Source organism: Pipra filicauda, unplaced genomic scaffold, assembly GCF_003945595.2.
Source record: "Pipra filicauda isolate LSUMZ 115617 unplaced genomic scaffold, ASM394559v2 scaffold428_size586839_pilon, whole genome shotgun sequence".
Lineage (NCBI taxonomy): Eukaryota > Metazoa > Chordata > Aves > Passeriformes > Pipridae > Pipra > Pipra filicauda.
In genome coordinates this window covers 208935-487498 of record NW_024104563.1, presented here as the reverse complement: position 1 = coordinate 487498, position 278564 = coordinate 208935, and the positions used below count along the sequence as shown (strand labels likewise).

Below are 278564 nucleotides of genomic sequence, written 5' to 3'. Positions count from 1 at the left end.
CCACAGGAACCTCATGGCATGTTTTGCACATGGCCGTGGCCCAGGTTAAACAGGCGCCATATGGACTTGCATCAGCACTGAGGGCTTTTCAAAGAGCACAGTAACCAGCCTGCAGGCTGATGTTATCCAGATGATACTGTTGTCTTTGGAAAGGCTCCTAAACACTTGAAAAACACCTTCAGCCGTACTCCGACGCAGCAGAGCGGGGCCGAGATTAGAAATTGCACTTGACAGTGTTCAACCTGCCCGATGGGATTAAAACCAGATCCAGTTCACGTCTCTGCAATTACACACCTCCCTTCCACAGGCAAAGTGCTTTCTCTTTCATCTTACCTCATGGGTGTGCACTTTTTATTCCTGCTTAAGCCTCAGCTGTAAGGCTCTTGAGAGTATTTCAACGCAATCTCAAACTGTTCTGGACAGATGTTGCACAAACTGCCTTCAGAACAGTGGCGGTCCCGACCAGGACTAGCCCAGAGTTTAATACTCTTGGATCCTGGGTGTCCTACTGGGACAGCATACAGATGTTTGGGATGAGGATTTTGAACTATCCTGCACCTAATCCATGAAGGCAGCGCTGATAAGGCCGTGTACTCGTGTCAATACAGTAAGAGAAAGCACTTCACAGTAAAAACAGGAGTCTCGGCTTGGTTATGTGCAGGTTACAGGAAGGTGGAGGGGTTGGAGAGGTGGGTGATACCTCTGGGGTGATCCATTTGAAATGGAGATGTTACACAACCCTCTGAGGACATCACCAGCCACCAAAGACCTGGCCCTCAGTCACACAACTGGCTGAGGATCAGCACAGTTACTGTTCATAGTCCACATCCCAAGAAAACTCAACGGAAACCACTTGTTTCTCCGACCTTATTTTTTTTCTGGATGGCTGCAGAGTTGTCACTGGACATCATGGCACGTGGAGCTGTTTGCTGAGGGCCCCTGATTCAGAATGGCGTTGCCTGGAAGGAGACATCCAACAACAAAAGAGCCCAGGATTTCCAAGCACCCTGTTCAGCTCCATCACTGTCTTCAGCCCCAGGGACTTGGATTTTATCAGCGAGATCGAGGTGTGTGCAATATTTGGTCTTTGAAAGTCTCTGATGGACAGAAGCCTTAACATGGGTGATCTTCACAAGATCACAGAATCATTGAGGTTGGAAAAGCCCTTCCAGCCCATGGAGTCCACCCTGTGCCCAATGCCCACCCTGTCCCCCAGCCCAGAGCACCGAGTGCCACATGCAGTCATTCCTTGGACACCTCCAGGGATGGGGACTCCACCACCTCCTGGGCAGCCCCTTCCAGTGCCTGACCACCCTTTCCATGGAGAAAGATGTCCAACCTGAACCTCCCCTGGCACAGCAACTGGAGGTCATTTCCTCCTCCTGTGGCTTGTTACCTGGGAGAAGAGGAGGATCCTCACCTGGGTCCACCCCCCTGCCAGGTTTTTAGGCTGATCTTCAAATAAGCAGGACTTTGTAAGAACTGGCTCACCCACAAATGAGAGCTGAGGATTTCCCTCCAGGTCCTGCCAGAATCCTGATGTCTCCTGGGACATCTCACTGCTCTGTTTGCCAGGATAACTGTGTGGAGATGGAGGCACAGAGCTGTGGGGGGAATTGTGGAATCACAGGAACACAGCATGGTTTGGGTTGGGAAGGACCTTAAAGACCACCTACCTCATTCCACCCCCTGCCATGGGCAGGGACACCTCCCACTAGCCCAGGTTGCTCCAAGCCCCGTCCAACCTGGCCTTGGACACTGCCAGGGATGGGGAGCCACAGCTTCTCTGGATGGAAAATGGGGGAAAGGCTGAGACAGCGCTGTGGGAATTCAGAGAGCACTGGGATGCCAGGGGGGAAAGGGAGAAGCAGCTCTGCAGGACAAAACTTTAGAGACATGTACAGCAAAGTGGAGGCTGTTGAGTGATCAAAGGCAGCACTGGAGGGTTTTTGAGCCCAGAAATTAATGAGGATCCCAAAATCAAAGCTGAGAGAGATGGCTGGGGAACCAATCTGGTTCTGCCAGCTGGGAGAACACACCTGGGAAGGGAAGGGAGGGGAAGAGAAGGGAAGGGAGGGGAAGGGGAAGGGGAAGGGGAAGGGGAAGGGGAAGGAGAAAGGGACGGGGAAGGGGAAGGAGAAAGGGAAGGGGAAGGGAGAGGGAAAGAGGAAGGGAAAGGGGAAAGGAAGGAAAAAGGAGAGGAGAGGGAGAAGAAAAAAGAGAAAAGAGAGACTCCTTGGAGAGTGGAAAATCCCACAGTGCAGGATTTCCTGACGGCACTGTCGAGCAGTGGCACAGGTAGGGTCAGGAAAATCCCCTTGGTGAGCACTGAAGTGCCTGCCTGTCAGGCAGGCCCTGGTGTGCAGGTTTGGGAAAGCTGCTGGAAGGAACTCGTTGGAAAAAAACTCCTTGTGTGGAGCACAACCACGTCAGAGCTGGATGTGGGGATGATCCTGCTGCACGGGAGACAGAGGCAACATGGAAAAGATCATGCTGGAGGCTGCTTTGGGAAACATTTTGGGAGGGGGGAATGTGCCAGATGGCAGCGTGGGACCGCACTGACCTTCAGCTGGTACGGCACAGCTCCAGCATCCGCGCTGGGCACCAGGCTCCCTGCTGGCCCTGGGGACAGAGGAGGGCTGGGGACGATGCCTGGACCTGTCTCTGTTAGAGGAGAAGGACAGGGGAAGCTTAGGAAATAATGGGTAACGTATAATTTTAGCAAATAACGCTGTCCTTTCATAAGAGCAGCTAAAAATGTCCCTCTGGCACTCCAGCAGTTCCGACAGAGGAACCAGCTGGCGAGAGGGAGACACAGATAGCAAAGCCCTGAGGAGCTGGTTTGTGCAACATGGAGAAAGAACTTCTTTTATCTGCGATTGGGTTTGGTGTGAAAATGGCATGTTCTGCTGTGCCTGGCAGGGGAAGTGGTTTGGAGCAAGTGGCAGGGGTCAGATGTTCTCATGTAGGATGTTTCATCTGGATCCTCACCGGTTCCACTGGACAAAGCCCAAGCCTTCCTGCACGTGTGCTCCTAATGCCTTATCTGGGAGGTGCTTCCCGGGACTCCCTGGGGCTATGCTCTGCATCCAAAATATTTCACAAAAAGATACTGCAAATATTTGAGATACTGGAGGCAGTGGAGTTCACAGGGATCTTGTTGTACTACGGGGAAAAATGCCAGAAGAACGGAACCAAAGTCCTGAAAAGCTCTGGGAGGGACTTATGACAGGAAAATACTCCAGGTGAAAGAAATAAAACAAGCGGTTGAGTGAAGGTTGAGCCTCAGCCCCCGGGGAGCTGCCTGAGCTGCCCACACAGACTTGCTGCCCCAGTGCTCGTGGATGTGGCATCACTTGGTCTCCCACCCGCTCACCAGTCCAAGCCAGCAATGCCTCCTGAACCAGCCAGCTAATCCCACTCCAAATTCAGCTCATTCTCATTGGGAAATGCACAGAAATGGATGATGGCATTCCCTGGGGATAGCCCCCAGCACAGTGCCAGGGTGCACCCCTGCAAGGAATGAGGGTTCAGTGCCCGGCCATTCCAACCCCTCCACCTGGAGCCACACTGGGAACTCTGAGATTTGGGCCAGAGGGCACTGACTGTCCTTTCAGGCTGACACAGAAACCTGGGAAAGCCTCTGTGCTGGCTGACCCTCTCTTCAGAGCTGTCAGGAGACTCCAGGGAGAAAGGAACTATAAACAGGAGGAGGATGTACCCTGGCATGGGCACAGATGCCCTGTTGCTGCAGAGCCCATGCAGGGGGGGAAACTCCAACCTGTTAATGCTGCCTGTCCTGGCAGCTCAGACACAGCAGCGTGGGAGGAAAATGCTGACAGACAGGAGTTCTTCCAGAGATTGCAGGCTGTCTCTGCTTGGAAGCAGGATGAGCCTCAAGAAAGACGTCCAGGGACCCACTGCCCTGGGTTCACCGTGGCTGTAGAATAAAATGTCCAGTAATGCAAGACCTCAAGTGCTAGGAGCTGTCAAACAAAACAAATGAGGACAGTAGTTCCAGAAATTAGAGACACGATCCAGTGCTGGCATTGAGTGGTTTGTATAATTAATGACACACCAGCTCTCAATTATCATCACTGCAATCCAGAAATAGAGTTATTAGAGGCTACGACGCCCAGTCATGTAATGGCACATATAAAAGCTGTGCTTGCTAGACATGACCTACCTACTGTGCTGGCGACAAATAATGAACCATAATTCCCTGTTAGGAGCTCGAGTTTCTTCTTCTTTCAGCCTTAACGATCCTCAGCCTAATGAGGTCATGGAAAACACTGTCAAATGCTCGAGTGGAGGCCTGACATACCTTCAGATACCTGAGCCATCCCATGCGGGTCTCATTCAGCGTTGCCGAATTCCTGGAGAGCTGCCTCCAGACTGCAGCCTGTCACCCACAGGGGCTGAGAAACAGATGATCTGGTCAGAAAAACTCCATGGCTGAAACCCAGGGAGCCTCAGAAATCCCATGGGGAAAGCTGGCAGAAGGCACGTGCTGGTGGGAAACAGCTCCCCCAGGCTTTGCAGGCACTGCATGGGAAGCTCCAGGCAGGATGCTCTGAGGGTAGCTCCCTGTGGCACCTCAGAGACAAGGTCTGTGGTCCTCATGGGCTGGAGTAGCCCAGGACTTTCTGCTGGCAGTAGGAGTCACGGTCACAGAATGGTTTGGGTTGGAAGAACCTTAAAGACCGTCTTGTTCCACCCCCTGCCATGGGCAGGGACACCTTCCACTAGACCAGGTTGCTCCAAACCCCTCCAACCTGGCCTTGGACACTTCCAGGGATGCACCACCTCCTGCAATGTCCTTGTTCAAGGGCTACATTGCCCGTTGGAAATTGTCCTGGTGCCGTGGTGGATCTCCAGGTGACCCCTCCCAGCCTCTTCCCTCTAATGTTTGCAAACAGCTGTCACATTAAAGGCTGCTCTAAGTCCCAGAGTTAATGACAACATATCCACTGCTCTGTGGAAATCCCCAGGGAATGTCCTGCCCTCCTTCCACCTCTTGGGACACCCCATTCTCCAAACCTTCCACGAGAGAGGGCAATGAGCCCTCTCTGCCACGGGAGACTTCCCTCTGAAGCACAGCATTCCCAGCCTTAGGAAAGCAGAGCAGCAAAAATTAATCCCTTAAACAGGGGCAGTGGGACTGGAGAGGAGGCAGCTGAGCAGCACCGGGGCTGCAGGGGCTTGGCGTGCCACGGCACCATCCTGGCTGCTCTGGGACCCCTGCAGGGCAGGCTCCAGCCACCCTGCTGGGATGGAGGCGTTGGGAATGGCACGCCGCCTTTCCTGGCTCCGGCGTCCTCTGCCTGTCAGTCAGAGACATCTGGGCTTGTCGGGGAGCTGATGGAGAAGGGAGTGGAGGGATCCTGAGAGCCAGCCTGGCTGAGCAAGGTCCAGCACAGGGAACGTGCACCCCCTGCATGTGTTAGCCCAGTATGGGGCCAAGAGCAGGACCAGTGCCAGAGCACTGGGACACCGGTGTCCTCCCGTCTCTCCACAGAAGGCTGATGCCTGAGGGGAGGAAAGGTGGAAGCTGGGGCAGGAAAACACACCCAGAGTTGTTTCCCCATCCTGAGAGCTGCCAGGTAACTGAGCTGCACGGGAGCGGAGGGGCATAGTGGGGGACCAGACAAGACACACACCCCAGCACTGGGGCTGTCCAGACACGCCAAGATCCCGGGATCTGATGGGTCTCTCCCTGCATGCCACTGTCCTTGAGTGGCTCCACCGGAGCTGGGCTGTGCCAGGCGAGGTGCTCAGACGGCCGTGTTAAGCCCTCATTATGTCTGCTTGTCTAAGTTTAATGGGTTGTGACGGAGCCCTTCAGAGATATCTAAATAATCTCTGCTAATGGATCCCATCTGTTCCTCCTCCAACACCAGAGCCAACGCCGTCAGCCCAGCCCAGCTGCCTGGGCACCTGCCCAGCGGGCACTGGATACCCCTTGTCACAGAGCAGACCTGCCAGGTGCCCCTCCCAGGCCTCCTCTTCCTCTCAGCAGAGCCCAGAGAGCAGCCACCAGCCACGGGTCCGTGCAGGGAAGGGGGGGACATCTAGGAGGAGCACTGTGCCGAGGGGTGAGCAGTGTGGGGAAAGCTGAGGGTTTCTCCATTGCTCAAAACTCAGTTTCCCTTCTTTGCTCTGGCTCAGCCCTGGTAGGATCTCTCCAGGGCTCATCAGCATGAGCAGGAATTCAAGTGAAGATCCAGTGTCTGTGGTGAGGCTGTGAATACCTGGATGAGCCCTGGCCAGGGTGTGCAGGGTCAGCCTGTGGAGCTGGCTCAGCCAGGGAAGTGCAGGGGGTCTGTGGGGAGTGCTCAAGGAGACTTCCCAAGGTCCTGTGCAAGTCCTGCAAAGAGGCAGGAGGGAACAGGAGGTGAGCTTTGGAGCAGAAAGTTTTCAAGAAGGACATAACAGGACAAATACAATGACTGGAAGTGTCCAAGGCCAGGCTGGATGGGGCTTGGAGCAACCTGGTCTAGTGGAAGGTGTCCCTGCCCATGGCAGGGGGATGGAACAAGACGATCTTGAAGTTCCCTTCCAACCCAAACCATTCCATGGTTTCTATGATTTCTGTGACCGGCTTCAGAGGGAAAGCCAGTTCTCCTGAAGCCATTCTTCAACAAGGTTTGGCAACAAGTGGCAGAGCCTCCAGACCAAAATTATTCCACTCCAATGCTGCAAAATTCATGTTGGATAATAGAGGGGGCTGCAAAGTGCATGGGCAGAGCAGCACAGGAAAGGCAGGAGAAAAGCATCTCATGGCACAACCACTGGAGGTCAGTGTGGTGGGACAGGAGCTCTGGACGAGCCTGGAGCGGGAGGACCGAAGGACCTGACTCCATAGGGAAGAGTTGCAGCAGGATCTGTGTGCCTCTCCCAGCTGTCACTAGAGGGTTAAGCCCCAGATACTGCACAGAGCTGTGCCGAGGGCTGATCCCTCGATTTTCCATTATCCAGCAGGCCCTCTGTCACGCCGGAGCTATTTATGAGGATCTTCCCAAACCGGCGCTTGCGTGCTCCGGCCATAAATCACCAGAGATGATATCTGAGCATCATCACCATGCATGAGACCTCACCTCTGCCAAGTCCCAGCTGCAAGGAAGCCGTTCCCTCCTCCCCAAAGGCTCAAGCATCCCTTGGCCATGTGGATGTCCGGGGAACAGCCGTCCCAGTGGCTGCCAAGGTGGATGTGTCAGTGGAGCTGTTGTCCAGCTTTCCATGGGCAGCGTCCAGACTCAGGCAAAGTCCCTCTTGGAGAGGACTCAGGAGTTTGTGGACCTCTTGTGGAGGAGCTCTCCATGGTTTTGGGCACTCACTTCCACAGGGACAACCCCGGTGAGCCCTGCCAGGAGCAGGCACCACCAAGCACCGTGCCACTGCCGGGCATATCCTGCCCATCCCCATCCTTGCCACAGCACTGGGTTGGCCTCTCCTGGACCACGTGAGCAGAGATGTGGTTCAGGAGGAGGGTTACAGGGTGCCAAACCCCCAGGGAGATGCAGGCACAGGGCTGAGCCACCTGTGGCATCTCCCTCCTGGCACGGTGTGTGTCCATGGCCTTAGAGCAGTTGGAGAACTGGTGGGGTCTGGGTAAGGAGCAAGGGGAAGGGGCTGGTGCTCCTGCCAGAAGAGGCAGAGGCTCTCCTTGGGGTTGTGGGAGTGATGTGAAACCCCTGCCCCAGATCTGGGACTTCAAACAAGGGGTGTTGCTTCAGGTGCACCTCCTGAAGCTCCAAGAAGCACTCTGGGTGAGGGGATGGGGTGACTTCCAAACCACCTCAGCAAGCACCAGATCATCTCCTTTCACCCTCACCAAAATCACGTTGTCCCTTCACCAGGCTGGTGGTGCCTCCTCAGCTCCCAGGACCTCCTCTCCAGTGTCACCAGAAATGTCCCCTGCTGGCACAGGTCAGTGCCACCACCACAGGCCAAGGGCACCCACAGCTTCCCAGCTGCACAGTACAGGCACTCACAGAGGTGGGATGTCACCATGGCCCCACAACAAGACCATCTGGCCATGGATCTGCAGAGCCAGAGCTCCCCAACCCATCCCAGACCCTCTGGGAAGCACCAGTTGGGCTGTCCAAGGCATTGGCTCCAGCCCCTGCCCTGCCTGGGGCTCTGAGGCAGGATTTCCACACTCTGCCTGCTCTGCTGCTCTGTCTCCAGGCTGGAAATCCCAACCATTGCAGCAAAGTGCGTAGGCTCTTTCCTGCCCAGCTCCACTTGGAGTTCAGCCCTCCCATCTCCCAGGCCTTCATCCAGCAAAGCACTTAACTGCACACTCCTTCCGAAGTGAAACGAGTGGGGCCACTCATGCACTTAACTCCGAGGCAGGGAACACCAGAACCACTGGCTTATGTATTTCTGTGCCAGATCCCAAGTCCTGCTCTTTGGCTACAGGTTCCTTGAGGACCTGATCTGCTTTTATTTTATTTTTGCTTCAGCCAGACCCATAAAAAACAAGGAAGGTGCAGGACCCAGCCATGGGGGTGAGCTCTGAGAAGCTCACTAGAGCTTCCCTTACTTGCTCCAGGGGTTACATACCCACCTCTAGGGAAGCCAGCTTGCTTGCAAGGCTCCTTGTTGCCCGTTTTTCATCTTCTCCAGGTGGCTGCAGCTTTGCAAGACTCACAGCTTCTCCTCACCTCACAGCACAGCGTGCCCTGCTCGAGCACGTTTGCGGGTAAGAGCTCAGCTTGTCCCCAGAGCTTCTCCCTCCCCGTCCCTGCTGCCATTTGGACCTGGGATGCTGTGCCCCAGCACATGTTGTTCACACATGTGTTACTATTCCCCAACAAGCCAGTGCAAGGGAAGTGCCAAGATGCTGCAGTCACAGCATCACTGAAGCCCATAAATATCACGCTTGCCCCGTTCTCAGGGCAGACAAGAAAGGAGCTGCGACTCTGTCCAGCCCCATTTATCCTTCAGACACTCAGACTGTGGAACATGCTCCTACTTTCCACCAGATGTTTCGAGCTCTGCCCTGTTCATTGTTTATTTCTCGAGCCCACGAGCCGGCGAGTCGCAGGCACCGGGCCCTGGCCGCGCTCAGCGCAGCTCCTTGAAACCCTCGAGCCCGTGCTTTCAGATGAGCTCGTTCGGAAAGTGTTGGGAAAGCAAGGGAAAAATACTGCCCTGGAGATTACATCCTTCCCCAGAAACCTTGGAGCGGGGTCAGGCCCGGCGAGCGGGGCCGACTGTTGTGTTTACACAGCGCCTGGAACACGTGTCCTGCCGTGGAAACACGGGGCTCTTCGCTCTTGTTGCAGCGAGGGAAGTGATGCTGCATCCAACAGGAAGCATCCCTGCATCCCCAGGCAGGGACCCTCACCCCAGCACCACCCATGGGGACAGTGCTTCCAGCCTCCTCCGGCAAGGAGGCACTGAATGTGGAAAGCTCGTTGTTTCCAAACGCAGATGGAGATGCTCTGAAGGAAAGGAGTTAGCAGGGCTTTAGCCCTAAGTGATTCAAGGTGCTGGCAAGGAGAGGAGCCCGGTGCTGAACAGCAGAAGCCCTTCTTCCCAATGTGTTTTTTCTCCCTCCGTTCCCCCACTGCCTCCCAGATGTCCCTGAGGCTGGTCTGGTGCTCAGATCCTTTCCCTGCCTTGCTGCGAGTGGTGAGCAGGTGAATTAGAGACATCTGCACACCAGGAGCTGGAGGGACCCTGCCAGAGACTTCTGGTTGCCAAGAAGTCCAAGGGAGCCTCATTCTTGCCCCTCCTGCTGCTGCTCTGAAGGACCTGCAAGGGGCAGAGGTTGTGGGGAGACTCTGGCTCCCCCAGAGCTGTCACTGGATTTCAGCAGGCACAGACTGCCTGTCTTCCCGAGGCTGCAGCACCGGCCTGGATACAGGATGCACTGAGGGGCTTGGACATCTTCAGGTGTGGAACCAGTCACCCACCTTGCTGGGCAGCCAGTGCAGCGCTGGGCATGGACAGGAGCACCCCTGGCTCCCAAACTCCCCTCCAGGAGCCTGTGGGTTGTGGGAAGTCTGTGGATCCCTCTATCCCGAGCTGCTGGGTTTCCCTGGGATCACAGCAGGACCACGCTGGTGGCGATCAGAGGTGGAGGGAGAGGATCCCCCACCCTGCTGGGCATTGGGGCAGCAAGATGGGCAGTGAAACAGTCAGCACTGTAGAAACAGAGCAGGCTCATGGTACCAACCATGGTACCGTGGTGCCAATCTGCAAAGCAGGACATCTCCAGAGACTGATTTACAACTGCTGGAAATGCAGGCTCACACAAATGGTGGAGACAAAGAGCTGGAGCAGCGTGGGAGGAGCGTGTCCCATGGCTGCAACACACGTCCACACGTGGTCTTCCCCAACAGTGCCTGAAGCAGAGAAATGGGTTCTAGGTCCCAGATCCAGCTGGGACTCACTGGGAGCCACAAAATCAGGCAGGAGCCACCTGAGCAGGTGATGCTGATGGGGTTGGTAGACCCCTGGTCTGCACAGGGGTCCCCAAACTATCTGCAGGACCTGCACAGCGCAGAGCCCAGCCTGCACACAGCATCTGGCAGAGGGAGAGGGTGATTCATGTCCAGCCCTTCCCCAGTCTGGAAACATTCTTGGCATGTGGCAGCTCCCAGCAGCCCCGCTGGTTAACCCTGGTTTAACCCAGTCTGGCAGGAGATGGCCCCATTCATGTGTCCCCATTCAACCTCTTTGGTCCAGCCCAGACCCCAAAGCTTTGCCCAGTCCCAGAGCCCTGCAATGCTCCCCATAACACTCCCCAGACTCCCCCAGTTCTCTCCTATGCATCCCCCAGCATGAGAAGGAGCAAGGCAGAGTTGGCCCAGGTTAAAAAAAAGGCAGGAGGAAGGAGCTTTCCCACCTCTCAGACATCCTGGTGGGCTGCACAGGGACACTGCTGGTCTCCTCTGTGGTGGGGTATAGGACAAAGTCATGGGAGGGGGCTTTGGGATAAGCAAAGGAGGAAGTCTTGGGAGAAGGTAACATCTCATTTTGCCTGATTGCACTGTGAAAATGCTACAAACCAGGCAGCCAGGCCAGTATATTTCCAACAAACCCAGGGAGGCCGACAGGAATGCGAGGACCGGGTGTGCTGGATGTACTGGATGCACCAACACCCACAGCTCGGCCTTCTCGACCCCACTCCAGCTCTGGCCAGGAGGGAGAATGACCCCGAGGTGAGAGGCTGCAGCACCCACGTGTGACCGAGCCCTCCCAGGTGACCTGCCCTGCCTGGGGTGGCCCCAGCACAGGGAGCTGCTGCCAGCCCCATGAACTCAGCCCTGCGAGGTGTTAGCTCATCTGCCGCTGCTCACAGGGCTTGGCAGACACCTTCCTTCTTGCCTGTTTGGGATACAAAGGGATGATCCCAAGCCCAGGCTGGTCTTGCTCCAACCAGTGTGGGAAGAGAGCAAGCCACTCTTGGCACCCCACGATCCCATGGTGGGATCCCCACCTGGAAGGCTGGCACATCCTCCTGGTTCAGTGCATCAGTCATGGGGACAAGGACCCTGGGTCACAGCAGCAGAGGGAACCACACAGCTGGGTTGGGGATGTGGTGGCAGGAGTGGTGGTACATTCTGGGTATGTCCCCCTCTTTACACAGAGTCCCCTACCCATGCTGGGGGAGGAAGAGGAACAGGGAGGACTTAGGGACTCCTCATGCCACGTGGGAATGCATTAAGGATGCACAGAGATGATGGTGTGGAGAGAGGCTGCTGGGAGGAGACATGGTGAGGCTAAACCCATCCCTCCTGGACACTCAGCCCTGCAGGGATGGAGAGACCAGCACCTGGACAGACACCTGTACATGGGTGGAGCTGGACCCAGACCACGAGCAAGGCAGCACATGCCACAGTGTCCGAGCCTGAGCTCAAGGGATGGTGCAAAGCAGAGTGTCCACCCAGGAGAAGTGGTCACTGTCCCCTCCACACTGGCCAGGCCGGGGTGGTCGGAGCAGGGTCTACAACGTGGTGGCTGCAGAAAGGATCGAAGGGAGGAATGTGGTGTTACATGGGAGGGAGGAGATCACAGCAGAGGAATGTGCTGTGCCACGGCCAGGGCTGGGGGGGAGCTCGAGAGGAACCAGCAGGCAGGAAAAATAAACTGTCTCTCCCAGTCCTTCTGGTCACAGGGGTTTTTTTCCCTTTCTCTCGTTCTGGCTGTGGAAGGGCTGCCAAAAGCTCCGGCTGTTCCTCAGTGTCCTCCAAGCTGTGCTCACCTCTCCAGCCCAGCACCGAGGACATGAGGCCCATCTGGTGGAGTCACCCTGTCTTCTGGTCCCTGCAGGGTCCAGGAGGCTGAGACCCACAGGCACGGTCATGGAGTCATCAACCCACTGCCCTTTGCTTCATCTGATCCATCAGCACCACCACACCATGGCAGGTCTTTTCATCACCAACATCTCCATCAGCCTCCTCCAAACCCTCAGGAAGCCTGGAGCCCCCAAAACCTCCCAGGCTGGTGTCCCTGAGCACTGACCTGGGAACACTGCCCCGTGCAGGAGTCAGGGTGAAGCTTGGCATGTCTGAGATGGTCCCCACGAGGTTGTGCACAAAGTCCTGCCCTGACACAGCCTACTCTCCCCTGCAGACAAGGAGAAGGGGCAGATAAACACCCCCTTCAAGGAAACAGGGGCTCTGCAGGTGCTGCCCACCCTGGAGAGCCCTCTCTGGAGCAGAGCTGGCTGGAGGGGCTGGCAGAGAGTCACTGTGACAAATTCAGGATGGCAAAAGGGAGAAGAGCATCACATTGCAGGAGGCAGATCCCTGCCCACCCCTGGGTGTGCTGCAGGTGGAGGGAGGATGTGTGTGTGTGGGAGGGGAAACAGGGGTGCTCTTCCAAAACCCTAATTCAGCCAGACAGAGTCTCGCCAGGTCTCTCAGGTGGGGGTTCAGATCCTCCTGCAAACACACTCCATCTCTACACCCCAGCACAGCCTGTCCTGGGAGCAAGGGAGCAGCCCTGTCACAGCCCACCGACAGTCTGCAGGCTGTCAGCAGCCAGGGGACCAGCAGCCCACCCAGAGCACAGGGTCAGCCTGGCCCAGCCTTCCACAAGCTCTGCAGATGCAACCCACAAAGCCAAAATTCACAAAGAGCACTCGAGGGGTTCGGCCCATTCCTCCCCTCCATGTCCACCCTTGCTCATCTGCCAGGTGCAGGTGGACATCAGGAGAGCAGCATCCAGCTCTGGAGATTGGGACAGTGCCCCTGTGGAGCTGGTGACCAGCTCAGGCCTGGGGAGAAACCTGGCCCATGGCAGGAAGGACTGAGAGATCCTCCACAAACAGGACTTTGGACACATTCACAGGTGAAGACCCACCACTCCAGGAAGGTTGAATGCAGCCTGTGGGCAAAGAAACAATTAGGATGGGCAGGATACAGGCAGGGGAATGATGCTGGGGGAGAACTGGACAATCCACACTGGGAGTGGATCCATGAAGGGAAACAGTTTGGGGAGAACTGCAGAGTTCTGTCTGTAGAGCTCAAGGTGAGAGGTGGGTGGGAAATGTGTCTGAAGGATGGATGTCCCTCCACAGTTGAGACACTGTGGCACCCTCTGGACAGGGTCAGGCAGAGACATCCACAGATGTCACAGATCTGTGACTTGGCAGGCCTGGCTGCAGCCATGAATCCGGGTCAGAACTGTGCTGCTCCTGCAAGCGAGACAGCGCAGGCTGGGCTGCACGAGGAGAGCTTGGCCAGCACACCAGGAGGGCTCCTGATCATCATCAGTGTGTCCTGTACCTCTGGGTACTTCAGAGCCCACTCCATGGTCGGGGCAGGGGTCAGTGTGCCCTTTGATCACATCCAGTGCAGCTCTATGCTCATGGGAACACAGGACCAGGGTGTTCTTGAGCCCCCCCAGCACTTCCTTGGTTGAACTCTCAGTTGAGCACTTGGTTGAGCTCCCCAGGGAATGGTCACAGCCTGTCTGAGCACTGAACAGGCTCCCCAGGGAATGGTCACACCTGTCTGAGCTCAAGAAGCGTTTGGACAACGCTCTCAGGCACACTTGGGGTGTCCTGTGCAGGGCCAGGAGCTGGATTTGATGACCCTGATGAGTGCCCTCCAACCAGGATATTCTGTGATTCTGTGATTCCCCACTTGGCAATTTTCATATGTGCCACCTCCTCTTGCCTGGACTTTTCCCAAAGGAAAAGCTCCAGGACATCAGAGGATTATGGACTTGCTTTTCCACACCAGATTATTCATGGGCAGCTAACATTTGCTTCTCCCATGCCAAGACCAGCCCTGTGCTCAGGCAGCTTTCATCCATGGCCACCTTCTCTCCTTCTAAAGCCAGGACAGTTTGCCATGGCTGTCATGAACTTCACTGCCCCTTCCACCTGCTGCCACAGCACATGGTCCCTGTCCTCCTACATCACTCTCAGGATGGGAATTATCATCCTCGGTCAGGAGCTGGTTTTGTCACAGCTCGTCTCCATTGCTTTTCTGGGTCCCTTTGTGGAGAGCCTGGCTTTATTACCTCTACAGCCCCTCAGGGGACTCAGTCTGTGCTCAGTTTGGTGGTTGTGCCACCTCAGTCTGCCCAGGCTCACCAGGCTGAAGAAGCTCTAGTTTCCATTGCTCAGACACATCCCCCCCACACACACATCTTGTTCCAGCAGCCTCTCAACACCAAAATCTCTGTGCATCCTTAATTAGGCTGCGTTCCCACACAGCAGTGGATATCCATGAGTCCTCCCTGAGCCTCTTGGTGCCCCATATTCCCCCCCAGGATGGGTAAAGGACTCTGTGTAAAGGGGGGACACCCCCAGAGTGTGCCACCACTCCTGCTACCACGTCCCTGAGCCCTTTCCACCGCCCATGCCCAACCCTACAGCCTGTCCTTTACCCAGCCACCGTGCACAGGACAGACGTGTCCCCTCCACACTCCCTGGTGCAACGCTGCTCTCAGTGTGGGACTTCCACAGAATCCCAGAAAGTGCCGAGCTGGGAGGGACCCCCAAGGATCATGGAGTCCAACCCTCAGCCCTGCACAGGCCCAGCCCCAAGAGTCACACCACGTGATGAGAATATCAGGGCAACAGGAACATTGTGCTGACCTGGTGACTGTCACTGGCTCGCAACCAGATCCAAGGACAGGAGCTCCTGTCCCCTCTGGCCAGGGAAGCAGCACATTTCCCTCTCTCTCTCTGCTCACTTGTGCGTCCCCGGTGTGGAGCAGCCTCGGGATGCGTGGGCTGGATGCAGGGGCCAGGGAGGATGTGCAGGGCCATGCTGTGCCCCAAGGCCAGGACTCTCACCCTAGCCCTTCTTCCTCCGCTCGCATAGCTGCGGTAAACAACTCCCCACATGAAAACCGTGTGGGAAGCATGGAAAGCGAGGGGAGCTGTTTCCAATTCTGGGCCTATTAAAACTTGTCCTTTCTGGAATGAGGAGAAAAATATAGTCTTGATCCCAGAGATAAGGCCAGCAACAGTTAACATGTGAGGTGTCTGCAAGGATTTTGTGCCATCCCGGTCACCGAAGGGGAGTGAGGATGTCACCAACGTGACCTGTGCAGATCAACCAGCAACTCAGAAGCTGGGGGTGCTCTGCTCCCCTCCAGGGTTGCAATGGAAAGAGGATGGGGTGGAAACCTTGTCCAAGAAGTAGAGAAATTTGAGCACGGGGAAAGAGGCCTGAAGGTGTCACTCAGCGGAGAGATCATTCTGTGCTGCCAAGAGGTGCCAAGTGCTCCTCAGTCTCTGTCTGTACATTGAGCACATGCTGAGCAGAGCAAGCACGGTGACCGTATCCTTCCTTCTTCTTCCCAGGCTGGAGCATCTTCTGAAACTCTACCTGCAGACTGTGGACTTTGGGGAATTTAAACATGAGAAGACATCCCAGAGCCAGGGGCTCTGATGCTCCTCCCAGTCAGCAGCCCACCAGTCTGCAGATGGAGCAGACCATTTGCTGTCCTGCCCTCATCAAACACGGAGACACTTCTCCAGAGTCTGACAGAGATTTTGGGTGTTCTCCAGTGGCACCACGATCCCACTCTAAAGCACAGGGAACACATTGTTGGGTTTCTCCATCTGTGGCTCTACCAACCTGTTCAAGGCTGCATTACAGGTTGAGAAATGTGATTTTCCTTGATCTTTTTGCAGAAGCATCTGATGTCTTCAGTCCAGTCGTGCTCAGAGCAGGTCTAACTCCAAAACCAAATCCCTTTGCTCAGGGCCTTGTCCATGAGCAACCTGCTGTGGCCCCTGTGCCAGGGCTGCACAACACATTTTTTTGTGCCTGGTGGTACCTTCTTTATTTGCAACCTCTGCTTGTTGCCTTATTTCCTCTCACTGTTCACTCCTGAGGAGAATCTGTCTCTGTCTTATCTACAGCTTCCCTTTGGGCAAACACAGTCAGATCCCCCTTCTGACCTCTCTTTCTCCAGGCTGAACGACCCCAGCTCTCTCAGCCTCTTTTCCTACATCTTCCCTCCAGATGATGGCTGTGGATGCCTGGCTAACACAGCACAAACCAGTTGGCTTTCCTGGCTGGAGAAGCACGGTGCTGATTCATGGTCAGCTTCTCTTCCCACTCTCCACCTAACTAACACACCTTCGTGGTTGGTCTCCAGGCGCTCCAGACACGTGGGGTTGCTCCATCCCAGACTCAGCACTTGGTATCTCCCTCTGTTGACCTTCCTGAGGTTCCCATTGTCCCACCAGTCCAGCTTGTCAACAAGACAGTGGGACCCCAAGGTGCCTCCAACTGGCTCTCTCTGAACCCCAGCGACTGTTCCTTCCAGTGCATTTCCCTGAACAAAGAGACACCCGACTATTCCCAGGACCATTTCTGCTGCTGTTTTTGCAGACCAGTGCAACATTTGCTTCACTCCAGACTTCTGGAAAGCAGTAGCTTCCATGTTAAATTGCCTCCTTCAGCAGACAGAGCAGCTGCTACATTCTTTGTCTCCCTGAGCACTCTCGGCTCTACCACGTGGATCTGGCGGTTTCTTTTTTAACATATCATTTTGTTCCAGCGCTTTTTCCTCTGCTACCTCAGGACTGTGATGTATTTCTGCTTTGCAAACATCTGGGATGGCTTAAGAACTTATTTCTCCCTGCTCATAGGATGGATCATGGAAGTACTTCTTATCTGCTCCAGTGCAGAGTCACCCCAGGTAGGTTGAACTGTCAAAAAGGACATAGTCGGGTTACCAGGTGCCTCCACTGCCCTAAAGCAAATCTGGGGGTGTTCACACATCCTTTTGTACTGCTGAAGTCATGGACAGGATCTTCCAGTGGAACGAGGCGGAGGTTACGATTTCACTTCAGTCCTGTCCAGTGCTCAGCTCTGCCCCTCGAGTTAAACCATTCCTCCTGCCCCAGGGCCCTGGAGATGCTGGTTCCTCACCAGTGCAAACAGACTAGAGGTGCTGGAAGTTTTCAGAGGGGATCAGACCCTCATGTGGGTCCAAGTGATGTCACTGCTCCAAGGAGCCATCTCGGGCTCACACTAGATCCAGGATGCTTCTGGTCTTCCCTTGGAAGCACTGAGATCTCCCCTTGGCTATGGATGCCTTTCCCTGCTCCTCTAGTCCCTGGTCTGGGGACTCGAGTCAAAGTCAAGATGTTTTTGGAATTGCCCCGATAGCCTTTTTTTCCCTGCTCATGGTTTCAAAGCCTTTTCCCAGCTGACAGGCCTGAAGTGATTCTTGCTCTTTCCCTCTTTCTTCACTTAAATTTTGTGAGCCCTTAGTGACTTGTACAGATGTTGAAGCAGCCTCCACACTCAGCTGAAGGCCTTTAATCTAATTCCTTTTCTGCTTAAGGGCATTTTGATCAACTTCCTGATTCTCTTGAAAATTCCCCGTCTCCGGTTCACAATGATCCTTCTCATTTTTCCCATGGTTTCTCCACAAAACATTGACCCGATGTTGGAGTGTCTGTTCCTGGCAGCTCGAGTTTCGTTGCTATAGCACTTTGTCTGTAGTTACATGAATGTCATTCTTTGAACAACTGCCCCGAGTTAAGAGTCAGCACTTGGACAGACTTCCCCGGGTTTCTGTAGGCGCTGGATGAGGAATGACATCCCAGCCTCTGCCGGGCATTCAGGTATTTAACTCCTCTTCGTGTTGGGAAGAGAGGAGTACCCAAGTGTCTTGGAGACCCTCATTCCTGGAGAGCATATTATGGGAGTGAATGTTGCCTCTTCATCCCTTTATCCAAGGGGAATTCCTGTGTGCACATGGATTCGGGTCAAGGCATCACCTCTCCAACATGGATCTGGGTCAAGGCATCATCTCTCCACTGACTTAGTGTGGGCCCCTAAAACTTGGACAACGATCTTTCTCCAGCCTTGGAGCTGTATTTTGAGTATATTTCTGCATTTACCTCCAACACCTCCAACACTCCGAAAATATTGGCACAAAGGATTCCCAACTTCTGACTCTTCTACCTCACCAAGGACTGGCCTTCCTTCTGCAGTGCCCATAACCCATCACTTCTCTGCATCTGGGCACAATCTTGGGGTGAAAGAGTGTCTCCAAGACTACGATCTCTTCTCCTTTGCTTCTCCTCTCCTGAAAACACAACCCACCAACCACCACGCATGGGTACAGCACAAAGAAAAGCAGGGAGCAGCTCCAGCACAAACCTGGAGCTGTAGGTGGGCACTGAGGTGAGCTGAGCTCTCCTCTTGCTGCGTGGTCTGTGCACAGCACAGGGCTCACCTCCCCTTGGCACAAACGCTCATGGCTCTTTTCCACATCCTTGTTCAATATCTGTTTATTTGACCCTCAGCTGCCGCTGACCAATCCCTTCCTGAAAAGCACTCTCAGAAGGTGTCCAGCTGTGATCCAATGCCCCTGGAGATCACCTTTAAGGATGCTGAGCACCACATGGAAGAGCTGCAGTCCCTCCTGGTTTCCTCACTCCCTGAGGAGGGTTTGTCTGGCCGATGAATAGGCTGGTCCCTCACTGAGAGCCAGGCATGGGCTAAGTACAGCACTTCCAAGTCATGAAGCTGATTTTGAGCTATCTGACAGCGAGTGAGGATGAGAAAAATGTTTGAAAATAGGAAAACATATTTATTCTGATGCTTACATAACACAGAAACAGCTGAACAGATTTTGCTCAAACCATCCCCAAATAATTCTCCGGTTGTTTTGGGCCGAGATCAAGCATGAACAAATTCAATCCAAAAAGATATTTTCTGAGCGATGTATAAACAACTGAAAATAGGGGTTTCAGCTGGAATGTGTGTCTCAGCCGTAGCTGGAGTGTTGCAAGAGTGGTTCGTGTGTGCTCCTCCGGGGACTGCGGTTTGGCGGCGACGGGCGGGATTCAGCTCTCCAGTCTCGCATCCTCCCCTGTTGGAGAGGGCTCCTCTACTCTAAACTTAGAAGTATCTTATGGGATCTGTTCCACTCGTGATGGGGCCTCACTGGCAGGCAGCTCCAGTGTGTAATTGTCCCGTCTGGTAGAAATGTTCCCTGTGTTTGACTTCAGACTGGCCCCTGCTCCGTGCCAGCACGTTGCTGCGATACCGTCTGCAGCCACCCCCGCCATCAGCGCCCGGACGCATCCTCACTGCTCTCCTTCTTCAATCCTGACTTCAGATCTCCCTTCACCCTCTCCAGGTCCTGCTTGTCCTGCTCTGAACCTCTGCTTGTCTGAAGTGATGCTGAAGCGGGCGGATGGGCCGTGTTCTGAGGGCAGGAGTGTCCCAGAGGGGTGGCCTGCCTGGCTCCTCACAGCCAGCCTGGTGTCTCTCCTCTCTCCTGGGAGAGGCTGCTGGTATCATGGTCAAGGCTGATGTGGGATGGAGGAGATCCAGAGCAGCAGTTCTCTCTAAAATGTCTGCCAGTGGTTGGCCATGAGCTAGCCCAGAGAGCCCCTGATGGCCAGGAGGTCACAGCATTGCCTCCCCAAGTCCTTCTTCATCTCACTGCACCCACAGGAGCCAAACCACTTCAACAGCCCCTCTGCCAGGTCTGTCCATCTCTGCAGACCCATGAAGGGCCTGGGCAGCTCCAGGGATCACCCCACACAGCTGGCCAGGTGTTGGGGCAACATACACAACCCCTGCCCTCTGTGCCAGCTGAGCAAGTTCCTCCCTCTCTTTAACAGAACAAGCACAGAACAGTCCCGGCCACAGTATTTTGCCTGGCATGGACATGCTCTAGACAAATACACTTGTTATTTCTGTCTGCTCATCCCGACTTTGTAACGGTGACTAATGCTTTTTCTGGCTGCAAGAAGATTTAGGGGCATGTTAGCAAAGGGACTGGAAGGAAACAGGCAGCTTCTCCCATCCCCCATCGCTGGCATCACCCCTTGTCCCGTTTATCCAGGCAGGAGCTTTCTGGTCGTTGGGCTCATTGCTGGGACCTACAGAAGTGATGCTTTAGGGGCAGGCAAGGACATGGCACCCCCCCCCAGGCAGGCAGCCTGTTTGGTGTGGGGCAGCCTGCCCTCAGCAGTATGTCTGGGCAAACACTTTATTCCTGCATCTGGGATCTTTCCGATCCGTCCAAAGGGTCCGAACGTGTTCTCAGTCCAACGCCGAGACCGCCTGGAGCCCGCGGGCTGAACGCAAGGCACGGACGATGGGTGCTTCCAAGGAGAAACTCAAAGCACAGCACTGGAAACCTGCAAAGCTCTTGGAGCTGCCTCCAAGCCCCATGGAGGCAGAAAACCCTGGCACAAGGTGGGGAGGTGGGAAGGACCGGGAGCCAAGAGGCAGCACAGCCGAGTCACCCCACGCTGTGTCCTCCTCCTGTGCTCCTGCCCTGAGCCGTGGTCTCTTGGCAGAGCTCATCTTGTAAATGAGAGGTGCATCCAGGGCAAGGAGAAAAGGCTGATCCCAGCAGAGAGGCTCTGGTGGAAGAGGTATCCAGCTGTCAGTACGTGTCCTGTCTCAATTAGTCATCCCATCATGGAGGAGAGATCGGATTTGGTTTCCTGTTTCTGAGAGCAACATCTTCGTTTCCAAACCCATTTTCATTCAGACCTTGGCCTGAAACAGTGCTGAGTTAACATGACATATTTTTTGCTCAGAAGACTGCCCAGCACCACAGGACAATGTGAATTCAGATGAAATCCAGGAACTGGGGTTCATTGTCCCCTTGAACAGTGGGGTGTCCTCTGCTCTGAGGTCATGAGGAGGAGGAGGAGGAGTGCTGGGGTGCCTCGGTGGGGTCGGGGTCTGCCCACTTTCAAGCCAAGACTTCTCCAGTGAGCAGAGAGGTGGTGTTCCTGCATGAAAGGCAAGACAGATTTGTTCCCTTATTTACAAGGGCATATCTTCAGACACATGCCATGCTCTGAGTGTTTTTGGACCCCTCACACAAAACCCGAAGCTTTCAGTTGGCTGGGCGACCCTCAACCATTGCTGCAAGAGCTGGATCGGGAAAAGCCAGCAAAAGCAGATGTTTCTGTATCATCTGCCAGGATCCTAAAGTCTGGCCAGGGGTCTGAGAGTGACAGAGCCACAGTTGTCCTCAGGCTACGGTCAGTCAGAAAGAGATGTGCCAGCTACGGCCAGCGGGGTGCTGTGGGAGCAACCCCCTTTCTGGTGGCCATCCTTGCCCACTGGTGGCAAGTTTATGGCCTGGTTTGGACAATTTCTGTCTCCAGCATGTCTGAGGTTGCTCTGCTGTTGGTGTGGCCTCCACTGGCTCTGGATCACTGCTTCCATTCCCAGCTCCTCTCCGCAGAGGCCCATGCTGAGCAAAGCCCTTGGCTCAGCGACCACCTTGGGCTGTGAAGACGTTCTCTCCAGGACATTAAGGCCACCGAGGTCAGGATCTGCGCTGCTGCCTGATTTCCAGGGGCTTTGTCTGGGAAAGCAGCAGTCCTGGGCATGTCACCATCCAGGACAACTTGGGAGTCCCTCATCACCCGCATTCAGCCCAATTCATGCTGGTTTGTGCACCTCTGACCCAAAGCCTGTGGGTGGAAAGGTCCATCCCTGCTGCTGGAGACAACCCCATGCCCGTCCCTGCCAGCTTCTCCTCCTCTCCTCTCCATCTCCTCTCCAGCATGGTACATCACCTTGGAGCCAGCACCTAGCTGGGCTGTCAGCACCTCTCTCCTCCCTGCAAAGCAGCCCTGTGCCTGACAAACTTCTCCTCTTCTATCTTCCCTTCCAGCATCCTTCCCATGCCCCTCCCAGGGTCCCCCACTGCGAGGACATCGGAGGCAGCTGCCACCAGGCCCAGCACATCCCTCTTGTCCGCTCTCAAACAACCCCCACAGTGCTCACCACTGTCATGCAAGGCCTTCACACCCACAAAAATTAATTTGAGTTATTCCTCTCCTCTCCCTCAGTTCCCTTTTGGCACTTCCAGATTTATTCCTCCCATTGCAAAAGTGTTTGGGATTCCTCTTATCTCCGAACACGGACTGCATTTGTACACGGGGGATGTCATTTGATTACATCTGACCCAAGCTTTAATCCCTCTGTATAAAGTCTCTGTTGTGCTCAGTTTGCCTATGTTAGGATCTTTTCTGAGTTTCCTTAGAGGAAATACTTGCTTAAATAATTTGGGAAACGATTTGGAAATACTTTTACTTATAAAAGCAGTGAGTTCAGTGTGCTGTCAGTCGTGGATTTATATCGCCTTTGTTTGTGAACATCCAGATGGTATTCTCTGACTCTTAAAATGCTTTTCATGATGTTCACAATGATTATTCACTTAGAAATTCCCACAGGAAGCTGAAAACCCACAATTTGTCAGTCTCCTGCTTGAAAAGCCTCGGTCAGTCCCACGAGGGGCTGAACCCACCCCAGCCCCCCAGGTGACTCCTCTCACCCAGCAGAGACCACACGGTGCACCTTGCAGGGTCGGTGCTGGGGAGCATTCCCTCGGCCACAGACACCGGTCAGGCACTTTGGAGACAAGCCAAGCAGGTCAGGCACTCTCCTCCTTCTCAAACCTATCCAGACACGTCCCTCGGGAGCCCCAGCCAGCCCTGTTGCAAGCCTGGCCACTGTGGCAGCTCCGAATGGGGGCTGACTTTTTGGAAAGCCTGGCCCTGGCTGTGGTGCTGAGCTCTGGGAAACCTGGCACTGAGCTCCTCAGAATCTGGCTCTTGACACTTAATGACTTTCTCTTATCCAATGTGCTCTGTTATTTAACTAGGAATAAAAGTCGGATGTTGACTGCCAGACTGTCTCTCCATCCTCAGCTGTTTCTGAAGCTGCTCTGCACCACCATCCCTCCCACGTTCTGCTGCTTTCACCATTGCTCATGTTTTTACACAAGTGCAGCCTTCAGCTCCTCGGGCACTGTCTGTGCTCCTCTGGAGCCTGTTCCTGGCCTCACTGAGCTGTGCTGGGATGAATTCTCCACCATCTGCCAGGTTTGCTCTCTGGAAGCCTCCCTGCTGTCTGAGTCAGGAGGAGAACACCTCGATGCCACCCAGCCCTGGTTGGGAAGCACAGAAGATGCAACAGCCCCATTCTCCCTCCTGAACCAGGCACAAGGAGCTGGTGGGTTCCCTGATTGCTGCAGCCAGAGCAGGGTTTCCTCCTGATCACAGGTCACCCCTGCTTGTCTACAGCAGGTGCCAGCACTTGCTGTGTCCCTGTGCTGTCAATCTACCCTGGCCCTGGAGAGCTGGGTGCTGTGCTGTGTCAGTGGCTGATACCTCGGGACTGCCTTACCATGCCCCAAATGCAGGGAGTGGGGAGGGTTTGGCCCTGCTGCCTCTCTGCAGCTCATAGGAGAGCTGGGAGCCTTTTTCCAAGGTTATTCTGGTGCATCTCCGCCCCTTCTCCCGCTCTCTCCCTTTGCCTTCCCTCAGCCTGGACTCGGGATGGATAAACTTTCACCAGTGCTGGAAAGCGGCTTCACCACATGGAGACAGCATTTCTGCCTCTCCTGAGCTCTATAAAGCTGTGAGCTGGATGCTCAGTTCCCAGGCTGGAGGTGTCTGTCCAAGTCCCACCCGTCCCCAGGTGTGGTGCTGAGATGCCCCATGAGAAGCCTCACCACCCTTCATCCAGCTCCAAGCATCCCTGGACCAGCCAGCCAGCCAGCCCACTGGACCACCCTTCCTTCCTCCTCGGGGGGAAGCAAACACAACCACCACACATTTAGGGAGCGAGACCTTGGATGCCTCATTTTCCTGCAGGGCTGGGAATTGGCTCCAGGTGTTTTTGCTCAGGTCTCACGCACAGAAAGGGTGCTGTGGAGGGAGAGGATGCAGCCACCAGCCCCCAAAACCTTGCACCTCATCAGCTCCCTAAGGAGAGCAGCACACCGGGGGGGTATCAGGGCAGTGCCTCCCTCCCTCACATATCCCGGTCAGGGTCAGCTCGGCGGAGGGAGGGAGCAGGGACCGCTGTCCTCGGAATGGCAGCCACGTGGGGGAAGTGGTTTTCAGGCTCAAATACACTCCCAAAACGAGAAGGGGTCCTGTGGCAGGCTGGGCACACAAAGGTGCACCCCCCAACCCCATCCCCACGCCGAACACACGCCCCGCTACAGGAAAGCCAAGGAACGCAGCACCAGCGGCCGGGCCGGGCCGGAGTGAACACACACGTCGCCGAGTGCACCTCATTTACAAAGCACCACCAGACACACACTCTAAACACGAACCACATGTTGGCCGGCGCGGAGCAGCACAACAACGCCCAGGGCCGGAGCTGCGCAGCGGCATCTCCGTGCACGCCCTGCCCGGCACACACTGCCCGTGAGCACACACTGTCTGTGAGCACACACTGTCTGTGAGCACACACTGCCCGTGAGCACACACTGCCCGTGAGCACACACTGTCTGTGAGCACACACTGCCCGTGAGCACACACTGCCTGTGAGCACACACTGCCCATGAACACACACTGCCTGTGAGCACACACTGCCCGTGAGCATACACTGTCTGTGAGCACACACTGCCTGTGAGCACACACTGTCTGTGAGCACACACTGCCCATGAGCACACACTGTGAGCACACACTGTCTGTGAGCACACACTGTCTGTGAGCACACACTGCCCGTGAGCACACGCTGTCTGTGAGCACACACTGCCCGTGAGCACACTACCTGTGAGCACACGCTGTCTGTGAGCACACACTGTCTGTGAGCACACACTGTCTGTGAGCACACACTGCCTGTGAGCACACACTGTCTGTGAGCACACACTGTCTGTGAGCACACACTGCATTCCTGCTTGGCCTCGACATGTTCCCGCCGAGCCTCACCACCCCTCAGCAGCACGTGCCCCTCTGGTTGCCCCTGTGGACTTGCTGTCAGTGCAGGACATCTCCCATCCTGTCCAGCTCCCCCGTGCTGGTGATGCCAAAGGGCTGAGAGGTGCCTTCAGAGAGTTCAGGGGGTCTTCTGCTCCTCGGTCTGGTTGGTGTGGGTGGGATCACCTCTCTCTGAGGTGAGGGACAACTGCTACAACAGTCTCCAGGCATCAGAGCACTCTGCCCTCCTCATGACAGGAGTGACAAGAGGTGAGGGACATCTCTGAAGAAGCAGCAGGAGCTTGAGGAGTATAAGGACCCTCAGTAGAGGAGGAAACTCCAAGTCCCTCTAATGTGGATGCAGAGGAGCTGTCACTGCAGTGGGAGGCTGGGAACAGGTCTACACCCTCCACCAGAAAATATCCTGCCACCAAAAGCTGGGGCTTGTCTTTCTGTGGACAGGGCATCTTCTCCTCCACACATCCAACACCCCTCAAGGCTGGCTCTCACCTGCTGCTGAGCATCACCTCAGCTCCCTTGTGTCATGTGCACACACACCCCGAGCCCAACCTCAGGGTTCCTTGGGCTTCAGACCACGCAGCCCTCCACTGCAAGCAGGGCTAGCGGTGCTCCTTGACTCATGAGGCACACAAGCCATGCCCCTCAGTGTTCCTTTAGGGTTCCTCAGGCAGCCCAGCACTGGTAGGGTTCTTCTGAGTCTCACCAGACCCCAGGGGAAGAGTCTGGACCTGGACTGAGACGGCACAGTCACACCTACAGCATCCCCAGCCAAGGCCGTGCCTTTGAAGTGCTTTTTCCTTCAGAAACACAGCCAGGAGGAAAAGTGAGAAAGCCGCCGCACGAGAGTTGGTCAGAAACATTTAGACAAGACATTTCTCCATTGGAATGTGCTGGCTCATCGAGATGTTTTGTGGAGACGGTTTGATTGCAGTTAAACACTGCCAGGAAACTGCCAGACCTGCTGCCTGGCGATCCTCTGCCTCCCGAGCAGCTGCCTGGGGCACGGGCAGCCACCCAAGAGCCTGCCGAGTCTGCGAGCCCCAGGTCTCCACTCACCGCTCCATGAGAAGCTCAGCTCCCATGGCTGGCCTGGGTTTTGGCTGGAGGACAGAGCAGCAAGAGGAGTAGCGTGAAGTCAGCGTTCCCAGGAATTCCCTGGACCTGAGCGTCAGGGCAGCCGGCTTCAGACCCAGACCCTCCCAGAAAAATGTGTGGGCTGGAGAAGCTCTGTGCCTTGGGTTCATCCTATGTCCCAACAAACCCAAATATCCAAATGTCAGATTTTCAGGGGGGGAAAAGAGACTTGGTTTGTGCACCAGACCCTGAGAGGGTCTCCCTGGGTTCAGCTGCCGTGAGAGCTGTGTTGGTACCAGGCTCCAGCAACTCCAGCAGCTCTAGGAGCTCCATCCCCAGGGAGAAGCATAGGGACCTGACAGGAGAAATCCGTCCCTCTGTCCCTGCTGAAGGAATGACAGTTCTCCCCGGGCAGGTCCAGAGACAAACTTTGCCTAAAAGGTGGGGAAAAGCTGTTCTAAGCATCACTATGTGCATAAACCCTTCTGACACAAGAGGAGAGGTACATTCACGGCTGTGGCAGTGAAACAGGCACTGGATCCCTCACCAGAAGTACTTTGCAGCACAGGAGAAAGATTGGTAGAAAAGCAGAGACTGCAATTTGTGGCCAAGATCTGGGGCGTTTATTCCAAGACTCAGTGTTGACTCTGGAAGGGCCCCAGTGTGGGGACAAGCAGAAGAGGGGCTTTGGAGGGTTTCAAACCTCAGGTAGACAAAGCCACAATAACCCTGACTGAGTGTTGGCAACGGTCCTGCTGTGAATCAGAGACTGAACTGGAGCCCTCCAGAGCCCCCTCCCATCAAACCCTGGGGGGCTCTGAGAGAACCACCCCAAGGGGGTGCTTTCAAAGACTGGACCTTTCCTGCCAGCAGATGCAGGTGCTCTGCACACAGGCTGAGGAACACGTTTCAGGCATCTGTTTCTCCACATTCCCACTCCTGCCAGCTTGACTCCAGTCCCAGGCAGCCGCAGGCCGGGCAGAGGGACTGTGTTCCACGGGACACGGGTGGATGGCTGACAGGCCCTGCGTGATGACGGGCGTGGGATCCCCTCCAGCGAACAGGAGGGCTCTGTGATGTCATTCGAGAGGCAGTAGTTGTGTCAATGCCCCGCTCTGTTGTGGGACAGGTAATTAAATCCGGCCCCAGATTTTGATCAGAGACTAAACAATACAAAAGCCACATGGGCTACGTGAAATGCAACTGAACTCTGGCTGGCTGACAGCTCTCGGGAGCAGCTGAGCTGAGGCCCATCACTTGTGAGCGAGTTCCTGCAGTCCCAGTCCTCCACTGTTTAACATGGAGACAACATGATTAATGTTATAAGTGATTAATGGCTGAAAAACATGATTAATATTGGCTGCACATGGCACTGGCTGCGGTGGGAGAGAGCAGCCACCGTGCCCTGTGAGAAGCAGCATTTTTCTGGCCTCGTGTGAAGCCACTTGGGCAGGAGCAGGACACGGACCAGGGGCTCCGGGCCTGTGTCCACAGACTGAGGGTCCTGACTCCCATTCCCACAGGTGGGAGGCTCCATCCCAGGAGGCAGCTTGGGGGTCTGGCAGGTAATTTGCGATCACACTTCCCAAAAGACTGACACAGAGGAGCTGGAGCAGAAGCAGGAAGGCTGTGAGTGTCCTGGTGTGCTCCCACCAGGGGCTGGGCTCAGCTCCCACCCAACACAGGGGAGGGTGGCTTGATAAAAGGTCTGGGAAGAGCCTCAAAATGATTATAGAGGTGAAACCAGGTGGCATCAGGAGCCACTGAGCTACAGGAGACACTTTGTGATGTCCACAAAGATGTTTTACAGGCAGTATATGAAGGTTCCATGTCTTTATTTACAGAGAGGTGTTTGCAATCCTTTAAGAGACTGAAGGCATTGGACAGCCCCTCTTGAAGAAGAGGACAACGATCTGTCCCTGGGGAGTGACAGGGAGGGAAGGTCACAGGTAGAACAAGGTGGACAGGAACCTGTGTCCCAGCAGGGATCTGGGAAGAGCTGGCTCACCATGGTCAGACATCAGTGCTGGAAAATCCACTAGAGATAAAGGGGTTAAGAGATCATGGAAAACCTCTTGAAGGACCAGCAGAACAAGGATTCAGAGAGCAACATCTGTCGTGTGAAATGCCAACAGCTTTTCTCCCAGCAGTGCTGCAAGGGCTGGGAACAGACAACTCCTCCTGGGAGCACTGGGCAGATCCCAGCGCCCTGCGAGCTGGACGTCTCAGTGCCAGGGGAGCTGTCCGGCACTGAGCTCCAGTACAGACCCTGCAGCCCTCCTTGGAGCACAGACCCCTGCGGGTCAGTGGCCACCCACCCGCCCCCTCCCACGGGGCCGGGAGGCTCCCGAGCGCTGGCGCTGCCTCCTCCAGGAGCGAGCGAAACCATCCCAGATCCACCCGACTCCAGGAGTGGCCATTCCCGGGAGGTGGCCGGGGGAGGGGGGGGATTAGCGACACATTCCAACCGCGAGCGACCGCCGGGCCAGCGCGGGGCGGATCAGCGGGGCTTTGCCGGCTGCCCCCCGGGGATTGTCGGGACTCAGTGGCACGCTTTAATAACTCAGGATATTTTTTTTTTTTTCCCCTGCAGAAACAGCGGGCTCGGCCAAACCCCGGGAAAGGCTGGCGGGGGGGGTGGACAGCGGGATGGACAGGGGGATGCACGGCTGCCTGAGGACGGAAGGTTCCCCCTCCTCCGGGACCGAGGGGAGCGATCGCGGCGCTGGTCCCCGAGGCCCCGCGGCTCCCCGGGGACCCGGGGCTGCCAGGGGCCAGGGAAGCAGACGTGCGTGTGCGGGGAGGAATGTTTGCTCGGGCAGGTCCAGCCCCTGCGCTATTTCTGATCCCAAGAGGCCCCGAGGGAGGGCTGTTTATCAGGGATAGACTGTACCAGATTGACTTGGCATCTCCGAAAAAAAAAACAAAGCTCGGTTTTGGGGGTGTATTTTCTTTCAGACAAGAGGTAATTACGAGGAAGGCTGGAGGAGAAGGAGGGTGACACGGGATCTTTTGGGCTATAAGGGAGAGGACAGGGTGTGCTGCAGCTACCAGAGCTCCTTACAGTGCGTTTTTGGGAACAGGTCACCAGCATCCCTGAAGAACAAGGGGCACAAAAAGGAATATAGTGGGTCACGAAGCTGCAGGAGAGCAGGGCATGGGTGACTTTGAGAACTGGAGTCTGGAAATGGTCACAGGTGTGATGCTGCAAGAAGATTTTGCACTTAGAGCTGTCCGTGGGGCTGGCTTTGTCTGGTGGAAGCCCCCAAGGCAAAGACAGGCTTCAGATGTCACCCCTAAGCCAGCAACATGACATGGCTGTGTCCAGAGGGTCAAAGGGTCAAAAAGATCCTGGGGTTGCCACAGCAGGGGTCCTGGGATCCTGGGGGATGGGATTTGCCACCTCTGTGCTGCCACTTGCCCACTGTGTGCCCTTGTCCTGTCCCTCTCCTGGGAAGCACAGACCCTCACTGGAGCTGTCCACAGGCCTCCATGAAGTTCCTCAAGGTCCTGGAAGCTTCCCACTGTCTCCTGGCTGTCTCCTGTCCAGCCATGTGCTGGAGTGGTTGCTGATGTTGGATAGGGGGATCTGGAGCCCTCAGAGGAGGGGACAGAAGTTCTGCAAGGCCTCTGTTCACAGGAGGGACCTGATGGTCGGCATTTCCTCACAGCTTCCAAAGAAACAAGACATTGGCCACTGCCATGGGATGTCTCAGGTGGGGAAAAGGCACCTTCCAAGTGCCCGTGTGGAACTGGAGGTGTCTCTGACCCATGGGATGGGCTCCTGAAGGAGACACATTGGGCATCCCAAGCGTGGGGACAAGACAAACCAAGCTGCTCCCGAGTCATGGGGAGGTTAAACAGAAGACACCTACATTTATCCCACTGGGAAGGAAGGGTGTGAGACCCCACCTTCCTGCTGTGAGCCCAGGAGGGCACAGGACATGAGAAGGAGCTACAGGGCTCTGATCTACAAGGCATTATCAGCCTCAGGACGTCCTGGCTGGCAGGTACCCGAGCCTGCGCCTGGGACTGGCTCCCAGGCAGGGAACAGGGCCAGCAGAGGAACGGGGCTGGGGCTGGGGCTGGGACAGAGATAACGGTGGTTCTGGGCCAACATCTGCCCCTGGTGGGTTCACTTTGGGAGGGGAGCTTGTGAGGATCATGGGAGTAAGCAGGGGACATGCAGGGACAGCAGCCATCCCAGGGCAGCCCATGGCGGGGCAAGAGCTGGCACGAGGTGACTCCTTTCAGGAAGGTTCACCCGTGCAGCTCTCCAGGACTTGCTCTCTGGCACCAGGAGGCAACTTCCAGGAACTTCTGGGTGCCTGGGAAAGCCTCGGCCGCCGGCATGTCCAGCCTTTTAAGGAGCTTGTCCTCCACAGCTGAACTCCTCCTGCCTTCTCCGGGCATCCTGGGCAGTGCAGGCACGGCCAGCAGTGCTCCAGCACGACACGGGACTGGCACAGGCAGGATGAGCTGGGGACCCTGCAGCACCTGGGCTTCAGAGGGAGCAGAGGGGAAGAGCTTGGACAGGGATTTGAGGGGTCTCCATCCCTGAGGACATGGAGAAGGTGTTGAGATGTGTCACGGTGACACCTTCTCTGAGCATCATGAGCCTCACGGTCACTGGGCTGGGCCGTGTGTCTGCACTGGGTGGCAGAGCAGGAGGGCACCTGGGTGTGTGTAAGCACCTTCTCTGCACACGTGGCTGGCCATGAACCCATTGGCATGTCTGGGTGCTCCCAGATGTGTGTCTGTCCTGAGGCTCGTGCACCACTCGTGTCTGCACTCACCAGCACAGCCCCCCTGTCCCTGTGCCTGTGCCAGGGCGGGGGCAGCAGGGATGTGTGTGCAGATGTGCACGTGGGGCTCTGCCACCACCACGGGAAGCTTCTGTGGGACCTCGGGGTGCTGGCTGGCTGAGGGTACATGCCCCCTGCAGTGCCCACCGTGCCTGAACCCTCCAGCTTTGTTTGGGGCAGAGGAGGGCACAGCTCCCGCTGTGCTGGTTGACATCATCCCACTCCCCGCGTGTGGCATCATGCCCTGCCAGCTCTCCTGGCAGTTGTCACTTCCAGAAGAAATCTCAGGGGTTGCTGAGGGACACGGCTTCCTCCAATTGTCCCCGAGCTGTGGCGCTGGGCTGGGCAGGGGGCTGAGCTCAGCCCACGGCCTTGGCACCGGGGGCACCAGCACCGTGCGAGGTGGGGCGGCGAGATAAGGGGCTCAGACACAAAACACAGCAAAACCAAGGCTGCCAAGGCACAGGGACAGGAGATTTCAGGACATGCACCTTCCAGAGGGACACCTTGTCCTCACAGGGAGGTCATGGCCAGGGAAGATTCTCCCCGTGCCCGGGTTGGTGGCTGCGCAGCAGGGTTAGAGGGTGGCAGAGGATGGTGGAGCTGAGAAGCAAGTGGGAGCCATTCATAAAACCACAGAATCATTAAGGCTGGAAAAGCCTTTAAGATCGATTCCATCCATCCCCCCAGCACTGCCAAGGCCCACACTGACCCTTGTCCCCAAGTGCCACATCCACATCTGTTAAATCTCTCCAGGGATGGGGACTCCACCACTGCCCTGGGCAGCTGTGCCAGGGCCTGACCACACTTTCTGTGATGAAATATTCCCCAATGTCCAACCTAAATCTCCTCTGGGGCAACTTGAAGCTATTCCCTCTCATCCTGTCCCTTGTTCCCTGGGAGCAGAGCCCGACCCCCCCTGCCTCCCCCCTCCTGTCAGGGAGTTGCAGAGCCAGAAGGTCCCCCCTGAGCCTCCTTTTCTCCAGGCTGAGCCCCCCCAGCTCCCTCAGCTGCTCCTGCTGCTCCAACCCCTTCCCCAGCTCCGTTCCCTTCCCTGTACACACTCCAGACCCTCAACGTCTTTTTTGTCATGAAGGGCCCAAAACTAAACCCAGGCTTTGAGGTCTGGCCTCACCAGTGCCAAGTCGGGGAACAATCACTTCCCTGGTCCACTGGTCTCTGACTCCCAGCTTTTGGCACAGATCCCAGGGCTTGGCCATCTCTCCCAGCTCCTTGTAGCAAGTGACCTGGAGCAGTCTGATATTTGAGCAGCTGGACGGGACCATCCCATGTCATGGGGGCTGCCTGGGGCTTGCAACAGGCACTGCACCTGGCAGGGGTCCCAGGACCCCTCTGAGCACAGCCCAGTGACCCACCCCATCCCAGTGGGGAGCAAGGCTGTAGGGTAGCCCCCAGCACCAAGGGGGTTTGGAGGAGGGAGAAAGCACTGGGTGGGCTGAGTCTTCTCCAGCCATGGGAGGACTGGAGCCATAAGGAAAATCCAGGACAGGGCCAGGTGCAGGGAGTCCAGCCAGCACAGACCACACCCCACCCTGTTTGGAGGCACATCTCATGGAAAAAGTGACCTGTGGGCTCCAGGTTTGTTTTCTCGTCACGTCCTGTGCATTTTTCAAGGCTTCTTTGGGTTTTGATCAGCTAAAAAAAAAAGGTTACTGAAAAAAGAGTTACTGAAAACCGTTTCGTTGCAAACTGCTTATTTTGCACGACTCGTTCTGAGCGAGCAGCTGAGCCCTCAGACCTTGTGTGACTTGCTCCATCTGACACTGCTCTGGGAGAAGTCACTGCAAGGTCTCCCTGCTTCTCCCACTGGGATTTGCTGGGATCATGAGCAGAAGCCCAAGGAAAGCAGAAGCTCTGCAGGTTCTGAAAGGGGTGTCAGGCCCTGGCACAGCTGTCCAGGGCAGTGGTGGAGTCTCCATCCCTTGAGGGGTTTAACGGACATGTGGATGTGGCACTTGGGGACATGGGTCAGTGGTGGCTGTGGCAGTGCTGGGGGAACAGTTGGACTCGATGATCTCGGAGGGCTTTTCCAACCCAAGTAATTCTGTGATTCTGCTGCCCCACAGCAGCAATTTGGCAGTGGCCAGGGATCCAAAATCTGTGCTGCCTCATCCCCAGACAGCTGGGTTCAGACACAGCCCACAGTACCTTCACACAGCATTTTCTAGCATTCCATCTATTCCTTCCCCACATCCCTCTTCAGCATCAGGAATGTGTCCCTTAGCACCTGCTCGTCCCAGCCCAACCTCTATGTGCTGCCAGAAGCATCTCGGGGGGCTGGAGGTGGCCCAGCAATGCTTGGTCCTTCTGGCACACTTTGAGCATCCCCTCCCTCCCATCCCCTCACATCCCATCCCATCCCATCCCCTCCCATCCCATCCCATCCCATCCCATCCCATCCCATCCCATCCCATCCCATCCCATCCCATCCCATCCCATCCCAACACTGCCCATCCCATCCCACCTGGCAGCCACTGCTGCACGATTTCTCATCCACAAACAACTGCTGATAGTCAGGGTGACTCCTGGGCAGGGAGAGCTTCCTGCAGAGCCAGCCAAGGGGCCATGGGAAGGCAGAAAGTCTGGAGAGACCCCTCCTCTTCCAGGCAGTTGTGTTTCCAAGGCTGCTGTGCCCCAAGGCCCCCTCAGGCAGATAACAGCCTCCTCACTGTCTCCCAGCCCTGCTGCCCCAAATCCACCAAAAGCTCGTTGAGAGGGTTAAGGTCCTGATTCTGCCTGTCACATGTCCTCGGGGTGGATGAACAGCCAGGGAAAGGGCTGGAGCAGGGCAGGGAAGGTTTGCACCCAGAGCTACCTGGGGAAGGAGAAGATCTCCAGAAAGAGGGGGGAAAGGCCAAGGTGTCCCCACTGTGGAAAGCAGCTCCGTGGCATCAGCAAGAAGCAAGCAAGGCTTTATCCTGCCCGTGGGAGAAGCTGTTTGGAGGCATTTCACCCATGGATGGGCACTGCCCAGATGCCCTGACCCCCTCATGCCCAGGTATCCACCTCCCTGGGCTGCCCCAGCACTGGGGTGGGGGCAGGTCAGGGAGCAGAGCCCGGGCAGAGGGGGCAGATGAGCTGTGGGCAACCTGCCACGTTCTCCAGCCCAGCCTGACCTGGCAGAGGGCCCAGGAGGCAAGGGGGGAAGGCTGCAGGAACTTGATAAGGGGTGTGGAGGGTGGGGACACGGGGCTGGCTCCAGGCTGCCCGAGGGGAGCCGTGGGCACAGCCAGGGTCCCAGGCAGCAGCTGAGCAGTGACGGGCAGGGTGAAGGGTGGGAATAGGCACAAGCCTGCTTGGATGTGGCAGGGAGGGAGTGTGGTGCCCTCAGCAAGCAGGGAAAGGGTCCCTGCAGCCTGGGCTGGCTCAGATGCAGCTGCATGGGGGCTCAGGGAGCAGCCTGTGCCCAAGGGACGTGGAGAAGCCAGAGCAGGGCAGTCCTGCTCTGCCTGGGCACCACCTGCACATTCCTCTGTCCTCCCTCCCAGCTCACAGGACCCCATGGTTTGGAGCTACAAGGGGTTTTGGCTGGAGCCTGATGGTCCCCAAGCTCAGGGACACCAGAGTCCAAGGCTTCCTCCTGAACCTCTCTGAATGTGCCCCCAAGATTATCCCCCCTCGTGCTGACCACGGGCAAGAGTTGGCCAACTGGCCCAGCAGTACTTGGGTGTGCTTAGGCCTTCACAGGTAAGGATGGACTGGCACCACAGAATCACAGAGTCATGGAATGGTTTGGGTCGGAAGGGACCTTAAAGGCCATCTCCTTTCACCCCTGCCATGGGCAGGGACACCTTCCACTAGCCCAGGTTGCTCCAAGCCCCCTCCAACCTGGCCTTGGACACTTCCAGGGATGGGGCAGCCACAGCTTCTCTGGGCAATCTGTGCCAGGGCCTCCCCACCCTCACAGGCAAGAATTCCTTCCTAATATCCAATCTAAATCCCTCCTGTTGGAGTTTAAAACCATTCCCCCTTGTCCTGTCACTCTCTGCCCATGTAAAAAGTCTCTCTCCTTTTATTTCAGAAGTCTCCTTTAGGCACTGGAAGGGTCTCCTTGGAGCCTTCTTTTCTCCAGGCTGAACAACTCCATCTGTCTGTGTTCAGAGGAGACAGGCTGAGACCATCCCAGTGGCCTTCTGTGCCTCAGTTCCCCCCTCCTGGACAGGTGGGACACCAGAGCTTGTATGGCCCAGGCAGGGCAGGGCTGGGCTGATCTTGGTCTGAAACCCCCAAGGCAGTGAGACAGGAGCCAAGGCAGGAATCTGCTGGCTCTCAGCCCTTGGAATTCCCAGTAGGATAACGCCAGCTGGTGCCGGAGCTGTGGGTCAGGGAGCTGGGGGGTGGCACAGAAGGCAGTCCCTGTCTGTCCCTCTGCTCTCTGTCCTCCCATCCACTGCTGGGACCATGGGCTGCTCTGTTCCTCCTGTGTCCCAGCACTTTGTTTCTCCCCGTAGCACATCCCAGGGGGATGCCCTCCCCGAGGTGCCCTGGGGGTCCAGCTCCTGCTGCCCGACAGGGGCTGCTCGGGACCTCCCTGCCTGCCCTGTTGCTGCCCGGCACCACCTCCCACCTCCACCGCAGCAACCAAAACAGCCGGTGCTTCAGAGCCTGCCCAGCCCCTCCTGTGACCCAGACAGGCCCTGCTGCGAGGGAACAGGGGGTCAAGGGCCACGGGAACATCTGGGGGGAGGCGCAGCCCACCCCACACCCGCACAGAGGGGTTGCCACGCACAGGCAGCGCTTGGGGGTCGGGAGGTGCGGGGGGCTGTGCCCTCAGCCCCGTGCCGTGCCTGCAGGGGGGTGTGCTGGCAGCAGCCCTCGGACACAGCCGCTCCCAGGACCCCCAGCAGCAGCACACAGCTGGTCACCGGCCACCAGCACATCTGGAACCTCTCAGGCCGGTCCAGGCAGCTGCTCACAGAGAGCACGGCAGCAAAGGGAGAGCTGGATGCTGGAGCAGGCCAGGTCTGGGGCAAGGAGGGGGACTGCACCCCACTAGAGCCACCCCAGAACGTGCTGCTGTCCCCACGCGCTGTCTGAGAGGGGAAGCCATACAAGGAGTGGCTGAGGGCACTTGGTTGTCCAGCCTGGAGGAAGCTGAGGTCAGACTTCATCGGGGTTTGCAGCTTCCTCCCGAGGGGCAGCTCCAATCTGTGCCCTGTGTGACCAGGGACAGCACCCAGGGAATGGCTGGAGCCGTGGTAGAGCAGGATTAGGTTGGGTATCAAGCAAAGGTTCTTCCCCCAGAGGGTGGTTGGGCACTGCCCAGGCTCCCCAGGGCAGTGGGCACAGCCCCAAGGCTGCCAGAGCTCAGGGAGGGTTTGGATAACACTCTCAGGGACAGGGTGGGATTGTTGGCATGTCCTGAGAAGGGCCAGGAGCTGGACTCGATGACCCTTGAGGGTCTCTTCCAACTCAGAATATTCTGTGATTCAATGAGTTTATGATTCTATGATTCTTGCTCCAGTCCTGCAGGATGTCATCCCTTGTCCCCAGGGCTGGGCTGCAGGGACTGGATGAGCAGCAGAGCCAGGGCAGGGTGCTGTAGGGATGCCATTCCAGCCACTCCATCCAGAGGGAACAGGCTGCCAGCACCCCCTCACTGCCCACAGGTGTGTCCTGGAGGGACAGATGGGGTGGATGGACAGGAACAAGGGACACAAGCAGACAGAGCAGAGAGGAAGCAAAGCATGGCCACAGCTGGCTGGCAAGGGTCAGCCCGAGCAGCCCAGCTGCCCCTTGTTGGACCTGGATGTCTCAGCCACGGGGTCCTCCTCCCACACAGCCTTTACGTGGGATTCCTGCATGGTCCCAAGGGAGAAGCCAGGAAGATCTCAGACAGGCTTTGGAGCATCTCCTGGAGTTGGTCACCCCATGATGAGTGAGTGGGGCCACCAGCAGAAGGAAAACATGTCCCAGTCTTACTCCTGCCCAACAACTTCACCAGCAGCCCAGTGGAGAGTCCCAGCACAGCCCTCCTACTCCACCATCCCTCTTCAGGCAACCTGCCTCTTCCCCTGGCCAAGAGCCCTGGCCCATCAGGGCCTTCCCAAACCAACCTCCATGAGGGGATGGAGCAGATGATACCTGGATGCTCTCCCGGAGGCTGGAGCCTGGCTCTGTCAGCTGTTGTTGGCAGTGCCACAAGCATCACTCCTGTGTAAAACAGGCAAAAGCCCCAGTTACACTGAAACAGGGCACAGTGGAGGTGAAACCCAGCCCCTGTCCTGCCTGTGCTTTTCCCTCTCCCAGGCAGGTCTGTCTGCTTTTAAAGCAAAGGGTCTCCATCCATGTAGTTTCCCCAAGCCACTCTGGACAATTCCTACCAGCCTCCAGCCCAAGGAGGCTCCTGCCTGGGCACGTGGTGGAGTCTGTGCTGTTCCCTGCAGCAGCTGGACCATCTCCAGAGCATCTGCAGAGCACCAGCCCTCCCCCAGCCAGAGGTGACCCACCACTGCCCACCAACACACTGGCAAGGGAAGGGGAGAGAGGGAGAGGTGTCCTAGTGCCAGGGTCAAAAACATCACTAATGAAGTATCAGTAGCTCATCAGGGGAAAGCAGGGCTGTTCCCAATTAGTCCAGATCTAGATTAGGCAAGAGAGGTGACTAAGAGCATGGGCTGGACCCATGTAAAGTTATTGGCTCAACTAGACCAAAAAATAAACTGGAAAAAAAAAAAAAAAAAAAAAAAAAGGAAAGAGAAGAAATACCATATTCAGGTCTGGTTTGTTTATTCAGAAATAGAGAAAATTAAAACCTAAGTACTAGGAAAAAATATGCCAGCTCTAAATTCTGCCTGAGATGATGATTTTATTAGCAAAGAATCTGGATCTCAAGTTATGTCTCAAAACAACACAAAACCAGATGCAGAGGTCAATACTCTCCTGCCTAATAACAATGCTTTCAGTGACATCCTTAAGGAAGGGATGGACTCATCAGCATTGCAAGAGACTTTTTAAACAAAGTTGGCCAGCAAAGACAGCAAGATTTCACTATTAGAATCTGCAATTCAAGTTGAGACAGAGCATAATGAAAGCTCTGTTCCAAATGCAATCCCATGACATCACCAAGACTCAACAATTAACATCAGCTGCTTCCCAAGTAGTTTGAAAAGTGGAGGTAAAGTCATAACTCATCAGCTAAAACTATCCCATAAGAAAAATCTGTGGTATCCTTAATAAAAAGGGGGCTTCAAGCCATTTCCAAGGGGAGCAATAGCAAAAGTAGTAGGAAATAAAGTAGGTGAAACTAAGACAAATGTTGAAAAAATAAAACTTTTGCAGCAGAATCAAGTCCTGTGAACAAAACCCTCTCACTACCGACCAAAGAAAAGATATCTTGAAAGATACCTTAGCAAAGATTAACTTTGCAGGTTTGAATAAGACTACTCAGTTACAGAGAATAATGTGGGTATGACAAGAGTGTTGTCAGAACAGGCTGCCCAGGGAAGTGGTGAAGTCACCATCCTTGGAAATGTCAAAAATCATGTGGATGTGGCACCTGGAGGACGTGGTTTAGTGGTGGCTTTGGCAGTGCTGGTTTAATGGTTGGACTTGATGGTCTTAGAGAGCTTTTCAGCCTTAATGATGTTATGAATTTTAAAAGAAAAGGCTCAAAAAACCCCAAAGCCTAAAGCCTTGTCACAGAAAGGGTTAAGAAGTCCTGCAACCAAAACCAGCACTGGGAGCACTGGGACCAGAAGGCCTCTGTTAATTGGCTTTTTTGAAGTCTTTTCTTCCTTGCAGTCGCTGGTGTGCAAACCCCAAATGTTCTGCATTTCGTTGCAAAACCTTCCAGGCAGCCCTACAGGGGGGGGTTGCAAAGTGACACATGGGAGGTGAGAGCTAACGAGGGGGAATGAGGTGTCTCCCAAGCATTTGAAAAGCTGGGATTGATGGGATGAGAGCTACGACCGCTTTGGCAGCTCCGGGTACCTCCCATGGGAACGAAAACGGAGGCAGATGAATGAGACACTCTGTCCATCGAGTGCAGTGGCTCTGCATGGATGTGACAGGGATGTGACAGGGATGTGACAGGGATGTGACGGGGATGTGACAGGGATGTGACAGGGATATCTCCATTCCCATGGATGCGAGAGGCCCTGTGAGCGCTGTCAGTGGTGGTGTATCCACAAAGCCAGATCTCTAACCCAAAACTGCAATCGAGACACAGATCATGTCTGGCAGAGCATCTCCCAGGAGGCCTCCTTGGCTTTGCTTTCTGCCATCTGTCCTGGAGGAAAAGCTGATGAGGTTCCACCACAAAAAAATGCCACTATCAGTCCCCGCTCGTTCCTGGCATTTCAGATCCCAGAGTAACACGCCAACTACTAAGATATTAAGACATTTTGCAGTTTGGAATGGACAAATATGGCACTGCATCCATGATAAAGGTGCCCAGTGGGAGTAGGAACAGTCTCCAACACCCTGGGAAACCCTCTCTTATCTTTAAAGAAAGCTGCAAGTACATGGCATTTGGCATTCTAGAGAGTGTTTATCAACAATGCTGATGGCAAAGAGAAGCTTCTTTAACTCTTGAAAGCCAAAGCAAAAAAAAAAAAACAACCTTGTTTTGGACATTTTGTACTTGGCAGTCACGTCTTACATTCTCAGTGTGGGAAGATGACTGAGAGGGTTGGATGGGTTGACCAAGAAATAAAACATTGTGACCTGAGGGCAGGTGCTTGCAGGACATTTGCTCCAAAGCAGGAGTAAAGCAGAGGAAAGCATTGAATGTGTCTTGTTAGGGAGCCTCAGAGAAGGTGCAAGGCTGACCTCAGAGGGGCTGTCCCTCTTCACTCCCTCCTGGCAGTAGAGAGCCCTGCACAGCCCCTTTGTGGGTCTTTGGGGACCCTGCTTGAGCCCCTGGCCCCTCAAAAGCTGCTCCAGCAGCTCATGCTCCCCTGGCTCCTGCTCATCATCATTCCAGGAAGCCAGGGGAAAGCAGGGGTGGTGCAGAGCCCTGGGACAGGCTCCTTTCCCTGCTGAGTCCCACTCCTCATCCAGGGTTTGCTCTGTGGATTTGGGTTCATTCTGGGGCCTCATGGCAGACAGGAGCTCCTCTTCTTTTCTGCAATCAGCCCCTCTGAGATCAGCCTTGTACCTTCTCTCAGATTCCCTAATACGACACACGCAGTGTTTTTCTGAGCTTTTCTCCTGCTTTGGAGCAGATGTTCTGCAGGCAGGAGCTTCCAGCAGCTCTGTGCAGTGAGGAGGGTCCAACCCCGTGAGGCCCTGACCCAGTTCTTGTCGGATCCTCAGAGTGACAACAGGTTTCTAGAGAAACGAAATCACCAGCCAGGTCTGGTCCCTGGTGACTCAAATACAGAGGTGAAAGCTGCAGTTAGGAAACATTGTGGGTTTTCCTGGTTTTTCTGCAGCTTGGGAATAAGGGCAGAGCTCATGCAAGTGAGGACACGGTCTCTCAGCACCAGGTCCAGGATAACAGCATCACTGCTCTCCCACTTCCAGCCCGTGTCCCAGGGGCCTGGCTCTGACAATGCCCTCCCTAACAGGAACAGAAAGCCCATAGGAAACTTTTCCCACTTTGAAAATGTTTTGCCCAAGGAGGGTAAGAGAGCACAGAAGGTGGGAGATGACCCCTGATCTGGAGGCACCCAGGCAGCTGATGGGCATCACCAAGCACTGACCAGCAGCAGGGTCCTGTGCTGGTCATCTTTCAGATGCACCAAACTGAAGACCACGAGGCCACAAACACGACTGGAGTGGTGTTGTCCTGTGACCACTGAGACCAGGAATGAGCTTTTGGCTGAAGTTCCTCTGCCAGGAAGGCAGCCAGGCTGCGTGTGAGGAGAACTCAACCCCTGCCCTCTGCAATTAGTTCCAGTCATGGTCAGTGTTGAAATATGTGCTAATCCACACTTGGGCAGGCCCAGCTTTAACTCCCAGCCTTTGGGTCTCGTTATATTAATTTCTCTGCTCAGTAAAAGGGCTCCCAAGTACTTACTTGCTGTTTTGATTCTGCAAGGCAGCAAGCCTGATGTGATCATGTGTCTGTTCCCCATCCCTTCCTAATGTGTGCAGCAAATTCAGGCAATTCTGACAGACTGCTGGTGGCCTTAGGAGGCAGCTTTTAAGGATTTAGGCCAGGTTGGATGGGGCATTGAGCAACCTGGTCCAGAGGAAGGTGTCCCTGCCCGTGACAGAGGTTTGGAGCAAGATGGTCTTTAAGGTCCTTTCCAACCCAAACCATTCTGTGATTCCATGCTTCTATGATTTTTATTTTTTTTAATTGGACAGATGTGTGGGAAGAGAGAAGCTGTGCTGATTTCTCCCCCTTCCCATAAAATTCCTGTAGGGAAGAATGTAGAAAACATTTTCACTGGTGTCCACATCTTCATGGAATAGGTGATCCAGGAGTGGATCTGTTACTCAGATTTCCATTATCCCAGTTGAAATATTGACCCATGAGGAGACATCCCCTTGGAACAGGACATCCACTCCACGAGCTCCTTATCACTGGTAACAAACCATCCTGCTTCTCCCATCCAGCCCAGCCACCCAAACTCCAGCTGCTGGTCCTGCTCCTCAAGCTTTGCTGTCATGGGAAGCATTTACCCCCCAGGGGCGAGCAGAGACCTCAGGGCAGGCTCTTCGCCTTCCAGCACTCGCATTCCAGTCCCCATTCCAGATCTGTGCATGCACCACTGCTTTTGCAGAGGGGATTTTCCAGGATAAACAGCTGAGATGAACTCATGGAAATCTGTGCCTTGTTAACCCTGGTTAACGACCCCCGGCAGGAGCCCGGGGACTGGGAGCCCCCTCGGGGGCAGCCTGGGTCAGGGTTTAGGGAGTTCTGCCGGGCACCAGGAGCTGTGCAGGTGGCAGGGCAGTGGGGCTGGCAGGGCTGGACGTCCTGTTCTCCAGTCCTGTTCTCCAGCCCAATTACCAGCACCTCGGAGAATGAGGTCATTGCAGCGGCCAGACAGTCTGGGAAAACACTTTCACAGCTCCAGGAGGATTTCCTTTTTCCTCTTTTCAATTGTTCCTCTGTGCTGCCTCCCTCTGCCCCCCCCTCCCCATCCATGTCCTCAGGCCTCCTTTGCACTTGGGCAGAGGCAGTTCCTGGATGCTGCGCTCACGTTATTCCCACAGGGAGGCAGGAGAGGCAGCCCCAGCCTGCAGAAAGGCTGCAGGGCTGCTGGGGGACACCCTGGTTGCTGCAGTGGATTCTGCTCTCCCTGTGCTATTGCGTGGCCGTGGGAAGGAGGTGGCCACAGAGCTTCTCCTGGAAGCCTCTGGTCAGCCCCGATATCGCTGGGACTGGTGGGGGGTGGCAGGGCCAGTGGCTCTGTCCTTATCCTCCTCTTGGCCATGTATTTGGGACAGTGATGTCTGCTCAGCGTGGCAGGCAGGAGGACCTCAATATTCTGCCACCAAAAATATGAAAGTCCTGGAAGATGAAAGTCTTCAGAGTAAATATATCCAAAAATATCTCCTGCAGCAGCGTTTGCCAGGATTACTATGAGGTTCCCTTTGCTTCCCACTGTAGCTCTCAGATCCAGAGTTGCAAAAGCCTGGACGTGTGTCTCAAGGCCCATCCATGGGTCCCTCTGAAGTTATTTCAGGAATCCTGTGACCACAGCTGCTTTTGTCCTCCAGGACCGCACTCAGCCTCCCATCTCTCCACACACAGTGATGCTCCCCCTCCCCTGACATCCCTCCCAGCCCCAGCACAGCCCCAAGTCCTCCCTGCTTCACCAGGGGCTCCTTGGCAGGACCCAAGGGTCACTCTCATGGTTAGTGACCACCACGTCCTCCATCCACAGAGGTGGATGTGGTTGTGCAGGATGGGTCCCAGGGGATGGGCAATGCAGGACCAACCTGGAATGCAAGTCTCTTGCCTTCTAATTCATCCAACAGCTTTCTTGGGAAGCAGACAGCATTTAGGGGCCACCACCAGCAGCTTGGCAAGGGACTGGCTCAGACACAGCAAGGTTTTAACCGTGCTAAAGCAGGGATCACTGGTCCACTGTCCCCAGAAACATCACCTAAATGTTTCCCAGTGTCCCCATCACCCCTGCCAGCTGCCCAGCTCATCCTGCTGGTGTCCTGCATCCTCTCCACTGCTGCTGTCCATCCTGGGAGCTCCAAAGCACAGCAGCCCTTGCTGGATCACTTGGAATTGCTCTCCCAACTGCCGATGGTTTGTCTTGTGCATCTTGTTCTGAACTCCTTGGCTTTGCATCCCCAGGGGCCTGTCCCCAGGCTGTTCAAGTGCTGCGTGGTCACTGTGCTACTGGAGGAGCCAAGCAAATCCCAGAATCCCAGAATAGGCAAGGCTGGAAGGGACCACAGTGGGGCATCTGGTCCAACCTGCCTGCTCAAGCTGGGTCATCCCAGAGCACATGGCACAAGTCTGGGACATGACACAGATCCCACATGGCATGGAGTGGTTGGATTGGGGCATGGGAAGGATGTGTTTGGACAGCTGGTGTGCCCCTGGCTTTCTGAGAGATCAGACTCTGGCTTTGGGGCACCTCTTCATTCAGACATTGAAGGGGAACATCCAATGAGCCAGACACTGAGGAAGAGGAGCCCTCAGGACTTGGTTTCCTGGCACTCCTGGTCCAGCCTGGCTCCCAGGGAAGATGTGCCTGCAGGAAAAACCACATCCCACAGCCACCATCTGATGCTCCACGAGACATCCAGGGAAAGAAGATCTGCAAACACACTTTTCCAAAGGAGCTGCCAGACTCGTCCGTGGCTCCACCACAGCCCCGGGCTCTTGTACTGCCCAGCCACTGCTGCCTTATCCTTTCAATGTTTATTCCCACCATGCCTCCTCACTTTGGAAACTGCTCCCACATGCAGCATCACCCTCCCCTGGAGCTCCCTGCCTGCCCTGTGCTCAGGGCAAGCGTTCCAGCAGGACTTTGCCAGGCTGCCTTAGACATGACCTCAGGCCAGTGTGCAACTTGCTCCAGAGGTGCCTGTTTTCCTCTGGGGGGAACGCACAGAAGAGGGATACACAAACCCGCCTGATATGTTCAAAGAATTACTGAGCATCTGCAAGGAGAGGGAAAGAAAAACAAACACGCGGATGAAAGGATTCCTAGAACATGACAAAGGGGGAAGAAAAGGAGACAGGGATGAATAAGGCCACCCAGACAGGTCCGAGGCTTTTCCGGGAGTCCACCATTCCCTGGAGGAGAGGGACCTCAGCTCTTTGGCCAGACTGTCACTGGCTGTCCCCCTGTTCCTCCTCCCTGGAATTTGCACTCAGACAGGCCACATGGTGCAACTTCACAGAATCATGGAATGGTTCTGGTTGGAAGGGACCACAAAGACCGTCTTGCTCCACTCCCCTGCCATGGGCAGGGACACCTTCCACTATCCCAGGTTGCTCCAAGCTCTGTCCAACCTGGCCTTGGACACTTCCAGGGATGGGGATCACCAGTGAAGAGCTTCTTTCTGCCAAGCATGGACGTTGCTCCATAACTCCCCAACCTCTGCCTGGACCACTTGGAGCAGGTAATGGTTCTGCAGTTATTAAATGTGCCTCTTGTCCCTTCTGCATCCTCTCTAAGGAATTCTTTGCTCTCTCTGCATGAAACCCACACTTTCCTTACTGTCCTTGGCACCAGTCACGTCAGGCACATCCATCCATCTTCCACTCTTCCAAGGCTCACTCCTTTGCCATTCAGCAGTCTCCCAGATACTGTTCCACAGCTCCTTTTCCCTGCCTCAGTACCAAGCACTTGGTTTTATCCATCAAAAAACAATGAGGGCAACATGTGATCTTCCAGAATAAGCAGAGCTTCTCGCTCTACTCGAGAAGCCCAATGGAGGAGGATGCTGAGACCAGTTGACATCCCTCAGGAGATGTTCAGAACTGCTCTTCAAACTCCACACTGCAGTGCTGAGTGCTCAGGGGGGGATGACACTCAGTTCCTGTGCTGTGGAAACCCCCATGGTCCCTGGGAATAAGCAGGGATGGGGCTGCAGATTTCCAGGAAACTCATCCCTGGCAGCCTGAAGTCCTGCTTGCCCTGGTGGACCTCCCTCTGCAGCTCTGCCTTTCCACAGAGCCCAAGCCCTGCTGAGGCAGGGATAGGTCTCTGGGTGTCACCTTGTCCCTGGGGATAAGTCACTGCACTGCTCTGAGGCTCAGAGCTGCTCTTCACTGCTGTGAGGATCAGGCCCACAGTGAGGGATGTCTGAAAGAGGGATGAGGGAGGATGACTCCCTTGGTCTCCAGGTGCAGGACTCAACCAGCTGGAAGCTGCTTGTTCTCAGGACTGGTTTTCATCCTGTGTGTGATCCAACAAGGAGAGGCAGGTGGGATGGATGGGAGGCTGCAGGGAAACAGAGCTCTCCAGGTAAGGGTGGGAGACAGACCCTTCTTGTGGCTTCAGCCTTTGGGCAGACTTTGCTGGCTCATAAAACAAATCCCAAAGTGCCTGAAAACTGCCAGTTTGAGATCAGAGATCCCATGGCTGACTGGATCACAGGCAGCACAGTGGGGGAAAAGAAACAGGAGGGGACCAGCACTAGAAGGTCTGGGGCATGTGGAGAGCTCAGAGGTACGTGGGCATCTCTCCACTGCTCTGTGTGCAACCCCAGGTCCAGGCCAGGCCCAGATCTATGCCCGGGTCCATGCCCAATTCCAGGTCCATGCCCAGGCCCAGCTACTGCTCAGTGCATGCCTGGAGAGCAGGTGACACTCAAAAGGAGTCCCAGGGCCCTCGGGGTCTGACTAATGTGGTACAGGAGGAGGATCCTCAAAAGGAACCCAATCCTAGCACTTCTCATCCAGGTGTCCTCTCTCCAGGGACCTCTCAGGCACTCGTGCCCTCATCTGCTCCCCACAGAACCCAGATCCTGCCCCCTGTCCTCCCACTGCATCCATCTGATGCTGGATCATGTGGCCAGCAGGGAGCTGGTCCCAGGGGGTGCTGTGTGGCTGCAAAGCTGTTTCCTTGGGTGCTATTTGACCTCATGAAGGTGAGACCTCCCAGGATGGAACAGGGAGGAATCCTGCCTTGATGGGGTACCCTGGGCACACCAGCACAGGACACGAACTGGAGCTCAAGGGCTCTTTCTGGGCTCCACAAACATTCCTGCTCCTGGGTCCCAGGCTGAGCTCTCGAGTCAGGCAGCGCCAGGACCATTAATAGTGCAATGACAGTGTTTAAATTGGAGCTGCCACCACTACAGACACAATAACTCCCCGTGCCCGAGGAGCTGATTAGCAACAGCCCCGGGCTGCATTTTCCATCACCCTCTGCAGAGCAAGTGAGGAATTTGGCTGGGGGGGGAAAGGGTGAAAAGTGGAACTCTGGGGTTGTGGTCCACCCTGTCATCACCAGGTCCTTCCCCATGGCTGTGTCCTGTCCCCTCTCCCTCGTGTCTGGCTGCTGGAGCCCCTTCTGCAGAGCTTCGGGGCTGCGCTGCGACTTATTGTCGAGTGTTTACTGTCATTGCCGGGGAGACATTAGTTCAGATTATGTCAAAACAAAGTTATTCCAAGCCCAATCCTAGAGAAAAATATTATTGTAAGCACTGATTGGCGAGGGGTGGTGTGTCCACCGCCAGCAGCCCCAAAGCCCAGGGGGTGGGGGGAGATAGGATCTTTGTTTTCAAGCCAGGCTCCCAGCCAAGAGCAGCCAAAGCCGAGGTAGAAGAGAGATTTTGCGAGGCAGCCAGGAATTCAGGTCAAAGCTTCATTTTCTCCAGAAAAAAAAAAAAAAATCCTTTAAACTGTAAAGAGAAAGTCCTGTTCCAGCCCCAGCCTTGGCCAGAGAGTATATGTGCCATATTGTCCAGGAATTGAATGTAAGGAATCCAGATATGCCATGTTATCCAAGAATCACATGTAGGAAATCCAGGAGTGACTTGTTATCTAGGAATCACATGCTGGGAAGCCAGACACAGCCTGTTAGACAGGGATTGTATGCAAGGAATCCAGATGTGGCACATCAGATGGGGGCTGGATGCAAGGAATCCAGATGTGCTGCGTTACCCCAGAGTTGCAGGGAGGGATGAGAAACAGGCAAACACGTGCAGGCTGTACCTAGTCCGGAGGTGCAGGTACTCAGATGGCTCCAGCCTCGGCTCAGAAAAAGATGAAAAGCAAAAAACAGCCTCAAAACCAGGGGCTGAGGTTGGGGACAGACCAGGGACAAGCCCACAGGGTGGGGGACACAGTGGCTAGCTTGGAGCAGGGCAGAGGGGAACAGGCTGGGGGCAGAGGTGGGGTCAGAGACCAGCCCTGGAGATGGGGGTCAGCAGGGATAGGTGTCAGCTGATGGATGGCTCTTCTCAGTAGTGCTGGACAATGGCCCCAGGGCCACCAAAAGAGGTCCAGGAGCCAGAGGGCCCTCGAGCACATCTGACAGAAGGAAGGGGATGCACCAAGGAGTGGAGGAGACGATGGAAGGGTATAAATGAGCCTAAAGAGGTGCAAATAAGGACAGCAAAATGCAGGCAAAGTCTCAGGAGAAATTCCCAGACAGTGAGATAGAGTGGGCAGTGGACACCTCTCCCGGGGCTGGAAGGGGCTGGATGGGAGCTGTGGAGCCAACTCCCCGGGGAGCTGGAGGGGACGGAGCCCAGGGCCGCCGGCTGGGCAGGGAACCCAGAGGTGCAGCCACCTGACCCCAGCCCTGGGGGGCTCTGTGGGGACATCTCAGCAGGGTGGTCACTGAGACCACCCCAGGAGCCACCCCAGGCTGAGCACAGCCTGCTTATCCAAGAACACGGACACAGATATCACCACCATCCCAGCACCTTTCCCAGCACGTCCCCTGGGACTACCGCCTTAGTTTGGAAGTCTACAAAGCATCACAGTCCCTTCCTGTGCTGCCAGAACATCTTCCCAGGAGCTGGGCAGAGCTTCAAACCAGCCAGCACCATCCCCTGGCAGTTCAGACTCCTCTGGTGCCATCCCTAGGGGACACTGGGAATAGGTCCATCACCCCACTGATGGGGCAGTTTGGTGCCAACCCACGATCCAGCGCCGTGAGCTTCCCACAGCAGCATCCTCTGGGGCTCAGGTGTGCTGCTCTGACCACTTCCCCTCCCCTGCAGGACGTGGTTTCTCATCTGCTGCTTCTCTCAGCCTCTATTTTCGTCGCTCCCTCCGCCCGTTGAACCAGAGCCACGGAAATAAAGCGCTGGGCGGCTCTGGGGACCGGCCAAAGCACGGGCTGTGCAAATGGCACCAGGCAACATGCCCGGCATTATTCTGGCATTGACACGGCCTTTTAGAGACTGGCCAGAGCCCTCCCCTTCCCCAGAGCTCCTGGAGGAAGGGGCACCCTCAAGGTGGAGGTGGACTGTGCCCCGGAGATGTACAGAATCAGCAAATTGTCCCTTGTTTTTTGAGGAGGATGGAGCAGAGCAGGAGGCAGCAGGCAGGGGTGGGACAGCAAAGATGCCCCCAGGCAGATGATCAGCATGGCAGCAAACATCCGACTGTATCCATGGGTGTTCTCGGAAAAGAGCCTGATCCTGCCTGTGCCATCTCCTGGGTGACTCCAGGCAGACATTTCTCAGCCCAGCTGACCTCCTCGTGCAGACACACAGGCGGTGTCAGTGCCACCCTTGTGTCCCAGCATCCCCTGCTGCTTGTCAGTATTGTCACCTTTGGTGGCTGATATTTCTATCCCACAATGTCCTCTGTTCCTCTGCACTGTCTTGTCCGTCTCCCATATCATGTCCAATGTCCACCACCATCCTGGTTTTATGGTACTCTGTGGGTTTCCTGTGCTCTGACCAGCTCTTTTGTTAGACATGGACCTGGGCCCAGTTTTCCTGCAAGCTCTCTGAGGTGTCCCCTAAGAAAGGGTAAAGCCCTGACAGGAGGGTGGAGACAGGGGAGTGTCGGGCTCTGCTCCCAGGGAACAAAGGACAGGATGAGAAGAAGCAGCCTCAAGTTGCTCCAGAGGAGGTATAGGTTGGATATTGGGGAAAATTTCATCACAGAAAGGGTGGTCAGGCACTGGCACAGCTGCCCAGGGAGGTGGTGGAGTCCCCATCCCTGGAGGGATTTAACAGACGTGTAGATGTGGACATGGGTTAATGGTGAGGGAATGGTTGGACTTGACCCTCTTAGAGGGCTTTTCCAACCTAAATGCTTCAGTGATTCTATGACACTTAAAAGCTGTGCACACACCAGCTTGTTCCCCACGAGGGCCATGAAGGAATGGGAAAAACACCATGATTTGATCCTCGTCAGCAAAGGTTACTGGAGAATTTCTCCTACAAGCTGGCCTGGAGCCTGGCTCACAGGAAGATATTTTGTGGCAGTGCCAGAGCTCCAGGTAATGGTGAATCCTCCCAGCATCCAAAATCTCCTCCAGTGCCTGGTGACCCTGGAGGAGTGGGAAACTGTAGCTCGTTTCAAGGCTGCATTTGTCTAAATTAGGTTTCTAACCAGTGGACTGTAGCAGGCATTTGTCAACGCTCCCAAAAGCATCCCCCTCCAGGAAACATCTTTATGTGCAAGTACCTATAAAAATGGTGATGTCACCCCCAGGCCCCTCTGAGGGAGTGGGATAAACCACGCCCCACATCCTGCAGTTCATTTCCCAGCCCCTGGGACCGGGGTCCATGACCAGTGGACAACCACGACTGGTTGTACATCCCCCTCCCTCCACCATCCCTGGCTCCTGGCAGGTCTCCAAGCCCTCGGCGTTGTCCTGTCTTTCCAAGTCTCATTCAACGTCAGTGTCAGCATCTCAGGGGCTCTTCCAGCAGCTCATTCCGGGCTCCAGGGTGTAAGTGAACCAGCCCTGTTGGTCTGTGGTTACAGGGCCTCCCCTATTACAGATGTTAATTGCTTTACCCCCCCAAGACTGAACGTGCCTCTCTGCTTTGACCCAAGCCCAGGGCGGGGTCCTCTCTGGAATACTTATGGTTTTTCCTTGTTACAATTAGGCTCCATTTGTTTTACGCAGAGCTGGGATTTGGGGCTGGCTTGACTTGGTCGTCCTAAATGTGTATTTTCAAAGGCTTCTCACTGCCCTCAGCCAGGGACAGCTCGCTGATTTCTTTGGCTTCCCCTTCTACACCAGCAGTTCTGCCCGTCGCTGGAGCCCTCCCTGTTCCCCCTCCTCCCCGGGGTGCTCCGCCTTCTCCGGGTTGGACCCCGGGTTTGACACATCCCAGGCTCTCAGCTGGAATCTTTCCCCAAGTGAGAGGAGGTATCTCCTGCATGCCCTGCACAAGAGACATCAGGACAACTGGGAGAATCCCATGGGCCGGATGGGCTGTGCTGGAATTGCCAGCCATGGGTATTCCATCACCACACCTACAACCTTATCCTGTGTCTGTCCACAGCCAACCTGCCAGAGCCCTTCCCAGGTGGGTGGACCAGCCCAGCCAGGAGCCTGGATGCTCTGCTGGGTCTCAGGGCAGACCCCTTCTGAGGTCTTCACCAGCCACCAACATCCCACTGTCCCAGGAGGTGCCACCAAGGCCTCTTTCCTCACCCAATGGCCACACTGCTCCACACCACCAGCCTTCCCATCGTCTGACTCTGCCTGCCCAGCATGAGTCACACCTCCAACATGCATGGCTGAAGCAGCAGGATGAGGAAGAGGGGAAGGCACGCTGCCCTCTCCAAGGCAGCAAAACAGAGTAACCCCTTTGGCCTTCGTTCAGCTTCCTCCCCTGCTTCCCACATGCCGACCAGGCTCCCGCCTGCTTCCCACCTGCTGCACCACACAGGGCAGCCTGGTCCTCCCCCTGCAGCTGCACATCACCACACTCACACGTCCAAACCGCCTCTGACAGCTTCTTCCCTGCAAGAATTATTTCAGGCTATGAAATCATGGCTTTTGGGGCACTGTTGAGATGTCCTTGAACGAGTCCCAGGTTTTGCTAACACCTCCCACTCTAAATTTACAGTCCCAGCCGGTCACGCCAACGATTGTTTTGCATTTTAACAAACTGACCTTTCAGATGTCCAAATAAACACTCTGTTCATTGATGGTCGGGGCCAGCACAGCCACGCTGCTCGGGGGGCCTACAGATCCCCCACCCCCAGCCCAGCAAGTCTCCTGTCATCAGCAGAGCCCACTTGCTCCTTCCCCTGGCAGCGTCCAGATCTGTAGTGACCAGCTCTTGTCTGTGATTTTTAGAAACTCTCGAGCAGTTGTGTTTCTGACTGCACAAGACACCCCTTAAGCCTCTACCAGGCATCTCCGGGGAGTGAGTTTCCCTCCTCAAGCCTTTCCTGTAAACTGCAATCACGGTTCCCCTAAAGGACCCTGCCTCTAATTAGAGGAGCTGAGCTGCCTGCAGGACAGGGTGTGGGTGCCAAGGCCATCAGGATGTGTCTGCTCCTCTCCTGCCCCTGGACTGAGCCAGAGCATCTCCCTGCAACCGCTGCATGTTCGGGGTCACAGTGCTCATCCAGCCTCTTTATCAGCTCTTCCAGAGCTTGAACAACCCCTCCTGGCAGCTGCATTTCATTCATTCCTCATCCCATCTTCCATCCCTGTGAGGCAGTTAAATACTTTACCTTTGGGGCTGGGGTGTTTTTAGTTCGTGGAGTCCTTCCGCCACATGTTTGGCAGCCCTGGGGACCAAGTCCCTCCCAGCCACCTTCCTTCCCTCGGTTTGTTTGCCGAAACTCAAGCTGCTCCTGGCCGTGGTTTCACTGAGTGTCTCCTGACACTATATTTGTAACGAGGGTTGGGCAACACCAGGAGGAGGCTTCGTGTTTCTAAAATCGTCTATTTTTGGGCCGCGCGTGCAGCGATGCTGGGGCTGAGCTCGGCCCTCCAGCCACATGCACACCCCGACCTCCTGGACACTCCTGCACCCCGTCCTGCCTTGTGGGATGTGCTCTGGCACCAAACCTGTGCCAAGGGGCTCAGATCATCAGCACAGGTCACTCACAACGGGCACCACCCAGCAGCAGCACACCTGGGGTCGACTCTCTGCCCACCAGGCTCCCTGAACTCACACGTACGGTCCACACCAAGCTCCCGGGACCTCCTCAGTCTCCTGGCCGGTGGGATCATTTCCAGGAGGAAAGTTGGCAAGACTTGGGTGCCACGTTTGCGAGGTGTCCACTGGGCACACTTTGCTGGGCACTGGAGATGATGTGGGTCATCCTTGCTTGTTGGTCACACCAGGATCTGCTGCTCCGGGAGGTGCCCACCCAGCACTGCCAGCTGTTCCCACCCCAGGTTACTGGTCCCTCAGCAGTGGGGTGAACCTGGCTCCGAGCATGTTGCCTGCACCATTCCCTCTCAACACACCTCCTGTGGCAATGGGAAGCCTCCAAGGGGATCAGCCAGAGCAGGGATATGTTCACCTCCTCCCCCCGTGGAGCCACATCTCTACCATGAGGGTCTACATCAGGCCAAGCTTTCTGCACCACACGAGAGAGGGTCAGATCCCACCACACCAAAATGGGTGTTGCTGGCGGATGTTCCCACAGGTGGAAGGACAGAGGCCATAACACCCCTTGGATCTCCTCTCCACCCAATCGGAGGGGAATGGCCACTGGCTCCAGAAGAATGCTGGTCTCCTCCCATAGAGCCCTTTTCCCATGGGACAGAGCCTTCTCCTGGAAGATACTGCCAGAATCAGGACCCTGGAAGGAAGACCCAGGCCCAGGGGACAAGGTGACGGGGGCTGTCCAGGCTGCTGCTGGCAGCAGAGATGTCCAGGGGGCTCGTGGATCCTGACAGACACTGGTGCCAACCAGAGCTCCCCGTGGGTGTGAAGCAGCCCTGCTCCATGGCACATCCAACGTGGACCATCCCTGGATCACCACGCGGGGTTCGGAGGTGCCGTCAGTGCAGGCGTCGGTGACTCACGGAGTGAGAACAGGCAGTTCTGCGGGACAGGGGAGCCCAGGGAGACAACAACACTCTGAGATTTATTCCACAAAGCAGCCTGAAAACAAACCCGAGGAATGTTTATTATTTTCCCTCTGTGGCAGGGAAATAAAGCCCGATTGTCTCCCGCCTGGAAATGCTGGCATCCCCACACACGGCTCCTCCGCTGAGATAGCACAGCACACGGACACTCCCAGCCCTGAGTCAGGGCTGCCTCTCCACGGCCTGCTCTGCTGAGGAAGGGAGATTTATGGAGTGACCGAATCCCTGGGATGGAGCCCACTGGGAAAGGTCACACCGAGCCACAGGAGCACCTGCCACAGCCACGGACATTTGGGTTTTCTTTCCCTGCAGCACAGTCCTCAGGCTGAGAGTGATGGACATAGAGGAGGGACCCATCACCCCTTCCCTGGAGTTGTTTCCCCCTCCCCATGGGGGTGCATTGGTGGCAGAGGAGAGCTGGGACCTGCAATGGAGCTGCTTATGTCAAGTCCACACCTTGCACACCTTGTGCCCTTCTGTGACATCCTCCCAGGGCACAGAGCCCCTCCATCCCCTCCACAGCACCCCCAAACACCTCTCCTGGCTCCAGCAAGGCCAGGCAAGGTGACACTTGGGACACTACGAGTCAAACATCACCCAGCCCAGCCCAGCTCCTCTGTAAGAGCAGGCAGCAGTGCTGGAGTTACTGGGGGAGATGTCAGAGACTGTGGGACTAGGACATACCCAGTGCTGAGCTCAGACACCCCACAGACTGCACAGAGTCACCCCAAAATACGGCTGGTCTCACCCTACACCACACCCCATCCAGGTGCTCTCTTGCCCTGCTAACACAGCTCTTCCAGGAGCTGCATTCCTTTGCATCCCTCCCTGGGGTGTAGTTCCCAACGGCACCAGTGCTGAACCCCCCTGGGGTGCCATTCCCAGTTCTGAACCCCCCTGGGGTGCCATTCCCAGTTCTGAACCCCCCTGGGGTGCCATTCCCAGTGCTGAACCCCCCTGGGGTGCCATTCCCAGTTCTAAACACCCCTGGGGTGCCGTTCCCAGTTCTGAACCCCCCTGGGGTGCCATTCCCCAAAGCTGCACCCTCCCTTTCCCAGGAGCAGGAACAGCAGTGCTGAGACTGGTACACAGAGGGGGGTTTGGGGATGGGGGAAAACACCTCTGGGAAAAGAGCCCTGGGAAGGGCAGGTGTGGGCAGCACTCGATGAGCAGCCCAGCAAGATTCCAGCACACCCAGTGCAGCCTCAGCGGGCCCCAGGCTGGGAAAGCAAAGGATGAGCTGCCCCAGAGGAGGATTGAAGCCACTAAAAGTGGATGGCAGGAAGGTGGAGTCACAAAACCCCCAGGTGAGGAGACAAGGGACTGTGGGCCCCTTGGCAGTGCTGCCACCTTGTGATTTCCAGATGTGGGCAAGGATGGAGAGAGCCCTGTGGGCAGTGCCAGCCCGTGCACAGCGAGTGCAGCCACCCCCAGCTCATGTTTTCCACACGTCTGGCCGGGGGCCTTCCCTGCGATCCGGCCTTGCAAGTTTTTCCAGCTTTGACCTCAGTCGTGCTGCAGAACACACAAGCTTGGGAGGGCTGGAGCCCATCCCGTTCCCTGCCCTGTCTCGCAGGGCCCAGCCCTTTACAAATCGAGAATGTTTATTTAAAATCATTTAAAAAAAAAAAAAGAAAGAAAGAAAGGGAAAAAAACCAAACCAAACCAAACCAAAAAAAACCCCTGACATAGAGTTAGGGAAGCCCTGAGACAACAAATGAACACGAGGGTGATACTGAGCTTCCAAAGGGCAGGCAGAACCGGTCTGTGCCTCATAAAATAATGAGTGACTATTAGGGAAAGGTCCTTAAATACCACAGATAAAAAAAGAAAAAGCATCTGGCACGGCCCGTTCGCAGAGAACATCTCTTGCCTGAGAAACTTAATTGTTTTGTCAGGAAGAATTACTGGAAGAGGCTAATTAGAGCTGGATTTTGGTTTGGTGCCTGTTCTGATGGCCCCAAAGATTAGCACCCACACGCATCCCAGTGTCCCGAGCAGTGTCACACCAGCTCTGGCCCAGCAATGCCTGGGAACTGCCGGGGACACAGGGATGTGTCCTGGTTTGTGTGGCCACCAGCCACCCTAGGAGAGGTCCAGGGGCTGTTCCTGAGCCCTGGGGACACCAGGTCCAGAGGGGCTGGGCTGCTGTTGCACAGAGAGATGTGAGAGCAGCAAAGGGAAGCCCTTGAACCCTGGGATCCCGTGGTTGGTCCATGGGGAACATCCTGTGAAGGGTCTGACCCTGAGAGCCGGAGAGGACAGTGAGGAAAGAAGAGTCTTCCCACTGATGGGGCAGTGGGATCGTCCCCGGGGCACCGGCTCGTGCCCGGAGTCAGCGTGTCTGGGAGGACCCCAGAACGACCTGCTCTGGTGCCTGGGAGAGGATGTGCAGCTCCATGGGAGAGCAAAGCTGGTGGGGCAGGACCATCCTGGATCAGGGTCAGGTGCCAGAGCCGGGAGGGGGGGTCACGTCCCAGGCAGGTGTGCTGGACAAACAGCTTTAGCTGCAGCCTGGGATGGACAACCCAGGGCTTGGGGTCCCTGTCCTGTGTCTGCTCCCTTTGCCTTTTCTGCAAATCTCCTTCATGATCTGGACCTCCTGTGACAGCCCCCAGTGGTGGTACCTCTCAGAGCCTTCAGCCCCTCAGGCACGACTGTCACCTGTGGGGAATCAGACAATTCCAGAGTCCCTGAGGTGGGAGGGGGCTCGTGGAGGTGTCTGGCCCAGTCCCACTGCCCCAGCACAGCAGGTCTGAGGTGATGATGTTGCCTGGGGCCATGTCCAGTCAAGTTCTGAACATCTCCAAGAGCAATGTCCCACCATCCACCCTGTTCCAATGTTTGGTGGTTCTCACAGGGGGAGGAAAATTCCATCAGGGAAAAGTCAGACAATTCCCTGTGTTGCAAACGATCACCTGCTGCAGCCCAGCAAGCCAAGGCTACCAGACCATGTGGGGCATGGAACAGTGCAGCTCCCAATGCCTCTTCCCTACTGGTCCCCTCCTCCTCCTCACCCCCATGGTCCTGCTCTGTCACCCTGGACAATCTCCTGGTCAAAGCAAGCGTGTGCTCTGGTGAAGGGATGGGTGGGAGCAAGGGCTGTGCTTCCTGGGAACCTCTGAGGTTCAGGATTGCAGGGGCTGTGCTTCCCTGGAGCCTCTGAGGTTCAGGATTGCAGGGGTTGTGCTTCCCTGGAGCCTTTGCCCTGCAGGGGTTTGGGGCTCAGGGCCAAGAGCAGTGCAGAGGTCAGTGAGGGCAGCAGGGGAAGTGGAAGAGGGCAGAGGCAGGGAAAGCTTTGGAACAGCCTTAAAGGAAACATCCATTCCCTCACGGCAGACAGCGACCCTGAGCATGAGAAAAACCAGACCCTGGGGGAGAGATAACAGCACAATTAGGGCAAAATTGGAATCCTAAACCGTGGCTTGCTTGCTCTGCTGGGGAAAAAGAGCAGAAGAAATGACAAAAGACAGAGAAAAGAGCAGAAAAAATAACAAGAGACCTGCCCCAGGCACCCGCTCCTGCCTGCTGGGCACAGCCCCAGAGAGCTGGTCCATGGCAGGAGCCAAGGGCAGGGGTCGTGCCCACAGCTGGATGGGGCTGGTGGCACTCAGGGATGCTTTTGTGGGAATCTCTATGGTACCCAACCTCTGTGGAGCACTGCCAGCCTGGGGGAGCATCCCACCCCCCACTAGGGGCTATGCCCCCATAGGCTGAGGAAAGAGGGGATTGAGATCCCACATACTCACAGTGTGTCCCAGGAACTACTGATTTAATCAATGGCTGGGACTTTATTGCAGTCATGGAGTCCATGGAAAGACACATCTCTGGTGCTTCTCAGCTGTGGCCGTGGGACGGGACCTGAGGCAATTCCCTCTTTGGGATGCAGCCCATAAGTTTAAAAATCCCTGCACGAGCAGGAGGCTGAGAGCCAAAGCCACGGCAGGGAAAGAACACTGAGCCCCCTGTCAGCAGGCATCAAGGTGGGTGAGCAGCTGAGGGCTGGCAGGGTGGGAGCTGGAGGAACATGAAGGAAACCCCCTCTCCTACACCCTGATCCCAGCCCTCAGCACCCAGAGACACAGCCCTGAGCTCCCCCGTCTCGGCCTTCCCGCTGGATGTCTGGCAGGGTGTGGGGAAACCAGCTGCTCCCACCCAAAGCCCCGTCAGAGGGGCCAGAAGAGCAGCAATCCCTGTGGCCACAGGTCTCCAGAGCTTCCCCCACTGCCGTGTCCGTTCCCACTGACACCAGCCACGGGCCCAGAGGGCAACCAGGGACAACCCAGGGGTGGCAAATCCCCTCACTGACCTTGGTCTGAGAGATTTGCCAGGGCTGCACAGCATGGGGGGATTTAGGATCTTAGGACACCATTTAGGGCCCCGTGGCCAAGTCCAGCAGCCCCACATCCCAGCTCAGCACCCACACACAGCAAAGCTCCCGAGCAGTGTCCAGCCTTGCACAGCCTGTCACCCCCTCCCACAGGGACAGTCCCCTGCACATCACTTGGGGGGTTCTGGGCTGGGCAGTGCCCTCATACCAGATTGGGAACAGGGCAGCAAGGGGGCTGCCAGTTTGGGATTAAGGGGTGTAATCCCCTTGGACTCCCAGTACTTTCATTATGGGATAGAAAACATAAACTAGTCCCTGGGAAATGACTCTGAGGGGGTCTCTCCTCACCCCTGACTCCACAGGCAGCACTGGTGGGAGCTGCCCCTCTCTGCCCACATGCTCTGCCAGGGGACAGGGCAGCCCCACAGGACACTGCCAGCGTGCTCCCCATCCCCAGGCGGTGCAGGAGCAAGCACAGCATCCCAGGATGTGCCTGTCAGGAGCAGGAACACAGCCCATAAATCGCTCCAGCTGTGCTGGGAGCTGGATCCAGGCCACGACCGTGGCAGCCCCTCCTGCTCCCCTTGCCAAAGGGAACAAGCAGGGCACGGGGCTCTGGCTGTGCTGCCACCACACGCAATCCGTCTGCAATGCTGCCTGTCCAGCCAGGGGGGCTGGGCAGCTGCAGCCTGGATTTATATCAAGCAGGGCCAAAGGTTGGATTATTTAATTTTTTAATTTTTTTTTTTTTTTTTGCAGTACAGCAGGAAATAGCTGGGATAGTTACATACCTGGCGAGGTGGCTGAGGAACCAGGGGCCAAGGAACACAGAGGCTCTGGCACTGCCTGGAGCGTTCTGGGGTTCTGTGAGCAGTGCTGTGTTGTGCAAGCCCCCAGGGCTCTGTGGGGACCTGCCTGAGCAGGGGGTGGTGGGACACAGCGAGGACCCCACGTATGGCCAAGGCTTCAGGAACTGGTGGAGAGTGGCTAGCATGAACTGGGTGGCTTAGAATCATAGAATCATGGAATGGTTGGGGTTGGAAGGGACCTTAGAACTCATCTCACTGCTACAGATGGGCAGGGACACTTCCCACTATCCCAGGTTGCTCCAACCTGGCCTTGGACACTTCCAGGGATGAGGCAGCCACAGCTTCTCTGGGCAACCTGTGCCAGGGCCTCACCACCCTCCCAGCCAAGAATTCCTTCCCAATATCCCATCTAATCCTGCCCTGTGTCAGTAGGAAGCCATTCCCCCTCGTCCCATCACAGAAGTCTTCTCTGACACTGGTACTTCACTGACACCTTGACCCCTAAATCCTCCTTCTACCAAATCCTTCCTTTGCTGAGGGATCAGAGCACGTTCCTCCTGACCCTGCTTTTCCATCCCCATGGGGCTCCTCCAGCCCTGTCCTCTCCAGCATGGTCAGCCTGGCTGCACCTTCTGGCCTGAGAGTTTCCTTTTACAGCATCTCCCTGAACGAGGTGGGTTGGGCGGTGATTTTTTTCTTAAAGATCGTTTCCTCAACATATCAGCCTTACCTAGAACTCTGAGTTGGTCCTTCAAGGCTTCTCACAGGGCTGTGAGTCTGGGAATTGCAGGGTGTTGAGGATTGCTCTTTGGGAACCTCACCTGCACACAGGTTATAACAGTCCCAGGCAAGTCGTGGTCCTGTGAAACAGCATCAAACACCCTCCTACAGTAAAGAGTTGGAGATGTGCCTTTCCCATCTGCCTTTTCAAGTGCTGTAGGAGGTTCTCTGCCTTCCCCTGCACTGCCCCAAGGCTGCCCCTCCATCCTCTCCAGCAGGGGTGAACAGCATCCACACAGGCTGACACATCCTCAAATAGTTTCCCAGCTTACAGCAGTTTTCATGGACCTCCTGAGCCAGAGCTGAGCCTTTTGCTGTGATAATCCCTGCTGGATTTTTCTTCCATGAACTTGAGCTGAACCCACCCTTTTCACACACGTGAGCTCCCAGTTTACTTGTTCTCAGAGATAATCCACAGATGAGATTTCTTCAGCCGGTGTTCAAAGTGCCTGAAGACAAAAGCCCATCGTCAGGCTTTTGGAAATCTGGGATTTATCCAAGTGCCCTTTGCCTCCAGCCCAGCCTAGGCTGAGCTCAGCCCTGGGGGGGACATCACCTGAGTCCCCCATTCAATGTAGGAAAGGAAAGTAACCAACCAGCCATCCCAGAGCCAGCCGTGGTCACACCTCCCCAGGACCACAGGGACCACCATGGATTGCCAGGACCACCAGGGACCACCTGGAGCACCTTCACCTTCCCTTTAGACCCCTGGAAATCTCTCAGCCATCTCCAGCGGGTCGTGCTGCCTCTGCCCCTGCTCTCGTGTTACCCTGCCTCCAATGATTTAAAGTTGTTTCCGCTGTCTGGGCTCCTCCTCCTCGTTCTTGAGATAATTGCTGAGATTTCCATTTTGCCAGATTCCTGGCCTTTCCCTGAACTTACTCCCTCAAAGCTCTTTCCGAAGGACCAGGCAGCTGCCCTGTGATATCCTCCCTCTCACGTGCTTCCCGGGAGTTGTGATGTAGCAGTTCCCAGCCCTTAGTCTTTGCTTTGCTGCTCTCCCTCCTTTCCTTTTCCAAGACACTAACTGCACATCCTCTTCCAGCTGTGAGTTAGGATAGACCCACCACTAGCCTGCCTAACCAGGTCATTTGGATCAACATGGGCTGGAGAGCATTCAGATGAGCAGCTGCAGCCAGGAAATCCAAAGATGCAATCCCCAGGCAAAGTCCTCCAACGCTGGAATCCTCCGGCAAAGGGAGGGCAAGACTCAACAGCCAGGAGGGATTGGTTGACATTGTTTCAGCCACAAGAGAACATGTCATCGAGCTCTAGGATGGATGAACTCAGGGGGGTGGAATGAGATGATCTTTAAGGTCCCTTCCAACCCAAACCCTTCTAGGATTCTCTCGCTCCATGGTCACTGTCACCCAACCCACTATCACCTTCTCAGTCCGTTGCTCTCACTCAAAGGGACTCATTTAACTTCTCTGCTTGCTCTCCCTGGGTGTGTTACACAGTCCGTGCCTGGTGATTTGGTTCCAGTTGGAATTGGCAAAGCTCAGCTCAGGTTCAGCTCAGTTTAAGAAAATAATAATGGTTTGACCTATTTGGCTCCGCTCCCCCACAGACCACACCCCCATCCTCATTTGGGAAAGATGAAGCAAGAGAGGGATCTCCCACCCCTCCTAACAATGGTGAGCTGCTGGGATTCATGGATGTCCTTGAGAAAGGAAGGACTGGGCTCCAGGAAATACTACGAGAGCCTGAGGACAAAATAAATAGTGGCAATTGGGCACAGCAGCCCATCCTCCTTCCTGAATATCCGTAGAGTTGGGAGCTGGAGGAAATTACAAACTGCTTTTGAAGATTCAGGTACCCAGATACCACCTCGGTCCCCGAGCAGGGTGAGGTGAGGTGGCTTGACCTCACCAAATGTCCAGCAGTGCTTTAGGATCATCACAATGGACCTCCACAGGTAAGGTCCAGACTGCCCCGGGATCACCACAGTGTCCTCTTGGACAGCAACCAGCCTCCACAAAAGCACTGAGTCATCTTTTACAAGTCACAAGGAATCCCTTGCTTATTTCTGGCCTCTAATCCACTCATTAATTCCTGCCCCAGTGAAAGTTTGCACCTTATTACTGAGCTGGACTTAATGGCTCCAGATTCCACCTCCTGGATCTCCCCCAGCCTGTCCCTGGCGCTCCCCGGGATGTGGCAGTCACTCCCTGAGGTACCGGCGTGGACCAGAGGACACTGAGTCGTGAACGTGCTGTTCCACGAAGGACTCTGAGTCACGAGGGTGCTGTCCCCTGAGGGATGCTGAGTCACGGGGCCGAGCTGTGCCAAGGTACTCCTGACGAGCTGAGGACATGGGAGCAGGGAGGCAGCAGCAAGGGGAACCCACCTGGCTGTGGGAAGGGCTGTGAGGGAGGGGAAATGGGTGTGGGAGGTGATGGGGTGTGACAGGGCAAGCAGGGGACGTGTGGGTGACAGCTGAGCTCTCCAGGTGTGTTGGACATGGGAAGGGGAAGTCCCCAGTCACAGGAAGAGAGAAGGTGGCAATTGGGTCCAGCTGGAACTGGCAAAGCTCAGCTCAAGTTTGGCTCAGTTCAAGAAAATAATAATGGTTTGACTTATTTGACTCCCCTGTCTTGGGCAGGATGGGCAGGGGGTGAAGCACCCAAGGGATCCTCCATCCCTCCTACCAAGGATGAGAAAGGAGGAAGCATCAAGCACTGGGGGTGCAGGAGGGGTGGGAGGGCTGGGCACCAGGGGTACGGGGGGGGTTGAGGTCCATACACCAGGGCTGGGGGGGAATGGAGCACCAAGGGCTGGCGGTGCAGGAGGGGTGGGAGCACCAGGGATTCAGGGTGCAGGAGGGTTGGGAGCACCATGTACTGGGGGTGCAGAAAGGGTGGGAGCACCAAGGATTGGGAGTGCATGAGGAATGGGAACAGATTTGAGCTTGGGGGGGTGGGAGCATCATGTAATGGGGGTGCAGGAGGGGCAGGAGCACCACACACTGGGGGTGTGGGTAGGATGGGGTGCAGGTGACACAGGTACAGAGGCTGGGGCTGATGTGGGAGCACCGTGGCCATGGGGTGTTCTCGGCGTGGCAGGGATGTCTCGTCATTTGACAGGGTGACAGGCCACAGCCAGGGAACATGTCCTGTCCTAGGGGGCTGTGTGGGACATGGGCAGCTCTGTGGTGGGAGGACAGCCCTTCCCAGCCCTGTGAGAGGTCACGAATCAGCTCCATGAGCTGCTTCCCCCCGTCTGCCTGCCCGTCCTGCTGGTATGATCTGCATCCAGCTCTGAGCTGGGCTGTTCTGATTTACATCTCAGCCTCTCCTTCCTACCTGGTCCTGAGCCATGTGGGTGTTGGGGCCAGGGCAGATGGTTCAGTGACAGCAGCCCTGGGTGCCATCAATCACAGCAACGCTGGGATTTACAAACTGTGAAGTCGGGCAGGAGCCCAGTGATGCGGGGGGGGTGTTGTGGTGATGAGTGATGTGTGTTAGTGGGCAAAATCCATCAGCCCCTGGACACCAGAGGGCTGGGCTTTAGGGAAGAACTGGACAGTTCAAGGGCTGACAGTCTCTGGACACATTTGGATGCTGGGAAAGGAAAATGCTCCATTCTCTGAGGGTGTGAGTGTGGGGCCATCCCAACCCACGGCAGCGCTGGGGTGTGAAACCCCACCAGCCATCCTGGTCCTGCTGTCTGTCACCTCCTCAGCCATGGAAAGATCACAGAATCATTAAGGTTGGAAAAGCCCCCTGAGATCATCAAGTCCAACCATTCCCCCAGCACTGCCAAGGCCACCACTGACCCATGTCCCCAAGTGCCACATCCACACAGCTGTTAAATCCCCCCAGGGATGGATGGGGACTCCACCACTGCCCTGGGCAGCTGGGACAGGGCCTGACCACCCTTTCAGTGAAGAAATTTCTCCTAATACCCAGCCTAAACCTCCCCTCTGCCTCTGCCTGCCATGGGGGCTCCCCGCATCCCACCAGGCTGGTACCCCACAGAATCTGTGGGGCAGAGTGGTGCTCTTGTCTGGGAGAAGAGAAGAGAGAAAAAACAGAGAAGAGGCACCTGGGAGGGCTGGAAAAGTACACACTGAAGGGATCTGATTGCTCCATAAGCTCAGGGGATGGATGTGGGTGCCAAGGCAGGGGAGCAACAGGACCCAGGCTGGGATGCCTGTGGTTCTGTGAGGTCTCAGCCACGAGAAGCTGCTCAGAGCAGGAGCTGGACATGTTCAGGGATGCTCAGTGCAGCCTGCAGTCTGCATCCCACCACTCACCCCACAGGACAGCCACTGTGGCTGCTGATGGTCCATGACACGGGGGTATGTGTGTGATGGACATCGTTCCAAACCCCCTGGATGTGTCAGGGTGCCCACAAAAGCACAAGCCTTGGGCACTTGTGTCCCTCTATGCTCTTGCTGGGAACCAACTGACAGTCACTAATTGATGCCACTGGACTCATCCATGGCTCTATGGGTAACTCCGAGGCACACAAGGTCATGGGACCCCTCATCTCATCACTCCACTCTGATGAAGAGGCCTAGGAATATCCCAACAGCTTTTGTTGGTACTGGAGGACAGCATTAGTCCCACCCCAAGGGCCAAAGATGTGCCAGGGATGCCTTGCAAAGGCCCTGGGGTGTGCAAGCCCACCTGCCTGGTGAACTGCTGCCACTACACAATTCACCCAGGGGTCCAGGACTGACTTCGAGGGGGGACCTGCAGGTCAGGTGACATTGCCCACGCTGGCCTGACCCTGCAGAGGACCCAAACCCAGCTCAGACCTGGACTTTCCCATCACCCGTCCCAGCTCAGCAGCAGGTTTGAGGGCAAGGGAACCCACCTAAGCTGCTCTTCCACCCCTGCAGCAGCTCCTTGGTGAGGGAGGGCAGGCGAGGTCACACCAGAGATCTGTGGGCTCGGGGTGCTCAGCCCCCGCCTCGGGGCCACGTGTTCCCCCAGTCTCCCTGCTGAGGGGTGATGGGGACACCCCAGCAGAGCAGCCGGACTGAGCTGCAGGGTCCCAGCAGGACGGGGGGATGCACCTCACCAGGCACAGCCAGACCCCCTGTCCCCAGGCAGGGGACAAGGACAGCGCCCCGCGGACCTGCTCCATGGGAGCAGGACATACGTGCCCCAGGGGGAGCCCTCCAGCACCAGGCCACGTGTCAGGACAAAGTCCAGCCTCACATCAGCCCTGGGAACGCTCCAACCTGCCACAACCTGCTGCCATTTCTGTCCCCCACCATCCTCAGGGGACAGCCCAGTGTTGGCACCGGGTCCGGTCCAGACCCCCGCTGGCCGGTGCTGGGTCCAAGCTGGGCCCAGGCCAGCCCGGAGCCGTGGTGATGAAGTTGTTTGCACAGCTGTGAGCTCTGACAGAGCCAGCCAGTCCCGGGAAGGAGGTGTTTGGAAAAGCGTCGACTGATCCGGGGCTGGATCCGGGCGGGTCAAAGCTCAGGGAAAGCACAACCCACCGGGGGCATCAGAGCCGGGGGCAGGGGGATGCTGGCAGTGCCCCCTCTCCCTGGTTTGTAAATGGAGGCTCTGTTAGTGGTGAAAACCATGATGGGAGTGTGGAAGCCGTTGTGAGAGGCCCGGGGGCCACTGCCATGCCGGGGGGGCAAGTGGGAGGGGTGGGATTGGACCCACGCCGGTGGGTGCAGAGGGGACAAAATGCCCGTAGGGTAGCATTTTGCGGTGGCAAGAGCTGTCATAGGGCTGCAGCCCCCCCCGCGGGGCCCATCCTGGAGCCACCCGTGTGTCCTCGGTGTGGGTGGGATAATCCCTCCTTTCGCGACTCCGACCCCTCGCCGCCCCCAGCCCCACACGCCTCTGTGCCACCCTCCCAGGAGCGCTCCGAGGGTGTCCCCGGGGGTGACAGCGGAGCCCGGCGGGCGCGGGGTCCTTCCCGCGGGTGGAGGGCTCCCTCTCGAGGGCCCCGGGCAGCACTGCCCGGCCCGGGGGCTGAGCTGAGCCCACGCGGGGCCGCGGGCAGGACCTGGAGGGCAGGGGAGAGGAGGGACACAGGGACCACTGAGGAGCCGCAGCGAGGAGAGCATGCGGCCACCAGCGCGGCCTCGGGGCTCCATCAGGGCACTGCAATTTCTTCCAGTCATTAATTAGCGGCTGGATCCGTCCCCTTCAGCGCTGGAAACAGCCCGAGGCGATGGGGCACAGCTGTGGCTTGTCTCACACGCCACGTCCTCAGTACGACACCAAAGGTTGGTTTAGCAGAGGACGAGTCGCTCCCAGCGCGGCGGGGACTCCCCAGTGACCTCCCATGGGGCACTTCCAAGAGATAACGAGCGTCTTGGTGCATTACAAATTCTGGGCACCTGGACCAGGCATTTTGGAGAGCGATGATGTGGAGAAGACACCCTACCCATCTCCCCGTGCATCGTGTTGGCTCTCAGGGCTGCTTCTTGCCCTGAGCAAAACCCAAACTTCATGTAGAATATACACTCAGGACACCTTAATATGGAAGGGACCCAATAAGGATCAAGTCCATCTCCCTGCTCCCCGTAGGAGCCAAGATGCTCCTCCTCCTCCTTCCCAGCTCCGAGGGTCCACGGTCCTGTTCTCTGTCCCCAAGGGGCAGCACAGAATGACCCCTAGCCCGTGGGGAAGGACCTGCTCCGGTGGTGGGTGCGCCCTTCCCGGGGTCCGGGAGAGCCACTCGGCGCTGGGATGTCCCTGTCACAGGCGGGGGGAGAGGAGGGGTCAGGTGGTGGCCGGTGTCCCCACTCGCTGGGTGACATGTCGGAGCGCAGGAATTAGATGCGTGTGCAGGGACGGAGGTGACAGAGCAGCATCGGGGCCCTGCGGGGCTGGGACAGGGGGCCAGGATGGAGGTGACCTGTCCGGGGGACTGTCCCCGCACCGGGGACGCCAGTGACAGGATAGGGACTGACCCCCACACGGGACAGAGCAGCAGAGACAGGGGACACTGCAGTGGTGGCCCTGGGGCTCCTGGTGCCACCTCCTGTGGGCATGTGGTGTCACCCCACCCCCCCCGGGCATTTTGTGTCACCGTCCCTGGGTACTTGGTCACCTGCCAGGGCACTTGGTGTCACCATCCCAGGACACTTGGTCACTTCCGAGGTGCTGGGGCCGGGTCCTGAGCTGGGTCACTGAGCCAAAGGGGAGCGGGGGTCCTGTCCCTGGTGCCGGGGGCGTGTCCCAATGCCAGGGGCGTGTCCCGGTTTCGGGAGTCGTGTCCCAGTGCCGAGGTCGTGTCCCCGGTGCCGTGTCCCGGTGCGGGGGGAGTGTCCCGATCACGAGGGGTGCCCCGGTTTCGAGGGTCGTGTCCCCGGTGTCGGGGGCGTGTCCCGGTGTTGGGGGCGTGTCCTGGTCACGAGGGGCGTCCCCGGTGCCGGGGGCGTGTCCCCGGTGCCGGGTCCGAGGGTCGCGGCGGTTCCCGGTGTCCCCGGGATGGTGCTGCCGTCGGGGGTGCGGGAGCGGGTGGCGGCGGTTCACGGGGGCTCGGCGCTGCCCGAGCGGCTCCGGCTGTACGACGGCTGGGCCACCGACTACGACCAGGTACCCGGGACAGCGGGGCATCGGGGGGGGTGACCGAGGCTGTCCGCGCTCACCGCCGTGTCCCCGCAGGATGTGGCGGCCCTGGAGTACCGCGCACCGCATCTCGCCGCCGCCTCGCTCGCCTTCGCCTTCCCCGCTGCCCCCGCCGGGGCGCGGCTGCTCGACGTGGCCTGTGGCACCGGGCTCGTGGCGCGGGAGGTACCGAGGGGGAATGGGGTGGGATGGGATGGAACTGGGATGAGGGATAACGCCCGTCTGTCCCCGCAGCTCCACCGCCGCGGGTTCCGCTGCCTGCACGGCGTGGACGGCAGCGCGGGGATGCTGGAGCGGGCGCGGAGCACCGGGCTCTACCAGGAGCTGCGGCAGTGTGTCCTGGGCTGGGAGCCGCTGCCCGGGCCCGCAGGTAACGGGGCGGCACCGGGCGGGGGGAGAGCCGGGGGGACCCCGAGGGGTCACCCCTTGTGTCCCCGCCCGCAGGTAACGGGGTGGCACTGGGTGGGGGGAGACACGGGAGGACTCCTCGGTGATGTTCCTCGTGTCTCTGCCCGCAGATAACGGGGTGTCACCGGGTGGAGGGAGCCCCGGGGGACCCCCGGTGACACCCTGTCCGCAGGTAACGGGGTGGCACTGGGCGGGGGGAGCCCCGGGAGGACCCTTCGATGACCCCCCCCTGTCCCTGCAGAGCAGTACGATGCCGTGACGGTGGTGGGGGCTCTGGGCGAGGGGCAGGTGCCGAGCACGGTGCTGCCGGAGCTGCTGCGTGTCACCAAGCCGGGTAAGGGGGGTCTCGGTGTCCCCTCCCCGCCGGGACCCCCGCGGTGGTGGGATGGGGACGCGGAGCCCCGGTGGATGTGGATCTCCGGCTGGGCGCTGGTCCCGTGTCACAGATGGGGTGTGGCTTTGTTCCTGGGGCCTGGGATGGTGATGGCCCGGGGTCCCTGACTCTGCTCGCTGGCAGGTCCGGGCGGTGGGACGAGGCAGGAGTTGGCGGTGGCACTGCTGGTGCGTGACAGCCTGTGCTCAGGCGTGACGTCCTGCCCATTCCCTGCCCACTGCCCTCCCCATCCCCTGCCCACTGCCCTCCTGCCCTGCCCGTTCCCTGTCCGTGCCCTGCCCGTGCCCTGCCCGTCCCCTGCCTACTGTCCTGCCTGTCCCTTGCCCATCCCTGGACAGTATATCCCTTGCCCACTGCCCTCCTGCCCTGCCCATTCCCTGCCCAGTGCCCTGCCCGTCCCCTGTCCCCTGCCCTGCCCGTCCCCTGCCCTCTGTCCTGCCTGTCCCCTGCCCACTGACTCCTGGCAGGCTCTCACTGCCTCCCCTTGTCCCCCACCCTTTCCGAGGGCCTGCCACGCCCAGGGAGGGACACCCAGTGTCAGTGTCACCCGTGCCCTGTCCCACAGGAGGCTTCCTGTGCCTGACGACGAGGAGCAACCCCTCGAACCTGCGGTACAAGCGGGAGCTGGAGGCAGAGCTGGGGAAGCTGGAGCACTGTGGAGCTTGGCAGAAGCTGCTGGCCCAGGAGGTGGAGCACTGGGAGAGGGCCATCTCGGAGGAGGAGAGCACCCGGGGCACTGGCTACATCTCTGGAGTGGTCTACCTCTACCAGAAATGCCCTGTGCCCCCCCTCGAGGAGGAGTGAGAGCTGGCATGGCTCTGGAGGGGGGGTGAACACTTGGCCTCCTGTATAAAATTCAGCCCAGTGACCCCCTCCTGGAGCAGGGCAGCTGCTGGAGGGGGATAACATTTTGAGGGAGTGTCCCCATTCCCTTCCCCGTGTCCTTCTCCCCGAGGTCTGGGCCTAAGGACCTTGTCTGCTCCTCAGCATGGGGAGGCTCTCCTAGTCTCACCAGGGTCTCCTGGGCACCACCATTAGCTCTGACATTCAAGTATTGTCCCCAACACCTCAACCCTCACCGTGACATTTTGCAGACCCACATGGCTGTTCAGAGCCATCTCCTGTCCAGGATGTCTTCTCACTGTGCCCACCTTGGCGCTCGTGGTCAAAATCTGGATCTTTCTTTGTCTTCCACTCCCAGCCCCCCTGGGCTTTACCTGGGGAGTGCTGGAGGTGGATCCCCATCACTGTGTCCTGCAGCCTCCCATCCTCATCCTCCCCAGGGGATAACCCAGTGCACACTGAGGTGCAGGAGACCTCCACATCCAGAGCAGCAGCAGCAGTGCCAAGGTGACACCCAGCTGGAGAGGCTTCCAAGCAGCACATCCACCTTTCATCCCACAACAGCTGCTCAAATCTCTCATTTTCCCAGAGCTTTGTAGTTAATGGTCTGGGTGGGAAATGAGTTTGGAAGGAACTTGGGGAGTTGGTGGCTGCTCCCCACCCAGGAGTCACCCAGCACTGCCTGCCCAGCCTGTTCCCCCAGCCCCTTGCTGTGCTACCTACGCAATTCCTTCTCCACTGATCCCTTGGGAAGTTTTTTATCCAAATCTCTTGCTGGAATATTTGAGGTTTTTTCCCTTTTCCCTTCCCCCAGACCTGTTCCTGCTCATCCTGTTCCCATGGTCCTTGGGAACAAGTTACTTCTTTCCCCTTGGGAGCGTTTCCCAGGTGGGAGGCGGTGGCTGTGTCTGTCCCTGTCCCCCACTCAGGGTATCCTAGATCTCCAACACTCACCCTCCCCATGGCTCCTGCCATCCTTCCACATTGTCCCCCCAGGTCTTGGGGTCCCTGTGCCCATCATGGGTAGCTGCCCTACCACCCTCTCCCCCCGTTTGTCCCCAGCACTGTCCTCTGGGCAGCTGGGGGTCGTGGCTGTCCCCAACCCTGCACTTGGCTGTTCAATAAATCCCCGTCCCCGCTGTCTGCCTGCTGTGTGTTGTTCCTGGAGCAATGGGGCTGTGGAGCCTCTGGGGTGGGTGGCCAGGAGCCTGGGAGTGGGGATTGGGCCTTTCTCTGGGGGCTCAGAGGACCTGGTGTCCCCCCTTGTGCCCCTCTTAGCTCTCAGCATCCTCTCACTGCCTCAGTTTCCCTGCTGTGGGATACCCCAGGAGCACCCTGGCTGGCTACTGCTGCTTTCCCCGTGGGGACATGGGGACGTGCCAGGCACTGAGGCAGCAGCCCTGACCTGGCATCAGGCTGGCAGGGCACAGCACCCCCAGGATATATCACCCTCCTCCCCACACCGCGCCATTCAGAATGAGCCCAGGCAGCCTCGGTGGCACCAGGTTATTTATAGTCCCTGCTCTGGGGAAGGGCACATGCTGGAGGACCATGGTGGGGTGCAGCCAGCATCGGAATGGGGATGGGGATAGGGATAGGGATGGAGATGGGGATGGGCATGGGGAGGGGGATGGGCATGGGGATGGGACAGGGATGAGGGTGGGGATGGGATGGCACAAGGAGGCAGGGCAGGGACAGTGGTGCTCTCTCTTGGTCTGGCACCTGGGCACAAGGGCTCACACGTAGTCCTTCATGGGGTAGCCTGCTGAATCGCAGGTCTTCACCCCTTTGTAATTCTTGGCGTAGGAATCCTGCGGGTATCGGGTTCCCACGCGGCACATGGTAACCCCACCGGCGAGCAAGAGGGCAAAGGCGATGAAGCCGATGTAGATGGCAGCCCCCACCTCCCTACTGACGGCCTCGGGCCCCGTGGGGGTGTAGGTGTTGTTGATGATGTTGCTGGCAGTAAAGGAGACGGCGACGAGGATCAGGATGGAGGCCATGATGAACAGGGAGCCTGACGAAGACATGTACGCGCCCTTGTTGCTGCGGTCGCCGTCCATGCAGCTGGAGAAGGTTCCACGTACGATGGAGATGATGATGCCGATGAAGGCCGCGATGAGGGCGATGACCACCACGGGACGGGCAATTAACAAGTCGGGGGTGATCTCCAGCATGGAGTTGTAATATCTGCACTGTGACTGCCCCGTGCCATCGTTGGAACAGGTCACCCACAGCCCGTCCGAGTAAGACTGGGTCCCTACGTTGTTGGAGCCGAGACAATTTGTCACCCTCCACATGGGCAGGGCACAGGTGAGGATAGTGGCCACCCAGCCCACGACGGCTGCCACCAGCCCACTTGTCTGCACCGACATCGTTTCCATGGTCAGTACCTGCAGGGACAGGGCACAGCTGTCATGGACATGGCCCCAAGTTAGGGGGTTGCTGGAGAGCACAGGCTTTGTCTGCTGTGTCCTGCTCCCCATCGGAGTGGGAACGGCTGCAGGACAGCGTGGGCACTCAGGGGATATGGGGACATGAGTGACATTGGGCAGTGCTGAAGATCAACACAGGGACACAAACGACATGGGGATATGTGTGGCACGGGACATTGCTGCAGGACAGCATGGGGACACGAGTGGCATGGAGACAAGAGTGACATGGGGCACTACTGCAGGACAACATGGGGACATGAGTGACATGTGGCATTGCTGTGGGACAGCATGGGGGCACACAGGTGGCACTGAGGACCCAGGCCCTGAGCAGGCCGATGTGCAGGGGCCCTCATGTGTCACACTGTCCCCTACAATGTCCCCCCAGCACAGGGCAACCTCTGCCATCACCCCTTCTTGGCACATGGCAAGTGTCAGGGAGGCGACGGCTTTTGGGAAGCAGGATGGGGGGCTCACGGTGCCCCTCCTGCCATGCTCCAGAGTGCAGATCCCCCACCCCACACTCACCCCGTATCCTGCTGTGGCAGCAACCCCCCAGTGCCCACCCCATGCCCTGCTCCACCGCTGGTGCTTCAGCCTCCTTGGCCATGAGCATCGCGCTGGGGGGCACAGGCGGGGAAGGCAGCCCTCCCTCCCTGCAGCACCGGCTGCTCCCAGATGGAGTGCAGGTTGCTGCAGTGCTCTTTGGACCCAGGATTTCCTCTCTGAGGTGCTGGGAATGGGTCAGAGCTCAGCTCTGCTCCAATCCCAGCTGTGGAGGGCAGCTCTTTCAGTGATACCGGCTCTTGGCCCCCAGGAGCAGTCCCCATGGGGCAAACCCTGGTGAGGGGCTGTAGGGTCACCACAGACATCACCCCTGGCAGAGGGGTGTCTGTTTAGGCACACACCAGACACACAAACAGCTCCACCACGGTCACACGTGGCTGCTGTGGCCCTGGCTCAGCCCAAACCAGCTCAGCCCAGCACGGAGCAGAGTTCAACCCCGGGTGCCTGTGCCCAGCAGCTGGGACTGGTTGAGTTTTTATGGCCCCGAGCTCAGCGGGGTATCGGTTGTGCCCGGCACACCCTGCAGCACTTGCTGGAGGTTTCACCATCATTTTCCTACCCCAGTTTCGGTTTCTCCTGCCTCTCCTTTCCCGTTGTGTCCCCACTCCTTTCCCAGCACCTTTCATCCCTCGGTGACCTGATGGACACCCAGCACTGGGACCTTGGGCCATGAAAGACCCTTTGGGCCAAAAAAAAGTTAAGGGTGTCATCCTGGGCACCCTTTCCCAGCCAGCAGGACCTGGACCACAAGAGACACCCAAAACAAGGTGCATGACCACCCACACAGGGACAAGCAGTGGCCCCCCAGGGAAAAGCGGTGCCCCCACAGATCCCGAGGCACAGCAGGGATGTTTGCCAGAGCATCACACTCACAGTTCCACCTGGCCACTGCCATTACAGGGCCACAACAATATTTTCCACCGTTCCCGGTCCCAGTGAAAGGAGGGGAGAGTCCTCAAGCCCCAGACCCACATGAGACACCCACAGCCAGGCAGCCAGAGTCAGCCCTCGTCCCCACACCCCCCGAGGTGGGAGGGAAGGATGTTCCCAAGCGCAGGGAGCACTGGCAGTGCCGGAAAGGGAGATAGGCAAAGCACCCTGCACTGCCCACGCCGGCCCCGGGGTGCTCCCAGCCGCGGTTGTGGGGTGGCCCCGGGGCCAGCGCGCCCCGACTCGCCCTCGCCAGCGCCTGCCACCTTCTTCCTGCTCGGGTGGGAAGGTCACACAGGCGTGGGACAGCTCTGGCGTCACCAAGGCACTGTGCCATGGAGACACCCGCTGTCACCCCCGGGGTGGCCCGGGGAGGGAGCGGTGGGGAATGCCAGGGCTGGAACAGGGCGGGTGGGGGTCGTGGGAGGCTCCGGAGAGAAGATTTGGGGGATCTCAAAAGAATGGGGATCTGCAGCACAGGAGCACCGGGTTGTCCCGCTAGCAGGTGTTGGAGAGGGTAAAGAAAAAAAGGCACAGCGGGGTCTGAGCAGCTGCTGTTTAATGCGGGAAGGATGGATGCGGGGCCGGACGGCAGCACAGCCAGGGGGACCGAGAGCCACCCTCTCCCACCCCCGGGCACCCCGCTCAGGGAATGTCGAGCGGGGCGATGGATGGGGTCGGGTCTGAGAGTCGCCCCCCTCCACGCGGGTGCACGGCCCCGCTCGGCTCCCGCCTCCCCGACCGGTTCTCCCAGCCCGGCTGCTGCCTTCCCACTCCCAGGATAATGATGCCCCCGCCCTGGGGAGCTGCCGCGAGAAATCACACTCCGTACGGCCACTCCGAGCCCCGAAAGTAGGTCATAGTCAAAATTTAGGGTACAGGCAGGTGAAAGCCCCTGATAACCCTCGACACCCTGCCAGGGTCCGCAGAGCCACCACGTCCCCATGACCACGTGGGACAAGTTCGCTGTCCCCACCAGCACCGACACCGCCACCCAGCCAGAGGGACTGACAGTCCCGGGGAGCTTCACCCGGTGAGAGCCCCGTGCCACCCGAGGGACGGGCTCTGGGAGCTCTGTCACCACATGGCACACCCCGATACCGAGAGCCAGGAGATGCTCGAGGGGGGCATCGGGCGGCATCTCAGAGAAGATGCCTCTGCTGGATGCTCCGGGAGGGGGGGAACAGGACCCCCGCCGCGGGCAGCCAGGACAGGATCTCCTTGTTCCCTGTCTCAGCTGAGATTAAAGAACCGGCTCCAATCCAGGCAGAACAAAGGCAGCTCTGTCTGCCCTCCCTCGCACTGCCCCGGCGCCCGGCCAGCCCCAGCCCGGCCGGGGGGGCAGGTCGCGGGTCCGGGAGGTCCCAGCTCCCTGCGGTGGCCGGGGGGTCCAGGCGGGAGCGGCGGCTCCTACACGTAGTTGCTGGCTGGCAGCGAGCGGGCGGCCGTGAACTTGGCAGAGTAGGGCTTCTCCCCCCGGGGGGGGCAGGTGCAGCACAGGATCCCCCCCCCCAGCAGCAGCAGAGCAGAGGCCGCCCAGCCAATGTAGAGGGACGAGCCCAGGTCCCGCTTCTGGGAGTCGGCAATCAGCGGGTTGTAGAAGTCCTGGACGATGCTGTTGGCCGACCAAGAGATGGGGACGAGGATGAGGACGCCGGCCACGATGAAGATGATGCCTGAGAGGATCATGACCCTGGCTTTGGCGGTGTCGTCCTCCACACAGTTGGTGCACTTGCCGCCGGCGACGGCGAGCAGGGTGCCCAGGATGGCCAGGACGATGGCCACCACCACCATGGCACGGGCGGCTTGCAGGTCCTGTGGCAGGCCCAGCAGCGAGTCGTACACCTTGCACTGCATCTGCCCCGTGCTCTGCACCACGCAGCTCATCCACAGCCCTTCCCAGATGATCTGGGCCACCACGATGTTGTTCCCCACGAAGGCCGTCTCCCGCCACATGGGCAGCGCGCAGCAGAGGATGGAGGCCAACCAGCCGATGACGGAGAGGGCGATGCCCAGCACCTGCATGCCCATGGAGGCCATGGCTCGCTCCCGGCACCCCTGCCCGCCTCCCGCTGTGCAGTGCCGGCTCCCGGGACCATGGCAGGCATTATATGCCTTTGCCGAGGGAGGAGCGCCGCCACAGCCGCCGTCCTGCCGCCGGCACCGGACGGAGGGGTAAAACCAGTTTCCCGGGATTCCTCCACTTGTATTTCTCCCTCCAGCGCTGACACTTAATATCCCGGTTGCTCCCACGGAGGAGGACACAGGGGACCGGGATCAGGCCACCCAGGCGCAGGAGTGCGTCCCACTGCTGTCTGTGGGTAGGCAGTGCCAAGGGCAGCACTGGGGCTCAGCCTGGGATGCTGAAGGGGAAGAGCCGGTGTCCAGGCACCGGGATGTCTCTGCCATTACCGTCAGTACCTTCTGTTCCATCACCTGGATGGGTTTCTCCACGTTTTCATGCCTCAGTTTTCCCCCAGCTCACGGTCACTGCTCCAGCAGCAGCCCAGTCTCAGGCCCCCCACGGCCCCGTGCTGGGAGAGCAGCACACCGTCCCCCCCGCTGCCGGGCTCCGTGCCCAGCAGGACACAAGCAGCTCTTGTTTGCTCCTTGGCATCCATACCAGCACTTCCCAGCCCTCCATCAGGCCTCGGGCAGGAGGTGTCACCGCCCAGACCCACAAACCGGTTGGAGCAGCTGCTGGTTCCCCAAGGAGGAGAGACGGCACTGCCCGGGGCAAAATGGGGGGCAGACCCCAAACCCGCCCCACCTTGTGCTCCACCACCAGCCAGTGTTCACAGGGCTGCCCTCAGCCCCACATCTGCCCATGTCCTGGTGCCTGCTTGGTGGCTTGGGGCTGTGGGGGGCAGAGGTGGCCTCAAGGTGTCCCAGTGCTGTACCCACTGATCCCAGTGCCAATGCCAACACCAATGCCAACACCAACACCAATACTGATGCTGATGCTTTGGGCACTGCCTGACCTCTCCTCTTTTAATCCATGACTCCCACACATGTCCCCTCCCTACTCCCTCTGAGCCCCTCCGGCACCTGCACAGGTGCTCAACAGACGGCAAGCAAGGACAGACAGACGGACATTGCACTGTTTCATCACCACAGCTTAATCCTGGGCCTCTGGGAAAGATAAGAAGCACTGAGATAATCTTAGTTTTCCTGAGCACTGGGGTTACTGAGATGATCTGATCCCTTGTGCTAATTGCTCGGTGTGATGGGTTCTAGAGCTGCATGGGATGTCCCCGGGCATCGTGTCCCAGTGTGGTGGGACAAGCCAGGTGGTCCATGCACTGCAGTGCCAGGAGGATGCCTGGGGACATCCAGGTCTTGCTGCAGACTCCAACCTGGGGGACGAGTCAGGACCCTGCGCCAGAGGAGCCGCCAAGGCTCCATCCCTCTGTCCTGCTGGAGTGCCCACATTACTCACATACCAGTGTGGCCACCCCGGGGCCAGAGCCTTGTGGTCAAGGGCTCCCTTTAATTTACGAGGTTCCAGGGCATCCCCGCCGGGGCCAGACTCTGCCTGAGGCTTTCACCTCCCAGTCGGGTGCTGTAACCACCACGTAATTTGGGGCTGGAAAGAGGGACACACCCACGTGTGTGTGTGCCTGGCATGGGCCGTGTCCCTGCAGGCACGTGGGGATGTGTCTGTGGGCTGGGGACAAATGACAAAGTGAGGACAAGGACTCCTCCATGCGCGGAGCATCAAACACCTGAGCTGCTCACATTCCCCCTCGAGCCAGAGCAGGCGCCAGCACGGCCTCCCACAGCCAATTACTGTAATTAATGCTGGAACGTGACATATATTCCAGCTGGTGGATGCCATCCAGGGACAACCCCCGTGCCCTGTGCCCTTCCCCACATCTCCCAGTGACGTGCCTGCCCGCCCAGCAGCACCAGCCTTGCGTCCCCACCACTGGCAGCCAGCAGGACTGACAGACACTGGCTTGGCACAGAGTGGAGGAGCAACAGCCACCCCCAGTGCCCATGGAGCCTGAGGATGGTGGTGTAGCACAGGTTGGACCTCCGAGTGCCTCAGCACATGCCATCCAGGACCACCACCCCATGGACATCAGCCCCACATGAGCACTGGTCCCATGGCCGTGTCTCCGTGCCCATTCCCAGTGCATCTTGCAGGATCCCAGTCCCTGGCTTTGTCCCAGTGCCATGGCACAGGCACATGTCCTGGTGGGACCACAGCCCACCTGCCCAGCAGGGAGCTCCTCCACCCCAAAACAGGGTGCTCAGCCCATCCTGAACTTTGGCCATCCAGCACCCGCCCCAGCACCCAGCCAGGTGTGGATGCCCTGCCTCAAATCCAGCAGGATTTGCAGGATGGGGGAGCCCGAGTTCCTGTCCCTGATCCGCTGCACTCCTGCCCCAGCATGTGCATCAGGAGATGCCCTCCAGTGCCTGCTCTGGCTTCACCAGCATGGGGACACACTGCAGTGCCTTGAGGGCCCCCTGGGTAGTTAGGCCATCCCCAGGCAGGGAGGTGGCATTAAACCCAGCGTCACCACGATGCCAGGCACCACCAGGTGCACAGCATAGGCTACACCACCCTGACCTTGCTCAGGGCAGAGGACACCCCACAGGGAGAAGGCTCAGGGCACAAATCTCCTGCCAAAAAGGGCCACCAAGGACACAAGTGACAGTCCCATCTCACACACAGCTGGCACCAGCTCAGCCCTGCACTGAGCCAAGAGACCCTCATTCCCCAGCGCCCGCACATGGACCTACCACCCCGGCTGCTTCAAGGTCCCAAGAAGGCAGGTGACAGTTGCCAGCAAGAGACAATCCACCGGGATCTCTGGCTTTGCATCTGCCAAGCGAGGCATGGTCACCAGCCCTCCCGCTCAGCCCACATGGAGCAGGCAGCCAGGGATTAGTTACCAGCAGCCCAGAGACTGAATGTTCCCAAAAAAACATCCTTGCCCGACATAACCCCCCTCGACCAACTCAAATGTGCACAGTCAGGTTGTTTCTCAGTATGGGAAAGCAAAGCCTTATCGGCTCAGCAGGAGAAGAGCTGTGTGCCGGGACCTGTGGGGTCCCTGCGGGCAGAAACGGGACCTTTGCCCTGAAGTCACTCCAAAAGTCAAAGCTCTGTCCAATTTCTGAGCAACAAGTGGCTCCCGACATGTAAAACACCCCCAAGTGCTGCCGAGGTGCTTGGCGAAGGGATGGGGGAGACGATGACCACGGGTCAGGAAGGAGGATGCGGGCGGTGCAATGGGATCTCCTGGCCGGCGATGCTCGCAGGAAGGGGATGCTGTGGCAAAGCCGATCCCAGCACGGCCCAGCATCCCCCGGGCGAGCCCCCTGCCACATCCCGCTGGCCGGTGCCCCCCAGCCCCCCGTGTGCCGGCACCTCCCTCCCCGCCCCGCCGGCAGACAGAGCTGCCATTGATGCTCGGAGCCGCCTTTACCTGCTCGCCGCCGCGTCGGAGGGGTTCCAACAATGGGTTGCCTGTGTGCCCTGGTCAGCACCGAGACAACAGTCCCGCGCCTGAAATATAAGCGGCCGAGGCAGCACTTACCGCCCCGGCCCCGCTCGCCCGGGGGGGGAACGCGCGGCACTCCCGACCGCAGCGGAGGGGAAACACCCCAAATCCTGCGCCGGCTGCCGCGCACGTGAGTGGGACGCGGCCCCGAGGCTCCCGGGGCTGTTGCTGCCGTCACCTCTTGCTCACTCCCGGGATGATGGGTTCTGGGTGCATGGCAGGAAGGGGATGCTGCACTGGGTGCCCCCCCGTTCCCCATCCTTCTTGCCCCCCCAGGTGTCCTTCCTGCAGTGTGAGCCACCAATCTGGTGATGCTCCCATGATCTTTGGGGTCTGACCTTCATTCGGCGTCTCTGCGTCTGCAGCGGGCAAACCTGTCACCATGTCACCGTTGTGTGACCACAACTGTGGCCACCCCGCTTTGTCCTCATCCCGGGGCACTTGGATACTCCCCATCCCTCCCCAGCTGCGGGGGACAGGGAGGGGGATGCAGCAGGAGGGATGGGTGTGCCCCACAAGCACACTGGCTCCGTTCAGCTCTTTGGTAAACACTATTGATCCAGTTTCCTCACCACAAGAATGTGTCCTGCCAGAGGTGACCGGAACCCTAAAACCCCGGTGATTTGCTCCTTCCCCCACCCTGAGTCAGGTGTCAGTGGCTGCCCCAGGCAGACACAACACTGGACAGAGCCTGTACTTTGGCAATTTGGGATGACAAAGTGTGAGGACGCGGCGCGTGGGGCTGATTGCAGGGTCGGGGGCTGCGGTGCTTTGCTGCCTCATCCCACCCCACTCTGCCCCAGCAGCTCCTACCCCAGGGGTATCCCCACTGCCCCACATACCTGCCTGGAGTATCCACCTCTCCCCCTGCACCACAGCCCTACCAGGGATGACCCCATTGCCCCACACCCCTGTAGGAGGTATCTCCCCTGCCCCACATCCCTACACAGAGTATCCCCCCCACACACACACACACACCTCTACCTGGGGTATCCCCCTTGCCCCATGCCCTTGTATGGAGCATCCCCACTTCCCCACAGACCTGCCTGTGCTATAACCCTGCCCCTACTCCCGAGTACCACAACCCTGCCTGGGGTCCACCTTGCCCCAGAGCCCTGCCTGGGATAAAACCCTGCCCCAGAGCCCTGCCTGTGGTGTAACCCTGTCCTAGAGCCCTGCCTGGGGTACATTTGCACCCCAGAACCCTGCCTGGGGTACCCCTGACCCAAAGTCCTGCTTGGGGCACTCCCTTCCCCCTACCTGGGGTACCCCCTCACCCCACAGCCCTGCCTGGGGTACCCTCTGCCCCAGAGCCCTGCAGCTGTGTGTCTGTGTGGCTGTGGGTGCATGTGCTGGTGTGTCTGCAGCCGTGTGTGTGCTGGGGAGGTGTGAGTACCTGCACTGCCAGCGTGTGCCTGTTCACCTTTGTCACTGTGTCTGTGTGTGTGTGTGTCTGTCCACGTGTCTGTGAGTCTCTGTGTGTCTGGGTGTGTCTGGGTGTGTGTGTCTGTGAGCTTGGCTGTGAGTCTGTGTGTTTGTGTGAGCCTGGCTGTGTGTGTGTCTGTGAGTCTGTCTGTGAGTCTCTGTGTGTATGTGTCTGGGTACAAGTGTCTCTGTGTGTGTGTCTGTGAGCCTGGCTGTGTGTCCATCTTTGTTGCAGCTGTGTGTGTGCCTGTGTGAGTCTCTCTGTGAGTCTGGCTGTGTGTCTGGCTGGCTGTGAGTCTGTGTGTCTGGCTGGCTGTGAGTCTGTGTGTCTGGCTGGCTGTGAGTCTGTGTGGCTGTGAGTTTCTGTGTGTGTCTGTGTGTCTCGGTGTGTGTGTGTCTGTCAGTCTGTGTCTGTGAGTTTGGCTGTGAGTCTCTGTGTATCTGGCTGCATGTCTGTGTGTCTGTGAGTCTGTGTGTGTGTGTGTGTGCCTGTCTGTGAGTCTCTCTGTGAGTGTGTCTGTGAGTCTCTGTGTCTGTGAGTTTGACTGTGAGTCTCTGTGAGTCTGACTGTGAGTCTGTGAGTCTGTGAGTCTCTGTGAGTCTGCGTGTCTGTGTGTGTGTGTCTATGAGTCTCTGTGTCTGTGAGTCTCTCTGTGAGTGTCTGTGTGTCTGTGCGTGTCTGTGAGTCTGTCTGTGTGTATCTCTGTGTGTGTGGGTCTATCTGTGAGTCTCTCTGTGAGTGTCTGTGTGTCTGTGTGTGTCTGTGAGTCAGTCTGTATGTCTCTGTGTGGGTCTGTCTGTCTGTGAGTCTCTATGTGCCTGTGAGTCTGTGTGCAGCTGCATGTGGGGGTGTCTCTGCCGGCAGAGGGGGTGTGTGTGTCTGTGTCTGTGTGTCTGTGCACACCTGCACCCCAGGGCCGCTGCCACACCCCTGCCTGCACACCTGGGGGGCCCTCAAACAGCCCCGACCCCCCTGTTTGCCACTGACACCCTCCTGTGCCCACCATCACCTGCCAGCAGCACTGGGTCATGGATCGGGTCCCCCGAGGGCCAGGACCCCCAGGACCCCCAGCAATGAGGGCACAAAGCTCTGAGGTGCTGCTTGCATGGGCTCCCTCCCAGCAGCACATATGGGGTCACACCTGGCTACCCCCCCAACTGTCTGTGGGGACTTGGGGTCCCCTTGGGGGGGTGATCAGGGTACAGTGGGGTGGCAGAAGCTCACCTAGCCAGATACTGGGGATTTTGGGGATGCCATGGTTTGCCAGAGGCTAATCTGGCTGGATATGGGGTATTGGGGTGTCACGAGGTGGTCAAAGTCAGACACAGGGGGCTGCAAGGAGCTGGAGGCCAACCTGGATGGGTACAGGGTGCTTGGGCAACAGGGGCTGACAACAGCTGACCCAGACAGATATGGGGTGTCAGGGGGCTGTGGGGTGGCCCCACTGGTTGTGGGGGTTCAGGGTGCTGCAGATCAACAGATGGTGATCCCCCAGCTAGAGGGTATTGGGACGCTGTGGGACACCCAAATCCAAACCCCCTGGCTGTGGGGTGTCAGGGTGCTGTGAGGGTACAGCCAGGCAGTTACAGGGCTCCCACCCCCATCCCAGAGCTCCCTCCACAGCACCAGCTGCCAGCATCCCACCGCGCTCTTGAGTAGTTAATAAGTTGCAGAGGAGATTTTTGGAGCAGGCAGGGAACAGGTAGGAGCAAGTCCGTGTCCAGCAACCACATTCCTGGGCAGAGGGGGGGCTGGAAATGCTGGCATTACCCCCAGCATGCAAAGACTGAGGGGGGACACAAGCACCCCCCAGCCATAGGGCTGTGGCTGACACGTCTGAGGGGATTGCTCATGCCTTGGGATGTTTTTCCTTTTGCCACTGCTAGCTCAGGTTGTCGGGGTGACGCTGCCGGGGTGGTTACGTGCATTATCTGCTTCCTTCAAGGCCACGAGACTTGTGCAGGATGAGTAAAGATCATTATCAGTCAGTCAGAGTATCCCTGACAGTGCTCCCGGCCCCGCACGGTGGGAGCAGGAGGGGGCTGGGCGGGGGTAGAACGTGCTCCCATGGTTCCTGCCAGGCCAGGAGCACCCGTGGGTCCCCTGGAACGGGGACACAAACCTCAGGGCACAGCGAAGGGGTTGCACTTTGCACGGTGATGCAAAAGTGCCCCGTGCTCACCGAACCCCAGTTAAACGTGAGCACTGATAACATTCTCCAGAAATCAGCCAAACCCTGACCCGCCAGTACCTCCAGGGAGGAAAGGTGAGCCCTTGGCATTTCCACGTCCCCAGAAAGGGGGTTGGCAGGTCAGAATGAGTCTGGTGGTTGTGTTTCCCGATACCTATCGCCCGAAACCAAGGGGATGGCCGTGGCAGGTGGCGTTTCTCCTCCTCCCGCCCTTCTCTGGTTACTCGTCGCCATCTCTGCAAACAAAGGGGAGGGTGTGGGACGCAGGTGACGGGTGACGGAGGAGCGCAGAGGAGCGTCCAGCAGGCAGCACTGAAACCCCACCCCGGGCCGGCCGTATAAATGCCGCTGCGCACAGGTGAAAGCCGATCCCCACGGGCTGCGAGCGGCGGCGGGTGACGGCGACGGATTCGGTCCGTGGGTTCTTCTTTGCCATCGCTCGGAGCGTGCCACTGAACCGTCCACCATGTCCATGGGGCTGGAGATCGGCGGCGTGGCCTTGTCGGTGCTGGGGTGGTTGTGCAGCATCATCTGTTGCGCGTTGCCCATGTGGAGGGTGACGGCCTTCATCGGCAACAACATCGTGACGGCCCAGATCATCTGGGAAGGGCTGTGGATGAACTGCGTGGTGCAGAGCACGGGGCAGATGCAGTGCAAGGTCTACGACTCCATGCTGGCGCTGCCGCAGGACCTGCAGGCCGCCCGCGCCCTCCTGGTGGTGTCCATCGTCCTGGCCGTCATAGGCTTGATGGTGGCCATCGTGGGCGCCCAGTGCACCCGCTGCGTGGAGGACGAGAGCACCAAGGCCAAGATCACCATCGTGGCCGGCGTCATCTTCCTGCTCTCCGGCGTCATGACCCTCATCCCCGTGTGCTGGTCGGCCAACACCATCATCCGGGATTTCTACAACCCGCTGGTGATCGACGCGCAGAAGCGGGAGCTGGGCACCTCGCTCTATGTGGGCTGGGCGGCCTCCGCGCTCCTGCTGCTGGGGGGGGCCCTGCTCTGCTGCTCCTGCCCCCCCAAAGAGGACAGGTACCCCACGGGCAAGGTGGCCTACTCCGCCCCGCGCTCCGCCGTCACCAGCTACGACAAGAGGAACTATGTCTGAGCCCCCCTCCCCGGGATCCCTCGGCACCCCCCACCCCACCCCACCCCACCCACCCACCCACCCCGGGACCCCCACGGCCCTCGGTGGAGCCCGGGCACGGCAGCGCCGGGGCGGGGGGGCGCGAAGGAGGGGACGGGGCCGGCGGCGGGGTCAGGGCCGGGCTGTGTAAATAGAGACAGTTTCGGTTAAACACGAGGCAGTTTCGGGTCGGCGGGAGAAGCGGCGCCCGGCGAGGCCCCGCCGCGCCGATGGGGCAGGATGGGGGCGGGATGGGGACGGTGCCCCTCCCGGCGTGTCCCCCCCATCGCTGCCGGCCGGGCACCGTCTGTCCCTGTTACGCGTGGTCTGTACCGGTTACATTTGTCAATAAACGTGTCCTGTTTTGGTACCCGAGTGTCCTTGGGGTGTGGGGGCACGGGGAGGGGGGCAGCGGGCTACAGGCCCCCCAAAGGGACACCCTACACACCTTCCAAGGGCAGTACCGGGACGGCACCGGGGTGGGGACTGGAGGGGGCTCAACCGCACCCCTCTCCCCCCGCCCCGGGGGTCTCTGCTCGGGTGGCAGGGGTGGCGGGGGGGGGCACACCCGTTACCCCACTGCGGTCGGGAGGCATTGCCGGAGCCGCTGGATGCCTCGGGGCCACTCCCTGCCCGCCGGTCCAAAGTCTGGGTCCCCTGGGGAGCCGCGGGGCGCTCCCCCCCGCCCGGGGAGCCGCGCTGGGGCGAGGCCGCCCTGCCCGGCCGCTCCCCGCGCCCTCCGCCACGCTCGGCCGGGCAGGGACAAAGGGGCAGGAGCCGGCGCGGCAGCGCTGCCGGACGCCGGCAGGCGCGGGTGCCGCCGTGCCCGCGGGCTGGAGGGCGGCCCTGGGGCCCGCCCGGCTCTCCCGGTGCCCACCCCGGGGCGCTCCCCCCGCTCCTGCTCCGGGGGGCGGCGGCCCCGCCGTGACCTTCCCGCGCCCGCAGCGCCGCCCCCCGCCGCTGGGGGGCGCCAGAGCCGCGGGGCGGGGCCGGAGGCGGGGCCGCCCACGAGCACCGCCTCAGGGCCCGCGCGCCGCCGCTGCCGCCGCCGCCATGATGCTCCGCCGGCTGCCCCGCGCCCCCGCCCCGCCCCGCCCGCCGCCCACCGCCGCCGCCCGCTCCCTGGGCACGTAAGGAAGGGCACGGCTGTGCGCGGGGCGGGGGCGGCGGGAGCGCTGCCGGGAAGGGTCCCGGGGAGGGTCCCGGGAGGGGTCGCGGGAGGAGCGGCGGGACCGCCAGACGGGCCCTCGCCACGCCCCCCTTTCCGCAAGCCACGCCCCTGCGTTGTCGTGCCCCTCACGGCGCGGCGGGTCTGGCCACGCCCCCGAGTGTGACCACGCCCTCTGACTGCGCCCTCCTGTTGTGGCCACGCCTCCTTCCCCCCCTCCCGCCCGCACCCCGGGCCCTCCCTGATACATTTTAATATATTTTTATATATTTGACATTATGTGGTGGCTCGAGACTCAAAGAATCCCAGGATGGGTCAGGCTGGAAGGCACCACAGTTGGACATCTGCTCCCACCTCCCTTGCTCAGGCAGGGCCAGCCCAGAGCACAGGGCACAGGATTGTGTCCAGAGGGCTCTGGAATATCCCCAGGGAGGAGACTCCAGCCCCTCCCTGGGCAGCCTGTTCAGAGCTGGGTCACTGCCCAGGGAAGAAGTTCTTCCTCCTGTCCAGCTGGAGCTTCCTGGGCATCAGTTCCTGCCCGTTCCTCCTGTGCCATTGCTGGGCCCCCCGAGCAGAGCCTGGGCCATCCTCTGCCCCCTCCCTGCAGCCCCTGACACACGGTGGGAGGGCCCCTCTCAGGCTCTGCTCTGGAGGCTGAACAGCCCCAGCTCCCTCAGCCTTTGCTGCTCAGGGAGATGCTCCAGTGCCCTCCTCATCCTCACAGCCTGCGCTGGCCCCGCTGCAGGAGCTCCCTGGCCCTGCTGTGCTGAGGAGCCAGACCTGCCAGGGCTAGGCAGAGGGGCAGGGCTCATCCCTCTATCCCCCACACCCCTGGCCATGCCCCCACGCCCCTCTCTCCCCCCACAGCGCGGTGCCCCTGGCCCACGTGGTGCTGGAGGGTCGCAGGGACCGGCCGCCCCTGGTCCTGCTCCACGGGCTCTTTGGCAGCCACGGCAACTTCCAGACGGTGGCCAAGACGCTGGTACGACGTGGGAGTGGCAAGGTGAGACCCAAGGGGGCCCCCCCCGAGGAGGGGCACAGTGGGCAGTGCCCACAGGGTGACACGGTGCCCCTGCCCAGGCAGGTGCTGACAGTGGACGCCCGGAACCACGGCGGGAGCCCCCACAGCCCTGAGATGACATATGAGGCCATGAGCCTGGATGTGCAGCACCTCCTGAGCCGCCTGGGCATCGCCAAGTGCATCCTGCTGGGACATAGCATGGGCGGCAAGACTGCCATGACGTTGGCCTTGCAGCGGGTCAGCAGGCACGGGGCTCTGGGGTCAGGGGGAGCAGGCTCGGGGGGCTCCTGGGGGTGTTGTAGGAAGGGGGTGGCACCCTTTGGGGGTGTTCATCAGTGCCAGCCTTGTCCCCAGCCCCACAGGGCCTTGTCTCCATCAGGGTGGGGTGCAGGAGCAAGTCCATGTTCACCAGCCCAAAGCTCTGCCCCGTCCCTCCAACACCAATGGAGAGGGAGCTTGGAGATCTCTGCCAAGCAGAGGGACTCTGGGAAGGGCACATGGAGGTCTCTGCTGAAGCAGGAGGGAGCAAAGAGCCTCCAGGAAGTCTGACTGGGAGCAGAGCCCTGTGCCCCCTCCCACAGGGGAGATCTTGGGACATCCTGGCATGGATGTGCCCTGCTTGTGTCCCCAGCCAGACCTGGTGGAGCGCCTCATCTCTGTGGACATTGGTCCCAGCTCGACCGCCCCCGTGTCCGAATTCTCTGCCTACATCTCTGCCATGAAGGAGGTGAAGGTCCCAGCTGGCCTGTCCCGCTCTGCAGCCCGACAGCTGGCTGATGACCAGCTGCAGCCTGTGGTCAAGGTAGGAAATCCCGAGGGAGATGGAGGTGGAGGTGCCAGAACATCCAGGTTTGTTACTGAACAGTGCACCGTCCCCTTCCGTGGCAGCTCCCACAGCTCAGACAGTTCCTCCTCACCAACCTGGTGGAGGCGGAGGGCCGCTACGTGTGGAGGGTGAACCTGGAGGCTATTTCCCGGCACCTGGAAGATATCATGAATTTCCCTGTCTTCCACAAGCCGTATCCTGGCCCCACACTCTTCCTGGGAGGGTCTGACTCGCCCTATATCAGGTGGGACTGGAGAGAAGCGGTTCCAAGTCTGTGGTTTGACCCCTTGTGCTCTTTGCAGCTGCTGAGGTTGGGGAGGAAGCCCCCGGGGTGGGGGAGGCCCTGAGCGAGGTCTGTGCCTCCAGCAGCGACACTGATGCTGGAGTGAGGGGGAACCTGGGGAGGGGACGTGCTCAGACCTGGGATCACCTTCTGTGTGGGGAAGGGGAGGGAAGACACCAGGAGGGACCTCTAACCGTGGCACGTTCCCTTGTCCTGCAGCTCCAGAGACTATCCGGAGATCCAGCGCCTCTTCCCCAAGGCGGAGATCCAGTACATCAAAGGTGCAGGGCACATAGTCCATCAGGATAAATTCGAAGAATTCATCACTGCTGTCCTCAATTTCCTGCCACAGGTGTAGCACTGGGGACCAGGATTTCTGCAAGGACCATGTGGGTCCTGAGGAGCTCTGGGCAGTGACACAGGGCTTGGGGCTCTGTGAGGAAGGGCTCAGCTGGGACTGGCTGCTCTCAGTGCAGTCTGATCCTGCCTGCAAGGCTCTCCCATCCTGGTTCTCCTGCAGCCAGAGTGGAGAGGGAACTCCATCCCACTGATCTCCCCTGCCACCTCGCAGGGACACAGGGTGGCACCAGCCCAGGACACCGTCCTGCCTGCGCTGGAGCGTTGGGCACTCGGAGGGGGCAGGAGAGCCCTCTCGTTTTCCTGCTGCCAGACCCACCCGTGGATCTGGCTGTGACTTTGCAGAACGTGCAATAAAGCTGAATCGGTGCCAAGGCACAACAGGATTTGGATGTGGCTGTGGAGGGCAGGGAGGGTGTGGGGGGCACAGGGAGGGGTTCTCACTTGCCAACAGTGACAACTGGACTGGGGCCCTAATGCGACGAGCTGTGGGAGCAGTGCACAAGACACAGGTTTGAGGATCTTTCTTGGCTCCCAGGGGAATCACATCCTTGCTCCACCTCTGGGGCAACATGAGGACTGGGGAGCAGGGGAATCTGCCTCCTGAGCAAGGAGATGCTGCCAGCCTGTGAGGGGGAGGCATGGAAACCCCCCCGAGTGCATCTGCACAGCCTGTCCCAAAGGCAGAGGTCCCTTTGTCCCTGAGCTCCCAATGATTTCTCCCCTCCCGCCTGCTCTGCATCCCCCCTAGGCAGCATAACACCCACCCACCCTCTGTGGGCTGGAGGCAGAGGAGCAGGGTGTCTGCTGCAAAAATCCCTTTATTGGACAATGGGTAAAGCCAGGGATGGAGTGGAAGTGGCTGTGGGGGTGACACATCATCTCTGTCACAGCTTGGGGTAGGCTCTGTGTAGGGACAGTGAAGAGAGACACTAACCAGCTTTGCACTTGGTGCTCCCCAGGATGAGTTTGCTCAATCTGAGGTTGTTGGGAGGCCCCAAAGGGGAGGGAGGATGGCAGGCCAAGGATGTTTTATTCCAGGCCTGGCTGTAGTTGGCTGGCAGAGGGGGCACCAGGGGCTGGTTGGGCGATTCGCTGTGTTCCTGCAGAGCTGTTCTTGTCTCTTCCCCTTGTCCTTTTCTGACAAAGTGCATTTTTCAGGAGCAGGGCTGTGCTGGCCTTGAGCTTCCTGCTATGTTACCTCGAATTCAAACACTTTTGCTCTCTGTGTATTATTTCTTCACCAGTGAAGAACATCAGACCAAGAAGTTCCTGAGCCACTGGCTACTGAAACTAGTCCCTTGGGTGCCACCAGCCAGCTGGGGGGTGAGGCCTGGCCCCAGCTATCAGCACACAAGACCTTTGGACCAAGCCATGAGCTCTGGAGCCCAGGGTCAATGGGGAATTTCTCCCCACTCCTTCCTGCTGGCCAGGTCTCAGGTTTGGGGCACGGACAAAAGGCTGCCACAGAGTTGTGAGGTGAAGAGACAGGAGGTCAGTGGCCTGGGAAGAGATGGAACGTCCATCTGGTGGCATCTGCTGAGGGAATTTAGCAAAGCATTGTTGGACCTGGGGTGAGGGAGACAGCAGGGAGAAATGAGAGAACTTTGTTCCCTGCATGAGAAGGGTGCAGGGAGTCAGGAGGCATCCCAGGGGCATGTCCAGGGCCATGTGTCTGGTGCCATGGGCTGCACCAACATGCCAGGCTCGTGCATGCTCATAACATGTCAGGGTGCTGATGTCTCCAGAGACCCAGCTGACTTCCCAGGCCAACCCAGACCTGGTTTTGACTCAGCCTGCTCCCAAGGGGCCTGCTGAGAAATGGCTTGGCCTGGCCTGAGCTCTGCTCCCAGCAGGATTTCTGACCCTTGGCACAGCTGGTTAACCACAGAGCTCACCTTCAGGAAGAGCTCCTCTAAGTGGCTGTTACAGGCGTGGTTTGAAACTGCTCTGGCAGGCACTAGATGAAAATGGAGCCTGTTGATGACCCTGGGGGGTCCCTGTTCAGCCCTGCAAGGGACAGCCACCCCCAAAAGCCCTGTTGTCACAGCATAGGGGGGCTCAGAGCAGTGACACCAGAGACACCCAACTGCCCCTTGCTTTCCAGCGTTGGACACTCCCCGGGGCTGGGACCCATTCCAGCATCCCACTGGAGGTTCTGGGAGCCCCAGCATGTCTGGGAGCAGACGATGGCCCCTCATCACTCACCCAAGTCAGCAGCCAGGCCCAGCTGCTCAGCCAAGGTGCCATCCTGAGGCTGTCAGTGGAGCTGTGGCTGGGCCCTTGGAGCACGGTGTCAATGAGGAGCTGAGCCTATCCACGCACATCCTGCATTGATCCTGCACCTCTTCCACCCCACTGAGGCTCAGAACCCCTTGGGACAGCAGGTGGCCCAGCAGCCCAGAGGTCAGTGGGTTGTTCACATGCTCCACAGACTTTCCCCATGTTCTGGAGCAGCTTGTCTGCAGGGTGGCACCATCAGCCCCATGTCACAGCTCCAGCTGCCCCACCACCCCCTCCGGGTGCTTCCTCTTCCTCATCACCCCTCTACCTGCTCCCCTTTCCCCATCACCTCCCCTGGATGCTCCCCTTCCCCATCACCTCCTCTGGGTGCTCCCCCTGCCCCATTGCCAACCCAGGGTGCTGCTCCCTCCTTCATTTTCCAGCCCAGAGGTTTCCCCCGCCACCACCCACCTCCCCCTTTTGCCAGCCCAGAAAAATTGCACCAGGGAATGCATTTGCATGGACCCAGCAGCCGCCGGGAAGGGAGGAAGCTCCCAGCCCTCTCAGAGCCAGGCATGGGGCAGCTGCACTCACAGCTGGCAGCCCCAGTGCCAGGCAGGGATGGTTGTCCTGTGCCAAGGACCAACATCCCCTCGTGCACACCCCCCAAACCCTCCAGACCTGTCCGGGGCTGGGCTTGGCTCATCCCCTCCAGGGGCCACAGGGAGACACCACCTCGGGCAGCAGCACCTCATCCTGGAACAGCTGTCCAGGGAGGGCGTGGAGTCTCCTTCTCTGGAGACATTCCAAACCTTCCTGTGTCACCTGCTCCAGGTGACCCTGCCTTGGCAGCAGGGTTGAACTGAGTGATCTCCAGAGGTCTCTTCCAACCACATCCCTCCCATGACTCTGTGATGCACACAGGGGCCCAGCAGCCCTGTTTCCATCCCGCAGGAGGCTGGAATGTAAAACCTGGGCTGTGAGAAAGCCTGGGATTGCCCCAGAACTACATCAGTGGGGCAGGCTGAGCACAAGGCGAGACCTGGGTGGGAATGGCAGAAGTAACGCCAAGGACGGGGAAACCTAGGGACAGAGACACAGGCACATCCCCCCTGGGGGAGGCACATCCACCCTTGGGATGCACATCCACTCTTGGGAGCCACATCCACCCTGAGGAGGCACATCCAGCCTTGGGATGCACATCCAGCCCCTGGGATGCACATCCATCCTTGGAATGCACATCCAGCCTCGGGGATGCACATCCACCCTTGGGAGGCAGAGGGATGCAGCAGCTGACCGGGGCTGGATGCGGGCCGACAGAAAGGGGCGATAGAACGGTGAGGCCTCACGCTCCCTTGACCGTCCCGGTGGCTCCGCAGGCAGCGAGGCCCGGCCCTGAGCCAACCCTTCCCCCCTCCCCGCGCCATCCCGCCCCGGCCGGGGCACCGGAGGCGGCGCTGCCGTGAGGGGCTCGAGTCCCGGAGGTCCCTGATGCCCCAGGCCGGGGGTCCCTCGTGCCCGGGGGTCCCTCGGGCCGGTCCCGGTGAGGGCTGAGGGGGTCCCGGTCCCGGGCGGTCACGTGACGGGACACCCCGGCCCCCCTCGCCCGTTCCTGAGGGGAAGCGCCGCGCGGCCTCCCATTGGCCGCGGCGGGACGCGCTGTGATTTCTCATTGGCCGCCCGGCGCCGGGTCCCGCCCCCCCCGCGTGTCACGGGATAGGCCTGGCGGGAGCCGCGGGGGGCGTGGCCTGGCAGCCGGCGGCGCTGGGCGGGGACGCGTTCCGGGCGCTGATTGGCCGGGGGCGCCGGCGGTGCCAGGCGCTGATTGGTGGCGGCGCGCGCGCCGGCGGCGGGGGGGCCGGGCGGGAGCCGCACGCGGCAGAGGCGGGAGCGGCGCGGCCGGAGCCGGGCGGGACCCGCCGCGACGGGGCAGGTGAGACCGGGGGGCACCGGGGGCAGGGGGCACGGGGGGGCCGCCGGGAACCCCCTCCCGCCGCCCCGGCGCTGCCGCTCCTCCTCCCCGCCGCCCGGGCAGCGCGGCCTCCCCGGGGCCTGTCCGTGAGGGGCGGCACCGCCCGGCGGCGGCAGCGCTGAGGCGGCGGTCCCTCCGCCACACCGGGCGGGGGCGGGTTGGCCGCCACAGCCCTGCCCTGCACCGCTCCGGCCCTGCGGCGCTCGGGGCCTGGGCCCTTCCCTGGGCCGAGCCCGCGGGCCCCGCTCGCTCCCCCTCTCCCTGGAGCCGCGGAGATCCCGCCTGGAAGCGCCTGGAGGGTGGGAGGTTCTTGTGCCGCCGGGGAGCTGATTCTTGTTCGCACCCGGTTACCCCCCAGAGGTCACTCGGGGTTGGGTTTTTGGAGCAGGTGCCTCCCCTCCGTGCTGGGCAGGAGCTGGTTCTGGCTGTAGTTTGGTGGTGTTGCAGGTTGGACGTTTATTTCGAACCCCCTCAGCTACCGCTGTGTTGTCAACATTGACTTCCCGAAAGCGTCTGCAACGATGCCTTTGGGTTTTCCTGCTGAATTAACCGAAGGGGGATGAACTCAAAATAGTCCGTGTTAAATTGGGGGTTCCTAGGACGTTACTGAGGACAGTATGTCAACAGTCTCATAAGGGTCCTGCTGGTGATTTTGGCAGTGACCTGAAGGAATTTTGCAGCTAAAAAGCTGAGGAAGTGCATGGGAAGCTCAGGGTGCTGCGTGGAAAATGGGAAATGGAGATCCAACACAAGGGGTCTGGTTAGTTTGGCACTGGACTTTGGGGAGGCCACATGTGTTTTACCAGAGAAAACAAACTATTCTGGAAGAGTCTGTAATGGGGATGGAGAGACAAGGGAGAGAGGAGTGGTGTCTGTCCTAGGAAGCAGGAATTTTTGCCTGAGATTATGGATATATTGAATGCAGAAAGCCAGGCTGGAGGTGGGCTTTGGACCCTCACTGTAAAGGAGGAGGAGGAGGAGAGGGAGCATTAGATCAGCTCCAACATTGGTGCAAACACTGCTGCCCCTGGGTTTGGTGCCTGTGTGTGGTTCAGAGCTGGTGGAAAACTGTGCAGAGTTCAGAGATGTTGCGATTAAAGGTGAAAAAAGCTGCCATGTGGTGCTGAGAACTCCATCTGCTTCCTCCAGCAAGAACTTGAGAGGATATCTGGCCAGTCTGCATGTGGAGGACAGAGGCTGGACACTGGGAATTCAGTCTGGCTGGGGGTGGTACGTGTGCATGCAAACCAAAATGTATGTTTTTAAGTGATGGAGCTTCAAGCATGAGAACAAACTTCCCAGAGTCAGTGATGACTTTGTATGGGTTGCCAGCTTTTACATGGAGTCTCCATATTTTCTTTTTTTTAATAAAAGCAGCTGGGCTGGCAGCCCCGGGAGTCCTGGGGTCTGCTCTGCTTGGGGGGTCTGTAAGGTAGCTCTGATGTCTTTCAGGGAGTTTGCTGGAGGATGGATTTCTAAGTCAACTGGGATGAAGACTGGGAAATAAATTGAAAAGTTTCACTTATTAATTTCTAGGAACATCTGAGTTCCCCTTTCCTTTGCTGTGTTTGTAGGAATCTTTCTCTGGCTGTGACAGTTATTTAATGCATCTGAGAGAGCCTGAACAGGGACATTTCCTCAGAGGTATGGTTGCTGTGGGTTTTGTGGCAGGGTCCTTCCAGCCCTTCTGTCTCAACAACAGTGTCACTTACCTGTCAGGTTAGGCTGTAAGAAGCTAAAAGGAAGGAAAAAACCCCAAAAATCCAAATCAAGGGAAGCTTTAGGGGTAGGTCTTGCTTTGGAGGAGGCTGCTCTGCCAGCTTTTATTGTGATCTCAATCTGCCAAATATGCACTGGCCTGCTTTTGTTTTTTGTTTACGTGGGGCTTCTCAAAGTCTCCCTTGTCCCGGCGGGAGCGCAGGGAATGATGTGAGCAGCCCTTCCCTATCCTGGTCCCTACATCTCACTGAGCTTTGCTCTCCTGGAGGCAGGTACCAGGCCTGCGTGGCTCTTGGCCACCCAGTTTGGGAGGATTGCTCCAGGAATTGGGCCTTCTCCTCTAAGAGATCTGTGCCGTTTGAGATGGAGCTATTTCCACTCCTCCTCTCTCTCCTCTGTTTTAGAGGCTGCTGTCAGCTGAGGGAGAGGCTTGTTCTCAGTAATACCTTGATAAGTGAAGAAAAAGGAGGTTAGAGAGAGCTGGGATTGTTTCTGGGGTTGCACTGAGTGTGTGCAGTGGTGTTGGAGATGACTGAGCATTGTTTCACAGCAGAATCCAGCAGTGTCATCTAACCCAGATTATTTCCATCAGGGAGAAATGTTAACAGGAACAGTAAAATCAGTGCTTGCACATCACACTCAATTCCCAGGACAGGCATGTTCCCCCAGGAATTAATAACGAGCAAGCAATTATGAAAGCTCATACCTTTCTTTTCCACCTTCCAAGGCAGCTCCATCCACGTGTTCCTGGATTTCCAGCAGGCTCTTAACGTGAGACTCTTACTGCTCTTTGCAGAACTAGATCAGGGCCCTTTTTAGATAATGATGAATGGAGACCAGAGCTATTTAAAAAATTACTTTGCTCTTAGCAAATTAGCGTAACAGATTAATCCCTGCTCGTAATCCCTGGCCCGTTCTCCAGGAGGATGGCACGGAGGAGCGGGGAGGAATTTTGTCTGGTCACTCCCCGCTGCTGTAATTGCTTCCCTTCTGTTCTTCCCCGGCACTCCCGCAGTTCCCTGAGCTCCCAACAGCCCCAAAGGATAGGATTTCCCCTCGGAGGGATCAGATGATTAGCTTATAAATAGCAAATGCCTGCTCAGGCCCTGCTTTCCAGGGGGGTTGGTTCCTGTCTGGTACAGCCTCACCCGCACCTCGCAGCCCGGAGCCGAATCCAAGGGAATGGGGATGCTTTCCATGAGGGATGGGGAATTTCTGCACGGAAGGAAACCGAGGTGCTTCAGCTTTGCAGCCAGAGCCTCAGAGGTCGGGATGGATTGGAAGGCTCTGGCAGCAGCAGTGCACCGTCGTGCTGGGTTCGCTGGAATAGCGCCTGGTTTCTTGCCTGCGCGGGGAAATCGGCTCTTTTCCCTGGGAATGGGAGCTGAAATGGAACTGAGGGGTTGAATCCTGCTTGAAATGAGCCCGTTTTCCTGCCAGAGAGCCTGTGCTGCTGCTGGGGAGCCATTGTCTCAAGGCCTGAGCTCTTTGGGCTGCACCTCACCCCTCTTCCCTTCCCTGCCATCTCTTTCCCTCCAACTTTCCTGCATTTACCTCTGGTCTGGCCAGTCTTGTGCTGCCGAGGGTCTGACACACGTGGAGGTTTGGGTCTGTCGGGACTTGCTCGTGCTGAGGGTTGATGTGGAGCCGCCCTTTGCTCTGTCATACCTGGGTTTACCTGGGAGCTGGAGGAGCCCCTTCCCAGGAGGGATGGGGATTGGATTGTGGGAATAGTTTTGCCTGGGATTTGTTTTGCAGCATCGCTCTGCAGCGATCTGTGCGTGGTGGGCTTGGGAGCAGCATCTGCCATTCCCAGCAGAGAAAACTTTAGTGGGACAGAGCAACAGCAAAACTAAACAGCACACACAGCACCCTCAGAGCAGCTCTGCAACAGTAGGGACTTCGTTGTCACTTATTATTTTGACCGTGTTGCTCTTTCTCTGTTGAGAAGCCCTGAAATTTCTTCTTCAAAAGGGAAAAGCTTGCCCAGAACCTATCCCAAGAGAGGAGAGCTGTGTGTCAGTATATTCTGTTTCAACATGTATCACGTTTCTGGCCTCAGAGGTTTCCTTTTATGCTGTGAGCATTTGTAGGCCCTTTATTCCCTTCAGTCTCTGATGGAGAGCATTACTGATCTACCTGCCCTCCTGGGTCCTGTTGCTTATCTTCTAGGTGGGGTGTTTGCTCAGCAGGGTGTTTGACACAGCTGATCTCAGTCACTACCTTCCCAGGAAGGTCCCTGGTCCAGCCGTGCACGATGGAGTTTTGCTTTTGCCAACATTTCTTTTCCTGGGGGACAGAAATACCACAATGTCCCTTGCAAGAGAGTGGGTCTGATCCCACCACGGAGATGGGAAGGATGGTGGTGGGGATTGAGGTTTACCTAAACCTTGGGAATGGGGTTTGCCAGATATAAGGTGGATGGGAATGTTCTGATGGCAAAGTCCAGGTGATATGTTGGGTGCCTCTGTCTGAGACTGAACGAGAGCCAAATCTGGTGCCTTTAGCTGAGGTTGCTGACCACTGTCAGCTCCTCCCCGCTTTGGAGGAGCCTGTGCTGGCAGCAGGGACAGGGGCAGACACGGGTCCCAACTTATCTGCTCGGGGGCAAAGTCTTGTAGCTGAACTTAAGCCCAGAACTGCAGCGGGGTGTCCTCTGGAGCTCAGCTTTCTGCCATTTCATGCTGCCTGAGCAGCACTGACTGGGCAACGCAGTTGTTGTGCCTTTTCCAACCTGACCAGTTCTTCACTGCAAAATGAAATTGTGGAATTGCTCTCTGGCAGAATGTGCTCGAACATGGCACTGCTGGTGAGTGACAGCTTTATGGTAAGGACCCTCAAAGCATTTCTACTCTGCAGTCAGTTCAATTGCTTAGACCCTGCCAGCCTTTCCCTGATGGTCCCTGGTGGAGCCCAGGACTGCTCCGAGCGAGGGCTGCAGTTTGCATTGTTCCTTCTGGAAGCTTCAGAGGGTTCTGTTGTTTTGTTTTATTCTAGAAACTTGTTGAAGTAGCCAGCTTTCCCCGAGTGGATGAGTGCCTTGTGGCAATGCAGCATGAATCTATTCAGTTGCCTCTGTTGTTCAGACTGTGCTGCCTGGATTCACAATAAATTTTTTTTTTTTTTTTTTAAATCTTTCAAAATACTCGGCGGAAGTCACTTTATTGCAGGAGCATGACTGGCACGTAGCACTCAGGGCCACCAGTGAGACAGAGCCAGGTGGAATCTGTCCCAGAGTCTTAATGGGAACAGGAGGAGCCGCTGTCCCGTTTAGTATCTCGTTTATGAGGCACCTACACCCAGTCTGGGGAACACTTTGCTGAGGGTACCTGGGGAGAGCCTGGCTGCCTGCCCTGGGGTCATGCCCGTGCTTCCTGCAGCGCCTTGGCTGCCACCACCACCTGGCACCACGTCACCCAGCGGCCCCTCGTGACCCTGGGTGCTCAGGTGTAGCTTTAGGAGGATGTGAGGAGCCCCGGAATTTTTGCTTCTCACCCCAGTCAGCACCGTTTGGGCTTGTACTCCCTTCTGCTTTCCAGCCACACTGCCCCCCCTTCCTGCTGCCCCTGTGCCAAAGGCACTTCTGCCTTCCTTCCTGGACAGCAGACTGAGTTTTCCAAGGGCTAAAGTGTTCTGTTCTTGCTGAAAACTTTGGAGCAAGCCCACGGCATCTGGGCACAGGCCAGAAGGCCTGTGCTGCCCTGGAGGTCAGGCTTGGGGCAGTGGAAATGAGTCTCTTCAGGCACGAGGCTGAAGTCAGATGTGGAGCAGAGCAGCCTGTGTGTGCCAGGGCTGGGACTGGGGGGGGGGGGAAGTCCAGCTGTGGTGTGTTTGGGGGCTTGGTGGGAAGATGCACAGCAAAGTGGGATTTGGTGAGCTCCTCTGGAAGCACCAGAGATTTTATTCGAGATGCCGTTTGTACCACTGAGGGTGCTGTGTCTGCTGTGCATTCCCAGTGACCTGGGGTGTTAAATTTTCCCTCTGGCTGTGCTGAAGTACAGTTCATGTTTTGGAGTCCTCTTGACAGCTTTCCTATGCCCTTGGGTAGGTCTGGGCCCTTGTCAGCCCCACATTCCCTCTCCAGTGCTCCTCCAGGGTGACTCCAGGGTTTGTCACAGCCTGAGACTTTTATGTCCTCTCGATGTGGGATTTATTTCCTTTGATGCTAAAGTTCAGTGCTGCTTTATTTTTTGAAAGGTGAGGTCCTCATGACTTGGGGAGCTGCTGCTGAGTTCTGGTGTGATGAATGTCTGCCCCTGTGCCTGCCATGCAGCCAATTCCCTCCAGTCCCAATGGACAGCGGGATGGTTGGGAGCCCTGCAAAGGGATTAACTCTGGCTCCTCTTTCTGAGGTATCAGCTTTTCCTTCTGTGTATTTGGATCCTTTGTGCTCCTAGACAATGTGCCTGCTTCTTCTCAGTCCTCTGCAAATGCCTCTCACCTGCACGGGGCTGTTCATCACCTGCCTGGAGAGGAAGGGAGGATCTGCTACTTCTAGAAAGTATTTGTCTGTCAGTATTTCTCTGCCAGGGGCTCTGCCTGCTGCCCCTTCTCCTTTTGCAGGAAGAGGGAATAAATAACACAGTGTCCAGGAAGAGGGACAAGAGCTGAGATCAGCAGTGGCTCTTCACAAAGCAGTTGTAGCCTGGCTGAGCTGATTGATAACCGGGTGATTGGGAATTTTGGTACTGGTGCCAGCTCTGGCACTGCCAGCCTCGGTTGGTACTACAGCTCACAGGGTACAGTGCCTTTATAAAGTACTTTTATTTCTAGATTTACGAGTTTTATCATCCCCAGGATAACCCAGTGCTGCATATCCTTCCTGCTCCTGCTCTAGCTCCCACACTGCAGCCCTGCTGAGGGCCTTGGTACCTCTGAACTTGGGCAAGTGAAACTATATTGTGCTCTGAATGTCTGATGTTGATGTGCACTGAGCTTTTGTGTGTGGGTATAGCTGCCCACGGGAAGAGAAAGTCCCCTGATTTCCAAGGAGAAGTGCTGGTTTGTGCTGTGAAGTCCCCGTTTTCCGGGGGGTTTTGAACCTGTGGTGCATTGTTGTTGTTCCTAAAGGGCACATGATGGCAGGAGTCCAGGAGGTGTTCCTTAGAAGTGCTGTGGTGAGGGAAGGGGTGAGGGAAGAGTCTCCCAGGCATTGGAGGTCGGTGCAGAAATCCCCGAGGGGGATCCAAGAGAGAGTCCCAGACGTTCCCCGTGGCTTTGCCACATTGCACCATCTCCCAGGGCAGTGCCAACTGCTCCTCTGCCCGCGGGGGAAACGTCCCCTCCAGCAAAGCTGTTGCTGCAGCAGCTTTGCTCCATGACAGCTCCGTTTCTGCTCCTCAGCTGCCATCCTTGGAGTGGGCGTCTGCCGTGCCTGGTGAGAACAGAGTGGGATTTGGGGGGCAGCATCTTTGGAGGGGTGACCTGGGCACAGTTGGTCTTTGCCATAAACACTCAGTCATGATGTTGACTCTGCTCCTGGGTGATGTTGTGTCCCACAGCCCTTTGGGAGCGTGAGGAACCGTGTTGGAGCTTTGCTGCTTGCTGAAGGTGAGGGATGAGTCTGGTTGCAGAAGGGATAATTAATGGAGCTGCCTCAGGCTGAGATTTGATGGACTAAGGGAGGAGCAGGGCCTGCAGGGAAACCTCTGCAGGGCTTTGAGATAATAAACGATCAGAACGGAGTGAACAGGCCTGCTGTGGCCTGAAGGATTGGTTGCATCCTTTTTAGTGCCTGTGGCTGACTCACACCCCTGACCATTCCCTTCGAGCATCCAAGGTGCTGTGCTCGTTATAGGGCAGCCTGGAGACAGATTGCAGGCTGAGGGAATGGCACGGTACCAGCAGGGAGCCAGCAGGGCTGGATGCACATCCATGGGGGAATGGATGCCAGGGCTGGGATGTGCTAGCAAACCCTCCCTGGTGTCCCTTGCCCTTCTCAGGCTGGCATGAGGTCATGTCTTACCTACCCTGATCTTTGCTCTTTCCCCTTTCTATAAATTAAAAGTCAATATATTCACAGTCTTCAGGGAGTGCCACCCTTCCCGGTGTGCCAGCAGGGAGATGGATCCCTCTCTGCTGCCTCACGTGTGCATTTCCAAAGGAAAAGACGTGGCCAAGCACCTTTGGATGCTGGATAAGATGATCCTAGACAGAGCCTGTTTTGTTCAGCAAGGAGAGCGAAGGGAGATTATGTTTTTAACATGAAACTCTCAAATGCAGGGGTTCTGTGCAGATCTGGCTCATTAGGAAACTGTGCAGAGCTTTCGTTGCTGCTGCTTAATGAGGTAAAAGAGGAAGTAAAAGTGGGTTTGTGCTGTAAAATGGACTCACAGTTTTGTTTTATAATAAACCACAGACTTGGTGAAAAGTGACCCCCTCCACCTCCCTTTCTCCTACTGCATCGTTCCTTCTTCAATAGGTGTTTTTACTAGAGGAATTCCCAGAAGTATGACAGGAACCGTTCTTCCTGTGAGCTTGTCTTTTATTGAAATACAAGAGGAAGTTCCTTAGACTTCTCCAAAAAGGTTCAATAGGTCTGTAGAAGAGGAAGTCACATTTTCAGCGTGTTTTACTCATGACGAAGCAGCCAAAACCGAGGCCGGAACGAGCAGCCGGTTCCTCTGCTGGAATTCCCTGGGGAGCAGCAGCCCAGCGGGTGGGATCCCACTGCCCTCGTGCTGCTGCTCCTGCTTCCTCCCACCCCCCAAAATCCCACAGCAGAGGGTTGATACTGGAGCCATGGGAGCTGGGAAGTGGGAAGGTGCCTCACTGGGTGCTGTGATTCCGGCTTTCCACTCAGCCTGTTCTGTGGTGCTGGAGCTCGGGGTGTGACCTGTGTGGCAGAGTGTGAGCTGGAGTGGATACACAGCACTGGGGAAAACCTGGGGTTGGCTGGGACTGCCACTGGTTTCAGCAGCCGTGGGGTTCCACCTGTGCCAGTCAGTGATGCACTGACGGGAGGAAGGGAACTGCCTCCTATTTGGGCAAGGACGATAAAAACCCCATTGCTTCCTGAGATTTATCTTAAGTAGAGCCAGTCTGATGCATTTCAGTTTTCTCCTAAACCTTTTAGAGGCAGGAATTTGATCCCTAATGAGTGTTCTTCCCTTTGATAACCGTAATAAATCCCAGGCTCTGTTCCTGGCCTTGATAAAACCTCGTGTGAATTGCAGCAGATGAGTATAAATCCTCAGGCTCCTTTCAGTACCGAGCCCAGCATGTGGCCGCCTTCATCCCCCATGCTGGTGGAAGCTGGCAGCAGGAAGGGACAGAGTGTGTGAATGTGAGCAGCTCTTGCTGCTAGATAAGCTGGGGACTTGCTATATATATATCCAATTGTCTTCCCTTCCCTTGGATCGATTGGCTGGGGATTTCCCTTTCTAAGAGTGCCTTTGGAGCGGCCGGCATGGCCAGAGCTGTTTTTAGCAGCAGTTAAGCTCGTGGTGGAGAGCAGGGATGGGAGCACTTAAGCTCAGCTGAAGTTGCTGACCTGCCCACATCCTTTGAGGTGAGGTTATTAATGAAAGCAGGTCAGTGTGCAAGGCAGTCCCTCCATGGGATTTTCCACTGCCGAAGTACAAAGCATTTTTGCAGGCTCCAGATACCTGGAAATTAAAGACCAGGGGACCTACTTCAACCTTCTTAAACCAATTTGGGTGAAGCAGAATTGTTCAAGGCCAGGTGAGGTATTGCTTGGTTTTGGGAGGGATACCACCCCCAGAAAAGCCTCATGAAGGGCAAGTTTCCAAGTTCATTGCCTGGTTGGGAAGAGGAGCAGTGGCAACACGAGCCCTCAGAAGGCTTCTCTCCACAGTGCCAGAAGGATGGAGGGTGTCCAGGCTGTCAACATAACAAACCATCTGGAGGTGCTGCCCACAGACCCAGGGTTTCCATGAGAGCCAACCATGCTCAGGTTGGATATGTAATCCCAACTGAGTTCTTAACTTATTAGTAACAGCTCTCAAGTGTTTCCCTCTCCTTTTGTGGTCTTCTGTATCGTCATGGTAGAAACCTGAGCAGGGACCCATTGCTCTGTTTTAGAGGTTCTTCCTGGGGAAGGGGGACATGGGAAATTCATTTGATGATGGCACAATTATGGCAAGTTTTGAAGAGAAGCTGGGTTTCCACCGGGAGTGTTCAGCAGAGATGTGTGTTCCCAGCCACATTTCAAGGGTTGGACATCGCTGTCAGCACTGCAGATCCTGGTGCAGGATCCACCTCCTTAGGGCAGCTGGTTGTGGGGAGGCTGCTGGGGAAACTGGGCTTGGTTTGGGTGAGCCAAGAGAAGAAATCCTGATACTTTGTTGTCCTCCCAAACCTGCTGTGGTTTCAGTCGTAGCTTTTGCACATACGTGCTTATGTGTGTTACTAAAAAATGCTTCATTTCATTCCCATAGAAGAAAACTGTTCTTGGAGAAAACAGGCTCTCCTAGAAATTTTGTCTGTTAATGAAGGCACGTGGGCTCTGGCCTGGAGTTCTGGCCAGCAGCATGTGATTCCAGAGTCCAGGAGCTGGAATTGCAGCTGTCACAGGGCTGTGAACCCCAGTACTGTTACAGGACCATTACAGGGCATGTGATCACCTGGAATAACAGCAGTATTTTTTTCTTTCAGACGCTGTTTCTACTGCCTGTTTGTCCCAGTGGGGATCCAGATCCTTGCAGGCAGGTTTGGATGCCAGAGGTGTCCAGCTGCCTTTACCAAGGGCTATAGTTCCCCCATCCATCCTGTCCTCTGGCTGCAGGCAGATGCCTCAGAAACCCTAGGAGTCCTAAAGTAATACCAGATGGGTCTGTTTATGCACCTGTATAAAAGAATAATAGTTATATTTATAAAAACAGCAGGGCTGAAGTTGTGTTGCTGCTATTTGGTTGAAATTGTTTTAAAATACCCACATGTTGAGTGCAAGGATGTTGCAGGTGGATGCTCCGGAGAGCCCTGAGCTCAGCTGGGAAAAGCTGTTGTGGGGTGGAGAGGGGGAGAGATTTCAGAGCCTTCTGGTGCATTTGGGTCACATATTTCATGTTTTTCTGCAGTCACAAAGATTGCTTTTCAAAGAAAACCACGGCTGTCAGAGACTCCCCAAGCTGACGGGAATTAAAAGGTGAATTCTCCTCATGCATAAGGAGATCTGAGTGTTTGCACAGAGAGCAGTTTAGACAGTACTTTTCCAGCCTGGAGACTTGGGATGTGACCTCAGTAGTGCAGGCACCATTTCCTTGAAGCTGTTGCTGCTTCCTTCCTGAGACTGAGTTCAGATCAGTGCACGGTGAGGAGAGAGGCACTGCCAGGGCAGGGTGAGAGGGAGCCCAGCACCCACACATCCCTCCCTCCGGGGCTGCAGGACCCCCAGGAGCAGGCAGGAGCCTGGATTGCAGCTGGGATGGGTCCATCTGCACTGCTTTGGGTAGGGACCAGGCAATTGTTTGTACTTGAATAAAGGCTTAATTGTGACTTGAAATGTCCCAACTGCTTTTTAAAAGAAAAGCAAACAAAGCTTGGAGAACAACGGGCTGGAGTTACAGGGGACTTGGGAAATGTTTGCCAAAGCTGTGCTTCCTGTCTCTGTCAAGTGTGATGGTTATGGAGTTCAGCTTGGAGCCGTAGCTTTGAATCCCTTCCCTGCCAGCTCGGGATGAAAGGCCTGGAGGGTAGGGATGGCACGGGGGCAGCGGGGGCTCTCTCGGTCCATGGCTCCTCCGTGTGCCCTCGCTGAAATGAATGAGGGGTCTGTCCTGCTCTCTGCTGGTGCCTCGGGCTTCTCCCTGGCTGGGATGGGAAATGAATCAGCACGGCCATGGCAGAGCCTCTGCCAGTCCCTGTTCCCTGCCAGCTCCTTGGGAAGACGAAGGAGGAGGCAGAGGCTGCCCTGGCAAGGGAGCATCCCCTGTGTGCTGCTGCCACCTGGTGCCACCGGCTGCCCCGGCCCCGGGGCTGTGTCACAGCCTTGGGAAGGGAAGGGAGGTGATCCCGCTCGTGCTCCTGGCTCTGTTTCCTTTGCAGTCGCTGCTTTCCCCTTGAAACTGGGATTTCACTGTCATTAATGTAAAGAGTGGAGTCAGCTGGCAGGCAGGCAGGCTGCTGGAATTAATTATGCTTAAAGCCATTGCAGAGATGGATGGCAGTGCTCGTTAGGGGTCTGGCAAAGCGTTCTCTTCCCTCATTATCCTGTACACCTTGATGGCATCTCGGTGGCACTGCTGGACCCTCCGAGCTGGGGTCTGTCAATCTGCCCATGTACCACCACCTCATAGAATCACAGAATGCCTGGCTTGGAAGGGACCTTAAAGATCATCTTGTTCCATCTTGCACGTGGTATAAACTGTTTTCTGGCTCCTCTGTGTATCCGTCTCTCCTGACTCCTGGCTGAGCGAGAGGTGGCAGAGGAAAGGGTGGGACAGAAAAATGCTGCTGGGGATGTGGTCCTGCGGCTTGGGTGCACCAGAGGGATCTCCCCCTCCCCTGTTTCTTCACTCTTCCGCAAAACAAGTTGTCATTAGACCACTGATGGTGTCCCCAGGCTCAGCTGTCCCCTGACACAGAGGTGACTGGCAGGTCTTTGCTCCAGGTGCATCCTTGGCCCAGCCTATCGAGTTTGGCATTTTTTGAATTCTGGTGGTATTTTCCTCCCCCAAGCTCTGATCTTGTTTGCCCATTTCCCCCTCCAGCTCCCTCCACACCCTCTTCTACATTCCTGCATCCTTCCTTCCAGGGCTGTTTATTCCACCCCCAGCAGTCCTCACTTCTACACCGTTCACTGGCATGACCCCAAACCTGTCTGTACCCCAGTGCTGCTCCTGCCCCGGGGTCCTTACCCCAGTTCAGCTCCTGGTTCACCCCAGTTGCCAGGACACTCTGCTCCTTTCCCTGCACCAGGCACGTGTTCTCTGGCTTGTCCTCTCACCTCTGGTCCTGTGCTGTCTGTTCTTCCCTGTGACACTACTCCCCTTCCCCCCTATTCTTAATTTCTCCCCTGCCTCTGAATCCCCCCCCATGCTGTGTGACAGTACTTCTCCAGCCTGGAGACTTGGGATGTGACCTCAGTAGTGCAGGCACCATTCCCCTGTTCAAGGCAGAGCTCCCCTCTGCTCCACTCACCCCCTGGGCCTGACATTTTTTCCCCATTTCCATGGTAAGTCCCTTGGATGTAGCTCATTCAGAGTGAAGTCCTTCATCTCCTCAGCCTGGAACTGCTGCTGCAAAAACCTTGAGCTTGGCAAAATCTCCACATCATTCTCACCCCCCTTGGCCATTTGGGTGGTTTGACTCCCTGGCAGTTGTGCTCCTGAAATCCTGGACTTGCTCTGCCCATTCTCTCCCTTGCTCTGCCGTTCCTTCAGCCCTTCCTTAGGGATTTGCTCTCCCAAGGGAGCTCTGCTTTCCATCCTGCTGTTGCTCTGTGTAACCTTATCCTCACACACACATCCCCCTGCCCTCCTCTGCAGCTGGCACGTGCTTGTTTGTGTCCCCCCCTGATCCCTGGCTCAGTCACGGGGCTGGATACTCTGTCCCTGTATTCCCTGTGTCACTCCATAACCAAGACCAGCCTCCAACATCCTCTTGCTCTGGGAATGGGCACGAGGACCAGCACAGCCGCCTCTGGATGTGTTTTTGAGGGCCCTTCTCCCATAGGATGGTGCTGTGCAGTCAGGAGCATTCCTGGCTACTCCAGTCCTGCAAATTGCTGCTTTATGTGTCCTGGTCTGAGCTCTTGGGAACAGTCCCATGTTTGAAACCTAGATGTTCCCCCTTGGAATGCAGGTGGAGCCTAATCAGCCTTCAAAGAGGTCTTGGTTGTTTTTAAATATGAAGAAAAACCCCACTTCCAGGGCATTTTAATCGTGGCCTGGCTCTTTGGTTGGATGGCCAGGAAGGGTTTGCAAGCCATGACCTTTTCCTGGAGGCTGTGGGTGAGCCAAGGTGGAATGTGGTTGGCTCTGTGCCATGGGCTGAGCAAGGTGACACCCATGTCCTGCTCCCTGTTGGCCTGAGAATGTCTCCCAGGATGGGTCATGCAGCTGCAGCTCTGCAGTGCCATGGCAGGTACCCCCCTCCCCTGGGACAACTCCTCTTACCCTTCCCACATCTCCCAGGTGGGATAACTTTGGATGTGGGACTCTGTGATCCCGAGTCACTGATCTCCTTGGGAAGAGCAGCTGGAGGTGTGGGATGTGCTGAGGGCACCATGGGCAGCTCTGCTTGCCCAGAACCCCGTGGAGGGGATTTGTGTTTTCAGACCTGGACTAAAATCTAACTGTTTAATCCATTTTAAGTACTCCAAGCAGCAACAAGCACAACTTTTTCCATAAGTTTGATGGAATTTATTCCATTCTGAAACTTCATCTACCAGTAATTGGATTGAGAGCTATACTTGTCAGAGTTGCCCAGAGCTGATATTTTGCATAAATACTTCAGCATATTGAAGGACTTTTTTTAATTATTATATTTGGTTTTTAAGCTGCATATCCAAGCTGTTTTTATTTTGGATTACTAGATGGGATTGGTGTTCCTGCTCCAAACATGCTGGCTGAGCTCTGGCCACCCAGAGTCAGCTGTAGCTGTGGGACAGAAGTGGGGGGACAGAAGTGCCACCAATCCATCCCCTCTGCCACCACTACTGTCATATATTATTGCAGCAGACTTTTTGCCTGTCCCTGTATGAGCAGCTCATGTGGAGGTGTCTGTGGGGTCCTCTAATCTGCAATTCCAGCAGCCCTTCATCCATGGGTAATTCTGCATCTTGGAATTCATCCCTTGCCCCTGGTTAGACCCATAAATTATGATCCCTTCCAGAGCAATCTGAATACTTTGGCAACTTGTCACCATCATCTGGTACTGCTGTGACATTCCTGAGCTCTGGTAGCCTCATCCTTTCTTTTTAGTAGTTATTCAGCAGTAAAAGAGATTTGTTGTTGAAGAGCAGCTGGTCGTGGCCTTCATTACAAACAGCCCTCAGAACTGTAATTTTGTTTAAAATAACAAAGACCATCCCATGCAATCTGCTTTGCATGTAACTGTGGGGTCTGACAATTATATTTTTAGCCTCTAATTAGTCGAGAGGCTTGAGATGACTGTTTCTCTTTCATTTGGGATCACAATAAGGTTAAAAGGGTTCCTGTTTTTGTTTTTTTTCCTAACATCCCCTGTTCAATATTGGACTTATTTTTTCCCCTTTAAGTGTGCCAGGACTAACTCTACGATTTTAGCTGAAATTAAAGCAAAACTCTCTGCCTGGGGCAGGAGCTGAGCACGGAGAGCTTCGCTCCCACTGCAAACAATTGCTGCACTTTTATGAGCAATTAAAACCGAGTTTCCCAGCGGGAAGTGAGGAGCTGCCAGGGGCCACCCACCTCGCCTGGGGCACCCACGACACCCCAGGGAATGGCTGGAGCTGTGCCAGGGCAGGCTCAGGTTGGATCTCAGGCAAAGGTTCTTCCCCCAGAGGCTGGTTGGGCACTGCCCAGGCTCCCCAGGGCAGTGGGCACAGCCCCAAGGCTGCCAGAGCTCAGGGAGGGTTTGGCTGATCCTCTGGGGCACAGGGGGTGACTCTTGGGGCTGGGCCTGTGCAGGGCTCAGGGTTGGACTGGATGATCCTTGGGGGTCCCTCCCAGCTCAGCGCATTCCATGATTCTGTGACACCTCTCTGGCTGCACTGACCAGCTGGAAAGCTGTAACTGCCTTTCCCACCTTTCCAAAGCTCCATGTGTGTGTCTGAAATCCCCCTGTGTGTGATGGGCATCCCCCCTCCCTCCCCCAGGACCTCTGCTCCCTGTGCTGGCAGGGAGTGCCACTGTTGTTGCATGTTCCCAGCTTGCTGTCGTTAATCGGGTGTGCTGGAGGTGTGGCTTTAAGCTTTTCTCAAAGACTCCTGTAAATCCACAGCTCTGGACTTTCGTGGCACCTCCATGAGATGTGGAGAGGCAGAGAGAGAGGAAACGATTCTCCTGGTTTTGGATTCTCCCGGTTTTTGGCAGCCCGGTTGTTTGTGTGGAGAGCTGGGATTTCCAGTGCACGTACGGTTTCTATCCCACCTTGGCTTGCATTGCAGTTGAAGGGAGACCTGGGGGTTTGAGTCCAGAGCTGTTTTTGGGAAAGGACAGTCACTGATGTGTGTGACAGTCTGGCCAGGGCCAAGGCTGAGCATCCTGGAGGAGGACAGGGCCAGCTCTGCAGGCAGAGCTCTGTCCTGGCCAGGCTCTTCCAGCATCTGCAGTGAACTGGGACAGAGGTTTCCAGACCCTGCTCTGGTCCCTGCCGCTCACCAGGAGGGGCAAAGATCCCTGGAGGCCACAGTGTGGTTGTGTAAGGAAGTGTGGTGTGAGTCACATGGGCAGGAGGTTGTGGAGGGAACAAATTAAGGGTTTTACAAGTGTTCTCACCTCTGACAGGGCATCATTATCAGAGGGTTTGGCTCCTGGACTGAGAGTTCCAGGGAAGTTACGAGCTGTAAAAGTGCTCGAGTGAAGTGAGTTATTTTCTCTACTTCCCTCAGCCCGGGTGTGTCAGGTGGCATCGGCCCCCTGGCCCCACCAGCATCATCCTGTGACCCTCCAGCGAGCCATGGGGAGGGCAGTGGGCTCTTGGCCTGGCCCTGGGGGCACAGCAGCATAACAGCATGAGGGTTTGGGGTTTGGGCTGACTTGGGGGTGATGGTTGACAAAAAACTCCACATGAGCTGGCAGCGTTCACTGGCAGCCCAGAAACCCCCGTGCCCTGGGCTGCGTGGGCAGCAGGTGAAGGGGGATTCTGCCCCTCTCTGGTGAGACCCCACCTAGAATACCCTGTACAGTTCTGGTGCCCCCAATATAAGAAGCACGTGGAACTGTTGGAGCAAGTCCAGAGGAGGCCACAGAGTTGATAAGGGGACTGGAGCACCTCCCCTTTGGAGACAGGCTGGGAGAGTTGGGGCTGTTCAGCCTGGAGAAGAGAAGGTTGTGTGGAGACCTCACAGCTCCTTCCAGGATCTGAAAGGGGCTACAAGAAAGCCAGAGAGGGACTCTGCATCAGGAACTGGAGTGACAGGACAAGGGGGAACGGCTTCCCCCTGCCAGAGGGCAGGGTTAGGTGGGATATTGGGAAGAAATTCTCCCCTGTTCAGGTGGGGAGGCCCTGGCACAGGCTGCCCAGAGAAGCTGTGGCTGCCCCATTCCTGGAAGTGTTCCAGGCCAGGTTGGATGGGGCTTGGAGCAGCCTGGGCTAGTGGAAGGTGTCCCTGTCTGTGACAGTGGGGATTGGAATGAGATGATCTTTAAGGTCCCTTCCAACCCAAAGCATTCTGTGACTGTGTGATTCCATCTGTGTGTGAAAGGGCATCGTTCTCTCTTACTTTCTCTCCAGTTCCATCCTTTCTGTCTTGGCTTTCCCTGTCTCTGGTCTCATTTAATTCCACAGCATCAGCCTCCACCTTGGCACAGCAGGTGCCACCCCCAGCCCATCCCCTGTGACCGAGATTTTAAGGGGAGCTTCTGACCTGGATTTTGGGGGAATCCAACCTCTTTGCATGGGAAACAGACCCTTGAGCAGCTGCCAAACCTGACTTGCACAGGAGAGGTGGTGGGTGCCAGCCCAGAGAGGTGCTGGACAGCAGTGCTGGGTGCTTTGGGCAGCTGCCACCTCCTTCCCGAGGGCTGGAGACCCTTTGGCTGGAAGCCACAGTGGCAGAGCCAGCAGCCAGCAGGACACAACAGCCTTTGGAAGGAGGAGTCCTGAAACAGGGGGATGCATTTGGGATGCCAGCACAGGAACATGTGGAAGCGCACAAGTGCAGGAGCAAAGCCTGGGCCGGGTGTAATTCGGGTAATGTTGGAGGTCCTCGGTGCTACAAGCAGCACTTGGGGTTCTGTGGTATCTCCTGGCTTTCTTCACCCCATGGACCCTCAGGAGCCCCTTCAGCTCCGTCCCTGCTCCGACAGGAGGAGGAAGCCCTTGGGGATGGAAGAGTGACAGCATTCCTGCGGGCTGAGCTCATGCAGAGTCCCCTGCCATGAATTGCCTTTTTCTTGGGCAACTGTGGCTTTCCAGAGGAGCTGGGGGATGGGAGCCAGGAGGAACTTCCTCACACATGACACAGCCAAAGAGTTTCGGTTTCTGGCCATTACCAACTTCTCCTCTGAGGAAGGAACTGAGGAACTGAGGTGGCCATGAGTAATGATTGGATAAATCTGTACCTGCTCTGCAGGAACAGTCCTCGTGTGTCATTCGGTGTTAATAATTCAGATATCTTCAGATTTCCTGAAAAAAGCATATTTAACATTTTACTTCCCTTGCTAATTGTACCTCTCACCTCACTTGTAAGTCACCTGCTGGCAGTGACTCTCCCAGTGGTGTGGTGGCTGCTGCTCATTTCTCTGTGAAGTCTTGAGATGTGAGATCATTTCTAAAGAGTGGAAAAAAGGCTTTTATGGTTGAAAAGAGCCAGACTGATCTGGGTTTGAAGAGTGATATTGCAGTATTTGGCTTTTTCTGTTTTCCTAGGAAGTTTGATTCCCATTGTGGTTTTTTTTTTCATAGTTTCCTGAAACCTGGTGATCTGCTTTTAAATGTAAGGTAATATCATGGCATGGTTTGGGTTGGAGAGACCTTAAGGACCCTTCTGCCATGGACAGGGACACCTTCTACCAGACCAGGTTGCTCCAAGCCCTGTCCAACCTGGCCTTGGACACTTCCAGGGATGAGGCAGCCACAGCTTCTCTGGGCAACCTGTGCCAGGGCCTCCCCACCCTCACAGCCAAGAATTCCTTCCCAATATCCCATCTATCCCTGCCCTCTGGCAGTGGGAAGCCATTCCCCCTTGTCCTGTCCCTCCATCCCTTGTCCCAAGTCCCTCTCCAGCTCTCCTGGAGCCCCTTTAGGCCCTGGAAGGGGCTCTAAGTTCTGCCAGGGGCCTTCTCTTCTCCAGGTGAACCCCCCCAGCTCTCCCAGCCTGGCTCCAGAGCAGAGGGGCTCCAGCGCTCGGGGCATCTCCATGGCCCTATAAAGATAATTAAGTATATCAATATATTGCATAAGTTTTGAGTCCTTTCTGACCTCCCATTCCTTTCTGCTGTCCTTTCCTGTCCAGTGCATGGCAGGTTGTGAGCAGTGAGCAGAAAGGCCAAGGATAATGATTCCAACCTCAAGCAGGGCAGGAGCTCCTTCCCACAGGGCTCCCGGTGAGACTCGCATTCCAACCCTGAATCCTTGATTCAGCTTGGTCTTGTGGGGTGGAGGTGTCAAACCCTTCTGGGCTGGGAAGGAAATTCCTGAGTAAGGGAAAGCCTCGGGCAGGTATTCAGAAGCTCTTTTGTAGTTGACACAATTCCTCAGTGGTGTAAGGAGGGGGATGCTCAGCCTGGGGTGTGCTGTGTGGGAGGTTTAGACGCTCCCCAGTTGCACATTTGTTGGCATTTGTGTTTCATCTAAGGAGGAGAGAGGTTAAAATTAATGGTGGCAAAAATTACCAAAGTCCTTGAGTGTTCTTGAAGCTTTGGTGTGCAAAAATCAGGTTTGGTTGGTGAGCTCTGAGCCGTCCTCAGGCTGCACCTGAATACTGAACATCCCTGCTTAGACCAGTGTACTTAATGAACATTGATTGGGACACACGTGCAGAATTACAGAATCCCAGAATGGTTTTGGTTGGAAGGAACCTTAAAGCTCATCTCATTCCACCCCCTGCCATGGGCAGGGTCACCTTCCACTAGCCCAGGTTGCTCCAAGCCACGTCCAGCCTGGCCCCTGAGTGGGGCTGGAAGAGCAGAGCTGAGGCAGAGTGAGAGAGATGTTGGTGATCAAATGATCCCATATTGGAGAGAGCTTCCTCAGTGGAGCTCCCAGGATCACCCATGGGACTGTCTGATCCTATTGGAAAGGATTTTCTTGGAGCAGGACCTTGCTTAAGTCTTGCTGCTTGGCTTTTCCCCTCCCAGAAATGCCTCCTGTGACCTGTGAGCAGGGGCAAAGCTGGCAGAAGGGGCTGCTGGTTTTTCATGGCAATGGCAGGACTGGATTTTAGAGGTGATTTCCTCCCCAAGTCCACAGCAATCTTCTCAAAAGTTCTTTAGGAAGGATCCTCTCCAGGTCCTTGAACCACAATGGCCAAGCCTGTCTTCCTTCAGCTCCCTCCCATGTTCCCGAGGTGTGGGTTTTGTACCTGTACCTGTGATGGGTGATGAGTCTTGTGTGCTGTGTTAGTGGCTGTCCTAAAGGATTTGGTGTGTCCCCTGTGATACTGAATCTGATTTCCAGCAGCTCTTGGAAAGGGCATGAACTGAAGGACAGCAGGGATAGGTACAGGGCACTGGCCGTGGGGGAATCTTGATTTTTTCCCCTCTATGTTCATACTGGAATACCATTCCTGTAAACTAAACTTCTGGACTAATTTCCTTTCTAAACTCAATTCCTGTAAACTCAGCTTCTGCTCTGGGTTGTCTCCTCTTTGCTGCAGGTGAGACTTGTGGAGGAACAAGAAGAGACTGAGCTGTGATTGAACCAGGAAAGGTTGGACGGTGTCTGAGGATGGTGAGTCCATATCCTATTTCCTCTCTAAAGAAAGACACTGAGGGGCTGGAGCGTGTGCAGGGAAGGGAGCGGAGCTGGGGAAGGGGCTGGAGCAGCAGGAGCAGCTGAGGGAGCTGGGGGGGCTCAGCCTGGAGCAAAGGAGGCTCAGGGGGGACCTTCTGGCTCTGCAACCCCCTGACAGGAGGGGGAGCCGGGGGGGGTCTGCAGGCTGAACAACCCCAACTCTCCCAGCCTATCTCCAAAGGGGAGGTGCTCCAGAAAGTGTGGTCAGGCCCTGGCCCAGCTGCCCAGGGCAGGGGTGGAGTCCCCATCCCTGGAGGGGTTTAACAGACGTGGATGTGGCACTTGGGGACATGGGTCAGTGGTGGCCTTGGCAATTGGACTCGATGACCTTGGAGGGCTTTTTCAACCCGAATGATTCCATGATTCCAGTCTGCCTCTGTCCTCTGTGGGTGGTCTGTTTCTCTGTGTGTCCAAATATTGTATTGCTGCTAAATGCATGAGAAGAAATGCAAGAATGAACAAGAAGAGTGCTATAGTATTGTGTATTATATATAATAATATAACACAGAGAGCTTTTATCACTGTCAGCAAGATGATGTTGATAGGATACATTTACCCCTAAACCTGTTGTTGGAATAGATTGGGGAAAAAAGGAAGTAAGACTAGAAACCTCTCCTGTCTCCCTGGACTAGTGACATTTGTGGCTTATGATTTATTTTACTTTAAAACTTATTGCTGGGGTTTCTCATTGTGTTCCTCTGTCACCTCTCAGTGAAGGATTTAACACCATGTTAATAACAGCTCTGGTGCCACCAAAGTAGCAGAAATTTCACAAGAATTAGTCACAGAAAAATGTGGTAGAAGAGAATCTGAACCCCAGCCAAAGCAGCCAGATTGCTGATAAACTCGGATAAAGGGCCTCTAATGCCTCCAGCAAGAAATAACCCAAAATACGAGGGATCTGCTGGGAGGAAAAAAAAGCTGGAGACTGGGAATGTTGAAAGATAATATGCTGAGAGTGCCCTGAGGGTGGTAGTTTGAAGAGGGGTGATCTGCATGTGGGGCTGTGGGTGGGCAGAGCCTGAGTTTGCTGCAGTGACAGGGATTAGCATCAGCTTCTTCGTGCTCCCACTGCCAGGAGCGTGTTGTCGTGGGGGAAGGAGTGCTGAGGAGAACAGCAGAGACACTCAGAGGGCTGGAAATTCCAATTGAGGACATGAAAATTTAGGTTAAACATGTTAAAAAAAAAAAAAAAAAGGATAAAAATCTGGCAGAGTGCTCGAGGAAATCGTGACATCTCCTGAGGGATTGTCCCCCACGTGTTCTGTTAACAACTGGAAGAGGAAAGGAAACGTGCTCTCTGCACTAGTTGAACTCTCAGCTCTAGTAGTTACACACGCAGCATTTTTGGGGTAGTCCCTATCCTTGTGCTCCCTGGTTTTGCCTCAAGATCTCCTGTGCTTCCTGTTGGAAGAGCTGCAGGATGAGGAGCTTTCTCCGGGATGGAGAGGTGAAAGTAACACCTGCTTCGTAACCTGGTAAAGGATCTTACACTTCCCTTGGAACTACCCTGGTGTCACATTGGAGGTGTAAAACCCAACAGCTTCTCTGGGGGTGAGAGGGATGCAGATGTATCCAGATACGAATGGGGAAAAAAAGTGAATAAACACGTGGAAAATGCATCAAAACGCCCTCCAGGTAACGTGGAGAAGGCCAGGCTGGTCAGACACCCACTGACAGGACCACCAGTGGTTGCTGCAGGGGGAACATGGCTCAGGTGTGTGCCCTCACCTGTCAGGTCCTGCAGGATCTTGGTAATCCAGAAACAATGCATTGATGTTTTACGAGCCCTTGGTAGGTTTTTCATCTGTGAATTCATCAGGCTTTTCAAAACCAAGACGTTGCAGCAGCAACCCGGCGTGTCAGAGCTGTGCCAGCCGTGTTTTGGAACCTGCCCCGTGTGGTTTTGGTTGGTCCCCAGTTCTTGTAAAGGGAATAACAGTAAAGTGTGGTGCTGCCTGGGGGCACCTCCTGCCCTTCAGCATTTTCAGTCCCCTTAGACATTCACATTCTTTCTTACTTACATATTTTACATTCCCCTTAGACATCTGAAGAGCTCTAGTCTTTTAAATTCCTTGTAGCAAAGCCACTTTTGTCCTTGTCACCCCTCCCTGGAGCTCTGTGTTTTTTTGGGGTGCACAGACTGGAACTTTGGACCTATTATTCTTTTCCCTGTGCTCCTTTCCTGTGTCTGGGTAGATCTTATCCTGACCTGGCCTTGCCCACCCTTAGGTGTAACCACAGCTTGGTTTCTTCTAGACAAGAGGATTTTCTGCTCCTCATGAGCACCTGAAAGATACCCTTTCAAAGGCCTTTCTGAAAAGGATTTAGGGCTTTTTCATATTTTATTAAAATGTTCCTTCGACTTTTAAAAAAAAAAAATCATTATTTTCCCTTGGGGAAAAAAAATCCCACGGAAACCCCACAACTCCCCTCCTCACCCACCATTTTGGGAAGGGACTTACAGGCTTTTTGTCTCCCATGGCAAGGGAGAGAAAATGGCTTGTAATTGTGAGCTGGAGAAATAAGCACTTGCCTCCACCTACTTACCTGAGCCTCTGTCAGCAGCTGAAGGCAAAGAGAGCTGCTGTAAACCCCCGACAGCCTCCTTGGAGTCCTTTTGGGACCTCTCCAGAAGGCTGTGACTCCCAAGTTAAACACAGGGAAGGCTGGAGGTGGATTGCTGCTTAATGGATGCTCCAGAATGTTGTCTGCTCACCCCGGGGTGCTTTGGGGCTGGAGCTCTCCAGGGCTGGTGGAAATCCTGTTCCCTGCAGGCATGCTGAGTGCTTCCTGAATTCCCTGTGATCACTGGAGGCAGAGGGCACAGCACCAGTGCCCCCTAGTTAGCAAGGGCATGCCCAGAAGCTTCTCCCTGACTCAGCAGCAGCCCAGATGTGGCTCAGCAGCTGCTCTGCCCTTTCTGCTGCACAGATGTTTGGGCGAGTGTCAGTTCAGAGGTTGGATTGCAAGACTCTTCCTGCTTTTCCCCAAAGACCAGCTGTGATGGGAATGACCTTAAAGACCACACTAGTGCTGGTTTAATCCTTAACTCTGACCAATGGAGCCCTGGTACCTTAATACATTACTTAAAACTCCCCTGGCAGGTAGGTTAGTGCAGGTGCTGCTCTGCTCGGTGCTCAGCTCTCACTGCATGTACAGCTCCCATGGCAGCATTCCCTCTTCTTATTGCTGGGAATACTGGGAATGTAAACATCTGAGTTTCCGTGACGGTTCTTACCCTTTGGAGGGGCCCATGACTTTTCCCAGGTGGGGGTTTGCAGCTCAGCCCTCCCTTGTCCCCTCTTGAGGTGCATGGAGTCGACAGCCCGTGACTTCTGCCCTTTTGTCCCTCTTCTCAAAGGTTTCCTTCTCCATATTCTGTTCCGTGCTCACCTCTGGGCAAATTCCTGAGCAAATACTAAATGCAGTATTACAGATCTATAAGCTCTTCTGTCATCCTGTGAAGATGAAAAGATGACAGCTCACCATCCCAGTCCTGATTTATGGGCTATAAACCAGCAACTTCTCTTTGCACAGGTTTAGGGGTTTATTTCTGGGAGGCCACCTCAGTGGCTCAGCAGCCTTTCAGTTCATCCTTAGGCTATGAGGAAATGAACTGTTCTTGTAGGGGGGACCCGAAACAAAGATGCCCTTCGTGCAACAGAAGTAGGGGAGGCAGAACAAGAAGTCCCTTTGGCCACAGCTCGTCAGCTCCCTGCATCAGTTTATGGAGAGAGAGAAATCCGTGTCTGAGTGCAGTTCATCTCATCCCAGTGCAGGCACCTGCCAAGCAGGAAGAGGAGAAATTTTAAATTCTAGGATGAGATAAATGATACGAGTCTCTCCCTCCCCCTCCTTACCTGAAAAAAAAAGATCTAGATGACCAGTTCCTACCTTGATCTTCATCCAAAACAAATATTCAGACCTGGAAGGATCTAAACTGGAGTACCCTGATGGCCCCTCTGCTGCCAGAGCCCCCGGCTGTCAAGCAGAGCTGCCCTGGCTGTTTTTGACTTGCTTCTCGTGTCCTGGAAGTCCCTTCCCAGGGCAGTCAGCTCCTCCTGCCAATTTTCCTGTCAGAGTTCTCCAGCTGGAGGCAGATCAGGGCGGTTTGGGCAGTGGATGTGCTCCCAGGGACAGGGGCATTCGGATCCCTGCCATCCCTCGCCCTCCCTCCTGTCTGTCTGCAGGATGCACTGTGCTGGGGGGATGAAAAGCCCACCCTTATTCTGTAGAAGGGATAGATGTGGTGCCTTCTGCCCAAGGAAATAATTTTACAGTAATTTTATTTGTGGCACCAAAAATAAATGGAGGATAAAGCCATGTCAGGGTCGGGAAGGGTGTCCCTGCCCACAGAAGCCTGAGTCAGGTGTGGTGGCACCTCCCTGCAGTGGATGTGACTGGTTTGCCTCTTGGAATCATGGAATGGTTTGGGATGGAAGGGACTTTAAAGATTGTCTGGTTCTCCCCTGCCTCCACCTTCCACTAGCCCAGGTTCCAACCTGGCCTTGGACACTTCCAGGGATGGGGCAGCCACAGCTTCTCTGGGCAACCTGTGCCAGGGCCTCCCCACCCTCCCAGCCAACAATTCCCTCCCAATATCCCATCTATCCCTGCCTTCTGGCAGTGGGAAGCCATTGCCCCTTGTCCTGTCCCTCCATCCCTTGTCCCAAGTCCCTCTCCAGCTCTCCTGGAGCCCCTTTAGGCCCTGGAAGGGGCTCTCAGGTCTCCCCAGAGCTTTCTCTTGTCCAGGTGAACCCCCCCCAGCTCTCCCAGCCTGGCTCCATGGGGGAAGTGTTCCAGCCCTGTGATCAGCTTGTGGCTCTTCTCACCCTTTCTGCAGGGAACAGACTCTGCCAGCAACTGTATTTCACAAAGGGTTTGGGCTCCCCCAGCTAATCTGTGAGTCATTCAGCAATTTGGGACATTTGCAGACCTTTGCTTGGGACAATTGTCAGTTTTGGAGAGGTTGAGCTGCAGACCCTGCAGAGGTGACCTGGCAGGGTGGGAATTAGCTGCTCCCTGACCCCCACCCATTCCCAAACCTGTGGAATGCTGGGCCAGCCATTGGCAAAATGATTCATTTAAGGTGCTGACTGGCTCCAGGTCACGAGAGAGATTTCAGCATCTCTGTGCCTGTCCCCTGCTCCCAGTACGGATTCCCTGGGCACGTGGGACCAGATGGCATCTCACCCCTGTGAAGCCCATGCTGCAGGCTGGGCTCCTGGTGCATGCAGGCATGTTTCCATAGGGAATATCATCTCCCTTGGAGGCTGCAGGATGGCCCCTTGAATGCCAGTCCTGTCTTTGCCAAGCTCTGTGTTATCTCCGAGCCTCTAAATCCCTTTGGGGACCCTCAGGAGAGGTTGCAAGCTGTTTACCTGCAGGGTGGGAGCAGAGGTGCCCAGAGGGGTGGGAAGAGCAGCACAGGAACACTGTGCAGTACTGGTGAGAGGGAAAAGGGTTAATCCCTACCAACTGCCTAGGTTATATTCAGCTCTGATTCCTCAGAGCCGAGGAACCTTTTGGATTGTTGTGGCTGGGAGATGATGAGGGAGGTTTCTCTCTGCCTGCATGAACACACACATGCACAAGGAGGAGCCCAGTTGTGTGAAAATAACCTTCTCTTCCTTGGTGATTCGTGATAGTGGAGCAGAACTCAGCTGCTCAGCCAGGGAGGCATCCGAGGTGGCATTTAGGAAATCCCTGTGGCTAAGCCAGCTCAGGAGGCTGGAGCGCTCTGCGGTCCCGTGCTGGGCCACCCCAGCTGCCCAGCACCACTCCTGGCCTTGCCTGGGTCACTGGAGGGGAAAGGAGGGCAAGTATTTTGGGAACTGTTGAAGGAAGTGAAAGCAGAGTCTGAATCCAGTTCCTCCTGAAACTCTGTCAAACCACTGAACTGCGGGGCAAGATCTGCTTCTGCTCTGCACCAGGCTCAGCGCTCGGGCAGAAGTTTCTAAGCCATGTGTGAATCTTTTTCTAATGCTAAAAGTACAAAAATATTTCAGTGAAAGCAGAAGCAGTTCTATTTGTGGGCGTTCAGGTCGGCTTAGGTTGGAAATTCAAAGTCCTGCTCTGACCAGCAGCCCTTTAACTCGGCGCAGCTGCGGCTTAGGGGGGTTACAAAGGTCCTTCTGCAACTCGAGCTGCAAACAGGCCCCATGCCAGGCCCTGAACTGAGCCTTGGTCCTAAAAATCTTGCCATGGGTCAGAGCAGACTCTTACCTGCCTTGTCCATGGTCTTGTGTGTTATAAACACTGGTCATGTGTTGTCTGCTCTCAATAACAATTGTATGCTTGAACTCTGCCCAAGAGACTCCTGTGCTTCAGCTGTTCCCCAGACCTGCTGTGCTGCTTTTCCCTTGATACATGTTAGGAAAAAGAATAAATATTGACTTTACAGTGTTTATAGCTCTACTTTCTCTCCGGTATAAAAGGTTTCTTCCACCTTCTGCTGCTCTGCTTGCTCAGCACACCTCTGACATTCCCCTCAGAGAACCTGCAGGGAGCAGGGCACCTCCCCTGCCACTCACATTTGGCCCAGACAAATCCATAACCTCATCCTTAACCCTCTGTTCTTATCCATAACTCTCTGTCCTCATCCATATCCCTCTACTCTCCTTGTGTTTTGGTTTGTGGGTGCCAGCTTGAGTTGGGTGCCCCTGAGGATGGGCAGTGCCTGATGTTCACCCACCCCACTCCATGTAAATGTTGGAGTGGGACAGAGCCGAGGTGAAATGGGATTTCACAGCTTATCTCCAGGTGTGGTTGTATGTTCTTCCAAGTCTTTTATCCGATGTGACCCTGGGCAGTCTGTGGGATTGTTTTCCCAGCAAGAGAGCTCAGGGAACTGTGTTTTGCCCTGCAGTGACAGCAGGCAGCAGGTCTGGGTGTCACAAAGCTGTCCCATGGCCAAAGCAGCTCTGAATAATCTAACACTGAACCATTTTGCAGAGAAATGCCCAAATCTTTTGTCTGACTTGAGAAAAACCCTTTGAGATCTCATTGGTATTGCTGGGGAGAGCTGTCTGTGGTGGTTTTGGGGCAACCACATCTAAGAGGAGCTCAACAGCTACGGGCTGTGCTCTGTTTTGGATTTGTGTTTTGTTTTCAGGGCAGAAAGCTGGTGTGATTTGAGCAAAACAGTTGGGCCTTGGAGGATTGATGAAGGGCCGGGTTTTAATTTTACATTTGAAGAAAGAGATTCTCCCTCTGGCTCAGCGGTGGAGGCAGAGCAGCAGCTGATGGTAGAAATGGAGATGGTTTTCCCCAGGAAACCACTGTCCTGTGGCTTCTAGGATGGGCTGTGACCTGGGAGCTATTTGCTTGTGGGCTTGAAAGTAGTAAAGGTGAGCTCCTGGGGGGGCTGGGGGGTGTGGGTGCTCAACCACAGCATTTCCTGCATCTATGTCTGTGAGTGTCGCCAAATGGGAGCTGACTGTCCACATGGTCAGCAAGGGGAGCAGTGGCCCTGGGGAGCCTTGCCCACACCAGGGACTGAGCTCGGGCACACAGGTGCTGGTGGGAGCTGGGGACATCCAGCTGCTCCCTGCACGCACGGGAGCTCCTGGGAAGGGGGGCTTAGTCTTGGGAGTGTTCTGCAGTGAGCCAGCAGCAGGGCAGCCCCTTTGTCCTCATCTCCATGTCCAGGCAGAGAGGACTGGAGGAGGATGGGGGCTCAGAGGTGCAGCGGGAGGTCCTGGCTGAGCATCTGGGAGCACGGCCGGAGCAGAGGGGTCGAGGCAGAGGGGTCAATGCTGAGCTGGAGGGCTTGGTGTGGAAGTGTCTGTGCCAGAGTGGGTGGCTTGGGGTGGATGGCTTGGTACCGAGGCAGAAGGCTTGGTGCTGGGGCCGAGGGGTCGGTGCTGGGCCGGAGGGCAGAGGTTTGATGTCAGGGTGGAGGGTTTGGGGCGGAGGGCTCAGTTCTGGGGTGCAAAGCCGGGGCAGAGGACTCGGTGCCGGACCATGAAGCCGCCTTCCCGCTATTGTTCCCGGCGCTCCCGCCATCCTGCGGCACGAGGCAGGTGCCGGCGGGAGCAGCGCCAGGGGCCGGGAATGCACCTCCCGGGGCCGCCCCGCCGGGAAGGGGCGAGGAAGGGGCCGCTCCCGGCGGGGCCGCGGTCCCTGCGCCGCCCGCTCCATTTTCTGCCTCGCCTGTCAGGGAGACGCTCAGATGGCAGAGCCGCGCTCGGCCGCCTCGGGAGGGAGGTGGAGTCTGCCCGTCCTCCGCCCGCCCTCCCTCCATTGTCAGCGGCGGCACCTGCTCGGGCCGCCGGCGGCCGGGATGCTCCTGCCCTTCCCGGCGGAGCGGGGACGGGGACGCTGCCGCAGCGCCGGGCCCGCGGCCGCAGCTCGGAGCCGCAGGGAGGAGATGCTGCTTGTGCCTGCCCGGCCCTGCTGCCGCCTCGGGAAATGAACATGAGTCTGCCAGGCCGCGTCTCCTGCTCCATGCTCAACTGCTTTGTAAGTGCTGCTTTTCATTCCCCTCCCCTCCTCCATGGAAGCGGGGCCGTAAGGCAGATGCTCTCTCCAGCATCCTCTGCCCTGGGTCTGCCCGGCTGGGCGTGGAGAGGGGGGATCCCCTTTCCTGGCTCCCGCCGGGCGACACAGTGGCCGGTCACCGCTGCCCTGCCCCGGTCCAAGGGCACGGCAGTCCCTGAGCAGCCCGAAGGCCCCGGCCACCGTGTGCCATGATGTGCCACGCAGGATGCGGCCGGTCCTTGCCTGGAGCTGGAAAATTGCCGTGGAGAGCATCCGACCCCAGGGGAGCTCCGCTCCCGCCATGGCTGCGGCGCTCGCAGGGCGTGCAGGACCCCTCCTGTGCTGGTGCTGCTGCGCTGGGAGGGCGTCCCGAGCTCCCTGGCTTTTATACCTTCGGGGAGAGGAGTTTTCCTGCTCTGATGCCCCTTCTGCAGACCCACTGTCCACCCCTCCCCGGGGGACTCATGGCCAAATGGGCTCTGAGGGCTTCAGGCGGCTTGTGAAGAGCGCGGGGCCCTGAGCCCCCGCCCTGCCGGTCGCCGGGATGGGATGTGGCAGCAGGAGATGCTCAGCCTCCCGCCCGCCCTGCGCCGCAGGCGAGGCGGGACTCAAGGACACCCAGGCCGGTGGAGAGCTCGGGCTGCCCTGTTCCAGTTCCTGCTGCTCGCTGGGATTTCTCTGCGAGCTGCAAAGTGGTGATGGGAGATCTCTGCTCCCCGGCTGCCGCACCGGCACGGGCACACACCTTCCCTTTGTGCCTCGGCGTGGGAGCGAGTCTCTGGCAGGAGCTGTGCCCTGTCTCCATCACAGTGGGGGTGAGGAGGGGCAGTGCCTTTCCCTTTAGCTGGGGTTGATGCCGAGTTTTACACCGGTTATAACAGCATGTGTGCAGGTTCCTTGGAGATGGGCTGGGGCGGGTCTGGTCACCCCCGTCTGAGGTCCAGGGAGCGCCTCGGGCCATGCTGTTCTTGTGGATGACAAGGCTTCAGCCCCTGTCACTAACACAAGGGGATTCAGCATCATTTTATATATTCCTGAGCCAGAAGGATTGGCATCTCCTTTCTTCAGGTTAAAATTCAGATTCTGGCTTGGGTGGCATACCCAGAAAGATATTTCATTTTAAAATATTACTCAGTGCTTACAGAACAGAGCGTTTCCTGGTAAATGCTGGAGCCTAAAGAAGCTACAGTTAGGAGACATTCCGAAGAAAACATTCCCACACCAAATACATGTGGAGTTAACACCATCCTGGGCTCCCAGCAGTGAGCATCTGAGTGCTGCTCCTTCAGACAACACGGTGGTTTGACAAGGTCTGTGGGAGGGCTGGTGAAAATTGGCACTGGCATTTCATGCCAGAGCTCAAGGAGCGTTTGGACAACGCTGTCAGGCACACAGTGGGATTGTTGGGGTGTCCTGTGCAGGGCCAGGAGTTGGACTTGATCTTTGTGAGTCCCGTCCAACTCGGGTTAGTCTATGATTCTACGAGCGACTGAAGATTCCCAGGTCCTAAACTGAGACACACACTCTGCTTGTCAAGGGTGGCGTGTTCAGGCTCTGTGTGTCCTCTCAGACCACCCTGAGGCCTCCGTGGGCTTTCTGGGGTGTCCATCTGAGCAGTATGGACACGTCCACTGGGGCTCAGTTCCCTGCTTGGGTGCTGGCACCAGTCAGTAATGCCTGCTGTGAACTGGGTGCACTGAGGTGCAGTTGTTGTTGGGTTACTTTTCCCACTTGTATATTCTCCTCAAGAAACTTCAGGCTCTTGCCAGATTTTTGTGGGCTGAAAGTGAAAATGAAAACTCCTCAAAGAAAGCAGTCCTTAAGAGGAGGAAGAGTTGTTTGAGGCTGGACTGTAGATGGAAACCCTCTGTGTCATGCTGTGTCTGCCGTGGTACCGGGGGAGGTACCAGGGGAACAGCTGACGTGACAATTTACTGTCACATCAGTCCCAGATCCTGTGCTGGCCAAGGTGCATCTGCTTGGCTTTCCAAACACCACTCAGCTGGAAGAGGCAGGACTTGGAGACCTGCTTTGGCCTTTTACTGTGCTGTGGGGACTCAGCAACAGACAGAGGAGCTGCTGGGGTCCAGAGGCACAACAGGCATTTCCATGCACAGGCATCCCCAGGCTCCTGGGGTGCTGAGAGTATCCAGCAGCTTCAGTTTTTGGCTTTCACAGCACGTGCTGACTGGGACCTGTCTGACTGTGTGCTCTTGTTTGCAATGCAGGGTGAGGAGGGCCCTCCCAGTTTGGAGTACATCCAGGCCAAGGACTTGTTCCCCCCGAAGGAGCTCGTAAAGGAGGAGGAATCATTGCAGGTAAGGAAGTCAGAACACCCAAACAGCTTTGGGATGTGGCAGGCTGGGCTCTGCAGGGCGGCTCTCCAGCCCAGGACAGCCTGGAGGCCACGGGCTGGCCGGTGCCAAAGGTCACATTTGGAGTGGTGGGTCCTTCCACGTGTTGCCAGTCATTCCAAACGCACCATCCCTGCCTTCCCAGCCCTGCCAGGATGTGTACAGCACCTCCTGCCTCTGGGAAACGAGGCTGGAGCATGATGTGATGCACAGCCAGGCTGGGTATTCCCTGTCCTCGCTGGCAGTGAGGAACGTGACGCTGCCTGCGTGGCTCTGCAGCAGGGAGATGCTCCCTGGGACAGGGGATTAGCTCAGTTGATTAGAGTGTGATGCTAATAGTGCCAAGGTTGCAGGTTCTATCCCAGTATGGGCTATTTGCTCAGGAGTTGGACTTGATGATCCTTGTGGGTCCCTTCCAGCTCAGGATATTCTGTCCTGTTGGAGCGGGGCCGTGCTCGGTGCAGTGACTGCACTGCCTGCTCTGGCCCTGGTACACGTTGCTCCTGGCATTTTCCTGCTGCAGAGTGGCTGGAAGGAGACACCTCCATATGGTGCCAGCCTCCTGCTGCAAAAAACCCTTGGAAGAGCCCCGGGTGCTTTGCCGCTGTGCAGCAAGGGCAGGAGCACAGCCCTGGGGGGTTTGGTGCTTCCTTTGACATCATCCAGTGCTCATCGTCCTCCTCCTGGGGCTGGAGCCAGGCTCACCTTGTTCCCACTGCTGCTGCAGTGTCTGAGATTGTTCTGGGATCAGCATTGCCTTGGCAAAAGGTGCTGGGCAAAGCAAGGACTGAGAGGTGTTGTCTTGAAGGAGCAACCATGGGCTGAGGAGTTGTTGGGGTCAAGGCTGCAGGTCTGAGGCCTTTGGGGGGTGAAGCTGCTGAAATGACTCTGAGCTGAGGCTCCTGGAGAAGAACAGGCTCTGCTTTAAGTCTTCTGCATGGAGGACCATAAATCACCCTTCCAAGGGTAATTTCCCTTCAGTAAATTGTTATTTGAATGTAAAGTGAAGTGTCCAAGGCCAGGTTGGATGGGGCTTGGAGCAACCTGTGCTAGTGAAGGGTGTCCCTGCCCATGGCAGGGGGTTAGAACAAAATGAGCTTTAAGGTCCCTCCCAGCCCAAACCGTTCCACAATTCTGTGATTCCAAAAGGATACCAGTGGCTTGATAACAAGCTGTATTCAGGCACCTGCCAGTTTATTCCAGGATTTCCCTCTGTCAGTTCTTGCAGCCTTTCCATCCCTTTCTAATCTGTCTCCCTTCTGGTGCTGTGTGAAGGAGCCACGTAAGCAGAAGAAACACATGCCAGCTAAAAACAGCTCTGGCAAGCACGCAGAAATAAACTGCAGAAATAAATAGAGGATATTCTCTTCATGGCAAATAATTAATACTTTTAAAGGGTGTTCGGACACATGCCAGTCTAAGGTGGTTATTTTTGTACAAAGAAAGGAGAAGTTGTTTGTACAGTTGTCACTTGAAGTCTGAAATCCAGGAAATTCAGGTTTTTAGGCAGCATAAGCCTTAGAAACAAGTTAGAAATAAAGAGAAGGTGGTCTGACTTGCACTAATTACAGTGTAATGAATTGTGCCATCAGCTGCCCTGTCTGGCAGGTTCCAGCTCTGGCTGAAATGATAAATCATCATGACATTTTTTGCATAATTGGTTGCCGACATCACCTGGTGTAGGTGGCATTCAGGGAACAGGAGGAGCCTGATTAGCTAAGGACAAAGGGGCCTGGTGAATTTTAGGCTGTTCTGCCTTCTTTTTTTTTAATATAAGAAAAGTCAAACTTGACTGTCTGCCAGGATCCCACGTTTTAAAAATAGCTACGGCATGTCCAGGCTGATGGGGAGGGACACAGAGACACTTGATTATGTAGATATTTAACACTAAAAAAATTAAATTCAGGTGACTTTAGCTTTGTTGTGGATTAACCAGGACAAACTTCCTCAGTCATACAAATAACTGTACAGAGAGATTCCCTCTGCCTGGTTAGCAGAAGCTGGGCACAACTTTGGTTCATTTGCTTACCTGGATGGTAAGTGGTGATGAGTCTCACAGTGATGACCATTTAAGTGGTGACACTGCCCTGGGGCAGGGAATTCTGATCCATCACAGAATCATTAAGATTGGAAAGGCCCTCCAAGATCATCAGGTCCTGTGCCTGACCCCCAACTTTGTCCCCCAGTGCCACGTCCAGTCCTTCCTTGGACGCCTCCAGGGATGGGGTCTCCACCACCTCCCTGGGCAGCCCCTTCCAGTGCTGCCCCTTGTCCCAGGGCTGGTTTGCCCTCTCCTAAGAGCAGGGATCATCGATCCCTCTGCCCCATTGCACACCCTCACTGCCAGGTGTGCAGTGTGTGTGCTCACACCTCTCCTCCATAAGCATGATCCTTCAGGACGTGCTCTGGAGGCATCCTTGGGAAGCAGATCCACGTGTGGGGCTGGGCAGTGGGTCCAGTGCTGTTCCATGCTGTTGTCAGCTCTCAGGGCACGAGGAGCACATTGCTGGAAATGGTTTCCCATGGGAGATGCACTGCAGAGGCAGTGGGAAGAGCGGCTCTGGGAATTCCGGTGCACAAGGATCTCCTTTTCTGTGGCTGGGGTATGTGCTGCCTGTGTGTGGGTGCTGACCCAGCGCTGTCTCCCTTGCAGGTGCCATTCACTGTGTTGCAGGGTGAGGGGGTGGAGTACCTGGGCCATGCCAACGACGCCGTGATCGCCATCTCCAACTACCGCCTGCACATCAAGTTCAAGGATTCCGTGATCAACGTGAGTCCGGGTCCGGCACCTCTCGCGTGGTTTCAGTGCGGGGAGGGGTGGGAATAACCCTTTTCAGGGGGCTGTGGCATGGGAAGGTGCTTCTCAAAGGATGCCAGGCCTGATGCTGCCTCTAGGCGTGCAGTTGCTGTTCTGCTGCTGTACTGAGGTGTGAGGGTGGGGTTTTCTTTTGGATACTAATTAGGCCTTTCCTTTGCTGTTGTCTTTAAATTTAAGCTTTAACCTCGGTGGTTTTAAGGCTGTTGAGGTCTCTTGCAGGCCAGTTTTAATGAGACTTCTCACCAACCCAGAGTCAGACAGTGGGAGCCTGAGGCTTTCTCTCACTGTCTCGACTTGCCACCTCTTACTGCAGCTGCTGTTGGGCTCAGTTACCTGTGTTTGGCTGGAAGCACTTGAGTCAGTAACTGGCCCCCGGTGGGAGATTACCCAGGGACAGAGCAGGAATGAGAGTAGTAATCATGGAAGGAGCTGCACGCTGAGTCATGAAGCTCCAGAGCCCCGGGAGTGGGTTTGTGGTTCCCAGTGGCAGCTCGTGATTGCTGCTGGAGCCGTGACTGAGCGTGAGGGGCCCGCGGGCAGGGCTGCTGGGGCTGCTGTCGTGCTGTGCCTTGTCATGCCCTACATCTGTCCCTCCCCCACAGGTGCCTTTGAGGATGATGGAAAGTGTGGAGTGTCGGGATATGTTCCAGCTTCACATCGTCTGCAAGGACTCCAAAGTGATCAGGTACCTGCTGTGTTGCTGTGGGGTGGCTGCTGCTGCAGGCCCTGACCAGCCCTGGTGTCTCCCTCTGTGCTGCCGTGGGAATTGAGCTGTCCATGGCCACGGATGAGTGTCCCCACTGAGGCTGATTTGCCTTTGTGCTCGCAGGTGCCATTTTTCCACCTTCAAGCAGTGCCAGGAGTGGCTGAAGAGGCTGACCCGAGCCATCGCCCGCCCTGCCAAGCCTGAGGACCTCTTTGCATTTGCCTACCACGCCTGGTGCTTGGGAGTCTGCGTGGATGAGGAGGATCAACATGCACATCTGTGCCGTCCCGGTGAGCTCCTCCCTGTCCCCTTCCTGCTCCCCTGCCCAGGAGCACTGCAGTGCAATTTAGCTGTTCATAAACCCTGTCTGGCTGTGTCTTGTGCTCTGCTGCAGCCATAGCCCAAATTCACCTTGCTGGCTCATCCTGAGTCCAGCTGATGGCTGGGTGCTGCAGGAGAACAAGCACAGTAAAAAGAATTACAGTTATAAATATAATAAGGAACATTCTGAGCCAGCACCAGAGGAGCAGCTTTTCCCTTTCTCCTTGTGAAGGAAGAAAACTTTAGCACTCTCACCATGATGATTGAGAGCTCAGGCAGTCCTGTAAACATCACCAGCTTTGAGGCAGCCTAATTAATATGAGCCCATCTGCATCTCTTCTCCAACAACCAAAAATGCTGTGACATTCCCGGGATCAGGTCTGTGGAGAGCTCTGGCTTGTCCTTACACAGGCACAGATCAAATCCTCGAATCCATAAAGAGAACACCAGAGCTGTGCTGGTGCCCTCGTGTGGCTTGGGAGTTTCCCTTCTCTGGGAACACAAGGTTCCCTTGCAGCTGCTTTGTCTTATTCATGATTAAGCTGTTCAAAAAGGGATTGAAATGAGTGAGGAACCTGGTTTTAGGCTTAAAAAATGTGCTGATCCTACAGGAGAGCAGCAGTAGCCTGAGTGAAATGTCCAGACAGAGGCTGGGATAGAGGGATGAGGTTCAATAGTAGAGCTGAAAGAGATACCAAAGAAGCTGGTAGAGAAAAGGTAAATTCTGTGTCCTTATCATGCCCCAAACACCAGCAATTGGGAGATATTTGCTGTCTTTCCTTTAGGGAAAGTAGTATTCTCAAATATAAATAAACTCACCTATGGAAGTTGTTGCTGCAGGATATGACTGAGGCAAAGAGCTTTGCAGTCTTTATTTATTAGCAAGATTTGACGCTGGAGCAACAAAGGCATCCAGAATTCGTGAGGTGAGGCTAAAAATAAGAGAGCAAACCCTGAGTCAGCGTCTGAGAGCAGTCTGGAGGAAGGAACTGCCCGGGGTGGGTGCTCAGTACTCCTTGCCGTGGGGTTCCCAACATCCACTTTGGAAGCTGTCACTGGCAGAAGGGCAAAAGTGGATTAAATTAACTCCCCACACTTCCTCAGTGACATGGGGAGGCTGTTTCCATCCTGCTCTGTGCTCTGAGACGAAAAGTGATCTGACTTGACAAAATAAACAGAGGAACCCCTCTGAGGGACAAGTCTTTTTGGCTTCTGAAGCACCATCCCTGCTGCCATCCAGCTGCCCTGGAGTTTCTCCTTGCCGTGGATGTGCTCTGAGAGCTGGGCCCCTCTGCTCTGGAGCCAGGCTGGGAGAGCTGGAGGTGTTTAGCCTGGAGAAGGGGTAACCTTAGAGCCCCTTCCAGTAGCTAAAGGGGCTTATAACAGGAGGAGAGGGACTTTTTGTGCTGGCAGAGAGTGACGAGACAAGGGGGAGTGGTTTTAAACTGCCAGAGGGATATTGGGAAGAAATTCTTTAATCAGAGTGTGGGGGGGCCCTGGCACAGGTTGCCCAGAGAAGCTGTGGCTGCCCCATCCCTGGAAACGTCCAAGGCCAGGTTGGACGGGGCTTGGAGCAACCTGGGCTGGTGGAAGGTGTCCCTGTTCACAGCCGGTGGTTGGAACTCTGTGATCTTTAGTGTCCCTCCCAACCCAAAGCAGTGTGGGATTCTCTCCAGCCTGGAATAGTTGCCATGAACACGTTCAGATGCCCTCGGTGCTGTCAGTAAGTCCCTGTGCTCTGCTCTCCAGGAGACCACGTGAGGTACCGCTTTGAGATGGAGCTGGTGAGGATGGGCTTTGACTTGCAGAACGTCTGGCGTGTCTCTGACATCAACAACAATTACAAGTGAGTGTTTCCCCACCAGGCTCTCCCCACTCTCCTCTTCCCTTACTTTCCCTTCCTCATCCTCGCGCAGAGCGGTGGGTGAGTCAAACTCCAGCTAATCCTCCTTCCTGGCCTCGACAGCCCTCAGGCAGTTCAGTGTCTGAGCCAGATCCCTTTTCTTTCCGCCTTTCACATCGTGGAATTGCAGAAGGAATACAGTCCAAATGTCAGAGCTGGCAGAGAGGGTGATTGCTGACTCAGGTGGTTTATAATGATGGGGCTCTAATTCCTCCTGGAAGACATTCGGGAGTTCGGAGGATCCGTCCATCATGGGTTTCTTTCTGGTCAGTTGTTCTCTGACATGACAAACAGTTTTCATACACTGGGGCAGCTGTTCAGCTTTGTGAGGAGCTGGGACTGAGCCAGTGGAGAGCTGTTGGGATGCTGGGGAGTCTGGGAATGAGCAAGGCTCGTTCAGTTGGAACAGGAGAAGCTGGAGGGGTGATCTGCCTCCAGCTGCTGGGGGGGCATTCACAGAGGGGAAGGACTGAAACCCTCCTGACAGGGGCACGTGACAGAGCAAGGGCCAACAGACACAAAGTGCAGATTGGGAGGCTCAGAATGGACATGAGAGGAAAAAAAAGCTATTCCCCAGGACGTGGTGCTGGGCTGGGGCAGATCCCCAGGGAGAGGGGTTTCTCCATCATTAAGGTGTTTCCCATCTCACTGTTGCAGGTGAGCAGGGAGTTGGAGTGGGGATCTCTAGAAGGTCTTTCCCACCAGCACATCAGTGTTTGCAGCCGGTTTTCTACTCCTGGGGGAGCCCAGGACTCTTGGAGAAGCACTGCTCCTCTCTTTGCAGCAGGTGGCATTAAGCCAGCAGGATTTTATTAAGCTTTGATGGACATATTCATTTGTGCATTCCCTATAATCCTTTCCTTGAAACCACTGGTATCCCTCCGTCTTTCATCTCTGTCTCAGCCAGGAAAAGCATCCCTATCACCTGTGGACTGGACAGTTCCAGGACACTGGTTTCTTTGGGAGTGCCTTGGAGACACTGGACTGGGGAAATGCTGGTGGAGTTTTGCAGTCTGCTGCCTGTTCTCTCTTCCTTAAGAATGCAGAGATTTGGGGGGTGATTTACAGTTTCCCCTTTGTCCCCACTGACTACATCATTGCTTTGGAACTGTCCACATGACTTTGCATTTATGCAGTTTCTCCAAGGATGTCAAATAAAACTTGTTATCCTGAACTGCTTGGTTTTGGAGGGTCCCTGCCCTGGGTAGAGTCTCTGCATGTCTTTGAGAGCAGTCAGGCTTTCTGCCCTGTTAAATTTTGGGGTGTGGTTCCCTCTGACCATTTCAGAAAGCTCAGCTTCCATTTACCATCTGTGCCTCACTTCCTGGCCAGTAATCCACAGCCATTACCAACTTCTCTGAAGGCAGGTGTTTGATTTCCAACCCAACCAGGGAAGAAAGGACTTTGAAACAAACCTCAGCAAGCCTGGCTTTGCTTCCCTCCACCTGCCTGAGTTCCTCCCTGGGGATGCTGGCAGGTCCCAGCTTCCTGCAGACATCCTGGGATCTCAAGGGTGGTGTAATTGCCTTGTGCAACTCAAACCAGTTCTCTCTTGCTGCTGGGGGAGTGTGTCTTTAAATCCTGCCTTGGCTTTTGATCATAACCACCTGCCTCTATTCACAAGGATCAGGTTACTTTTTAACTGTTTATAGTCCTTTTATCTTTTATTTCCCTGCATTGGCAAAACAGTGTTGTTAAAGACAGGATACTCCAAGGCAATGGCTTTGTTCCTTGTCTTTCAAGTCTGTTCCGAGATGTCCTTATCTGGGAACTATTATCGTCTTCCTGGAGACAGCCATCATAAAATGAGAGCAGTACAAGCTTATAACAACCACTCCTTCGGCCCTGATAAAAGTGTACAGTGATAATAAAATTATTACACGGGCTCTCCCTGGCTCCCACATCTCCAGGGATCTGTGCACCCAGGGAAATGGGATCACTCCAGCATTGCCCATCTGGCGCACCCAGGCTGACCGAGGGAGGAGTTGTTCCATGGCAGCCTTAGGTGGGTTTGGTACACACGTAGTTCCTTCAAAAAGGGAAAAAAAAAATATCCACTTTTCCTCCACTGCTGATGCTTGTTTTCAGGTTTCATCTTTCTACAGTGGTGCTTTTATTTGTTTTTGACTTTATGAGGAAAAAAGCTGCCTGGAATTCCGTGTTGCTGCTTTACCCAGCTAGTGTTTCCTGCTTGTTTCTGGGACTGCTCTTAATTAATATTTTGTCTTATTTTGTTACAATTCTCTATAGATTTTAATACTGTCCATACCATTGGAAATGGGATAATTAGTGTCCTTGATTGGATTTGTTGTAGGAGCATGTGAGCAATAAGTCTGTGAGGGCTGTTAGTGATAACAGTGTCCTGTGCAGGGCCAGGAGTTGGATTCCATCCTTGTGGGTCCCTTCCAACTCAGGATATTCCATGATTCTGTGATTTCTCTCACCACCTTTGTGGTCAGAAGATGCTCCTTGTCTACAGGTGCCAATTTATGTGGCTGTGTTGTTCCAGCCCTTTTTCTGCCATCAAACCTCACAGTTCCAAGGATGTTTCCCTCAGTGGTCGGGCTCAGTGTGGTCCCAGAGTGTTCCAGGCCACCCTACCACAAGTGGTTCCCTTTAGGGCTCCCTCTGTGCTGAAAAATGGGTCTGGAGCACGAGTCTGAGGAGGAGGAGCTGGGAGGGCTCAGCCTGGAGAAAAGGAGGCTCAGGGGGGACCTTCTCACTCTCTACAACTCCCTGACAGGAGGGGGGAGCCGGGGGGGGTCGGGCTCTGTTCCCTGGAAGCAAGGGACAGGACAAGAGGAAACAGGCTGAAGATGCTGTTGGGGGAGGTTTAGGTTGGATAGTGGGGGAAATTTCTTCATGGGAAGGACTGTCAAGCACTGGAACAGGCTGCCCAGGGAGGTAGTAAACTCCCCATCCCTGGAAATGTTCAAAAAATGTATGGATGTGGCACCTGAGGACATGGATTAGTGGTGAACATGGTGTTGGTGCTGGTTTGGTGGTTGGACTTGTTAATCTTGGAGGTCTTTTCCAACCTAAACAATCCTATGCTTCAATGTTTCAATAACCATCATATCTGTCAGCTCCCCCCTCACCCTTTTCATTGTTACCGTCATGGGGTCATTATCCCCTCTGAAAGTGTTGTTAAACCTACTGAGTGATAAATGCTCTGACAAAGTGATTTTTCAGTTATTCTGCTTTGCAGCAGTTTAGGCCCAAAATAAGAGAGTCAGGGACTTCTGTATAATTTGTCTGGGAGCACCAAGAAGCACCTGGTCGTGTCCGAGAATGTCACCTTTGTCTCGGGCACTGTCGTGACACTTGTGTGTTCTGTGTGGGAGCAACACAAGTCTCCCACAGGAATCTCTGGATGTCATTCCTGTCGCTCCAGGGGTTGGTAGTGTAGCCTCAATGCTGCCCTGTTTCTGTTTAGGCTTGGGATTTGATCCAGGCACACTCTGGAGGATGCTGGTAGCTCTGAGCCTCTCACTTTTGCCCTCACATTTCCCTGGGACGTGCCCACACCGTGTTCACAAGCTCAGCCTGTGCAAAGCTTGTACTCTGAAATTTAGGGTGCCACTAATTTTCTTCCTTGTATCAAGTTTATAAGATGCTGTTAAGCCAGCGTAGTTACTTATCCTGGCTTTTCACTTCCTCTATGGTATTTTTTGGGAATTCTAGCCTAGAGACACGTCTGCTTGTGTTGACCTCATTGCCTGTTTCTATGCACCCTGCTTAAATTTGGCTTAACTTCTTAAGGCAGTCCTGTTTCATTACCTGAATTTTATTGATTTCTGTCTTACTGTTTTCCCAAGTTTTAGTGCCTTAACTCTTGGAATGCTCCTGAGCCTCTCCTGGCCTGCCTCTCCCCAGTCTGTAGTGTAACACACCACCCTTAATGTTTCATTTGAAGTGCCAGGGCACTGATTCTGTTTGCATTTCATTGAAGCCCATTCTTGTATAGACTCATCTATTCCAAAAGTTCCTCCAGACCTCACCAGGTGCTATCCCTTTCCACATTCCTGCATCCTCAGTCACGCTCCAGTGCTTCTTTAATTTCCTGTCCAACTTTACACATGGAATCTGAGGCATTTCGGAGATGTCCAAGCCTAGACATCCTACTACAGACGTCCTGCTCTTCACCTTCTTACCTGACAGCTTTAATTTTGCTTCCTGGATTCCTCACCCTGTTGTTTTTCTCCCTTACCCAGCCTTGCTTTCTGCCTGGGGCTCTCAGAGGAGATGTCTAGACACTGAAGTGCCTTTTTGCACTGTGGCAGGCAGTTCTTCACTAGCATCACAAACTAATTAATAGTATATCATGCCTTTTGCCATCAGCTGGGATATCCTGGGCTCAGGAACACCAGCCCACCCTCTGGAGCTTGCTGGCTGGATATTTTCACCCCTTTCACCTTGCTCCCCATCTGCCCTGAAACATTCCTGCTAAATGATGTGGGTTATAGCCTAGAGCTGGAGCTGCTCTTTGATGTTCCTTGCCATGTACCCACCTGTGTCAGCCTGGGCCGTGGGGGCTCAGCTGGTCCAGCTTCCAGGCACTGCTGTGTCTGAGCCTGCCCTCAGCCTGTGCTGTGAGCACCAGGGGCAGGGCAGGAGCTGCAGGAGCCAGGAAGCTCCCCCTGCACTCCGGGAATTTTGTGTGTGCTTCATGGAATCCCAGAATGGTTTGGGTTGGAAGGGACCTTAATTGCTCATCTCAACCCACCCCGTGCCATGGGCAGGGACAGATTGCTAGACCAGATTGCTCCAGCCTGGCCTTGGACACTTCCAGGGCTGGGGCAGCCACAGCTTCTCTGCCCAACCTGTGCCAGGGCCTCCCCACCCTCACAGGGAAGAATTCCTTCCCAATATCCCATCTAACCCTGCCCTCTGGCAGTGCTCTCTTCTCTCTCTGTTCTCCTCTCACTGCTGGTACATGTTCAGTTGCCTATTAGGAATCTGATTTCTGGCACCCCACCAGACAAGGTATTATTTAGATCTCCCTCCTGTCATTTTATTTGCATACACCCAGTCCCCATTGCCATCTTTCTGGGCAGAGCTGTGTCTTCCTCACAGAGAAATGTGTCAAGGTGACCTGGGTTCTGCAGGTCATCGTTTACCAGAAGCTCTGTGTGTACCCGGGTTTGCACCTGCTGCAAGAAAACCAAAGCCCCACAGAAATTACTGACTGTTCCACTAAACCCTTCTGAACCCACATTCTTCAATCCAGAGGATGTTCCAAAGGCACCCTTGGGAAGTACTGGGACACTAAGTATGGGCCTGGAGGGGAGGCCTGAGGTGAGAAGAAGTTGTCTCAGTTCCTCACAGCACTTTTGGGGTCACTTTTTCCATGTTGAGGCTGTACTGAGACAGAGATGAAGAGCCAAAGTCCTGCATGTTGAGTTTGGAGAAATGTGAGCTGCTCTGGGGTAGATTTTTGACTGCCCAGTCCTCATCTTGCCTTTGTGCTTTCTTTTTTCCAGGCTTTGTTCCAGTTATCCCCAGAAGCTGCTGGTCCCCGTCTGGATCACTGATAAGGAACTGGAGAACGTGGCTTCATTCAGGTCATGGAAAAGGATCCCTGTGGTGGTTTACAGGTAAATACAAACCCAAAGCTGTGCTCTCCCCCAAACCCACGTGGTCCTGCACAGGGTTGGGCAGCCAGGTGAGCTCCACAGGGCTGAGGAGCAAGGGGTGACAGCAAGAGCTGGGCGTTCCTTTTGCCTCCTACCTGAGAATGTGAGGAAAAGGTTCTTCCCCCAGAGGCTGGTTGGGCACTGACCAGGCTCCCCAGGGCAGTGGACACAGCACCAAGGCTGCCAGAGCTCAGGGAGGGTTTGGACAATGCTCTCAGGTGCAGGGTGGGATTGTTGGGGTGTCCTGAGAAGGGCCAGGAGTTGCACTGGATGATCCTTGTGGGTCCCTCCCAGCTCAGGATATTCCATGATTCTATGAAATATTCCCTGGCCAACCTTCCAGAAATAAGCCATAGAGTGGGATGTAGGAGGCCAGGTGAATGGAACAGAGCTTTGCAGGGTAGGGGGTGGTCTCTCCCTAACTTGTCTCCTGGGAGACTGATGTGTTTGAAGCCAGCCAGGTTTGAAGGTGCACCCAGCCAGTTGTGCCTGGTGTAAAATGTACATTATGATCTCTAGCCTTAGACTCTGTGTTAGCAGTCACCAAATCCCAGTAGAAAAAAAACTTTAAAATATCACATCTGCACAGCAAAGGAAAGTACAAAAGTCAGGAAGCAAGCCCAGTGAATTTACAGATGCCTTAACTCTGCATCTTCACATCTCATGGCTTGGTAAATGCTGGCAAAACACCGTGTGTCGCTTCTAGAACTCAGTTGTGCAGTAGAGTAAAAATGAGGAGAGCTTATCTCAGGGAGCCTGTCCCTCCTTGGAGCCAAGTCAGCTAAGAACCTAATTGTATTTGTGATTCCTTTTGCTAAAAATGGCCTGGCTCTGGAGCCTGTCCCAGTGTGCCTCCCCACCTGAGGGCAAAGCCGTGTCTTTTTCCTGCTCCAACAATTATTTTGTTCCTTGCTTTATATCTCTGTAATGGTACCCAGTAATTTACAGGCTGAGCTGCAACCTTTTGCAGCCTGGGATCAGATTAGAAGACGCTGACAGGGGATGTGACAAGATGGGACAAGTGCTTGCCCGTATGTGTCTCGCATTTTCCTGCACTTTTTTTAGCATTTGCCCTCAAGATTGAAGTGTTTTGTCCAGGAGGGTCTGTGAGGGCCGTGGCTGCTTCTGCAGTGCCTTGTGCTGTGTGGAAGGGGAAGAAAGGAAAAGCCTCACACTCAGCTCCTCCTCCTCACTTGGAGTTCAGGAGAGACTGAATCCTGCATCCCAGGGACTGTTGGATAGACCTAAGGGCTTTTGGGAGCAAGGCTGAACTCACTGTGTGACAGTCACATCTGTAAAACATGCCACCAAAGGTTCCACATCATCAGATTTCTTTGAAAAAGTCCAATTTAAGCAAAGCAGAAATTTGAGTCTCCATCTCAGCCCTCAGTGAGGTGCACAGGAGAGATGCAGCAGCCTCTGGGCACAGGCCACTTCTAAATCAAGGCAGAGGATGCAATTAATTATTTAGCTGAGTGCAGAGGCAGACGGGCACGGCATGGCAGCCTCTGCTCAGCATGGCTCTGTCTGCACAGCCACCTTGAGGAGACCTTGGCAGCAGGAGAGATCCCAACACTTGGCATCACCTGTGCCTGTGGTGCCCTGGCTGCCAGGGAGGCAGCGGGTGGAACAGTGGGCACTGCTGCAGCCCCGTGGCTGGGCACTCTCTCTCGGGCTCTCAGATGGTGTCAGAATTTCAGATCATGCCACAGTTTCACATCATGCCAGAATTTCAGATCACGTCACAGTGAGATGGGAGTTTAATCCAGAGATCTGGGAAATGGAAGCACTTGCACACAGGCAGCTCAGTTGGGAACCTTTAAGCTCAGCTCAGTAAACCCTCTCCAAGCCCTTTCTTGTGTTTTAAGCCAAGCTGCTCTTTGTGTTGTGGATGAGCACTCCCATGGCGGGGAAATAACAGAGAGAGGGCTTGGGAGATCACAGACTCATGGAATGGTTTGGCTTGGAATGTACCTTAAAGATAATCTACTTCCAACCGCCCCACCACCTTCCACTAAACCAGATATTAATTAATCTGTTCTGGATGATTGTTGTGGCTTACATGGCATGTGCTGACAGTATCAGATGTGCTCTAGCCTTGTGATTGGAATGAATCTGAGAGGAAAAGCTCAACTGATAAACTACAAAGGCACTTCATGCTCCAGCTTTGGATGTTGAAAGGGTCTTGAGTCATTAAAACTAAACTGAAGTCCCTGAAGAATAATTCGCTCCACATAAGTTAAAACATTCCAGCACCTTCTGCCATTCCAGTTTCAAGAAAGGAGCTTTTTCCTTTGAGGAAAACCTCCTCAAAAATCCCAAGTAAGAAAAGCCCTGAAATGCTTGCTGTGCTCATGCTGGGGAGATGTGCAGGAGAAGGCAGAGTCAGGCTGTGGGTGCTGCCCTGTCCTGGGCAGCTCATGGCGAGCTCAGCTGTGGTTTTGGTTCCTCCACTGGCACCTGCTGTACTTTCTGCTCGCTGGTGGCTTCACACTCATCAGTGCTGCCACATTTCCTCGTGTTTTTGGCACGTCACTGTGTCCCTTGAAAGTCCCCAGCAGCTGTTGGAGTGCTCAGAGGTTTGTGCTCCCAAGACGTTTTCCGAGTTTGACGCGACTCTGGCTCTGTCACAGCATTGCCTGGATCCGGCTGCCCCACACGGCTGCACTCCTGTGCCTTCCAGCCCAAAACAGTGTCCTTGCATCCAAACAGCCTGCTGGGAGCAGTCCCTGGCACGGCACCTGCCTTTCCCAAAACGTGCTCAGGCGCTGTCTGGGAAAGTGCTGGTTGGCACAGGCTGGGGACTGTGGGTGGCTCACAAACAGGCTTGGAGATCACAGCCCGGTGCTTAAGTCCACACCTTGGCTCTGGTTCATTTACTAGTATAAACAAAGCCTTTGCTGCTGTCTGTGTTATCCATCCCTGAGTGATCCTGAAGGCAGGAATAGATCCCCTGGGAGTGACTGCTCTCCAGTCACCTGGCAAAACAAAATGGCACCGAAAGTAAAGGACCCCACAGTATTTCAACTTGGCCAAATGTGAATATTATTTCTTTGGAAGTTTAAAGTCTTCATCGCTATTATCTGTGAGATGTCATTAAGGAAACTACATGAACTGACAGAGGGCAGGGTTAGACGGGATTTTGGGAAGAAATAGTTCCCTGGGAGGCTGGTGAGGCCCTGGCACAGGTTGCCCAGAGAAGCTGTGGCTGCCCCAGCCCTGGAAGTGTCCAAGGCCAGGTTGGAGCAACCTGGAATAGTGGGAGGTGTCCCTGCCCATGGCAGGGGGTGGAACTGGACGATATTTAAGTTCCCTTCCAACAAACCATTCCATGATTGTGTGATTCTGTGATCTTCAGAGAGGTGCTGCAGGAAGGGATGGGCAGGGCTGAGCACGGTTGGTGTGAGGTGTGAGGTGCAGGATAATGTCCAGTCCATTATCCCATCTCCAGGAAGGACCAGGCACCAGGAGTAGCACCTCGGGAAAGTGTAACAAATGGGACAGGGATGCAGGTATTCTTTCCTGGGGCATCTTTGGAGCAGGTGGGATCTTAGATTTCCTACACCCGTTCAGGAGAATGGGTGACTGTGTGTCATGGTCACTTGGTGGACCTGCCACCAAGAATTTTGGAATGTATTTTGGAACAGTTTGTTCTCCCACATTGCACTATGGCAGTGAGTCCATTCTTTGTTTCGTTCATTGTCCAAAAAATACTTGTTTTTCTGAAAGGTATGGCATGACCATTCCAGTGCTTGCCTGTGTTTCTCTCAGGGGAAAACAAGACTAATCTTCCAAACTCACCGTTTTTTATCTTTCTAGACCCTTTATGCTTCTCTTCCATTCTTGTCCTTCTCTCATGGTGGGTGGTTGTTTCCTACTTAAGTTGGTCCTAAAGTGAAGCTCTTCTGCACCTCTGCCTTCTCTGAAGGTTTGAGTACGACGTGATCCTTTTTGAGATGGATTAGTGAAAAATTTATGTCATGTTAAGATGTGAAGCCATGATACTTTCTGTCATATTCTTTTCCCAAAAACTGGTACCACAGTCTTAACCTTTCTGCTCCTCTTGAGCAATGAGGCTTTTTCAGAGCTCCCCAGTGACTTCCAAGCCTTTGGGATTTGGCTGCTGGTTTGCACTGAACTGCTCCATGTCATAGCTGGGGTTATGTTTTGATCATCTGTAAACATTCTTCACTTATTGATACTAAATTTCAACCTCTGTTTTTATCATGTGAGAGCATTTGCAACTTTTTCCAGGCAGCCACAGACTCTCCTGGGTCATTCTCTGTCCCCAGCAACTTTGTCACTTCATGGTCCCTTCCCTTTCCAGGCCATTTGTGGGTGACTTGACCAGTGTGTTCATGTGAAAAATGAACTGCTTCAGGCCTCCTGGGAGGCGTCAATAAGCAACAGCCAGGGTAGGGTTCACATTTAGGGGTTGTTGATAAACACCAGCTCAGGCCTCCACCCAGAAACTCCCCAGTCTGATGCCGAGTGAGCTCATCTTTCCGACATACAGGTGATAAGTGAAATGGTTTAACAACCAGTCCATAATTTAAGGGAGGAAAAAGAGAAGGGGAGAGCAAAACAGCATTAAATGAAGTGGAAGGTGTCCCAGCCCACAGCAGGGCAGTGGAAGAACATGGTCTTTAAGGTCCCTTCCAACCCAAACCATTCTGGGATCTTGTGGAATGACTGGTGTGACTCTTAGGGATGGTTCTGTGCAGGGCTAAGGGTTGGATTCTGATCCTTTGGGTCCCTTCCAACTCAGCACATTCTGTGATTCTGTAGAATAGTTATTACTTTCCCAAAGTACAACCATAATGATTTAAAGTTCTTCTCTCTGGTTTAATATATAAATACCTATCTAGCTACAATAATATATATTTTATATATGATATATTTATAGATTAAAGTATATATTTCTATATATAAATAGAAGTCGAAGGTTGGACTTGATGATCTTGGGAGGTCTTTTCCAACCGTAGTGATTTAAAAATACAAGGCTAATTTAGCCTCTGTCAGTGCTGTAGTCATGAATAATGGTTATTTGAGATTCCCTGCCCTCTTTCAGCACTCGGTGCAAGAGTCACACAGAATCCCAGGATGTGCTGAGCTGGAAGGGACCCCCAAGGATCACAGAGTCCAACCCTCAGCCCTGCACAGGCCCAGCCCCAAGAGTCACCCCCTGTGCCCCAGAGGATCAGCCAAACCCTCCCTGAGCTCTGGCAGCCTTGGGGCTGTGCCCACTGCCCTGGGGCGCCTGGGCAGTGCCCAACCAGCCTCTGGGGGAAGAACCTTTGCCTGAGATCCAACCTGAGCCTGCCCTGACACAGCTCCAGCCATTCCCTGGCTGCTGTCCCTGGTCCCCCCAGAGCAGAGCTCAGTCCCTGCCCCTCCTCTGCCCCTCGGAGTCAGCGCGGCAGATAAAGCAGCTGCAGCCCGGAGGTTGCTCAGGTGCTGGCTGTACACGGGGCACATTTCCTGGGTTTTCCCTTCCCTCCTTCCCCCTCCGGAGGGTTCCTCAGTCTCTCCTTCCCCCGCAGACACGTGCGCAACGGGGCGGTGATCGCGCGGTGCAGCCAGCCCGAGATCAGCTGGTGGGGCTGGCGCAACGCCGACGACGAGTACCTGGTGACATCCATTGCCAAAGCCTGTGCCTTGAACCCCGGCGCGAAGGCGGCCGGCGCCGCGCCACACACCGGGAGCAGCGACGGCAGCGAGGCCTGCGACACCGACTTCGGTGAGACAGCCCCTGGATGTGGGAATTAGGGCTTCCAGCACCCCCGTGCCGCTCCCGGTGCGACCTCCGCCTTTAGCCGGGTGGACATTCTGGGCCCTGTCAGGCTGTGTGTCCCTGGGATCGCTCGTGGCGGCTGTGGGAGGGCGGGAGGGAGGGAGGTGCCGGGAGCTCAGTCCGTGTCTGTCCCAGCAGACTCGTCCCTGACGGCGTGTTCGGGCGTGGAGAACGCGGGGACTCCTCAGAAACTGCTGATCCTGGACGCCAGGTCCTACACGGCGGCCGTGGCCAACAGAGCCAAGGGAGGTGGCTGCGAGTGTGAAGGTACCGAGCACATCCCAGAGCTCCTTCCTCTTGCACCTGCCTTGCAGTGGGTCCTACAGCACAGCTGGGGGTCGGGTCAGCATTTTGGTACCTGGCCTCTGGGATCATGTTCCTACAGAGGGATCTGGAAGGGCTGGATCAATGGGTCGAGGCCAGCGGTAGGAGGTTCAACAGGGCCAAGCTCCCCGTTCTGCACTTGGGTCACAACAACCCCATGAACACTCCAGGCCTGGGGCAGAGGGGCTGGAAAGCTGGGAAAGGACCTGGAGGTGCTGGTTGACAGCAGCAGAACATGAACCCAGATGGGCAGGAGGCCAAGGGCATCTGGGCTGTGCCAGCCATGGTGTGACAGCAGGACCAGGGCAGGGACTGTCCCCCTGTGCTGGCACTGCTGAGGCCCCTCAAATCCTGGGGGCAGTTCTGGGTCCCTCACTGCAAGAAAGACATTGAGGGGCTGGAGCGTGTCCAGAGAAGGGAATGGAGCTGGGGAAGGGGCTGGAGCAGCAGGAGCAGCTGAGGGAGCTGGGGGGGCTCAGCCTGGAGAAAAGGAGGCTCAGGGGGGACCTTCTGGCTCTGCAACTCCCTGACAGGAGGGGGGAGCTGGGGGGGGTCGGGCTCTGCTCCCAGGGAACAAGGGACAGGAGGAGAGGGAACAGCCTCAAGTTGTGCCAGGGTTGGATACTGGGAAAATTTCTTCGCCTAAAGGGCTGTCCAGCCCTGGCACAGCTGCCCAGGGCAGGGGTGGAGTCTCCATCCCTGGAGGGGTTTAACAGGCATGTGGATGTGGCACCTGGGGACATGGGTTAGTTTTGGCCTTGGCAGTGCTGGGGGAATAGTTGGGCTTGATCTTGGAGGTCTTTCCCAAACTTAGTGACTCCTTGAAGACCAGAAATGGTGTGTGAGGGGGTGGCTGCACTGAGGGTGTGGAGGCAGTTGCTGTGGTGGCAGCAGAGTTGGAGACTGATCCTTGTGGGTCTCTTCCAACTCACAGTATTCTGTAACTGCTGTGGCTCTCTCTGAATGTTCCTGTCTCTCGTGTCAGAGTATTACCCAAACTGTGAAGTCGTGTTCATGGGCATGGCCAACATCCACTCCATCCGGAACAGTTTCCAGTATCTCCGTGCTGTCTGCAGTCAGGTGCCTGACCCCAGCAAGTAAGTGACTGTTCTCCAGCTGACTGTGATGCCGTATCTGTCAATATCTTGAGAGATTTTTCCTTCCTTTCTCTCTGCTTTTTCCTATCCGAGGTTTCTGTGTGCAAAAATGGAGGGACAGGAAAGTGCTCACAGTGCTTGAATGCTGCTCATTTTGATCCATTAATCCAAAAGGGATTGCAGCACTGCCTTGGTGCCACTTGGTTGTGTGTGTCCCCTGAGGGTTTCTAAAAGATGGCTGTATTTTAGAATAATTAAATTAGGAACTGAATTCTTTGCCCTTCTTCCCAGGCTGCCTGCCTCTTCTGGGCCATGTTTTAGAAAAGACTGATTTCCACTGAGGATTCCAAAAGGACTGAAGATAGATTTGATTTTTTTTTTCATGGGAGAACTAAACAACCTTTTTTTTGTTTTTTTTTTTTTTTTTTTTTCCTTTTTTTTCCTCTTCCAGCTGGCTTTCAGCCCTGGAGAGCACCAAGTGGCTGCAGCACCTGTCTGTGATGCTGAAGGCAGCAGTGCTGGTCTCCAGTGCTGTCGACAGGGAAGGGCGTCCGGTGCTGGTTCACTGCTCCGACGGCTGGGACAGGACCCCGCAGATTGTGGCACTGGCAAAGATTCTCCTGGACCCTTACTACAGGACCATGGAGGTAGGACTGTGCTCTGCTGCAGTTCATGTCTGTTCAAAGGCAGCTTTTGGCTCGGAGTCTCCATGGAAAGGAGCAGGATCACATTTGGGAATAAGCTTAATGGCATTTCCGAGCTGCTGTTGTGGGTGTTGGGTTTTCCCTGTCCTCTTCCCGCCTGTTTTGGGTGAACTGTTCCTCACTGCTCTGCCCAGCCTGGGGAAGTGCTGTGGGAAATAACATCTTGTGCTGAAGGTTCAGCTGCTTCCTTGCTCTTAGTTCTCCAATCTGGTTATTGGATAGAAATAACAACTGTTAGTCTGTGTCTGGAAACCCCTGACCCTCAGGGAGCTTTGCTCCCAAACCAGGCACTGCTGCAGCCTCCTTCCCAGCCCTTCCCCATCCTGTTTCCTCGTGGATGGGCCTTGCCTTGTCCTGCTATGTGCCCTCAGCAAAGTCTCTGCAGTTGTTGTTTTCTTTTACTCACAGGGTTTCCAGGTGCTGGTTGAGTCAGACTGGCTGGATTTTGGGCACAAGTTTGGGGATCGCTGTGGGCACCAGGAGAAGGTGGAAGATCAGAACGAGCAGTGCCCGGTTTTTCTCCAGTGGTTGGATGCTGTTCATCAGCTTCTGAAGCAGTTTCCCTGCCTCTTTGAATTTAATGAAGCTTTTTTGGTAAGAAATACACATGCAAACGTGTCTTTATCCCAGATGTGAGTAGAGGCAGGGGGAAGGTCATGATGTTTTAACAGTATTGGGGTTGAAAGAAAGCAGATCTGCAGAACTCAGGAAATTGTGCAGTGATCACAGAATCCCAGAATGGTTTGGGTTGAAAGAGTCCTAAAGACCATCTTGTTTCAACCCCCTGCCATGTTCCAAGCCCCGTCCAACCTGGCCTTGGACACTTCCAGGGATGGGGCAGCCACAGCTTCTCCAGGCAACCTGTGCCACCCCTCTCACAGGGGAGAACTTGTCCCTAACATCTAATCTAAATCTCTCCTCTTTTAGTTTAAAACCCTTCCCCCATGAACATGCTTATGGTAAAGGGTTTAGATTCTCTGGTTTCCCTGAATCCCTTCTTCAGGTCCCTTTCCAGTCCAGGGAATTCAAATGCCAGCACTGATCAAACCACTGGTTTGATTTGCCTATCTCAGAGCTGTATAAGTCTGAAACGTTTCAAAAAAATACATTAGGAAAAAATTAATCTCAATCTTATCAAATAATGCAGGTGAGAGTTATAGAGGGATGGATTTGGTGTCAGTTGAGTGTTGCTTTCACTTCAATCCAGGTGATACCTGTACTGTCCCTGTCCTGCTTTGTCTGGAAGCAAGGACAGCAGTGGGGTCACCGATGGGGTCGGCAGTGCATGAGCCACCCCAGAGGAGGTGGGAAGATGTGTCCCCTGTGGACAGGAGTCCCCATTTCCTGATGTTGTCCCTTCCATACCCCAGGTGAAGCTGGTGCAGCACACATATTCCTGCCTCTACGGGACCTTCCTGGGGAACAGCCCCTGCGAGCGCGAGATGCACAACATCTACAAGCGCACCTGCTCCGTGTGGTCCCTCCTGCGGGCTGGCAACAAGAACTTCCACAACCTTCTCTACATGCCAGGGTCTGAGCAGGTCAGTAGAACTCCTGGCCCAGGTCCTTTCCCCCTGCCAGGCACCGGGGAGGGGCAGGAGGGGTTTCCTTTCGTGCTCATCTCTGACCGTGGGGTTGTCGCAGGTGCTCCACCCCGTGTGCCACGTGCGCGCGCTGCACCTCTGGACAGCCGTGTACCTCCCAGCCTCCTCACCACATCCTCTGGGACAGGATGACATGGACATCTACATGCCCCCTGGGTCCCAGAGCCAGGAGTTCAGCGGCAGGTGTTTGGACAGGTAAGAGCCTAAAGCTCCAGGCCCAGGTTGCTGCCTACCTGCAGACCTTCCTTCCCTCCCTGTAGTTCCTCGGGTTGACCTATTCTCATGTTCCCTGTGGGAGCAAGAGCAGTGTCCCAGCCACTTGGAGAAGGAGGTGTGCAGCTCCCTGCTGCACCTCAAAGGCAGACAGCAGAGGCCACACTGTAGCACTGTGCATTTTGGCTCATGCAACTGCCCACAGGCTGTAATTATTTGGAACATTTCCCTTCCCTCATCTCAGATTTGACTGAAACCGGGGAAGTTTCAGGGGGCTTGTTGTGAGATTTGCTTTGCTTTTGGGTTCTAGATTACCAAAGACTCGATCTATGGATGACCTGCTCTCAGCCTGTGACTCCAGCAGCCCATTGACCCGCACATCCAGTGATCCCAACCTGAACAACCACTGCCAGGAGGTCCGGGTGGGCCTGGAAGCCCGACATGCTGCCACTGAGGGGGCTGACGGTGCTGTGGTGGCCACAGGAGAGGCACGGCAGGTGGAGGAGGAGAACCCACCCCTGCAAGGCAGCAGCTGTGCTGAGCAGGAGGGGCAGAGCAGGCAGCCAGGCAGCAGGGCTGCTGTGCCAGCCAACAGTGTCCCTGTGGAGGCAGGAAAGGGAACACACACAGCGGAACTGGATGGCACGGGACCAGCTCCAAATCATTCCGGAGAGGAAAATGTTGACAAGGTTTCCACCAGTTCTGGAAAGCAGTTAGAAACCTGTCCCCAGGAGCCTTTGAAATCTGCTGGCAAGAGAACCACAACCCACCAAGACATTCCCAGCCAGGAGTCTCTGGCACCAGGCGCCCCTTCCCAGGACATCCCAGGCCCTGCTCCGGGCATCCCCTGCCCGGATGCAGACAAGGGCAGAGCTGATGGTGGGCGGAGCGTGCCCTGCGAGGAGCCCGGCCGGCCGGGCAGGGTCCCGCTGGAGCAATGGCGTAAGCCCATCTCCCAGAGCCAAAGCAGCGAGTTCTCCTTCTTGGGGTCCAACTGGGACAGTTTTCAAGGCATGGTGACATCGCTCCCCAATGGGGAGCCTGCCCCCAGACACCTCCTCTCCTATGGCTGCTGCAGCAAGAGGTTGAGCAGCAAACCCCTGCGGGCCCCGGGCCTGTGCCTCAGTGGCCCGTGGCCTGCCAGGGAAGGTGGGAAGCCCTCGGCCTGCGCCGGCCACGTGGGCACACACTTCGGGAAGCCCAGCCGTTCGTGGCTGCCCTGCCACCTGAAACAAGCCTCTGGTCCCAAGCACATGCCGCCAAAATGCCCCTCTCCTGTGCCTCCTCTGTACCTGGACGACGACGGGCTGCCCTTCCCCACGGACGTGATCCAGCACCGGCTGCGGCAGATCGAGGCCAGCTACAAGCAGGAGGTGGAGCAGCTGCGCCGGCAGGTTCGGGAGCTGCAGCTGCGCCTGGACATCCGCCACTTCTGCGCCCCCCCGGCTGAGCCCCCCATGGACTACGAGGATGACTTTGTGAGTACTGGCCTCTCACACCCCGGCCCTGGCACTGCAGGGGTCCCTGCGCCCCCCTCACACTGCCCTCTCCACCCAGAGCCCTTTGGGAGGGGGTGGGTGAGGTTGTTCCTGTGTTTCCTCAGCCCTGTCCCTGTCCTTGTGCCACGCAGAGGTATCTCTGCTGCTTGAGGGCCAAGCTCCTGCACACTCATGGATGCTTTACCCCTTGATTTGGGGCACTCTGGAGCCACCCAGGTGCCCCTCACCAGCACAGAGCAGGGAATGCCCTGGAGTGGATGGGGTCGGTGACCTGGTCTCGTTTTGCAGACATGTTTGAAGGAGTCGGACGGCAGCGACACGGAGGATTTCTGTTCTGACCACAGTGAGGACTGTTTGTCAGAAGCGAGCTGGGAGCCTGTGGATAAGAAGGAGACTGAGGTACATGTCCCGTTGTGGAGCTGGGGTGCAGTGGGAGGGAATGTTTCTTTGCAGCTGACTGGGGTGGGTACAGCAGCAGAGCGAGGCAGAGAGCAGCCACCTGGGTCTTTATCACATCCTCTGCTGCTGCTGGCTCTGGTGGGGTGGGCTTGCTCTGAGCCAGCCTGGTGTGGCCCAAAGCCACCCTGAGGCTGTGCAGAGCTGTGGCTGGGGGGTCCCAGACTGGGAGCTGACTGGTGTCTCCGTAGGTGACGCGGTGGGTTCCGGACCACATGGCCTCGCACTGCTTTCACTGCGACTGTGAGTTCTGGCTGGCCAAGCGGAGGCACCACTGCAGGTAAACAACACCAGCGCTCTGGCTCTGCTCCCCTCCTCAGCCTGGTGCCCACGAAATGCCCCTCTGCCATGTCTGTTCCCTCCAGCTCCCAGGAGAAGGTTTTAGATCTCTCTGTACTGTGCCAGGCCTCAGCAATTCCCTGCAGATTTCCATTCGTCATGGTTCTTGTTTCTGTTTTTCCAAAGCCATTGATCCCTCTCCTGGGCAGCAATGCCCATGAGTGCCTCTCAGCTCTAGCAGTTTGCTTGCGTGGCAGACCACAGTATAAGAAACACATTGACAAGTCCTCAGCCAGGCTGGTGCTTCACCCCAACCTGGGCCCTTTGTGCAAGTTCTGCTGTGGTGTTCCCAGCTCTCTTCTCACTGGTTTTCTTGCTCCTTGACAGGAACTGTGGGAACGTGTTCTGTGCTAGTTGCTGCCATCTGAAGCTGCCCATCCCTGATCAGCAGTTGTACGACCCTGTCCTCGTTTGTAACTCCTGTTATGACAACATCCAAGTGTCTCGTGCCAGGGAGCTCATGAGCCAACATCTGAAGAAACCCATCGCCACAGCTTCCAGCTGAATGCCAGACAAGGGACCTGTCTAAGCCCAGCCTTTTCTCTCGTGGGTTTGAAGGGTGACTCTGCCTCCAGGGTAACTGTGAAGGCCTTTGGTGCAACACTTGAACACCAAGCTGGAATGCACTGTCTGCAGCAGCCTCACTGCCAGGCTGGAGCAGAGGAGCTCAGATCAGAGAGGACGGGGTGTGTCCCCACTCCGAACCGGTGGGCCCGTGCGTTGTAGTCCTGACGACCTAGGGCTGAGAGGGGATCACAACCTCTTCCTTTTGTGGGCTGGAAAGCAATGTTTTCACAGCTCTTGCCTGTGCAAAGTCCCCCCAAAGCAATAGAAAGGCATGTTTAGAACCACCTCCCCCTCCAAAGGCAGGCTGCTGTACGAGAAGGAAGAGGGCAGGCTCTCGGTGGGCCCGCGGGCGTCGGAAGGGCCTCAACCTGGAGCAGACCTGTAGATTCTCTTTCCATGAGTGTGATTTGCGATCAGCTTGGTGAACAAGACTCATTAGCCGTCACTAATTGATTTTCTCTCGGGCGTTGAAGAGAAATTCATTCTGGCTGCGAAGGGGCCGAGCGGGTCGTGCCCGTTTTCAGGCTCCGCTGGGATCGGTGGGCGCACTTTGGACTTTGCCCCTGCCCCCCACGCCGTGGGGAGGTGGGAGATTGGCTTTTCACTTCTGCTCTGCCCGTCTGCTTTGTCTGCGGTCGTGTCACAGCCTGGTGCTAACACAGGAATGGCACCCTGATCCTCTCCTGGCATGGAAACAGAACTCGTGTTCCTGTGTTGCTCCTCCTCCCCTTTTCTGCCCTCAGCTCTCCACTTCCTACTGCTCTTTATCCTGAAAACTTGATACCTTGAGGGTATAGGCCATAATGTGTTGTTTTACCTCCTGGAATGTGCTGTCTGGTGTATGTGAGGGTTTCAGTCCAAATGCTGCTATATATTTCTGTGCACTTAATGTAACCCGAAGAAGGGAGAATGAAGCATCGATACCAAAACGGGGGTGGGGAAGGACTGGCTGACGTAGACACTACGGTCTGTGCTTTTCACTTTAGGATGTACAGCCAAGCTACAGTGATAACCATGACGTGTGGCATCTGTTCAGTGGTGGAAACAATCTCTCTGACTTGCCCCAGCGCTACCTAAAATGCCTCTTGAATTTGACTTCTTTTTTTGTCTCCTGTACAGTGGTCAAAGTTCAGAGTTGCCAACTTGTAATTGCCTCTCTGCTTCTCCTTTAAACTCGAGAGCAGGAATCCCAACTCATCTTAAGGACAAGGAACTGGGTTTAGAAAGGAAGAAAGGTTTAGAAAGTGGGCTTCAGTGGGCTTGTAATCCCTAGATCCCTCGGGGAACATCCATCCTGCCTCCTCTGCAAGGCGTCTGCGGATATTAGTGAGGAAGAAGAGTTTGAAAACGGGGCATTTCTTCGCAGAAATGTGGGTTTTCTTTTCGGTATATTGTGCACCTCATGAGCTGAGACTTGGTATGTGACAGTCTCATACCTTGGTATGTGACTTGGTATGAGGACATTGGTCTACTAGCAAGGCAAAGGACTTCACACTGTTGTGACCTCCCATATTTTTTGGTAATGGTTTGTCTTCTCCGTCGGAGGGAATGGAATAACGACCCTTTCCTGCACTTTGACGTGTCAGCCTCTGGTTTGGTAAATCCCGACGCGCGAGCGAAGCTCATCCTCTGAAGACCCTGTACTTACTTGGACTCCGCTTCTTTTCCATACTGGGAACAACCAACACGGCTTTGGGAAGAGAAGGCACCTCGCTCCAGATTCTCCCCTGCCTTGTACCTTGCAGTCATTGCCAGACATGGAAGAGTGACCATTGGGCTGGCAGAAGAAACTGGATTTGCTCCTGTTTTGCACGTGTTGGAATGACTGCAAGCAATAAGGAAGCCAGAACTAGGTACTCCTGGCCCTGCTGTTCAGGCCGTTAGTCCAAACTGCTTTTAGCTCTCGTGAGTTTTCAGCGTCACAATGTGCTGGCCAAAAACTCTCCAATCAGTTCGATGGCATTGTGACAAACAAAATGTGCTGTACAACTCAATACAGTCGAAATAAAATCTCTATATTAGTGCTGCTGTGTTTGGGGCCTTCATTCCTCTGTGAGAAGTCTGTCTGTGTGCCCAGTGGTTTTCAGGCTGTCACTCACTACTTTTTCCCTTAATTAAGGTGTGTTAGGGGTTTAATATCCCTTCTCAGGATCAGAATCATGGGCAGGACACAAGGCACCTTGTGCTAGAGGGCTTCTGCTCTCTTCCAAACAAACCTGCAGCTTCCCAGGATACCAGCCCCTTCCAGCCTCTCTTATAACAATTCCATGAGGAGTTTTACTTTTCTAAGGAAAAAATGTTAGGCAGGATTCTCTCCTATGAGGAAACCCTGAGAGAATTGAGATTGTTCAACCTGGAGAAGAGAAGGCTTTGGGGTGACCTGATTGTGGCCCTCCAGCACCAGAAGGGAGCTGACAAGAAAGATGGAGAGAGACTGTTTACAAGGGCCTGGAGGGACAGGACAAGGGGCAGTGGCTTCAAACTGCCAGAGGGCAGGGTTAGATGGGATTTTGGGAAGGAATTCTTGGCTGGGAGGGTGGGGAGGCCCTGGCACAGGTTGCCCAGAGAAGCTGTGGCTGCCCCTGGATCCCTGGAAGTGTCCAAGGCCAGGTTGGACAGGGCTTGGAGCAACCTGGGCTGGTGGGAGGTGTCCCTGCCCATGACAGGGGGTGGAATGAAATGGGCTTTAAGGTCCCTTCCAACCTAAACCATTCTGGGATTCCATGATTCCCTCACTCCTCACTGATGTTTTCCCACCACCTGTTCCCAGGTGGGTGTGTGGTTGGACAGCGGATGGGACTGTTGTGCTTTGTCAGCTGGATGGTGCTGCAGGTCAGGCATAATTTGTGATGGAGCCAGAGAGAATCTCCTAGAAAGCCTGTCCTCAATGTAAAGAAGCAGATCCCTGGTGAACTGCCACAGTCCAGCTCAGGTGTTCCTGTCAGACAGGTGGTACCTAAAGGCCTTGTATTAGAAACGTGAGGAGCAATGTGAAACATTCACCATTGCTCCTCAAATAGTCACACCGATTAAACTATAAATAATCATTTATTACTTATAAATAGCGTTTATTAAGTTATAAATAAGCTGCTGGGACGCTCATGGCTGGTGTCACGTCCGGCTGAACGCTCATGGTTATTGAGCACAGAGGGAAGAATTATCACTTGAACATAAAACCATCATTGCCAACACGTTCAACCTGAGGTAATGGATATCTGTGCTGAAATGGGTCTGAACCCAATACAGACAGGGAGATCAAAGCCTTCCCCATCCGTGCAGTAACTGGCAGGAATTCCTAGTGAATTAACAACCGGGGCTGCGTGTGATGTGCCACGATATCTCCCCAGCCAGCGAGCAAAATAAACAGCGTTGAGGTGCAGTGAGGAGCCAGGTCAGGCTGGGGGTGGTTGGGGTTACTGAGGTGTGGTAACAGATAACGTTAAAACTGCCAGGGATGTGGAGGAAGAAGAGGAAGAGGAAGGTGATGTGTGGCCTTGTGAACCCTGCAAGGGCCACGCAGGAGGGGGCTGAGGGGAATGGCAGGAACTGAGAGAGACTGAGGGGACTGGGAATTCTGAGGGGGATGATGAGGGCTGAGGGGACTTGAGGGGACTGAGGGGACTAGGGAAGCTGAAGGGATGGCAAGAACTGAGGGGACTTGGGAAGCTGAAGAGACTGGAGGGGGCTGAGGGGACTGGGGGGTCTGAGGGGACTGGGGTACTGAGGAATGTCAGGGGCTGAGGGGATGGGGGGCTTTAGGGGGATGTTGGGACTGAGGGGACTGGGTGGGCTGAGGAATGGTGGGGCTGAGGGTGCACCGAGGAGTTGGTGGGTGGGTTTGAGAAGCACTGGGGGCCGCGGGGTTTGAAAAGCAGCACTGTCCTGAGGGAGGAGAGTGACCTGTCCTTCTGGTGGCTGCTCAGGCCACACAGTGTAGGAAAAGGTTGTTCTCCATGAAGGTGGATGTGCTGCCAGTAAGAGTGAGGAGTGTGGTTCATGTGTCAGTCTGCCTGTAGGGTACAGAACAGTCTGCACTGAACATCTTGCCTGATCCCTGTGGAGCTGACCCAGCTCTGCCAGGTGAATGTTGCTGCTCTCAGCAGGGATGCTCAATAAGCCCTGGAATCTGTGACAGGAGGGGTCCTGGGAAGTGACAACAAGAGCATCCTGTCAGTGTCATGCACAGGAGACCTGAGAAATAATTACAAGCTGGATAGTTTTTAAAGAGGATTGACTGAGTAGGTGAGAGCTGAGTAGAAAAATTATTGCTGAAAAGCCCCAGAACATGTGTTTTAACCCTCCTTGAGAGGATCTGTGTTTTCCAAGACAAGCCTGAGCCCTGAGAGGATTATTCCACAAATTGTTTTATCAGTTTGAGAGCATTGTAGTTGATGTCATGTAAGGAAGATGTGAATATCTTGTTTCACAGTGCTCTTAGTCTGACCGAACCGAGGGCTGCTCCCAAAGAGCATCCTGCTTCCCACTCCCTGCTCGTGGGTTAACCCTCATCTTCCTCACAGCTGATACAGCAACTGGGGAGGAATAACCCCAGGCACCAGTCCAGGCTGGGGTCAACCTGCTGGAGAGCAGCTCTGGGAGAAGGACCTGGGGGTCCTGGTGGACAACAAACTGTCCCTGACCAGCAGGGAGCCCTGGTGGCCAAAAGGCCAATGGGATCCTGGGGAGCATCAGGAAGAGCATTTCCAGCAGGGCAGGGAGGGATCCTGCCCCTCTGCCCAGCCCTGGGCAGGCACATCTGCAGCCTGGGCCCAGCTCTGGCTCCTCAGCACAGCAGGGCCAGGGAGCTCCTGCAGCGGGGCCAGCGCAGGCTGTGAGGATGAGGAGGGCACTGGAGCATCTCCCTGAGCAGCAAAGGCTGAGGGAGCTGGGGCTGTTCAGCCTCCAGAGCAGAGCCTGAGAGGGGCCCTCCCACCATGTGTCAGGGGCTGCAGGGAGGGGGCAGAGGATGGCCCAGGCTCTGCTCGGGGGGCCCAGCAATGGCACAGGAGGAACGGGCAGGAACTGATGCCCAGGAAGCTCCAGCTGGACAGGAGGAAGAACTTCTTCCCTGGGCAGTGACCCAGCTCTGAACAGGCTGCCCAGGGAGGGGCTGGAGTCTCCTCCCTGGGGAGATTCCAGAGCCCTCTGGACACAATCCTGTGCCCTGTGCTCTGGGCTGGCCCTGCCTGAGCAGGGAGGTGGCACCAGTGACCCTCTGGGGTCCCTTCCAGCCTGACCCATTTGGGATTCTGTTTTGGTTCAGCACCAGGATCTGAGGAGATCTGGGTGGTTTTCTTTGTGTCTGACTCTTGGGCAGGGGGGATGCAGAGCTGTAAGGGCTCCATGTGGGAGAACTGGGACTGGGCAGCCAAGAAAAGGGGAAAAGCAGTTGATGATCCTGCTTCCTGCAGCACCAGCTGCCTTCAGGACAGATCAGGGCATCCTGATCCTTATTTTTGGTTACTGTTCCAGGGTAGGAATTGCCGTCTGATTCCTGTGGTGGTTTCCATGGGGTGTGTGGGACTTCACCTGTAATGCCAAGAAAACAAAACAAAGCGTTTGAGATGGGAAGGAACTCACCTCAGTACCCAGTTAGGAAGCATTTAAATTAAAGATTTGATGGTAACATTGTTAAGATGATGAGTCATTACAGATTTCTGCAGTGAAACCTGCTCTGACTGATGCACTGCAGGCCAGGGGTAGAGCAAATGCAAAGAAAGACACAGCCTTTTGATTTTTTTTTTGCCTCTGTTTTTAAGGGCACGGTTTTGAGGAGCTTTGGCTCTCAGAGCCTCAGTTTCTAGAAAGACACAACAAGGCAAACGTTGGGTTTTATACACAGTCGAGTTCTGACAGGCTGACAATCCTGGTGATTTAGGCATGGCTTTGCTGCAAATGTGAGGTAATTTGAGAGATAAAAGATATTTTTGTTTGCAAAGCCTCAGTCTGTTCCAAATGTCTTGCAACATGGAACTCTGTGTTAAACATCCAGGAACAATTCCTGTAAAGCAACTGGTCCTTCCTACCTTGGCGTCCTGTGGTGTCTTGTTGATGTGTTAAAACCAGATAATCTTAATTTCCCTCTCCGAAGGTAAAATATAAACAAAGCAGTTCTCAGACCTCTGGTCACTCTTTGTTAATATACGATAAAAATACTGATTAAAATAAGAATAAAAATACTTATTTCCTGCTCTTCCTGAGAAGAAAATAATCACTCCTCTGGACAAATTTCCACGGCCAGGTTGTATTTATTTAGTGATTCTCAATGATTTAATGTGAACTTGCAGAACAATTACTGCAAGTTGCCCATCTGGAGTTAGTTCCCATCATGGAATCATGGAATGGGTTGGGTTGGAAGGAACCTGAAAGACCATCCAGTTTCAACCCCCTGCCATGGCAGGGAACCTTCTACCAGATCAGGTTGCTCCAAACCCTGTCCAGCCTGACCTCTCAGAGCACAGAAGGAGGTAAAAGTGAAGCTATTTTTAAAAAATTCTTTTAGAGTGGGAGCTGGGAATTCCAGGGCTGGGAAATCCTGGCTTCTGGATAAACCCTTTTGGTGTAAAGTATCCCAAAGCCTGTACCTGGCATGGGACACCTCTGCAGAAAAGCCACAAGTGTTCTTTTTGGTGTTCTTTTAGGAATTTGGTGAGCACAGGGGTTCTGGGTGTTACTGTCAATGTCTCCACAAAGTCACCACAGCCTCCAATAGAAACCAAGCTGCCACAGTATAAGAGCAAATGCTCATTTCATGGAATAACCAGCAACCAAGAGAGGAAACTGAGAGAAGAACAAAAGGAGCACCTAGGAAATAACAAAACAGCAAAATTTGGGGTATTTTAGTCTGACCTGAACTAGTTGAACTGACCGGAAAAAAGATGATTTTGAATTATCTTCTTGACAAAAAGCCTTGTCATAAAGCACTTTCAAAGTCACCTGGAGGATTCGGGCATTGCCCTTCCCTGAGCTGTCCACGAGCTGTCAGCTTTGGGGTTCTTGGCTTTATGATTTCACAGCTTTCCCAGAATATTCTGAGTTGGAAGGGACCCACAAGGATCATGAAGTGCCCCTGTTTTTTCCCACAGGGGTAAATCCTGTTAAATCCCGTGTGGATTTAACACACGGTACTTACCGAACTACTTCGCTTTGGTTTAGTCAGCTCCTACACATTTTGATTTGTAGCACATTTCTAAATCCTGGTGGCTTGTTCCTGCAGGTCTGAGGAGCCTGGAGTGTGTTGGCACTGCCCTGGTGCCACTGCAGCAGCCACCGTGTGCCCAGGGCTGGGGGCACAGCCTGTCCTGGCCCGGGGGGGCTGCAGCAGAGGGGGCCTTCCTTCCCCAAAAATGTTGGGAGAGCTTTTTGCTGCCTTTCATCTCCTGTGAAAGCTCCTTTCTCCAACTCCTGTTTCACTTTCTCCTGCTGACTGTAGGGCACTTCTGTCACCAAGGCAGCTTCTTTCCATACTTCCATGCACCAGCCTCATCCCAGAGCCACGAGGATTCCCCAGCTTTTCCAGACACAGAGGTTTCCGCTCTGGCTGCTTCAGCAATGGTTTCAAACCTGTTGCCACCTCCCTTCCCCAGCCCAGCAGCTGCACATCCTCACTGCAGAACCCTGAGTCCTACAGTCCATCAGGTATGAAAAGAATTTCTGCTCTTGCTTGTCAAAAAGAGAGTTAAAAGTGACACTTTTGCATATATTTCTGCAGTGCTCTGTCGTGTGGATATCTCAGGTGAGAACTGGATAGAAAGTGTAAAGTCTAAATGGAAGAGAGACCTTTAAAGCCAAAAGAGCCTCTTTTTGGTGTTCCTGTCCTTCCTTCAGATTTTGGGGGTCCCCTGGTGAGTTTTCAGACAACCCCTGCTGAGGTTAAAGGGTGAGGAGAAAAATATTTGTCCACAATTAGTCACAACCTAAATTTCTTTTTTTTTTTCTTTTTCTTTTTTAATTTAAACAAAATTAGGACAAAGATACCAAAGCACTCGTTTAAAAGTTCTCAGTCTCAAGTTTTCCCAGGTTAAGTTTTTAAACACAGAGATTAGTCAAAAGTATTGTATAGAACAGTTCATTCTGCTCATATTATTTTCCTGTCATTTTTTTTTTCTTGCCTGGCTTCTTTATGTTGTATTTTTTATGCACTGAAGATTAGAAAGTCCAAAAGTCCTCACTCCTTCCTTTTGTCCAAAATGTTTCTGCTAACATCTTCAGTCTCACTGAAGTGTTTTTATTCTTCAGAAGAGAAGCTGAAGCAAGTAATTAGAAAAAAAAGAATCCTTCCCTGTGAGGGTGGGGAGGCCCTGGCACAGGTTGGGCAGAGAAGCTGTGGCTGCCCCAGCCCTGGAAGTGTCCAAGGCCAGGTGGGAGCAACCTGGGCTAGTGGGAAGTGTCCCTGCCCATGGCAGGGGGTGGAATGAGATGAGCTTTAAGGTTCCTTCCAGCCCGAACAATTCTGGATTCTGTGATCTCTTAATCTCTCCACTATCCTTTCTTCTGTATATTATAACATACAGAATGCTGAAAGCTTATTTCTTCACATGAAAACATATTCTTTCCTTCATCTCAACAGCACAGCACCAAGATGAGCTTCTTTGGAAAGTAATAACTTCACCTTCAAATATGTATTTCCTAAGTGAGGGGACTAAAGAACATATTTTCGATCTTATTCTTGGTTCTTTTCATTTCACTTTTGAAGACCCATTAAATTAAATCAAAGCACAACCTTGTCAAAAGCTTTCTTTTTTTCTCTGTATTCAAACTTGTTTGTTAACTTTGGCGAAGATTTCTCTGGGTTTTTCATTACGATTCTTATTGAAAGAGCAGTAAAAGAAAAGATGCCCATCTGGGCCTTTCAGACCATAATTATTTGAGGGGTTTAGCTCTGTTTGCTTTCAGCTGCCTGCAAAACCTTCGCTCGAGGTAGGACCGGATCAAAGAAGTGCAGCGAAGCTTTATTATCAGAGAATAACGAAAAATCACTCCAGGAGACTGTGAGAAATGGGAGTTATTGGTGCCACCTGACCTTGCAAGTCCAGTCATGCCCTCCAAATGCATCTGTGGCCGAGGGTTCCTCTGCCCACGATCACCTTTATGGGGAGTGGGAGCTCAAGAGCTGTGTTTCTCCGAATGACACACGCTAAGATAAATTATTGCCTTTGTGTATGCAAGCCTTAAAACTCACGTGGGCCAAGAGGGGATCCTTAAAATAAAGAAGCAGCTGAAAACATCTGTTTTAACGCGGCGTGAACAGCACCACATTTTCCCTTGAGAAAAGCAGAGTAGCTGCATTAGTAATGCACTTGTAAAACTAGTTGTAGGATTCATCTTGCCCAAGATTCATCTGAATGTGTAATAGTCAGTTGTATGTGCCTGGGCTTGTCTAGATTACATACAGGCAGTGCAGGGAAACAGGCACCTCCCAGAGGTTGAGTCACTCCAGCTTTCTTAGATGGATGCCTTTGGAAGACAATTAATTTCTTTCTGATGAGCCTATTAGTTCATGGAGTGTGCAGGGAGGCGACAGCTGCCAGACCCCTGAGGCCCTGCAGGAGGAAGGCATTAATCCCACCTGGATGGTGAAGTTCAGGCAACACTGTCTTTCCCATCTTCCCTTCTTGAAGAGACCTTGGGGACCACCTTCACTTCCATCAGTCTTTTGGTTGGTAAAGGACCAGAGTTCGCACAGGTTTTGTATCCAGGCCCATTCCAATGTGTTCATTGATGGGGCAGGAACAGGCACAGCTGCATTCCCTGATTTCCTCAAGCACAGCTTTGAGTACTGGTGACCCCAGATGAGTAACGAGCTCCTCTTAAGCATAACTTTGGGGCCTGACATTTAAAGTTCACGGTGTGAAAGGATGGTCTTAAGGTTCTTCCTTGGTGTATCCCAGATAGAGTGGAATGGAAGATGCTGGAGAGTGTTGGCCTCGTGTCCTTTGGCCCAGCTGAGCTGATGATAACCTGTGTTTTTGTCTGTTGTGCCTTGAATGCATAGAACTGGCCCAGACATTCCTGCAATTTCCAACAGGGCTTTGCAGAAATGTGTTTCTGCACACCAGAAATGGTGTAGGAGGTTCTGCTTCAAGCTTGGAACAGGTCTGGTGCTGATCATGTTGGTTTTGCATTTATGTCACAGAATCACAGAACCATGGAATAGTTTGGGTTGGAAGAGACCTTAAATATCATCCAGTGCCACCCCCTGCCATGGGCAGGGACTCCTTCCACCAGCCCAGGTTGCTCCAAGCCCCGTCCAACCTGGCCTTGGACACTTCCAGGGCTGGGGCAGCCACAGCTTCTCTGGGCAACCTGTGCCAGGGCCTCCCCACCCTCCCAGGGAAGAATTTCCTCCTAATTTCCTGATATCTTTTAGTTTGAAGCCATTGCCCCTTGTCCTGTCCCTCCAGGCCCTTGTAAATAGTCTCTCTCCATCTTCCTTGTAGTCTCCCTTCAGATACTGGAAGACTGTAATTAAGTCACCCCAAAGCTCCTCTTTTCCAGCTGAACAATCCCAATTCTCCCAGCCTTTCCTCACAGCAGAGCTGCTCCATCCCTCTGATCATCTTGGTGGCCTCCTCTGGACTTGCTCTAACAGGTCGATGTCCTGCCTGTGCTGGGGACCCCAGAGCTGGATTTCTGGGATTTCAGCTTTCCTGAGCTTGCAGGCAGCACTGGGACCTGCAAAGAGCCCTCGGTGCCAACGGGAACCCTCGTGAGCACAGACCTCACCAGGAAACGTGCCCGGGGGTCTTGCTCAGCTCTGGCATTGGATCACTGGCCTGGTTAGTGCTCTCCCCAAAAGTGCTGGGCTTACTTCAGTGGTTGGCATGGGGTTGCAATCATTCCCAAAGGTCTGTTGGGATGTGGCTGCTCTAACTTGGAAGAGTAAGAGGTTTTTGTTGGTGTTACAGACTCTGCACGAGAGAAGGGAGCTGGGGGCAGTCACTGGTAGTGCTGCAGCCTCTGTGCCTTCAGCAGAGGTGATGGTTGGTTTGTCCTTCTCTGCTGAAGCCCTGAGAGCCCACACAATCTTACTGTCTCAAGAGGAAGATGTCTGTAAGAATGTGATGTAGCACTGTCATCCCTCCAGCCAGATGTCACAGGCTTATTTCTATCCAACTAATCCCATTTTTTCCCAGTTTTGAGAAAGCAGGATTTAGTGAACGCCTTGATAATTTTCTAATGGTTTGTTCTCTGCTTTGGAGGTGAGAACACTGGCCTTGGTCAGGCCAAACTCCCATCAGCTCATCATTTCCTCTGACAGCAGAGAAGGAGGGCAGGGGCAGAGCAAGCACGGACTGATTCTTTTCCAAAATGCTCCCAACAGAGTGTATTTCCTCACTGAAAGGGTGGTCAGGCATTGGAAGGGGCTGCCCAGGGAGGTGGTGGAGTCCCCAGCCCTGGAGGTGTCCAAGGAAGGACTGGAGGTGGCTCTCAGTGCTCTGGGCTGGGGGACAAGGTGGGGATGGGGCACAGGGTGGACTGGATGACCTTCTATCTTAGTTCCTTCTGTTGATTTTTCTCTGGAATGGGGAGTCCTGCCCCTGCTGTTCCTCCAGGAAAGTGTTCTGTCCATCCTCCCCGTGCCTTCCCTGGAACCTGCTCTGGTGTTTTCTCACTGAGATGCAGAGTCCATCCTCAGCTTCTGTAGGTACATCTTTGTTCTGGGCAACACCAAGTCTGTTTTGAGGCTGATCCATCTCATCTGGAAGAAGGAAGGAGCTGTGTCTCTTCCTTAATTTAGTCAGTAAATATGGACCTATTCCACAAGGTGCCATTCATCCCTGTCTCCTCAGGACTCAAAGGAGATCATTGTTCACTGTCAGCTATTTCCTAAGAGCTGGTGAGAGGATGGGCTGGAGCTGGTAATTTCTCCAGGGTAGGACTGGATTAATGATATCTCAGACAAAAGAGCGTGGAAGTCTCTCCCCTCCAATTAACAGGGCAGGACAAAAGCGTGTGAGGGAAGTCTCACAGGCCTGTTTGTTGACTCTTGATTCAATTTGAAGACTTGGAGTCTTAGAAATGAATCTTGACTTTCCCCTTTGATATCACTGCCCTCAGTAAATTCTTCTCCCTCCAGTGCTTTTGGCTTTTTACTTGTGGCTTTTTATAGCCTATGATCCAAATTTGATGTTTCACAAGCACTTTTTCCCTTCAGGTCTTTCATTTGGGTTTTTTTTTTTAGAAGATTGGGTTCTTTTGTAATATCTGTTTGTCTTGCCCCAGAATCACTCCAGCAGGTTACAAGAAATTTCTCCACCACTGCTTTCCCACTTTGTCTCCCCAGGAGCCCTTCAAAGCTTTCCCTCGTTGGTTTTCTCAGGTTTGCAAACACACTTTGGAGTTTCCAGTGAGTGAAACACAGATATCATTTAGGGTTTTGGCAGTACCCAGTAATCTGTTCACAGCTCACAGAATGTTCTGAAAGATGTCCAGATTTCATCATAAAGCTGCTCAGAATTAGCTGTTGAGGTAACATGAGTCATTCCCACATCTGCTGCTCCTTTGGAAGGATGTCCACCAGCTCATTCTGGGTTGTTTAACTCATGGATTTGTTGCTCTAAACTGCACAGTTTCAGCAACAAACTGCACAAAATTCAGCAACATCACATTAAAAAAGGCAATAGGCAAGGATATTAAAAATCTTACTGGTTATCATAGCAGCTGTTCATGTAAAATCCCATGTAAGGGCCAAGCATTGCAAATAAATTATCTGAGCTGTTTGCCATCTCAGGTTATACTTATTACATTGATTTATTATGAACATTGGACTAAATTTGACTTAATCAAGTTCTCTCTCTCAGAACAATTATAAATTTAAGGTTGTCTGTCCTGCAAATAATGCCTTTACTTTTCAATTAGCTCTGTGTGTCACCAAACAATAATACCTGCAGAAAAACTGCCTCATCTATGAAGCTGGGTTTTAGAATAAAATCAGTGTTTAACTTCAGCGTGAAATCCACTTACTGTGGTGGGCTGTGATGAGAAAGTCAAGCAGCAGAATCAAAAGGGTGATAATAACACACAAAACACTTTGATTGTGGAGTTTCTACGTGTGCAGATCAATTTTCCAATACATCTTTTAAATATATATTAGAATATATCTAAAATAAATAGAATATGTAACATATATTAGAATAAATATTTCTGAAGATGAGGAAATCAGTCTTCAAGTCACTTGGGAGGTAAGAATACGTTTCTGGAATTTGTTTTACCGTGTGATTCTTGAAATGTTTAGTCAAAACAGGCAAAAGAACTCTGCAAGCACAAATCCTGGGAGCCTGATAACCGTGTTTGGATCCTCACAGAACTTTTCAGCCCCTGAAAAGCCCCCCCTGACTGGCAGTGCTGGTTCTGCAGCCCCCCCGGGCACGGCAGGAGCACCTTCCTGGTGAGTGCAGCACACGGGACCAGGTGAGAGCCAAGGAAGCTGCAGAGGGAACTGGAGGTTTGTGGGACTCGTGGAATGGAGAACATAAACCTGGAAACGGATCTGCTTGAGAAAAGTGAAAGTGGTGGGGGTTACAAATATCTCTTTCAAAGGAGCACCGGGCATGAAACGAGGGCCCAGGGCAGCAGCCCGGGGTGTCCTCATCAGTGCAGTGGTTTGTTCTTCAAAAGTTTTTTGCTTGACTTCACCAGAATTTGTCTTAGTTAATGAGTCTATGTTTATCTTTGAAGAATGTCCTTTGCCTGGACAAAAAAAGAGATTCTTTAATATCATGAAAAGACTGGGAAACAGCTCCCCTTTTTTTTCCCAGAGGGTTTTCTGCAGCCCTGAGTTTCACTTGATGAATGAGAAAAACTATGGTGACTTTTGGAATCGGCCCCACCTCCAAGATGAGAGAACTACAGGACTTAAAGGCTTTATATCCTTCTGGTGGAAACTGCTCCTTACTTGGAAGGCCTGGCTTATCAGATATCAAAAGATCTGAAGTAAAAACTGCAAGGGCTTCCTTTTCTATTACAGCATAATTCATATCCTTTTTTTCCCCCCTCACAGAGGACAAGCAAAGCAAGTTATGCTTATGTGTGTTGAAAAAGGTTTGACCTACCCAAGCTTGATGATCCAGTTTCCTGCCTTGCAAATATCAACCTTTGTCTTTTATTCATGATTTTTTTTATTTTTATTTTTTTTTAATATAAGCTTATTCAAGTTTATCCAACTGTATACAACTTGGTTATGGCCAGAATAACCAAGGATAGGATAGGAATAACCTACAGCCAGTCAGGCCATTGATATTCCAGTATTTATTTTTCAAGTCCATCTTTGTCCTCTCACTTTCATCATGAGCTTCTTTTTCATCCGGGGTTTAATGATCAGTCTGAGTGATGGGAGTCACAATTAAAGAACTTCTTATCTCAGAAAGGATGTTTGGGATAGAAAATCATTCCAAGGTTTAGTCCTGGCAGTCCCTGAAAAGGGGTGGTTGTCAGTGAAATGCCCATCTTCCCTTTAACCACTTTGGCTAAGTTTGACCATGTTTCCTCTTGAGCTCAACTGTCCAGAAACTATCAGTATTTTGAGCTTTGACTTTTCCATCCTTTATCCCTTTTCACTGTTCCATTGCTGCTCCTCTCCCATCCTTGTCAGAACTGTCCTATCTAGAGAAGCTGAAAGGATTTAAATTGTACTTTGTGGGGGCACTTTCCCCTACTGGAAATGTGTCTGAGAGCCTACAGTGCATCCCAGAAGATGACCTGTCTTACCACAGCCTCGAGCTGAGGTCCCCTACAAAAGAGGCAGGAGAATTTTGGTGTGGGTTGGTTTGTTGCTTTTGGCAGGATGAGCTCATCCATCCCTGCACTTGGTAACCTGGACCTTACCTAAAATCCTGGCTGCTGCAGCAAAAGTGAAACACCTTGTTCATGGTTTAAAAAACACAACTGAGAAAAAATATTAAATGAAAGGAGCTACATTTAAACCTGGACCATAAAGATATAAAGGAGGCTTGCCTTTAATGGAAAGGCTGTGCTTAACTTCACCTAAACTTCTTAAATTCCAGCTTTTTTCTTCCCCCCTTCCCCCCCCCCCCCACAATTTATGGCTCTCTGCAGGCACATCTCCATGGATCCACAGCAGGATTTAACTCCATACACCAGAGAAGGGATCTCACCTCTGTGCTACTCCCTTCAGGAACTTCTGGTGTTCCTGCTGCTCAGAGGCCAAGCCTTTCACCAGCATTTGATCTGATATGGCTTTCCTGGTAGGTGATCCTGTGGCTTCCTGCTTTAATTCATTCATCTATGGAATTAGCTTTTTATTAACCATTACCTCAGCCAGAAAGTCTGAGGATAATCTGGCACTAAGGACTAATCTTTCATATTAGATCTCTTCCAAAATAAAACCATACTTTAAATATACCTGAGTTTCTGCTCAACTTCTTTATATGACGCATCTTTGTCAGAAGAAATTACCCTTCCAGTGTCCTCTAACTCTGATTTATCTCCAAAAGAAGCATCAGGACAGACACTGGCTGTTAAAATGGGATTGACAGTTTCATCTGGGTAGGACTTGCTGCTTTTGAAACTCCTCATTGTCTTCTTTCTGCCTTGAAAGTTATTTGATGTTCAGGTGTATTCATGGTGATGAGGTGGAGGCTTTTTCAGGTTACATTAAGTCTTATTTAAGAGAGTATTTTGAGATTTGCCGTGAAGGCAAAGATTTTCATTGAACATTTAGATAAATGGTCAGATTGTTTCTGATAAACAGTTTTAAAGTTTCTGTTTTCTGTGGAAAAACCACCTGGACAGGAGGAAGAACTTCTTCCCTGGGCAGTGACCCAGCTCTGAACAGGCTGCCCAGGGAGGGGCTGGAGTCTCCTCCCTGGGGAGATTCCAGAGCCCTCTGGACACAATCCTGTGCCCTGTGCTCTGGGCTGGCCCTGCCTGAGCAGGGAGGTGGCACCAGTGACCCACTGGGGTCCCTTCCAGCCTGACCCATTTGGGATCCTGGCTCATTTCTCTTGTCTAGTTTGATACCTGAGGGCAGATTTCAGACTGTGAGGGCATTTGTCCATTCTGGTTTTCTGAGTTCCTGTTTTGCTTAATTTTGTGAGGCCTGAGTTTCAATTTGGCACCCTTCATTCTGAGTAACAAACACTAATTACACAACCCATCCAGGCAGTGCTCACCTTGGGTTAGATGCTTTTTTGGGGTACTTATGATAAGAATTATTATATTATTATATTATGAGAATAGTTACTATTTTTTTCCTAAAGTGATTACAAGAAAATATTGTGTGATCTTTGGTTTTCTTTCTTTCTTTCTTTTTCTTTCTTTCTTTCTTTTTCTTTTTTTCCTTTCTCTTTCTTCTTTCCTTTTCCTTTTCCTTTTCCCTTTCCTTTCCCTTTCCCTTTCCCTTTCCCTTTCCCTTTCCCTTTCCCTTTCCTTCCCTTCCCAAACCTTCCCTTCCCAAACCTTCCCAGCCCGTCCCAACCTTCCCTTCCCAAAAATTCCCTTCCCAAAACTTCCCTTCCCTTTCCTCCTCCCTTCCTTCTCTCTGTTTCTCCTCCCGCCGTCCTCTCTTTCACTCTTTTATCTTTCTCTCGTCTTACCTTTTTTTTTCTTTTAAGGAGCACATCAGTGTGATCTGTGACCCTTCAGGAGCTCAGCCTCTGGTTGTATCTGTAGAAGGAACTGATTCATCTGGAAAACACAGAAGGAACAATTTCCTCTCCCTTGCTAAGAACAGATTCCACATTTTTTAGAGATTCCCAAGAAAACTACTCTGAGACTATCACAGAAAGGGGAGATCAGAATAGTTTAGTTATTGGTGGCAGTGCCAGTCCTTAAAAATTACAGTTAAAATATTACACTTGTACAACCTCTCCGTGTACTTACCAACACCCTTCTGCAGAGATGCTTAAACTAATTACTGTTCTGTGGACAAGGGCATAAATTAGATCAGTAATTAAAACCTGAAGTTTTGGGAGTTGTGTCAGAAGCCTGGATGTCACAATTTGGAGATGATGTCCACAGATCTGTTTGGTGGGGGGTGACAGTGCTCCTAAGGAAATGCTGAGTAATAAGGTGACTGTGGAAGTAACAGGGGAAAAAAACCCACCAGACTGATGAAGTTGATGTAGAAGTCCAAACATTTTGCCTCAAGTCACGACATAAAAATTGCACCAGTCTGCTGATATCTATGCTGAGACACAGGAGAAAAACCAGCAGCAGAACATCTGAGGCCAAACAACGCACAAAGACAGTAATGAAAGGGAAAAACCCAAATGTCCCCAGATTAGTGAGACAGAAGAGGACACCAAGAGCACTTTGGTTCCATTTTAGAGCCAAAGTCGGTGCCCCTTCAGCCTCTTCCTTCAGTTGGAAGCTCTTTCCCTCCCAGCTGTTCATCCAGGAGCTGATGGTGGAGTCAGAAGAGCTGTTGCTCACTTCAAAGGGGAGCTTCTAGATTCCAGATAATGGTGCTGGTTAATAATTCAGCTCATAACACACATCAGTTTGAAACATTTCAGGAAGGAATGAAGCCTCTTTGTCAGTGCAGAGGAAGAACAAGGGCTGCAGTTCTTTGCCTCAGACGTGAATGTCTCTGCTGAGAGATTAAAGCTCTCCTGGTGCCGTTCTCAGGGACTTATCAGGGGGCTTGTTCACTCTCCTGACCCGGCGTTGGAAATATCCCCATTTTGCCCTGAATTGAGGGAATTTACAAAAAAAAGAGCCTCTTGTTTGCGCTGTCCCACCAGCAATTTTCTGCAGGAGCTTGGCCCCAGCCATGCTGACTGTGAGGCCATCGGGCCCTTCACGGATCAGTGAAGGTGTGCCTGTGTTCCACCAAAGCGGGAATTCCTGCAGGTCCTGCCAGGCTTGAGAGTTATTAACACTGGGCAGCTGGGATCCATGGAAGTGAAGGCAAAGATCCTGGAGCACCTTGCTGATAATTTTTGTTATTGTTTTATATTTAAAGTTTGAACAGCTAAAGGGATTCCTATTCTTCCAACAAATTCCCAAGTTCAAGCCGTGTTTTACAGTCCCTGATGGGAGCACATGTGTGTGACACACAAGGCCCCATATTTACTCCATATTCCCATTTCTTCCTAGATCTCCATCTGCTGGCAGATGTGCCTTTCAAGTGGGGGTGCTTTGGGAAGGAAGGAACAAGAGAGAGCATGTGAAAATGTGCAGCAGCTGCCAGCTGGGCTCCCTATGTTATATTTATATGTGTGTATAGCTATATTTATATATATATTTATATGTGTGTATAGCTGTATTTATATATATATTTATATGTGTGTATAGCTATATTTATATGCATGTATATAGCTATAGTTATATATATATATAGTTATATTTATATAAGTATATAGGTCTATTTATCTACGTTAACAGTTATATTTTTATATATAGTTATATTGATATAGGCATGCAGTTATATTTTCATATATAGTTATACTGATATTTATATGATATATGTATACATTTATATGTATATTTTTCTATGTATATAGTTCCATTTATCTATATATGCAGTTATATTTTTATATATAGTTATATTATATAGGTATATAGTTATAGGTATATAATTATATTGAGATATATATATAGTTCTATTTACATCAATAGTTATATGTGCATCATTATAGGCATATTGATATTTGATAGGTATATTGCTATTTTTCAGGTATATTGGTATTTAATAGGTATATGGATATTAAATAGGTATAAATGAATATATATGTTCATTTTACAATTAAATAAATTACAACGCAATAAATTCATTTTTTTAACAGAAATGGGTGCTGATTTGCATTTCCTCCGTGTTATAAATTACAGGTGATAGACCGTCAGAGTTGAAAATACGCTTCATGTTTCAGTAGTTCTTGCTGACAGGAGAAACAACCCCTCACAAAAGAGGGGACCAACTCTGAATCCTTTATGCGTTTCTGTGAGTGCCTCCAGGGTGCCGCTGACCGGTTCGCTCCCCTGGGGGCCCTTTTCCACGGGCAGCTGGAGCGACTCCCGGCCCGCTGGGTGGGTCAGTGTTCCCGGTGGGGTTCCCGGTGGGGTTCCCGGTGGGGTTCCCGATGGGGTTCCCGGTGGGGTTCCCGGCGGGGTTCCCGATGGGGTTCCCGGTGGGGTTCCCGGTGGGGTTCCTGCAGCCCCGCTCCATCCCGAGCCCCGCGCCGCGGCTCTGACCCGCAGCATCCCGCACCTCTCCGAATTCCAGCCCTCTGCCATCAGCCCGCCCTGGAACCTCCCCAGCAGGGCTGCCGAGCGCGGGGGCGATGGGCAGAGCCCCGCGGGACAGCCCGCAGGGATCCGGCCCCGCGCCGGGGCCCGGCGCTCCCCCCGCGGGCCGGGCGCTGCAGGCGGGCGGCGGGGCGGGAGGGGGAGCCCGCGGCCCGGCCGGGGGCGGCGGCTCCGGCTGCTCCACCCGCCCGTGTCCGCAGGTACGAGCGCCGGCCGGCCCGGGCTCGGCCGGCCCGTGTGGAGCAGGGGGCGAGCCGCCGGCCCCGCCATCGCCGCCCGGGATCGGCCCGGCCCCCGCCGGGCTGCGCCGCCGGCTCGCTGCCCATGTCCCAGCCGTCCCTGCCCGCCCGCACAGCCGGTGCCCGCCCGCGCTGCAGGGACGCTGCGCTCTGGAAGTTTTCCCGAGGCGCGCTGGGGTGCTGGCGCAGCTCGGGCGATTACATGCGGACACTTCGCTTTCAGCCATGCCTGCCCCGGGAGCTCTCTGCCTGCTGTAATTTTCTCCCTTTGATCTCGCTGGATCCTCTCTCGGGCTCCGGAGCTCCGCTTGCACCTACCTGCCTGCTGCGTGTGCGCGAGAGAGGGTTTTTCCTCTGGGTTTTTCTTACGTTTTTTTTGCTACAAGTACCGAATTTTTTTACTTAGCACCGAACGCGAACAGCATCAGAGCCACGCGACTTTTTTAAGCTACTGGAAATAACTTTTGCCTGGGATTTACAGCAGCATTCCCTGCCGGCCCCTGCGGACTCCAGCAGGCTCGCAGCCTGGAGGTTTGCAAAGCTTTTTTTTTTTTTCCTTGTAAATCCCCGTTTCTCTCCATAGCCGTGCGATCACCGTGACTTCGGTTTTAATCGAAAACACCTCCCGTCTGAATTCTCCGGGTTATGAAGGCTCCTCGCTACGTTTCATGTGACCTTTGGGCAGAGCATGGAACTTTCTATTTTATTTTGTGGGGCCTTGAGTCGGGATCTTCTTAACGTGCGCTTGGAAGCAGTCATACCGGAACTCGGGCGCGCACAGAAATAGTGCCAGAGAAACCAGATACGCCGTAACTTTCTGCCTGATACCTGTTTGGCTTGGTGTCTAAACTTTTATAAGTGTTTGGGGGGCCTTTTTATTTCCTGGGAACTTGGAAACTATGAAGAGGAGCTCGGTGCTTTATTAATTACCCTGGAGAACTGCACCCGGAGTCAGACTCTTGAGCATGGATTGCTAGGAGAAAGGTAAAGCTGGTCTTGAATGAAGCACTTCTGGCACGAGGAAGATGGAAGGGATCAACTCCATTTGGAAGGGGATGGTACCGAAGCAGACTTTCTTTTCAGCCTAAATTCAAGGAATACCGCCTGCCTGATTTCTGGGAAGGATACCGATCGGTGCAGATAACATTCAAGGTTGTGCCTGTGCCGTGGGAAATGCTGGCAAGGAGGTGAGGTGTCTCTCGAGGGTGTTTAGGATGGGTGTTTTGAACCTCTGGATCTTCCTCACTCCCGGGCAGGACACACGAGGACTCCACATCGGCGGGGAGACCTCCCCACACCTCATCCCCGTGGGACCACTGAGTTCCCAATGCTCCGTGGCGTTCCCGTAGACCCGAACTGATTTCTTCCTTCGCAGCCTGCTTCGCTGATCTTTCCGGATTTATCTGCTGGAGGAGGGACTCGCGATATTGGATATTTTTTTAATTTTTTATTTTTATTTTTATTTTTATTTTTATTTTTTTAGTTTGTTTGTTTAAAATATGCCTCTGAGCTCCCAGCGGCCCTTGAGCACGTGGCACCGAGGAAGAGGGACGGCGATGGCGAGAGCCAGCGTTGCCCGTTGAGCCGCGCTGGCGGTGGCCGAGCCCCTCCGTGCCGTGCCCGGGGTCTCTCCGGGAGCGCACACTCGGACCCCCCCAAGGAGCTTTTCCGATCGGATCCCGCCGCGGGGTGAGGACGCGTTCCCGACGGTATGTGTGGCCCGAGCGCGCTGCTGCAGCTGGTAGCATGAGTGCTGGCCCCCAGCTGCAGCTGGCTGTCCTCTGGCCTTGGCTGCTCATGGCGACCCTGCAGGCAGGACTGGGCCACACTGGGCTGGCGCTGGTGGCCGCAGTGGAGTCGGAGCGGGCGGCGGCGCAGAAGGCCATCATCAGGGTGATCCCCCTCAAAGTGGAGCCCATCATCCTGGAAGGGGAGTTCGCCAACGTCGCCGAGGTGACCCCGGCCGAAGGGAAGCTGCTCCAGGTGAGAGCAGCCGCGCTTTATCCCGCTCCATCCCTGGCCCGGCCTCTCCCCGCTTTGCTGCTCCGGCTCCCTCGGGGTTTATTTCCCGGTGTGGATTCGTCCCGGGTGGGTTTGGTTGGACTCTGGGCTGAGGGGGCAGGACCCTGCAAAGGGCTGATCCTTCCTCCGGCACCGAGCTGTGGCTGCGCCTTGTTAGTGCTGAATTGTGGATGTGGTCGGTTGATTCCCTGGTGATTATTTCATATCTTAATTGATGTTATAAAGCTGAGTGTGTCGAGTCACATGTTGGAACGTTAAACTTCTGACAGAAAACGGGATTATTATTTTTTCCTGTGAAATCCGTGTGGTTTTCTGCACCCTCTGCTGATACCTGGGGTGCTGTTCCACCTCCAATAGTCGTCCAGGCTGCACCCACCAGAATCCCTGACCCTGCTCCTGGTTGCCTGTACCTGAAAGCTGAGTGTTACCCACACAGTAGCTCCAGTGGTGTCACCACCAGGCATTTTTATAAGTGAATTAATGCTGATCTCTGACCTTTACAAAGGGAAGAGCATCTGAACACCCGACTGGGAGGTGCAGGTGCTGCACAGTCATTCACTGAACAGCCCCATCTCCTGCACGCGCTGAGTTTTGAGCTCAGTTTCCTGAGACCTGGCGTGCACTCTCTCAGTTCTGTGGGCAATTTGCTTTATTCTTGAGAACAAACAAAATAAATGACAAAATAGCCTTCATTAACATTAAATCTTAATTTTCACATGGCTTTTTCCAGTCTGGACTTTCCAAATGGGGTATGTTGAAATCTTAATTACATTTGTAGCTTGGAAATTTAAAGTAATAAATTTATGTAGTTTTATAACAAAAGAAATACGGTTGAGCCAGCTTTAGCACACGGTCACCTGTCTGAAAATGAACGTGGACAATTTGTTGCATGGTTTTCCACGCCTTTTGAATTCCTCGGAACGAAAGCTCTGCTATAAAATTATATTACCAGGCTAAAAAAAAAAATATCTTAGACAAATGTACTCAAGGTCCTGTTCTGTCGTGAGGCAATGTCCAGGAAAGTCAATATTTATTCCTTACAAAAACTACAGTGGTGTTGCAACCGAGCACAAAGTATAGAGTGGGACCTTTTGGAAGTGGGAGGATGATAACCTCTCCTGTGGGATGTGTGGAGGTTTGTAACCAAATGCAAGGATACCAGGAGGGAATTTTTGTGCCACCGCGGCAAGGTGTTTGGAATACAAAGCTGTGAACAGTGTCCAGCTTCATCCTTTAAAAATCATCCTCAGGATGGAGGTGGCTGGGGAAACACTACGAGTGTGGGTACACAGGCACTGCCCTGCACTGGGAGTGTTTTTAGGCCACTCTGTGCGTGCAGGTGAGGGCTCCCATTCCGTATCCCAGTGAATCCAGTGCGGGAAGTCCTCCGGGTCTGGTTTCAGGTGGCGGTGCTGGGATGGGGGTCAGGCTGTGCCTTCTGCAGCAGGATGTTTGCCTGGTGCCAGGCACGGTGCTCTGGGAAAGCTTAGTCAAGTGTACCTGTGACCTCTCGTGTAGATCTCGTGGTGGGGTTTCGAATTCTGCTGCTAAATCTTGAAACCCGGAACGTAAAAATGACTTCTGAAGTTGTTTGGGCCCTGATCCTGCGGTGCCTTCCTGCCTCTGGAAAGAGAAAAAGGGAAATGGGGATGTAACCCTCGAGGAACAAAATAAGTGAGAAATTAATGGAAGGAATTATTTTCAGTTTGCTTTTAGATAGCTGGGCATGAAATGCACCAGAATTAGGCTTTGTTGGGACATCCCATTTTGCACGTGGTTGTCAACATCCCAATCTTGCAAAAACTTTAGGTCACGTGCTTAACTTTGATGTCATTGCAACTCCTACTTAAATAAACTTAAGGCTGTGCACACGTAACTGCACAATTGGTTCTTTAGATATAATTTAGGGATGTAACATTATCACGTTTGCAGTTAATGAGTTAAGATGTCTGGGTTTTGCAGTGTTTTTGGGTAGGTCTTGGTTATGTCAGACCCTGTAAGATGCATTTAGCCCTTCCAGGAGAACACAAACTGCAGAGTTAGCTTGGGGAAAAAGTTGCTTCAGCAGAATCACAGAATATTCTGAGTTGGAAGGGACCCATAGGAATCACTGAGTCCAACTCCTAAGTGAAGAAAAGAGGCCCAGTCCTGTTTCCAAAGCAATGCTCCCTTCAGTCAGTGCTATAATAGGATTGCTCAAGGGTCAGTGGTGCAGAGTTGGCCCTACAGTCAAGTCAAATTCTCTTTAACTTGTAATTATCTTCATAGTGCTCTGGTCAATATATTTTTAGAAATACTTTCTTAATTCAATGTAGACAATCCTACACGTAAGTGATGGAGCCTCTCCAAAGCTCCTTCTCCCAGAACGTTTTCCTGGTTTCGTGCTCTGTTTCCCCGGGATCACCTACAGAAGTGGACTTGGATCGTAGTGTGTTCCTTTAACAACATCCTCTTTACCTGTAATAAAAGAACCCCAGTGTTGAATTCACCCTCACATCCCTTGTCCCTGTGGCCGGTTTTTGTGGGAAATCCCTGGATTTCCATCGTTTCCCTGGTGTGTGGGGAGGAAGATGCGGGGGAGCCGCCTGTCCCTGCTGGTTCAACCCCGCCGGTGTTCCCACCTCCGGCACTCGGCGCTGCCGGAGTGATGCAAAGGGAGAGGAATTTCTCAAGCAGGCAGAGCCACTTAAGCCTTTATAGGTCAAAAAACCAACACCTCAGACTCCTTGCAGAAATCATCTTCAGGCTTGTTCGGTGCTCGAGCTTGTTGGGCTTTAACTCTTGCTGGGCACGGGAGGCACCGTGGGGAGCTCTTGGCAGTTTCCAGGTTGGAAGTGTAGATTTGGAAGTTTAGGTTAGGGAGCTTATAGTAGGAAAATATTCTTCCCTGCCAGAGTGGGGAGGCCCTGGCACAGGTTGCCCAGAGAAGCTGTGGCTGCCCCAGCCCTGGAAGTGTCCAAGGCCAGGTTGGACAGGGCTTGGAGCAACCTGGGCTAGTGGGAGGTGTCCCTGCCCGTGGCAGGGGTGGAAGAGGATGAGCTTTAAGGTCCCTTCCAACCCAAACCATTCCAGGATTCTCTTGGCTGCTGCAGGAGCCTGGACTGCTGGAAAAAAGTCCCGTGGGATTTAAAAACTGCCCCTGTATTAAAGATGGAGGAACCAAACCTTTCAGACAAGTAGGTTGGAAGGAACGTTTGGATCTTATGACAGTGGGCAATCCATGAGCAGCCCAGGACTGAGTGTGCATTCGGAATTGCAATTCCTGTGGCTGTTTGCAGATGAACTCCCTTTCACAGGATTGCTATAGCCAGTGTTCAGCTCTTCTTTTGATACTTTTGCTGCTCTTTTAGCTGATTTTTGAGGAATAAATCCCAGTTTCCTTCTAGCCCGTGCCTCAGTCTCCGCTTGATACTGCAGGCAGTTGATGTTGGTTTGAAGGTACACAGGAAAATAAGGAATGTGTCAGAAAGGAAAGGAGAGAATCACTGGAGAGAGCTGAGGGAAGAGTTAAGATTTTTCCAATTTTCCAATTACAGCAGAATTCACATGCAAATCTAATTGTGGAAGAAAAAAAAAAACCTTTTCATTTGAGAAATAGTTCATCACTTCAAGTCTTGTTTAGGACAGTGTATATACAAGGATGCACCATTAAAACTGAGCATTAGTAGCTCTTTATTTGAGTGTATAACCTCAGTCTTGTCCACAGGGGAAGGATGATTCCATGAGCGTGTGTGTGGTGTGGCAGGATCAGCACAGTCTCTAGTTCCGTGGCTGGTATTTGGGAAACAGTGCTAAAAGTTTGGGAAATAGTGGTAAACGTTTAGGAAAAGTCCCAAATAATGGTATTTTAAAAGAGCTGGATAGCCTCACATTACTACAGAGATCACCAATCACCTCATATGTCTACACATAGAAAATTCCTGTGGATATGTGGGGCAGCGACAAAAGTACATAACCAGTTTTCCCAACGTGCATTATTGTATTGCAGGTCTCACAATACTTTGTTCCACTTCTGCACAAACTCAGCAGTTGCATAATGAGGTGATTGTAGGAGAAAGTCAACTTTCACTTACCCCCTGAGCTCATTGTTTTAACTTATGACTGATGGAAAGCACCTTGAAAAAAAATAAAAGCAAACTTGAAAAAAACCCACACAGAACAAGCTCCCAAAGGTTCTGAGCCCCAAAACCAAGGATTATCCTCTTTCCTCTCCCCCTAGAGAAATGAATTCTTTAAAAAACATTCAAGTCAATCTGTTAGGGTAGAATGAGGGAAAATTGGAGGAGGAGGAGCCTGAATCATCATTTTTTAGGTGGTGTGTACAATTCAGAAGCTGAACATCAGTCACAGATCCAGTCAGAGAAGGAGTGTGGTGTGTGTTTGTAACAGCAATGATAATTAACCCTTGGAATTGCTGCAGTGAACCCAATGGGATCACCCTGGACATGCAGAGTGTTCCCAGTGTTGCAGTTGGAATTATAATCAACTACTCCCCAGCTTATAGAGGGTTACACTCCCAACCCAGAGCAAAGTAAATATATTAGTATATTCTTCTATACCACCAGCTCCTGGATCAACAGAAGGATGTTGAGTGCACAATGTTGACAGAGATCAAAGAAGTGGGAAAGTCGAACCAAATGATAATGGGGACTTAAATTACCTGTGAATAAAGTGGTCAGATAGCACAATACGAGGCAGTTCAAAGAAGCAATTTCTGCCTCTTGGAACAGCTCGTACCAGAGTACACAGACTTGACTTGGCGTTAAGTAATGTGCAAGAACTGCCTCAAAAGCAGCAATAATGGAGCCACTTGGCTTGACTGCAGCACAGTAAAAATCGGTGCCCCAGCACCAGAAAGTGGGACTCTGACACGACCCTTCAGGCCGGGAAATGGGAATGAGACAAACGGCTCTTGTGGATCAAATAAAAGCTCCCCACGTTTTTAGATGGGACACAGGGGCTGCTCGGGAAAGGCTGAGGGAATTGGGATTGTTCAGCTGGAAAAGAGAAGCTTTGGGGTGGCAATTACAGCCTTCTAGTACCTGAAGGGAGCTGACAAGAAAGATGGGGAAGGGCTTTTTACAGGGGCCTGGGGGGACAGGACAAGAGGGAATGGCTTCAGGCTAAAAGACAGTAGGTTTAGATGGGATATTAGGGAGCAATTTTTCCTGTGAGGGTGGGGAAGCCCTGGCACAGGTTGCCCAGAGAAGCTGTGGCTGCTCCATCCCTACAAGTGTCCAAGGCCAGGTTGGACGGGGCTTGGAGCAACCTGGGCTGGTGGGAGGTGTCCCTGCCCATGGCAGGGGGTGGGATGAGATGATCTTTCAGGTCCCTTCAACCCAAACCATTCTGGGATGGTGTGAAAGTGAAAGCTGTCTTGGGGAACACACAGAGCAGTGACTCAGGAAGGCTGTAGTCACCCAACACATTGGTGGTGTTAAAGAAACCTTTTGGCCCAAACAGATCTCTTACAAATTGGATGTAGAGTGTGAGTGTAGGGTTGGCACAGCATCCAGTCTAACCTGCAGTGCACATTGGCATGGTGTTGGTACAGGATGTAAGTGTGAGATGGAGGATGACCCATTGCAATCCAGATGGAGAGAAGGGAGCCTCAGTTAAAAGTAGCTGCTAGACAAGGCTGAACTCGGAGGCTGAGCTTCCATCCCTCTCTTGAGCACATACAGAGGCTAAGCAGGAGCTTTCCATGGTGTGTCCTCTCCTTTCCTCATCCAGAAAACGTGTGGCAGGAAACTGTTCTCTGTTTGAGGAGTTTAAAGGACTTTAAACCTCAATCTCCCAGCTTTCCCAGTGCACCATCTGGTGCTGGTTGTTGTTCCAGTAGAGTTATTTATGGCATGGGCATAGATTGATCCTGAACTGAAGATTTTCAGTACTAAAAGGGTGATGGATCAGGAGGCTCAATTAATTACATGGGGCAGGCATGAACAGGAGACACAAACCCAGCTGGAGCAGAGCAGAGATACGTGGTCAGGAGGCTGAATCCACAGGGCTGGAGCGAGTGACAGTCAACAGAGGACGTCTGGCCACGCACCCCGTCCTGGAATACATCCAGGGAACAAGTGGACATTTCCCAAAGATAAGCTGGCACAGGGGTGAGATTACAGGAGAAGGGAAACAGGTCTCAGTGGTGCCTTCAGGCTGCAGCCAGGCTGGATTTGTGGTGGAATGGTTCTGACCCATTAGAGAAATGACCTTTTGTTCTGTGCCTCCATCAAGTGAAAGCTTTGGTAGGTATTTCCTACAGGTTATGGAGGGCTGTTCTGAACTGCATGTGGATTCCTTATTTTTCAGTGAAAACTTACAGAATTGTCAAAGTAATACAAATGGCACAAACTTGGTATGATCTGAGGAAGTTCTATTGTATCAAACTTTACTTTGGACAAAAATTGATGTGCATTTTTATGTATTATATCTCTATGTTTTTCCATGCAGAGAGCTCTCAAACATGGGTAAAAGCTTTCTGTGGACTTTCCCTAAAAGTCTTAGTCTGAAAGCAATCAATTTTTGACCTAAAATGAGAAAAGTAACAAATAAATGCAGTGGGAACTGTGCAGTGTAGTTTGTCCTTCAGGCCTGTCATCTTGAGTATCATAAAAATCTGTGTTGCAGGGGTTGCCAGGAGTGAAATGGATGAAATTCGGGGTTATAAACAAAGCAGAATTGTAAACTGAACCTCAGTACAGGGGAATATATCACACTCAAGCAATGCACATTCATATTTTATCACCCTTTTGTGCTTCCTGCCATTCGAGGTCTTGAGCTACAGCAGGGCAGGGTGTAAAGTAGACGGGAGTGACGTGGATGGTCACGGTGGTCTCTTCTGTCTTTGAGTTCTGTGATTTATTTTTCAATATCTGTTTATTTTCCCCTTATTCCCCTGGCTCTGAGGAACAGGAAGCATTGCACAGCCTTTCATTTGCCCACAGCACTCTGAGCCTGCATTAAGGAATCATAATCACATCTCATGCTTCGGAGCCTTGGGCTCGCTGCCAGCACGGCTCAGGCAGGAGTTGGCCAAGAGTTGTCTTGGGACCTTTTCATCTTGTTTTTAGGAGCATCAAGGCTTGGCCTTACCTCAAAACAAGGTGCTAAAACATGTAGGTCAGCGTTCAAAGGTAGCAGAGGGAGAGAATATCGTGTTGGATGTGCTTGGGTTGGAGGGTTACTCCCCTGCTGCCAGATTCCAGTGGAAGACTCTGTTCCCCCCCTGCAGCCACCCCGTTGAAATTATCTGAAATTTTGGGTGTGTATCCTCTTCCTCTGCATGTTGAGATCTGAATCACCTGCCCAGATCCACGGATGTGTTCTCACCTCGTCACTTCCCCATCCCTGAAGGGGCTGGTTAAGGGCATTAGTGGCCCTTTGATCTCTCTTTTGTTCTCCATCTCAGTAATTTGGTCTCCAGTGATCAAATGGGTTAATCTAATGCTTATTACTGTGCTCAGCATCAGGGCAGTGGCAGAGATGTACTGGATTGTCAAATACAGCAGTTCTGACTGGGGAGCTGAATTAATTCCTCTGGCCATAAACACTGTGAAGCAAATTAAAAGTATTTTTTTTTACCAAGTTTGGTTATGGCATGTTACTTTTGAGTGTAAGCAAAGCAGTTTGTGGATTAAAATTACTATTGTTTTGATAAAAGGTGTGCGAATTCTAGTTCAAAATTACAGGAAAGACTAGTTTTTGGCTTCCTACTCCCAAAGCACCTCAGCAGCAGTTGTTCCACGGGGTCTGTGTTGGGCAGGGTGGATTTGCTCAGGGCCATTGGAGCAGCACTGTGGAAGTGACACATCCCCCACAGAAACTTGGGGAGAATGACCCTGGGATTGAGTTGGATCCAGATATAAAAAATGAACAGCACTCCAGTGCTATTACAGATGTGAAGCAGTTCTTAAAAAGGCCAAAAAGCCCAATAACAGCAGAGCAGGCACAGGGAAGACACTGCCTGAAAGGGGTGTGGGGTGATCACCACATGGTAGAGCAGAAGAGCCAAGATGAGGAGGTCTAAGTATTGAGTGGATCACGTTGGTTCTTTCATTCATTGAATTTTGTGCAGGATCCTGCACTAAAATGTTGCTTTTGGATTGTTTAAATGTGGGGAACACCTCTAAGAATATGAAAGTCAAATAACAGAGTGAATTGTGACAATTCCTGCAGTTTCCTGCGTGTCAGTTTGGATCAGAGGTTACATCACTGGACATCACCATCCAGTGCAGAGATAGAGCTTCACAAACCCAGCCTTGGCTGTGTTTTATAGTAAGAGAGATGGTTATATGTGCATCTCTTACTGCTCCAGTCCTGAGTCCTGTTCCTCGCAAAATGACCTTAATAACTTTTTATTTACTGAGACACTTTCATTCCAAAATAAGTGGAACCTCACAGAGATCCTGAAGAGATGAGAGCTCCCCCTCTTCTGCTCGTCACGTTGTACCTCAGCTATTCCTCTGTCCCATCGAGGTCCTGTTGGAACATGGGGCATGGAATGTGCTCCTCTGCAGCCACGCTGTGGGTGCCCAAGGTCCCTGAGTGCCAGCACTGGAGACTTCTCTCCAGATCTTTCCCTGGGGCCACAGAAATGTCTCTGTCCTCCCCGTTACCCTCTAGTTCACCTGGTCTCATTCCCATAAGCATAAGATGCCCCAGGTCATATAGTTCCACTCAGCTAGTTTTTTTCCTCCTCATCTATTCTCCCAAGTGTCTTTCTTTCCCAATTTTCATCTTTCTTTTTGCTTAGAACGATGTTTATTCTGGTTATTTTTCTGTAAGTGCTCTTGTGGGTCCCCAGCAGTTCACAAATCGCTTTAGGCCATTGCCTGGCATCATTTGCCTCCAACCCTTGGCTCTCCTCCATCCTTCTCTGTGGTCATCTGGTCTTTCCATTGCCTGCTCTGGAGGAGCTCTGATCCCTGTTTTGTCCCTCAAGAGCACCAGAAGCTGCTGTTTGTAAACTCTGTGCAAAGCACACGCCTCCAGGAGAGGAGCACGTCTCATTTGAGTGGTGGACAAACCCCACGGGCTTGTACAACACACAGCCCCTGTGTTCAAAAAGATCATCAAATAATCTGTGTTTCTTGCTTCAGGGAAGCAAGAAAGGAGAAACCATGCTGGCCTTGGCCTTTTCCAACTCCTCCTTCAAAACCCTGCTTTTGAAAAGCCACTTTGTGACAGTGACAATCATGTACTTTTTTCCTGTAGAGATGTCGAGAGAGAAGCCAAAAATCATCCCCAGATGTGTTTTAATTCAGACAGGGGTGACATGAACTCAAGTAAGATTGTTAAAAAGAAGCTGGGAGGCCAACTAAGAGTTATATCCTTGGCATCCAAGTATTTAAGGACAGTACAGTAGGAATTGAGATCAAATGTAACTCTCAAGAAATACTTGAAAAATGATAAAAGGATATCAGGATACCTAAACATAAGGGTAAGAAAGTATCCTGAAAAGGCAAGAAATTTGGTAAAATGAGAAAAAAACCCCAGAAGCTAAAAATATGTGAAGACATAGTGAAAAGAGAAGAGAAATAACTTGAAAATGTTAAAAAGCTAACGCCAGATTCTCTTCAGTCACATCAGCAGCAGGACGTTCGCCTGACAACGTGTAGGATCTATGAAAAATTCAAGTCTGAAAAATGCACTTAGGGCAGCTGAACTCCCAGCAGAAAAATGAATGCAATTCTCTTTGTGCTTTCATCTGTCTCAGGCTGAAATGTCTGGAGATGAGATGGTGCTGGAGATAGACACAATTACCATTATCAGCCGCCGGGATCAGGTGCTGTTCACCCAGGAGTTGTGGAGGATGAAATCGCTGAACTATTAACTTGTCTGTGAACTCTCGTTTAAAATCCCTGGACGGTGGCTGATGTGATTCCAGCTTTTCTCTGGGCCCCAAGTCATCCACAAAAGCCCAGAGCAGTGTGTTGTAAGAGCTGTGGGGAGTCAGTTGATAGGAGTTGTAGCGCGGAGTGTAAGGGGTGGACGTCGAGTCCACACGTGCACCAGCCGGGCAGGTCCAGCTGAATCTCCAAAATGCAAAGGCTTTCAGGGAAACTGAGACATGGATTAAGAAGGAGGCTCCTGGATAAATAATTCTTGGAAGATAAGAAGCAGGTGGTAGGGATACCTGGCAGATTTTCCCTGTGGAAGGAGCTGATGCTGCAGTTCTGCAGGTGTGTGAGCTGGTGCTGTCCTGTGTGTTGAGGAGCACATGGAAACGGAGTTCTTGGCAATGTTCTAGAGCTTTCCAATACATGAACTGATTAGAAGTGATGAAGACAAGGATCAACTATTGCAGAAGGACCTCATGAGACTAAATACTTAAGGAGAACACGGAGAATGAGTCATTTCTTCACATTCAGGTGATGGGCTCTGGTTTGTCCACTGCCACAACTGTGTCTTGTGATTACAACAGATTGGTCCATGCGAGTGTCAGCTTGGAACGGGGTGGTTGTCATGAACACAAAGCCTTAGGAGTGAAAAAATGAGGGAATAAACCAGAGAATGTCTTTCATCTCCTGTGGAAATCCAGGATACATCCACATGCTGAATATGGTGTGAAGTTCCTTTTCTCTGTAAAAAAGCTGCAGCTCTGTTGGAAGAGGTTTGGAGAAGAACACGGGGATAAAAAAACCCATAAAATGTGTTTCATCCAAGGAACAACTAACTGGACTAATTCTCTTCTGGCTGGAAAAGAGGCAGCCAAAGGGTGATATGAAGAAGATCCACAGAGTCATGAATAGGGATTTACTGTTAAGTCTCTCTCAGTATGAAAATGATGGGGCATCACACGGAGCTCCTGAGAGCCACATTCAAAGGGAAGTGCTCTTCATCCACTGTACAATTAACATGTACAATCCCTCACTGCAGGAACTGCTGTAGATGCTGGAAGTTTACAGGGGTTCAGAAACCACTGGAACCAATGAATGGGAGAAGACTCCATCCATGGGTGAGAAATAACCAGTCCCAGTTTTGCCCCAGGGGGTCTGTAAAATGTTGGAGACTTGGAGAGTGTCCTGAGGAGAAGCCCTATGAGCTTGTCCTGTCTGTACTTCTCCTTCAGAAATCCACTGTTGGCACATGTCAAAGCAAAGATCAAGGGCTAGATGGACCTTTGGTCTGAATCCACACTGCTGCTCTTGCATCCTCCTCTCCTGCAGAAGACCTTCCAGCCTCGAGCCCCATCACCTTCAGCAGCAGCCCTTCCAGGCCACCCCTGCTCTGCTTGGGCAAGTCTCTGTGGAAAAACTGCAATAAGTACGACCTTCACCATCCCTCACGGACTTGTTTGTTCACAAAGAAGGCACTGCACCATTCCTTGGGTTCCATTGTTGCAAATCTCCTCAAAATGCAGCTTTCAGCTGGTGCTGTTAAACCAGTGTTTGATGCCCTTGGCACTTTGGCCTTCATATCATAGAATTCTGGAATGGTTTGGGCTGGAAGGGACCTCAAAGACCATCTCATTCCAGCCCCCTGCCATGGGCAGGGACAACTTCCATCAGACCAGGTTGTTCCAAGTCCTATCCAACGTTGTTGGATGTACCATTTTTATCCCTTTTCACCCTCAGCCTGCATCATCCCCTCAGCTGTGCTCCACTAATGGGATAATAGCCCTTGTAATTCCATCATTTGTGCTTCTGTCTGGTTTTTGATGCAACAATACTCACCTGATGAAATATCAACCCTAATGTTGCTGTAGGGTCTTATTTCTCAAGTCTGCTGCTCAGATTGGCTAAGATGACTCTTCCTTGTCCCCCTCTGTGTCCAGCCATGCCCTGCTCACTTACAGCCTGAAATGCAGAAGGGGTGGAGGAGGGAATCTGGTATTCCTGAGGAGTCACACAGTGACTTCAATCTCAGTGAAACCAGAGGCAGGTGGTCCCGTCCGTGGTAGGGCCAGTCTGGCTGTACCTCATGAACACAGATGGGATGTGGAGGCTCTTGGTCATAAACATTCACTGCTGATCCTCATCTTTAATTGCTGCAAAGCAAATTGGCCTCTCCATGATGCTCATCCCACCTAAGCTTGTGGTGCCCCTTTGGAGTAAAGCCTGTCTTCCTCTCTGGCATGTGCACCACGACTTTCTGATTTCTCAGGATCCTGTTTAAAAAAACACCCTCTTAATTTTTTAATATTTTTTTTTTTAGTATTCTGCACTGAATGCACAACCATTATCCTCCTGAATTATGCTGCCCCACCTTGGATATTCCAGTTTTGGCAAAGTTCAGAGTTTGTGCAGCCAACTTTTAGCAGAGCGGCTGAGTAATATTTATTATATTTAAATATTATATATTTTATTAGATATTTTCTGTACTTAATGCATCTCTCCATATGTGATTAAGTGTTCAATTAGAGTCTGATTCTCCTAACATTGGAGAGTCTAAATAGCCTTCAGGAATAGCAGTAAATGTCCTGCAGGCAATACTGGATGTGATTCCTAACTTGATACATCCAGTGTGCCTTTGGAATTCCAGTCCTGCTAAAGAGGTAACTGTGCTTGTGGGAGACTTTCTTCCATGGTGCAGACTAGTAGGATGCACCATGTCTTTAACTCATGAAGAACTCATGTGCTGCTTATGTTCTTCAGGAATTCCATCTTTGGTACTGGAAGAAAGACCCCAATACTGGGTGCATTCATCAGGAATATCATTCCCCTCCACACTCTGGAACCTGTGACAAAACTATTCCCAGTTCTGTCTAGCTAAACCTCGGAGGGCAGCTCCTGCACACCCTGCCCTGTGCACCAGATCTCAGGATATAACCGAGGGATCTTCCTCCTTCCACCTGTGTCTGCCATTTCTGTCCTCCCTCATCATTTTTGGGCAGGTGACAAATTTTCTGCCAGGTAAGAAGTGACAGGACAAGAGAAAATGGTCTCAAGCTGCACCAGGGGAGGTTCAGGTGGGACATGAGGGCATGGTCTCAGGAGTTAGCTTGTCTTTGTGAGAACTGTATCTTAGTAACACTCAGATATTCCCGTGTTTGAAATAAGAGCCTCTCTACATGTTAGAGAATATGTATTTTTTAAAGGTCTGTTGACATATCCCTCTCTCCTTGAGAGTGAATCAAGGTGACCTGCAAACATCAGGGGTTTGGTGACCAAGACCAGCTGATGTGGAACCATAGAGTCAATTAAGTTGGAAAAGATCTTTAGGATCGTTGAGTCAAACCATAAACCAACATTTGTCTCGAAACAGAAAGGACTGTGGGGGAAAAAAAACCCCAACCATAACCCTGCAGCCTTCAGCTGAATGACTCTACACTGGTAATTTAGTGAAGCCCCTGAATGTGCCCTGAGTGGCTGTAAGTACTCTGTGCTTTTTACAAAGGTCTGTTTTATTTGGAGACATCAGAAAAATAAATCAGTTAACTAGTTCTGGGACGTAAAACCTTTTTAACCCCCGGGAGGTGTTTCAAGTAGTTTCAAACCCTTGCCAACCATATCATTCTAGGTTGGATATTAGGAGCAGTTTCTTCAAAGAAAGAGTGATCAGACACTGGCACAGCTGCCCAGGGCAGGGGTGGAGTCCCCATCCCTGGAGGGGTTTAACAGCCATGTGGATGTGGCACTTGGGGACATGGGTCAGTGGTGGCCTTGGCAGTGCTGGGCGATGGTTGGACTTGATGATTTCAGGGGGCTTTTCCAACCTAAACACTTCTGTAATTTGCATTTTAAGGTCTTCTTGTTCAGGTAATGTCAAACAGGATACTTTGAGGTCTTGTCCTTCCTGTCTCAAGCCATGGAATGCAGTGGGCCTGGTGGGAGCCCAGCACTGGGAATGCTGACTGCTCCAGTGGCAGAAAACTGTTGTAGCTGACAGGCCACAAGTGAGAAATGTGGGATAAAGGCCCAAAGGGGCAGCTTGCAGAAATAAGGGACTCTGCAGAATTGACTTCCTCAGGTGCCAACAAGTCCTGGCTCCATTGCCTACAGGCCATCCTGTTCCTTGGATTCCTGGTAAACACATTCTGGATTTTGCAGCCTGAGGCATAGATTGATACTTGTCTAATCCTCCTTCCCTGAAAGCTGACTGCGAGATAAGGCAGGATGGTGATCCTGCAGGCTTTGGTCTGGCTGGGACAGGCTGAGGAAACACTGATGTCAGAGGGACCAGAGGAGTTTGCCCATCCTCCCAGCCTGACTTGCACAGAAGACAAGTCATTTGCTCCAGTCCCTCCTCTGAGCTCTTCCCTCCAGGTTTTGGTGCTCAGCACTGGTTGTTATTAGATGAAGTCTCTCTCCTCTTGGGCCTCTCATCCCTGTGTTTCAGTGGTTCTGGATGGTCCCCTGGGCCTCGTGAGCAGTGATGTGCAGATTGCACCAATGCAGATACCTGGGCAACTCCATCTGTCCATCTGAGGGATTTCCAATTTTCTTTGATCCCGTGGTCCTTTAAAATTCTGTAGGGAGCTTTGGTAAAAGGCTGTTGACTTCTATCCTTCTTAAGCAGGATCTCTCCACCCAGACATCCCAATGACATGAGCCTGTGGCAGCTTGTGTATTATCCTGACCATGCTCCAGGATGTGACTTTCCTGGTAGCACAAAGTTCTGCCAGAGGGTGAGAAGGACCCACTGCTACATTTCTAATATCCAGTGTCTGTGGTCTCCCTTCCCAGATAAGGTTTCTTATATGCTTTCCCGAGGTCATATCTGGGTCCAGAAAATAGCTCTTCTTTCCCCCCCCAGCAAGCCCCAGACCTGCAGGACAGAGGGGTTTGTCTCCTCAGACACTGATGTCGAGCAGAACATCTCCTCCTCATCTACACAGAACCAAACCTGTCAGGTGGCCTTCTGTTCATTTGTCTCGTGAACTGGGAGATAAAGAGGTGCAGTGATGCTGGCAATTGCATAACATATTGGATCAGATGATGTGATAGTGCCTGCGTGTTGTACCTCCAGCCACGGGGGAATTCCACCAAAGGTCAAGTTGTTCGGTAGCTTCTCCAGAGGATTCTCCATTCCTGGTATCTGCATGGCATGTGGAGTTCCATTAAACTCTATACCATTGCTGATGCTTCCAGGAATGATGCCAAATTAGGCAGGTTGTGGTTTGCAGACAACTCTGAAATGCTTGAGACGCCCCTCCCCACTTCTTGTGGGGAGAGACGGAGAGGGAATTACTGCTTGGAGTTCCTCAGCTCCTGAATATGGATGTGCATTGTCATTTGAAGAAGAAAAGAAGATGAGTGGTAGTAATTGGGCTGTGTGGAGATGTAGAGCACAAATCCACATGAGCTACTGTCCTGCTTCCACTGGAGTCTGGTGGTTGGGATGAGTTGCAGGCTCACCGAGAGGAGTCTGTCCCTGCTTCCCACTGTGAGTACATCCATATGGATAACACGCATCCCAGAGAACTCTGCTTAATGGTGGTTTTCCCTCTTCTACTGCAGTAATCTGACCTCGTGCCATGACTTACAAAGTGAGGGGAAAAAAAAGTGGTATTTTTGGGTGGACGTGGTGCTTTGAGAAAACAAGATGAATGTGGGTATTGAGAAGCCGATGTTTCCATGAAGGCAAACTTCCTGATGTTTATTTAATTCTGTTGACCATGCTAAGAACCTTGAGAGACTTTTAGTACCTTATAAACTCTGTGTGAACATAGGTTTAAGTAGGTGGGCTGGAGAACTGTGGGTGTTCTGTGAGTATTCCTGGCCTTCCCTCAAGTTTGTGTGGAACTCAGGTGAAAGTTGCTGAATTTTAAGACCTTTGGGGATTTTTTTTTTTTTTGAATGTGTCTATGTTAGCACAGATTTGAAGGATGATTTTACATTGAATTGTGCCTTTTCTGTGTCCTGGTGGAGGGATCACATTGCCTGGAGAGGTCAGTGACAATTTGGCTGCCTCTTGGCAAACCAGTCCATGGTTTGGGTGTATGTTAAGGATTTCCTTTAATCCACTATGGCAGTTCCTGTGATCTTCGATCTCCTCAGCCTGGATTGTACTCAGAGGATCACATCTGACCTTTTGACCATGATATCAGTCTGGCAGAGTATGTTAATTTGTTATTTCATCACGATATTGTCCTTTCATTGACCTTTGCTTGTTTTCTCAGTCGGTGCTTTCAAAGGTACAAGTCCCTCATCCTTTGAGTATTTTTTGAGCTCTTTGTTCTTGGATTATATTGGTGTCTGTGACTGTATCTGGTCACATTAAAATGTCCATTTCCCACATGGGTGAGGCATCAGAGCTGGTGGCAGGTCTTGTTTATGATGGTGCAGGATTTGGTGTTTGTTACCTGCAGTAGCATTGCTGGAAAGAAGTAATCTAAGTATCTCCATTTGATTGGCTTTCCCAGTTAAATGGGTAGTTATTGAATGATTCAACTTAATTGATTAGAGCAAGGTGAGGAGAACAGAACAACCTGTGAGCATCTCAAGGGCCTTTCTGATTTATTCTTCACCTGTGAAATTTTGGGCATAGAGTCTTGTCCATATAAACGTTTGAAGTCTGGCTGTTACACCTACCTGAATTATTCACTAAGAAAACCTCTCCCTCTGGTTGAGAAATGAAACATGTTTGGGTAAAGAACAAACTGAAATACCCTGTTTATCAAATGTTTTTGTAGAAGTTACTCTTTTCTTACTCAAAAGCCCAGCTGAGTGACGTGTTCACCCAGTGAGCGCTGGTGGAGGGGGAGGACTCTGAGTTTCAAAGTAATTTCTCTTTCATCTTGAAATTTGGATATTCAGGTGTGTTTTGCCAGAGTTAAGAGTAACTTCAGGGATTGAACTGTCTTTCAAATATACTTACCAGGGAAATATATCTGCCATTCCCACCCAGGCTGCACCTGTAAGCTGATCTCTTTGGGGTTTCTCTTAGTTTCGCTGGTTTGTTTTGCTTTGTTTTCCACCATGTTTTAACAAGATAACAATCTCTCCGTATTTTGCCTTCATTTCAGTAATTGCCTTCTCTAGTGACCGATTTCCTGGGCTCTTCTGGTCAGGTATCAAGATCTCAGTGTACAGCCCACACACCCCGCTGCATAGAGCCCTCATTTAATCATATTATCATCTCAGGTAATTCATTAAAAGCTCCCCAGAGCATCAAATGGGGAAAAAAAAAAAAGGCACTAATTTCTCTCAACTCACTCCCCAGAGACACAGCCTGTGTAAACAGAGCTGCTCACCAGATGCCTGGAAATTTGACATCAGCAGCCACTGAGGTGGGAATTGAGTTTCTTTCAGGTTTTCAAAGTTCTTTCACTGAAATCATTTAGCCCCTGAAAATTCAATCCAGGTGTTGTCAACCCAGTGTTTGCCACTGTTCTGACGTGCTGCAGAGCAATACAGAAGAAGAAATGGGTGTGAGGGTATGTAAGATTCAAACCGTAAAGGAATTTATGACGAAAAGGCAGTAATTGAAGTTCTACATCAAATAAACAAGGAAACAACTCTGTCTCTTGAAGCCAGATGTGATACACTCTCTTAAAGTGAGCTGGGCAAGTGTTCAGCTCCACTCTGCATCCTCAGAGCTCAGTGTCATGATCCTGCCTGATAAAAAATCCCTGGATAACCACAGTGCAATCTCCCCTGGAAGTGAGGAGATGGCTGCCTTGCCAGTAGCATAAGAATGCAATGTACTTTTACCTGTTATTGCCTGGAAGGATCAAATGAGAAACCAAGGTTGTAAATTTGGATAACTGACCAAAAGTCAAGTTGATAATGGTTTTTCTCCTTCTTCTTATTGCCTGGTAAAGCTGTTTCAGTCTTAGTGGGACAGTGTTCAATGTTTATATTGGTGTAATCCTGCCTGGAGCCAAGAAATACAGATTATTATGTTCATCTTCACTCCTCTGAGGTGTCCAGGAACCTCACAAATGTGCTGGAAAGGGAGGTGAACAAGGATGAGCTAAACCAGTGTGAGGGCAGCAGGAGAGTGACTCTCTTCTGGAGCCTCCCACAGAGATACCCACGATAAACCCGGCCTTGCTGAACTGCCTGCTTGGTTTAATTATTTGACATCAAAGCCTGGAGCCAGGTTTAAAGGAAGTACGAAAGCCTGAGTCAAGAGTTTAATTCTGTGTAGGTTCTGCCTTTCTTCTTTGGTTTTTGGTTGTTTTGGGTTTTTTTTAGCAGTAATAAACCAGCAATAACCAATTGGGATTGTTCAGCCTGGAGAAGCGAAGCTTCGGGGTGACTTAATTGTGGCCTTGCAGGACCTGAAGGAGCTACAAGGAAGGGGGAGAGAGAATATTTACAAGGACATGGAGGGACAGGACAAGGGGGAATGGCTTCAAACTGCCAGAGGGCAGGGTCAGATGGGATAATGGGAAAATATTCTTGGCTGGGAGGGTGGGGAGGCCCTGGCACAGGTTGCCCAGAGAAGCTGTGGCTGCCCCATCCCTGGAAATGTCCAAGGCCAGGTTGGAGCAACCTGGGCTAGTGGAAGGTGTCCCTTCCTCTGGCAGGGGGTGGGAACAAGATGGTCTTTCGGGTCCCTTCCAACCCAAACCATTCTCTGATGTTAGGTGGTGTTGACCCTCTCCCATCTGCACTGAGCAGCACCCGCCTCCATAAATTGTGTTTTCATCATCTCCACAGGGTCAGGATTTTTGTGCTGATGAGTGACTTGCTTTGCTGGTTTTAAAATGATAGTTTTCTTACACTTAGGGGAGAACATGAAGTCAAAGTTACCTTTATCTAGAAGTAAAAGAAGAGATTTGCCTAGAAGAGAAAAATAAGATCTTCCATGATGCTTCTTTCTTCAGGGAACCCAGGCCTTACTGTGAGTCTTGACCTCTCCAAAGTTGTCTTCTGTGCAGAGGAGTTTTACCTTTTATGGAAAGTCACTGGAAAGAACTGGGATTTCTTGGATCAGCTGGTCTGATGCAGTCTAGGTGTCTATGACAGGGCAGATGAAGCGTGTAGGGGCCCAGTGTTTTTTGGGGTTATCTCTATAGGGATACGAAGCAACAGCTCAGCAAGGACGTGGACTACACATGGTTACGTGCTTGAAGTCAGGAGAAAAGCCCAGGAAGAGAGAAAGATCGAGGTGGGTCCATCTTCCCAAATCTCGGCAGTCAGAGAGAGGCTTTGGGTCCACCCAGGCTGGGAATCACAGACTTGGATTGTTCCCCGGGACGGATCTTGCCCCTGTGGTTATCTGGATCTTTTATATCTCCACATCATCTGTCATCAGGGAATGTGAGAAGAATTCTTTTTGTTTGCTTTAAACCTTTTCCTTGGCAGAGGGCTGGGGTGCCCCTTCCTCCTTGCATGGCAAAGAATAGTGAATAAATGTTCAATATTTGTATTATTTTCAGTGTTCACAGCTTTACAAGACATTCTCCTCTTCTGGGTGGGGCATCCTGGGCTCTTCTTACCCACAAACCATTTCCCACCTTTTTCCTACCTATCTACTTTTGCTCCCTGTGCCCTTTTCCACATTTTAACATGTTGAGATAGTGTGAACATTTCCATATGGACTGCTGGGCTGTAAGTGTGCCATGGACAGCATTTTCCAGTCCTCTCTTCCCATATATTCCTAATTTCATCTGCTTTTTTGGATAGGGCAGGAATATATATATATATATATAAATAAATAAATATATTTATATTTATATTTTTAAATAAATAAATAAATATATTTATATTTTAAAATAAATATATATATTTATATTTTTAAATAAATATATATATATTTATATTTATATTTTTAAATAAATAAATATATATTTATATTTATATATTTAAATATATATACACAGTGCACACCAGTAGTGTGATGTTATCAGAAAAGGCTCCAGAAACTTTTCTGAGTTTGACTGTTTTAAACTCTATATTTTTGGCTTTACAGCTGGAATGATTGTTTTCCCAGGCACATCCCTTCGTGCTCCCTGATACTGAATTTCACCTCTCTCCTATCACAGAGCCATTTAAGCAGCAGTTACACGTGTGGCTGATCCCAGCTGATGGTTCCTTGCTGAAGAAGGCTTGCTCTCCTCTATTTTCCCTAATTCCTGCTTTCCCCCACCCCTGCTTTCCATGTCCTGGCTCACCCCTCACTTGCTGTGGCCCCGGGCCTTGTGAGACCCTTTCCCAAACCTGTCCAACTCATTAAAACCGCAGAAAATGCTCAGATTTTCTTCGCTGTGATCATTTTTCTGGTGTTTTCGTAAGCTACATGAGCTCACGGAGAAGTCAGGGATGGGGCAGGCATTGGGAATGCGTGGCCAGGAGCATGGGAGGAGGTGGGAGCTGTCGGCATCCTCGGCGAACCGTCCGCCGAGCAGCCCGAGGCCCTCCCTGCGAGTCCTCCCGATCGCTTCGAAATGGCAAAATTTGCATTTGGAGATTCGGATAATTCCCCAAAAATATTGTTTCATCTGCACATTTTGTCACCTCATTAATTTCCCCTTTTCCCAAGTCATTTATGGCCGTGCTGAAAACGCTCTGCATGGGAACTTCCTGCCCCCCTCCGCAGTGGCCCACGAGGCAAACAATTCATTTAGCTTTTTCTGCAGATATTTTTCGAGTGCATCTTTCATTTCCTGAGTTATTTGTTGGCCACAGAGACTCACTAATAGGCTCCCTGCTTCTGATGTGTTGAAAAAGGCTTTATTGTTTGTATGGGAGCCCCTGGCATGTTTTTCTCTTTCGACCAGTCTCCTTAACTTGTCAGAATTACAGCCCTTGCTGCTCTCAGCCTTTGGATTCGAGCTCCACTTTTCAAAGGTTGCCTTTTCCTTGGGGTATTCTCCATTCCTTTATTGTTCACTGTTGGGCTTTGGGGTCCAGCTCAAGTCCTGGGCTCCATGGTGTAGGTTTGCTCCGAGCCTCTGGCAGGAGATCTCTCAACAATTTTTGGGTCCCCCAGGAATGTTTTACCTTCTCATTTGCTTCTTATAATGTTTTTTTCCCTGTTCTTACCTTTTAATGGTTTGAGAGTGTAGTTTTATTCATTTATTTATTTATTTGTTTTTTCCTTTCCTAGAAATAGGGGAATTTGAATATATACGTATATATATATACACATATATATACTGTGCTTTTCTACTTCTGTAACCTTCCTCACCTCCCTTTGCCTTTCCTGGTCTCTGGCATCACCACGGATCAGTGGTTGGTTGGTAACTTTTAATACTTTTTTCCATACCTGCATGGAATTTCAACCCATAGGTCTTTGGAACTCCTTCATGCAATTAAATATAGATTAGTCCAGTCCACTGCATTATTCCTGTATCTCTGGTGTTACAACATCCTCTGGATTAACTTCCTTACCTTGAGTTTCCCAGGTGCTTATGAAATGAATATTGTAATTTGAAAGCAGGGATTTTGGTTTACCCATCTTAACTTCAGGTTTGGATTTTGCGGTGGCAATATAGGTAAATATTTATATTTTTATATATACACAGATGTATATCTGTATATATATGTGTGTGTGTGTATATATGCATATGTATATGTACCTACATAGATATGTACACATATATGATATATATTTATTCACAGAACCATGAAATCATGGCATGGTTTGGGATGGAGGGACCTTAAAGACCATCTCGTTCCAACCCCCTGCCACGGGCAGGGCCGTGTTCCACTAGGCCAGGTTGCTCCAAACCCTGTCCAACCTGGCATTGAACACTTCCAGGGATTATTGGCACACAGAGCATCCTTTCATGCTGGCTATCAGTGCAATATCCAGGGGCTTAGGTGCAAGAATTAAGAGACAAATTTGATACCCAGATTCCTGCTATGGCTGCATAAAACCTGACATACACAATGACTTCTGGGATCTGAAGGAGCAGCGTGATGTGGTGGGCGCTGCTCCAGGGGGTCACTCCGGGTGCTCCCGTTGCCTTTGGGAAGAGCAGTGGATTGGGAAAGGCTCCCTGGAGTCAGAGCTTGAACCGGGGACAGACAGAGGCCCCGCTGGAACGTCTGCAGAGCTTAATCTGTGCAGATGTTAATAACAGTGTTAGGCAGCAACATGTTTCCTCTTGTTGTGTTGGGGTTGAATTCCGTGTGCACACAGCCTGCCACGAACCTCCCGTTCCCCTGCCAGCCCTCCACACCAGCACAGCTTTCCCGAGCCTCAGGCACCACAAGCTCTGACTCATTTACTTAATATTCCTCTAATGAAACTGCCCAGAGCTCTGGACCTATTCTCCTCCAAAACAATCTTTCTCCTCCCTGTTTTTCCACACCCTTCGCTTTCTTCTCAGCTCCCGTCACATTCCTGATCGGGCTTAACTGAGCTCCCTGGAGCATTCCCTGCCAGACCCCTGAGCTCCCTGGAGCATTCCCTGCCAGACCCCTGAGCTCCCTGGAGCGTTCCCTGCCAGACCCCTGAGCTCCCTGGAGCATTCCCTGCCAGACCCCTGAGCTCCCTGGAGCATTCCCTGCCAGACCCCTGAGCTCCCTGGAGCGTTCCCTGCCAGACCCCTGAGCTCCCTGGAGCGTTCCCTGCCAGCCCCCCTCGTGTCCTGCCAGCACAGTGGGGTGTGAGGTGGCAGAGGAGGTACCGGGTGACCTTTAGAGTGAAGCCAGGAGGGAGAGAAACAGCCGGGAGAGTTCCTTCAGCCACGGTGTGATGGGGAGGGGGGGAATGGCCATCCCAGTCTCCTCCCCACCTTGGCTTTGGAGCAGCACCACTGGGATCTGGCAGCTGCACTAGCTACAGGGCATCTTTCACCCAAGGACTGGGGAGCTGGGACCAAAGGATGGGAATGGCAGAAAAGGCTGGGAAGGGGAAAATCCCCCCCAGAGCTGTCTGGGTGGGCTGGAGGGCACTGGGATGAGCAGACTCCAAATCCAGGGGCTGCCACCAGAAACAACCAAGGAGCAGCTGTGGGAACTCTTGCCCAGCCTCGTTGGGGACCACATTACCACTGTACTTCAAGGATGACAAGAGGGAGCATTCCTGGAGTCCTGATCTCTTGATTTCAGGAGCTGAAATCCTGGGTAGGAGCCCCAGACTGCTCCAGGGAAGCTCTCCAAGATGATTTTTCTCTTTTCATGGAAACTGCATCTTCCAGGATGTAGCTGGGGCTCCTCCCAGGCTTCTCCTGGAGTCTTTTCACATCTCCTCTAAGCAGGTATCTCAGGTACCATCTCCCAGAGTCTTTTCATCTCTGATTTAGGCACTGGATATCCTGGGCCGCAGTCCCAGGCTCCTCCAAGGAAGTTACCTGAAATGATTTTTCTCTTTTCATGGAAACTGCATCTTCCAGGATGTACCTGAGACTCCTCCCAGGCATCTCTTGAGTCTTTTCACATCTCCTCTGGGGAGCTGAGATCCCAGGTCGCAGCCCCAGACTCCTCCAAGGCACGTACCTGAGGGGATCTTTCTCATTTGAAGGAAAATGTATGTTCTGGGATCCACCTGAGCCCCTTCTCAAGCATTCCCTGGAGTCTCGATCTCTGATTTTAAGGATTGAGACCCCAGGTAGCAGCCTCAGACTGCTCCAGGGAAGCTTCCCAAGATGTTTTTGCTGTTTTGGTGGTAGCTCTCTAGTCTGGGATCCACTTGAGACTCCTCAAGTCTCTGCAGGGAGGGGGCAGAGGATGGCCCAGGCTCTGCTCGGGGGGCCCAGCAATGGCACAGGAGGAACGGGCAGGAACTGATGCCCAGGAAGCTCCAGCTGGACAGGAGGAAGAACTTCTTCCCTGGGCAGTGACCCAGCTCTGAACAGGCTGCCCAGGGAGGGGCTGGAGTCTCCTCCCTGGGGAGATTCCAGAGCCCTCTGGACACAATCCCTGTGCTCTGGGCTGGCTCTGCTTGAGCAGGGAGGTGGGACCAGTGACCCACTGCAGATGCTTCCACCCTGACCCATCCTGGGATTCCGTGGGGTAAAGGGAATTTCAGACATTCAGCACGCACTCAGTGGCAAAGCTGAGGTCCAGAAATGGGAGTGTCACCTCCTTCTCCCTGCCCCACGTCCGTTGGCTTTGCTTTCTCCTTGCTCCAGTGCTGGCACTGAATGTTGGGAGCAGCAGGACAGCTGGGATGCAGCTCTGAGCTTATATATTTTATATAAATATTATTAATAGTAGCACTGCAGGAAAGACTGCAAAACCCAATAGCAGAGCTGTGTGGTGGGAGTAGAGGGAGAAAGGAAACATATTTCGGGGTTTTCCCACGGGTTTTCCTGGATGTGGGACGCAAATGTTCTTGGAATGAATCTGCTCCTGGTTGGACTGCTCGGGATGGCACAGCTGCATCCAGACATGCTGGTGGGCCAGTGGTGTTACATCTCAGGATACAGAGATTGTCAGGGGGATTTCAAACCCTTTCTTAGAGATTTCTGCATTGTTGGTTGGGGTTTTTTTGGTCTGTATTTATTATTTTACTGAAACGTAAAGGACATTGAAGGGCTTTGGGAAGAAGGTGGGGCTGATCCAGAGCAGGGCTGGCTGCCCAAGGAATGATGCTTCTTCAGAGGGCTGGAAAACACAAAACCTGTGCACTTGGTTCCTCAAGCTCAGTGCTGATTGCAGATTACTTGCTCCTGAGGAACATGTCCTGTCCAGTTTGCAAAAGTGGTGCTTTATGATCCCTGGGATTTCCTTTTATGAGCGTTGCCGTGGCATCTGCAGGCTGGCTGCAGCCAGGGCTTGCTGCAAGCAGAAGAGGATTTGGAAAATATCAAATAATAGGTGGGTGGATGTCCCTGCCCAGGTTTGTGGTCAGTGGATGGAGGATTTCTCCATCCTGAGCAACTCTGGAGGATGCACAGGGAGGTTTTGAGCAGCGGGAGGGAAGGATGTGTTTTTGGGTGGATGATGGGCCTGGAGAAGGACACAGGGGACAGGGAGGGAGGCAGGGGAGGGCCTGTGGGGTGGGTGGGTTGGGAAGTGATGAGCAGGAGGTTTGGCTCTGTGGAAGAAGATCAGTGGGGTGAGGAGAGCAAGGTCTCAGCAGAGGTGGGGCAACCCTGGATGTACCAACAGACTGGGAATGAGAGGCTGGAAAGCAGTGCCAGGAAAGGGCCCTGGGGGTCCTGGTGGGTGCCAGTTGGCCCTGAGTCAGCAGTGCCCTGGCAGCCAGGAGGGCCAACCCTGTCCTGGGGGCACCAGGGAGGGGATTGTCCTGCTCTGCTCTGCCCTGGGGCGGCCTCACCTCAACATTGGGGCAGTTTGGGGGGACACAATGTAGGGAAGGGATTGAGCCATTAGAGAGTTTCCAAAGGAGGGAACGAGGATGGGGAAGGGCCTTGATTTGAAGGTGTGTGAGGACACTGAGGGCACTTGGTGTGTTCAGCTGGAGCAGAGGAGACTGAGGGGAGACCTCAGTGCAGTTCCACCTTCCTGGGCAGGGGCAGAGGAGGGGCAGGGACTGAGCTCTGCTCTGGGGGAGCAGGGACAGCAGCCAGGGAAGGGCTGGAGCTGTGTCAGGGCAGGCTCAGGTTGGATCTCAGCCAAAGGTTCTTCCCCCAGAGGCTGGTTGGGCACTGCCCAGGCTCCCCAGGGCAGTGGGCACAGCCCCAAGGCCGCCAGAGCTCAGGGAGGGTTTGGCTGATCCTCTGGGGCACAGGGGGTGACTCTTGGGGCTGGGCCTGTGCAGGGCTGAGGGTTGGACTGATGATCCTTGGGGGTCCCTTCCAACTCAGCACATCCTGGGATTCTGTGACTCTTGGGTGCAAACGGGGGCAGTGAAGCCATTTTAGGTGCACGGTGCAGGAGCTGGAGGCTGGTCCTGAACCTCCCGTTGTGCTGGCAGGGCAGGGGCTGGTGTGTGTTGTTGGAGTTGCACACACAGAACTCTCCTGGGCCTGCAGCCTGTACAGACAGGCCTGTGCTCCTCAAAGACGGGGATCGGATTCTTGCCCTCCGGGGGTTTCCAGCCAGCTCGAACTTCAGAGGAGCCCTTTCTTTCTCCTGCTGTTCACGCCCTGCAAAGAATTTTCTATCAACAAAAGAAATTGTTTTATAATCAACTCGATGTTCATCCCCAGTCCTGGGGTATGAAAGGGGTTTTGAAGGACCAGAGAAATGGAGCCTGGACGTTGTGGGAGCAGGGGACAGCAGCCAGTGGAGCAGACCTGCTGGGATGGGGCAGATGAATTTTGGGAGCACTCCAGAACCAGTGAATCCCTTGGTGCAGCTCTAGGTCGGACAAAATGCCAGCAAAGGAATAAACCCTGGAAAGAAAGGGTTGGGGGATCGCCAGTACGTGCCTGTACTGAGAATCTTGTTACTTCTGCAGCTTCTGTGACTGGATTTAAGGTCCCTCCTGGGTGCTCTATCACCAGAAGATCCTTGAAATGTTGGTTGCAGCTTGGGCTGTACCTCAGAGCCAGTAGTGTCAAACTCAGGAGGATTTTGTTTTCACACTGTTGGTCATTCCAGGGAAAAACCAGTCCAGTTAAACCCTACCTGGTGGTACCCGTGTTGTGAGTCTTCTCTGCAGAGGTGGAGGAGTGGGATGTCGTGGGAGCCTGGGGGAGCCTCATCAGCACCAAGTTCAAGAGCTGCAGGACAACCTGGGGGAGGAAGGAAGTTTTCTCCCTGAGGAAGACACAGACTGTGGGGTTTGCAGAACTGCAGCACACAGGTGTGGGTGACAACAGATTTCTGTTTGTCCCTGCCAGTGGAGGTACTGGAGAGGGCCCCTGGCACACAGCTGGCCTTGCAGCTGGGAAGGGCAGATGTCATTCCCGTCCTCAGGAGTGTGGAACACATGTGGTGGGTGGGCAGGCTCCAAAACACAGCTGCTACCAGCATCTCCTGGAGCAGTTGCCCATCTGCCATCACTTACAAGTGGTTTATGGTGGGAGATTGAGAACTTGCCATTTTTATCACAGAAGGTTCCCTGCAGTCTCCTCTGGAGTGATGGGAATATCAAATATTTCCAAATCCCTATTTCCACTATTTCTGTGCAGGTTATGGTCTCGTTGGGAGCCCAGGTCTCATAGTCCTACCACGAAGCCAGGAACTTCTCTGTCCTTCCAGGCTGTGATTACGTGTACGTTTTCAGCCTCTTAAACCAAAACTTCCTCAAAGCTCAGGAAAAGCTGGAGCTCAGAGAGCTGCAGCTTAAGGTTGCTGAGGAACATCATCAGAGGAAGGGCCTCCGGGTGGAGGCACAGCCCCCACTCTCAGGACACATGGAATTGGGGGATTGGCAACCTCAGGCTGGGCAGGAGAACTGTTTTGAGTTATCTGACCATGCTTGAGGCTTTGGGAAAGCAGTTGTTGTGTCCCTTTGCAGTCCGAGTGCCCCTGCCTGCATCTGCAGTTGTGTATTCAGTATTTTTTAGGGAAAGATGGAAGTGTGGGCTGGTTCAGGAGCTGGATTTGGTTACCTGACTGGTTTTCTTGGCTTCCATGAGTATGTCCAGAAGCTGGTGAGTTTGGAAAGGAATATTTTTGTGCTTACGAAAGGCGGTTTTTAAATGTCAAAGTTGAAAGTACTTTTTCTTAGTAAGAAAAAAATCCCCACCAAGCCATCTTGAGCATCTGGGCTGAATCCATGGCATCTTCTGGAAGGTTTTTAGGGCTTATCTCCCAGCCAGGAGCACACACTGACCAACACCACAGCCTTTAAGCTGTTCATATCCAAATTGTTTGGTTACTTAACTTTAAAACGACCACATCCACATATTGGGAGGGACTGCCACATCCCAGGGCTCTGGAAGTGTCCTTTGGCACTTGATTTACAAGAGCTAAATTGCAGTGGGGGCAGTGGCCAGCTGGCTACCGAGCAGGAAGCTGAATGACAACGAGAATAAATAGTGTTCCATGGAGCTGGAGTGTCTGACAGCACTGGGAGCTGTGAGGATGGATCAGCCTCCAGGATATTCCCCACGGAGAGGGCTCTCGGCGCTTGCTGCCAGCGTTGATGGCCGTGGGAGCAAATAGGACATGGATTCATCCCCCCTCCCTGCAGGCAGCAGGAGCAGGAGCATTGTGCTGTCCACTGAGCCTTGCTGGGGAGGAAGGAATGATTGATACAGTTGTAGAGAATCGCAGTCTCTCAGGTTTCCAAAGAATGAGAAGCAGCCATCCCTGGACAGATCTCTGGGAGAAGCGGCAGTGTTTGGGAATTCCCCGGCTCCCGGTGGTAGCGGGAGTGATTGATGGGAGCTGGGAGATCCTGGGGTTGGTGAGTGAGGAGGAGCGTTTGGGGCTGTCAGGCTGCCCACGCTGCGAGGGGAGCTGTGATGAGCAGCGCTGTCATCTCGGCTGTGCCGGAGAGCGGCTCCAGGGACACGGGTCTGGACCAGGGAGGAGGGGAGAGCCCTGGCCAGGAGGAGCGGGAAGGAGGGGCTGTGCCACTCTTCATCTCAATTGCATTCAGCAAGGAAGGTCACTGCCAGCCTATTTTTTAGGGGTAGAGGAGGATTTGAATGCTCCTCCAGGAAAATGCCACCCCCACTATCCCACAGCAGTTTCACAGGATCCCAGAATGTGCTGAGCTGGGAGGGACCCCCAAGGATCACGGAGTCCAACCCTCAGCCCTGCACAGGCCCAGCCCCAAGAGTCACCCCCTGTGCCCCAGAGGATCAGCCAAACCCTCCCTGAGCTCTGGCAGCCTTGGGGCTGTGCCCACTGCCCTGGGGAGCCTGGGCAGTGCCCAACCAGCCTCTGGGGGAAGAACCTTTGGCTGAGATCCAACCTGAGCCTGCCCTGACACAGCTCCAGCCATTCCCTGGGGCTGTCCCTGGTCCCCCCAGAGCAGAGCTCAGTCCCTGCCCCTCCTCTGCCCCTGCCCAGGAAGGTGGAACTGCAATGAGGTCTCCCCTCAGTCTCCTCTTCTCCAGCTGAACACACCAGGTTTGTCCAAGTTGACCTCAGTAGTTTCCTGCCAAAAATACCTGCGAACAATAATGACTTGTTAATGATTTATCCCTGTGCTCCCAAGTGCTGCACTGATTCCGAATACCACAGGAGCCATCGAGGCCGTGCTCTGCAGGCTCTGAGGTTTTGGCCACAATGGCTTTTTGTCCTTCCCCAGTGATGGGGGTGGTGGTTGTGTGAGGGAACCAAGGGTTTGGGGCACTGGGCAGCATAAATGCACATTGTTCAGTGTAACTTTAGGGAATATTGGTGGGAAAATCAACTGGATTGGACAAGGGGAGAAATCATCTGAGCTGCAATGAAGGATTGGACCATGCAGGGTTTGCAGAAAGTCGTGAGCAGACACTTCAACAGGTTCCCCATGGTAACATTGATGCCAGCAAGGCACAGCTCACCAAGAGGTTGGTTTCTGCAAAAGAGAGCTGCAAATCCACATTGTGTGGACTAGCTATGGCTCTGGAAATGGGAAGTGGGAGAACAAGCTCTCTCCTTCCTTGGAAGATGGGCACCTGCTGTTTTCCCAGGCCATCAGAGCAGAAATGTGGAGCACAGAGGGATGAGGTACAACATCAAAAAGCTGTTCCCTGTGCTTCCAGCATGGCCGGGTAATAAATAAAGCCTCCATCAGCCAGCCTGCCTTGGTGAGCAGGAACACAGGAGATACAGGGGGAGAACCTGTGATAGCAACAACCACCTCCACCCTTCAGGACCAGGAGAAAAGGCAGTGGAGCCTAAACCGGAGCCTGCATGAGTCAACTCGAGGTGTTCATGGCTGATTTTACACATCGTGGTGTGGTTTGGTCACGGAGCAGCCACATCAGAAGCTCTAGGCAGTGCTGGACTCTCTTTTCCAGTGGTCCTTCTCTGGCAGGGGTCAGTGTCACTGTTAAAAAAAGCAGAACAGAATCAGAATTGGCGGGTGCTGGGCTGTGGCTCTGTCCATCATGTCTCCTCATCTGCAGCAACCAGGGATGAGAGAGGGAGACTTCCCTCCTGTAAGCAGAACTTTCTCCTTTCTGAATGTCTTTTAGTCTTAGTTACTGTGGCTCCAAGTGTCCTCATTATCCCAGCACTCATCCTTCTCTTGGATGTCTGTCCCCTCTCAATGAGACAAGGGTTGAAGAGGGCTGGATCCTCCAGTGGAGGTGATGTCCCAGCTCACCTACTTTCACTGCCTCAAATGGGCTGTGAGCAGCTCCCTTCCCGTTCCTTGGAGTGAAAAACCTGGTAGAGCTCAGTCAGTCTGTACCATTTCAAAGGAAAGTTTGGTCAAGTTATTGGTGGCCTTGACTCAAGACAGTGGGTAGAGCATCTTCTGCTGAATCACACTCTGTTGAGCAGGGAGGTTATTTCACTTCCTGCCCTCTTTGTCCTTGATCCTGTGTGTTCACAGCTCTGTCCTGCTCTGGACAGGCAGCAGAGGTGCCTGAAAATGGAAATTTCTCTGCCTTTTTGGCTTCAGCCTCTTTAGTCCTGGCCCAAGAGCTGTGTCATCCTTGTTCCTAAGAGCTTCCACATGGAGACATGCCTTGGTGATGAATGCTGGAGTCTTCAGAGGCTCCCAACAGGCTGAAACCAAGGGAAGAGTTTTATGCTTACCTGCTTAAAGCTCCTTCCAGCGTGCCAGCCCAGCTCTTTGAACATCTGTGATACCTTGGAGCAGCCTGGTCCTGTGGAAGGTGCCCCTGCTCATGGCAAGGGGCTGGAACAAAGTGAGTTTTAAGGTCCCTTCCAACCCAAAACATTCTGGGATTCTATGGCCTTCAGTGCTTGGACTCCCCAGGATGCAGCAAGGATGGTAATGATTAAAGGGGCATCTGAGATAATAGAGTTCACTCTTGGAAGTCTCCTGCGAAATTATCTTCGGTCAAAAAAAAATAGTTATTGATTTGTTTTAAATCCTTTGTGGAGGTCACTTGCAGGGAATGTCCTGGAAGAAGTATGAATGTGCAAAAAGGGAACAAGGTATGTCTCTGAAATCCTTCAGGCTGTTCATCACCCTGCTCTGGGTGCATCCTCCAGATCAGGAGCTACAGCAATGCTGGGAAGGTATCCAGATGGAAGACCAAGTGGAGGACCACTCTTTGAGTGGTCACAGCTGGCTTGTGAGGGTCAGAAGAATCCCAGAATGGTTTGGATTGGAAGGGACCACAGTGGGGCATCTGGTCCCACCACCCTGCTAAGACAGAGCCAGCCCAGAGCACAGGGCACAGGATTGTGTCCAGTGGGGTCTGGAATATCCCCAGGGAGGAGACTCCAGCCCCTCCCTGGGCAGCCTGTTCAGAGCTGGGTCACTGCCCAGGGAAGAAGTTCTTCCTCATTCCAGGAGGAACTTCCTGGGCATCAGTGTCTGCCCAGGTCACAGGGTCACATCAATTTTGGATTGACCCCATGTGCCAGTGCTGAAATTCTCGTTCCTGCTCAGCATGTGAAGACACCAGTGAAAGAAAGTTTCAAACAATTCCACCTTCGCTGTTCAAACTGGTGCAACCACGTGTGCCCACGTGTTGTGTGGCCTCAAGAGGAGCACGTGTCCATTGGAAGGGGGAGGCTGGAAGTGAGGCAGGACCCAGGCACCCCATCCTTGGTGCCTCCTGCAGCAGCCGAGGAGCTCAGCATCCCCAGGAGCCCGGAGCCGCATTCTCAGCATTCCTGCAGCTCCTTAGATGTCAGTGATGTCATCGATAGCAGCCAGGGAATTGCAGATCCCAGAGGGCCTGAACTCATGTCTTAGCAAGTAAGCGTAGGAGGAACCAATTTCTGCAGTGTACTGCACTGTACCAGCAAGTTTTATTGAGTCAAATCACAGCAAATATATTTGCATCTACATTTCTGTCTCCTGGCAATGCTACAACATCCAGCAAGTGGGACACTCGTGTCCTCCACCAGCCACTCTCTCACCCCTATTAAAGGAAACGACATCTAAGCCATAAAACAACGGGAGGCCGGTACAGTGTGGGATTGAAAAGCAAGTAGTTTATTCCTTTAGCTGTTCAGTCTTTTGCCCTGGTGCCCAGGACCTGCTGACATCCAGAATATTTCAAGAACTGGCACCATATGAAGGCATCAGCCCTTCTCTGGAAAGCATCCCGTGGAAACTCCATCTCTTGAGAGCCCGTGGAAGAGATGCTTTTGAGATTTTTTTTGTGCAGGACAAAATGGCTCATTTTGGGAACACAGGATCAAAATTGTAATGTAAATTTTCATACTTTTGGCACGTGGCTTTTTGTACCAGGAGCTTTGGGATGATGGCACCCCAGCAGTCTGCAGGCTCCTGGTAGGCATGGGATGCATCAGTTCCTGCTGCTGGCGTAGCTGGAATGGGCTGAAGCAGAGGCTTTTAACAATGTTTTGGTGATACCACCTCAGCACTGTCTGCAGATGGTCTAGTGAACAGTATCAAATAGCATTTTACAGCCTAAAATTCAGTGGTGAGGGAGACTGATGGGCCATGAGATACATTTCTGTCTGAAATGGAGATGTTAATTTTTTTTTTCTAGTTGTACTTAGGAAGTTGCCTCTGATGGAGCCTTCCAGGGGCAGAGCACGGCACAGAGCTCGCCCTCCGCTCTGGCTGAGCCTGCCCAGGTTGCTGTGGGTGCAGGACCGTGGGTAGGACGGACCCTCCTGTGCGGCTGCGGAATTTCCTGCTCGGAAGCAGTTTGCTGTGTAGCCTCAGTGCTGCTTGAATGTGGCTCTGTGTTACTCAGCTGTAATTAGAGCAGCTTGCCAGCTCTTGATTTCATCCCTTCGTTTCAGCGGGATTTCCAGACCTGGTGCAATTTGCCCCAGAGAGCTGGGGCTTGTTTCCCAACCCAAATCTAGCCAGGCCTTATAGCTACACCTGCATTTTTCCAGCTACAAATAACAATGGAAGTGATTTTATCTAATCTCCCACCACCTGGTTTGTTCTTGTCCGCACTCTGAGGCACGAGGGTATTGAAAATGCTTTTGGCAGGAGTAGTTTCAAAAGCCGTGTAACCACCGGCATTAACACAACCACCGCGTGTGAAGAGCGAGGCACGGACGGCGGCGACCTCGTGCAGGGAGGGAAACCCGGACAGCCAGAGCTTGTGGGTTGTGCGGTGTCCTCGAGTGAAGCCTGGAAGGCAGCTCGGCAAAGCCCGGCTGATGTCCCGCAGGGAAGAGCCCACCTGGACGCACCCACGAGGGGCTTCGGGGACCGCTCGGGTGCCGCCGCGTCTCTACGTGACTTGGCACCCGGACCCCGGGACACCTCGCCGGGGCAGGTCTGTGACTTTCTAGCTTGGGTTTCACGATGGAGCGCCCAAGGCCCCTCCTCTGCGCCGGCATTTCGGCGCTGCGCTTTGGAAGGACTCCAGGCCAGCAGTGAAGGGCTCTTTGATAATATCTGACGGGCGGGTAAGAATTTTGGGCAGCAGCCAAGGTACACATTGCCTGTAATCGTTAACTCGGTCTGTAAACAGTTCAAACGGCACTGAAGAGGCCGTCAGTTATTACAGGAGGGGAAAGCCTTTCATGTGCCCGCGCAGCAGCCGGAGCCGCCGATCCCCGGCCCCTGCGGAGCGGCCGCGGCTGCGGGTCCGCGGGCCCTGCCGGGCCTGCAGCGAGCGCTGACCTTCAAACCTTGGGCGCTGCAGCAGCAACGACAGCGCTGCCTTCCTTTTGTTGTGCACCTGGCTCGGGCGGTGCAGCCCGGGGGTGTGCGGCGGGGAGGGGATCAGCCATCGCTCCCCCGGGGCGCCGCGCCAGCCGGGGAGGTTCGGGGATCAGCCATCGCTCCCGAGCCCACCTCCTGCCTGTGGCGCCGCGCCAGCCGGGGAGGTTCGGCAGAGCTCCCTCCTCCATCCCGAGCCCACCTCCTGCCTGTGGCTTTGCCCCGGGCTCCCTCCTCCATCCCGAGCCCACCTCCTGCCTGTGGCTTTGCCCCGGGCTCCCTCCTCCATCCCGAGCCCACCTCCTGCCTGTGGCTTTGCCCTGGGCTCCCTCCTCCATTCCAAGCCCATCTCCTGCCTGTGGCTTTGCCCTGGGCTCCCCTCCTCCATCCTGAGCCCATCTCCTGCCTATGGCTTTGTCCCGGGCTCCCTCCTCCATTCCAAGCCCATCTCCTACCTTTGCCCTGGGCTCCCTCCTCCATCCCGAGCCCATCTCCTGCCTTTGGCTTTGCCCTGGGCTCCCTCCTCCAAGCCCATCTCCCTCCTGCAGCTTTTTCCTGGTGAGCACAGCTCCATGTGCAATCCTAACAAGTGTTTCACTCGTGACCAGGTAAAGCTTCCCTGAACCATTGCTGGTTTCTCCAGAAAAGGCCACAATGGGAGTTTAGGTTCATGTCAGGGCCCTGCAATCTCCAGGCACTCATGGAGGTAACACTGCTGCTGAGATTCACCTTCAGGAGAGTTCTGGAGAATTCCTTAGCCCACATGAACCTCTGCAGAGCCCTCTGCTCTCCTTCCAGGAGCAGTTCAGCCCTCCTGGAGATGTGTGATGCTTCAAAAGATGTTGTGGCCTAATTTGTCCTCAGAAGAATTCCCTTGTCAGTCTTTGCTCTTCTAGATCTTTCTCCTTTCTAGATGAGCAGGAATGCTCTTTCTGGCATCTACGTTCAAGGCTTTAACTTTGAAACCCATCGTGATTGAGGAAAAATACCCCAATGATCTGGGTTTGGGTGAGTCTTTGTGTCTGGCCCGTCACTGCAGAGCTGCTTTCAGGGTCAGAGCTGTCTCCTGCTTGACAGATGAGTTGTGGAAGTCCTCCTATGTCTGTACCACCCCTGAGCTGGTGCCAGGGGACAGTAGAGCTTTGTGCTTGGAGCGGTTGGAGGGATGCATTGGGCTTGCTGGGCTGTCTGTACAGCTTGGACTTTACCAGTGTTCTGAGGGTTGCTGAGGAACAAGACTTTGTGTGAGTCCTGTGGAGCAGCTTTAACCTCCAAACCACTGTCAGCACAGAGCAGAGGGTCACGTGTAAGAGGGTCAGTGCCACTCAGTGGCAACATCTCCCAGAGTGGGGACAGGCTGAGTCCTCTGAGGTGTGTGAGGTGAACAGGTCAGCATGGCTTGGATGCTCTCCATGGATTTCGAGTCCAGACTGCCTGCAGTGTGCTCAGAGGCAGAGGAGTGTGAGCTGTTCTCCCGTGACTTGGGCCAGCTTGCCTTTACTTTCATTTAGTGGTGTGAGTCAGGGCTGACCAGAGAACCTCCCGTGCCTTTGATACTCCAAAATGGATGTGTGGACCAGACAGAGACGGTTTAACCAGACGTCGTGATGGAACTTGGCCAGAGATTTTCCTGTGTGCCCGTACAACCCTCGTGGTGGCTGGGCCAGCAGGAGTGGCACCACTGCCCTTGTGTGGGACCTCTCTGCCCACAGGAGAGCAAACTTCAGCGGAGCTGAAGTGGGGTGGGTATCAGAGTTTCTCCAACCCCATGGCCATGCTTGTGCAAATAGAATCACAGAATCACTGAGGTTGGAAAAGCCTTCCAAGACCATCGAGTCCACCCTGTGCCCCATCCCCACCTTGTCCTCCAGCCCAGAGCACTGAGTGCCACCTCCAGTCCTGCCTTGGACACCTCCAGGGATGGGGACTCCACCACCTCCCTGGGCAGCCCCTTCCAATGCCCTTTCAGTGAAGAAATTCCTCCTGATGTCCAACCTGACCCTCCCCTGGCACAACTTGAGGCCATTTCCCCTCATCCTGTCCTTTGTTCCCTGAGAGCAGAGCCTGACCCCCCCCAGCTCCCCCCTCCTGTTGCAGAGAGCGACAGAAAAGATCCAGACTTCACCTAAACCATCTAACCCTGCACATCCCTCTTGGGTTCAGCACTTCTCTTTGTTGCTCACCAGCTTAGTAATGAAAAGGAGGCAGAAACACAGTCACTGATTGATTAGGGACTGATTTGTTGTATCAAACCCTCAGGCACTGCTGACCCTTGAGACAGGCCAAAGGTGGTGAAGCTCATGAGCACATGTAAGGGCACAGGCACAGGAGTATTGCACTGGCACCCTGTAGGTCCTTTGTCTCCTCTCCCGCCTCTGGCCACTCCTTCAGGGGACTCGGATGGTTGTCTGAGCTGTTTGCACGTTGAGATAGGACCTGAGTCTCTCTAAGAATAATGCATTTGTTATCAGTGAACGTGTTTGTCTGTGACTCACATGTGGGTAAGGTGTGTTTGCTCTTATAACAGCTCTTGAAACTTCATGTAGGTACATTAAAAAGCCCCATATCCTGATCCCCAAGCTTCATGCCCAGGAGTCATGGAAGTGGCAATTTGTCCTCGGGCCCCTTGAAACATTCTGCCATTCTCTTCCTTTTCCAAACAGCCATTTCCACCTTTTTCACTGTTAACATCCACTTCATCTCCCTGCCTTGTCCCTCCTCATCCTCCCATGTCCCTCCAGCAGTGTCCCAGAGCACTTTTCAGCTCTGGCCCCCTGGCAGCATCTCCTGTACCTGTGGTAGTGTCCTGTCATTCCTGCTGCTGTGTCTGGGGGTAGAGAGGATTGATCTTGGTGTCAGAGGGGCTTTGTTCAGCTCACAGAGATGGAGAGTTAAGATAAACTGGGAAGAGCCTCTCTTTTCCAGGAATAAAGGCATTCACACAGCGTGAATCACAGAATCATTCAGGTTGGAAAAGCCCTCCAAGACCGTGGAGTCCACCCTGTTTCCAATCCCCACCCTGTCCCCCAGCCCAGAGCACTGAGAGCCACCTCCAGTCCTTCCTTGGACACCTCCAGGGCTGGGGACTCCACAACCTCCCTGGGCAGCCTCTTCCAGTGCCTGACCACCCTTTCCATGGAGAAATTCCTCCTGATGTCCAACCTGACCCTCCCCTGGCACAGCTTGAGGCCATTTCCCCTTGTCCTGTCCCTTGTTCCCTGGGAGCAGAGCCCGACCCCCCCCCAGCTCCCCCCTCCTGTCAGGCTGAGATCTGGGGAAGACCAAGGGAAGAGGATCTGATGACTGGGGTGTTCCTGTGGCTCTGTGAACCATCAGCCTCCTCTTCCAAAGCCCTGTTAGTTCTTCCCTTCTCTTCATTATCCTGGGTTTTTTACCTGGCTCTCTTTTTTTTGGCTGGGAAGTCAGGATTATCAGTCTCCCATCCCCTGCATCGCTCTCAACTTCTGCAAATTCAGTTTGGTGTCTGCTACTTGCATTTTTTCTGGGATTGTGGTCCATGTAGTGATGAGTTATCCCAGTTTAGTCCAGGATTTTTCTTGAGCCCTTTGGTAAACACTCCCTTGTCCCGTTCTCTTCCTCTCTTTTCCATGCCAACCTTTTGGGTTGGTTGTAACATTTTTCCTGCCACTTCAGATCAAATCAAATTTTGACTCATCCCCCATGAAGGAAGGGTGGGAAATGCTCTGAGTTCCCTTGCAGAGAAAACTGAGGACTTTCTCCGTGTCCTTTTTCAGCCCTTGTCCCCAAGCTCTCCTTGGTGAACAGAAAGGGGAACAGAAACATTTAAAGGGTTCTTTGGGGGAAAGAAAGCACAAATAATCTCTTTTCTATGGGCATGATTGATTCTGTGACAATTAATAGGCTCAGACTGGAGCAAAACTGTCTCCAGTGAGGTGTTGGAACATACTTTGCAGTGTGGAGGAGAAGGAAGCCCTGGAGTGGGTGAGAAGTCTCCCTTTCTGGAGGTCTTGAAAACAGGTTGAGCAAGTGTCTCTCAGGAATGTTTTAGGTCTGGCTGATCCTGCCTTTGGGCAGCAAAGAGGGCGAGGTGACCTCTCGGGGTCATCTTTCTTTTTCTGCTTTTTTATACCTGAAGATCCCAAGTGGAGATCTGGCACCTCTCCATACCTGGTTCCCCAGGACCTCTCCTTGTGTTTCTGCTGCTCAGTGTAACCTGTGAGTGATTCTGGGACAGGCTGGTGTGAAGGCAGTGGGTCTGGTGGGGATAAAAGTGGGAAAGGTGGCAAGGAGAAGTTAGAAAAGGGAAAATCGGTATTTTAGGAGCGGTGGACAGAAAAGGTAGAAAATAGAGATACCATAGGGTAAGGAAACAAGAAAATTAAAAGGTGGTAGCAAGAACATAGAGGTGGGGAGGAGCTCTGCACCCTGCTGAGGGGGTGACAGGAAGGATGTGGTGACAGAAACAGATGGAGTGACAAAGCCAGGGGGTCACAGGCCTCATTCACAGTGTCTCAGAAGCAGGGCCGGGGCCAGAGCTGCAGGGCTGGATCAGCCAAGACTGAGTCCAAACCCTGCCAGCTAATCCTGACCTACCCCTGGGATCTCAGGGGCCTGTGCAGAGCCAGGCAGGGATCGTCCTGGGAGAGCAGTGCTGTGACTTCCACCAGGGAAGCCCCAGCTGCAGCAGCACTGTGGGGTCCAGCAGAATGCCCATCTAGGTCCTTCTGCCCATCAGGAGTGGGATCAGGATTGGGATCAGGATTGGGATCAGGACAGGATCAGGACAGCAGTGGGATTTAGACAGCGTGCATGAGACCTCTTTAATTTTGGTTATGAACATCCCCCCTCTCTCCAGTGACTGGATTTTGGCTGTCCCTTGTCTCCTAGATCAGATAAGCTTCTGTCAGGAGAGGTGGCCCCTTGGCTGTGGCAGTGGGTGCTGCAGAGGTCCCCAACCCACCATGGAGGGGGGGATGCTCTTCCTGCCAAACCCTTCCCTTCTGCAGTGCCTGAGCCCATCTGCAAACCCTGGGACCAGGAGGGAGAGAGGGATCCTGACTCTGCAGCCAGGGCCACCCATGGGGCACGAGTCCTCTGCATTGAGGAATCACTTAATATTTGTTTTTCCACGTCATCCATAGATTTTTTTTTGAGTCTCCTCTTGTCCTGTGAGCACGATGTGCAGCCAGGATCCCTCACCCCGGGGTAGTGGAGTGCCAAGAAAATGCTGTTCAAGGATGGCCACAGTAAGAGCCAGGCCTTGCTGCTGGAGGAGTTGCAAATGGGAAGAGATGGTGGGAAGAGGGGTCTGGAGCAGAGACAAGTGGAGTGTGGAGTGGATGGTTCCTGTGTCCCCCTGAGCTGCCCCTGGTCACCTTTGCAGAGTGCTCAGGAAGGCACCCGGGCTCAGGCTCCAGCATGATCAGTGTCTGGTGAAGGATCCAGCACAGAATAACGAGGGGCCACTGCTCTGTCAGAGCTCCATGCAGAGCTGCCCACGTGGGAAGGGTCTCAGCTGCAGGGATCAGCATTCCTCAGCAGGTCTTCTCCAGATTTATCACCTGGATTCCCCCCAGAAGAACCACCAGCATTTTATATCTGCTCTCCACGCTCGTTTGGAGCTGCAGGAGCCTGGCTTCTTGCTCGTGTTTATCGTGTTATCATTAATCATGGAATCATGGAATGGTTTAGGTTGGAAGGGACCTTAAAGACCATCTTGTTCCAACTCCTGCCATGGGCAGGGACACCTTCCACTAGCCCAGGTTGCTCCAACCTGGCCTTGAACACTTCCAGGGCACTTGGATGCTGTGCTGGTGTTGGTGGATTCAGCGCCTGTCAGTGCTCCAGGGAAGCAGGGGGTTATTTGGGAGCCTTTCCTGGGCACTTCCAAGCCATAACAGATTGCATTTCTTCCCTGAAAACCTGGATTTCCAGAGTTTATGATGCTTGGGCTTGGCACAATTGCACTCTCTCTGGTGTCCTTGAGTCTGAAGTCACAGAATCCCAGAATGGTTTGGGTTGGAAGGGACCTTAAAGATCATCCAGTTCCACCTCATGCCAGGGACACCTTCCACTAGACCAGTTTTGACAAAAGGATACGAACTTTTACTTTAAAATATTTTCATTTTCACTGAAATCCTTCACTTTCACTTTTGTTTTAAGCAGTTACAGAGATGATTAGGAGTTGGATACAAACCCACAACCACAGACATTTGCACTAGACATTTGAACTAGCTGGTCTTTGAAGTCCCTTCCAACCCAACCCTGTGATTTTAGGATTTGATGATTTTAACTTGCTTTTATGACTTTGTAAGACCTGTTCTTGTTTTGATGCCCAAGACTTGGTGCTACCAAAGGCAGCACTGAACAGGCTGCCCAGGGAGGGGCTGGAGTCTCCCTCATGGGGGTATTCCAGACCCCTCTGGACACAGTCCTGTGCCCTGTGCTCTGGGATGACCCTGCTGGAGCAGGGAGGTGGGACCAGTGACCCACTGTGGTCCCTTCCAACCTGGCCCATTCTGCAACTCTGAGTGCAGTTTGGGATAGGAACTCCACCTTTCTCTGGGACATTTTCCTTGTGAACCAAAACTTGGACAGTGACCTGGTTTTTGTGGCATTCAGAGCCTCGGTGGGTCAGGCAGGGCCATGGGATGTAGCAGGGTGGTGATGCCCAGTGCAGGGGGGTCCTACACCTCTGGGGGGGTCCAGAGGGTTTACAGGGTGGGCTTGAGCCCCAAGATCTGAGTGTCCTTTGCTTTTGTCCTGCAGTCCCACCCGCTGTCCCTGTGCAACACCAGTGAGGATGAACACACCGAGTCAGGATTCATCACCATCGTCAAGCTGGAACAGCCAGACCGGGATCCCAACCCCTGCCTGTCCCTGGCTAACAAGGTGAGTCCCAAAATGCCCTGAATGGCACCAACCTGGGAAGTGAAACCTGTGGTGCAGCAAAGAGGAGGGTGAGAGGAGGCAGCAGGGTGGGAAAGAGCTGTTGGAAAGTAGAGAAAAGGACAAGGACAGAGCAGGGTCCTTGGCAGAAGGGGTCCTTTGGGAGAGACGCTGTGCCAACCATCCCCAACACCCCTCCTTCCATCTTTTGGACTGCCTGGCTTTGTAAAAGGTGTGAAATTCCCCCTTATCCCACCATCCCTTGGGCTTTACTTCCCAGCAGCCTCGTGCCCCTCCAGTTTTGCTTGATGGCCCGTGGAGGGATTTGTGTTTCTCTGTGTCCTCTGTCCTGTGGGAAGACACAGACACAGAAAACATCCTCTGTGCCTCTGTCTTCAAAAATAATCCTGTAACACTTCACTGGATGAGGCACAAGAAGAATCAGGGCTGAGCAATGAGGCAAAAGCAGACCAGTGAACTAGTGGTGGGTCATAACTCATGAACAGTTCAGGCCCCTGGGAGATCTCAGAGGTCTTTGGATTGGGTACCTCAGGGAAGCAGCAGTTCCTGTGCCAAAAGCTGAGCTCACTGATCCAATTCTCTGGTAATAAGGAAGTCAGGTAGGAACGAGGGTCATTTTAAGCCTTAAAATCTGTATGTCTCTGATAAAGCTGCACCAATAAGGCAAACATTGGCTTTTCTTTTGATTGTCTCTGTACTGAATGTTGGACTATTTTCCACAAGCATTGTACAAACACGAAGACCCCCTTTTTGGCTTTGCCTGGATTGTATTCAGGGGTTGCCACCTGGTTGCCTGCTCCATGCTGGGATTGATGTGGTGGGGATGGGGACAGGATCCTTTTCCATTCTCCCTGCGGCTCAGCTCAAGAGGGAAGGCAACAATCTCTTGCTCCTGCCCAGCAGGGTTTGATTCACAGAGGCTGTGGCAGCAAAACCAAGCAAAGAGATGTGATTCCATGATGGATTTGCCACCCCAGGGCTGTTCCCCCCAGCTGTGTGGGCAGCCAGGCAGCAGTGCCATCCCTCTCTGGGTTGCCCAGCCTGAGTTTGGTTGGCTGCTGCTCTGGAGCTGGTGGCAGCAGTTGGCACAAGAGTTATGGACATGCTGTCAGTCTCTACACACCTGGAGAATGTCCTGATCCCACCTGTGGGTGTAGTGATGCAGGAGGATGGTGGGATAAAGAGGGAGCCCAAGGACTTCCAGTGCAGCTTGTGACTCAAGAGGGAGGGCTGTGCAGGTGCCCCAGGGAGCACAGCTGGGGGCTCCAGCTCTCCTGTGTCCATCCAGACGTGACCATCATGTTAAAGTGGTCCCAGGCTGCCACATGGATGCCCCAGGATGCAGGGAATGGGGGAGGAATGGCTGTTTGGTCAGTGCAGCTGCTGGGGGAGGTTGTGAACGGGAGGGAGGAGCAGCTGCAAAGACTCAACTTCCACCTCAGAATCTAAAAGGGTTTAAAACCTTAGGGCCAGGATTTGAGCAACCTGGTCTAGTGGAAGGTGTTCCCTGCCCATGGTAGGGCGTTGGAATGAAATGAGCTTTAAGGCCTCTCCCAACCCAAACCATTCTGTGATTCAAACTTTTTTGCTGGTTTTGACCTTCATTTTTGAGACTGATCACAGCACTGGAAGTGCCAGTGTGTTACTGAGTCCTGGGGTCAACTCAGGAAGGCTGGCACAGGGAGGACAAGGCATGGGGCATTGCTGCACTGTGGTCATCCACCTTGATCCCTTCTCCAGGACCACTAACCCTCCAAAGCAAGCAAACCCCTCAGTTCATTGCCATGTTCATAACTTGACAGAGGGACAGTTCCCTGGCCATCAGTCATCATTGCTCCATTACCAGAGCCATCCCAACACTGGAGTTTGAGATCCAGCTGAATGACATTGGATGCCATCCTGCAGGTATTCCTGCTCCAGGATCTCTCCTAGGGAGGCTCACAGCTCTTCTCCCACAAATGAGAGTAGTTTAGCCATGAAATACAGCAGATGGCCATATCCCCTGGCTCTGCCTTGTATCTTGGTTACTCCACTCCCTGCAATTCCTGTCTGGCTGCTTCTCCATCCTCCTGAAGCTTCTGCCAAGCTCCTTCCCTCCAACGTCACTCCGATCAGAGAATCACAGAAAGGCTGAGGTTGGAAGGGACCTTAAAGATCATCTCATTCCAACCCCCCCACCGTGGGCAGGAATGCCAAGATCTTTTCCTCAAAATCCCTGGACCGTTCCCCTGCTCAGGAGCAGGGGTGTAGCTGTGGGATGTGGCCGGTTCTTGCTGGAGCAGGGGCCTCGTTTCCCTGGCATGTGCGTCTTGTGGCAGAGCTTTGCATGTGGAATTGCAGCACTATATCAATGATGATAAAAATAGCCATGTGCAGAGTGTTATCATAACCTCTGCTTCAGCTGTCACCCAGCCAAGCCTGCACACGGCCAGCCTGGCACAAGGAGAGCTCCACCAGCCACCTGAGGCTCTTCTCTGCTTCCTAAATTCAATCCCTGCTTCAGCATCCAAAGCTAAAACCAGCAGGGAGGGCATCTGGGGAGAGGAAGACATGGAAAATACCACCAGGATCAAAGGGATTTATTTTTCTTTCTGATGCATCATTTATAATTTTGTTTGTTTTCTGAGTGGACCGTTGATTGCACGTCTGGTTGACAGAATGCTGTCAGCTCTTGCTGAAAGCTCTGAAATCATCCTGTAAATATATATTTGCACCAAAAGTGTTTTGGTCCTCAAAGAGGAGGTTGGCAGTGCCCTGTGGCTGAAGGGATCCAGCACAGGGACAGCAAACACTCAGGAAATGATTGCAGCAAGCAGGTTGTGAATGGCTGGAACAGAATCACAGAGAATCATGGAATATCCTGAGTTGGAAAGGACCCACAAGGATCATCCACTCCAACTCCTGGCCCTGCACAGACACCTCAACAATCCTACCCTGTCCCTGAGAGTATCAGCCAAACCCTCCCTGAGCTCTGGCAGCCTTGGGGCTGTGCCCACTGCCCTGGGGAGCCTGGGCAGTGCCCAACCAGCCTCTGGGGGAAGAACCTTTTGCTGAGATCCAACCTGACCCTCCGCAGCTGCAGCTGTTCCCTGAGTCCTGTCACTGGTTACCAGAAGTTGTGTCCTTTGCAACAGGAGTCAGAAAGGTGTTGGGAAGAGTCACTTGTCCAGTCTCAGTTGTTCGTTGCCCCGTTGTTGGTGTCTTTAGCAGGATAAAATCTGTGTAGAGCTGTTTGTTCATCAAAGCCTGACTGGCTCCAACAGGTGGAAGTCAATCCCTGAAAGTTCTCCTCAGTGCTGGCAGACAATGAGGATTGTTTGATCCCAGGCAGGACCCCAGTCTCTGATCCCTGCTCTGAGTTGAGCCTTGATCCCACTTTTCCAGCTTCCCCATCTGGTACAGCAAACCCACGAGTGTCAAATCCAGTCAGCAGCTCAGAGCCTTCAACCCCTGTGACCTTCCTGACCATCTTCACCTCCACTCACGTCCCTGTCCTGTCTCCAGACCCAGACACACCCTCTGGGTGCCCCCAGCTTCTCCCCCACAAGGGGTGTGGAGGTGACCAGCACTTGTGAGCGTGATTGTCCTGCTCTGCTCTGCCCTGGGGTGGCCTCACCTGCAAAATTGGGACAGTTTGGGGGGACACAGAAAGTTATGAAGCCATTAGAGAGTGTCCAAAGGAGGGCAAAGAAGATGGGGAAGGGTCTTGATTTGAAGCCATGTGAGGGCACTGAGGGCACTTGAGGAGACTGAGGGGAGACTCACTGCAGGTACAGCTTCCTGGGGAGGGGCAGAGGAGGGGCAGGGACTGAGCTCTGCTCTGGGGGGACCAGGGACAGCAGCCAGGGAAGGGCTGGAGCTGTGCCAGGGCAGGCTCAGGTTGGATCTCAGCCAAAGGTTCTTCCCCCAGAGGCTGGTTGGGCACTGCCCAGGCTCCCCAGGGCAGTGGGCACAGCCCCAAGGCTGCCAGAGCTCAGGGAGGGTTTGGTTGATCCTCTGGGGCACAGGGGGTGACTCTTGGGGCTGGGCCTGTGCAGGGCTGAGGGTTGGACTCCGTGATCCTTGGGGGTCCCTCCCAGCTCAGCACATCCTGTGACTCTGTGACTGTGTGAGGGATGGAGCAGATCCCGCTCAGCTGCCGCTCTCCATGCCGGGAATGCCCCATCCCTGGGCCCAGCCAGCTCCCTGTGTTTGATATTGCAGCTGGGAAGCAGCAGCTCTGACCTCTGGCCCCAGAGCTGGGGTTTGGCCCTGCAGAGGGTGAACTGCTCCCTGTTTGCACAGGCTCGGGACGCAGGATCAAAGGGCTCCGCCTGAGTAAGAGCAGCCCAGCCCTGCGTTCTGTTCACGTTCCATCTCCTCAGGCTGCCTCTGCCTGCCCAGAGGGCTCCCAGGGCCGGCTGGGAGGAGGTGGGTGACCCCACGAGGTCCCCAGGCAGTGAGCTTTACCTCACCAGGGTGGCATGTGAGCTCAGATGGGTGGGTCTTTAAGCTGAGCTGTGGAAATCCATCCCGCTCCTCATCCGAGAGCAGATCTGCAGCCCGGGCACTGCCTGAGCTGCTCCCTGAGGAGTGCAGGGTCAGGGACCAGGGAGAGCAGCGTGTGTGGGAGTCAGGCCCTCACACAGCCCAGGGCCATCCAAAGGAGGGCACTGAAATGCCCCACGGTGAGAGGTGGGACGTGGAGGATTCTACTGTCCTGGGATGGGAAGGTTGTGTAGGTCAGCAGATCCCTCCCCAGCAAATCCAACTCTGAAGCAAAGGAGCACATGGCACAGGCAGCTGGGGAATGTTTAGGTTTGTGCCCTGCTGTGATTGCAAGGCCACCAACTAATTCATCTCCACAACCATAGGGAGAAGGAGCCCCAGAGCTCTGGCAGGAGCAGGCACTGCAGCCCAACACAAGCACAGGAATCAAATGGTTTCCTCAGTCTAAGCAGGTGCTTCTTTCCCTGCAAAGAACCTGGGAGGCAGACATGGATCCAAATGGTGGTTGTTGACACAGGGGACAGTGCAGAGCGTCCGCTGAAGCTTCTGTTGTTTTGGACAGGCGAAGCTGGCGGGGGAGCGTGGAGCCCGTGCGATCCTTTTCGATATTACTGACGATGAAAGTGCTGCTGATCAGGTACAGACCCCATTAATACTCTCAGCTAAACCACAGTGCTCCTGTCCCATCCCAAAATGTGTCCATCAGGACCCACCAGCCACCAGCAGAAAGTCCCAGGTCCCAGCTGGTGTTGGATGTTGGCTCTCACCCCACTCACCCATGAAGAGTTGGTTCCTCTTTCCTTCACTCCAGGGCACATCTGCACTCTCAGAGGACATTATCTGGTCAGTTGAGCTTTTCTGCCCGGAGCTGGATGCCTTCCTCTTGGGAAGGCATGGATTTCCTAATTTCATCTACTCCAGACAGCCCAGTTTACCTCTAGGGAAAGGTGACTTCTCAAGTTTTCAAGCCCAAGTCACAGCCCTCCCTGCAACACTCTTGGTGCAGGTTTAGAGACCTCCAAAGGTCTCTTCCCCCAGCATTGCTGTCATCTCTGGAATGGAATCAGTTCCCTATCCAGATGTTCCAGGGATAATGAAAAGCATCCAGCATTCGACTGAGGACAGACAGGGGAGCTGGTGCCTGAGCTTATCCAAACTCTGGGCTGACTCCTTGCTGGATCCATCCCTCCTGGCTCTTTTATGCACTTACAGATTAATTTCTGATGTCAGAGAAAGGCAGCAGCGAGTGCAGGTCCATGAGGTGACTCCAGGGTTGCTCAGATCCCAGTCTCTGATCCCTCTGAGCCTCTGATCCCACTTTCCCAGCTTCCCCATCTGCAATACCAAAGTCAAGAGTGGCAACTCTCAACAACTCAGACCCTGCAGCCTCCGTGGTCTTCACGACCATCTGCACCTCCACTCACATCCCTGTCCCCAGACCCAGGCACCCACCTCTGGGTGCCCCCAGGACCCTCCAGGGCATGGGAAGTGGTCAGTGGGTCCGATGACCACCCTGGTCCAGTCCAGGTCAGTCTGGAAGGGAGCAGGCTTGGACACTTGCTGAGCCAGCCCGTGCCAGTAGGACCAGGAACAACCAGAATGTCCTCAGGGAGGAGGGGAACTGGATGGGTCTCACAGGAAGAGCAGAGGAAGCATTTCTGTGGGAAGGCAGCACTCGGCAGTGCTGTTGGCAGTTCCCACAGGGGAGAGGAGACACAAAGAACTTTTGCACAGGGGCTTGAAGAGGAGCTCAAGAGACACCAAGCAGTGTCCAGCTGGGCATGAGGAGTCACCAGCAGGGAAAATTGAGTATTTTCCCAATGCTGGAGAGTTGGTACAAGAGGAGGAGCTTCAGTCTAATTCATATTCATCCTAGAGAGACAGTACAGATCTGGGGGAGCAGTCAGTCTCTGAAGTGTGTGCAAGAAGCATCAGGAGGATCAGACATGCCTGGGGGACCAGGATTGTCCTTTTCCAGGCTGTTCTGGACCAGCTCTCACTGTGTTTGTTCCTTTGCAGCTGAGGAAGCCCAGAGGCCTGAGCCAGCCCGTGGTTCTGATCAGGGGCCACGACGCCGAGCAGCTCATGAGCGTCGTGAACAAGAACAGAGAGGCCCATGTGAAGATAGAGGTCAAGGAGCCACCAGCCTGGGTGAGACACACACCATTCCCACTGCCTCCCACATCCTCCCTCCCAAGCCACAGCACAGGGCTTTCCCAGAGCTTTGCTCCCAAGGGACAGAGATCAGAGCCCTTGGCAGGAGCTGTCTGTAGCATTCAGATGACCTGCTGCAAATAAAGGCTCAAAAGCACCTTCAGCTTATTTAGTGTCTTTTGCTCCAACGCCACGAGTGAGGTGAGGAGGTTCTCTGTCTCTTCAGGGGAGACCAAGCCTTGGTTTTCTCATCTTATGCTGCCTTAGACCGTGGCACTGGGGGAGCTGAGATGCTGCAAGACAGAGATTTTCCATTCTTGGTGGGATGTCCAAAAAAAAGGCCAAACCCTTTTTTCCTTTTCCTGTAAAGAGCAAAGAGGTAGAACTTGGCCTTGTGCTCAAAGGCTGATGGGCCAGAAGAGATTGGGAGACCCCTGCCAAGCCTCTTATTCCCAAGTCTGCCACACAAGAGTAATTTCTCTCCTGTTTTATCCAACAGCCAGACTACGACGTGTGGATCCTCCTCACCGTGGTCAGCACTGTGGTCGTCATCGTTTTGATTTTCGTTGTCCGCACAAAGTGCCAACTGAACAGGACTCAGGTAGGGACCCCCTGGAGCAACAGGAATACACGAAAGGCAGGAACAGACTTGTTTGGGAATTGGGGAAATGGGCAGACAGTGGGGGGACAAGGGGGAATGACTTCAAACTGCCGGAGGGCAGGGTTAGATGAGATATTGGGAAGGAATCCTTCCCTGTGAGGGTGGGGAGGCCCTGGCACAGGTTGCCCAGAGAAGCTGTGGCTGCCCCATCCCTGGGAGTGTCCAAGGCCAGGTTGGACGGGGCTTGGAGCAACCTGGGCTAGCGGAAGGTGTCCCTGCCCATGGCAGGGGGTTGGAACAAGATGAGCTTTAAGGTCCCTTCCAACCCAAACCATTTGGTGATTCTGTGGTTCTATGATTTAGTATTTTTAGTAGAAATGAAGAAATTTCTAATCATCTTCCTAGAGTCAGATGTATTTTCCTATATGAGAATATCCCGTGTTTCCTGTAGAGAGACAATCCTTTGGAGCTCAAAAACTCAGCATTGCTGAGCGATTTTGAATGTCCAGAGCCAGCCGTCTCCTGCTGGTGACAAAAGCCTCCCCCGGCTAAGTCAGGTTAGACAGAAAGCCACCTCTGGAAATGAGTAACATCCCCAAATTCCTGATAACCCCATTTTGGAAAGGGAATGCCTGTCCTGAAAGCCTCCCCTGTCTCTCAGGACTCCGTGCAGCAGCAGACCCTGCAGGCCATCGGGCAGTTGGCCACACGCCGGTACCAGCCCCGGTGCCGCCCGGCGTCGCGGTGGGACTCGGCCAGCAGCTGCAGCTCCGCCCCAGTCTGTGCCATCTGCCTGGAGGAGTTCAGCGAGGGCCAGGTAGGATGTGGGCAGGGCTACTGGGCAACCACAGCTCCAAAATTCCCGGGTGGGATTGGTGGTAGGAGCTGAGCGTGGCAAGAGTGGGAGGCCCTGGTGATATTTCCTTCTGCAGCCCTCCTGAGGGCTGGGAAAGGGCCAGCATCCATGGAGTGTGCCTGCCCCTTGGCCAAAAGAGCCCTGTCTCTGCTGGAGTCACTCAGATCTCCTGAGGCACATCTCCAGCTGTGGCTCTTGGGTAAAATGTCCATAAAACATCCATGTTGAAACAACAGGACAAAAGTGGGGTTTGCTGCTCCAGAGCACCCGGCCTGAAACCTCCCTGTTTCCAAGGGCTTTCACCTCTCTGGACATTTACACCCCAGAGCAGAATCTGAGCTACTGCACAGCCTCCTCTGTGCACAGCTGGGCTGCAGATCCCTCACTCTTAGACATCTTTCCATCCTGCAAGGCTCGCTTCCATCAAGAAGGACCCATCCAGGTCCCAGAACATGGTTCTCATTGCTCATACTCCTCCTCTTCTCTCTAGGAACTGCGGATCATCTCGTGCTCCCACGAGTTCCATCGGGAGTGTGTTGACCCTTGGCTGCAGCAACACCACACGTGTCCCCTTTGCATGTTCAATATTCTTGGTAGGGCTCAGACACAGCATTTTCTGGGCAGGCACAGGGTTGGGTGCAGGGGTTGTGACCAGGAGCTCCAGGTACCCTTGGGTGATGCATCAGCAGCTCCACGTGTCCCTGTGCATGGAATGTACGGGATGGTGTGTCCGTGGAGAGGGGTCCCTGTGTGTGAGCCCCCCAGGGTACAGCAGGACACTGAGCTTGGGACCTGCACGAAGAGGAGGGGTTTCCAGTCTTGGGACCTGTGGGCAAGGGAGGGGGGCAGCAGGGAAAGCACTGAGTGTGCAGGACCATCAGAGTTGTTTGGTGGTGGCAATGAGGAATTGTGGGACACGGGCAGGATGTGGCACTGTGGTGGGAGGGCAGTGGAGTTGGTGCCAGGGGTACAGCTGGGCTGTGGGACATGTGCTGGATGCTCCCTTTTCTCTCCACAGCCAGAGACTCAACGGACCAGGCCACGGCCGCCAGCTCCAGGCTGGCCCCTCAGGACATGGAGCCTGGACGGCGACTCCACCTTTTCCGCCAGCACCCAGGACATGCCCTTTACCACCTCCCACACCCGTATCCTCAGAGGAACCTCAGGAGCTTTCCCCCGGAGCCAGCCCATGGCAACCCCTTCTTCCACTCCCCAGAGCTCTCCCAGCTGGATTTTGACACCATCCACTACATGCCCTACAGACCGGCCCCCTCCCTGCTCGCCTGCGGCCACACGTCCCCGCTGGCCCCGGGCCTGCTGGGCCAGCAGCTCCCCGTGCCCTCGGCGTGTGGGCAGGCGCTGGCACCCCACAGGACGTGTTCCCTGCAGGCCCAGCCCCCCTGCCCCGGGCTCAAGGCAGCCCTGGCACAGAAGCAGCACCGCGCGCCCGCCCTGCGCCGGGGGGTGAGCCACGGGCACCAGCACAACAGCAGCGGCTCCGGGGAGAGTTACCTGACGGAGCACAGCGGGTACCTGGCAGACGGGCCGGGCAGCGACTCCAGCTCGGGGCCCTGCCACGGCTCCTCCAGCGACTCCATGTTGAACTGCACGGACATCAGTCTGCAGGGCATCCACGGCAGCTGCTCCACGTTCCGCAGCTCCCTGAGCAGCGACTACGATCCATTCGTGTACTGCAGCTCCGAGGGCCCCGCCACGGACCACGGCCAGGAGCCGCTGCGGCCGCCCAGGGAGAGGCGGCCCAGGTCCTTGGACCTCATGGTGCCCGGGGGGGCTGCTCCAGCCAAGCCCCAGGTGCTCAGCCACGTCCACTACCACCACCACCAGCACCACCACTACCGACGGGACACGGAGTGTCCCCCCGGGCGTGCCGGGCAGGGGCCTGTGCCACGCAAACCCCGCTACTCTGGGGCCAAGGTTGGCTTCCACGGGGCTCGGACACAAAAGAGGACTGAGAAGAGCCATCACTGCCAGCAGCCTCCGGAAAGCAGCGCTGTGCTGCAGGAGGCAGCTCTGGCAGGACAGCCAGCCTGTCCCCAGGAAGGCCGGGAGCCCCCTCATGCCCTCTCCGCTTCTCCAAACAGGTTGGACTTCAGTGTAGATGCCAACAGACAGTTGGGAGCAGCTGGCACATCCCTTGCCCTGCTGCCCCCAAGACACAGCCTGCAGAGCCGGCATCACCGAAGGAAAAGAAAGTGTTCCCTGGAGCCCGACCCCGCTCTGCTGCCCAAGGACTCGGCCTTGCCCAAAGCCTGCGATACTCACCTTCCCCACGGCCATCCCAGTGGCTCCCGCTGCTCTCCCGAGGTCCAGCCCCTGATCCCAAGCGCTCCCCTGCCCGGCGGCTCTGGCTCCCGGCCGCTCTGGAAGTGTTTGGTGCCACAGTCCAGCTCCGAGCTGAGGAAGCAGGAGGAGGGGGTGTCGGGACGGGAGGGAACCCGCCCGGTTCCTGCGGATTTCTCAGGGACAGGCACCCACAGACACAGTCTGAGTCTCCACCTGCACTGCCCGTCCCAGCAGGGTGGGCAGGGTAAGTCTGGTGTGCTCCTCTCCTTGCAGGGAGCAGGTGAATGAGGGGGGTTTGCCGAAGGAGCTCTGGATGCCAGGACACCTGGCACCTTCCCCATGGAAGCACTGACAGCAGGAGCGTTTCAGGGCTCAGCTGTCTGGAGATGGTGGCCTGAACAATGAGCAAGTGTGTTAATGAGTGCACCAAACCCTAAAATACTGCATATGAGAAATAAGGTGGCTAATTTTAACTAAACATCTCCAGCAGCTGGAGTATCTCCCAAAGGGAGGGATGGGACCATGTTTCTCAGTGTCCTCGCACCAGTCTGGGTGTCTTACTGCCAGAGTCATTATCTTCAAGGCTTTTTGGGCTCCAGTTGTTCTAGCCAAGCCCAGCTAACTGCAATCAGTGAGGAAGGAAGTGTGTGTGGCGGGTGGTAGTAGAACAGACTCAATGAGTTGATGGATTTGCACATCCCTCGTTTCTCGCCTGCCTCTGTTGCGTGGGAGTTGCTTTTTAGTGTCTTTTGGAAATCAGATGTAATTAAAGTTTGGCCCTTTGCCTAACTGCTGCACATCTCTCACTGAGAGAGGGAAAATGCCTTTGAGTCGAGGCTCTTTGAAAGAACCCGAGTTTAGCTCCCAGGTCTTGCTCTCTCAGGTCCTCTGAACACAGCAACCTGCACGTCAGCCCGGGCAGGTGCCGGCTGGGAGCAGAGCCCGGCTCCCTCCCCTACCACTGACTCACTGCAGCTCCTCGGGCAAATCCTTTTGATTTCGATACCAAACACAGATCTGGCTGCCTAATTTCTCTTAAAACACTGGCCCTAAACTCGTGACTCACCGTGCCCATTGTGCCGCAGAGATAATCACTTCCTCCCCGTGCTCGTCTGTCCAGCCCCGCTCCACGCCCAGGCTCCCGGGGCAGCTCCAGCCGCGGGGGCAGCGGGGCAGGGGGGGCTGGATGGGCACGGGCCTGGCTCCCCGCGGCGCTCCGGCCTCCCAGACTCCCAGGAACAGATTTTGTTCCCAGGCACAGAAGTGCCTGACACCGCAGATGGGTGATCCGGGAGGCCCGCGGGGATGCTGCCGTTTGGAGAGATGAGGAGGCTGCAGTGCAGAGGTGCCTCTGGTTCACGGGGAGCTCTGAGTGCTGATGCCCTCCCGGGATCACAGCGGGGGCTTCCACGTGGAGAGAGCTCTGCTGGCTCAGGGAAAGCTGCTCAGGAGTTGCTTTGAGCTCCTACCTGAACCTGGGAGGCCTCCCCAAGCCCCCAGAGCAGGAGTCTGTGCACCTAAAGAGGGGTGCTGGGTGCTGCTGTGCCCAGGGCATTGCAAGGTCCACGCCTGTGAAGTCTCTTTGGAGGTGGTCCCAGTGGCCTCAGTCTGTGCCCCCTTCCTTATGGCTCTCTGGCCCCCACCCAGAGCCAGTGCCAGCTGCTTTGCCAAGCACACCCAGCCTTCATTCTCTCTTGGAGCTGGAAGGACCAACGTGTTTGAAAGCACTGTGGCTCTATTTGACTGCAGTAGTTTCTGGGGATGCTTTCAGGACCAGCCAGAGATCAGAATCTCCTTGTAAGGCTGAGAAAATACATAGGTTTAGAATTTAGCTTTATCAGGAACAGAGGGCAGAGCAGAAAGCTTGTGCAGGGCTTATGCAGAAAAGCCACCAGGCTGAAAACACCTTGGTTGACATAACACAACCTCTGAGTTATAATCACATTGGTGCTTTATCTTGGGAAAGGTGGAAATCAGTAGAGACCAAGTAAAAAGAGCAAAGAACAATCTCAATAGACAGTCCCATGTAAGCAGGACACAAAACACAGACAAGGAGACCAAAGAAGAAACACATCAGTGTCTCCAGATAAATGGCATAAGGCTAAAAATATAAATGGATGAATTAGAAAGCCCAGCTTTAAATTAAAGTTTTGACATAAACTCTTCAGAAACCTAGTTTAGAGGAAAAACAAAGAGCAGGACCCTGTAATTCCCAGGTGAAATTACAGAGAGGAGAAGAGTGTGTCTCTTCTGGTAGCATGGGAGGGACACTCCGTCCTAAGGAGAGTGTGAAGTCCAATGACAAGTGACACAAAAATCCCCAATTGCCCCTAAGTAGAAGGAGGGTGGCATTTGGGTTATAACACACTATGTCAGTACAGGGTGCAAAGAGGAGCCTACAGAGACACGAGAGTTTTTTAATAATAATTCTGAAAGAAGCAGTCAAAAGACTAAGATGCTTTTGGGCACAGGGATCATTTAAAGCCCCAGAAAGGGCTGGCCAAGCAGCAGGGCAGAGAGGGCACTGGGAAGCTGTTCTTCCAGAGTCAAGGTGTGGTAAGACACACCACACAAGGAAATCAGGATGCCAAGCTAAGTGCAGAGCCATGGAGAAGCACACGAGGGAAGATTTCTGTGAACAGCTTGTGAAAAACAGAGAGACTATTAATGCAAACATTTCCAGCTCCATCAGAAGGGAGAAGGCTGCCTGAGGCTCTGCAGATCCAGGGAATAACACAGGTCTGAGGGACGTTCAAGGGCTGTAAGTGCAGGGAGAGCAGAACAAACTGAATTTATTACAATAGTGATCAGCCTGGAAGCGCTCGGGGAGGTTCTCACCCTGCACAGGGCAGGGGCTACAGGATCCCTCATGAATCAGATCATCAGTTTGAGTGACTCTGAAATACAGTGGAGAGTAACAAATTGCCAGGGGTACAGCTCACCCCCTGGGCATCCTGCAGGGCTCAAGCACAGAGCTGATAAATCCTGAACGTGGCCTGCAATCTCTTATCCATGCCCAGAGCCAGAAGGAAGAGCTGGGGGCAATATCAGCTGGAAATAGCTGAAGCCACAGAATGATGAGCCTGACTTTCCAGCCAAGCAAATTGTTAAGAATTCAAATGGAGGGGCTGACTTGTAGGCACATGGCTGAATGTGAAAACCAGGGGAGGAGGCACCCCAGCTTCTGTAGGGAGAGATAATGCCTGGCACATCTTTTAGGGGAAGGAAGCTCTCAAAGGATAAAAGGGAAGGTGCTCTCATAGGTAAATAACTGGCTAGAAAATAGGAGACAAAGTGTGGACCAGACTTAATGGAGGGAAATTACTCAGAGAAGGAGCAAAGTGGAGTTCTCCAAATGTCTGCACCTTCCAGCGAGCTCATAAATATCCTGGACAAGGAGAGGAGATAGCAAAGTGTGTAACAGATAAAATCCATCAGGATGTCAGCGTTAAAGCTGGATACAGAGTGTTACAGAGGGATCTCCTGCTGCTGAGCTGTGGGGGGCAGAGTGGTGGGGGAAATCCCATGGAAGTAGCACAAAACACCACACAAGCAGAGCCACTTCCGAGTAAAAATCAAATTATTATTAGGAGCTGGCTGGGCACTAATGTGAGAGAAGCAGAAAGTGCCTTTATGCAGCTGCATAAGCCTGTGGTGAGCTCAGAGCTCCTGCACACCTCTTCTCAAAAAGGGAAATAGCAGGGTTGGGAGAAGGGCAGAGGGGGATGGCAGTGATGGGGTTTTCTGAGAAAACAAAGAATAGTGAGACTTTCATGTGGGAAAAAGGTGATTAGCAGAGGATATGAAAGAGAGGATATGAAATCAGGAAAGCAGGGGAGAAGGCAGATAAGAGGGACTCACTGGTGCTTAGAACAAAGTAATTGGTAGCATCAAACGGGAAACAGAAGCTTTAAAACACCCAAAAGGCAACACATGGTGTGTAGTGAAACTGGTGCTGGTTGCCCAGAGGATGTAAGTGCCAGGAGTAAAATGGATTTGAGAGCCCAGATCAAGAGCTGGCAAATGCAGAGATGCAAATACACCCCCCGGCTCAGGAAGTCCCTAAACCAGGGTTTCCAGAAGCTGCTGGTGCTGCTGTGGGATGCAGCAGCCTCCAGGTGTGTGCTTACCTCGCCCAGCTGCCAGGTGAGGCTGAATCCCGATCCACAGCCCCTGGAGAAACTCCACTTGTGCAGGCAGTGCCGTGCGCTGGCGTGGCAGGGGATGACGCGGCAGATGATCCCAGAGAGGCTCGGATGATCTTGGAGTTTGTGCTGCTTCCTCGAGCACCTCCACCAGCCTGTCTTGGTGGGGTTTGCATAAAGATGCATCCCCGACTCCTCTCTTGCCTGGGAAACGACACCTGGGAGTTGTGCTAGTGGAGGATCAATCCTTGAGCAATGCTGGATGGATCCTTTTAAGGGAAGTCAGACAACTGGCAGGGAATTACAGCTAGATGGCTTCCTAAACCGCCCCAGCACGCCCGGATGGCATCCCAGAACAGCCAGATTACTCCCAGCACAGGCTGATGAAATCTCTTGATTTCTCTCCCTGGGAAACCTCACCTCCTGCAGCACTCTGGGCGTTCTCCCCCTCCCTCTCCTGCTCATCCTCTCAGCCATTCCCTTTCATGTCACGTCTTTGATCTTTACCAGGGAGAGGGAAAGGGATTAGAGGCAGAAGACCACCCTCAAAACCCCTGTGGTGTCACCAAGATGTGCTCCTCCAGGTCACTGCCTTGGATGGGTCTCCATGGCCAGTCCAGCAGCCAAGGTTCTCCCACCTCTCCTTTCTTTTTTAGCCTTCCTTTCTGTCTGTGTAACAGGGGACACTTACACAGGCACAGCTTTCAGAAAATACTAGAGTAATGCTATTGGAGGCTGAAGGCATCTGATCACAGAGGGATTGAAGCTGGGAAGCTGCTGGAAGTGGCTTATTCCATGTACTGGTGACTCAAATCACAGATGTCTGATACCCTCAAACTCTGTCTTCAGGTACTTTGGCCATGCCTGCACACTTATGTTCATGTAAAACACCATGTACATTAATTTTCCCATGTCAATTAGCTACATTTTTCCAAGCAGAATCTTACTTGTTTGTTTTCTTCCCCTATATTTATTTTTCAAGGCTCTGCTCCTACAACTGCTGATGTATAACCATCCAGGGTTTGCTGTGACTGTTGTGAAAAGTTGTTTTGAGTTGCTCTCTAGGAACCTCTAGATGGGCATTTGTTTCCTTTGGATCTCAGGAACACTCAGGAAAAGGGAAGTGGGAAAAATAGTGCCTGTGTGCCTTTACTGGGCTATTCTGACCCTGTGTGAGAGCTCTGGGCAGGCTCAGACATTTGGTGTGGGTGACAAAAGGCAGTTGGAGAGAACACACTTGGAGAGAAAGGGGCTGGCTGGAGCAGTGACTCAGGGTGCACTTTTTAGGCAGCCCTTGAGTTGAATGGTTCAAAATAAACTGCTGAGCATTTCCCTGTCAATAATTCACCAGGCAGAGGGGGCTGGTGAAGAGCCTGAGCTTGGTTGGGACTCAGAAGGAATTTGTGCAACCTCTTGAACGCTGTGAAACTTGTGCCATCCCTGTCTTGCATCACTCACTCTGCTTTTGTTGTCTGGAGTTTCTGGTGCACCCTGGAAGGTGCTGCCTGGCTCTGTGTGGTATGAATGAGTGTTATTTTATGTTCCTAATAATTTTTCAATCAGCTGTACAGATTTTTCTCAAAGAACAAACATCAGAAAGCCTCAAAGGCAAGCACCCAGTTAGTGATGGGAGTCCTGGGGAAGACTGTGCCCTTAGCCTGCCTCTTCTGAAAGAGTAGCTTGATGTCTCAACTTTACATTTTATTGTACTTTACCTTAGAGGAATAAACTGGTTGGGAGACGGCCAGAAAATTCCCTCTGAAAAACTGGGAGAAACTTCATAGAATCGTGGGCTATCCTGAGGTGGAAGGGACCCACAAGGATCATCGAGTCCAACTCCTGGCCTTGTTCAGAACACCCCAACAATCCCACCCTGTGCCTGAGAGCATTGTCCAAACACGCTGTCAGGCTTGGGGCCATAACCACTGCCCTGGGGAGCCTGTTCCAGTGGCTTAGTGGCTTTTTTAGTGGCTTTCCCTGCAGCATCTGTTCTCCGTATTTGCAGGGTCAAGGCCCCAGCAGCTGCAGAGCCCGGGAGTGTTCAGCCAGGTGTAGCTGACACTTTTCTTTCTCCTTTTCTTTGAGTGCAGGATCTGAAGAGGAGGTCCAGGATGTCCATGAACACTCAGTCTAATGAAACACTGGCCTGTTTGCTCCCTGGGAGCTGGAGTGGACACAGATGCTCGGCAGGAGGAGTTCACACCTCGCTCTCTGCACAGGACCGTGCGATGCCCAGCCCGGCCCCGCCAGACACAGACTGCAAACAGCAGTGGGGCACTTGTGGTCTCCTCACACGTCCCCACATTGCAACAGTCCCACAAACAGAGCTGTGCTCTCCAGGCCCCCTTCTCTGAAGGCACAGGCAGCCCGTGGTCACCCTGTGGCACCTCTGCGTGGGCTGGGCAGAGGCACCAGCGGGAGAGCTCAGCGAGGGAGTGCAAGCTGCTATTTTGGCATGTTCATGCCGCAGAAGGTTTTGCTAAACACTTCAAAAATAAACAAGCCTTCGAGACCAAAAGCTGCAGAAATGACTTTCTGTGGCCTGGTAGCTCCTGACTTCATTTCCTCACTTAGGTCAAAAGCCAGACTTCTCCAATTAAGTTTTCCATGCCTATTTCAGACACAGGAACAAGCTATTCTCCATCTCACCGCTCACAGGTCTGCCCTGCAAGGTGCTGCTTCTGACTCCAGTGGAAACCAACAGCTCTCACCACTTCTGATCCCTCCAGTGCCCCTCAGCTGACGCCGTCTTGGCCATTCCCTGCATTTGGCAGCAGCAGGAGAGGTGAAGACACAGGGACAACGTCAGCATTTCTGGGAAGGAGCTGGGTCAGACTCTTTCCATTGCAAAGAATCCACCCTCTCATCTGGCAATGTGAACAAGTCTCTCACTCACCCTCTAACTCCTCCACCTACCCTCAAACTAGGTGTCATGGCCAGCCCTGTTAAGAGCAATTCATTTTTTGAGCATATTTCAAACCTGAGGTGTCCCCATCACAGGAGTCATGGAAAATCCTCAAGTTCACGTGGTTCCTGCTGCTTCCTCTCTCACTGCCTCAAGACACAGCAAAAATTCCCAGCAGAAGCCTCCATAATAAATGCAGAGCAGGGCCCCATCCATTGCCCAGCCTTACCTTCATATTTCTGAGACACCTGAAATGATCCTCTGAAGGGATTTTTCAGAATACCCTTCTGTCTTTTCCAACATTTTGATGATGCAGGGAGAAAACTCGAGAAATCATCAGGCTCCAGTTTATTACTTTTCCCCCCCTCCCATCTGTGGAAGGTTTTGGGGTTTTCTTTGGATGCCACTAGTTCTTATTTCCTACGTCTCGTAATTTGCAGACCTTCAAGTAAAATAAAACCTGCCAAATTCAAAACATCTAGAACCCAAACAGCTTCCAAACAGCAGGGAATTCCTGTTGAGCTCATTGCCCTAAATGATCAGTCAGGTCAAAGAATCAGATTCCCATGTGAAGTGCACATTTATATGGCACTAAGTGCTTCCAAGCACAGGGAAACACTGCTGGATACAACACTGGAGCTGAAGGTAGCTCCTGACAGTTTGAAACCTGGGGTAGGAACAGGTTTCCCCATGTGCTCAGTGCTCAGCAACCCTCCTGTGTCTTCCTTTGAATCAGCAGCAGCTTCTCCAGCTCGAGAGAGAGCACACTGGTTATGCAGTCCCAGTTCAGGATAATTCTGCCTCTGCCTTCGTTTGGGATGAGGAAAGCTTTTATTGGGGTTTGCTGCCCTTAATCCTTGGAAAAAAGGCATCTTTCTCCCAGCTGCTCATCAGCCCCTGACAGTCAGTGATCAGCCAATAGCACTGTTTCATTATTCCCTTGCTATTCCCTTCCCTGTCTCCTGTGACTGAGCCCCTGCAGGACCTTTCAGTGTAGAGGAGAAACTAATTTCTTTCATCAAAGAACCCACCAGAATTACATTTAAACCTTTCCAGGCTCTTCTTGCAGGCAGAAGACACAAGCTCAGATGTTTTCTCCCTTACAGGGAAGTCAGTTTTCGACTAGAGGAAAATACCCAGGAGCAGATCCAGATTTGCCCTGTTTGGCTTCTTGTGGACTTTGTCCACGGCTTGTCTCAACCAGCTCCCCCACGTCCTTGACCATCCTGGAGGGCTCAGAGGACTTCACAGAGGGGAGGGCCATGAAGTCAGGGTGCTCCCACTGTTCTCTTTAGGAGTCAAGAAGGCTGAGAGCTTCCAGGGATGCATTTCACTGCTCAAAGGAACAAGTGGGCTCTTTTGCAGTCAAAAGTCCTCCTCTCTTTTCCCTCCTTATCCCTAACTAAACAGGGAATCTGCAGCAAGCCCCAAGCTTCTTGGGAGCACTAATGCACCCTCCACTCCCCACTGCAGTATTACCAGGGTGCCAGGGCAGTGCCTGCTTCCAAGTGTTTCCCTTTCCTGACCTTATGCTGCTGCTCCTTTTCATCTAGAAACGGCCCTGCTGGATGTTGTTCTGCTCTGTGGGCCTTGTTCAGCTGCAGGTCTGCCTTGGTGGGGGCCCAGGTGGGAGGAGAGGGGGGAACTCTCTGGGAAGGTGAGTTTTACGATCCTTTTCGGTAGGTGGATGACTGTCCTTGGCTGCCGGGAAGGGAAGAAGCAATATCTGAGAAAACAGGGAATGGCTCCTCGCAGTTCCTGTACCTCTGGCTTCTGGGTGATGCTTTTGAGTGCTCAGTATGCGTGGGCTCCATCATGGAATTTCTCCAGCATCCCGGCAGTGAAGCAGAGCTCATTTTCCTTCATTGCATCCAAGGCTGAAAACTGATGGAAACCAGAGCATCCCAAGGTCCCTCTGTCCCAACCGAAGGCCCAGCCCTTCCCCAGGGACCCCCTTTTTCCCAGGAGCTCCCACCCCCTGAGCTGGGATCCACAACTGGGCTGGCTGGAAATCCCCCCTCCTACACAGATCCTTCAGATCCTTCGGAAATGTGAATATCAGTTTGTTTTGTTGTTGTTGCTTCTTGTTTAGTTTGGGTTTTTTTGCTGAGTCTGTCCTGGCTCTCGGGGCTTGGGAATAAATTATGACCCAGGAAAAAAAAAAAAACAAAACAAAACCAAAAACAAAACCCCAAAAAAAACCCACCACAAAAACAATCAAAAAAAAAAAATAGGAAAATACGTTTTATATATATGCCAAACTGTGTATTTATGTCCGATCTACACGGAGACGTGTGAATATGCTGATGTGCTCAGAAATATATTTATTTACTAATATATTTATCCAGGTACCAGTGTGCTGCCTGCGTTTGTTCTTTGGGGCTGTTCTGGCCTCGGGGCGCCCGCGGATCGGGATTGGGATTGGGATCGGGATGGGGATCAGGGCTGGGATTGGGATTGGGACCAGGACAGGGATTGGGACTGGGATTGGACCAGGATCGGGGTCAGGGCTGGGATTGGGATCAGGACTGAAATTGGAAATGGGACCGGGATCGGGATTGGAACCGGTTAGGGGGATCGGGATTGGGATTGGGGCCGGGATTGGGATTGGGGACAGGACTGGGATCGGGGCCGGGATCGGGATTGGGACCGGGATTTGAACTGGGATCGGGATCGGGTCCGGGATAGGGATTGGAACTGGGATCGGGATTGGAGCCGGGCCCAGGATCGGGATTGGGATCGGGGCTGGGATTGGACCCGTGACCGGGATGGGATTGGGATCGGGATTGGAGCCGGGATCGGGATTGGAACCGTGACCGGGATGGGATTGGGATCGGGATTGGAGCCGGGATCGGGATCGGGGCCGAGCGCGGCGGCCGCGCAGCCGCAGAGCGGTGCCGGGGCCGGGCCGGGCGGGAGCAGCGATGGCCGCGATCTCGCTGGAGACCGTCCCCAAGGACCTGCGGCACCTCCGCGCCTGCCTGCTCTGCTCGCTGGTCAAGGTGGGACCGGACCGGGACTGGGACGGGGACGGGGACAGAGCCAGGCGGAGGGGCAGGGACCGCTCCCCGCCGGCCCCGGCCCTTCCCCCGCCCAGCCCGGGCCTCCGGGCCCCGGCGCTTTTCCCTTCCCGGCCCGGCCCTTCCCCCGCCCGGTTTAAGCCTCGTAACCCCTGCCCGGGCCCTTCTCCCCGGTCCGGAGCTTCCCCGCCCGGGCTGGGCCTTCCGATGCTGCCACCGGCCCCTCCGCTCCGGCCCCGGCCCTTCCCGGCCCCGGCCCTTCTCCCTCCGTGCCCCGGCCCTGCCGCCCGGTTTGGCCCTCGCAGCTTAAACCGCCGGGCCCTTCTCCCCATGCCGGGCCTTCCCGGCCCTACCCGGCCCTTACCCCGCCCGGTCTGGCGCTCCCTGCCCTCCTGCCCCAGCCCGGGCCTCCCTGTCCCGGCCCTGCCAGGCCCGGGCTCCTCTGCCCCTCCTGCCGCCCGGCCCGGGCCTCCCGCAGCCTCGGGGAGCTTCCTGCCCCGGCCCTGTCCGCTCCCTCCCGGGGGTCTCCCGCTCCCTTCCCGGGGTTCCCTTTCTCTCTCCCTTCCCGAGTCTCTCTCCCTCCCCGCAGCCTCCCCACTCCCGGCCGGCCCCGTCCCTGACCCCCCTGTCCCCTCAGACCATCGATCAGTTCGAGTATGACGGCTGCGACAACTGTGAGACCTACCTGCAGATGAAGGGCAACCGCGAGATGGTCTATGACTGCACCAGCTCCTCCTTCGACGGGTGAGTGGGGCCTGGCCACGGTCCCCAGGGAGCCCAGGGATGCTGTGGTGGCACTGTGGGGTCACCCGGCCGGGAAATGTCCCCTCAGTGCCAATCCCTCCCGCAGGATCATCGCCATGATGAGCCCCGAGGACAGCTGGGTCTCCAAGTGGCAGAGGATCAGTGAGTATTTTGGGAGCCACAGATCCCTGATCCCCAGCAGACCCTTCTCAGGGACAGTGGGTTGGTGGGGCTGTGGAGAGGGTTCTGCCCCACGATGTCCCCTCCAGTGAAGGGACATCTGCACAGGTGTCCCTTCCCACCTGGCTGCTGCTGCGTGGGGTAAGTCGGTGTTTTCTTCCCCCCAGGTACCTTCAAGCCAGGTGTCTACGCAGTGTCCGTGACCGGCCGCCTGCCCCAAGGTACCTGTGAGATGGAATCAGGGTTTGGGGGCTCGGTGAACACTGTGGACAGGGATCATGCCATGTGGGTGATGGGATCAGCAAGGTGGGAAGGGATCAGCAAAGTGGGAAGAGATCAGCAGGGTGACTGCAAGAATGTGCTGGACTGGGGAAGGGGCTTCAGGGTTCTGCACTGTGGCTGCCAGAAGCTGATATGAAGATGCTGCTGGCTAAAACCAGCTATCAGATGGATAAACCGGGATTAAAGGGTGACTCTGGAAAGTGATCTCGTCTCCAGTGGTTCAGCTCTAGGGAAACACAGAAGTTTGTCCATAGAAAAGAGTTTTGCAGGATGGGGTGCTGTTAAGGCAGTCCTGGTGAGCAGGTGCCCCTTCCTGTCCTCCTGCACCAAGGGCTCATGCCAGGGGGGGCTTTGTGTGTTTGTAAATGGAGTGGAGGGCACAAAGGATTTGCCCTATCTCTGGAATGCAGAAACGGCATCATCCCTCCAGCTGAGCCCCTACCCAGTCCCCAGAGCAGATTCCTGACTGGGAGTGAATCCTGAATCCCCAGGGGGAAAGCTGTGCCAGTATCTGGGATCCCAGGCTCCTTATTTCTCACCTGAGCTCTGCATTGGGAAGGAGCTGGAACATCACAAGGCTGGAAGCCGAGGCCTGCTGGCACAACCCAGGCACATCTGAAATACCCAGGGATAGGGTTTAGGTTGGATTTTAGGAAAAGGTTCTCTCCCAGAAGGTGGTTGGGCACTGCCCAGGCTCCCCAGGGCAGTGGGCACAGCCCCAAGGCTGCCAGAGCTCAGGGAGGGTTTGGACAACACTCTCAGGGACAGGGTGTGACTCTTGGGGTGTCTGTGCAGGGCCAGGAGTTGGACTCAGTGATCCTTTTGGGTCCCTTCCAGCTTGGGATATTCCATGATTCTGTGAAATAAAGAAGATTGTCCAGATCTTGATCTCTACGTGACAGAACCACCAGATTTTTCCAGGGCTCCTCATCCCACGAGAACACTGACCTGTGTTTGTCTCCTCGCTGCAGGGATCGTCCGAGAGCTGAAGAGCCGTGGTGTGGCCTACAAATCCCGGGACACAGCCATAAAAACCTAAAGGGCTCTTGTGCTGCCTGGAGGATCCTGGTGCTCCAAATCCTCTTAGCTTTACCCTGCAGGGAAGCAAGGCTGGACTTGGGGTGTGCTGGCTCAGCTCCCCTCCCTCGGTACCTCCGGACTCCGCCGCCCCACGCTCTGCCCACACAGACCAGAGACCTTTATTTGAGCCTTGACGGGGGGAGGGTGTGAGTAGGGCTGGGGGAGGGTGTTTAATCGTGATGCACAAGTTTTTTAAAGTTGGTGTGGGAAAGAGGGAATTTGGGATCTAGCTGTGTAAATAGTTCAATAAATCCCACTGCCTGGCCAGGGCTGGGTCCAGCTGTTGCTCAGTCACTGGTTTCACCGCTGCAGGAAGCGGGTGGTGGTGTGTGAGGGGGTCTCTCACTCGCCCCCCTGCCTGTGCCAGACTGTTTGGAGCCAGTGGTTGTGTCAGTGCTTGTGCCACAGGCCACATTCCTGCCTCGAGAGGGAGATCCTGCCCTGGCCGTGCTGGAGTGTTCCCTGTGGGAACAGGCCATCCCCACCGTGCAGCTCCTGGCTGGATGGAGCAGGTATGGTGGTGTTCAGTGTTTCCTGTGGAAGTGTTTTCCTGGAGGTCACAATGCCCTGGGCCTGCAGGTTGTTATACAAGGGACATGGTAGCAGGATGGACCTTCCAGGACCTTCCACTGGCTGTTGCTGATCTCCAGGGCAGGCAGAATGGGATGAGCCTTTTGCTGGTGTGGTTGGGAGGCAGCAGGTCTTGCAGAGGGGAGGGATGGACAAGCAGGGACGGGAACACCATCCAGCCTCGTATTTCTAGGGATCTGACTGTTTCAAGTGTCAGCTTAATGTCTACTCCACATGGGCTCCTGAGGGATTCACCCTCCTTAGCTGATGGCTCTTGTTTGATTTGTTTTGTTCCAGTTCAGCAGCAGCAGCCACCGATCACGAAGGGCTGAGTCCTTCATCAGTAGCTCTGTGAAATAACCATATTTTTTTTTCTGAGATAATCCTGGAGCTGAATGGCTCAATTATTGTTTCCTGTAGACAAACAGTGGAAAACCAATACAGCCTGAAAACTACAGGCTGCATGCAGCACAGGGAGTGCAGGGCTGGCTGGGGAATGACACTGCCAGAGGTAGGGAGGTGACAGCTCTGTCCTGCTCTGGTTTGTAGAGCTGGGCCCAAAAAACGAGTCCCAAGTGCTCCAGGTCAACCAGAGCATGGCCTCTGGCAGGGTTTTGGAGCAGATGTGTGGTGGGAGAAGCCTGGAGCAATGGGGGCTGGAGGGGACTGCAGAGAAAAGCCCCTCAAACCACGGTCCTCTTGGGCCCTTGCAGATGTGATCTGCTGTCAGGAGTATTGGCTCAGTGCAGAGCAGGGCCAAGTCAAGTTGTCTCTGGGCTCCAGAAAACGCCTCCAGGTGCAGATCACCTTTTGTGGGATGCCCTGGGCTGGGGGTCAGACTCTCCTCTTGGCAAGACAGAGCAGCAGGGTCAGTTCCTTGGGAGAGGAGGGAGTTGACCGTGACTTTCACACATCTCTGGTGAACTCAAAGGCCTTGACTTGCCTGATAGTTATCCTCCAGGCTTGCTGGGTTGCAGAGTCTGGGCAGGAGATGTACCTTGGGAATTCCCAGTAGGTCAGGTCTGTGGGAGAGAGGAGTGACTGCCCTGGGAGCCCAGGGCATGACTGCACAGGGTGCTCAGGTTTAGGCATTCTGGGCATGGACCTCTGGGCTCTGGAGGGCACTTTCTGACCAGCTGTGCCATGAGGAGCACGGGGTGAGCTGGGATCCCCCGGGTGTGTTCATCCCTGTGGAATGGTTTGGGAAAGCTGCAGCCAGTGCTGTCTGGACAGCCGTGCCGAGAGCTGACAGGTTCAGGATGGGAGGGTCAGGGAGGATGAGGTGGGCGGCTCTTCCTCCAGCTGGATGGCGATGGGTCTGGGGAGTTTTGGCTCCAGCCAGGTTGGGAGGATGCTGGGGATGACGGAGCTCACCCGCCCTGCCGTGCCCGGCCCGGGAAGCCTCACGCTGGCAGTGCCACGGGGTGGCAGCACGGCCTTGTGCAGCGGGGCTGGAGCCGGCGTGGGCTCCGGGAGCTGCTGGAGATGGACCGAGGCACAATCTCCATTTTCTGCTGTGTTTCACAGTGCCTTTCCCTACTGCCTTTCCAGGATGTGTCCCACTTCCCTGGCTTCAGGGAATGGTCATGCTGCAGCTGCTCCAAGGCTGGAGGACCCTCGTCCCCTTGGCCCTTGGCCCTGTGGTGCAGAGGAGGTGACAAGAGGGCTCTGCACAGCACCCTGGGCAGGGTGGGCTTGTTTGGCTGGGGTTGGGTGTGGGGCTGCAGGCACCGTGGCTCTCACCTCCCTTCCTGGGAAGCTGCAGTCACTGCCAGGGCTGGGAACTTTGCTTAGGGAGCAGTGTGCACTGTCACTGTGCCTCTCGGGGAAGCTGAGGGGGGTTCTAACCCCACAGGAACCTCACCCCTTCTAGGAAGCCCCAACTGCTGCAGGATATGGAGAGTTAAGACCGGCAGGAGCCACCGTGCAGGTGCAACAGAGCCAGAGCAGCGAGGGAAACGGGCTGAACGTGGTGGTCTTTGAGGGAGCCGCAGCTCCCCTGCCTGCAGCAGCTCACAGCCCTTCCAAGAACGCGGTGCCTCCCCTCAGGCTCCGTGAGCCTCTTCCCTGCGCGCTCCCGGGCTCACCCACACAGCAGCACATCTCAGCCCACGCTGCCCCAGTGATTCATCGCTCCCGGGGCTGAGCGTTGGACCTCTGCAAAGCTCTCAAAATGAGTGTTTCAGCCAGACTCCAGCCCCGGAGCTGCTTTGCAGCCGCAAAAAGCAAATGGATGTGGAGCTTTATTCGCCGGGAAAAGTAGGGCAGGGAGCTCTCACGTTGAAGAAACTGGAGGAAAAATGTGCGGCGGTGCCTGGGTGGGAATCGGGAGAGGAAGCGTCAACGGGCAGGAGCTGGAGATCTGAGGCAATTTAAGGCGGCTCCTCCCCCTGCACCAAATGACGCTCAAATATTTCAGCCAGGCCTGAAAATCCTGCAGGTTTGGCATCCCGAGGAGCCTGGCAGCTCCGGGGCGGCGGGGCCGGGGCAGGAAGCACGAGCCGGTGGATTTTCTCGGAGCGGGTTTTGAGAAGCGATACCCGGCTCCCCCTCCGGGCGAGAAAAGTGACTTTCCAAACCGCAGAGCACTCGGTGCCTCTGCACGAGGCAGCTGCCGGGAAATGCCCGCGGGCAGAGCCACCCCCACCTGCACAGGGGCCCCTCCGCGTGTCCCCTCGGGGACAGGGACCTGCCCACGCCCGGGGTGAGGGCAGCTCAGTGGCCTTGGGCCTGTGGCTTGGGCCACCTGGGCTTCAGGTGAAGGGGGACGTGTGTGAGAGTGTGTTGGGCTCTGCCAAGGGGGGCTGTGGCTGAGCCGGGGTGAGCCCCCCCTCTCAGCCCCCGTGGATGCTGAGGGAGAGATGCAGTGTGGCACCAGCATCACAGAATTGTGGGATGGTTTGGGTTGGAAGGGACCTTAAAACTCATCCTCTTCCACCCCCTGCCATGGGCAGGGACACCTTCCACTAGACCAGGTTGCTCCAACCTGGCCTTGGACACTTCCAGGGATGGGGCAGCCACAGCTTCTCTGGGCAACCTGTGCCAGGGCCTCCCCACCCTCACAGGGAAGAATTCCTTCCCAATATCCCATCTAGACACCTGTGAGTTTGAAGCCATTCCCCCTTGTCCTGTCCCTCCAGGCCCTTGTAAACAATCTCTCTCCATCTTTCCTGTAGCTCCCCTCAGGTGCTGGAAGGCCACAATTTGGTCACCCTGAAGCTTCTTCTGCAGGCTGAACAATCCCAATTCTCTCAGCCTTTCCTCATAGCAGAGGAGCTCCATCCCTCTGATCATCCACCCTGCTTCACCCTAAATCTGCTTTTATCCTCTTGGCTGCCTCCCAGTGTGGACTTGGACTTTCTCAGGAGCCTCTCAGTTGTCCCTGTGTGCCTGGGGCGTGAGACCCTTGGGGGTAGGTGCTGTAAGGGAAAAAAACAAACAAACAAACCTCAGGTTAGGACTGTTTTCCTTGGAAACTGGCTGAGGAGGCCTTGGCAGGTGGAGGAACAGGGGAAGATGACCTGAGTTGTCCTCCTGGAGAACCTCCAGGAACTGGACTGGAGTGAAATGCTGCTGGACTGAGGATGGCAATGAGAGCTCTCAAAGTGTGTCAGGAACAGGGCTCAGCTGCCACATGTCCCATCCCAAGGGGTCCCTGTGTCCCTGGGAGTGGAGGCGGGTGGGCGAGGAACTGGGATGTGCTCCCTGCTGAGGGGATCTGCAGGGAAAACAGGGAGCTCCGATGTATGAGGGGTCCTCTGGGTGTTTCCCCTTCAGGAATTGCAGTGGAAGGAGAAGGCTCTGCTTTGTGAAGGGGAGGGGCTGGTGGGTTCCTGATGGAGGCCTGCAAAGGGCACCTGGAAGTGGCACCTCCAACCCTTGCAAGTGCTGTCTGCAAAGAGATCTTAAACTGCTTCATGATGGACACCTCTAAACCCACTGGTCTGCCCACAGAGTTGGGGTTTTGGTGTCTGGGGGGACACAAGAAGCCAGTAAAGGGTCCCAAGCCTCCTCTTGGCTGAGACCTCTCACCTTCCTGGTCTGTTCCATCATGGGAAGGGGAGATGCCAAGGGCTAGGGGGCAGAGTGGGGTCTCACCCTGGTGGTGGAGATGGCTGTGGGTGCTGAGGGCATGTTTCCTGAGGGCATATGGCAAAGCTGAAGTCAGAGGAGGGATTTGAAAACCTGATGATATGTCCCCATCCCCAGCTGCTGCAGACCTCCTGCTGCATCCTGGGTGGCACTTGTCCTTCCTCCTCCTGGACAGATGTGCATCCCCCAGGCTCTGCCCTAACCAGGCACTGAACTGGAAGGGGGAGAGAATGGTCCTTCTGCATGGACAGTTGCAGAAGAGCCACTGAGTGCCCAAACAGAGCCCTGGGACATGTGTTGGGCAAGGACATGGCACCTCTGGTGGGTCTCCAGACAGCTCAGGCACGTAGTACAGGGTGTCAGCACAGCAAGGTGGGCACAAGATTTGACCCCTTGGCCAGGCTGGGGGCTTTGGAACTGCTCTCCAAGCATTGCTTGGCCCAGCCCACCTGGAAATGTGCCATCAGTGCCAGCTGTGGGGAGATGCTTCCTGGCAGCCCTGGATGCCTGTTCCCCCTCCTTGGGTCCCCTGGAAATGCTCAGCTCTTCCTGCCCCTTTTCCTGGGGGGGGCAGGGCCAGGGAGAGGAGGGACTGCCACAGCAGAGCTCAGCCCTGCATCTCCCGAGCCCTGGGAGCTCCACAGCCCAGAGTGGGGGTTCTCATCCCTCCTTCCCCATATCCCTGCTGGGATGTGGGTGGAAGCATCTTCCACCCCACGGAAAGCGGGAAAACAGGATTCACCCACGTGTGCGGCGCCGGGTGCCACGGGGGCCTCCCTGGGGTGGCTCGGCCTCCCCTTCCCCCACCTGCGGGGCCGGTTGCAGCAGGTGACACGGAAAATGACGGGGCACCGCCACCAGCGCCGGCCCAACGGCCCCGCGCCCGCCATTGGCGCAGCAGGGCCGCGATTTGTCTATATATGGGCAAACCCAGCGCCCGTGTCCCCCGCCCGCCCCGAGCGTCACTTCGGCTTTTTGAGGTTTCCCCAGGCGCTCTCATTTGCCTCCCGCCCGCCGCCTCCTGCGCCGGCAGTTTCTGGTTGACTCACTTTTAACGGCCTTGCTCCAACCCCGCGGGATGGGCGGCGGGGTCAGGCCGGGAGCACACGGGGAGCTCGGCCCCACATCCCACCCTGGGCTGCATCCTGGGCCCGGGGCAAAAACGGGGCTCAGCCCACGCAGGTACTGCAGCCCCTCTCTTTTGAGTTTAGAGGTGGGCACTCAGGTGCTGCAGTTCTACCAGCAGGATGGTGGAAACCAATGCTCTTCCCGTCCTAAAAGCTCTCAGGAGCTTGCTGTGGCAGTCCTGATTTTTTTTGGTGCTGCAGATGTCCCCTGCTCACGCTCTCCAGGAGCCCTCTGTCCCAGAGGTCACCCCTTGTAAACCAGAGCTGTGGCCCCTCTCTGTGCCTCCGTCCCTTGCTCTCAGAGGGGATATGGTGGCTTGTGTTAGGAGTGCAATCATTAGGTTTCACTGTTAACAGTGATGCTGTGGCTCTGTTGGGGCCTGGCAGAACAGTGGCCAGGAGATGCTGCTGCCTGGCTGTGGAACCAGTGGCTCACAGACCCCATTTCCCACTGGCCTCAGAGTTGTTGGAGGGGCTCAGGGAGAGTTTGGGTGAGACCTTCTCCTCCTCCAGCACTGTTCTCAGGCCCACGAGGTGCTGAAGGAACGGGAACCATGAGGTGCTGGATGGATGGGAGCCATGAGGGGCTGGGTGGATGGGAGCCATGAGGGACTGGAGCATCTGGGAGCCATGAGGGGCTGGAGCATCCAGGAGCCATGAGGGGCTGGAGCATCCAGGAGCCATGAGGGGCTGGAGCATCTGGGAGCCATGAGGGGCTGGAGCATCCAGGAGCCATGAGGGGCTGGATGGATGGGAACAATGAGGTGCTGGATGGATGGGAGTCATGAGGTGCTGGAGCATCCGTGAGCCACAGGAGCGCGGTGGGGCAGCGCCTGCCCCCGACGCCGAGCGGGGTCCGCAGACCGGGGCGCCGGCAGGAGCTCGTCCCTTTCCACGCCGGGGCCGAGAGGAGCCGGCCCGGCCACTTCCCCTGCCTGCAGCGAGCGCCGCGACCGCAGGCGAGGGGGGGAAGTTGCTGCAAGGCACGATAAGAACTATCAGCGCTTTCGCAGCTCCTCGGCTGCTCGGCCCGACAAGGGCCCTTCCCCCTGCGCCGGGGCCAGCGCCGCTGCCGCCCCCCGAGCCCCCGGCTCCCGCTGCCCTGCGCTCGCCGATACTGCGGGAGTTACTGGAAAAGCAACAGCCCGTGGCCCGCGGGCACCGGGGAGGTCACACAGCAAATTTGGGTGGCACCCCGAGGGTGCACGGCAGTGTCTGACCTGCACCAGGTGCCATGGGGGGGGTGGTTTGTCCCAGGGAGCTGCATCCCGGGAAGCAGCAGCGCCCAGCACCTGGGGGTCCATCAGCGAGACCCCGCGACGCCGAGCAGGTGGGCAGGGTGTGGAGAGGGGCCTCGGGAGCGCCCGGGGCCGGATGTTCTCAAGAGATCCCCCGGGGGAGGAAACGCAGCTGTTTCAGCCTCCCCCCAACCCCAAAAAGCCCCCACGTTCTCAGTCCTCTGCGGGCTCCTTCAGCCAGGCAAGCTGAGCAGAGCAGGACCAGCAACCCAGGGCCAAAGGCTGGGGTAGGAATTCCTACAGCCTTGTTTGCGGGTCGGTAAAATGAACCAATGGCCGGGGGGAGGTGGGAAGTTCATCATCAGTTGGAGACTTTCAGAGACCTCGTCTGAGCCCGAGGAACCAGATCTGCTGATTTCCTCCTTTCTGAGACCGGGTGCAGGCAGAAGGAACCCAAAATGTCATGTCCCCGATCTGTGCTGGGCCAGGGAAAGAGGAAGCGTCACCTCCCCCCACTTCCCTGCTGGGAAGGCACCCGTGGCCCTCCTGCCCGGCCCCTCGGCACACGGGCACCGGCGGGGCACAGGCAGCACGGGCAGGTGGAGAGCCCCGTTTTGGGAAGGCACAGCTCCCTCCCTGCTGTCATCCTGCACATCCCCCAGCGCAGGCCACGTGCTTCACCCTCCCCCTGACATCTGGCCCTGGGGTGCAATCTCTCCCAGCTCCTCCGTTGGGAAACATCCCCAGCTTGCTTTGCCCCGTGGTCAGCCTCAAACGGAGGTTTCCTCATGGGGCCTGACTTCTCACCCTCCTCCCCTTCCTCCTCCCTGTGTTTACTAGGGACCAGTTTGTCCTCAGCAAGAAACATGGCCTTGACTCCAAGCACAGGGAAAGTCCATCAGCAGCACCTCTGGGGCCAAATCTCCCTCTGGCTGCCCCCAGAAAGGCTCCTTGTCTCTGCTCTAAGACCACAGTTGCCTGTACCCTGTGTAACTTTGACTCCTCATGATGGCACCCACCACCACTGGGGACCCCCATGGCACTGACAGCACTGGGGGAGGTCTCCAGGGGCGTCTCTGGGTTGAGAACAACCTGCTCTCAGGCCCATGGTGGGATTCTTGGGGTGTCCTGTGCAGGGCCAGGAATTGGACTTGACTCTTGTGGGTCCCTTCCAGCTGAGGATACTTGGTGATTCTACGCTCACACACCCAAAATGATGTTTACACATTCCAGGTGTCCCCAGGAGGGATAATCTGGGGAGCTCAGGAGGCACCTGAAGTCACCTGGCATCAGGAGGCCACCAGATGGGACCAGCCATGCACGTGGTGGCCTCTGCCATCAATGAGTCAGTGCTCACCTCATGCCTCTGGCAAGGCAGAGCGATGCTCTCTGGGGTCAGAGCTGCCACACAGACCCTTTGGGGACGTCACCAGTGGCACTTCCATTTCCCTGTTGAATTTCTCAGGGATGGAGATGGGCACAGGGCCAGCAAAGGGTGGGAGACAGGGCAGCCCTTGGGGGCCGAGGCACAGGGATGGGGCCACTTGGCTGGTAGATGAGCTCACTCCAACCACTTATGTTTGGTTTTTTTCACCTAAACTGTTCCAGCAGTTCAATCTCAGTCTGAAAGGTTTTCCCAACCAATTCCCTCTCTGCCAAAGCCCCTTCTACCTGCTGCCATCAGCACATGTGCTGCTCGACTCAAATCACTTCTGACTGTGCTGCTGCTCGGTTATTTTTGACTTTGCTCTCCCCCTGCCTCCTGAGAACCTCCCCAGTACAGGGGTTTTTTGTACATTTCCGTCCAGATTATCAATGGTGAGAGTGAACCACGTTGGCCCAAAAAGGAGCCTTTTGCAGAGGCACATGAAAACCAGTGTAGGGACAGACCTGATCCCATTTATGGTCACTTTGGGGGATTTGGTGTGTAGCTTTTGATCTGGTTTAATGGTGACCTTCCCCTGGCACTGGGACAGGGAGGTGCTGGCCCGGCAAAATCCCCTTGGTGCGTGTCCCGGCTCCATCCCTGGTGCTGTCAGGTTGTTGTGATCCGGGTGTGCAAACCTCCAAAAACCCAGCTTTCAGTTTTCCTCCAGGGGCCTCACGTCCCTGGGAGGCTGCAAACAGGAGAAGTTTGGCCTTGCAGAGCCCTGAGTGGGTGAGAAGCTCCAGGAGTTCTCTTGGGCAACACGTTTCCTACAGAGCAGGTTCAGGGCCCACACCTGCCTCACCCCTACAACCAGGCAGCCCCTGAACCCTGCAGACCCCCTCCATGGACTGCTGGACTCTCTGTGGGCAGGACCACCTTGCTCCCATGCAGGTCCCACCACCAGGACGTGGTGAGGGGCCACGGTGGAGCCGTGGGGCCACGCCGGCCCCACACGTCCGTGGGAGGTGAATTCGGTTACTCTCACCCTGTGCAAACACCTTTTTTTTTTTTTTTTCCCCTTTCTTTTTTCTCTCTCTTTTTTTTTTTTTTTTTGCACAAACATGTTTGTCGCCGTCAGCAGCAAAGCCCAGGAGAGCGTAACCGGCCCCCGGTGCTTCCTGGCTGGGCGGCTGTGCCGGCTGCGGTCGGGCTGCGGGGCGGCGCTGGGTGGGACCTGCACCGTTATCTCCCCGGCAGCTCCGGCTCTTCCTGTGGTCGTGGCCACGTGGGCAGGATGGGGTTAAAAGCAGCCCCGCTCCCCGCAGGGCCCCATTGCTCCCCGGCAGCCACCGGCACCCCACGCAGCACCCACCACACCGGCACCCAGCATGGGCCACCAGCACCAGAGCGGGCCACCAGCACCCAGAATGGGCCACCAGCACCCAGAGCGGGCCACCAGCACCCAGAATGGGCCACCAGCACATGGGCCATCGGCACCCAGCGAAGGCCACCACGCCCTGACCCGGTAATGGGGGGACCCATCGAGGCGCCCACGTGGTGCCGGCGGAGCACTGTGGGGTCTCCCGGGGTGCCGGCAGCCCCGATCCTGCCGTGAGGGGGCCGTGGGTGCTGGGGGCCGATGGCAGGTAAGGGGGTGCCCCCAGTCCCCGCTGTGGGGGGAGGAGGTGCCGCGCTGGCGGGAGGGCGGAGGCGGGAAGTGCCCGAAGCAGAAGTGACACCCAAGGGGGTTTTCGGTGGCAGCAGAAGCGGGACCGGGTGGATGTGGAGGCTGGAGTGGAAGGTGAGGTGTGGCTGTCGGGGCTGGGGTCTGGTGGGCTTGATCATGGGGGCCTCCAAGTGACCCCCAACTCATGGCCCGAAGGACTATGGGGGCACCCAAATGGTCTCCACGGGGCTGGCAGATGGGGCAAGGGGGGGGTCTCAAGGGGAGCCCCAGGATGTGGAGCTCCTGTGGCCTCAGGGGAAGGAGAATGGGGCAAAGGGGTCTTCAGTAAAGGATAGAGGGATGAGGGGCGGTCCCCATGGGGACATTTCAAGGGTGACAGGATTGGGGATTGCCACAGGATCTCCACCAAGGGGACAAGAAGAGAGTCTTCTGAGACCAGAGTGTTCCTTAGGTGGGGTCTCCACCATGGGCTCCCCACCCTGGGGACAAGGCAAAGGAGCCCCCTTTGACCACGGTGGTGTTTAAGTGAGGTGCCCTCATGGGGACATGGCAAGGAGGGGCCTCTGTGGTACAGATGGGATCTGAGGGACAAGGATGGAGTTTGAGGTGGGATCTCGCTCTTGGGGTCCTGTCAAGGGGGTCCTCTGAGAGCAGGAGGGGGTTTGAAGGGCAACGATGGAGTTCAAGGTGGAATCTCCCCCTGCAGGGACAAGGCAAGGGAGTCTTTTGTGAATGGGAGAGGGTATGAGGTGGATGTCTCCCTGTGGGGGCAAAGCAAACATGCCCTCTGGTCCCAGGGTGATCAATGAGAGGGGGTGATGGGGCTTGACATGGGGCCCCCACCAGCAGGGACAAGGCAATTGGGTTCTCTGTGACCAGGATGGGGCCTGAGGTGGGGGCCCTGCTCTGGGGACAAGTTGAAGCAGTCTCCTATGACCAGGATGGAGTCTTAGGTGGAGCCCCTCCTTGGGGGACAAGTGAAAGCTTAGTCCTCTGACCAGGATGGATCTGATGCAGGGTCCTTCCTTTGGGGATGAGTCAAAACTGTCCCCTCTGACCAGGATGGGGTATTAGGTGGCTTCCCTGCTTTGGGGACAAAGTGAGGACGTCCCTTGTGCCTCAGATAGGGCTCAAGGTGGGAGGATGTGGTATGAAGTAGGGTCTCCCTCGTGGGGACAAGGCGAGGATGTCCCCTGTGCTCAGGACGGGGTTTCTGGGGAGACAAGGGAGGGCAAGGCAGGATCTCCCCGGTGGGCAGGAGGATGTCCCTCAGGCTGGCACAGCTCCGTGAGGCAGGAGGTGACACTGCCAGAGGCTCTCTGTCCCCGGGGCAAGACCAGACCTGCAGTTTGCCTCCCTGGCCACGCTGGGGCCGGGCCACGAGGGGGGTGCGGGCGGTGGCCCCGCGCGGGCGGAGGCGAACACGGCGCTGGAGCAGAGCGGCCACCGGACAGCGGCTGAGAGACAGTGCAGTCACCCATAAAGTAGAAAGCACTACTAAACAGCACTGCAGGGTGTAGTGTTTCCTACTTTATGGATGAGTGTACTGTGGGCTACGGAGAAGAGAAGCACCGCCACCACCACGTGCCCGTCACGAGCTGCGCGCGCCCCGAGAGCAGAGGAGGGGTCATGCCCGGCTCACGGGAGGGGGTCCACGCTTGGCCACCCACCCCGTGAGCTCCACCACCCTCCCCAGGCTGCAGATGCTCTGCTTGTCCCTCCAGCACCTGGGGGGGACAGGGGCCACGTGGCCCAGTGGCCCAGCTGTGTGGCCAAGGGGCCCGTCCCATCGGAGCTCACACCATGCTGGGAGCCCAGGTAGGCAGCAGAGCCTCCAATTCTTATTCTTTCCCCCCCTCATCTTCATTTCCCACGTGGTGAAGCCTTGGGAAGAGCTGGGCAGTGTCCCCACGTGCAGTGGGGACAGGCACAGGAGGCAGAAGAGGGCTCCTGATCATTTCTGGGTTCAGCAGGGCGAGGGACTGCTAAATAAAACTCTTCTGGCATTGACTTTGTGGATTTTTGTATTCAGTTCCTGGGAAATGCAAAACCGGGGAAGAGCTCCTTGCAGTGCTCAGGACCACGTGCAGAGGGGGCATCCCAGTTTGCCCACGTTTGGAGCTCTGGGGAGGCCTTGGGGGGGTCACGGGTGGGGATGGGGGCTGGCAAACCTCAGCCCCTGAGGGCTGTGGTCAAAGGCCACATGGAGCCAAGAGACCCTCCTACAATCCCAGTCCCCCTCCAGCCACAAACTCCTGGCCTGTGTTTCCTGGGGGGGGTCCTAAAACCAACTTGGCTTCCAGGGATGCAGGAGAAGGGTCCCTGTTCCCAAACATCAGTTCCCAAACCCTTCCAGGCACCTTCCCCTGTGGCTTTGTCTCCCTATCTCCTGCCTGTGGGAGAGAGCATCTAAAAATAGTAGAAAACAAATACCAAAAATACACTTTTTTTTTCCTTTTTTGAGCCCAAACGTCGGTGGAAAGTTTCCACATTTTGTAAAACTTCTTGTGCTGGTCTTGGGATCATTTTGGGGGGGGGTTTACTGAGTCTGTGGTAGTTTTTTTTCCCTTTGCCCCCTCCCTGGGCTGGCCAGAAAGGACAGGGATGTTTTACTTCTCCTCGCTGTCGCAGCTTTCCCACGTTCCGTGGGTTTGTGGCTGTTCAAAGGGGATGTGGAAGGGAAAAAAAAAAAATCAAATCAAAACTGTCGTCATGGTCACAAGGAGACAAGTTTTTAAACAGTAAAAATGAAGAAGGGCTAAAAAAAAAAAACCCAAGCAGCCAGAGCTCAATGCCCCGAGCAGCTTTCGGTTTGTCAGCTCTGGGAGGGAAAAGCAAGTTCAAGTTTTTAATACGCAAAAGTTTTGAAAATTCACCTCCTAATAATGAATGTTCAAGTATTAGGAAGGGTAAATACCCAGTGTTCACGACCAAGGATTACTGTGGTTATGTACTACAGCTACTCAGTGGTGACTGCTGGGGGAGACTTGGGGAACGTGGTTCTTGCTGAGAGCAGCAAAACAGAAACTGCTACTTTTTTCCTATTTAAAAAAAAAACCACCACAAACCCTCCATTTTTTAGTGCCCTCCCTCCATCCTGAAGGCATTTCAGCAGGTTCCCATAAAGACACATGTACTGCCCATACTGGGGTGAGCTCCTGCTCTCCAAAGGACCTGGGCACTTTCATCTGGGTCCTGGTTGATGCTGGACCTGCTCCAGGACACATCAGAGCAACCCCCTGACCTCAGGGCGGGTGTAGGAATCATGGAATCACAGAATCAACTGGGTTGGAAAAGACCTCTGAGACCATCCAGTCCAACCCCTGATCCAACCCCACTGTGGTTCCCAGCCCATGGCACTGATGCCACATCCAGTCTCACCTTCAACACCTCCAGGGATGGAGAATCCACCCCCTCCCTGGGCAGCCCATTCCAATGGATGATCACTCTCTCTGTAAAAAGTTTTTCCTAATATCCAACCTAAACCTCCCCTGGCACAGCTTAAGACCGAGCCTGTAGCTGGCTGCTACAGCATGTCCCAGAGGAGACAAATGTGTTGGAGCCAGGGTTCAGAGGAAGGTTCTGAGGAGGGTTTGGAGGAAGGTTTGGAGGAGGGTTCAGAGGAGGGCTCTGAGGAGGGTTCAGAGGGGACCGTGCTCCCCGCAGCCATGAGATCTTATCAGGGAGCACTTCCCATCCTGCCTCTCGCCTCCTGCTAACGAAACCTGCCTGTTCTGTCTTGTCAGGGAGCTGAGCAGTGCCTGGGCCTCCTTCCACACTCGTGCAGCACCTGCAGATCCTGCCTGGTGCCTCCCCGGGGGGAAACATTTGTGGGCAGGAACCGGGGGGATTCCAGTGGTGGGATCTATCCTGACCTGTTCCTGGAGCAGAAGGAGTCACTTAAACTGGTGGTTTGAGGGTAGATGAGACTAGAAAACACAGAAAGATGGGATCATTTGTCTGGAATCTCCCCTCTGGTCTGTTGGCTGCATCCACTGCTCATCACCAGCTTGGGGCTTCCCCCCACCACACACACACTCCTTAGGAATGGGCAGCCCGGAGATCTGGGATTTGGGTGGGATGGCAGAGTCCTGCTAAGAGAGGTGAGACTGCCTGGCGTGGTGGTAACTCCCCACATCACAGGACCCATCTGAGTGGGTCATCTACACCCTTCACAGCCAGCAGTGAATTGAATATCTGGGTGGTGGTTTGCCTGTGCTGCCTGGGCTCAGGCAGAGGTGACACTTGGCCCATGGCATCCAGTTCAAGAGGTGACACATCTGCACAGGACACATCTGGATGTGCTGATGAAGCTGCTCAAAGGAGGTGCACACAAAGAGATGTCTGAAAGAGGCACCAAAGACCCCCCAAGGTACCTCCCCTGGGTCAAGTGGTCCCGGGCAGGTTCTCCTGGTGGCTCCATGTGCATCGAGGGAGATGTGAGATGCCAAATGTCACCCCCACCCTGCAGGAGAGGGACACCAGCAGTGGGACTGGGAGCTGTTGCCACACACAAGGACGTGGGGAGGCAGGACCTGTCCCCAGTTGCTCAGGGGTTCAGGGATCATCAAACCCTCTTGGGCTTGGGATCAGCAAACCTTGCTCTGCAGTGGGTCAAGCTTTGAACAGGGCTGCGGAACAGGGGACAGACAGATGTCCCCCAAGGTGGCCCACTGGCTTTCCCCTGAGCATCACGAATGCTGCCCAGCCTGATGGATGATGTGATCTCTATCAAAGACACAGCCAGGCAGGGAGGAGGCAGAGACAGAGCACGTCAGCCCGCTCTGTGTGCTCAGAGATGGCAGTGCCTGCTTTGCTGGAGCGTTATGCTGCTAACTCCTGTCTCCCCGGATCAGATCAGCCTCCCAGCCCTCCCTCCCTGCCCACACCACCCTCTGCCTCTTGTCCTGCTCATGCTGCAGGCAGGGTCCAGCAGCTTTCAGCAGAGGGTTGTTTCCAGCACAGTGTGTCAGTGAGGGGCTGAGGTTCAGCTCACACAGAGGGAAGGTGTGTGAACATCCCCAGGGCAGAGTTGGGCATCCCCAGGGTAGAGCTGAGTATGACCAGGGCAGACCCAGGAGTCCTGGGGCAGACCCAGGTATCCCTGGGGCAGAGCTGGGCATCCATGAGGCAGAGATGGGTATGACCAGGGCAGAGCCGAGCATTGCTGGGGCAGAGTTGGGTGTCCCTGGGGCAGAGCTGGGCATCCCTGAGGCAGAGACGGGTATCCCCGGGGCAGAGCCAGGAGTCCTGGGGCAGAGCCAGGAGTCCTGGGGCAGAGCTGGGCATCCTGGGGCACAGCTGGGCATTGCTGGGGCAGAGCTGGGCATCCTGGGGCAGAGCTGAGCATCCGCGGGACAAAGTCAGGCATCCCGGGGGCAGAGCCGGGTATCCCTGAAGCAGAGACATCCTGGGGCAGAGATGAGCATCCCCGGGGCAGAGCCGAGCAGGGGCTGGGGCCGGTGCTGTACCAAACCCCGATGCCGGCGGGATGCGGGAGGGATGCTGCGGTGCGGGGGGATGCGGGATCGGCCCGTCCGCCCCCCCTCTGCCGCCGCCTCATCAATAGGCACCAGACCCCGCTCCCGCAGCGTTGCCGTGGAAACCGGCGCAGCCGCCGCCATTGGCGGCCCGGGGCGCGGCGCGGCCCCCCCGGGGCCCGGCCCGGCTCCGTATTGATGACTCGGCAGCGGCTGCGGCGGGGGCTGCACGGGCTGAGGGGCTGCCAGCTCCCCCGGCCCCTCCGCCACGTCATGGGGCCGGGGGCGGCGGTGGGCTGAGGGCGGCGGGAGCAGCGACCGCACGGGGCTGCGGGGACCGAGCCATTCCCGGTGCGGGACCGAGCCAGCCCCGGTGCGGGACCGAGCCAGCCCCGGTGCGGGACCGAGCCAGCCCCAGTGCGGGACCGAGCCAGCCCCGGTGCGGGGATGCTGCTGCTGCCGCCGGCCCCGGCCCCGGCGCGGGGGAGCGCGGCCCGGGCTGCTCCCAGCGCCGCCGCCGCTCTGATGCCCTCGGCTCTCCCGTGCCGGCTCCCGGAGCCCCGCGGAGCCCTGCCCGGAGCGGAGTGAGCCCAGCGCTGCCCCAGCCATGCAGGAGCCGGAGCGGGGGGTGCCCAGCGCTGCCCCCGCCGCGGGCGATGCCGCCCCCGCCGCCCCCGCCTGCCCGGACCTGGACACGCGTGACGGCGCGGGGGGTGACACGGACACGGTCGGCTGCCGGCTTCCCACGGGATCGGAGCGGGACGGAGCGCCCCAGCCCCAGGAGGAGTCCCCCGGGACCCCCCGCGTTCCCCCGCCGGACCCGCAGCGGGTTCACTCCGCACCGGAGCTCGTCAGGCCGCTGCGAGCGATGGAGCGGACGGACAGACCCCCCCAGGTAAGGCGGGGGTGGCGGTGCGTTGGCTCATTTTGGGGCGAGAGGCGTCGAGGCACTGCGGGGACGTTGCCTCGGTACGAGACGGGCACCGGCAGTGGGTGCGCTGGGCTGCGGCTGAGCCACCCCCAAAACCTTCCCCGTGGGCTGGGAGCTGCCACAGCCGCTGCCACGAACCCCAGGAGAGAAAGAGCTGCTGCCTCCGCTGCCCTTCCACGGGGATTTCCAGCTGCCTGGAAGGCGCTGGAGCTGGTGCGGGGTCTCGCTGAGCCCACCCGGAGCAGACACAGCCGCTGCACCAGCCCAGGCTGAGCCGTCCCTGCGGCATCTCCTCGCTCCGGCAGCATCAAGGGCTCTGCAGGTCGTGGCAGGGACATGATTTACTCACTGTCACCCCCTTCTAAAATATCCCCTCTCCACTCCGGGGAGCCTCGGAGGGCTTGGGGCACCTGCACTGCAGGGGGAACCTGTCCCTGAAGGCAGCCCTGGGCACCTCGGGGGCAGTGCAGGGTCAGCCCCTTGCAGCGTCTCCCTAAAGACAGCCCAAACAGCTCCTCAGGGTCTCGCCTCCTCCATCCAGGTCACGAAAGTTCACCAGCTCACCCTGCTCAGGACAGCTTGCCCTTCTTTCCCGTGAGGAAGAGCAGCTATCTTCCTGGGGTCCCCTGGGATCTGGGGGTGCTCTTAAACAGGAGAGAAATCAGCTTTTGGCCTTCAGGAGGGAGAAGGGCTGAGCAGAGCTGGCTGGGGTTTAGCAGGAGGGTTTTGAGCAGGCTGTGCTGAGCAGCTGAGCCCAGCTGGAGCTGCCTGCGGGAGAAAGGGCACCGCTGGAAACACATCAAGGGACAACAGGATTTCAGTCCAGCACAGTTTCCTATGGGTCTGTTTTGAAGGGCTGTTTATTGTGATGCTTAGGGAAAGGCCACATTGAACCAGGCACCCTTGGGCTGCCTCTGACCCCAGCCCTGGCTGTGCCAGGAGCACCCAGCTGAAAAATGGGGCTGCAGAATGGGAAGAATTTCTGCTCCCTCCCCTCTTTTGTATCCCAGGAGTCAAATTGGTTGTGCCAGACTTACTGTCTTCAGGGAATCCCAGAATGGTTTGGGTTGGAAGGGACCTTCAAGATCATCTGCTTCAGGGACAACTTTCAGTAGACCAGGTTGCTCCAAGCCCTGTCCAACCCAGCCTAGGACACTCCTTCAGGAGAGCCAGAATAGGTGCTGTGTCCTGGTGGGAGCCTGGGTGGGAAGGCTGGGAGTGGCAGAGGGGCAGGTGGTTGGTTCAGAGGGGTGTTTGTGGGTGCTCCAGCAGCTGAACAGCACCTTTGGGGAGGGGGCTGTGCACCAGCTCTAGATGATCCCTGCAGTGGGTCCCCCGTGATCCAGCTGTGCATCCGGGGGTGGTGGAGGAGGGGGTGAGGACCCTGCTTGGTGTCTATGGTGACTGCTGAGCACCTGCCATCCAGTTTGTCTTGGTCCTTGGGCTGCTTTGAGTGTTTCCCGTGATCCTGGAGGCTCCTGGCTGGGTGGGTGACTCCAGTTTCCCTTCCCACTCCCATGGGGTTGTGGCAGCATGGTGGTAGTGCCATCATAGTCCATGGTGGAACTGGTGGTGCTGGGGTGGTGCTGCTGGACCTGGTGTCACTCTGCTGTGTCGTGGCAGTGCCGCAGTGGCACCGTGGTGGTGCTGGTGGTACCGTGGCAGTACCATCCTTAACACTGATGTTGATCCCCAGAAAGGTTGCCTTGTCTTTTCCTGGAAAAAAATAAATCAATCCAGCAGTTCTTCCTGGAGCCCAGTGGCTTTAGGGATGGGAAAGGCTTCCAGCCATAGCAGAGCAAGGGCTGGTGCTGCTGGGCTGTGGAGCCACATCCTCAAATCCACTTCCTAAGGAACAAGGGGCTCACACAGCTGGGAGAGGGGGAGGCTCACACAGCTCCCCTCCAAAGCACAGCTCCCCCTGGCCAGGCTGGGACATGCACTGTGTGTCCTGCTGCTGGAGCTGGGCTTCCTTTAGGACATTTGTCCTTGGGATGTCAGAGCTGCACTCTGTGAACAGGACAGCTGCCTCCAGGGAGAAATCTCCTGGTGTGGGGAAGAGCCTCCTGAGGGCTCATGGCTGACAGAGCTCATTAAAGATGCTGATTTTATGATGGAGCTCCTGCCGTGTGTCCCGGCCTCCGCCACTGCTGCTCTGCCATTCCCTCAGGGACAGACCATGGATAGACATTAAGGCTGTCTGGAGGTCAAGTTAATCTTGGATTTCTTGCCCGGGTCCCTCCTAGTGCAGAGGATGGAGAGCTCTTGCCCTTCTTCCCTTTGGGAGCTGGAAAGGGAACTCTGGAGTTAGAGAGGTGGGTTGGGGACACTTCTGGAGCCTCCCATCCAGCCCCTGCTCCCAGCAGGCTCCAGAGCTGGAAGAGGTTGATCATACCCTGACCAGGCAAGTGTTGAGTATCTCCAAGGGCTGGGATTGCACCACCTCTCTTACCCTGTCCCAAGGTTGCAGCATTCCCATGGAGAGGAATGTTCTGCACAGGTCTACTGGGAGTTTTCCTTGTTGAGGCTTGGGCCTACATCTTCTCATCCATTTTCCACATGCCCCTGCATCCTCTAAGGCAGGGCAGGGTTTCCCAGCTCCCACCATGGCACCACTGGAAGCCTTCTGGGGACTGTCACAAGTGTATCCTTGTCCTGGGCCTTTGACATCACTCTGGTCCTGCTCTCCAAAATTTCTGTGTGGACACAGAAGATAAGAAATTACTTTCCTGCTGAGAATCTCCAGACACTGCAGGGGTAGGATCCCAATCCAAATAATGAATAACAGAGAAGGAGAAAAACGTTGTGTGTGTAGGAAGAACGGGGTTACAGTGGCACAGATACAGTCTGGCTGGAAATTGGAAAGTTCCCAGAATGCTGTCAGATGGATTTTAGGGCACTTCCCACAAGAGCTCAGCTGCCTGCATCTCCTATGGGATGCTGCTCCAGTGGGATTTGCCCTGGCCCTGGAAAACTCAGGGTGGTCTGGGAGTGGGTCGCTGAAGGAATGTTGCATTCCCTCCTGGCACGTTGGAGGAGGGGAGAGCAGCAAGGTCATTCACTTTCTGCATATTCCCTGCATCTTCCCTTCCAGGATTACTCATCCCCACAGCCTTTCCAGCCCCACTCATGGAAGGGATGAGCTCAGCTGCTGACCACATCCCTGTTCCCATCCCAGGAACCACACGAGCAAGGGGCACACTGAGGGTGCTCTGAGTTGGCTCTTGTGGCTCCTTCTCAATCTCCAGAGGTTGCTTTGGATTTGCATTTCTTAAAAGCCAAGCCTCAGCTTCCCTTGAGGTCATGTGGAGCTGCAAATATTCTATAAATCCGACTGAAAATGCTTAAACCAAGGAGCCCTCCAGTGGGTAGGAATTTAAATATCCACAAAAAAACCTGTTGGTCCCAGTGGGGCTTAATAACACAAAGCACAGACACGGGGAGAATTATAAAATGCTGGTAAAGATCTTCCATGTCAAGCACTCAGGCCAAGCTGCATTTAATGATAAGCTCAGTGTCTTTTGCAGGAATTTGTGGCCTTTCAAGAGCTTCAAATTTTCCACTGGCAAAGCTGGAAAACTGTTAATTTAATGTCTGAGGGTGTGTAGAGCTGCACCCTTGGCCAGGAAGGGTAGGTCAGCAAAATAAAAGATGCCAGTGGGACAAGAAGATCTCGGGCAACGGAGCCAGTTCTTGCTGTACAGACCATTTCCTGCAATCCCAATTAGAAGATTGTGTTCTATCTTGCTAAAAACCTGAGTAAATTAATTTTTCTTGGCTTGGCAGTGCTCAGCCTCATGCAAATGCCTTAGTGCTGTTTGCTGCAGGACTGTGGATGCACAGCCACCCTCAGGTGTCTGCCTGCCAGGAAGAGCCAGGAATGAACGGAAAACAAGGCAAAGTGAGGCTGTGAAGGGGAAGGTGATGCTCATTTTGGCTCTTTTACTAATTGAGCTCATGCTCTCTGTGCAAAGACACGTCCAAATGGCTTGGCCAGGGATGTGGAGGATCAGGGACATCAGCCTTTCCCTCCTCACCGTGTCCTTGGCTCCTCTGGGCTGCTGGATTTGGGACAGGGCTGTCCCACCATGCTGGTGTTGTTCATCACCACACTGTGATCCCTCACCCCAAAATCCTTCTCATTTCACCCTCTGGATATTTTGAGGGGACTCACCAATGTCTTGGCTCCCTGGTGTCTTCTGGCTGTAACATTCCTTCCTGCTGGAATAAGGTGAAGTGAAATGGCACGTGCAGTGCTGCAGCCTTGTTGCCCTCCTCCTGCTGTGAGTGCAGGCCTTCTGCATCCCAGCCATCTGCTCAGAGTTCTGGGAAAACACCCTTTGGAGCATCAGTTGGTATGTCTGCTGCTGCTCCTGCCATTCACGTTTCCTTATGGATCACTGAGCAGCACCTCTGGCTCTGTGAGGGGGTGCAAGGGGATGATTTTCCCCTTTGTCTCTTGTTAAAGCTGTTGGAGATTGGGGCTTCTCAGTCCAGCACAAAATCCTACAAATATCCCAAGTGAGTTCTTGCTTTACCAAGAGGGGCAAGGAACTGATTCTGACACAGACTCCTGGAATGGTTTGGGTTGGCAGGGACCTTAAAGCCCATCTCATTCCACCCCCTGCCATGGGCAGGGACACCTTCCACTAGACCAGGTTGCTCCAAACCCAGTCCAACCTGGCCTTGGACACTTCCAGGGATCCAGGGGCAGCCACAGCTTCTCTGGGCAACCTGTGCCAGGGCCTCCCCACCCTCACAGGGAAGAATTCCTTCCTAATATCTAATCATGCCAAAGCCTGGGAACTAGAGCAGGTTTTAAGCCAATGTGACCCAAAAGAAAAGGTGCTCTTGGGCTCCTGGGAAACTTCAAGTGATTTGGAAAAGAGGAAGAGGTGGGGGAGAACTGCAGAGCAGATTTCTGGGGAAAAAAATTGCTGTGCACACCAAATCTGCCCCTCCAGCTCCCTGCTGTACCCTCCAAGGTGGAAGAGCACATTTGCCTCTCCAGAGCTGAACGTGGTGGGGAATCCAGTCTTTCCACTCAAAGAAAGGAGACCTGTGACCATGGATATTGCTGCTGGTGGGGAGTGACTTTCCAAGCCCTGATCCTGTTAAAGGGCTGAGGCACTTCTGTATGGGCAGGGGATTTACTGAGCTGCAGCTCCGTGGCTTCCCAGGGTGAAGCCAGAAGTCTCACACCTTCCTTGGGAGTGTTTCTTTGGATTAGAGTTTCTGTTACAAGAAAGACGAGATATCAGAGAACAATCACCCCCACTCCAGCCATCAAATACCAAACCTGGAAAGCACTCAATTTTATCATTCTTCCCCAGAGTTTTTGGGGTTTTTGGGTTGGTTTTTTTTGCATGCTCACAAAATAGAATTATCTGAAACGTGGCATCCAAAACAAGTCCAGATGCTCCATAAAGACCTTGGGGTGGTCTGGGCCTGAGCCTGCAGTGCTGGGAGCTGCAGACTGACCTTTGCTCAGAGCTAAGCAACAAAAAAAACCCCAAAATATTTATAGGATGCCAATGCCCATGTTTTAGCTCAAATGATTGGCAATGTGCATGAGTACACAAGCAGCAGAGGTTGCAAAGTCTTTCTGTGTTTGCACTGAAGTTGTTCACACATTTTCTTCCCACATCTTCTACATTTTGCTTTTTTTGTTGTTTTTTTTTTCTTAGTGGAAATACCAATGCATGAGCTGCTTCTCTGCAGATTCAATGATTTGCTCAGCAGCACCCAGTATATTCTGCAGTTAGGGGGGAAAAAAAAGGCAGCTTAGCTGTCTTGGCTTCTAAGTTTTACAACCAAGGCAGGGTTTATGGGGCACAGCCTGGCTTTCACACATTCCCAGGCTGGGCAGTGGAACACCAACACCATTACTGTCCCCTGAGTGTGGTGGAGATGGAGCACAGTTCTGCTTTACTAGAGCTTGGCCTAATCTTTCTGGAAGCTGATAAGAGACAAGAGACACTTGCACACTGATGTTAAAAGGGTGGTTGGTAGAACAGGCTTTGTACCTGCTTTTTGCCCTGCAAACCCTTTCTCACAAGATGTGAAGGTGGGAGAGGCCCTGCAGGGGACACGGGGGTGCCCAGGGGTCACACAGTGACCCAAGGGCAGGAGGGTGATGTTGTACTTGAGGAGTGTTGCACAACCCCCTGCTGCAGGTTATCTGATGGATCAGCTGCAGTTTGTGGCCTCACACATCCTGGGATTGCAAAACAATTTGTGTTTGACACGGAGAGAGTTGGGTCACAGCTGGGCAAAGCCTGGCTGGGGCCACACACACCTTGTCAGGCCTCTGCTCCAGGCAGGCAGTGTCCAGCTGGGAGCAGTTCCAGGTCTCTGTAGCTCACAGGAGAGCAGGGCCAGGAGCAAACTGAGCACCGAGGAGACCAGGAGTGTTCAGCCAGATGGGCACCTGCACCCTGAGCAGCACCTTTTCCCACTGGCTCCATCCCTGGGTTTCTCCAAGCCCTCCATTCCTCACAACTGCCTGCCCTGATTTCTCTCTGGCTGTGAGGGATGAAGAATCACGTGTGCAGCACCTCAGGAGCGGTTCAGAGCCACCTTCCCAGCAGCTGGGAGGAATTTCAGTGTCATTTTCTCTCATCTCCTTGCAAATCCTCCTGTCTCTCGGATTTGCTGGTAAAGGTGAGGAATTGTGCTGCATTGCATCCTGGACCCGGCTGCAGCCTTGGATTTTGGAGAGCTGATCCTCTGCCTGGAGAGCTTATTTTCCACTCACATTCCTCCCTGCCTCAGTTTTGCAGGAACATTAATTTCTCCCTGGTTGGGGAGGATGGAGAAGCTGAGCTCATCAAAGGACAGCAAGCCAGGGCCATCAGGGCACTGAGCAGATTTTCCTTCTCCTGGAATAGCTGGGTTTGTTTTCCTGGGATTGATAATGGTGCGTCCACAGAGGGTTTAAAGAGAGAGAGGACCTGAATTTGTGAGACCCCAATTTTAGCTGCATCTCATTTTAAAGGCCCTGTGAGGAGCATATGAAGAGCTGGCAGTGGTCAGAGGGTGTGCAGGAGAGAAAGCCTGGGGGAATGTAAAGAACAGCAAATATACAGTGACTGTTCCCCTGAATATTCCCCTCAATATCTTCCAATTCGTGGCTCCAGCACTCCCCACGCCGGAGGCAGGATTTTTGAAGTTAATAGCCTTGGATGGATTTTTTCTTCCGTGAATTTGTGACACGGGGTGATAAAAATCAGATAAATGAGGAAATCACGGAAATAAGGGCAAGTAGTAGGTTGGGAGAGGGATGGGCAGCAGGAAAAAGTGCTGACTGATGGAAAGGGGAGCTGCCAACACGTGGGGCTGTGGGGAAGTGCCCTGAAGCCAACGGCAGAAGGGAGATGTTTGTGTCTGAAACCGGGAACTGGCGCAAAGTTCAGGGAGGGAGGAGAACAAGCGCAGTGGGACACGGGCTGCAAGGCAGGGGAGCGGCAGGATAACCACGGCCTCATCCCAGGGATGGCTCTTCCTTCTCCCATACCTCTGACAGCACTGTCCCTTTTCCCTCAGCAGGGATGGTCCTGCCCCTCGCTGTGCCGGCGGCGGGGTTGGCTCTGCTCACTGACCGAACAGGAGGTGATGCTATTTTTGTCTTGCTTTTGCCAGGCAGTGAGGGCACTGCAGAGGAGCAGCCTATGGAAAATAACTTTGTTCTGTGAGGTGGCCGATTCCCTTGAAACGGGCTGGAAGAGGAGCAAATGGATTGGCAATGACAGCCTTTCATTTCCAAGCGGGGAGGATTGAGAAGTTAAGGGAGCTAATTACCAGAGTCAGGTGGAACGAGCTGCTAAAGGGCTTTGACACGGCGGAGGCTTGGTGACAATGATTTCAAATGAAGGAGACGTGGTGGATTTAATATAGCCAGGATAGCAGGAGAGCCGGGATAACTTCACCTGGGAAGGTGTCTGCAGAGTGGGGGTTGGTGTTCAGAGATGGCTTTTGCAAAGCAAACCCAGCAGCTGGACCCGGCTGGGTTGCAGATGGGGAAGTCACTGCAGGGACATCCTGAAATTACGTGTGGTTTATTCCTCTTCAAGTTGTATGTGGTTTATTCCTCTTCAAATTGTGTGTGGTTTATTCCCCTTCAAACTGTGTGTGGTTTACACACCTTCGAATTGGGCATGGTTTAAAATTCAGCCACGAGCCCGCCTGTTTCCAAAGGCCACCTGAGACCTCCCGCTCACAGGGCCACCCTCCCTGTCTGGCTCTCCACAGGGATTTTAAAGCAAGGCTGGCTTTAGGCTTTGGCAGTTCCCCAGGGCTGGCAGGGGGAAGCCCCTGGGGCTGGGCTGTGCCAGGCTGTGCCCAAGCCGCATTGCAGAGCCGGGTTCAGGCAGCTACTGTCGTCCTCACCACGTGTGATTTACTGTCCCCCAACGGCCTCCTGCAAGTTTTCCGCAGGACTTTCAGGACTGTGCTGGATTCTGGCTGCTCCAGAGGGATTTTGCCTGCGTGACCCATTTAGCAGCCTGGCTGGGCACCTCTCCCTGCAAAAGCTGCTGCAGCTCTGCATTGCTTTTTGAAGCTTTCAGGTGAAAAAGCAGCAGTTCTCTCGCAGCTGACATGCTGAGGGCTTCTCTTTGTTTGCTGTTCTCACGCATCCTGGAAAAACTGTATTTTGGGCTCTACCTGCCAAAAGAGGCGACAGATGTTGCCAATTCCCGTGTAACAGAGGCTTCAAAGCCATGTGCCTGCTGCTCTCCTTCCTCAGCATCCCTGCTGCTCTGCTCCTGCAGAAACTTTCCCGTGGCCAAAGAACACGTCACTCAGGTTCATTTTTTTAGTGGCTGGGAATATTCCTGACCTGGGGGATGTGGCTGCCTGGAGACCCTCCCCGTGGTGTCAGCTCGGCCTCTGCTCACTGAAACCTCCCTGACCGAGGGATGTGCTTGGATTTCGGCTCCTGCTGACACTTTGGACACTTCATCGGGCTGAGTCACTCTGGGGGGAGCCTCTTGCCTCTCCTCCCTAACCACCTCCTCCAGCTCCCCGGGAAAGGCGCCGCGGGAGCCCCGAGCGCGGCTGCGCCGTGCGGAGCGGGATCCTTGAGGAACAGCGGAGCAGTTCGGAAATTAAAAGCCATTTCATTATGGGAAATGAATGTTTAATGAGCGTGGGATGACGTCTAGACAGCCCCTCGGTTGCAGGCTCTGGGAGGAGGGCTCAGCTGACACAACAGCACCGGCTCAGAGCCCAGGGGGAGGTTTGGCAGAGCTTTCCCGGGCGCTGAGGTCCCCGTGTGGGACAGACATCCTGGCACAGAAAGGAGCTCCTGCCTCCACGTCTTCTCGCTGCAGATGCCCCTCGTGCCTCTCTGGGCAGAGCCCCAAGGATCTGTGGCCACAGAGGGACGTGCTGGCAGGGGGAGGCTTGGCCGAGTGCCTGGCCCCAGCCTGGAGCACACAGCCACACTGCCCTGCTCCCTGGGGAATGGGAAAGCACATCCCAGCCTTTGCCATGTCATGGACTCTGGAGTCGTGACACGAAACCTGGGCTGACCTGGGGACAGCCTGGCAGGGTGGGGGTGAGTACTTGTGAACCTTTGGGTCCTGCCCAGATGAAGGTGTTTTATGGCTACAGAAATGGGGGTTTAAATGCAGAAATTTGGATGTAGGTCCCCAAAAGACCCCCCTGCCATGCTGGAAATGCTGATTGTCCTCTGCAGAAGCTCTGTGCTGCTGATGTCAGAGGTCCTGGCTGCCTGGTGGGGAGAGGCAGGAGCACATCAGCTCCTCCAGGAAAGCTCTCCAGCTCCCATTCCAGGCTCAGAGGCTGCTGGCTCAGTGTGCTCACCCTGGCTCAGTGCAAGCAACCACAGACATGAATTTTGAGGCCTCTTGGCAGGGGCAAGGAGGTGGAAATAATGCCCTTTGACTTCTTCCCAGGGGCTGCCTGCTTGGCTCTGGGATGGCAGCAGGGAACGAGCCCAAGGCACTGCCACGCACGGCACGGGAGATGCTGGTGGGACCCCCTTCCCCGGGCACCCACCCTGCTCTGTCCCCCCTTTAGCACCAGCAGTGTCCCCTGCATGGATTCCCAGCCTGAAGAAGGACTTCTGCTGTTCCTGGAGCTGGTGATGGGGGAATTGCTCCCTGGGACACCTCACTGTCCCCATAAAGCTGCAGGGATGGGATTGATGCTGCAGGATCTGGTGCTGGGCAGAGCTGTGCACAGGGCTCCCAGGGGAACTTCTTGGCATTCCCAGGATGCTGAGGTTTGGGAAGCTCCTTGGTTCCTGGGCCTACCCTGACCACCCCTGAGAACAGCCCCGAGTTGTTGGAGGTGTGACGTCCCCAGGAATGGTGGCAGTAATGGCACCTCTGTGCCCAGGGGAGAAAAATCCCACATGTGTAGAGGAGTACAGTCTCTCCCCATGGGACATTTCACTCCAGCTTTCTCAGACTCTGGGATTTCTGCAGCGTGGACACCTACAAACCACTGTGCCAACAGCCTCTGCCTACAAACCACTCTGCTCATGGCACCTCACATCCTGGTGTCTCAGGGGGTTGGTGGGACCTGGGGATACCATCTGAGGCTGATGGGGAGGGCTGGGAGTCATCTTCTGAGGGTTTGTTTTTGTTTTTAGCCTCCTTCAGTTGTCTTTTCCCTCCCTGCTTTGCCAAGGCATTTCCATACGGGTGTGGGAGGTTGGGAGAGCCACAGGCCGAGGGACTGGGGGTGGACTTTGTGGAACTGGTCTCCTGCTATGTTTATCCAATGGACGTGATTGAGAAACCAAAATACAGTATTTTCCAAGAGCATCATGAATTTTACCCAGCCTCAGACTTCCTAGAGCTGGGTCCCTGTCTGATTTCTTGCTCCCCAGAAAGCTTGGGCGACACTTTTTTGGGATGTTTCCCTCACAGCCCCTGTGCACTGGGGAGGTCATGGCCCTTCAGCAGAGTCTTGTTGGGCACTGGGAGCACGTCCTGCAAGACCTGCCTGGCTGCTGGGAAAACATCTGGCTGGATCTTGCCGAGACACACACGGGGTGCTGCTGCCATATGGCAGCTGTGAGGCAACAGCTCTGCTCCGAGCTTTGCTAACGCACAGAAATCCTGCCTGGGAGCCTGTGCTGAGCTGCTCTGGGCAGGAAGCAGTAACCACAGAACTATATATACAGCTCCCAGCAGAGCTGTTGCTGCTGCTGCTTTTGATGTGACAAAACGGAGTTGGTGTTTTGCAAAAAAAATCCGTCGTGTCGCCTTCTTCCGGAGCTGACACGGAGAGGGCAGAGCTGGGGCTGGCTCCTGGGTGGGCTCCAGCAGGAGAGTTGGGATGGGAAAGTGGGTGAGGAGGTCTGGTCACCTCCAAAACCCACGTGGTGCTGGAGGCCACGGGGTCCCTGAGCCGTGGGGAGCAGCCACGTGTTGGAGTGTCAGGGGCTGTGCTCTGCCCCCGGCTCCTGCCAGGGTTTCACTGAGCCAGTTTGGATGGTGCCACGGCTGAGGATTCCAGGAGGGTCTGGGCTTTTTCCCTGTGTGGAAGTTGAATGCATGGAGATGGCAAATGTCACCCACAGGGGATGAAGCCTGGCCCCAAAGGCCAGTTGTCCCCCAGAAGACATGTAGCCCCTCATCTCCTGAAATCAGCCCCCAAATCCCACCGTGCCCCTTTGCTGCCTGCACCCCGACCCTGCCAGCCCCCCACGCAGCCAGGCTGGGCTGGGCATGAGGCTGGGACCCCTCTGCCCCTGCCCTTGGCAGGTGAAGCTCTAAGGTTCAACAGGACCTGTAGTCTGTGCCTCAGGCAGGTGAAGCTGTGAGGTGCTGCAGGACCCCTTCCTGGGCAGGTGAAGCTGTGAGGTGCTGCAGGACCCCTTCCTGGGCAGGTGAAGCTGTGAGGTGCTGCAGGACCCCTTCCTGGGCAGGTGAAGCCCTGAGGACCTGCAGGACCCTTTCCTGGGCAGGTGAAGCCCTGCTGTGCCTGTCCTGTGCTGTTTTGCAGAGCGGGGCTGACTACGGCTTCCTCGTGAGCCAGAACACGAAGCTCCTGAGTGCCCTGGAGGACCTGCGGCACCGCTGCTCCAGCCTGGCCGAGGAGAACAGCCTGCTGGTGAGCAGAGGGCACATCCTGCACCCTGGCTGGGTGCTGGCACGGGATGCTCCACAGGGAGGGAGTCCTGGCCAGGGCGAGCTGCTGTCTGCTGCCAATTCCAAGAGATGCCGCACACGGGATCATCTGGGTAGGGCCAGAGGGGATAGGGGGTCTGGGTGCTCTGGGTGCCATCACACTGCACCCATCAGCTTGAGCTGGACCCCTTCCTCGAGCTGCAGAGCAGAGCCAGGCAGGGAAGGGGAAGTTGCCCTTATTTCCTCTTTAACTATATTTGATTCTGTGAAAAGCAGAAACACTGATTCACTCGGCCTGGTCTCGGCGTGACAGTGCAGCACTGCCCCCTGCTCCTGTGGGAGCTCAGCACCCCGATCCTCCCCAGCTGCACCCCGGCACCCAACACCAAGCCAGGCTGCCACAGCAGCCTTCTGCCCTGTTCTGCCCTGCTCCCCCATCCCTGGCTCTCCAGGCCCATCAGGAAGCACAAAGAGGGGATATTCCCCTCCCAAATCCTCCCTGGAGAGCATCACCCCTTGCCCAGCCCCGCAGTGTGGGGATGCAGCCACCCCGGGCCCCTGCAAATTTGATTGCTCAGCACTTCAGATTTCTATCACCACATTCAAAATGCATATTGTAGATAAATTTCTTACACTAAAAGCATAAATTCCACGTGGCCTGCACCCCAGGGTTACCCCTTATCAGTCCTCTGGGTTTTAGCGAAGCACGAGCGTGTGAGCTCTCATCAAATTGGACTCTCAAAAACCAGCCTCAGCCTTACAGCTGAGCCGCCCTTGGTGGGGTCTCACAGGGGTAGGGAGGGAAATAATCATGAGCCTCAGCTGACCTGACATTTCTGCTGATGTGAAAAGACAGCACAACACATCTGGGTCCGACCTTGGGAGAAGGAGCCGTCGGCAAGAGGCGGCTCATTGGAACGGACAGATAACAAATAAAAGGGGATTAAGAGCGAACAGAATCAATAGGGAGAAAAAGGAAATTTGCTTTGCAAATATCATAAAGTCCTTTGTCGCTTCCTCCGAAGCTCGTGCTTTGGTGTCAGGAGAGAAAAGACACGGATAAGCTTGTCCTGGTGGTGCAGTACAAATCCACAGGGATGTGCTGAGTCCTGTAAACCCGGGGAAATAAACTGGGAAGACTTTGGAGGAGAAAGCCCCAAAGGGTGGGCGGCCAGGATACATTGATGCTGGAGACATGTTGAGTCCTGGCAGAGCCTGCAACGAGCAGGTTGTGGATGGAGAGCGACCACGTGGGATGGTCTGGGGATCTCATAGGGAGCAAGAGGTCACATTAACAAAAATAGCAGGAAAACCACAATTTCAGTGACTGGAGAGGCAACAACAGCAGAGGTTGGTGTTTGATGGTTTGGGTAGTTCTAGAACAGGTCGAGCAGGACCAGGGACATTGGCTCTTGATCAGGGGCTTCACCTCCAGCTTCTTTTTCTGTTCTGCAGCGCAGGAGCTGCTTCCCCCAGACGGAGGAGAAGGTGAAGCACCTGAAGAGGAAGAACGCGGAGCTGGCGGTGATCGCCAAGCGCCTGGAGGAGAGAGCCCGGAAACTGCAGGAGGCAAACCTCAAAGTGGTGGGTGCTGGGACCTGCCCTGGCTGGGGAGCTGAGCTGGGACAGCACCTCACCACCAGGACCTTCTGTTTGCCACTTCCATCGAGCTAGAAAGGCCTTTTCTTTCCCTTTTTCTTAAACCTCCAGCAAACACGCTTTGCAAGAATCACCAAACCCAGCCATCGCCAGCTGCTCTGCTCCTGCTCAGGGAGCTGGTTTGAGGAATTTCCTCCTGCTTGGTTTCTCCCCATAAGGTGATACTTTAGGTTAATTAACGTGGCTTTCTCTGAAGTCATGAAAATAATTCATCTGACTTCACCAGAAAGAAACAGGAAGGATTTGAATAAGAAAAGGAGTGCGGTGAAGCAAAACAGGAAGGGGTGAGAGACAGCTCTGCCCCATCCACACCTCGCTCACAGGGCTGCACAAGCCACAGGGGTTTTGCTTTCTCCAACCCAACAGCAGCTTGTTGTGAAGCCTGTAGTGTTTGACACCTTGCAGGAGCAGCAGGAGATGCCTGTAGGGTGTGGGATCTTGGGCACGAGTTCCTAAAGGGGGATTGCAGTGGAGGAAGGCAAAACCTTCCTTCTGTTGGAAGGAAAGCAGGGATTGTGATGGGGAATTCGAGCCCTCTAGGACAGAAAGGAGGAAGTGAAAGCTGTGTTGGAGGGAAGGTAGGGGGTTTTCCTGGCTCTCTGTCCCCAGGCACCGCGCGGCCCGTCTGTCACGGGGTTTTGGTACTTGCAGGGCAACAGATGGACTTGTCAGATACTACGTTAAGAGAAACCATTTGATATACACCCAACAGCTCTGCAGCCCCCCCAGCACCTATACAAATACTGGTTTATTTGTTTCCCCAGTGAAACTTTGGGGTGGTGACAGTGTAAGGCCTGTGGGAGCCCTGGGAGAACCTGCTGGGCTCCTGTGCTGGCCAAGGTGTCCAAGTGCTCAGATGGCTGAGGCTGGAGGAGGGTGGGCTGGAGGCAGGAGCAGAGGAGGGGCCCTGAGGAACTGGGGTTAATCTGGCAGTGGTTGCCTTCAGTGCCTGGTGCACAGGTCCCATGGAGCTTCTGCACGTGAGTGAGATGCTCAGGAAGAGCTGGGGAGGAGAAGTTTGCACAGAGGATGCAAATCCTGATCAGGCAGGGGAGAGTCCCCCCTCCCCAGATTGTGAGGCTTTGTGCAGATGACAGTAGATGGGCAGAGAGGGGAAGGGTTGGATAAAGTCAGGGACTGGAGGTGTCCTCACTGCCCAGAGGGTTGGGATGAGCAGGGGGTGTGAGCTGCCCCTTTATCCAGCTCTGTGGTGCTGATACCCAGCGGGAGAGCCCACCCCAGGGATGAGGGAATCCCAGGGACACTGTGCCAGGCAGCCTCAGCTCCTGCTGGGCAGACAGAGCCTGTCCCTGACTAGCCTGCTCCCCCTGAAGCCCTGTCACCCCCACCCCTGCTCTTCCCTCCCTCACAGGGAGCATGTGAACCTGACCTGCTTCTTCTGCTGAACATCTCCCAGTCCTTCCCTGGTTGTGCTGGTCCTTGCTGGGCTCTCTCTTGCCTCTCCATTTCCCTCTGTCCTCCACCCAACCATGCTGAAGCTCTTTCCTGCTGCCTAGAAACCCACAGATGCTCCATTTCTCTTCCTGGCTTGACCACCTCTGTCCTTTATCCCATGCCCATCTTTCCTGCCATCCTCCCCTCCTCTTCTCTGCTATCTTCTCCTGTTTTTCTGCCCTCATCCTTGTTTCCTCTCTTCTCCCCACACCGTTGCCCTGCCTGCAGCCCTGTTCTGGCTGTACCCACTGAGCCCACCTGCTGAGCCACCTTCTCCTTCCCACCTCTTCTCTGACCCACTTCTCCATCCAGCCCTTCCTCCTCCACTGCTTGTCTGTCCTTTGGGGCCAGGCTGTTGGGGTGATTGGTGGTGGTGACTGAACACCCCGGAGTGATGGGGTGGTGGCTGATGAACAGCAAGGGGTGGTGGGGTGGTGGTTAAGGAGCACCAAGGGGTGGTGGGGTGGTGGTTAAGGAGCACCAACACACCTTTCTCCCCACTGCTCTCTGTGTAGGTCACTGCTCCAGTGGCTCTGAAGGGCTCCAGCCTGGAGCTGTGTAAGAAAGCCTTTGCCCGCCAGCGTGCCAAGGACCTGACAGAGCAAGCCAGTGCCCTCCTGGCCAAAGACAAGCAGATTGAAGCTCTGCAGCAGGAATGCCGGGAGCTGCAGGCTAAACTCTCGGCAGGGAAGGTGAGACACTTGCCGGGACATCACTCAGGGGCTGGGACAAGCTGTGCAACAGCAGTGATGGAAACCAGGCTCCAGGAAGTGGGCAATTAATCCCCAGTGCAGGCTGAAAACAGACAGGATTTGATGTGTGAGTTGAATGGGGACACTGGGGGAGTGTTGAATGGGGACACTGGGGGAGTGTGTGGCAGAGACAGTGTCTGGACCCCTCTAACAGGCTGTTGGGGGCATCCCAGTTGTCCCTCTGTGAATTCATTTTCAGCAGCAACTAACACCCTTCCCCTGGAAACCCCTGAAAAGCCACAGATACACAGATTTTTCACAGGGCTGAGCTTCAACCAAGATGTAGGAGCAGGGCCTCCTTTTAAAGCGTTTCTTTGGGAAGCCAACCAGCACATTCCCAAGAACCAGCCTAGATCCCACATCTTGAGCTGCAGCTTTCTGAGCACTCACAGCCACCACGAGACTGGTGATAACTCAGTGGGTCCTGGGATGACTGTGATCGAGGCCACAAACCACCAGCCAGGGCTGGGTGTTCATGAAAGCATCCCCAGTGCTGTGTCTGCACCTGGGCTGGTGATCTGCCTTCCCTTCAGCACCAGCACAGGCCATGTGGATATAAACGGTGGGATAAAAGGGATAATTCAGCTCATCCTGAGACAGAACTTTAAAACTGGTCATGTGTGTTGCTCCTCCAAAGCACTTCTCTGTGACAGCTCTGAAAGCAGCCTCTGCAGGCAGCTGAAGCTGGGGGAGATGGTTCCCACTCAAGGTGATAAAGTTTTGGGCAGATCAGCTACATCTGTTGTTCACAAGCTGGACAGTTTCAGTTTAGGTCAGTTCAAACTCTCCTGAGCAGCTCAGGAATGCTTGGGGTCCCCCTGTTTTCCCCCTGTTTTGCTAATGCAAATGTGGCCAAGTGCCACCCTACATCCCTGCCCCCAGCTGAGCTGAGTGAACCCTTGCATTTCTACCTGCCCTACTTACATGATATTTAGGTGACAAATACTTCCTTGCTGAAAGCAGCTTTATTTTTGTTCCTGAGCTCCCCATATGTTCATTTTAACTACAGGTTCGAAGGTGGATTCTCAGTCTTGCCCTAATGTGGATCTAGTGGGGATAAGAGCAACTGGGTGTATTTGGTGTTTGTACAGAGCTGCTCCGTTGATCCTTCCTGGCATTAAACCACAGGATAAACTTATCCAGGTCTGACTGTGCCCTATGGTGTCATCCCTTGAGTTCTCACTGCAGGCCCCTGCAGGAAGGGGAGCAGACCCTTTCCAAAGCCCTCTCATATTCCAAGCAGAGTGTGCTGGGCAACCTGACCCTGCCACGGACAGGGGAGTGACAAATTGTGGAGGAATGGGACAAAAGCAGGTGAGCAGGATTCAGTATTGGCCAGGGAAATACATGTGGGTGCCACCCTCGGGGGTGACAAATTCAGCCACTAGGGCATGGGTGACCTGGTGACCACCCTGCCCCCAAAGGAGAGACAATCCCTGTCACTGCCACAGCACCAGGGACCAGGGACACCGATGTACGAGCAGGGAATCCACAGAAAAGAGAGCAAGAGAGGAGATCATTCTTTCTGATCTTGTTTTCCCCATTTTTCTCCCAAGCAAGCTCATTAAATTTTAATTTCCAGCTAGTTAAAATTCCAAATTCCCGTAATCTGTCTGCAGCATGCAAAATGCATTAGGCCAATGAAGGGGGTTTTATGCAGAGATATGATGGGCATACTCAGAGTTTGTAACCAAATCAGTTTTAATCTCGGGTATTTAAATCAGCACTAATTTTTCAGTAGCTGTGAAATGGATCCACTCAGTTCCCTGCAGTGGCAGGACAAACACTGGCCTTGTTTTGGCAAAGCCAGGGCTCTTAGGATGGGATAAAATGATTTCCTGAGATCACACTCCGGTGAGTGGCTTCCAACCAAACCCCAGCTCCGGGTAAATCCAGGCTGCAATTTCTTGCAGGATGGATTCTTGGAAGCATGGGGTGGGGGGGAGCAGTGAGGCAGCTGCAGGGGATGAGTATAATAGAAACTGAGGGGAGGGCTGAGCTCTTTTCCTCCTCCCTTGTTCCCCCAGGCTCCAGAGGCTCAGTTGGGAATAGCTGCCTATTTTTGGTGGGGGAAGGGAGATTTTATACACAGCCACAGCCAATTTTGCTTAAAGAACTACTACCCTGAGAGCCTGAACAGGGGGCTGGCACAGAGGAGGCCCAGCTGCTCACTTCTTGAATCTATAATCAGTTCCCTTTAATGGTGCCTCAGTTTCCCCCCTTGCACCATGAGAGTAACCACGGTTTTCTCCTCAAATTGTATTTTTAAAGCATATGCTATTTTTAGGGGGAATAAGAAGCGAACAGAGAAAAAGATTAAATTTGTCCTGGATACCAATTCTGCTTTGAATTCACCGGCTTAGGAGCTTTCCAGGGGAATGAGCAATGTCTCCTTCAGCAGCAGATTTGTAAAGACAGGTTTTCATAACCCGCTGTTGTACATGTGGACATGCAGGTACGTGTTTCTTCAGCCTCCAGAAATCTGAAAACCTTTGAAGAACGAAACAAGCTGGTGACATATTCTCACTAGTTTTGTGAGAATCAGATTGGGCTGGTTTCCTTCAAAAGCTGCTGGGTTTGGGTCGGGATGGGAGTGACCCCTTGTGCTAAAGATAGGGGCCTATCACTGTCTCTGACAAGGAGAGGAATCAAATAGTTTGAAAACCAAACATTATCCTGAGGGAGAACTGACCAATTCCCAGATGTTCTTCGTTCTTGCAGCCACTCAAAGCCCTCACCACCGCTGGGGCTGCAGCGCTTGCCAGCACCCACCCACGTCAAGGAGGGGAAGCAGCTCTGCTTTGGCTGGGACACGACGTGACATTATCCTGCCACGCTCCCTGCTGGCATGTGCTGAGATGGCACACGCCTGGCAAAGCCCTTCCTGCCGGGAGAGCTGCAGGAGCATTACAGGACCATTACAGGCTGGGGTTTATCTTCAGGAGGAAAAATGTATTTGCGTAAAGGACGCAAAGTGAGCTTTGAGGCTTTGGAGACCCAGGAATCAGCAATCTGTGTGTGCCACAGTAGCTGGGTTCCACCAGCCTCTCCTCTTTTGGAGTGTGTGTGTTAAATGTGACCTGTCCCAGCTTTTGGAGCCTGTCAGTGACACGACACCGGGTTTATTTTCCTGCAGGACGACCCTCGCTGCCTCAACGTCATCGAGTTTGACCGCCTGCTGCGGGAGTCCCAGCGGGAGGTGTTGAGGCTGCAGAGGCAGATTGCCCTCAAGAATTTCAAGGAGTGTCTGCATCCCCCCAAAATGAGCCCAGGCAGTGCCAGGTCGAGCACTGCCCCACGCCTGGGACCGAACACCGGCAGCAAAGGTTCACCTCTGCCAAAGGAGGCCTCCTTGGGAGACCCGGCGCTGGGAGGGAGAGCTCGCAGGGAGGTGAGACAAGTGGGTCAGACATCGGAAAGTTTTGATGTTTAATTGCTCAATTAATTGCTGTTCTTAGGGAGTTTCACTTGGAGGAGGCGAGGGTTGTGGTTTGCGTCCGCTGCACATCGGTGCTGTGCTGGTTTCCAAAGGGACTAATTCCAGTGCCAGGTCTCAGAGAGTGAGGAGGGACATAGGTGCTCCTGGCAGCACATGGTAGGGACACTGAACCATGCCAGGGGCTCAGTCCTGCTCCTTTTCGGAGCTCCCGTGCTACTTTTTCCAGCCTAGGAAACCGAGCAATGCTTCTCTTTCATAGAATTGTGGAATGGTTTGGGTCGGAAGGGACCTTAAAGCTCATCTCATTCCACCCCTCTGCCATGGGCAGGGACACCTTCCACTAGACCAGGTGGTGGAAGACTGCATCCAACTTGGCCTTGGACACTTCCAGGGATGGGGCAGCCACAGCTTCTCTGCCCAATCTGTGCCAGGGCCTCACCACCCTCACAGCCAAGAACTCCTTCCCACTGTCCCATCTAACCCTGCCCTCCAGCAGTGGGAAGCCATTCCCCCTTGTCCTATCACTGTCCGCACATTTCCCCTCCCAATGCTTGTTCCCGCCTTTTGTGTATTCCTGTTGCTCCAGGAGGTCCCTACCTGAGTCCTAACCCTGCCCTCTGGCAGTTTGAAGCCATTCCCCCTTGTCCTGTCCCTCTATCCCTTGTCCCAAGTCCCTCTCCAGCTCTCCTGGAGCCCCTTTAGGCCCTGGAAGGGGCTCTCAGCTCTCCCTGGAGCCTTCTCTTCTCCAGGTGGAACACCCCCCGCTCCTCCAGCCTGGCTCCAGAGCAGCAGAGGCGGATCCAGACTGGAGCATCTCCGTGGACTCATCTGGTACTCGCTCCAGCCGCCCCAGAGTTTGGCGGCAGCTCCAGCGGGGTATCAACGGAGACGGGTGACAAAGAACGGGCAGAAACACGTGTTGTGATGCAGAACGGGGCTCAGCCCAGGACGCAGGTCAGCAGGTTCCGTTGCCCGGCCATGAAGGACTGAGAGCACATACGCATGAAGTGGTTTTAGCCCCGAAGATCGGGGCCGCATCAGGGGCGCGAATCCGAAGCGGCCGAGCGGCCGCCAGCGTTTAATGGAAGGCGAAGGGGCAGGGAGTGAAAAGTGGGGGTGTGTGTATGGGTGTGTGTTGGGGAAGGGGGTGTGTAGTGTGTATGGGGGGCAGGGGGTGGGTGTGTGGGGACAGGGTGTGTGTGTGGGTGCCAGGGGGGGGTGTGTGGTGCGGGCGGGCGCTGGTCTGGGTGTGTGTGGGGAAGGAGGGGGGGGCTGTTGTGTGGGCGCAGGGGGTGTCGTGTGTGGGGCAGGGGGCTCCGTGTGTGTGTGGGGACGGGGGGGGGTGTGTATGTGTGTGTGTGGGGCCGGGGGTGTGTGTGTGGGGCCGGGGGTGTGTGTGTGGGGCCGGGGGGGTGTGTGTGGGGCCGGGGCTGCCCCGCGGGGGCTCCGCCGGGGCCGGGCCGGGCGGGCCCGGGGCCCCTCCGGGGAGCGGCGGTGCCGCCTCGGGGCCGAGCCGCCCCCGGGCAGGGCCCGCCGGGGCCTCTGCGGGGCCGGGCCGCGGGTCCCGCTGTGCCCCCGCAGCCCCCGGGCGGCTCCTCGGGGTTTTGCTCCCGCGGGTTCTCCTGGTTCCCCCCCGTGTCCCCTGTGGGTTCGGGATACGCGTGTTCCCCCCAGGCTGCACCAGCTGCTCCCGTTTGTTGCCCCCCCGGGCCCTCGCGGCAGATGTGTTGAGTATATTCATTCCTCGCTCGTCCATTCCGAGTCACCCGTGGATTTATAACCCCCTTCTCCTTCAGCCATTTTTTTTTGTTTGTTTCTTTCCAGCCTCTCCCATTATTCAGTGCTAGCATCTTTGTCTCCTTTCCTTTGTGCGTTTTCCCTGCCGGTTTTGTGCTGGGGAGGACAACGTGCGGCGCTGTCCCGGGCTCTGGCGTTGATTTATACGGTGGCATAATGAAGTTTTCTCTCCCTTCCCCAATAGATCTCTTTGCCTTTTTGTCTGAGCACTGGGGCTCTATTAAACCATCACTTGTCTCTCTAATCTCTCAGTGTCACGAGGCCCTCGTCGCTGTTTGTCTCTGCTGCATCGGTGCTTGGAGAGGACAGTTCCCGCTCCCTCCTTTTTTAGTCCTTTCATTTTTATTAGATATTTACCCGAGGAAAAAACCTTCCCCCCCTCACCCTGTGGTGTCTCAGTGTCTGCCAAAACCTGTTAAAGCACCGCAGCTGAAGGTGTGAAGGTGTTCTGAGCACCCAAGCAGGTTCCTGCTGGATCTCCCACACCCCTTTGCTTGCTGTTTTTTTGTCAGAAGAACTCTGTGTAGATTTGTGAATGTGTCCTTGCCCCCAGTATAAGTTAGTTTGAGTTATTTTAAGCACCTGCCTTATCTTAGTTGTGATTTCTATCCATTTGCCCAGAGCAGGTGTCGAATGTAGTGGTCTGTCTTTCCACATTTGCCCACTGGAATATGCTTAAAACTCTGGAATACTCTTAAAACTTGGCATTTGCCACCTTCCAGTTAATTTGTATTAAGACAGTGTTGGAGAAGTGACACTCTGCACGTATTGATTCAGTTCCTGCTGAAGCGAGAGATTCAGTTCATGCCAGAGGGGGTTCTTTGAACTCTTGGGTGTTATTAATCTGATCTTGGTTAATTATCTGATCTTGGTGATTTGTTACTGTGTATTTTGTTGGCTTCTACAGTTGTTCTTACAGGCAGTTCAGTTTGAGAGAGATCCTCAGCTCTGTCCCTAAAATCTGTTTAGCAAAAATAACTTTGAATGTTTAAAGCATTATCAAAGCCCTCTTTCTTCTGTGTGTCTCCGGCCTTGCTTTGCTGTCAGGGATTACTCTGGGCAGACAATGTCCAGTCAAATACCAGTGGAGAGGGAAAATTCAGAGGATTAAAGGTTTGCTTGTCTGTAGCCCAAATGAAAAGGCATTTTGTTAGAAACTTGTGTACAATTGTGTACAGAAAATTGTTTCCTTTCATTTGGTTTGGTGATGGCACATAATCCACGCAACTGCTGCCCTTTCAGTCCTTCTCAGCTGCCAGCTGAGGTGGGGCACTGTTTCTTGGTAGTGTTTGCTCTTCCCTGCCTTTAGATTCTGACATCTTCTCTGATTCCTGCCCTTTGAGGGCTGTGCTCTCCCATCTGACCATCTTTGTATTGCTTTGGGAGGGTCACGGAAGGGGTGGCTGCTGCCTCTCATCAGGCACAAATGGGAACTGGGATCTGAGAGCTTCCTGGGGGCCACTGTTGCATGGGGGTGGTTCAGTCAAGCTGGACTGGTTGGCACTGGGCTCCAGGAGACTCCCAGCACAGGTTTCTGGTGGCACAGAGATCCCTGGCACAGTGTCCAGCTTTCCCCATGCCCAGTGGTGCAGCTCAGAGATCAGGAGTCTCATGGGGAGTGTTGCTCTCCCAGGTGGCACTGCCAGGAGTGTGCCCTGCAATCCTGCCTGTCCCTGAGCTCTCTGGCATCTCTTCTGCTTTCCAGGTGGAACCAGGTGTGCAACCACTGGGACCTGCCTCTGAAGGACATGAAAATTTCCCTCCCAAAAATGCAATAACAGGCCAAGAGACCAGAAAACAGATCCAGCAGCTGGTGAGTTGTGAACTTGGTTTGGGGGAAGGAATGCTACACTTTTTTATTTTTCTTGGGTTTTCCACCCAGATAGAGATTTTAGGGGCTGAAGTCTTTTTAGGTGCAGCTGCTCTGGCAAAAGTGGGAAGCTTGGGGAATCAGTGGGAAAACACAGGCCATCTGCATGGAGAGTGTTGCTGGGTGGCAGCTCCAGGTGCTGGGCTGGCAGGGGAATATGTCACACTAAAATGAGAGGAAAACATGCCAGTAGGTTCTGTGCTGTGTTTGGTTTAGTCTTATTTGAACTGGGGACAGATGTGGATGAGGAATATGTCCCTTGGGAATTTTTCCAGCAAATTATGACAGTTCACAGGGAGGTTTAGCAGCTCTTTTCTATCTGAGGAGCCAAGAGGTAGCTGCAGGAGTAGCTGCAGGTAAAGGTACATAAGCAGAGGATGTCTGTGCTCTGTTAGGTGTCATTTGGGTGAGAATAGGGGCTGAAATAGCACAGCTGATGTTTAAAGCTGAGAATTTTGCACAGCTCTGTCTTTTTGTCCCCCGCATCCTGTCTCCATACTACTCTCTCCAAATAGGAACAATCTGTGCAAGTGGGAAACAGGACTGATTCCAGAAGATTAAAGGCTTGAGGAAGAGAGAAATAGTTGTTTCACTTAAAAAGTTTTTTAGTTTTCCTACACTTAAAAAAAAAAAATCTCCCTTGGTTTCTACATTGTTCAAGTTTGTCACAAAGAGATTTTTATGAGAAAATCAGATAATGCAGCACTGGGTCTGAGAGGCTGGCCTTGAATTTCCCATGCATTGTAAGAGTGTGCACTTGCTGATCTACTGCTGCTTGTTTCCTGCAGGAATTTGAACTCAAGAAAAAGCGCAAAAAATGTGAAAACCTTGAGCATGAAGTGAGGAAAAAGCATAAAAGATGCAAAGAACTAGTAAGTGTTCTTGTTGCCTGCTGTTGTGAGTGTGATGGGAGAAGAGGAGCTGGGTTGTTGTGTGTCTCTTGGATTCTCCAGCTCATCTTAGTGATGAATCACCATCTTTCTGGTTATTTGGACAGTGTCACAAATTTTGGGCTTGTTTATTTAGTCTTTCAGTTACCTGTGGGTTGAGTGCAGCCACATAAATCACTGGGTGGAATTCCATGGCCTTTGATAGTTTGGGGAGATAATTAGCATTTTCACAGGCACTCCGGCACTCCAGACAAATATTGAAAGATTTCTTTCCTTTTCTTTTCTTTCTTTTTCTTTCTTTTCTTTCCTTTCCTTTTCTTTCTTTTCTTTCTTTTCTTTTCTTTTCTTTTCTTTCTTTCCTTTCCTTTCTTTTCTTTCTTTTCTTTTCTTTCTTTCCTTTCTTTCCTTTCTTTTCTTTCTTTTCTTTCTTTTCTTTTCTTTCTTTCCTTTCTTTCCTTTCTTTTCTTTTCTTTCTTTTCTTTCTTTCTTTTCTTTCTTTTCTTTTCTTTTCTTTTCTTTTCTTTTCTTTTCTTTTCTTTTCTTTTCTTTTCTTTTCTTTTCTTTTCTTTTCTTTTCTCTTCTCTTCTCTTCTCTTCTCTTCTCTTCTCTTCTCTTCTCTTCTCTTCTCAAATCTTCTCTTCTCTTCTCTTCTCAAATCTTCTCTTCTCAAATCTTCTCTTCTCAAATCTTCTCTTCTCAAATCTTCTCAAATCTTCTCAAATCTTCTCTTCTCTTCTCAAATCTTCTCTTCTCAAATCTTCTCTTCTCTTCTCTTCTCTTTTTCTGTAACAGTTATTCCCTATATTTTCAGAACTGAGAATGAAGTACATTGGGAGGTATAAGACTAAAAGTCTTGCAATTGAAAATTTTAATTTAGAGGCTTTGAATAAAATAATCTGATGACTCATGACAACGGTAATAGTCCTTGACCAAAGTTGTGGTGAAAGGCTTGTTCAGAGTCGACCTAAGTCTCAGGTCACCAAATAGGCCTTGTGGAGGAATCACCAGCCTGGGATACAAGTAGCCTGGGGCTACTGCATGATCATTTTCCCAATCCCAGCAAGAGTAGAGTAGTGAAGAACACCAAGTAACCCTCTCATAAGCCTTGCTTACCCATTGCTCATTCATACAACCCTTCAAACAACACAATTTGTGGCTACTTCAAAGTATGCATGTCCTAACTGCCTAAGTATTCCTGGGAAGACTTTGCACTTCAGCTGCCCTGGCTCCCATGCCATCAGCAGCACAGAAGCTAGTTACTTTAAAGCTAGAACAGCTCTGTCAACATCAACTACAGCCACTGTGAACAAGTCAATGCTTTCATGAATGCTCAAGATCTAGCAAACCCTATTTGCTGCCTTTAAATAAGGGAATGATTGGCATAGTGGCAGCAGGCACAGTGGAATAAGAGAAGCATTTCCATTGTCTTTCTGGAACATGATGGTGACCTCTGAAGATCGAGATCAAATTGGAGCAAAAGAATGTAGCAAGGCTGCATTGTTTTCTTCCACTTCTTCAGAACAAATAGAGAAATATAAAATTCTCTTAGTTCTACTGACTTCAGGAAAGCCGTGACAGCCTATACCAGTATCTGCAACTGGTAGCTTTCATAAGCATTGAAACACATGCACAAAACCCCTGCGTTTGTGTTTTGGAGGAAAATTCTGTATAGAAAAAGGTGGCATATGTTTTATGAAACAGCACCATTTCTACCGGCTGTATACCTTTGGCTCTGTATTGCTGGAAGAACTGTATTTTGTCATGAGTGGACATATGCTCTGCTCTCACATCCTCACATTCCTTCATGGGATGAAGGAAGTACTGCAGCTCAACTTTTTCAAAGTGTATCTACCTTCAAATCTCTTCGACATTCACAAGCAGGCTCCTTTACAAATGCCTGGCAATTATGTCCACATCTATTTTTAGAGTTGTCTAACACACTTCAAAAAGAAGGAAGGAATGCAACAAAAACAGGGCTACCATGTGTCACTTCCTTTAAAAACAACGCTTGAGTTGCCATGACTTACTACTTTACTGCTTACAAGATGGGTGGTTTCCTCCTTGAGATTTTTCCAGCCACTGATTCTAGTGAAATTTAGTCTCTCAAACAGTATTTCTTTCAGTTTCTTGGGAATAGGAACCCAGGCAATGGTGGCACAAGAAACACACTATTGGATGCCACAGCCCGCGGGGAAAGGGAATGGGACCGGGCACTGCAATGAGGGTCTTTGACACAGTAGAGGTCGGTGAAGCAATGCCAATTTTATTAGGGGAGCACGAGACTTAAATAGGGTAGGATAAGGAGGTGGAACCAGGCGAGGGGAGGAGTCTAGGATTGACAGCTCAGGGACACATATAATAGGGCGACTGGGTAAGGAAGGGAGGAGTTTTGCTGTAACCGGGGGAATGGGCCAAACTACAACCAATGGCAGGCAGAGGAGCGCGAAAACAGGGGAGGACAACAGGTTTTGGCGGGAAAACTATGAGGGGAGAAGAAGGCAATATGGAGGATAGGGTTTTTTAAAACAACAACTGGGGTACATATAACATCACAATAACACAACAATAAACTGGGGAAAAAACGACAGTCCGGTATATGTCATATCCAGTAAACAAGTGTCCATTCCAGTGTGTGCTGTCTATTCCGGGTTATAAATCTGCCTCCATGCTTGGTATTTGTTCCAGTCACTTTCCTCTTCCCCAACAGTTGGACAGAAGATAGAATATTTGAGAAACATTAGCTCTGTGATACTCTTACCTGGGAGAAATGCATGACCTGGGAAGGAATACCTTGTGCTGTAATGTCTTACATGACATGAAGCCCAAAAAGGCTGCTGAAAGAGAGTGACAGTTTAACATGGATTATTGCATTTTGACTATTTCTCCTACAGGTTAGAGACTCCTCATATTTAACACACAATGTGTTCTGCTCTCTGTGGACTAGTTATGAACATGTTACATAGATACCCTCAAAAACACTTATAGGCTGCTTGTTAATATTGGTTTTGTATATCCCATCTTTTCAAAACCTACATTTCAGTATAATCAGCACAAATGAGGAAACACTTGGAACCACCTGTGAAAACCTCAGTCTTTTTTGGCCCTGTTAAAAGAGATGTTGGGATAGTCCACGATCTTTCCCTCTAAGTGAACAAAGGATGAGGAATAGCTATTCCACATCTGTAAAAAGTCATGGGACTTTTGATCACATGAGAGAAGAGGACTAGCTAGGAAATGAAAATAGGTCTGTAGTGCAGAAGAGGTACTTCAAAGAAATCTTTAATTTTCATGCTGTCCAGGATGAAAACAGAGCTTGGCCGTCATTTGAAGCTGTTCTGGGATATGTCACAATGAACAGAGATTAGCTGTTATATTCAGCATTTGTTTTGGTATCCTCAAAATCCTATAAAATTCTGATCTTTATCAAATTGAGCTAGAAGGACAAACAAACCAATAAATCTATTTTTATGATGATTATGTTATACAACTCAGGGATTAAATAAATGTTAAATATAATGCGTGGGAACACTAGCTAATCGTCTTCCAATCATAAGAGTAGGTATTAAGAAGTAGACTGTAGTATGGAACTGATGTTCAAAGAGATTATTTTTCTTAAAATTATAGCAAGTAGAATAACCATTTTTTATTAGTCATTAGTGCCACCCATCACCACGAGTACTTAGTCCATTTCTTACACAGAACAGCTATTGAAAATGCATTGTCAGCTTTAACCTAGTATGCCCTCAATGATTTGGGATTTGGGAAATGCCCTGTATTTTCATGTCCTAGGGCCACTGGGGAGACCAGCAGAGATTCATAAAGGGAGATGCTGGCTGAAATCTTCTGTAGCAGGTTTAGATCTTGCTCTTAGCCATGAGCTTTGTTATTGTTTAAGGTGTCCTGCTCTGTGTTCACGCTCCATCTTGCAGTTAGGACAGGGTGGGCTGTAGGATGTACATTTGTATGTGCCTTTCTTCTATTCTTACCCCATGAATTTTTATTACTGATGCTGGGATAGATGCTTTGACCTATTTTTGAAACTGGACATGTAGAGATGTATTTTGAAAATGCGAATGTAAATAATAACCATGTATTATTAGGAGAAAGAATGAGTACCACAGAATTAAATACCCAAGAGTTGCTATTTATTATACTCCTTGACTCTATCCTCAGTGATGTCTACTAAATCACCTGACAGGAGACCTATGCTGTGGAGAACTGCTCTGGCATGTGGGCAGCTGTATGGCAAGGTGCCTGACACCCAGGAAATCGATCTCACCTTGCTACTAACTGCATCCACAGACTGGTCTCATCTCAGGGGTGGAAGGAACAGACTCAATTCCAAAATCTGAACTGGCAGAAGCCTGTAGTCTAGCAACAAACAACCATAGTCAACATTATACCAGGGGTATTAGTGACAGAAGCACAACTCTCCAGTTTTGGCTGGGCCACTATCTTAGTTGATATGTTTCTTCACAGGTGAAGACATGTCCTGTCTGAATTAGGCAGATGCAGGTGGCCTGAGTTCATCTTTGCACCTTTCTTTACACTTTTCTCCACAATGACGTGTTGTGGGTAAGGTTCTGTAAGACTATTACCAGTTAAAAGTAGCACCATAAGTAGAACAGATCCTGGGATATCTGCTGCAGAAGGAGCAGTCCTGAACAAACTTTTTATGTTCATAGCAGAGAAGAAAGGCAAGTTGCCTGATAGTATTCTAGGCTAAGTTGTACAGAAGAGAGATATAATCATCTCTAACATTGGTGGCTGCCAGCTCCATTCTGTATGTTCAGTTCAATTATTGCATAAATTGTTTAATTTTATTAATGCAATATTTAAAACATTACATAAAATATTTAATTTTAGAAGGGGCAGCTTGAAGACAGTTTTTTCCATAGTATAACATATACTCAAACACAGAATATATTTAATAATATATACCTAAAGCTCAGAATTAAAGTTCAATGTTCTATATAAATGATGGGGAAAAGTCCACAATACCCATCCTCTGAGTATTGTCAGAATTTATGGGTTGATGATAAGCCTGTACTAATTTCGTAAAACATTGATGATACTTCCAGCTACAGTAAAAAAACCCCATACAGATATGAATATATGTTAATAACCTGAAAAAAGTAAGCATAAAAAATGGGGTTTACATTATGTGATATATGTAAAATCTAAAAATTCAGTAGCAGTTCAGACATTAAACTTTATTTTTTTGCAAGTTGTAAGAATAAGGAGATAGATTTCAGTTTGAATTCCTCAAAAAAACCCTCTCATTCATAATTTAAATAGGGTATTTGAGTGAGAATCTTTGCAGAGATTGACTGTTAGAAACAATCAGTCATTAAAATGGGGTCATGAAACATAAACCTTCAGAGAAGGAACTGGTATGCTTCACTCCAGGAAACCATGCTGCTCGGATTGTTTATGTCTGAAATGATATCTGTTTGCAGGATTCAGATCAGTGAGGAGGAACTATAGTGCCTTCTCTTTTTTTCCAGCCCTATCTGGCTGCCAGTGTGTCTGAGCTGTCAAGGAACAAATGCTCTGACTTCATCTCACATGCTCTTTCCTCCGTATTCTGACAGTGCCTCTCAGGTTCGGAGATGTGTCAACCCCATTGTAATGAATGTTGCTAAAATGGATGCACTGAGGAATTAAACATGGAGATATATGTTGAAATTGCCTTTCCTATTTGTCAAAGGTGACAAGCCCCTGAAAGAAATTTGGAAAGAATAAGCACATCTGTAATGGCTGAAGGTGGGTTTTTTCCTGCTTCTACAGATAATGCTTCGTATAAAGCCAGCCCTCTTCACTATGGTTTTCTTATCAGACAGAATCTTACCACTAAAACAGCTGCAATCAGAAGTCTAATTGCCTTTCAGAGGAGCAGTGGGATTGCATAAAACAGAATCACTTAATTTCTAGTTCATCATCCTAGCCTAGCATCCTCAGCATTCCTGTATTGTTTTCTAAGTGTTTGCACCATCTATGTTAATAAAGATGATCATGTCACAGTCAACAAGCGAAAACAATGTCTTCAGGAGGAATGGTTTCTTATGAAGGGAAAATGCTTAATACATATGCATCCATCCCAGGAGTCCAACACCCTTCCTTAGGAAGAGCTTGTAATTGATTTAATTCAGAAAAGCCTTTGGGATCTCTATTAAATAAATTAGGTTTAGTGGGAAGGCTCTGTCAATCCAACAGTTTCCCTAAAGTACAGCTTTGAACCCCTCCATTGCTCTCACAGGGATTTGGTTATTATTAAAAAAAAAAAAAAAAAAAGAGAAAAAGGGACAGAGAAATAGGATAGCAGCTCATGCCATTTAAATAAATGTCAGCTCCAGTTGACTTGACCTACACTGCAAGAATGGTTCTTTTCAGAAGGCTACTTTGCAAATTTCACAAAAAAATATCATGAGCTGATCTTTGGCAACATTTCCGCAACATTTCATATATGTCTCACCATCCATAGTTCATCTGTAGTCATATTGCTCCTTAGCAGCTCCTGACTGAAAGTCAACTTGATCTCATGCCTGTCCACCAACGTAAATGCTGTTAGGAAAGGACATGGCATGGGGCTTGATCTAAACTCTTGATGAGTTATTGTTCTGGGAAGACAATTTATCTGAGAAGTGGGTTAAGTTCTTGACTTTGTTTTTCCAATATTTCAGTAAGAGTCTTACACAGTCTCTAGGCAGAGATTTGGACCAGCCTGGCTCTGGTCCAGAGGAGTCAATGTCTGAGCTGAACTCTTCCTGTGTGTTGCATCCACAGATTAAGCTGCCTTAAGCTCAGGCCAAACTGAAGTGCTCTTTAGAGAAGAGCCTATATTTGGCTTGCTTCCTGACCAACATGGCCCAAGATAGCCAAGATGATGCTCTAACCCAGACTGCCAATAACTGTCCTAAGTAGAGCACCAGTGCTCCAAGCCAAGACTAGACTACAAGGAAAGAGCGAGCAAGGGTAACAAAACTCAGTGGGATTATGACTGCTTTCAAATCCTGGCCTCTGTGAGGACTACATGGCTATACCTGTTGAAACTAGAATTTTCTCTTAACATAGAAAAAGGACAAGAAGCAGTTGATACTGTTTGTTACCCAGCAATAACATTGCAATGGGGACACCAAGACTTTGTCCGCTGCCGAGTTAGAAGTCCTGCACCAGCTAGAGACAGAACAGCACTGAACTCTATTGTACACAGACACAGCAGACAACTTTAGATAAATGAATAATGTTTCAAAGTAGGTAAAGTACTTTTCATTCTTGTATTTAGTCCAACCAGCTGAAAGTCGATGGAAGCTGAATTAGCTCATGCACTTTCAAATGACTCATCACTCATGCATTTGCTCTGTGAAGTGCATCTCCTACTGCTCTATTCCGTGGAGGCACAGTGCAATGAAGGCAGTACTCAAAAAAGAAGGCAGGTATCCGAATTTCCCATGCTGTTTTCTCACTATCTAATACATCCTGTCTAGGATCTTGCCCATGCAAGTTACTGCAGTGTCACTGATTGTAGCTGGTGCATGCTGAGTTACACAAGACTAAGTTATATGGAACCTCGGGATAAATGAGCAATTGCCTACATGAAATTTTTAATTTGAATGTTAATGTAGTCTCCTATGCAGCAGACAACATTCAAATCAGATTTTCTTAAAGTTTTCTGTTGTTGGAAATATATACACAAAAAAAGCACCTTTGTAAATAAGATCTTAAATCAAATGGGAAAATTCACAGGCCGTTCTCTTTAATTAATTTGAGCATCACTAATTTAAACTAAGTTCTCCTGAGTAATTATGGTAACAGCACTTAAAAATAATGCTCCTGTGAAAAGCTTTGCTAATTCAGAAAATGATCAGAATTAATGTTACTCATTTTGCAAAGAGGAAAGAAGATTGTATCTGTTGTGGCACATGCAGAAAGTTCTAGTCTATTAGCAAACAAGATCAAAAATTAGATCATTAACACTGGCTGAAACAAGTCAGATTTTGATATTTAAAAATTATAGGTCTTATAAGATCCTTAAGAGGAAAAGGGAAAACAAAGCAAAAATGGTGTGTACTCACAATGGGAAGGGAAATTATCCTTCATAATACTAGTAGACAACTGGTTAGGTTGCAACCACTTTCACATTTTATCATTGCTATAAATACTTTTTTATTTTTTATTAAATTAATGTCACACTGGCCAAAATTATCTTGCCATCATGACAAGCTGCTGCTGGACAACTTGCATTTTTAGTTTCTTCCTCAAATTTCTCACAGGTTAGCTTCCAGGCTCTTCTGATTTAATTCTACACACCATAAATGCCTCTGGCTTTGGTCCAGTAAGTAGGAAAGTTTTTTTATTTAACCTGCTGATTTTTTTGATTTTCTATCAAATGTCATTGTG

At 53.9% G+C, this 278564-nt stretch overlaps 9 protein-coding genes and 2 long non-coding RNA genes across 13 annotated transcripts; 7 read left to right on the top strand and 4 right to left on the bottom strand.

Annotated features, from left to right (window-relative positions):
* The first annotated feature begins 66114 nt into the window (after positions 1-66114).
* Positions 66115-69191, top strand: METTL27 (methyltransferase like 27). 2 transcript variants are annotated; one of them, XM_039385694.1, is made up of 5 exons: positions 66115-66373; positions 66443-66571; positions 66641-66776; positions 67061-67148; positions 67774-69191. In XM_039385694.1, the coding sequence occupies exons 1-5, from the start codon at positions 66266-66268 to the stop codon at positions 68039-68041; spliced, it is 729 nt and encodes a 242-aa protein (XP_039241628.1). In that variant the 5' UTR covers positions 66115-66265; the 3' UTR covers positions 68042-69191. The 2 variants fall into 2 exon arrangements, with proteins under 2 accessions (XP_039241628.1, XP_027585087.1); XM_027729286.2 differs by having other exon boundaries at positions 66231-66373; positions 67056-67148.
* Positions 69192-69543: 352 nt separating this feature from the next.
* On the bottom strand, positions 69544-77438 carry LOC113992175 (claudin-4-like). Its single transcript, XM_027729242.2, has 2 exons — positions 77422-77438; positions 69544-70444 (listed from the first exon to the last, which is right to left on the bottom strand). Exon 2 carries the CDS (start codon positions 70433-70435, stop codon positions 69788-69790), a length of 648 nt encoding a protein of 215 aa, XP_027585043.1. The 5' UTR covers positions 70436-70444; positions 77422-77438; the 3' UTR covers positions 69544-69787.
* CLDN4 (claudin 4) lies at positions 72656-76105 on the bottom strand. Its single transcript, XM_039385695.1, has one exon. The coding sequence runs from the start codon at positions 74018-74020 to the stop codon at positions 73391-73393; it is 630 nt and encodes a 209-aa protein (XP_039241629.1). The 5' UTR covers positions 74021-76105; the 3' UTR covers positions 72656-73390.
* A 4001-nt stretch (positions 77439-81439) lies between the features above and the next one.
* On the top strand, positions 81440-82596 carry CLDN3 (claudin 3). Its single transcript, XM_027729283.2, has one exon. The coding sequence runs from the start codon at positions 81580-81582 to the stop codon at positions 82222-82224; it is 645 nt and encodes a 214-aa protein (XP_027585084.1). The 5' UTR covers positions 81440-81579; the 3' UTR covers positions 82225-82596.
* A 702-nt stretch (positions 82597-83298) lies between these two features.
* Positions 83299-86275, top strand: ABHD11 (abhydrolase domain containing 11). Its single transcript, XM_027729251.2, has 6 exons — positions 83299-83372; positions 84278-84413; positions 84495-84668; positions 85063-85233; positions 85320-85501; positions 85760-86275. The coding sequence occupies exons 1-6, from the start codon at positions 83299-83301 to the stop codon at positions 85896-85898; spliced, it is 876 nt and encodes a 291-aa protein (XP_027585052.1). The 3' UTR covers positions 85899-86275.
* A 425-nt stretch (positions 86276-86700) lies between these two features.
* On the bottom strand, positions 86701-88408 carry LOC120324122. The gene is made up of 2 exons (XR_005565132.1): positions 87796-88408; positions 86701-87466 (listed from the first exon to the last, which is right to left on the bottom strand). It is a non-coding gene; the product is annotated as an uncharacterized LOC120324122 (long non-coding RNA).
* Positions 88409-89982: 1574 nt separating this feature from the next.
* Positions 89983-147215, top strand: MTMR4 (myotubularin related protein 4). 2 transcript variants are annotated; one of them, XM_027729255.2, is made up of 19 exons: positions 89983-90053; positions 110236-110309; positions 121085-121174; positions 123864-123980; positions 124631-124713; positions 124858-125024; positions 126805-126901; positions 132442-132555; positions 138138-138334; positions 138527-138655; positions 139698-139809; positions 140261-140456; positions 140922-141107; positions 141884-142054; positions 142158-142312; positions 142641-143808; positions 144118-144228; positions 144477-144565; positions 144952-147215. In XM_027729255.2, the coding sequence occupies exons 2-19, from the start codon at positions 110307-110309 to the stop codon at positions 145127-145129; spliced, it is 3363 nt and encodes a 1120-aa protein (XP_027585056.1). In that variant the 5' UTR covers positions 89983-90053; positions 110236-110306; the 3' UTR covers positions 145130-147215. The 2 variants fall into 2 exon arrangements, with proteins under 2 accessions (XP_027585056.1, XP_027585055.1); XM_027729254.2 differs by lacking the exons at positions 89983-90053; positions 110236-110309 and adding an exon at positions 118619-118838.
* A 19061-nt stretch (positions 147216-166276) lies between these two features.
* RNF43 (ring finger protein 43) lies at positions 166277-226814 on the top strand. Its single transcript, XM_039385691.1, has 9 exons — positions 166277-166622; positions 206802-206924; positions 211993-212067; positions 213450-213581; positions 214084-214185; positions 214847-215002; positions 215532-215634; positions 216060-217589; positions 223581-226814. The coding sequence occupies exons 1-9, from the start codon at positions 166386-166388 to the stop codon at positions 223622-223624; spliced, it is 2502 nt and encodes an 833-aa protein (XP_039241625.1). The 5' UTR covers positions 166277-166385; the 3' UTR covers positions 223625-226814.
* Positions 211000-221950, bottom strand: LOC120324121. Its single transcript, XR_005565131.1, has 3 exons — positions 221476-221950; positions 217325-217456; positions 211000-214196 (listed from the first exon to the last, which is right to left on the bottom strand). It is a non-coding gene; the product is annotated as an uncharacterized LOC120324121 (long non-coding RNA).
* Positions 226815-227296: 482 nt separating the features above from the next.
* On the top strand, positions 227297-229986 carry SUPT4H1 (SPT4 homolog, DSIF elongation factor subunit). Its single transcript, XM_027729250.2, has 5 exons — positions 227297-227397; positions 228053-228159; positions 228266-228321; positions 228507-228560; positions 229593-229986. The coding sequence occupies exons 1-5, from the start codon at positions 227320-227322 to the stop codon at positions 229658-229660; spliced, it is 363 nt and encodes a 120-aa protein (XP_027585051.1). The 5' UTR covers positions 227297-227319; the 3' UTR covers positions 229661-229986.
* A 15790-nt stretch (positions 229987-245776) lies between these two features.
* Positions 245777-270981, top strand: TSPOAP1 (TSPO associated protein 1). The gene is made up of 8 exons (XM_039385689.1): positions 245777-246159; positions 258178-258285; positions 259758-259886; positions 261932-262108; positions 265305-265559; positions 269110-269217; positions 270063-270146; positions 270976-270981. The coding sequence occupies exons 1-8, from the start codon at positions 245872-245874 to the stop codon at positions 270979-270981; spliced, it is 1155 nt and encodes a 384-aa protein (XP_039241623.1). The 5' UTR covers positions 245777-245871.
* The last annotated feature ends 7583 nt before the right edge of the window (positions 270982-278564 follow it).

Coding starts and splice junctions, on each gene's coding strand:
- METTL27 (XM_039385694.1), top strand. CDS start 66,266: ATGGTGCTGCCGTCGGGGGTGCGGGAGCGGGTGGCGGCGGTTCACGGG. Junction 66,374..66,442: donor GGGCCACCGACTACGACCAG/GTACCCGGGACA, acceptor GTGTCCCCGCAG/GATGTGGCGGCCCTGGAGTA. Junction 67,149..67,773: donor GCTGCGTGTCACCAAGCCGG/GTAAGGGGGGTC, acceptor CCTGTCCCACAG/GAGGCTTCCTGTGCCTGACG.
- LOC113992175 (XM_027729242.2), bottom strand. CDS start 70,435: ATGGAAACGATGTCGGTGCAGACAAGTGGGCTGGTGGCAGCCGTCGTG.
- CLDN4 (XM_039385695.1), bottom strand. CDS start 74,020: ATGGCCTCCATGGGCATGCAGGTGCTGGGCATCGCCCTCTCCGTCATC.
- CLDN3 (XM_027729283.2), top strand. CDS start 81,580: ATGTCCATGGGGCTGGAGATCGGCGGCGTGGCCTTGTCGGTGCTGGGG.
- ABHD11 (XM_027729251.2), top strand. CDS start 83,299: ATGCTCCGCCGGCTGCCCCGCGCCCCCGCCCCGCCCCGCCCGCCGCCC. Junction 84,414..84,494: donor TACGACGTGGGAGTGGCAAG/GTGAGACCCAAG, acceptor CTGCCCAGGCAG/GTGCTGACAGTGGACGCCCG. Junction 84,669..85,062: donor TGACGTTGGCCTTGCAGCGG/GTCAGCAGGCAC, acceptor TTGTGTCCCCAG/CCAGACCTGGTGGAGCGCCT.
- MTMR4 (XM_027729254.2), top strand. CDS start 118,788: ATGAACATGAGTCTGCCAGGCCGCGTCTCCTGCTCCATGCTCAACTGC. Junction 142,055..142,157: donor ACATGCCAGGGTCTGAGCAG/GTCAGTAGAACT, acceptor GGGTTGTCGCAG/GTGCTCCACCCCGTGTGCCA. Junction 143,809..144,117: donor TGGACTACGAGGATGACTTT/GTGAGTACTGGC, acceptor CTCGTTTTGCAG/ACATGTTTGAAGGAGTCGGA.
- RNF43 (XM_039385691.1), top strand. CDS start 166,386: ATGAGTGCTGGCCCCCAGCTGCAGCTGGCTGTCCTCTGGCCTTGGCTG. Junction 213,582..214,083: donor TCAAGGAGCCACCAGCCTGG/GTGAGACACACA, acceptor TTTATCCAACAG/CCAGACTACGACGTGTGGAT. Junction 217,590..223,580: donor GTCCCAGCAGGGTGGGCAGG/GTAAGTCTGGTG, acceptor CTTTGAGTGCAG/GATCTGAAGAGGAGGTCCAG.
- SUPT4H1 (XM_027729250.2), top strand. CDS start 227,320: ATGGCCGCGATCTCGCTGGAGACCGTCCCCAAGGACCTGCGGCACCTC. Junction 227,398..228,052: donor TGCTCTGCTCGCTGGTCAAG/GTGGGACCGGAC, acceptor CTGTCCCCTCAG/ACCATCGATCAGTTCGAGTA. Junction 228,322..228,506: donor CTCCAAGTGGCAGAGGATCA/GTGAGTATTTTG, acceptor TCTTCCCCCCAG/GTACCTTCAAGCCAGGTGTC.
- TSPOAP1 (XM_039385689.1), top strand. CDS start 245,872: ATGCAGGAGCCGGAGCGGGGGGTGCCCAGCGCTGCCCCCGCCGCGGGC. Junction 258,286..259,757: donor CCGAGGAGAACAGCCTGCTG/GTGAGCAGAGGG, acceptor TCTGTTCTGCAG/CGCAGGAGCTGCTTCCCCCA. Junction 262,109..265,304: donor CTAAACTCTCGGCAGGGAAG/GTGAGACACTTG, acceptor ATTTTCCTGCAG/GACGACCCTCGCTGCCTCAA.